The sequence below is a fragment of the Heptranchias perlo genome, chromosome 40 (genome assembly GCF_035084215.1).
Source record: "Heptranchias perlo isolate sHepPer1 chromosome 40, sHepPer1.hap1, whole genome shotgun sequence".
In the NCBI taxonomy this organism is placed as follows: domain Eukaryota; kingdom Metazoa; phylum Chordata; class Chondrichthyes; order Hexanchiformes; family Hexanchidae; genus Heptranchias; species Heptranchias perlo.
The window spans coordinates 72,555-360,912 of NC_090364.1; the positions used below are offsets into that span (position 1 = coordinate 72,555).

The 288,358-nt window shown below is 44.7% G+C and overlaps 4 protein-coding genes and 2 long non-coding RNA genes across 8 annotated transcripts; 2 read left to right on the plus strand and 4 right to left on the minus strand.

The window, feature by feature from the left end:
- Nucleotides 1–15,467: 15,467 nt before the first annotated feature.
- LOC137305306 (uncharacterized) lies at nucleotides 15,468–18,548 on the minus strand. Its single transcript, XR_010958697.1, has 2 exons — nucleotides 17,766–18,548; nucleotides 15,468–16,339 (listed from the first exon to the last, which is right to left on the minus strand). It is a non-coding gene; the product is annotated as an uncharacterized lncRNA (long non-coding RNA).
- A 4,103-nt stretch (nucleotides 18,549–22,651) lies between these two features.
- LOC137305442 (circularly permutated Ras protein 1-like) lies at nucleotides 22,652–137,586 on the minus strand. Of its 2 annotated transcripts, XM_067974262.1 has the most exons (20): nucleotides 137,457–137,584; nucleotides 128,853–129,017; nucleotides 126,265–126,600; nucleotides 124,544–124,714; nucleotides 118,857–118,943; nucleotides 117,212–117,300; nucleotides 107,980–108,159; nucleotides 104,690–104,737; nucleotides 98,109–98,198; nucleotides 86,538–86,689; nucleotides 82,732–82,813; nucleotides 71,924–72,051; nucleotides 71,197–71,281; nucleotides 67,600–67,706; nucleotides 65,951–66,063; nucleotides 52,106–52,217; nucleotides 48,788–48,928; nucleotides 31,353–31,446; nucleotides 28,707–28,775; nucleotides 22,652–22,929 (listed from the first exon to the last, which is right to left on the minus strand). In XM_067974262.1, the coding sequence occupies exons 2-20, from the start codon at nucleotides 128,965–128,967 to the stop codon at nucleotides 22,837–22,839; spliced, it is 2,292 nt and encodes a 763-aa protein (XP_067830363.1). In that variant the 5' UTR covers nucleotides 128,968–129,017; nucleotides 137,457–137,584; the 3' UTR covers nucleotides 22,652–22,836. The 2 variants fall into 2 exon arrangements, with proteins under 2 accessions (XP_067830363.1, XP_067830364.1); XM_067974263.1 differs by lacking the exon at nucleotides 48,788–48,928 and having other exon boundaries at nucleotides 137,457–137,586.
- On the plus strand, nucleotides 126,366–178,468 carry LOC137305443 (uncharacterized). The gene is made up of 4 exons (XR_010958714.1): nucleotides 126,366–126,638; nucleotides 127,528–127,697; nucleotides 166,826–168,922; nucleotides 176,983–178,468. It is a non-coding gene; the product is annotated as an uncharacterized lncRNA (long non-coding RNA).
- Nucleotides 156,345–219,203, minus strand: LOC137305441 (glycogen [starch] synthase, muscle-like). The gene is made up of 20 exons (XM_067974261.1): nucleotides 219,088–219,203; nucleotides 217,632–217,793; nucleotides 216,873–217,041; nucleotides 210,734–210,858; nucleotides 209,213–209,394; nucleotides 207,926–208,132; nucleotides 205,755–205,925; nucleotides 199,366–199,510; nucleotides 198,548–198,665; nucleotides 197,202–197,322; nucleotides 195,785–195,891; nucleotides 188,956–189,015; nucleotides 181,530–181,608; nucleotides 178,305–178,418; nucleotides 176,813–176,939; nucleotides 165,867–165,962; nucleotides 165,313–165,476; nucleotides 162,985–163,065; nucleotides 162,558–162,563; nucleotides 156,345–158,090 (listed from the first exon to the last, which is right to left on the minus strand). Exons 1-20 carry the CDS (start codon nucleotides 219,161–219,163, stop codon nucleotides 157,173–157,175), a joined length of 3,228 nt encoding a protein of 1,075 aa, XP_067830362.1. The 5' UTR covers nucleotides 219,164–219,203; the 3' UTR covers nucleotides 156,345–157,172.
- Nucleotides 219,204–227,881: 8,678 nt separating this feature from the next.
- Nucleotides 227,882–241,011, plus strand: pth2 (parathyroid hormone 2). 2 transcript variants are annotated; one of them, XM_067974151.1, is made up of 4 exons: nucleotides 227,882–228,309; nucleotides 228,432–228,490; nucleotides 235,430–235,542; nucleotides 240,450–241,011. In XM_067974151.1, exons 1-4 carry the CDS (start codon nucleotides 228,246–228,248, stop codon nucleotides 240,910–240,912), a joined length of 699 nt encoding a protein of 232 aa, XP_067830252.1. In that variant the 5' UTR covers nucleotides 227,882–228,245; the 3' UTR covers nucleotides 240,913–241,011. The 2 variants fall into 2 exon arrangements, with proteins under 2 accessions (XP_067830252.1, XP_067830253.1); XM_067974152.1 differs by lacking the exons at nucleotides 227,882–228,309; nucleotides 228,432–228,490 and adding an exon at nucleotides 230,874–230,926.
- A 19,245-nt stretch (nucleotides 241,012–260,256) lies between these two features.
- On the minus strand, nucleotides 260,257–268,253 carry LOC137305440 (galanin peptides-like). The gene is made up of 5 exons (XM_067974260.1): nucleotides 268,179–268,253; nucleotides 266,667–266,721; nucleotides 263,048–263,146; nucleotides 262,382–262,456; nucleotides 260,257–260,318 (listed from the first exon to the last, which is right to left on the minus strand). Exons 1-5 carry the CDS (start codon nucleotides 268,251–268,253, stop codon nucleotides 260,257–260,259), a joined length of 366 nt encoding a protein of 121 aa, XP_067830361.1.
- Between the last annotated feature and the right edge of the window lie 20,105 nt (nucleotides 268,254–288,358).

Sequence of the window (288,358 nt, forward strand, 5' to 3'; positions counted from 1 at the left end):
TGCCCATAATATAATAAACCAGTGGATGAAGTCTTCAAACTAAAGAGGACATTAACCCAAGAAAAGGGGAAACTAAACCTGGGAAAAACTGTTATTAATATTTCCCAACTCTATAACCACACAGAGGTTCAGGAAAGGGTTCTAAACAAGGGCGTTAAATTTGTTCCGACCCCAAAACATTGTAAGGTACAAATTCAGGAAGATCTGAAAAAGTTTTATAGGAAGGTAAAACTGACTGATTACTTTAGCCATTCAGAAACAGACAAACAACCTTTTACACCACCATCAGAATGGACCCCAACCAAACAACAAGATAGAGCCAGAAATCCTAAACTTTATTAAACAAACTCAATCACAAATTGAAAAAAATCCCTAAACAAACAGACAAACAAAACCTCACTGGAAAAGAGAGAAGGGCAATCATAGAACTTAAAAACAATCTCGATATAATCATAAAACCAGCAGATAAGGGCAGTAGTACAGTGATCATGGATAGGCAACAGTACCTATTTGAAGCTCACAGACAACTAAATAATACCAACCATGACACTAAATTAACAAAACCAATATATGAGGAAACACAAAAAGAAATTGGAAACATTTTAACAGGACTAAAGAAATCCAAACACATTGATCAGAAACAAGTGGAATACCGAAGAGGTGAACAACCACAGCCCAGAAAATTCTACATACTACCCAAAATACACAAGCACCCTGACACATGGACAGTACCAGGAGAAATACCACCAGGAAGACCTATTGTGTCAGACTGTGGTAGTGAATCCTGCAGGATAGCAGAATACATTGACTCATTCCTAAACCCCTTATCACAGAAGCACCCTAGCTACATTAAAGACACTTACCACTTTATAGAAATAGTGAACTCACTGACCGTACCCCCAAACGCAATACTCTTTACCATGGACATTGAAAGCCTATACACAAACATAGAAACAGACAGAGGCATACAGGCAGTGGAAAATATCTTTAGAAAGTTCCCCCAACCCCACAGACCAGATGCAGCCATAATCCAGCTATTACACCTAGGACTAACAAAAAATGACTTTGAATTTCAAGAGGAATATTACCTCCAGATTAAGGGCACGGCTATGTGCAAGAAATTTGCCCCAGCCTATGCAAACATATACATGGCAGACTGGGAAAACACGGTCTTTGAAAAGTGTCCCAGGCTCCCGATGTGTTATTACAGATAGCTGGATGACATATGGGGAGTCTGGACTCACACAGAAACAGAATTGGAAGAATTTGTAAATATTCTCAACGATCACCACCAATCTATTAAACGTAAAGTTACAACACATAGAGAAAGTGTGGATTTCCTGGACACCACAGTATTTAAATTAGCACAGGAAAATAACAGCCACAAGTTAGCAAAAAGGTATTCTTTAAAGAAACAGACACAAACACACTCCTGCACATAAACAGCCACCATCCAAAACATACCTTTCGGGGGCTGGTGAAGTCACAACTGACACGTTTTCACCGCATATGCACAAACGGAGAGGACTTTAGGGCAGCCACCACAACCCTATTTACTGCACTGAGACAGAGAAGTTACACAAAAAGGTTCCTCATGCACATTACATCAGATTTCCTGAGGGGACTGAATAGCCCACGGTCAAACAGAGAAGCAGCAAGACTACCACTGATAACAACATACGATACAACGACCAAGCTAATACATGGAGTGATTAAAACCCAATTTGGAAAACTAAAACCAGATGTTGACACACTTACCCAATACAACATAACATCAGCATACAAAAGAACTCAGAACCTTCGAGATATGCTGGTCCGAAGTAGGATAAGAAAACAGACAACCCAGAACTGCACAAACCCAAAATGTGGGACGTGTAAATACCTAATAATCCGCAAAATGATACAAAATAGACACACAGGAAAAGCAACCCTAATAAAACAAAGAATTACATGTGAACAGCACAATGCTGTCCATGCAATTTGATGCAAACAATGCTACATCTTGTATGTAGGAGAAACAGGGAATAGTCTAAGGATGAGGCTCATCGGGCACCTCAGTGCTATTAGAACAAAGGATGTATGCAAACCTATCTCCCGACACTTCATGGAGCATGGTCTTGAATCCCTGGAATTTATGGGGTTGGAGACCAACATGAACTGGACAACCTCACAAAGGAAAAGGAGGGAAAAACACTGGATGACAACACTACAAACTCAGTTACCAAAGGGCTTAAATCAGATCTAAATTAGGGAAAATCCAAAATTAAAACACAAAACTGACCCGACCTTAATTACCACAAATCCCAACTCCATCTTGATAAAGCTCTCAAACCGCAACCACACCCTACCCGAACTGAAATAAACAGACCTAACCCCTACTGTTAAACCTAACCAAAACCACTAAACCCCCACACTGCCCACAACAAACAGCAACCACATCCCACCCAGCCCACGACAAACAGACCCCACCCCACCAGGCCCACAACAAACAGACCTAAACCTAACCCTAATGCCCAACCACATTCCACCCAGCCCAGGACAAACAGACCCCACCCCACTCGGCCCACAACAAACAGACCTAACCCATATCCCAAAACCTAACTCTCACCCCATCAACCCACGACAAACACACCTAACCCCTACCCCTAAAACCTAACGCTAACCTAAAGCAACCCACCCGACCCACAACAAACAGACCTAACCCTATTCCATCCATAGCCCCAAACCACAACCACATCTCACCCTGCACACAACAAACCTAACCCTAATACCCAACCACATCCCACTGGGCCCACAACAAATAGACCTAAACCTAACCCTAATACCCAACCACACCCCACCCGGCCCACAACAAGAAGACTCCACCCCACCCGGCCCACAACAAACAAACATAACCCTAATCCATCCATAACCCCAAACCACAACTACATCCCATCCTGCACACAACAAAACTAACCCTAATACCCAACCACATCCCACCCGGCCCATGACAAACAGACCCCACCCCACCGGGCCCACAACAAACAGACCTAAACCTAACCCTAATATCCAACCACATCCCATCCAGCCCACGACAAACAGACCCCACCCATATCCCGAAACCTAACTCTAATGCACCCCACTCTAACCCTAAAACCTAACCCTAACTCTAATGCAGCAACCCTAATCCTCCACCCTACCCCTAAAACCTAAATCTAACCCTAATGCACCCCAACCTACCCCTAAACCCTGACCACTGACCCTCACTTAACCCTACCCCGAATGCAACCCTAACCCCTAAACCTAACCCAAAGCACCTAGCCCTGAATCTAATCACAACTCTGACCCTGGACCTTAACCCTAATGCACCCCACCCAACCCGTAAAACCTAATCCTAACGCTAATACACCCAACCATACCCCTAAAACCTAACCCTAACCCCACCCCACCCCTAAACACCTAACCCTAACCCTAATGCACCCCACCCTACCCGTAATCCTAACCCTAATGCAGCCATGAACCTAACCGCAACCGTGACCCTCACCTAACCCTAACACTAACCCCAATGCAGCAACCCTAACACTAACTTGAACCCCCCAGCCTCAATACAACATAACCCTAACACTACTTAAACTAAAGGGTAGGATTCCAACACCAATAACAAAATACAAAATATACAAGTAAGCAAATAATAACTAAATACTACATAGAGAACATAAGTTGGCAAAACACAGGAACTGATTATAACCCCAGAGAGGGATCAAAGGATTACTGATCAAGAAACTACTAAGAAGAAGAGATCGGCAAGAAAAATAAGACAGGTGGTAAGGTAAAGCGTGGGCCAACCAAAAGTGGCAGGTACAAGTGACAAGAGTCTCAAGGGCTGAGTGAGAATATGAACACAAGAGGGTGTAACTACCCTCCTGCCCGCACTAAACAACCTAACCCTAACCCTAACCCTAAACCCTGACCCTGTACCCTCACCGAAACCTAACCCTATACCTAATGCAACCCTGACCCCGAACCCTAACCCAAAACCCCAAGCCATGAACCTAATCACAACCCTGACCCTGGACCCTAACCCTAACCCAAATGCACTCCACCCTACCCCTAAAACCTAACCCTAACCCTAATGCAGCCCAAACCCTAAACCCCTAACCCCGAACCTAACCGCAACCCTAACCCCTGACCACCTAACACTAACACTAGGAACATAGGAACATAGGAACAGGAGTAGGCCATTCAGCCCCTCGTGCCTGCTCCGCCATTTGATAAGATCATGGCAGATCTGTCATCTAACTCCATATACCTGCCTTTGGACCAAATCCCTTAATATCTTTGATTGCCAAAAAGCTATCTATCTCACATTAAAATTTAGCAATTGAGCTAGTATCAATTGCCGTTTGCGGAAGAGAGTTTCAAACTTCTACCACCCTTTGTGTGTAGAAATGTTTTCTAATCTCACTCCTGAAAGGTCTGGCTTTAATTTTTAGACTGTGCCCCCGACTCCTAAAATCCCCAACCAGTGGAAATAGTTTCTCTCCATCCACCCTATCTGTTCCCCTTAATATCTTATAAACTTCGATCAGATCACCCCTTAAACTTCGAAACTCCAGAGAATACAACCCCAATTTGTGTAATCTCTCCTCGTAACTTAACCCTTGAAGTCTGGGTATCATTCGAGTAAACCTACGCTGCACTCCCTCCAAGGCCAATATGTCCTTCCGAAGGTGCGGTGCTCAAAACTGCTCACAGTACTCCAGGTGCGGTCTAACCAGGGTTTTGTGCAGCTGCAGCATAACTTCTGCCCCCTTGTACTCTCGTCCTCCAGATATAAAGGCCAGCATTCCATTAGCCTTCTTGATTATTTTCTGCACCTGTTCATGACACTTAATTATCGATGTACCTGAACCACTAAGTCCCTGTGGACATCCACATTTTTTTTAACTTTTTACCATTTAGAAAGTACCCTGTTCTATCCTTTTTTGATCCAAAGTGGATGACCTCACATTTGTCTACATTGAATTCCATTTGCCACAGTTTTGCCCATTCACCTAATCTATCAATATCGCTTTGTAATTTTATGTTTTCATCTACACTGCTTACAATGCTACCAATCTTTGTGTCATCGGCAAACTTAGATATGAGACTTTCTATGCCTTCATCTAAGTCGTTAATAAATATTATGAATAATTGAGGCCCCAAGACAGATCCCTGCGGGACTCCACTGGTCACATCCTGCCAATGTGAGTACCTTCCCATTATCCCTACTCTCTGTCGCCTTTCGCTCAGCCAACTTCCTAACCAAGTCTGTACTTTTCTCTCGATTCCATGGTCTTCGATCTTACCTAACAGTCTCTTATGTGCGACCTTATCAAATGCCTTCTGGAAGTCCATACAAATAACATCCATTGACATTCCCCTGTCCACTACTTTAGTCATGTCTTCAAAAAATTCAATCAGGTTTGTCAGGCACGACCTACCTTACACAAATCCATGCTGGCTCTCTCTGATTAACTGAACATTCTCGAGGTGTTCAGTCACCCTATCCTTAATTATAGACTCCAGCATTTTCCCCACACCAGATGTTAGGCTAACTGGTCTATAATTCCGTGGATTCCCTCTCTCTCCTTTCTCAAAAAGTGGAGTGATATGCACAATTTTCCAATCCAGAGGGACAGTTCCTGAATCTAGAGAACTTTGAAAGATTATAGTTAGGGCATCCGCAATGTGCTCACCTACTTCCTTTAAAACCCTGGGATGGAAACCATCTGATCCTGGGGATTTGTCACTCTTTAGTGCTATTATTTTCTTCATTACTGTTGTTTTACTTATGTTAATTTTATCAAGTCCCTGTCCCCGATTCAATATTAGTTTTCTTGGGATTTCCGGCATGCTATCCTCTTTTTCTACTGTAAATACTGACGCAAAGTAATTGTTCAACATGTCCGCCATTTCCCCATTGTCAATGACAATATCCCCACTTTCAGTTTTTAAGGGGCCAACACTGCTCCTGACCACCCTCTTTTTCCTAATATAACTATAAATGTTCTTCATATTGGTTTTGATATCCCTTGCAAGTTTCTTTTCATACTCTCTTTTTGTAGCCCTTACTATCTATTTTGTGACCATTTGTTGATCTTTGTATCTTTCGCATTCGTCAGGATCTGTGCCATTTTTTGCCTTTTTGTATGCCCTTTCCTTATGTTTTATACTGTCCATTACCCCTTTAGTTGTCCATGGCTGTTTTTTTTTGGCAAGTAGAGTTCTTGCCCCTCAGGGGTATAAACCAGTTCTGTATCACGTTGAATGTTTCTTTAAACATTTCCCACTGATCATCAGTCGTTTTACCCATTAACAGATTTGCCCAGTTTACTGTGGACAGTCTCTGTCTCATCCCATTGAAGTCGGCCTTGCCCAAGTCTAGAATCTTAGCAGCTGATTCACTTTTTCCCCTTTCAAACACCACATTGAACTCGATCATGTTATGATCACTATTGGATAGATGTTCACGCACAGTTAAACCTTTAACTAAATCTGGTTCATTACTCGTTACTAAACCTAGTATGGCTTGCTCCCTTGTTGACTCTAGGACATACTGCTGTAGAAAACTATCCCGGACACACTCAAGAAATTCACTACCTTTCTGACAGTTGCTGGTCTGCTTTTCCCAATCTATGTGAAGGTTAAAGTCCCCCATTAAGACCACTATGCCTTTGTTACACGCTTGTCTAATCTCTGCATTTATACAATCTAGCACTTCAGAGCTGCTGCCAGGGGTCCTATATGCAACTCCCACAATAGTCTTAGATCCTTTCCTATTTCGCAATTCAACCCATAAGGTCTCCGTTGGCTGCTTGCCCCTTGTTATATCTTCCTTTATCATTGAAGTGATTTCATCCCTAATCACTAAGGCAAGTAACATTCGCCAGACAAGTGCCAGGCAATGATCATCTCCAACAAGAGTGAGTCTGACCACCTCCCCTTGACATTCAACGGCATTACCCCACCCCAAGAAAACTAATAGTGAATCGGGGACAGGGACTCGATAAAATTAACATTAGTAAAACAACAGTAATGAAGAAAATAATAGCACTAAAGAGTGACAAATCCCCAGGACCAGATGGTTTCCATCCCAGGGTTTTAAAGGAAGTAGGTGAGCACATTGCAGATGCCCTAACTATAATCTTTCAAAGTTCTCTAGATTCAGGAACTGTACCTCTGGTTTGGAAAATTGCACATCACTCTGCTTTTTAAGAAAGGAGAGAGAGGAAAACCGTGGAATTATAGACCAGTTAGCCTAATATGTGTTGTGGGGAAAATGCTGGAGTCTATAATTAAGGATAGGGTGACTGAACACCTGGAGAATTTTCAGTTAATCAGAGAGAGCCAGCATGGATTTGTGAAAGGTAGGTCGTGCCTGACAAACCTGATTGAATTTTTTGAAGAGGTGATTAAAGTAGTGGAAAGGGGCATGTCAATGGATATTATTTGTATGGACTTCCAGAAGGCATTTGATAAGGTCGCACATAAGAGACTGTTAGCTGAGATAGAAACCCATGGAATCGAAGGGAAAGTACGGACTTGGTGAGGAAGTAGGCTGAGCGAAAGGCGACAGAGAGTAGGGATAATGGGTAGGTACTCACATTGGCAGGATGTGACTAGTGGAGTCCCGCAGGGATCTGTCTTGGGGCTTCAATTATTCACAATATTTATTAACGACTTAGATGAAGGCATATAAAGTCTCATATCTAAGTTTGCCGATGACACAAAGATTGGTGGCATTGTAAGCAGTGTAGATGAAAACATAAAATTACAAATCGATATTGATAGATTAAGGTTAATGGGTAAAACTGTGGTAAATGGAATTCAATGTGGACAAATGTGAGGTCATCCACTTTGGATCAAAAAAGGATAGAACAGGGTACTTTCTAAATGGTAAAAAGTTAAGAACAGTGAATGTCCAAAGGGACTTTGGGGTTCAGGTACATAGATCATTGAAGTGTCATGAACTGGTGCATAAAATAATCAATAAGGCTAATGGAATGCTGGCCTTTATATCTAGAGGACGAGAGTACAAGGGGGCAGAAGTTATGCTGCAGCTATACAAAACCCTGGTTCGACTGCACCTGGAGTACTGTGAGCAGTTCTGGGCACCGCACCTTTGGAAGGACATATTGGCCTTGGAGGGAGTGCAGCGTTGGTTTACTAGAATGATACCCGAACTTCAAGGGTTAAGTTACGAGGAGAGATTACACAAATTGGGGTTGTATTCTCTCGAGTTTAGAAGGTCAAGGGGTGATCTGATTGAAGTTTATAAGATATTAAGGGGAACAGATAGGGTGGATAGAGAGAAACTATTTCCGCTGGTTGGGGATTCTAGGAGTAGGGGGCACAGTCTAAAAATTAAAGCCAGACCTTTCAGGAGTGAGATTAGACAACATTTCTACACACAAAGGGTGGTAGAAGTTTGGAACTCTCTTTCGCAAACGGCAATTGATACTAGCTCAATTGCTAAATTTAAATGTGAGATAGATAGCTTTTTGGCAACCAAAGGTATTAAGGGATATGGGCCAAAGGCAGGTATATGGAGTTAGATCACAGATCAGCCATGATCTTCTCAAATGGCAGAGCAGGCACGAGGGGCTGAATGGCCTACTCCTGTTCCTCCGTTCCTATGTTGATCTGATTTGATTCATTTCATTTGATTTGATTGGATTTCATTGGATTGGACTGGTTTGGATTGGATTGGAATGCATTAGATTGGATTAGATCTGCACTGATGGATTTGATTTCATTTGATTTGCATTAGATTGGATTGTTTTGGTTTGATTTGACATGATTTGATTTCATTTGACTTGATTTGATTTGAAATGAGTTGATGTGGTTCGATTTGACTTGACTGATTTGATTTGACATGGTTTGATTTCATTTGACTTGATTTGAAATGATTTGGTGTGATTCGATTTGACTTGATTTCATTTTGACTTGATTTTGATTTGACTTGATTTCATTGATTTGACTTGACTGATTTGATTTGATTGGACTGCATTGGTTTGGATTGGTTTGATTCAATTTTGATTTGACCTGATTTCATTTTGTTTAATTGATTTGGTTTGACTTTACATGACTTGATTTGACATGTTTTGATTGGACTGCATTGGATTGGTTTGATTGATTTGATCTGATTGATGCGATGGCGAGTATAGAAATAGGAAGATAGAGCAGATGATTGAGTTATTTTAATGGTTTTCCCCTTCTAATTCATAACAAAACCAGCCCATACTACAACAGAAAAAGTGTCATCAAATTTATAAACTCACTGGGTTCGTCATCGTTTTAATGAAGAAATAACAAGACTACATAAACATCATTATCATCCCATCAGATTAATCTGCAACTCCTCTAGGGCTATTGAGAAGTCCCCTGGGCTTTCTCCTGTTTCTAGCCAGAAATCAGGAGGGCAATCAGGAGGGCAAAAAGGGGATATGAGATTGCTTTGGCAGATCAGGCAAAGGTGAATCCAAAGAGCTTCTACAAATACATAAAGGGCAAAAGGGTAACTAGGGAGAGAGTAGGGCCTCTTAAGGATCAACAAGGTCATCTATGTGCGGAACCACAAGAAATGGGTGAGATCCTGAATGAATATTTCACATCGGTATTTACGGTTGAGAAAGGCATGGATGTTAGGGAACTTGGGGAAATAAATACTGATGTCTTGAGGAGTGTACATATTACAGAGAGGGAGGTGCTGGAAGTCTTAACGCGCATCAAGGTAGATAAATCTCCGGGACCTGATGAAATGTATCCCAGGACGTTATGGGAGGTTAGGGAGGAAATTGCGGGTCCCCTAGCAGAGATATTTGAATCATCCACCGCTACAGGTGAGGTGCCTGAAGATTGGAGGGTAGCAAATGTTGTGCCTTTGTTTAAGAAGGGCGGCAGGGAAAAGCCTGGGAACTACAGACCAGTGAGCCTGACATCTGTAGTGGGTAAGTTGTTAGAGGGTATTCTGAGGGACAGGATCTACAGGCATTTGGAGAGGCAGGGACTAATTAGGAACAGTCAGCATGGTTTTGTGAGAGGAAAATCATGTCTCACGAATTTGATTGAGTTTTTTGAAGGGGTAACCAAGAAGATAGATGAGGGCTGTGCAGTAGACGTGGTCTACATGGACTTCAGCAAAGCATTTGACAAGGTACCGCATGGTAGGTTGTTACATAAGGTTAAATCTCACGGGATCCAAGGTGAGGTAGCCAATTGGATACAAAATTGGCTTGACGACAGAAGACAGAGGGTGGTTGTAGAGGGTTGTTTTTCAAACTGGATGCCTGTGTCCAGCAGTGTGCCTCAGGGATCGGTGCTGGGTCCGCTGTTATTTGTTATTTATATTAATGATTTGGATGAGAATTTAGGAGGAATGGTTAGTAAGTTTGCAGATGACACCAAGATTGGTGGCATTGTGGACAGTGAAGAAGGTTATCTAGGATTGCAACGGGATCTTGATCAATTGGGCCAGTGGGCCGATGAATGGCAGATGGAGTTTAATTTAGATAAATGTGAGGTGATGCATTTTGGTAGATCGAATCGGGCCAGGACCTACTCTGTTAATGGTAGGGCGTTGGGGAGAGTTATAGAACAAAGAGATCTGGGAGTACAGATTCATAGCTCCTTGAAAGTGGAGTCACAGGTGGATAGGGTGGTGAAGAAGGCATTCGGCATGCTTGGTTTCATTGGTCAGAACATTGAATGCAGGAGTTGGGATGTCTTGTTGAAGTTGTACAGGGCATTGGTGAGGCCACACTTGGAGTACTGTGTACAGTTCTGGTCACCCTATTATAGAAAGGATATTATTAAACTAGAAAGAGTGCAGAAAAGATTTACTAGGATGCTACACGGGACTTGATGGTTTGACTTACAGGGAGAGGTTAGACAGACTGGGACTTTTTTCCCTGGAGAGTAGGAGGTTAAGGGGTGATCTTATAGAAGTCTATAAAATAATGAGGGGCATAGATAAGGTAGATAGTCAAAATCTTTTCCCAAAGGTAGGGGAGTCTATAACGAGGGGGCATAGATTTAAGGTGAGAGGGGAGAGATACAAAAGGGTCCAGAGGGGCAATTTTTTCACTCAAAGGGTGGTGAGTGTCTGGAACGAGCTGCCAGAGGCAGTAGTAGAGGCGGGTACAATTTTGTCTTTTAAAAAGCATTTGGACAGTTACATGGGTAAGATGGGTATAGAGGGATATGGGCCAAGTGCAGGCAATTGGAACTAGCTTAGTGGTATAAACTGGGCGACATGGACATGTTGGGCCGAAGGGCCTGTTTCCATGTTGTAACTTCTATGATTCTATGATTCTATGACCACACATGAGGCCAGCTCAGTGGTGGAAATCAGGCCATTCTCACCTCACAGAGTGAGGAATAGCAGCCTTCACCCACCCTCAATAGAACAAAGAGTTTGTAATAGAACGTCTCCTTCCTTCCCTCCATCTTAACTGGAAAAGTGGCAGGCCAAGGTAGACATTGTTGAGGTAAGTAAATACAGTTAATGCTTCTAGACGTGGAATGTGCATCCTGTGCCATGTGGGAACTCCAAGACACTTCCCGTGTCCTGGACAACCACAGGTGAAGGAAGTGTTGCCAGCTGGAGGAGCTCGAGCTCCGGGTTTCTGCAGTGCATTCGCGAGGTTGAGAGCTACGTGGATAGTACGTTTCATGAGGTGGTCATCCCACAGCTTAAGAGAGTGCAGGCAGAGAGGGACTGGGTGACCGTCAGACAGACAAGGAGGACCAGACAGGTAGTGCAGGAGTCCCCTGAGGGCATCTCACTCTCTTACCAATATTCAGTTCTGAATAGTGGTGGGGGAGAGGGTTTCTCTGCGAAGAACATTGCACCATGGGTGGCTTAGCTGTACAGGGTGGGGGGGGGAGGAGAAAGTTCAGGAACGCAATAATGATAGGGGATTCCATAGGGTAGCAGACAGGCGCTTCTGCGACCGCAGACGTGATCCCAGGATGGTATGTTGCCTCCCTGGTGCCAGGGTCAAGGATATCACTGAGCAGCTGCAGAACATTCTGGAGGGGGAGGGTGAACAGCCAGAGGTCGTGCTCCATATCAGTACCAACGACAAAGGTAGGAAGAGGGATGAGGTCCTGCAGGCAGAGTTTAAGGTGTTAGGAAAGAGATTAAGAAGCAGGACCTCAAAGTTGGAAATCTCTGGATTACTCCTGGTGCCACGCGATGGCGAATATAGAAATAGGAAGATAGAGTAGATGAATGTGTGGCTGGAGAGATGGTGCAGGAGGGAGGGCTTTAGATTCTTGAGGCATTGGGTCCAGTTCTGGGGGAGGTGGGACCTGTACAGGCCAGATGGGTCGCACCTCAACGGAGCTGGGACCAATGTCCTTACGGGGAGGTTCACTTGTACTGTGTTGGGGGGGGGGGGGGGGGTTAAACTAATTTGGCAGGGGGATGGGCACCAGGATGTAGCATTGGAAAGGGGAAACTAGGGGCACAAAGGATCAGGAGAGAAGGATAGCCCTAGAGTAAGAAATAGTACGGTATTAGGCAGACCAAGAGAGAGTACAAGAAAGTCTAAGATGGTTTTGCGGTGGTAAACAAGGTTGGTGAGCTGCAGGCGCAAATAGCCACATGGGAATAGGACGTCGTGGCGATAACAGAGTCCTGGCTCAAAAAAGGGCAGGATTGGGTACTAAATATTCCTGGATACAAGGTGTTCAGGAAAGATAGGGAAGGAAAGAAAATGGGGGGATGGGGGGTGTGGCAGTATTGATTAAGGAGAATATTGCAGAGCTGGAGAGAGAGGATGTTCTGGAGGGGTCAAGAACAGAATCCATTTGGTTAGAGTTAAGGAACAATAGAGGTGCCATTACACTATTGGGTGCATTCTATAGGCCACCAGCTAGTGGGAAGGATATAGAGGAGCAAATTTGCAGGGAAATTACAGAGAGGTGCAAAAGCCATAGAGTTGTGATAATGTGGGATTTCAACTAGCCTAATATAGACTGGGATAACAATAATATAAGGGGCAAAGAAGGGGAGGAATTTTTGAAATGTGTTCAGGATAACTTTCTCGACCAGTTTCTAGCCCAACAAAGAAGGAGGCATTGCTGGACTTGGTTCCAGGGAATGAGATGGGCCAAGTGGAGCGAGTGTCAGTGGGGGAGCATTTAGGGAGCAGCGATCATAGTATCATAAGGTTTAGAATAGCTATGGAAAAGGACTCTGACCACTCTAAAGTAAAAATACTCAATTGGAGGAGGGCCATTTCAGTGGGATGAGAACAGATCTGGCCCAGGTAAATTGAAATCAAAGATTGGCAGGCAAAACTATAATTGAACAGTGGGCGGCCTTTAAAGAAGCGATGATTCAGGTACAGTCTAGGTACATTCCAATGAGGGAGAAAGGTAGGGCAACTAAAGCCAGAGCTCCCTGGATGACAAAGGAGATAGAGAGTAAGATGAAGCAGAAAAAAGCGGCATATGACAGGTTGATAATAAAAGTGAGAACCAGGAAGAATATAGAAAGTTCAGAGGGGAAGTGAAAAAGGGAATAAGAGGGGCAGAGAAAGAGTATGAGAATAGACTGCCGGCCAACATAAAAGTGAATCCAAAAGTCTTCTACAGAAATGTTAACAGTAAACAGGTAGTAAGAGGAGGGCTGGGGTCATGGAGGCTGTGGGCATGGCTGAGGTACTAAATGAGCACTTTGCATCGGTCTTTACCAAGGAAGAAGGTGCTGCCAGAGTCTTGGTAAAGGAAGATATGGGTAAGATACTGGATGGGCTAAAAATTGAGAAAGAAGAGGTACTAGAAGGCTGGCTGTGCTTAAAATAGATAAGTCACCTTGTCTGGATGGGATGCAACCTAGGATGCTGAGGGAAGTAAGGGTGAAATTGTGGAGGTACTGGCCGTAATCTTCCATTCAGAAGTAGTGCCAGAGGACTGGAGAATTGCAAATGTTATACCCTTGTTCAAAAGATGGTGTAAAGATAAACCCAGCAACTATAGGCCGGTCAGTTTAACCTCGGCGGTGGGGAAACTTTTGGACACGATAATCCAGGACAGAATTAACAGTCACTTGGATGAGCAAGGATTGATTAGGGAAAGCCAGCACAGATTTGTTAAAGGCAAATCATGTTTAACCAACTTGATAGAGTTTTTTAATGAGGTAACAGAGAGGGTAGATGAGGGCAATGCAGTTAACGTGGTGTATATGGATTTTCAAAAAGCGTTTGATAAAGTGCCACATGGAGGCTTGCTATTAAGATTGCGGCCCATGGAATAAAGGGGGAAATAGCAACATGGATATAGAATTGGCTAAATGACAGGAAACAGAGAGTAGTGGTGAACGGTTGTTTTTCGGACTGGAGGGAGGTGTACAGTGGTGTTCCCCAGGGGTCAGTGCTGGGACCACTGCTTTTCTTGATATATATTAATGATTTGGACTTGGTTGTACAGGGCACAATTTTAAAATCTGCAGATGACACAAAACTTGGAAGGGTAGTGAACAGTGAGGAGGATAGTAATAGACTTCAAGAGGATATAGACAGGCTGGTGGCATAGGCGGACACATGGGCAGATGAAGTTCAATGCAGAAAAATGCGAGGTGATGCATTTCGGTAGGAAAAGAGAGGCAATATAAACTAGAGGGCACAATTCTAAAAGGGGTGGAGAAACAGAGGGACCTGGGGGTGTATGTGCACAAATCATTGAAGGTGGCAAGGCAGGTTGAGAAAGGTTAAAAAAAAGCATACGGTGTCCTGGGCTTTATAAATAGAGGCATAGAGTACAAAAGCAAGGAAGTCCTGATGAACCTTTATAAAACACGAGTTCGGCCACAACTGGAGTATTGTGTCCAGTTCTGGGCACTGCACTTTAGGAAGGATGTGAAGGCCTTAGAGAGGGTGCAGAGGAGATTTACTAGAATGGTTCCAGGGATGAGGGACTTAAATTACATGGATAGACTGGAGAAGCTGGGATTGTTCTCCTTGGGATAGAGAAGGTTGAGAGGAGATTTGATAGAGGTATTCAAAATCATGAAGGGTCTAGTAGGAATAGATAGAGAGAAACTGTTCCCATTGGTGGGAGGATCAAGAACCAGAGGGCATAGATTTAAGGTGACATAAGGAAAAACTTTTTTACGCAGCGACTGGTTAGGATCTGGAATGTACTGCCCGCGGGAGTGGTGGAGGCAGGTTTAATCATGCTGGGGGGGGGGGGGGGGGGCAGTGGGACTAGGTGGATTGCTTGTGCGTAGAGCCGGTGCGGACTTGATGGCCGAATGGCCTCCTTCCATGCTGTAACTTTTCCTTGATTCTAGATCAATTTTGAACTGTGGTAGCTTTCAGCCTTAAGTCTAGCAGCAGGCAATTCAAAGCTAGCCTATACTTTACCATAATTTAATTTCTCATCTGTAAAAACAAATGGCACTAGCTCAGTTTTAGAAGAAAAAAGCCTGACCAAAATTCAGATTCCACTTTTATTATCAAGTAAATAGGTAACGACCATGCTTTATTACCAGTCATGTCCTGCATTTTACAACAATGGTCATTGTACGGGACACAAATTTGGTTCACATCAAGTTTGATGCCAGCAAGAACTAGAGTTGCAGTTGCTGGTTAATTGTCTCTACCAATCATCACTTCTGTTACAGTTGCTTTAGGTCAGTATTCCACCAGTTTATACAATGAAAGAACTTTGATGTAAAATATTCGCTTTACCATTAGAAAAACCTCAGTACCACTCATGAAACACTTGACAGACACAGTAAAAGTACACAGTGGTGGAATGCTTGCACTGTAGGCAAAAGCCAGATGTCACATTAGCGGCTCTGCCCTAGAGTGAGTTCATCAAACAAGTATTCAGCCATGCCATTCTGTGGTGATCCCATACGCCTCAGATTTGTGATGAAGTCTCCAAGTTTCTTAATGGCTTCAACTTGTTCATTCAGATAGTGAGTCTCCAGAAAATCACAGAAAAGGCATGCAGTTCAATATTTTAAGCTTGAAATTATAGTCAACAACTTAATGTTTCAGAAATACCAGGTCCAAGAGACACATGCATCACATCCTTAGTGATGCATTTAAGTGGTTATGAGCTACACCAGCATAACACCATTGATTAAAGTTTTAAAAGAGCATACACATACAGTTGTTTTTCACAGCATAGCAAAAATACTCACCATACAAGCACATAAAATGAGAAAAATGCTTACATGAGGGTCATTTGCACAGAGGCAAGTTTGTGCAGTCAGTAGACTCTGGTTCACAGTCTTCTCAAGCTGTAGGGCATATTGCATTGCCTCCAAACCAGAACCCCATTCATCTTGTTCTGGTTTCTGAAAATAACAGGAAACTGATTAATAATGAACAGGTAGTGTGGGGCATGCAATATAGAGTTGTATTTTTAATTGCACATCAAGTATTCTTCATCTTGATGGGCTCCCAAGTTTGCCAGAATTATCACCGAGCCAGCAAGGCGGCCATCAACAGCCAAGTCAGCATGGAGCTCTCTGCTTCCTATGTCTATCTCTCCATGATGTGGAGATGTCGGTGATGGACTGGGGTGGACAAATGTAAGGACGAAGGAGGAAAGCTCCGAAAGCTTGTGATTTCAAATAAAACTGTTGGACTATAACCTGGTGTTGTAACCTGGCGAACTTGGAGAGCGGGGGGGGAGAAAGAGAAAAGAGGGAGATGTAGAGGCAATCAGGCCACTAATGCAGTCCTAGGCAATGACCATCTCCAACAAGTGTCTAACCACCTCCCCTTGATATTCAACAGCATTACCATCGCCGAATTCTCCCACCATCAACATCCTGGGGGGGGGGGGGGGGTCACCATTGACCAGAAACTTAACCGGACCAGCCACATAAATACTGTGGCTACAAGAGCAGGTCAGTGACTCACCTCCTGACTCCCAAAGCCTTTCCACCATCTACATGGCACAAGTCAGGAGTGTGATGGAATACTCTCCACTTGCCTGGATGAGTGAAGCTCCAACAACACTCAAGAGGCTCGACACCATCCAGGACAAAGCAGCCCGCTTGATTAGCACCCCATTCACCACCCTAAATATTCACTCCCTTCACCGCCGGTGCACGGTGGCTGCAGCATGTACCATCTACAGGATGCACTGCAGCAACTCGCCAAGGCTTCTTCGACAGCACTTCCCAAACCCACGTTCCCCTCCAAGTCACACACCATCCCGACTTGGAAATATATCGCTGTTCCTTCATCGTCGCTGGGTCAAAATCCTGGAACTCCCTTCCTAACAGCACTGTGGGAGGACCTTCACCACACGGACTGCAGCAGTTCAAGAAGGCAGCTCACCACCACCTTCTCAAGGGCAATTAGGGATGGGCAATAAATGCTGGCCTTGCCAGCGATGCCCACATCCCATGAACGAATTTTAAAAAACTGCTTGGTCACAGCAGCATTAATGGGGGCCCTGACAAAAACACCTTCCTTGTAATGGGTAACAGTAAAAAGTGATGGAACACATGTGAAAGAATGAGGTACTTTTATAAACGAACAGGGCTGTAATTCCTAGCTATGGGACACTAGAAATTTGACACTTCATACACCAAGAGCAACTAGATTTATACCAGTTACAGTTCCCGAAGGAATAATAGACTCACCTTTAAGGCAAGCACTATTGTAGTATATTTTAGTATTGTTGAGATACAAACAACTTTAACGTTCAAAATCCCCAACAGTATTCCAAGGGAAGCTTTTACAGTTGCAGGCATTAACATCACAAACCTTAACATCCTTCAGGAAGATGCAACCCCCGTGCTCATTCTGGTATTTCAGCAGTTTCTCCGAATGCTCATGTTCCTCACGTAATTGTTCCTGAAAAACTTGGCAAAATTGTGAAGGGCAACGTCATCAAGTAGTAAGACTAAGAAATAAAAGTTTATTAAAGAAGGTACATTTTACCAGGTTCTAATTTTATTAAAGCTTGGCATAAACCAATGCAAAAAGAATATGAAACAAGTAACCAGATACAAGAGGTGAGCAGGTTCAGGAAATATTTACAGTTTTATATACTGGCCATAAACCTCAAACTTTAAATCCTACACAATAATTCTTATTTTAGATTTCGAGATTCATCACGGAGACACTGGTTATTCCAGGCACAGGTTCACCCACCATGGAGAGATAAATGTAAGGAGTCTTACAACACCAGGTTATAGTCCAACAGTTTTATTTGAAATCACAAGCTTTCGGAGCTTTCCTCCTTCGTCCTTACATTTGTCCACCCCAGTCCATCACCGGCATCTCCACATCATGGAGAGATAGACATAGGAAGCAGAGAGCTCCATGCTGACTTGGCTGTTGATGGCCGCCTTGCTGGCTCGGTGATAATTCTGGCGAACTTGGGAGTCCATCTGAAAGGTTTTATTTCAGGGTTTATAGAAATTATTATCTTGAAAGGTTGGGTGGGGAGATTTTAAAAGTTCAGACGGCGTTCCGTTCAAGCGCTGTTGAAGCAAGAACAGGCCAGACTGATTGTAAACAATTTTACAACACCAAGTTATAGTCCAACGATTTTTATTTGAAATCTACAAGCTTTCGGAGGCTTCCTTTACCTGACGAAGGAGGAAGCCTCCGCAAGCTTGTAGATTTCAAATAAAAATCGTTGGACTATAACTTGGTGTTGTAAAATTGTTTACAATCGTCAACCCCAGTCCATCACCGGCATCTCCACATCAAGGCCAGACTGACACAGGGATGACGCTATTTATAGTCCAGGCGCCAACCTGCCGGCCAATATCATGATTGGCTGTTACTCAGGTGCCATTTGATTGGTTGGAGTAACGAAAATCACCAATCAGAACTCGAGAGGATGGGTTAAGTCAGTTGGCCAATCAGTGGTGATTATTGCTCTTCCTTTGTTCCACAGACCTGGACTTTAATTAAAAAGATGCGCAGATTCTTTTAATCTCTTAAATAACCTTTAATAATCTTTAACTAGGAAGGTAGTAACTGGGTGGATAATCTGACAACTTCTCAGTGTAATAGTGCATCAGGATTTATATCCCCATCAATGTTGCGATCTTCTTTTTCTATATCAGCTGGAGGCAAGGATTGAGAATTGTTCCAGATTACCATTGCACCATGCGGTTGTAAACAAACGGCTTTATAAGTGAGCAAGTGACCAGTTTCCAAGCAACACAGTGGCAGAATACAATTGTAATCTTAAAGAAAAAACAGAAAATACTGGAAACAACCAACAAGTCACTCACCAGCTGTGCAAAGAACAAAGTGAAAATTTGGGGAACATCCATTCAGAGTAATAACAACAACCTTGACGTGAGAGAATCGTCTTAACATGAGTACGTTCAAATAACAAACGCTGCAATGGCATGGTCTGGGGATGCAGGAGGCCTGTGCTGCGATCCTCATCAATGCCTTTAATGTTATGGTTGGTGGGTGGCACCCTTGCTGCCCTGGGAATGCAAATACAGTATGCCATTGTCTGTAAAAGCATATGCTAAACCTTTATAAAAACTAGTTAGGCCTCAGCTGGAGTATTGTTCCATTCTGGGCACCACACTTTAGGAAGGATGTCAAGACCTTAGAGAGGGTGCAGAAGAGATTTACTAGAATGGTGCCAGGGATGAGGGACTTCAGTTATGAAGAGAGACTGGAGAAGCTGGGTTTGTTCTCCTTAGGACAAGAAGTTTAAGGGGATAAAAACAGAAAATGCTGGAGAAGCTCAGCAAGTGAGGCAGCATCTGTGGAGAAAGAAACAGAGCTAATCCTAACACTTCCTGAGCTTCTCCAGCATTTTCTGATTTCTAGCAGGTTAAGGGGAGATTTGATAGAGGTGTTCAAAATCATGAACGGTTTTGACAGAGTAAATAAGGAGAAACTGTTTCCAGTGACAGAGAGGTCAGTAACCAGAAGACACACATTTAAGGTGATCGGCAAAAGAGCCAGAAGCGACCATGAGGAAACATTTTTTTTTACGCAGCGAGTTGTAATGGTCTGGAATTCACTGCCTGAAAGGGTGGTGGAAGCAGATTCAATAGTAACTTTTAAAAGGGAATTGGATAAATTCTCGAAGGGAAAAAATTTGCAGGGCTATGGGGAAAGAGCAGAGGAATGGGACTAATTGGAAAGCTCTGTCAAAGAGCCGGCACAGGCATGATGGGTTGAATGGCCTCCTCCTGTGCTGTACTTACTATGATACTCCTGCAGGTGTGCAGAACTGTTAGCAGTTTTCAAACTATACAACCTTTGATGAGATAGCCCTCATTTTTGGACACTTTTGGTTCCTTTGCACTGCAAGTAGATATTTCTTTGTTCCTGTTTTGTTTATTTTCAACTTCACTGCTGCCCCTACCATTTAAGGCACCTTAAATGATGAAATTGGCTGTCCTTCTGCCTCATCTCAGCACTATATACAGCAGAAAAAGCTCAATTTCAAACTTTAGAGCCAATAGGGTCCAGGAATCCAAAATGTCCTGGCACAAATGCGCTTACACCGCCACTGGACTTTTAGCAGAAGTTGAACCCCTAAATGTTTGGAATAATCTGCCAAGCAGGACAATGGAGGCAAGGACTTTAGGATAATTCAAAAATATACTTGGTTGCTACATTAGGAGGAATCAGCTTAATGGGTCAAGTAACCTTTTCTTTTTCTTGACTTTTTTTATGTAAAAATTAAACTGAAGTTACAGTAAAGTTTATTTATTTCTTAAACACCCAGTGCATCGTATTGACCTTTATATTTATTTCAATGCAAAAACAAAGGTTCAGGTTTAAAAAAAATATTTTCCACTGATTTTTTTATGTCACACTTTCCAATCATGGCATAATCATACCTATTTATAATTGGTATTCAGGGGTGCTAGCTGCTAAGTTGAAGGCAGAAATGAATAAGAAGGGACTATTTTTGTGTTTTTTTGTCGTGCCACCTTTACAGAGGGTGGAAAGTGGGAGGACGGCCAGGAGAGCATTAGAATAGTCATCTAGAAGTAACAAAAGCATGGACGAGGGTATTATGGGCTGAAATAGGGGCAGAGACGGGCGAGGGATAAATATTATCCAGGACACCAGGGAGAACTCACCTGCTCTTCTTCGAATAGTGCCATGGAATCTTTTACGTCCAGCTGAGAGGAAAGACGGGGTCTCAGTTTAACGTTTCATCTGAAAGATGGAGCCTTCGTCAGTGCAGCACTCCTTCAGTACTGCACTGGAGTGTCAGCCTGGCTTTTGTGCTCAAGTGTCTGAAGTGGAACTTGAACCCACAACCTTCAGACTCAGAGGGGACAGTACTACCTACTGAGCGATGGCTGAAAGTGAAGCATCCTCAATACCACTGTGAGATGGCAACTTACAACAGTGTCCACCATTAAAGTAACACAGCGACACAGACAGGGAGAAAAGACCCTTTTAGGGGTGCATAATAAACTTGGCATTAATACATTCAGAATAAAAACATTCTAGTGCCCATTGCTTAGGTATAAATATATTTCAGAGGATATAAAGATACTACTTGTATTGCATTAATAACTTTGCAAACACTGCCATCTGATCTCCATGGATAAGAAGTGAGCAAAAAAGGAGAGAAAAAGGGAAAAGGGAGAGATAAAGGGAAGTAGAGTGGATCAGTCATCCTAACATCTGCAGAACTGTACCTGAGGTTATATTCATATCATTGTCTATATAATATGTTGCAACAGATTCCTAACTATATAACTCAAACTAAAATCCCGAAGCACAGAGTAAATATTTAGTGCGGTATCTGTGCTAAGCAGTGTGTAGGTCTGTTATGAAATATTGTTGTTCTCAGTAAGATTTGTTCAATGCAAAAAGGAAGCAGTTTTACTAATTAAAGTTCACTCCAAACTCAGACTTTCCAAAGAGACTTGTTTTGCAGACAAATGCTCGAATGCTCTCTGGGGCAATATTTTACCATTGCACAATTATTCCAAACCAAAAAAGAAAGATTTACATTTAAATAACATTGTATCATCTCTCTCAGAAATGCTCCAGTACAATTAATTACTTTTTAGTACTGTCATTGTTATGTAAACAAATGTATGAGCCATTTTTGCACAGCAAGATCCCACAAACAGCAACGAGATGAATAACCAGTTCATCTGTTTTTGGTGGTGCTAATTGAAAGAATGTTGGTCACGACACCAAGGGAACTCCCTTCTTTTTGAATAGTGCCACCAGATCTTTAACATGCACTTGTATAGGCAGACAGGTCTCATTTAATGTCGCATCAAAAGGATGGCATCTGTTAACGCAGCGCTCCTGCAGTACTGCACTGGATTGTCAGCATACATTGAGCTCAAGTCCTGAGATGGGCCTTGAACCCCTGAACACCAACTGAGCCAAGCAGACTCTTCTGGTTAGAAGTTCCACCTGGGTTCTCCTGGTCTCACCAAAACTTTGATAATCTGCAGAGACCCCAAAGAAATGGCTGAATGGCAGTTTACATCGATTTTCCATAGTTTCCACCAAAGTTATAGTGGGAGATCTGAAGAATCCCTGCAGAAATCCTACTCCTTCATATTTAAATATTTAACATGTCCTATTTGCCAAGAAGAGGAGAAAAATGGAAATATGCTTGAATTTTATGGGATACTGATTCAGCCAATTAGCAGTCACCTCTATAACATCTATAGTGGGTTATACTTTAAGTTTATTTTGGGGATGGGGGCGTCGCTGGCATTTATTGTCCATCCCTAGTTGCCCATGAGAAAGTAGTGGTGGGTTTTCTTGTTGAACCGCTGCAATCCATGTGGTTTGAATGATCCTAGAAAGAGGGTGCCAGTAGTCCAAGAGCATTAAGCTGATTTGCCTGTGACGATCACAGTGCCACCATGAACTTTGGTTTCTTGAACATTTTTTTCTTTGCATTCTTCAGCTGAAAAAACACATTGGCGATGTCATCTGTGAAAGACTGGGGGCATAACATAAAAGGTGCTCAGTATCAGTACAATGCTTGATCATATGGATTACACATTAATGGACCTTGTATAGATAAATTTCATGCCACTTACAGCACACAGGGTGACCTGCACAAAAGCTCAATCCCTGAATAAACACAAGCAGTATCAAGGACAAGAAAAGGCCATCCAGCCCATCAAACCCCAACTCTCCCACTGAAGCTCATCCCTCCAAGTACCCTAACTCTCCATAGCTGACCATTCAATTATATTTTGTACTTCATTATTGTTTTTGTCTTTACTAACATGCCTAGCAGATTATTTCAAATAGAGGTGAGAAGGTCAAGGGGTGATCTGATTAAGAAATTTAAAATAATTAAAAAGGAAATTAACAGTAGATATGGAACTGCCCTTCCCTCTAGTCGGGAAAAGAATTTGAAGCAAGCGGGTCAAAAGAAAATCTAGATGAAAATTCTACACATAAAATGCTGTAAGAATATCAAATGCACTCCCCCAGAAGCCATAGGTGCAAACCACAAGGTGTTTCAAAGGGAGGTAGGTCATTATTTGGGAAGTAAAGGTATAATGGATATGGAGATCAAGCAGAGAATTTAGATTAGAAAGATAGAGCTGTCATAGCTAATGGAAGTGCACAGCAAGCCCTTGCTTTCACCTCCTATTAGTATTTTGAGTAAAGTTCTTCCCAATATTATCTGTTCTAAATATATATTTTTCATTCATTTAAATTTATATCCTCTGCTTTCCTGACTTAGTTTGAAGTAATATTCTAGTTTGAACATATTGACGGCAGTTCATACTTGAGTGATTTTTGCAGCACTTGCTCTCGAGACCTGTACTCCATTGTTCTGGCTGTGTCTCCCAGCACTAGATTCATAGAATTTTACATCAAAGATGGGCCATTTGGTCCATTGCACCTGTGCTATTTCTCCAAAAGAGCTATCAGGGTAGATTTTCCTCTGCCCTGCTCCCAAAGGGCACCTGAAAAATGGATACAATGCAGAGGAAAAATGGACATTAATCATTTTTTCCCCTGTTCTTCCCCTAAATAGCTCGGCTCCCAAATACCCTCCATAGCATTTCTGGTGTCTGCACCTGACCGAGCAGCAATGTGAATATTTGTCAGCTGGCTCTGCATCTGGGTACGGTAGCATAGTGGTTATGTTACTGGACTAGTAATCCAGAGGCCTGGACTAAAATCCGGAGTTATGAGTTCAAAATCCCACCACGGCAGCTGGCGAATTTAAATTCAATTAATTAAATAAAAATCTAGAATTAAAATACTAGTATCAGTAATGGTAGCCATGAAACTACCGGATTGTCGTGAAAACCCATCTGGTTCACTAATGTCCTTTAGGGAACAAAAACCTGCCGTCCTTACCTGGTCTGGCCTATATGAGACTCCAGACCCACAGCAATGTGGTTGATTCTTAATTGCCCTCTGAAATGGCCCAGCAAGCCACTCAGTTGTACAATCTCATTAAAAAAAGTCATAATAAGAATAAAACCGGACGGACCACGAGGCACAGGACACGACAATGGCAAACCAAGCCCTGCAAGGTCCTCCTCACTAACATCTGGGGACTTGTGCCAAAATTGGGAGAGCTGTCCCACAGACTAGTCAAGCAACAGCCTGACATAGCCATACTCACAGAATCATACCTTTCAGCCAACGTCCCAGACTCTTCCATCACCATCCCTGGGTATGTCCTGTCCCACCGGCAGGACAGACCCACCAGAGGTGGCGGTACAGTGATATACAGTCAGGAGGGAGTGGCCCTGGGAGTCCTCAACATTGACTCTGGACCCCATGAAATCTCATGGTATCAGGTCAAACATGGGCAAGGAAACCTCCTGCTGATTACCACCTACTGTCCTCCCTCAGCTGATGAATCAGTCCTCCTCCATGTTGAACACCACTTGGAGGAAGCACTGAGGGTAGCAAGGGCACAAAATGTACTCTGGGTGGGGGACTTCAATGTCCATCACCAAGAGTGGCTCGGTAGCACCACTACTGACCGAGCTGGCCGGGTCCTGAAGGACATAGCTGCCAGACTGGGTCTGCGGCAGGTGGTGAGCGAACCAACACGAGGGAAAAACTTACTCGACCTCGTCCTCACCAATCTACCTGTCGCAAATGCATCTGTCCATGACAGTATTGGTAGGAGTGACCACCGCACAGTCCTTGTGCAGACGAAGTCCCGTCCTCGCACTGAGGACACCATCCAACGTGTTGTGTGGCACTACCATCGTGCTAAATGGGATAGGTTCAGAACAGATCTAGCAGCTCAAAACTGGGCATCCATGAGGCGCTGTGGGCCATCAGCAGCAGAATTGTATTCCAGCACAATCTGTAACCTCATGGCCCGGCATATTCCTCTCTCTACCATTACCTACAAGCCAGGGGATCAACCCTGATTCAATGAGGAGTGTAGAAGAGCATGCTAGGAGCAGCACCTGGCATACCTAAAATGAGGTGCTAACCTCGTGAAGCTACAACTCAGGACTACATGCATGCTAAACAGCGGAAGCAACGTGCTATGGACAGAGCTAAGCAATTCCACAACCAACAGATCAGGTCAAAGCTCTGCAGTCCTGCCACATCCAGTCGTGAATGGTGATGGACAATTAAACAACTAACGGGAGGAGGAGGAGGCTCTGCAAACATCCCCATCCTCAATGATGGTGGGGTCCAGCACGTGAGTGCAAAAGACAAGGCTGAAGAGTTTGCAATCATCTTCACCCAGAAGTGCCGAGTGGATGATCCATCTCGGCCTCCTCCCGATATCCCCACCATCACAGAAGCAAGTCTTCAGCCAATTCGATTCACTCCACGTGCTATCAAGAAATGGCTGAATGCACTGGATACAGCAAAGGCTATGGGCCCGACAACATCCCAGCTGTAGTGCTGAAGACTTGTGCTCCAGAACTAGCTGAGCCTCCAGCCAAGCTGTTCCAATACAGCTACAACACTGGCATCTACCCGACAATGTGGAAAATTGCCCAGGTATGTCCTGTCCACAAAAAGCAGGACAAATCCAATCCGGCCAATTACCGCCCCATCAGTCTACTCTCAATCATCAGCAAAGTGATGGAAGATGTCGTCGACAGTGCTATCAAGCGGCACTTACTCACCAATAACCTGCTCACCGTTGCTCAGTTTGGGTTCCGCCAGGACCACTCGGCTCCAGACCTCATTACAGCCTTGGTCCAAACATGGACAAAAGAGCTGAATTCCAGAGGTGAGGTGAGAGTGACTGCCCTTGACATCAAGGCCACATTTGACCGAGGGTGGCACCAAGGAGCCCTAGTAAAATTGAAGTGAATGGGAATCAGGGGGAAAACTCTCCATTGGATGGAGTCATACCCAGCACAAAGGAAGATGGTAGTGGTTGTTGGAGGCCAATCATCTCAGCCCCAGGGCATTGCTGCAGGAGTTCCTCAGGGCAGTGTCCTGGGCCCAACCATCTTCAGCTGCTTCAATGACCTTCCCTCCATCATAAGGTCAGAAATGGGGATGTTCGCTGATGATTGCACAGTGTTCAGTTCCATTCGCAACCCCTCAAATAATGAAGCAGTCCGAGCCCGCATGCAGCAAGACCTGGACAACATCCAGGCTTGGGCTGATAAATGGCAAGTAACATTCACACCAGATAAGTGCCAGGCAATGACCATCTCCAACAAGAGAGAGTCTAACCACCTCCCCTTGACATTCAACGGCATTACCATCGCCGAATCCCCCACCATCAACATCCTGGGGGTCACCATTGACCAGAAACTTAACTGGACCAGCCATATAAATACTGTGGCTACGAGAGCAGGTCAGAGGCTGGGTATTCTGCGGCGAGTGACTCACCTTCTGACTCCCCAAAGCCTTTCCACCATCTACAAGGCACAAGTCAGGAGTGTGATGGAATACTCTCCACTTGCCTGGATGAGTGCAGCTCCAACAACACTCAAGAAGCTCAACACCATCCAAGATAAAGCAGCCCACTTGATTGGCACCCCATCCACCACCCTAAACATTCACTCCCTTCACCACCGGCGCACAGCGGCTGCAGCGTGTACCATCCACAGGATGCACTGCAGCAACTCGCCAAGGCTTCTTCGACAGCACCTCCCAAACCTGCGACCTCTACCACCTAGAAGGACAAGAGCAGCAGGCACATGGGAACAACACCACCTGCACGTTCCCCTCCAAGTCACACACCATCCCGACTTGGAAATATATCGCCGTTCCTTCATTGTTGCTGGGTCAAAATCCTGGAACTCCCTTCCTAACAGCACTGTGGGAGAACCGTCACCACACGGACTGCAGCGGTTCAAGAAGGCGGCTCACCACCACTTTCTCAAGGGCAATTAAGGATGGGCAATAAATGCCGGCCTTGCTGGAGATGGTCATTGCCTGGCACTTATCTGGCGCGAATGTTACTTGCCACTTATGAGCCCAAGCCTGGATGTTGTCCAGGTCTTGCTGCATGCGGGCTCGGACTGCTTCATTATTTGAGGGGTTGCGAATGGAACTGAACACTGTGCAGTCATCAGCGAACATCCCCATTTCTGACCTTATGATGGAGGGAAGGTCATTGATGAAGCAGCTGAAGATGGTTGGGCCTAGGACACTGCCCTGAGGAACTCCTGCAGCAATGCCCTGGGGCTGAGACAATTGGCCTCCAACAACCACTACCATCTTCCTTTTGTGCTAGGTATGACTCCAGCCACTGGAGAGTTTTCCCCCTGATTCCCATTGACTTCAATTTTACTAGGGCTCCTTGGTGCCACACTCGGTCAAATGCTGCCTTGATGTCAAGGGCAGTCACTCTCACCTCACCTATAAAATAATGAGGGGCATAGATAAGGTAGATAGTCAAAATCTTTTCCCAAAGGTAGGGGAGTCTATAACGAGGGGGCATAGATTTAAGGTGAGAGGGGAGAGATACAAAAAGGGTCCAGAGGGGCAATTTTTTCACTCAAAGGGTGGTGAGTGCCTGGAACGAGCTGCCAGAGGCAGTAGTAGAGGCGGGTACAATTTTGTCTTTTAAAAAGCATTTGGACAGTTACATGGGTAAGATGGGTATGGAGGGATATGGGCCAAGTGCAGGCAACTGGGACTAGCGTAGTGGCATAAACTGGGCGACATGGACATGTTGGGCCGAAGGGCCTGTTTCCATGTTGTAAACTTCTATGATTCTATGATTCTAATCAAAGAAAACAAAGTGGCGGCTGGAGTTGGGAGACACAATTGAGAGGCTCACACCAGAACTGGCAACTGCAACGTGTTGTGCAAGTGTTTACATGCGGGATTCCCATTCTAAAATGTTTAAATGTGTATTTGAATTATAAATGTTTACTAAAGAAGTTGCAATTCTAAAAAAGTATTACAAGAAGTAATGATGTAGACAGGAAGTGCGAGCCAATCACAAGGCTTTTAATATTACGCAGACAGGCACAAAAAAAGGACCTGGGGTCATAAATTAAAATTAGCAAAAAATAAATATAAAACGTTCTTATAATTGAACCATGAAAAGATTGGAATAATCTGCCTTGCAATGCAGTAGAAACAAAAATCATTCGGAACATTTAAAATACTGTTGGATGCTGGAGTGAGAGAGTTGAGCTACGACAGGCCAAATGGCTTTTTCTTGTCCTACACAATTATTAAAAAAAACATTTGCCTCTGGCGTTTAAACATGTAACTGCAGTGAGCAATCTGTAAACGCAGCATTGCATAGACATATCCCTGATGTCAGCACTTCCACTAATTGGCCCTTACCTTAACAACAGAGTCTCTGTCCCTCTTGGTGCCCAGTGCCTCATACACAGGCTGTGCTGTTGCTGCATCCTGAAAGAGAGATCAGGACACTTTTGAAACAAGTTTTGTTTATTGTCTCCATATTCTAATTTATTTCCTACTCTTCTCCTCGGTACTCAACCCACAGGTGAGAAGAACAACAGGCCGCTGCTCCCGCCGGGTGTGCAAGGGCTGCCAGCTGCACCCCCTTGATAAATATTTCTGTCGTCGTGTTCTGAAGATGGTAACTTTTGCTGAGTTATGGCTCACTCTGCAGTACATCATCCAAACAACATATTTCATGTGAGCCTAGACAGTGACTGTTTGCAGGCTATTTGACTATGGAATGCATCACAGCCGAGCTCAATTTTTCCTTCACCCAATATCCACAAACATTGAATCGGCAACAAGAACCTGGCTGATTTTATTCCATGCTAACTAAGTGGTATACTAGCACCATATGGTGCTCATGGCTTAGCACCACACTGGACATCACGTGGACTGGATACAGCAAAGGCTATGGGCCCTGACAACATCATGGCTGCAGTGCTGAAGACTTGTGCTCCAGAACTAGCCGTGCCTCTAGCAAAACTGTTCCAGTACAGCTACAACACTGGCATCTACCCGACAATGTGGAAAATTGCCCAGGTACGTCCTGTCCACAAAAAGCAGGATAAATCCAATCCGGCCAATTACCACCCCATCAGTTTACTCTCGATCATCAGCAAAGTGATGGAAGGTGTCATCGACAGTGCTATCAAGCAGCACTTACTCACCAATAACCTGCTCACCGATGCTCAGTTTGGGTTCTGCCAGGACCACTCGGCTCCAGACCTCATTACAGCCTTGGTCCAAACATGGACAAAAGAGCTGAATTCCTGAGGTGAGGTGAGAGTGACTGCCCTTGACATCAAGGCCACATTTGACCGAGTGTGGCATCAAGGAGCCCTAGTAAAATTGAAGTCAATGGGAATCAGGGGAAAACTCTCCAGGGGCTGGAGTCATACCTAGCACAAAAGGAAGATGGTAGTGGTTGTTGGAGGCCAATCTTCTCAGCCCCAGGACATTGCTGCAGGAATTCCTCAGTGCAGTGTCCTAGCCCAACCATCTTCAGCTGCTTCATCAATGCCCTTCCCTCCATCATAAGGTCAGAAATGGGGATGTTCGCTGATGATTACACAGTGTTCAGTTCCATTCGCAATCCCTCAGATAATGAACAGTCCATGCCCGAATGCAGCAAGACCTGGACAACATCCAGGCTTGGGCTCATAAGTGGCAAGTAACATTCACGCCAGACAACTGCCAGGCAATGACCATCTCCAACAAGAGAGAGTCCAACCACCTCCCCTTGACATTCAACAGCATTACCATCGCCGAATCCCCCACCATCAACTTCCTGGGGGTCACCATCGACCAGAAACGTAACCGGACCAGCCACATAAATACTGTGGCTACAAGAGAAGTTCAGAGGCTGGGTATTCTGTGGCAAGTGACTCACCTCCTGACTCCCCAAAGCCTTTCATCTACAAGGCACAAGTCAGGAGTGTGATGGAATACTCTCCTCTTGCCTGGATGAGTGCAGTTCCAACAACACTCAAGAAGCTCGACACCATCCAGGACAAAGCAGCCAGCTTGATTGGCACCCCATCTACCACACTAAACATTCACTCCCTTCACCACCGGCGCACCGTGGCTGCAGTGTGTACCATCTACAGGATGCACTGCAGCAACTCGCCAAGGCTTCTTCGACAGCACCTCCCAAACCTGCGACCTCTACCACCTAGAAGGACAAGGGCAGCAGGCACATGGGAAAACCACCATCTGCACGTTCCCTTCCCAGTCTCACACCATCCCGACTTGGAAATATATTGCCATCCCTTCATTGCCGCTGGGTCAAAATCCTGGAACTCCCTACCTAACAGCACTGTGGGAGAACCTTCACCAGACGGAATGCAGCAGTTCAAGAAGGTGGCTCTTCACCACCTTCTCAAGGGCAATTAGGGATGGGCAATAAATGCTGGCCTTGCCAGCGATGCCCACATCCCATAAACGAATAAAAAAAAGAGCTGTAGAATATTATTTGTCTCCTTTCATTTGGGATTCAATTCACATCTGATCATTAGTATGGTGGTTGAACAGGTTAGTAATAATATTCAGTTAGCTGTAAATATGCAGAGTGTCTCCGGTGACCTCACCATGAAACATAAACAATAAATCCACATTGAGTTGTCATTGTGCAGAGTCCGGGAAACATGAGTCTGATACTACCTCCTGACTACAACATGATCAAACATCAATCAAACTCCAGTCTCCTCTCTCATTTTAGTTCAAAGCGTGAATGCTGATTACTGGCATGGGGTACAGACACAGTGACAGGAAGCTCTATTTCCAGTCTCCCCAGGTCCTACCTGCCCACAGACATCTCCAAAGAGGCCAGATCAATAAGCTGTGAATCCAATGGTGGCCTGGACTGATGCTGTCCAGACTGATCCAGGATTTGGGGCAGGGGAAAATGACAATTAAACTGACCAAAAGTTAGTGAAGGATGGGGTCATATTCTGAGCTGGTGTGGTCTCACTGGAGGAAGGCTGAGGAAAAGTAAAGAAAGGAATGGTTTGGTTTGGTTACCTGTGTTTTGCTACTGAGGCCCCTATAAATAGGGGACATGGATTGAACCCAGCCTTCGTAAATCGCCTCCTGCTCCACATCTTTCTTTCTGGCTCTGTGGAAAAGAAGAGATGTTTCAATGATTTTTGGACTGAGTTACCTCCTCGTTACTTTCTATCTGTATTTTCCTCCACACCACAACCGCACCTCTCCAAAAGGTTTGCTAAGGATATTCTCCTAACAGTTTCTTTCTTGGGTCAGCAGATATAGCTGAGGAAACTTTAATGGGTCCTCACACCATAGAATCATAGAAAGGTTACAGCATGGAAGGAGGCCATCCGGCCCATCGACTCTCTGCATGAGCAATCCAGCTAGTCCTACTCCGCACCCTATCTCCATAGCCGTGTAATCTTTTTCCCTTCAAATACTTATCCTATTCCCTTTTGAAAGCCACGATTGAATCTGCCTCCACCACCCCCTCGGGCAGTACATTCCACTCGCTGTGTTAAAAAAGTTTTTTCTCATGTCGCCTTTGGTTCTTTTGCCAATCACCTTAAATCTATGTCCTCTGGTTCTTGACCCCTCTGCCAATGGGAACAATTCCTCTCTATCTACCCTGTCCAGATCCTTCATGATTTTGAATACTTCTATCAAACCTCATCTTAGAGCAGAGAAGGTTGAGAAGAGCAACCCCAGCTTCTCCAGTCTATGCATGTAACTGAAGTCCCTCATCCCTGGAATGATTCTAGTAAAGGTGAGTCAGCCACACCTCTTAGATTAAATACTTTAGAACTGACACGTGGTCAAGGACAGGAGGGTGTGACTGCGAGTGAGGCAGGTACGGGGATCCAGGAGGTAGTATTGCAGGAGCCTCAGTCCCTGCACTTGTCCACAGGTTGCAAGAACTTCAAATCTATTGGACAAGTGCGGGGAGGATGAGCAAACTGACCATGGTACAGGAAGCCATTCAAGTGGGGGGAGTAAAAAGGAAGGTGGTTGTAGTAGGCAACAGTATAGTTAGGAGGATAGACACTGTTCTCTGCGGCCAGGAGCATGAGTCCCAAAGGCTATGTTGCCTACCCGGTGCCAGGGTTAAGGACATCTCCTCCGGGCTGGAGAAGAACTTGGAGTGGGAGGGGGAGGATCCAGTTGCCGTGGTCCACCTAGGCACCAACAACACAGGTAGGACTAAGAAAAAGGTTCTGCTGAGAGAGTTTGAGCAGCTAGGGACTAAATTAAAAAGCAGAACCACAAAGGTAATAATGTCTGGATTATTACTTGAGCCACGAGCAAATTGGCATTGGGTAAATAAGATCAGAGATGAATGCGTGGCTCAAAGATTGGTGTGGGAGAAGTGGGTTTCGATTCATGGGGCACTGGCACCAGTACTGGGGAAAGAGAGCTGTTCCGTTGGGACGGACAACACCTGAACCATGCTGGGACCAGAGTTTTTTTTTATTATTCGTTCATGGGATGTGGGCATCACTGGCGAGGCCGGCATTTATTGCCTATGCCTAATTGCCCTTAAGGTGGTGGAGAGCCACCTTCTTGAACCATTGCAGTCAGTGTGGTGAAGGTTCTCCCACAGAGCTGTTAGGAAGGGAGTTCCAGGATTTTGACCGAGCGACGATGAAGGAACGGCGATATATTTCCAAGTCGGGATGGTGTGTGACTTGGAGGGGAACGTGCAGGTGGTGTTGTTCCCATGTACCTACTGCTCTTGTCCTTCTAGATGGTAGAGGTTACGGATTTGGGAGGTGCTGTCGAAGAAGCCTTGGCGAGTTGCTGCAGCGCATCCTGTGGATGGTACACACTGCAGCCACGGTGCGCCGGTGGTGAAGGGAATGAATGTTTAGGGTGGTGGATGGGGTACCAATCAAGCGGGCTGCTTTGTCCTGGATGGTGTCGAGCTTCTTGGCAAGTGAAGAATATTCCATCACACTGCTGACTTGTGCCTTATAGATGGTGGAAAGGTGTTGGGGAGTCAGGAGGTGAGTCACTCGCCACAGAATACCCAGCCTCTGACCTGCTCTTGCAGCCACAGTATTTATTTGGCTGGTCCAGTTAAGTTTCTGTTCACTGGTGACCCCCAGGATGTTGATGGTGGGGGATTCGGTGATGGTAATGCCATTGAATGTCAAGGGGAGGTGGCTAGACTTTCTCTTGTTGGAGATGGTCATTGCCTGGCACTTGTCTGGCGCGAATGTTACTTGCCACTTATCAGTCCAAGCCTGGATGTTGTCCAGGTCTTGCTGCATGCGGGCTCAGACTGCTTCATTATCTGAGGGGTTGCGAATGGAACTGAACACTGTGCAGTCATCAGCGAACATCCCCATTTCTGACCTTATGATGGAGGGAAGGTCATTGATGAAGCAGCTGAAGATGGTTGGGCCTAGGACATTGCCTTGAGGAACTCCTGCAGCAACGTCCTGGGGCTGAGATGATTGGCCTCCAACAACCACTACCATCTTCCTTTGTGCTAGGTATGACTCCAGCCAATGGCGAGATTTCCCTCTGATTCCCATTGATTTCAGTTTTACTAGGGCGCCTTGGTGCTACACTCGGTCAAACGCTGCCTTGATGTAAAGTTCTAGCGAATCGAATAACTAGGGAGGTAAATAGGGCTTTAAACTAAATCGGGGGGGGGGGGGGGTAGGGAAGGGTCCTGGTGGAGAGAAATCTAGAATGCTAAGGAGAAAAGACAAGGAAGCAGTGCAGGAAAGTGATTGGGGTAAGGATAATCAGATAGTGTCAGGAAGGGACAGAGCATACAAACAGAAGAGTCCACTAACAAATAGGGTCCCAGTAAGAAAACATGGTAATAAGACAAATAGGGCCATAGTACAAAAAAATGTTAAGATGTATAAAAATGTTAAAGACAAATCTAAAGGCAATGTATCTGAATGCACAAAGCATTCGTAATAAGGTAGACGAATTAACAGCGCAAATAAATGTAAACGGATATGATATAATTGCAATTACGGAAATATGGCTGCAGGATGACCAAGGCTGGGAGTTGAATATCCAAGGGTATTCGATATTTAGGAAGAACAGGCAAAAAGGAAAAGGAGGTGGGGTGGCGTTGTTAATAAAGGATGAAATCAGAGCAATAGTGAGAAAGGATATTGGCTCAGAAAAATCAAGACGTGGAACCAGTCTAGAGGTAGCCATGGAGTTAAGAAGCACGAAGGGGCAGAAAACACTAGTGGGAGTTTTCTATGGGCCTCCAAGCAGTAGTGGTAATGTAGGGAACAGCATCAAACAGGAAATTAGAGATGCATGTAACAAGGTTACTACTGTAATCATGGGTGACTTTAATCTACATATTGACTAGCCAAACCAAATTAGCAATAATACTGTGGAGGATGAATTCCTGGAGTGTGTACGAGATGTTTTTTTAGACCAGTACATTGAGCAGCCAACTAGGGAACAGGATATCCTAGATTGGGTATTGTGCAATGAGAAGGGGTTAATTAATAATCTTGTTGTGCGGGGTCCTTTAGGGAAGAGTGACCATAACAATCCGAAACTAGGGTCCTAAATCTAAACAAAGGAAACTACGAAGGTATGAGGAGTGAGTTGGCTATGATAGATTGGGAAGTTTCATTAAAAGGCATGATGGTGGATAGCCAATGGCTAACATTTAAGGAACAAATGCATGAATTGCAACAATTATACATTCCTTTTTGGCGCAAAAGGACAAAAGGAAAAGCTGCCCAACCATGGCTAACAAAAGAAATTAAGGATAATATTAGATCCAAAGAGGAGTCATATAAAGTTGCCAGAAAAAGTAACAAGCCTGAGGATTGGGAGCAGTTTAGAATTCAGCAAAAAAGAACCAAGAGGTTGATTAAGAGGGGAAAAATAGAGTATGAGAGTAAACTTACAAGGAACATAAAAGTGGACTGTAAAAGCTTCTACAAGTATGTAAAAAGAAAAAGATTAGTGAAGACAAATGTAGGTCCCTTACAGTCAGAAACAGGAGAATTTATAATGGGGAACAGGGAAATGGCAGAGCAATTAAACAAATACTTTGGTTCTGTCTTCACAGAAGCGGACACAAATTACTTCTCAGAAATGCTAGGGAACCAAGGGACTACTGAGAAGGAGGAATTAAAAGAAATTAGTATTAGTAAAAAAAGTGTTGGAGAAATTAATGGGACTGAAAGCAGATAAATCTCCAGGACCTGATAATCTGCATCCCAGAGTACTAAAAGTGGTAGCCATAGAAATAGTGGATGCATTGGTTGTCACCTTCCAAAATTCTATAGATTACGGAACTGTTCCTGCAAATTGGAGGGTGGCAAATGTAACCCACTATTTAAGAGGAGGGAAGAGAGAAAATGGAACTACAGACTGGTTAGCCTAACATCAATAGTCGGGAAAATGCTAGAGTCTATTATAAAGGATGCGATAACAGGGCACTTCGAAAATATCAACAGGATTAGACAAAGTCAACATGGATTTATGAAAGGGAAATCACGTTTGACAAACCTACTGGAGTTTTTTCGAGGATGCAACTGGTAGAATAGATAAGGGAGAACCAGTGGATGTGGTTTATTTGGATTTTCAGAAGGCCTTTGATAAAGTCCCACATAAGAGGCTAGTGTGCAAAATTAAAGCACATGGGATTGGTGGTAATATACTGGCATGGATTGAAAATTGGTTAATAGAGAGGAAACAGAGAGTAGGAATAAATGGGTCTTTTTCGGGGTGGCAGGCAGTGACTAGTGGGGTACCGCAGAGATCAGTGCTTGGGCCCCAGCTATTCACAGTACATCAATGATTTGGATGAGGGAACCAAATGTAATATTTCCAAGTTTGCTGATGACACAAAACTAGGTGGGATTGTGAGTTGTGAGGAAGATGCAAAGAGGCTTCAAGGCGATTTAGACAAGTTGAGTGAGTGGGCAAATACATGGCAGATGCAGTATAATGTGGATAAATGTGAAGTTATCCATTTCGGAAGGAAAAACAGAAAGGCAGAGTATTATTTAAATGGTGATAGATTGGGAAATGTTGATGTACAAAGGGACCTGGGAGTCCCTGTACACCAGTCACTGAAAGCAAACATGCAGATGCAGCAAGCAGTTAGGAAGGCAAATGGTATGTTGGCCTTCATTGCAAGAGGATTTGAGTACAGGAGCAAGGATGTCTTACTGCAGTTATAGAGGGCCTTGGTAAGACCACACCTGGAGTACTGTGTGCAGTTTTGGTCTCCTTACCCAAGAGGGAGCACAGCGCAGGTTCACCAGACTGATTCCTGGGATGGCAGGACTGTCGTATGAGGAGAGATTGGGTCGACTTGGCCTGTATTCACTAGAGTTTAGAAGAATGAGAGGAGATCTCATTGAAACATATAAAATTCTGACAGGACTAGACAGACTGGATGCAGGGAGGACGTTTCTCCTAGCTGGGGGGGGGGTCCAGAATGAGGGGTCACAGTCTCAGGATACGGGGTAGGACATTTAGGACTGAGATGAGGAGAAATTTCTTCACTCAGAGGGTGGTGAACCTGTGGAATTCTCTACCACAGAAAGCTGTGGAGGCCAAGTCACTGAATATATTTAAGAAGGAGCTAGATAGATTTCTAGACACAAAAGGAATCAAGGGGTATGGGGAGAGAGCGGGAATATGGTATGGAGATAGAGGATCAGTCATGATCATATTGAATGGCAGAGCAGGCTCGAAGGGCTAAATGGCCTACTCCTGCTCCTATTTTCTATGTTTCTAAGTTTCTAAATCTCCTCTGCACCGAGTCACTCAGCAATTCATCTGCAAACTGTCATTTCAGCTCACTCCAGCAAGCTCGAGCGCAGAACCATCTACCTCAGTGATTTCAATAGTGAGATGGAGAACAGCATATTGGGTGATGCACAGATTACAAATCAGCAGCAAATAGGGGTTGATGGTGGAAGAGGAGCATGAAGCATCTTATCAGAAGGCATGTCAGCTTCCACCACAGGGATCCTGATCTCTGCCACCCAGTTTTTAAAATGATGCCTTCTGATCATGAAAGATTGTTGGAATCATTGGAGAATGTGCTTAGCTTCTGACACAAGACGGCTAGTGTGAAGGCATCTATAACCTGCATGTATGGGGCACTCATGGAAGTCATCAAATGCTGGCAGGCAGTCTTAGAATAAGTGGCAGTGATACCAGCCCCTGCACCACTCATGAATGCTCAGATTGCTGCTATACAGGCCTTGGGCTGAAATCTTGGTACAGAAATTCAATCGCGCCGAACAGTTGCACAGGGGTCAATGTGGATGCAGGGCTCTCATTATCATGCGTCATATATGCAGCAGCAGCATTAAGAAGGTTCACTGTACAACCCTGAGCTGGGCCACACCTCCTGCCACTTTCTATGTTCCAGCCCTGAATCTGCTGGACTTGCTCCTCAAATGGGGTCAGTTTCTGGAGCTGCTTATTGGCTGCGTGCCTGTATGGGGGCTCGGGAGATCAGCATCTCTGATACCACTTAAAGGCAGCCTGTACCTTCTTAAGGGAAGGTGCGCTGTGACTGCAGACAAGAGGGATCACTTGTGAACACAGAAATGGCAGCAAGACCTGTAGATCAGGCTCCAGGTTCTCTGATGCTGCTTTGGAGGCCCTGGTCCAGGTGGTGGACAGGAGTAGGGAGAACCTTTTCCCCCCTTGGGGTCGGCAGGCAACATCGTCCCTGCCGATGGGGAGAGGTACAGAGTAGGTCAATGACAGGAGCACAGCTGTCATGACATGGCTGCAATGTCACAAAAAGTTCAATGACCTCGGAGTTGTCAAAGTAAGAATCTTACCTATCACCTCAATTACTCTCCCCTCAGACCTGCACCACCAGCAGCCTCACTACTCAGCCCCTTCCCTTCACTCTCCTACACTCATTGCACCACACTTCACTCCTCCTCCTTCTCTTCTACTCACACCACTATAGAAACCCTCACTTCCCCACAACATACGAACTAGTCGTCCATCACAGGGGCACATTCTAAATACCTCACAAAACTGTCACTAGCACAGTCCCTTCTTTCGTGCAGGAGAAGGTGGCCCACAACACGAGGAAGCGACCGGAGGAGCCTGGGACCGGCCCGCATACAGTCTCCCCTCTTTGGGGGGGTGGGGGGGGGGGTGGGGCCCGGCCCGCACACCCTCTCCCCTCTCAAGGAAGACATGCTGGCGATAACGAGCAGGGGGACAGTCATGACCGTGATAACGCTGGAGGAGACGTCACAGAGTTCCTTCACACCTTATCCTCATTTTCCCTTCTTCTATTTCACTCGACACACACTGCATTAGGGTTAGGGCTCCAGGTCTGCCTTCGCAATAAAAGCTAACGTGTATCCCTCTTTTTCATTTCAGGTGCTGAAGATGTCGAGGCCCCTCTGCCAGCAAGAGGAGGCCAGTTTTCCTAAAGATTCAGCTTTCCTAAAGATTCAGCATCACTCAATCTGACCCTAGCAAGCACCAGCTCAGAGACTGAGACCATGCGTACTTTAGAGGCTAGGCTAGAGGAGGGGGTCTTCACGTGGTGGCTCACCGGGCATAAGTGCACAGGAGCTAGGGCAGGGGCATAGCACAACACAGGTGCCAGCGCTCTGGAGGGCGAGATCACACACTAGCTCTGCTGCAGAGGTCTCACATGCTGATTTCATGGGCTCAGTCTACCGAAAAAGGCTGATTGGCAAAAAACAGAAAATGCTAGATGCTCTGGGCAGTCTGCCAGCGAGCTTGCGTGCAATAGCTCAGAGCATTTTTTTTTATTTTTATTCGTTCACGGGATGTGGGCGTCGCTGGCGAGGCCAGCATTTATTGCCCATCCCTAATTGCCCTCGAGAAGGTGGTGGTGAGCCGCCTTCTTGAACCGCTGCAGTCCGTGTGGTGACGGTTCTCCCACAGTGCTGTTAGGAAGGGAGTTCCAGGATTTTGACCGAGCGACGATAAAGGAACGGCGATATATTTCCAAGTCGGGATGGTGTGTGACTTGGAGGGGAACGTGCAGGTGGTGTTGTTCCCATGTGCCTGCTGCTCTTGTCCTTCTAGGTGGTAGAGGTCGCGGGTTTAGGAGGTGCTGTCGAAGAAGCCTTGGCGAGTTGCTGCAGTGCATCCTGTGGATGGTACACACTGCAGCCACAGTGCGCCGGTGGTGAAGGGAGTGAATGTTTAGGGTGATGGATGGGGTGCCAATCAAGCGGGCTGCTTTATCTTGGATGGTGTCGAGCTTCTTGAGTGTTGTTGGAGCTGCACTCATCCAGGCAAGTGGAGAGTATTCCATCACACTCCTGACTTGTGCCTTGTAGATGGTGGAAAGGCTTTGGGGAGTCAGGAGGTGAGTCACTCGCCGCAGAACACCCAGCCTCTGACCTGCTCTCGTAGCCACAGTATTTATATGGCTGGTCCAGTTCAGTTTCTGGTCAATGGTGACCCCCAGGATGTTGATGGCGGGGGATTCGGCGATGGTAATGCCGTTGAATGTCAAGGGGAGGTGGTTAGACTTTCTCTTGTTGGAGATGGTCATTGCCTGGCACTTATCTGGCGCGAATGTTACTTGCCACTTATGAGCCCAAGCCTGGATGTTGTCCAGGTCTTGCTGCATGCGGGCACAGACTCCTTCATTATTTGAGGGGTTGCGAATGGAACTGAACACTGTGCAGTCATCAGCGAACATCCCCATTTCTGACCTTATGATGGAGGGAAGGTCATTGATGAAGCAGCTGAAGATGGTTGGGCCTAGGACACTGCCCTGAGGAACTCCTGCAGCAATGCCCTGGGGCTGAGATGATTGGCCTCCAACAACCACTACCATCTTCCTTTGTGCTAGGTATGACTCCAGCCACCAGAGAGTTTTCCCCCTGATTCCCATGGACTTCAATTTTACTAGGGCTCCTTGGTGCCACACTCGGTCAAATGCTGCCTTGATGTCAAGGGCAGTCACTCTCACCTCACCTCTGGAATTCAGCTCTTTTGTCCATGTTTTGACCAAGGCTGTAGTGAGGTCTGGAGCAGAGTGGTCCTGGCGGAACCCAAACTGAGCATCGGTGAGCAGGTTATTGGTGAGTAAGTGCCGCTTGATAGCACTGTCGACGACACCTTCCATCACTTTGCTGATGATTGAGAGTAGACTGATGGGGCGGTAATTGGCCGGATTGGATTTGTCCTGCTTTTTGTGGACAGGACATACCTGGGCAATTTTCCACATTGTCGGGTAGATGCCAGTGTTGTAGCTGTACTGGAACAGCTTGGCTAGAGGCGCAGCTAGTTCTGGAGCACAAGTCTTCAGCACTACAGCTGGGATGTTGTCGGGGCCCATAGCCTTTGCTGTATCCAGTGCACTCAGCCGTTTCTTGATATCACGTGGAGTGAATTGAATTGGCCGAAGACTGGCTTCCGTGACGGTGGGGATATCGGGAGGAGGCTGAGATGGATCATCCACTCGGCACTTCTGGCTGAAGATGGTTGCAAACGCTTCAGCCTTGTCTTTTGCACTCACGTGCTGGACTCCGCCATCATTGAGAATGGGGATGTTTGCAGAGCCTCCTCCTCCCGTTAGTTGTTTAATTGTCCACCACCATTCACGACTGGATGTGGCAGGACTGCAGAGCTTTGATCTGATCCGTTGGTTGTGGAATCGCTTAGCTCTGTCTATAGCATGTTGCTTCCGCTGTTTAGCATGCATGTAGTCCTGAGTTGTAGCTTCACCAGGTTGGTACCTCATTTTTAGGTATGCCTGGTGCTGCTCCTGGCATGCTCTTCTACACTCCTCATTGAACCAGGGTTGATCCCCTGGCTTGTTGGTAATGGTAGAGTGAGGAATATGCCGGGCCATGAGGTTACAGATTGTGGTGGAATACAATTCTGCTGCTGCTGATGGCCCACAGCGCCTCATGGATGCCCAATTTTGAGCTGCTAGATCCGTTCTGAATCTATCCCATTTAGCACGGTGGTAGTGCCACACAACACGTTGGATGGTGTCCTCAGTGCGAAGATGGGACTTCATCTCCACGAGGACTGTGCGGTGGTCACTCCTACCAATACTGTCATGGACAGATGCATTTGCGACAGGGAGATTGGTGAGGACAAGGTCAAGTAAGTTTTTCCCTAGTGTTGGTTCGCTCACCACCTGCCGCAGGCCCAGTCTAGCAGCTATGTCCTTCAGGACTAGGCCAGCTCGGTCAGTAGTGGTGCTACCGAGCCACTCTTGGTGATGGACATTGAAGTCCCCCACCCAGAGTACATTTTGTGCCCTTGCTACCCTCAGTGCTTCCTCCAAGTGGTGCTCAACATGGAGGAGGACTGAATCATCAGCTGAGGGAGGACGGTAGGTGGTAATCAGCAGGAGGTTTCCTTGCCCATGTTTGACCTGATGCCATGAGATTTCATGGGGTCCAGAGTCAATGTTGAGGACTCCCAGGGCCACTCCCTCCTGACTGTATATCACTGTACCGCCACCTCTGGTGGGTCTGTCCTGCCGGTGGGACAGGACATACCCAGGGATGGTGATGGAAGAGTCTGGGACGTCCAGCTCCAACTTGTGTCCAGGCTTTGCGCAGAGCATGGAGACCATGCTGTGCAACATGGATCGAACGGTCAGTTCCAAGAGCACAACAGTGGCACCTACCATGACAGCTCACATAGCTGCCACGCAAGCTCAGACGGCTGCCCTCTTGGCTTTGGGGCCAATGTTGACAGGGGTTTCCAGAGCATTACCTCTCCTGCACTCTGTCTTTGCACAGAGCCCTTGGAATGCTGGGGCCCAGTCCCAGGAGAGTGGCCTCGGCTCCATGGGGAGAGAGACACCTGCTTCCCCGCCATCCACTCCACCAGTGCCCAAGTCGGTGCCACACAGTCAGCCAGCCCAGGCCGAGAGGCTGCAGTCTGAGCTGGGCCCTCAAGGCCCAGAGCTGCTCGAGTCAGTTAAATATTATACACATATGGAAAAAAAGAGTTGTTGGAGTAACTATTTTTTCTGGATTTGGTGTTGGTGTTAATATTTGTAGTGTCGTGAGGGCAAGACTCATGAGACTGGAATGAAGGCAGGCAATGGGATGGTGGTAAGGATTGCGGGATTGCTGGTGTATTGGCGATGGGAGGAATGGTTCACTCTTTGATGAGTTCCTCTCCAAGAGCTTTGGCAGCTAGGGGTACTGGTGGTCGATGCTGCTCTCGTTCTTCCTCCTCCTCCACTTGTAAGGGTTGGTCCCTCATGTCGGCAAAGTCAACAAATCTGGAAACACTTTCAAGACTGTACTGCAAAGCTCCTCCCGAACGGTCCAGGCAGAAGAAGCATTACTTGAGCATCTGGTTATGTCTATGCCTGAATTCCTGACAGGAGTCATAAACCACGTCTGTAGTGAATATCCCTTGTCATTCAATAGCCAGCCTGTAACTTGGCAGCCTGGTTGGAATAAAGGCGGCACAGAGGATTGGTGCAGGATGAATGAATCATGACTGTAGCCACAAAACCGGGCACAGACCTGTATGCTGCGCTGCCTGTGGTCACAAACAAGCTGGACAGTGATGGAACGGAAATCCTTTCAATTCAGAAAGATGCCAGGATGGTGATGAGGAGCACGCTAGTCAACGTGGGTACAGTCAGCAGCACCTTGGACACTGGGGAAACCTACAGTGCAAATGAAACCTACTACTCTCTCGTCCTGCTTCGTTCTGTCCATTGGGAAATTGATGTGGGTGTTCCTCCTGGTGTAGAGAGACTCAGTGACATCCAAGGACAGCAAACTTGGAGATGTTGCTAATGTCACCTGCTACAGCCTGGAAAGAGCCAGTTGCGTAAAGGTTAAAGGGTCATGGTGACCTTGACAGTCATAGGCCATGCTGTCCATGCCCTGGTGACAAAGCTGGGTGACCATGCCCTTGGTAAAGCGCAGACACCTCACACATTGCTCCTCAGTGAAGTTAAGGTAGAAGGAGTGCTCCCCGAATACCCGCTGTGGGGATGGCATCTTGCGCAGTGCCCTCCTTCTCTCTTTTCTCCCAGCTGCTCCCCCTCATCCTCCAAATGTCATGATGTGGAGATGCCGGTGATGGACTGGGGTTGACAATTGTAAACAATTTTACAACACCAAGTTATAGTCCAGCAATTTTATTTTAAATTCACAAGCTTTCGGAGGCTTCCTCCTTCGTCAGGTGAACGATGTGAAAATGAAAACCTCGAAATGAAATCGCATTTATAATTCACAGAACAATGCTTGGTGAGTACAGACAGTTTTTTCAACTGCCCGTTGCCAAGGCAATCAGTGTGCAGACAGACAGGTGTTACCTGCCAGGTCTCACAGAATATACAAATCACCAAAAAAAACCAACAAAAAAACCGACAACGACAACGCAAAATCGTCGAGCAGAAATTGATAGCCAAGTTCCGCACCCATGAGGACGGCCTCAACCGGGATCTTGGGTTCATGTCACGCTACACGTTACCCCACCAGCGAACAAATGTTATCTGTTTTTAATATAACGGGTCAGTTGCTGTCTTTTCTATGTTTCTACCTCTCTATCTCTGTTTTTTTTTGTTTGTTGTTTTTTTTTGGTGATTTGTATATTCTGTGAGACCTGGCAGGTAACACCTGTCTGTCTGCACACTGATTGCCTTGGCAACGGGCAGTTGAAAAAACTGTCTGTACTCACCAAGCATTGTTCTGTGAATTATAAATGCGATTTCATTTCGAGGTTTTCATTTTCACATCGTTCACCTGACGAAGGAGGAAGCCTCCGAAAGCTTGTGAATTTAAAATAAAATTGCTGGACTATAACTTGGTGTTGTAAAATTGTTTACAATCATCCTCCAAAGGCAGACCTACCAGACCACCCATGACTGCAATAAAACTATTTTTAAGGCAGACAAAAACAGTCGCTGAATGCAGAAAATAGCCTGAATGAAGAAAGGCCCAGAAGCTAACCAGCAGCCTGAGGTCAAGCCAGCAACTAACTTGTATGGAGGGGATAAGCTCTTTAAATAGCACTGCTGCAGAGCCCTTCCTGCCTGTTAAACTTGCTCAGCAAATCGTGGTATTATCACTTAGCGAGTCAGGTGCTGGGGCAGCCCAATTTCACAAAAGGTCCTACAACAAGCCTCTCCCAGACCCTACCACCTCACATGCTTCAGCCAGAAGGGTTGCCTTGCATTGAAGCACCAGAACAGGTAATTGTGCACAATACTCATCTCATACGAAGGGCAAGTACTGAAGTAACACAATTGATTCAGATATATTTCACATTCTGGGAAAGAAGTGATTTTGTGCGCTGCAGTTGTGGAATGTGGCCAGTCACATCTGAGAGGCTGCTGTGATGCAGGTGCTCCTACCTTTGTTCTTGCTGATACAATCTTTCTTCATCCTTCTCAAAGAGCCCCAATGCTATGCCCATAATACGGGTAAACTTGCCTAGGTCAGGCAAAGTGGCTGCAGGTTTTGGGGTGGAGAAGTAAAGTTTGAAAACAAATACCACCTAATTGATGCTCCACTCCAAATTAAAAAGGAGATAAACTAAATTCAAGGAGATAAACCAAAGTCAAAGTCAAAGATTCACAAAAAGAAAATATGACCAAAACAAAGAATAAGCAAAATAGCAGCAAACTCGGATCTTGGTCAAGGAATAGAGCTTCACCTGCTTCCAGTGGCTGTGCACCTGCAGGTCTGCCCCGTTGCACCAATGGCACAAACCATCCCAATTTCTAAAGCCCACCGGATATGTGCCCAAAACTTGGTATTCCAAGTAAATGAGGCTTGTGCTAAAGAGCAGTGTAAGCCTCTCCTGGCTCTGACAGAGCCTCATCAGTAATCCAGAGCTGCCACAAAAACAGAATTCCCAATTTCAGTCCCCTCTGCACCACTTTCAAGCTCCTAAATTACAAAGTGGTACAAACCGAGAGCCGGTTACTTTAAATCAATGCAGCGGTCAGAATGTAGCATTCTTACTCAGCCCCTGTTTTCAGGGACGGACTGAACCTGACTTTTGACCAGTGGAAAGAGAGAAAAGCTGGTCAAAGCCTGAATGAATCATTTGGCATCATTAAAACAGAATTTAAAAATGAATTCCTCTTTGGAGGTGCAATGAGACACAATCCACTGGAACCCCGGGAGAAAAGCACAATTGGTCTGGAGACTCAGTTTGACAGTTTCTGTCCATTATTTCCCCTATTTTGTGCCGAAAAGCTAAGTACATCAATGTCTGCATTGGTAGGGCTGTTAGTTTGCTAAAGGTTGTTTACTTATGGTACTATGTGGGAGGGGTCTTGAGGACTGTTCCACTCAATGCACAGCAGGCAGATATAAGAAACAAATAAGGAAATAAGGAATAGGAATAGGAACGGAATAGGCCATTCAGCCCCTCGTGCCTGCTCCGCCATTTGATAAAATCATGGCTGATCCGTGATCTAACTCCATATACCTGCCTTTGGCCATATCCCTTAATACGTTTGGTTGCCAAAAAGCTATCTATCTCACATTTAAATTTAGCAATTGAGCTAGCATCAATTGCCGTTTGCGGAAGAGAGTTCCAAACTTCTACCACCCTTTGTGTGTAGAAATGTTTTCTCGCTTCTGAAAGGTCTGGCTTTAATTTTTAGACTGTGCCCCCTACTCCTAAAATCCCCAACCAATGGAAATAGTTTCTCTCTATCCACCCTACCTGTTCCTCTTAATATCTTATAAACTTCGATCGGATCACCCCTTAACCATCGAAACTCCAGAGAATACAACCCCAATTTGTGTAATCTCTCCTCGTAACTTAACCCATGATGTCCAGGTATCATTCTAGTAAACCTACGCTGCACTCCCAAGGCCAATATGTCCTTCCGAAGGTGCGGTGCCCAGAACTGCTCACAGTACTCCAGGTGCGGTCTAACCAGGGTTTTGTATAGCTGCAGCATAACTTCTGCCCCCTTGTATTCCAGTCCTCTCGATATAAAGGCCAGCATTCCATTAGCCTTACTGATTATTTTCTGCACTTGTTCATGACACTTCAATGATCTATTTACCTGAACCCCTAAGTCCCTTTGGACATCCACTGTTTTTAACTTTTTACCATTTAGAAAGTACCCTGTTCTATCCTTTTTTGATCCAAAGTGGATGACCTCACATTTGCCCACAGTGAATTCCATTTGCCACAGTTTTGCTCATTCCCCTAATCTATCAATATCGCTTTGTAATTTTATGTTTTCATCTACACTGCTTACAATGCCACCAATCTTTGTGTCATCGGCAAACTTAGATATGAGACTTTCTATGCCTTCATCTAAGTCGTTAATAAATAGTGAATAATTGAGGCCCCAAGACAGATCCCTGCGGGACTCCACTAGTCACATCCTGCCAATGTGAGTACCTACCCATTATCCCTACTTTGTCGCCTTTCGCTCAGCCATCTTCCTAACCAAGTCCATACTTTTCCCTCGATTCCATGGGTTTCTATCTTAGCTAACAGTTTCTTTTGTGGGACCTTATCACAATGCCTTCTGGAAGTCCATATAAATAACATCCATTGACATTCCCCTGTCCACTACTTTTGTCACCTCTTCAAAAAATTCAATCAGGTTTGTCAGGCACGACCTATCTTTCACAAATCCATGCTGGCTCTCTCTGATTAACTGAAAATTCTCGGTGTTCAGTTATCCTATCCTTAATTATAGACTCCAGCATTTTCCCCACAACAGATGTTAGGCTAACTGGTCTATAATTCCACGGTTTCCCTCTCTCTCCTTTCTTAAAAAGCGGAGTGACATGTGCAATTTTCCAATCCAGAGGGACAGTTCCTGAATCTTGAGAACTTTGAAAGATTATAGTTAGGGCATCTGCAATGTGCTCACCTACTTCCTTTAAAACCCTGGGATGGAAACCATCTGGTCCTGGGGATTTGTCACTCTTTAGTGCTATTATTTTCTTCATTACTGTTTCTTTACTTATGTTAATTTTATCGAGTCCCTGTCCCCGATTCAATATTAGTTTTCTTGGGATTTCCGGCATGCTATCCTCTTTTTCTACTGTAAATACTGACGCAAAGTAATTGTTCAACATGTCCGCCATTTCCCCATTGTCAATGACAATATCCCCACTTTCAGTTTTTAAGGGGCCAACACTGCTCCTGACCACCCTCTTTTTCCTAATATAACTATAAAAGTTCTTTGTATTGGTTTTGATATCCCTTGCGAGTTTCTTTTCATACTCTCTTTTTGTAGCTCTTACTATCTGTTTTGTGACCCTTTGTTGATCTTTGTATCTTTCCCATTCGCCAGGATCTGTGCCATTTTTTGCCTTTTTGTATGCCCTTTCCTTAGGTCTTACACTGTCCCTTACCTCTTTAGTTGTCCATGACTTTTTTTTGGCAAGTAGAGTTCTTGCCCCTCAGGGGTATAAACCGATTCTGTATCATGTTAAAATGTTTCTTTAAACATTTCCCACTGATCATCAGTCGTTTTACCCATGAACAGATTTGCCCAGTTTACTGTGGACAGTCTCGGTCTCATCCCATTCAAGTCGGCCTTGCCCAAGTCTAGAATCTTAGCATCTGATTCACTTTTTTCCCTTTCAAACACTACATTGAACTCGATCATGTTATGATTACTATTGGATAGATGTTCACGAACAGTTAAGCCGTTAACTAAATCTGGTTCATTACTCATTACTAAATCTAGTATGGCTTGCCCCCTTGTTGCCTCTAGGACATACTGCTGTAGAAAACTATCCCGGACACACTCAAGAAATTCACTACCTTTCTGACAGTTGCTAGTCTGCTTTTCCCAATCTATGTGAAGGTTAAAGTCCCCCATTAAGACCACTATGCCTTTCTTACATGCTTGTCTAATCTCTGCATTTATACAATCTAGCACTTCAGAGCTGCTGCCAGGGGTCCTATACACAACTCCCACTATCGTCTTAGATCCTTTCCTATTTCTCAATTCAACCCATAAGGTGTCTGTTGGCTGCTTACCTCTCGTTATATCCTCCTTTATCATTGAAGTGATTTAATCCCTAATCAGCTATCATGTCATACCCTCCAATTTGAATTTGAACCTGTAATTCATTTAATTTATTCCTTATACTCCGTGCATTTGTACATAGAACTCTTAGTTGGGCCACACACCCTAGCCTGACCTTCAGCTTTGATGCTGGGTTAATCGCCTTACGCCTTCTAGTTCTTACTTTATCTGTAGTGCCTAAAGTACACTTTCTTTCTGCTGCTCTACGCTTTTCCCTTTCACTTGTTCTTGAACAACTGTTTGTACTATTTGTATTGTAAATTTCCCCTGGGTCTATTTATATCGGACGTTTCACATCCTCAGGACTCCCAAAACATTTTGCAATGAATTACAAATTATTGTTAAGGGCTGTTTATCTTATCGTACTGCGAGGCGGGTTTACAAAAGCCTTTTCCACTTATAGTACTGCAAGGTGATGTTACCAAGGGCAGTCCTACTCACAGTACAGCAGGAGTATTTCAGTTGTTCTACTTACAGTATTTCTTCTATGAGTTCCTTCTGAGCCAGGGCCTCCTTCTGAGCATCTTGCATCCTCCCCTCCATTGCCAAGCAAGCACTGATCTGTGCAGTGTGAATCTGTAGAACTGTGAGGTTTATATGGTCCCTAACAATAGCACTAGAAATAAAAAGACAAACTCATCACCTCAGTCAGCTTCATCGACAGGACCGTGCCGGTACATCGACAGTGCCCTGGTGCTATTTCAATGTTACATTGTGTGCAGTCAGCTTATCCAATGTCAGTGGGGTATTATGATCCCATTCATGAAGCATTAGGTATCTAGCTAATAGCTACCAGGCAGAAACACACTCAAGTTACAGGTACCAAAGAAAAAGGAGAGCAGCAAGGATGGCACTAGATGAGCAATAACACAAAGACAAAATAAGGAGAGATTAGTAGCACAACAGCAAATTCTGTTTCCAGCAAAGATCAATCTGGTCTAAGAATCCAATTGTGGCAGCAGAAAGCAGAAGCCCATTGTGTATCCACTCTGTCCATATTTTGGTTACCCCTTAAACCATTCGCTTTTCTTGGTAACTACTTCTGCTCCAGCCCCCGTTCTGCATACTTACTCAATCCTGGTCATCAATCACTTCCCATTTCATGCCCTATTGCCTCAACACAGTTGCTGCTGCTCCTGAACTAACCTACTTTTGTGTTGCTGCCCAGGATTGAGTTCCTCCTAGACTTCTCCATTATTTCCTTTTGTCACGCTCTTCACAAAATCCATTTTTGATTCCTCCGTCTTCTCCATCTACCATGCCCCTGCTCATTAAAGTCCTCAAAATATTGTCACCGCATAGCGCCTGGGCCTCCCATTATTCCCTCTTTAGCCTTTGATCCAGTTTCCATCTTGCCCACAGAGCTGACACTGCCCCAGTCAGTCACCAATGACATTCTTTGTGATTGTGATCCCTCCTTGACCTAGAATCATAGAGCGCAGAAGGAAGGCATTTTGCCCATCGAGCCTGTGTCGGCTTTTTCCCCACAGCCCTGCAAGTGAGTTCTTTGCGTGCGAGTCCAAACAATGAGTTTCAACATCTATTCGACCACAAGAGGCAAAACCACCGAAGCAGATCGTGCTCTCAGCCAATGTCCACACATGCGCCCTGTCTAGCTGGGGATCAGGGGTCACTAGATAGCCATCTACAGTGGGATCCCTGTCAGATTATCCCCTCCCTAGCCCAAGAACACTGAAACCAAAATGCAGCGCTCACAGCCGAGATCAGCTCACTGGTAGCAGACTGAGATACATATCTGGGCTCCTCTGTCTGGCTCAGTTTCACACTGGGTGGTATGCTGACCCACCAGCTGTGTCAGTACCTTTTCCTGTTGTATATTACTCTAACTCCTACCAACCAACCAATTGCCAACTAAGAAACCACAACAGTCACAGAATGATACAGCACAGGAGGTCATTCGACCCATCGTGCCTGTGCCAGCTCTTTGAAAGAGCTATCCAATTAGTCCCATTCCCCTGCTCTTTCCCCATACCCCTGCAAATGTTTCCTTTTCAGGTATTTATCCAATTCCCTTTTGAAAGTTACTACTGAATCTGCTTCCACCGCCCTTTCAGGCAGCACATTCCAGATCATAACTCACTGCACAAAAGAAATTCTCCTAATTTCCCCTCTGATTCTTCTAATTTTCTAATTAGCTTAAATATGTGTCCTCTGGTTACCGACATTTCTGCCAGTGTAAATTATTGCCTTTGCCATTAAATTAATCACTTATTACATTTGGCACCTTGGTCTGCGTTATGGTTTAATAGCAGCTTCTAAATTTGTATTGTCATTGATATTGTTGTCTGAATGGTTTGAATGTTCTTTAATGGAGGATGATGAGAATGGGGAAGGATGTAACAAGGACTGTTAAGTTTTGAAGGCAGGGGAATGAGCTAGTTGCCTGAACTGCTGAGCAATTAGCTGCTCCCTCACGTCTCTTGCTGCGAGGTGCTGAAGTAGCCTTCCTTCTGCTGCTTCCACTCCTTCCTCATCTGACGAAGATTGCTGCTGCTGCGCCTCCTCCAATTGCAGGCCTCTCTATACGGTGAGGCTGCACAGCATGCAGCAGACCACTATGATGTGGGAGACTTATTGGAGGGAGCCCCCAGACCTGTCGAAACACCTGACTCTCTGCTTCAGCATCCCTATGATATGCTCAATAATGATCACGGTGGTCAACAACTTGTATTTATATAGTGCTTTTTATGTAGTGAAACGTCCCAAGGTGCTTCACAGGAGCGTTGTCAAACAAAATTTGACACCAAGCCACATAAGGAGATATTAGGACAGGTGACCAAAAGCTTAAGGAGCGTCTTAAAGGAGGAACGAGAGAGCGCGCGCGAGCTTAGGGCCTAGGCAGCTGAAAGCACAGCCGCCAATAATGGAGTGATGAAAATGGGTGATGTGCAAGAGGCAAGAATTGGAGGAGCGCAGAGATCGGAGGGTTGTAGGGCTGGAGCAAGTTACAGAGATAGGGAAGGGCGAGGCCATGGAGGGATTTGAAAACAAAAAGATGAGAATTTTAAAATAGAGACGTTGCCAGACCGGGAGCCAATATAGGTCAGTGAGCACAGGGGTGATGGGTGAACGGGACTTGGTGCGAGTTAGGATATGGGCAGAGTTTTGGATGAGCTCAAGTTTACGGAGGGTGCAAGGTGGGAGGCCATTGGAATAGTTGAGTCTAGAGTTAACAGCGTAGATGAGGGTTTCAGCAGCAGAGAAAGACTTGAAAAATTGTGGCTTTTTTTTTACAACACTGCATATTATGGGGGTTATATGATAGAAGGATGGAACAGGATAGATAGAAGCAGGTTGTTTTCAGTAGTTGAGGGGGTCATAGATACACAATTCAATGTAAGAAATTTAGAACAGAGAGCAAGATAAACTTCTTTACAGAGAGTTGTGAGGCAGTGGAATTCACTTTCTGGATTAGTGGTTGGGGCAGGAACTATGTCAACATTCAAGATAGATTGGATAGAGTGATGAAGGAAAATGGGATAAAAGGATATGGGAATTGGGCAGGCAAATATGATTAGGACTATTTTCTCACATGGAGGATAAAAGCCAACATGGACTAGTTGGGCCAAATGGCCTGTTTGTGTTTTACCTTCTGCATAATTGAATTGAGCTGTGTTACTGTGACAGATAGTGTCACGATACCAATTGCTTGAGCCTATTGTCAATTATCAGCATTATGGCTGTATATTTCTAACCTACAGCCCTTCACAAATAGTGCACTCTGTTTAAGGTGAATTATTGAAGGCCAGTCTCTCCGCTCAGTTCCAGTTACCTGCAGTTGGTTATAGGTTTCTCCTGGGTGATGATTCTATAGGCACATCTACCATCTGGGAGCCTGAAACCAATTTGAAGTTGAAAGGGAAGTGCTGTCTTCTTCTGAATTTCTGGGGAAGAGGAAAGATGAATGAAGCACTGCAAATTATAACGTCATCCTCGCCTGCATTTTTCTGTTTTCATTTCAGTTACAGTTCACGCACTGGCTGCTGGATCCTAGGTCAGATTGGTTTATTGATTCAATTTGCTGAAGACTGCTTCTATGTAAATGACAGGAGTTGCTATTCTGAACAAGCTAAGTGCTTTTACATCATGGATTTCTCAATATACAAGACAAATGGACTTTTAACAAGTAACTTCACATTCAAAAATAGATGCTCCTAAGGGGTTGGTGAGAATCTTATCCAGCTCCCTATTTGTATATGGAATACAGGAACATTCAGCCGAGTGGGCTTGCACCATGTATAGACATAAATGGCAGATTTACCTTTTCATCGCAGTTCAATGCTTTTTCTGCATATCCCTTTATATTCTTAATTCCTAAATATCTATCTATCCTCCTTCAAACACCAGTTCATTTTGTACCTTTGGCTTGAGTGTGTGCTTCAAGTTCTCACAAGCACTTTTCCTGGATTATCTTTAGCTGACTTAACTCAAATTCTAAGATTATAGAATCATAGAAAGTTATGGCCCATCATGTCCATGCCAGCCGAAAAAGAGCCATCCAGCTTAATCCCACTTTCCAGCACTTGGTCCATAGCCCAAGTGCACATGCAAATTTTTTAATGAGTTGAGGATTTCTGTCTCTACCACCCTTTCAGGCAGTGAGTTCCAGACCCCCACAACCCCTGGTGAAAAAAATTCTCCTCAGCTCCCCACTAATCCTTCTACCAATTACTTTAAATCTATGCCCCCTGGTCACTGACCCCTCTGCTAAGGGAAATAGGTCATAAGAACTTAAGAAATAGGAGCAGGAGTAGGCCAATCGGCCCCTCGAGCCTGCTCCGCCATTCAATAAGATCATGGCTGATCTGATCCTAACCTCAAATCTAAATTCATGTCCAATTTCCTGCCTGCTCCCCGTAACCCCTAATTTCCTTTACTTCCAGGAAACTGTCTATTTCTGTTTTAAATTTATTTAATGATGTAGCTTCCACAGCTTCCTGGGGCAGCAAATTCCACAGACCTACTACCCTCTGAGTGAAGAAGTTTCTCCTCATCTCAGTTTTGAAAGAGCAGCCCCTTATTCTAAGATTATGCCCCCTAGTTCTAGTTTCACCCATCCTTGGGAACATCCTTACCGCATCCACCCGATCAAGCCCCTTCACAATCTTATACGTTTCAATAAGATCGCCTCTCATTCTTCTGAACTCCAATGAGTAGAGTCCCAATCTACTCAACCTCTCCTCATATGTCCACCCCTTCATCCCCGGGATTAACCGAGTGAACCTTCTTTGTACTGCCTCGAGAGCAAGTATGTCTTTTCTTAAGTATGGAGACCAAAACTGTATGCAGTATTCCAGGTGCGGTCTCACCAATACCTGATATAACTGCAGCAATACCTCCCTGTTTTTATATTCTATCCCCCTAGCAATAAAAGCCAACATTCCGTTGGCCTTCTTGATCACCTGCTGCACCTGCAAACTAACTTTTTGATTTTCTTGCACTAGGACCCCCAGATCCCTTTGTACTGCAGTACTTTCCAGTTTCTCACCATTAAGATAATAACTTGCTCTCCGATTTTTCCTGCCAAAGTGCATAACCTCACATTTTCCAATATTGTATTGCATCTGCCAAATCTCCGCCCACTCACCCAGCCTGTCTATATCCCCTTGTAGGTTTTTTATGTCCTCCTCACTCTCTACTTTCGCTCCCATCTTTGTATCATCTGCAAACTTTGATATGTTACACTCGGTCCCCTCCTCCAAATCGTTAATATAGATTGTAAAGAGTTGGGGACCCAGCACCGACCCCTGCGGAACACCACTGGCTACAGGTTGCCAGTCCGGGAATGTACCATTTATCCCAACTCTCTGCTTCCTGTTAGATAACCAATCCTCCACCCATGCCAGAATATTACCCCCAATCCAGTGATTCTTTATCTTGAGCAATAATCTTTTATGTGGCACCTTGTCGAATGCCTTCTGGAAGTCCAAATACACTACGTCCACTGGTTCCCCTTTATCCACCCTGTACGTTATATCCTCAAAGAACTCAAGCAAATTTGTCAGACATGACTTCCCCTTTGTAAAGCCATGCTGACTTTGTCCTATTAAATTATGTTTATCCAAATGTTCTGCTACTGTCTCCTTAATAATAGACTCCAAAATTTTACCCACCACAGATGTTAAGCTAACTGGTCTATAATTTCCAGCCTTCTGCCTACTACCCTTTTTAAATATAGGTGTTACATTGGCAGTTTTCCAATCTGCCGGGACCTTTGCCGAGTCCAGAGAATTTTGGAAAATTATTACCAAAGCATCCACAATCCCTAGTGCCACTTCCCTCAAGACCCTAGGATGGAAGCCGTCAGGTCCAGGGGATTTATCCGCCTTGAGTCCCATTAATTTACTGAGTACCAATTCCTTAGTGATTTTAATCGTATTTAGCTCCTCCCCCGCTAGAGCCCCCTGTTTGCCCAGTGTTGGGATATTCTTAGTGTCCTCTACCGTAAAGACTGAAACAAAATATTTGTTCAGCATTTTTGCCATCTCCATGTTTCCCACCATTAACTTCCCGGTCTCATCCTCTAAAGGACCTACGTTTGCCTTAGCCACCCTTTTTCTTTTTATATAACTGTAGAAACTCTTGCTATCTGTTTTTATATTTTTTGCTAATTTATTTTCATAATCTATCTTCCCTTTCTTAATCAATCCTTTCGTTACTTTTTGCTGTCTTTTGAAGACTTCCCAATCTTCTATCCTCCCACTAAGTTTGGCTACCTTATATGTCCTTGTTTTTAGTCAGATACTATCCTTAATTTCATTACTTAGCCACGGATGGCTGTCACTTCTTTTACACCCTTTTTTCCTCAGGGGAATATATATTTTTTGAAAGTTGTAAAATAACTCCTTAAATGAACACTACTGCTCATGTACCGTCTTACCCTTTAATCTATTTTCCCAGTACACTTCAATCAATTCCGCTCTCATACCATCATAGTCCCCTTTATTCAAGCTCAGTACGCTTGTTTGAGAACCAACCTTCTCACCCTCTAATTGGATATGGAATGTAACCATGTTATGGTCACTCATTCCAAGGGGATCCTTAACTAGGACATTAATTAATTAATCCTGGCTCATTACACAGGACCAGGTCCAAGGTTGCTTGCCCCCTTGTAGGTTCAGTTACATACTGCTCAAGAAATCCATCCCTAATACACTCAATAAACTCTTCCTCAAGGCTGCCCTGCCCAATTTGATTTGTCCAGTTAATATGATAGTTAAAATCCCCCATAATTATAACTGTTCCCTTATTACATGCCCCGACTATTTCCTGATTAATACTTCTTCCAGCAGAGTTGCAACTATTAGAAGGCCTATATACTACGCCCACGAGTGTTTTTTGCCCCTTATTATTCCTTATCTCTACCCAAACTGTTTCATTATCCTGATCCTTTGTCCCAATATCATTTCTCTGTATTACAGTGATTCCTTCCCTTATTAACATAGCCACCCCACCTCCCCTTCCTTCCTGCCTGTCCTTCCTGATTGTTAAATACCCTGGCATATTTAATTCCCAGTCATTGTCACCCTGTAGCCATGTTTCTGTAATGGCCACAAGATCATACCCATACGTCGTTATTTGTGCCGTTAACTCGTCCATTTTGTTACGAATGCTAGGTCCTCCCTATTCACTCTATCTAGTCCCCTCATAATTTTATATATCTCAATTAAATCTCCCCTCAGCCTCCTTTGTTCCAAAGAAAACAACCCCAGCCTATTCAATCTTTCCTCATAGCTAAAATTCTCCAGCGCTGGCAACATCCTCGTAAATCTCCTCTGTACCCTCTCTAGTGCAATTACATCTTTCCTGTAATGTGGTGACAAGAACTTTACACAGTACTCAAGCTGTGGCCTAACCAATGTTTTATATAGTTCTAGCATAACCGCCCTGCCCTATTCTATGCCTCAGCTAATAAAGTATCCTGTATGCCTTTTTAACCACCGTATCTACCTGTTCTGATACCTTCAGGGATCTGTGGACATGCACTCCAAGGTGCCTTTGGTCCTCTACACCTCTCAGAATCCTACCATTTATTGTGTACTCCCTTGCCTTGTTTGACCTCCCCAAATGCATTACCTCACACTTCTCCGGATTGAATTCCATTTGCCAATTTTCTGCCCACCTGACCAGTCCATTGATATCTTCCTGCAGTCTACAGCTTTCCTCCTCACTATCAACCACACGGCCAATTTTTGTATCAACTGCAAACTTCTTGATCAAGTCCCCCACATTCAAGTCCAAATTATTAATATACACCACAAAAAGCAAGGGACCTAGTACTGACCTTTGCGGAACTCCACTGGAAACAGTCTTACAGTCGCAAAAACACCCATCAACCATTACCCTTTGCTTCCTGCCACTGAGCCAATTTGGATCCAACTAGCCACTTTCCCTTGGATCCCAAGGGCTTTTACTTTTTTGACCAGTCTGTCATGTGAGACCTGGTCAAAAGCCTGGCTAAAACTCCATGTACACCACATCAAACGTACACAACACTACAACCACCAATTATGGCCGCCAACGTTTGAGGTTGGAAAGGGTGCAAAGCTGTAGCCATCACCTCTTACTCCTCCTCCTCTTATGAGCCACAATCGAGTGCAGCTAAAACAGCTCCGATACTCAGTTGCTTTGACTTTTTTTTAAAAAAAGGATTCTCCAGTGCAAGCAAAACCCAACAGTGATTACAGAATCATAATCCACAATGAAGTGAACCAGCACCTGTGAATACTGCAGCCTTATTGACATTGTGCTGAATGTAAAGGGGTACACTCAGCTGTCCCAGTCCAATCCCAGGTTCCCCAAGCGATGTTGATGACCCACATAAAGCCCATGCAGCAGTAGTTAAAATCACACTGGGGTCCAAATTGCATCACTGCACCCGAATTGCATTTATTCATGAGCCTCCCACCTCTGCAGCGAGACTCGTCGACTACATTACTCACCATTGTTAATATCGCGGCGGCTGAGAACACGACGGGATCGCAATTTTCAAAATCAGGCCACTGGTTAAAAAGGCAGTCAGGTCCCAATACTGTCATCAGAGCCTGATCTGCATATTTAAAGGACGTTTTTGGCATGTGTCCTTTCCACCTGCTCAGAAGAGCAAGTTATAATAGGACAGCAGGAACAGAGTGAAAGGTCAGTGAGTACGTCTCCTAGGCAATTTTAACTGTCCGCCAGCCTGGTTTCTGCTGGGCGGGCAGGGTTAAAATCGCCCCCATAGTCACCCAGGGAAAGCACGGTGTTAGGAAAGAGTAGGTTAGCTTAGAATAAAATAGAATGTGCAATTGATGTTGTGCTGTTTTATTCATGGAGTTTAGAGACATACAGAAATGGTGCATTTATTTGACTCACTCAATCAAATGATGATTACTGGAAGTCGTTTCGGGACAAGGAGGGCTGATACATTGACATGATCTAGGCTGGGTACTGGGTTGAGAGAATGTTCCTTTATTTGAAAGTGGAGGAGAAGGAGGTATGGCCCTGATGTCTTAAGTAGACTGTTGCACAGAAGAGAAAACTTCAGTGATGAGCTGTGCTCTATTGCCCCTTGCAGGAGTGACTGAGGACTCCTCTGAGGGCGGGTCAGTGTGATGTTCTCCTTTATACAGTTCTGCCTCCAACAAAGCTAGGGTCGCCTCCCCGCAATATCAAACCCCGGTCCTAACTGTATGGTGAAATTGTGCGGACTATGTATGACACATGATCTGGAATATACCGCAGCCTCTCCTGATCTGTCCAGGCAGTGAAAGTGTCCCATTAAGACCCCAGCGATTCACTCGATGACCAATCTTGTAGAGCCATGTGCTTTGTTGTAGCACTCCTCTGCTGCTATTCGGGCCACTCTTAGTTGGGTCATTATCCATGGGAGCAGGGGTTTGTCACGCACAAACCATCCGTTGACTTGATTTTCAGGGAGGGTCGAATTTAGGAGGTTGAATGAATCATGACAACTTTCCACATATCTCGCTTTGACGTGTACAACGCTTTGCATTTTGTCACAGTCTGTGTATTCAGATTGGAAAACTGCTAATGTAACACCGTTATTTAAAAAGGGTAGTAGGCAGAAGGCTGGAAATTATAGGCCAGTTAGCTTAACATCTGTGGTGGGTAAAATTTTGGAGTCTATTATTAAGGAGACAGTAACGGAACATTTAGATAAGCATAATTTAATAGGACAAAGTCAGCATGGCTTCATGAAGGGGAAGTCATGTCTGACAAATTTGCTTGAGTTCTTCGAGGATATAACGTATAGGGTGGATAAAGGGGAACCAGTGGACGTAGTGTATTTAGACTTCCAGAAGGCATTCGACAAGGTGCCACATGAAAGATTATTACTTAAGATAAAAAATCACGGGATTGGGGGTAATATTCTGGCATGGGTGGAGGATTGGTTATCAAACAGGAAGCAGAGAGTTGGGATAAATGGTTCATTTTCGGACTGGCAACCAGTAACCAGTGGTGTTCCACAGGGGTCGGTGCTGGGTCCCCAACTCTTTACAATCTATATTAACGATTTGGAGGAGGGGACCGAGTGCAACATATCAAAATTTGCAGATGATACAAAGATGGGAGGGAAAGTAGAGAGTGAGGAGGACATAAAAAACCTGCAAGGGGATATAGACAGGCTGGGTGAGTGGGCGGAGATTTGGCAGATGCAATATAATATTGGAAAATGTGAGGTTATGCACTTTGGCAGGAAAAATCAGAGAGCAAGTTATTTTCTTAATGGCGAGAGACTGGAAAGTACTGCAGTACAAAGGGATCTGGGGGTCCTAGTGCAAGAAAATCAAAAAGTTGGTATGCAGGTGCAGCAGGTGATCAAGAAAGCCAACGGAATGTTGGCTTTTATTGCTAGGGGGATAGAATATAAAAACAAGGAGGTATTGCTGCAGTTATATAAGGTATTGGTGAGACCGCACCTGGAATACTGCATACAGTTTTGGTCTCCATACTTAAGAAAAGACATACTTGCTCTCGAGGCAGTACAAAGAAGGTTCACTCGGTTAATCCCGGGGATGAGGGGGCGCACATATGAGGAGAGGTTGAGTAGATTGGGACTCTACTCATTGGAGTTCAGAAGAATGAGAGGCGATCTTATTGAAACATATAAGATTGTGAAGGGTCTTGATCGGGTGGATGCAGTAAGGATGTTCCCAAAGATGGGTGAAACTAGAACTAGGGGGCATAATCTTAGAATAAGGGGCTGCTCTTTCAAAACTGAGATGAGGAGAAACTTCTTCACTCAGAGGGTGGTCGGTCTGTGGAATATGCTGCCCCAGGAAGCTGTGGAAGCTACATCATTAGATAAATTTAAAACAGAAATAGACAGTTTCCTAGAAGTAAAGGGAATTAGGGGTTATGGGGAGCGGGCAGGAAATTGGACATGAAGCTGAGTTCGGATCGGTCAATGCCCTGTGGGTGGCGGAGAGGGCCCAGGGGCTATGTGGCCGGGTCCTGCTCCGACTTCTTGTGTTCTTTAGATTTGTGGTTGGGATCAGATCAGCCATGATCTTATTGAATGGCGGAGCAGGCTCGAGGGGCCGATTGGCCTACTCCTGCTCCAATTTCTTATGTTCTTATGTTCTCTTATGTAAGTGGAAGCCCTTAAGTAGTTAAGGGCACTTTCTATAGGGGAGCTTGCAAAGCAATTTGGATGCCATTGCTTGCACCCTGGCCTTTGGGAAAGCCAGCAACCCTGTAAAACTGGACAGCCCTATCTAACTGCTGCCTCTGCAGAGATGCTAAAGGTAATTGATTTACCTACTCTTCTGTAAAGTGCATCAGTCGCCTGATGAATGCATTCCTGTACTGCAGTCTGACTGATATTACAGAGGACCCCTTTGGTTGCCTGAAATGAGACTGTGTCCTTAATAGACACAGAGTGAGCAGTGCGAGCAGATGACTGCGGTTGCAGGTCGTCATGCACTAGGTAGCAGGGCTGCCCTGTTACCTCTGTGGTGAAGCGCACTTATTTTATAAATATCTGCTCACAAAATCCTCATATGATCTATATTGCTTGTATAATGTGTGGAAGGGAGTAATATCTGGTGGGGTGCATCCTCCCTCAATGTTGGCAGACTCTCCTTTGCACCATCCTATGGGTTCACGTTGCTGAAAGCCCTGTAAATGTGAGGGCTCAGGGGGGGGGCCCTGAAGTACCAGTTTCAGGCGCTACAGTGAGCGACATTGTTAGACACAAAATGGCTACCTTGACCCTTTCAGCTGCTCTCCCTCAGAGGGTGGGCCGACACAAGGTGTTAACAGTACCAGGAGTCCACCATGAATACATAATGAGGAAAACTGGGCTGGTTTTCGGTGAAGTTACACCGATAGGCAGAAGTGCAGTTTTGCTGCAATTGAAGCAGTATGTCCACCACTGAGGAAACTTAATAGAATCATAGCAGTTTACAACATGGAAACAGGCCCTTCGGCCCAACATGTCCATGTCGCCCAGTTTATACCACTAAGCTAGTCCCAATTGCCTGCACTTGGCCCATATCCCTCTATACCCATCTTACCCATGTAACTGTCCAAATGCTTTTTAAAAGACAAAATTGTACCCGCCTCTACTACTGCCTCTGGCAGCTCGTTCCAGACACTCACCACCCTTTGAGTGAAAAAATTGCCCCTCTGGACCCTTTTGTATCTCTCCCCTCTCACCTTAAATCTATGCCCCCTCGTTATAGACTCCCCTACCTTTGGGAAAAGATTTTGACTATCTACCTTTTCTATGCCCCTCATTATTTTATAGACTTCTATAAGATCATCCCTAAACCTCCTACTCTCCAGGGAAAAAAGTCTCAGTCTATCCAACCTCTCCCTGTAAGTCAAACCATCAAGTCCCGGTAGCATCCTAGTAAATCTTTTCTACACTCTTTCTAGTTTAATAATATCCTTTCTATAATAGGGTGACCAGAACTGTACACAGTATTCCAAGTGTGGCCTTACTAATGTCTTGTACAACTTCAACAAGACATCCCAACTCCTGTAATCAATGTTCTGACCAATGAAACCAAGCATGCCAAATGCTTTCTTCACCACCCTATCCACCTGTGACTCCACTTTCAAGGAGCTATGAACCTGTACTCCTAGATCTCTGTTCTATAACTCTCCCCAACGCCCTACCATTAACGGAGTAGGTCCTGGCCCGATTCGATCTACCAAAATGTATCACCTCACATTTATCTAAATTAAACTCCATCTGCCATTCATCGGCCCACTGGCCCAATTTATCAAGATCCCGTTGCAATCCTAGATAACCTTCTTCACTGTCCACAATGCCACCAATCTTGGTGTCATCTGCAAACTTACTAACCATTCCTCCTAAATTCTCATCCAAATCATGAATATAAATAACAAATAACAGTGGACCCAGCACCGATCCCTGAGGCACACCGCTGGTCACAGGCCTCCAGTTTGAAAAACAACCCTCTGCAACCACCCTCTGTCTTCTGTTGTCAATCCAATTTTGTATCCAATTGGCTACCTCACCTTGGATCCCGTGAGATTTAACCTTATGTAACAACCTACCATGCGGCACCTTGTCAAAGGCTTTGCTAAAGTCCATGTAGACCACGTCTACTGCACAGCCCTCATCTATCTTCTTGGTTACCCCTTCAAAAAACTCAATCAAATTCATGAGACATGATTTTCCACTCACAAAACCATGCTGACTGTTCCTAATCAGTCCCTGCCTCTCCAAATGCCTGTAGATCCTGTCTCTCAGAATACCCTCTAACAACTTACCCACTACAGATGTCAGGTTCACCGGTCTGTAGTTCCCAGGCTTTTCCCTGCCGCCCTTCTTAAACAAAGGCACAACATTTGCTACCCTCCAATCTTCAGGCACCTCACCTGTAGCTGTCGATGATTCAAATATCTCTGCTAGGGTACCTGCAATTTCCTCCCTAACCTCCCATAACGTCCTGGGATACATTTCATCAGGTCCCGGAGATTTATCTACCTTGATGCGCGTTAAGACTTCCAGCACCTCTCTCTGTGTAATATGTACACTCCTCAAGACATCACTATTTATTTCCCCAAGTTCCCCAACATCCATGCCTTTCTCAATCGTAAATACCGATGTCAAATATTCATTTAGGATCTCACCCATCTCTTGTGGTTCCGCACATAGATGACCTTGTTGATCCTTAAGAGGCCCTACTTTCTCCCTAGTTACTCTTTTGCCCTTTATGTATTTGTAGAAGCTCTTTGGATTCTCCTTTGCCTTATCTGCCAAAGCAATCTCATGTCCCCTTTTTGCCCTCCTGATTTCTCTCTCAACTCTACTCCAGCAATCTCTATACTCTTCAAGGGATCCACTTGATCCCAGCTGCCTATGCATGTCATATGCCTCCTTCTTCTTTTTGACTAGGGCCTCAATCTCCCGAGTCATCCAAGGTTCCCTACTTCTACCAGCCTTGCCCTTCACTTTATAAGGAATGTGCCTATAACTTTTACTGTGGTGGAGATAACTGTAACCCTACTGATTGAGATCGATAAGATATTCCTCAAAGAACATTGCAACTCTTGTTGGTAAAGCCCCAAACAATGTTGAGTCCATAATGACTCCGAATATCTGTTTAATAAATTAAGACAAAGCAGGGCACCTCAGTCCCGTGGAATGCACATCCTGTGTCATGTGGGAACTCCAGGATGCTTCCCGAGTACTGGACGGCCACAGGTGCAGGAAATGTCTCTGGGTTTCAGAGCTTGAGCAGCAGCTGGTGTCACTGCAGTACATCCGCGAGACTGAAATCTATGTGGATAGCACATTTCAGAAGTTGGTCACTTTAAGAAAGTGCAGGCAAAGAGGGACTGGGTGACTGCCAGACAGACAAGGACCAAACAGATAGTGCAGGAGTCCCCCAAGGGCATCTCGCTCTCTAACCGGTATTCAGTTCTGAATAGTGGTGGGGGAAGAGGGCTCCCCGGGGGAAGTGCAGCCAGAGCCAAAACCATAGCACCATGGGTGGCTCAGTTGTGCAGGGGAGGAGAAAGGTCAAGAGAGCGATAGTAATAGGGGATTCAATAGTTAGGGGCGCAGACGGGTGTTTCTGCGGCCGCATATGTGATTCCAGGATGGCATGTTGCCTCCCTGGTGCCAGGGTCAAGGATGTCACTGAGCAGCTGCACATCATTCTGGAGGGGGAGGATGAATAGTCAGAGGTCGTGGTCCATATCGGTACCAACGACATAGGTGGGAAGAGGGATGAAGTCCTGCAGGCAGATTTTAAGGAGGTAGGAAAGAGACTAAGAAGCAGGACCTCAAAAGGTAGTAATCTCCAGATTACTCCCGGTGCCCACGCATTAGTGAGCATAGAAATAGGAGATTAGAGCAGATGAATGCGTGGTTGGAGAGATGGTGCAGGAGGGATCATTGGGACCAGTTCTGGGGGAGGTGGGACCTGCACAGGCCAGATGGATTGCACCTCAACAGAGCTGGGACCAATGTTCTCGCAAGGAGGTTGCTAGTGCTGGAGGGGGTTAAACTAATTTGGCAGGGGGATGGGCACCAGAATGTGGCATTGGAAAGGAGAAACAAGGTACACAAAGAATTGGGAGAGAAAGACAGCACTAGAGTAAGAAATAGTATGGTAGTAGATGGGACCAGACTAAAAGAGTGTACAAGAAAATCTAAGATAGGTTTACAGTGCATGTGTGTAAACACACGTAACGTGTTGAACAAATTTGGAGAACTGCATGAGCAATTATCCACATAGAAATATGGTGTTGTGGCATTAACGAAGACCTGGCTCAAAAAGGGCAGGATTGGGTACTAAATATTCCTGGATACAAGGGACTCAATTTTAAAACAGAGCTGGGAAGGGGCGGGGGGGTCAAATTGAGATTGGGAAACCCATTAGTACGGGTTTCCCGGACGTCCTTACGATTTTGACGTCTTTAATTTTTTTTTGTCGGTTTCACGTCCGACTGTCAATCAGGCTAGTCTCAGACGGACGGGAGGCCATCAAGGGAGAGGATGTGTTCAAGTAAGCCTGCAGGGTAAGTCTTTGTTTGTATGGACTGGGGTGGGGGGGGGGAGAAAAAAAATGAAGGATCGGGGGAGAGGAGGTGGGGTGGGGGAAGGAAATCGAAGGATCGAGATGAGGAGGAGGTCGGAGGATCAGGGTCGGGGATCGTTGGGGGGTCGGGGCAGGTAGGCTTGTTGGGCCTGGGGGAAGCACTCCTGTTCTTCCGGGCCCACAAGCTGTGCCTTTCTAGGCACCTACCTGTTAGGTCTCAGGCCTTCTTGCCTCCTTTCACGAGGTGTAAAACAGAAGGCCCAGGAATCCTGGCCCCCCAGCGTTGAAATCAGGGAATCCAGAAAAATGGAGGCTTGAAGCCTCCTTGAAAGGTTTTAAGACCTGACATGCCTCCTGGGAGCGGGATGGTTGTCCGCCCCTCTTCCCGCCCCGGTGAAAACCAGAAATGGGTGGGTTGGAGGTCGGTCTGAAATGGTGGCAATTTTTAAAGCCCACCTGCGCCCAACCTACCCATTTTTCAATGTTAGAATTGAGCCCAAGGTGTTCAAGAAAGATAGGGAAGGCAGTATTAAGGAGAATATTGCAGTGTAAGAGAGAGGATCTCCTGGAGGGGGTCAAGGATAGAATCTATTTGGTTAGCATTAAGAAACAATAGAGGTGCCTACTGGGTGTATTCTATAGGCCACCAACTAGTGGGAAGGAGATCGAGGAGCAAATTTGCAGGGAAATTACAGAGAGGTGCAAAAGTCATAGTGATAACGGGGGACTTCAACTATCCGAATATTGACTGGGATAGTAATAATAAGGGGAAAAGAGGGGGAGGAATTTTTGACATGTGTTCAGGAGAACTTTCTTGACCAGTATGTTTCTGGCCCAACGAGGAAGGAGGCCTTGCTGGATCTGGTTCTGGGGAACAAGGCGGGCCAAGTGGAGCAAGTGTCAGTGGGGGAACATTTAGGGAACAGCAATCATAGCGATCATTTTAGAATAGCTATGGAAAAGGTCATGGATCACTCTAAATGGAATAAGGGGGCAGTAGCAACATGGATAAAGAACTGGCTAAGGGACAGAAAACATGAGCAGTGGTGAATGGTTGTTTTTCAGACTGGTTACTGCACTTTAGGAAAGATGTGAAGGCCTTAGAGAAGATTTACTAGAATGATTCCAGGGATGAGGGACTTTAGTTATGTGGATAGACTGGTGAAGCTGGGGTTGTTCTCCTTGGAACAGAGACAGTTGCGAAGAGATTTGATAGGAGGTATTCAAAATCATGAAGGGTCTAGACAGAGTAGATAGAGAGAAACTGTTCCCATTAGCAGAAGGGTCAAGAACCAGAGGGCATAGATTTAAGGTGATTGGCAAAAGAACCAAAGGTGACACGAGGAAACACTTTTTTACACAGCGAGTGATTAGGATCTGGAGGGCACTGCCCAAGGGGGTGGTGGAGGCAGATTCAATCATGGCCTTCAAAAGGGAACTGGATAAGTACTTGAAAGGAAAAAAAAATTGCAGGGCTGCAGGGATAGGGCGGGTGAGTGGGACTAGCTGGATTGCTCTTGCATAGAGCCAGCATGGATGTGATGGGCTGAATCCTGAAATCTTAATGATTCTATAACATGTGTACTTACTCTCTAGCTTTGATTCCTTTATTCCAAATTCAAAGCTGATCTCCATGTCTTTGGTTATGTTTCCAATGTGTTTCACATACTTGCTGCTGATTTCATCTTCATATTTAAAGTACCTTGAAGGAAAAGAATAGTTAGGGTTAGGATAGGGTCAATTAGAAGTGAAAAAGAAAATCTTGTGCAGAATGAAGGAATGGCGTACATACTATATGAGCAATTAGGTAGGATAACACTATATAATGAAGTAGCACTGAAAAAAAAAATTGATGGAACTCAAAAATGGAAAAGACCCTAATAACTTGGCATCCTCGAATGCTGAGGGCAGTCAGATGGAGAATAGCACAAGATCTTACAAACATACTGGGATATGGAAATTGTGCCAGAGGAGTAGAAGATTATAACATCTCTGTCCAAAAAGGGACAAAAAGGATAAACCAGGTAATTTAGGCCAATCAGCTTAACATAGCTAGTGGATAAGCTTTTAGAGGTCATACAGGATAACATCAATACTTATCTAGAAAGACACAGGTTAAAGACAGCCAGCACAGATTTGTAAAAGGCAAGTCATGTCTGTCAAATTTAATAAAGAACTTTGAGGAAGTATCAGTGTATTGATAAAGGAAATACAGTGGTGTGTACATGGAATTTCAAAAGGCATTTGATAAGGTACCACAATTTGTAAGGCTTGTTGATAAAATTAAAGCACATTGTAATAAATGGATAGGAAGTTGGTTCAAGGACAGAACACAGAGTACATATATATTAGGTCCAAAGTGGATGACCTCACACTTGCCAATATTAAATTCCATCTGCCACAGTTTTACCCATTTGTTTAATTGGTCCATGTCCCTTTCAACTCAAATCAAAAGGCTACCTCCAATTCAGTGCGTTCTCATTTTTGCCAATAATCTTTATCGTGTTACTTTATCGAATGCCTTCTGGAAGTCCATATAGACACTCTCTTATCTGTCTCCTCAAAAAATTCAACTAGATTAGTCAGACATGACTTACCTTTAATAAAGCCAAGCTGGCTCTCTCTGATCAGCTCATATTTGTTCAAGCGCTCAGTCACTATCCTTAACGACAAATTCTAGCAGCTTCCCCACAAATTATATTCTCCTCTTTACTGACCATACCCGCAAGGTGACAGCAGATTGCAATGTTGGGATTTCCACACAAATACTGGGATTTCTACGCTTTCCTGTTCAAGCACCATGTGGGCACCCATTTGGAGCTGTACTAAGAAGTGGGCTTTAGGCCTTGCACCCAGCCTCTCTCAGATCAAAGGAGCTGAGAGGATCAAGCAGCAAGGCCACTACAGACCTGAAAAGCTAAGTGCTCTTTTTCTTCAGGTCCCTGTTTGTATCTTTGGAGCTGGAGGTCTTCAGCCGGTCTCTAAGGCAGGCACCAGCAGTTGGATTTCCACCCCCACACCCAGGCGCATGGCCCTGCCGGAAGGCAGTCCCGAGTACGTTGGATCACATTAATGATTCAAAGTCGCAAATATGGGCTGGCTCTGGTGAGGTGCAGCGCACTTCAAGTATGCTCCATTTGACTTGTGCCAAAACAAGGCCGGGGGCGGGGGGCAGGAGAAGAAATCACCCTATAGATTATTAAAAATGACAAACATTCCATTCATCACTATAACTTACAGGCCATCATCTACAATGAAGGTGGTGGTGACATTTGTAGCAATGATGTCGTCTTCTAAAATTTGCTGAAATTCATTGTACAAACTGGCTGGGTTGGTAATATTCACCTGAAAGTGAGGAAATGGTGAAAAGGGAAACAATTAAACTATGTCTCAATTTTTAGACATCCTTTCTCATTTGATCCTTCGCATTAGAACACCTCAAACATCTCCTTCCTCCAGCACAAGATTGAGGACTAGGGTGACTCTCCCTTGTTTCCCCCCTCTCCTTTGCGAGATCACCTAGAAACTTGGAACTCCTAGTAGTATCATAATAGGATACAGCACAGAAGGAGGCCATTTGGCCCATCGTGCCTGTGTCGGCTCTTTGGTAGTGCTATCCCAATTAGTCCCATTAGGACCATAGGAACAGGAGTAGGCCATTCACCCCCTCGTGCCTGCTCCGCCATTTGATAAGATCACGGCTGATCTGTGATCTAACTCCATATACCTGCCTTTGGCCCATATCCCTTAATACCTTTGGTTGCCAAAAAGCTATCTATCTCACATTCAGCTAGCATCAATTGTCATTTGCGAAAGAGAGTTCCAAACTTCTACCACCCTTTGTGTAGAAATGTTTTCTAATCTCGCTCCTGAAAGGTCTGGCTCTAATTTTTAGACTGTGCCCCCTACTCCTAGAATCCCCAACCAGCGGATATAGTTTCTCTCTATCCACCCTATCTGTTCCCCTTAATATCTTATAAACTTAGATCAGATCACCCCTTAACCTTCTAAACTTGAGAGAATACAACCCCAATTTGTGTAATCTCTCGTCGTAACTTAACCCTTGAAGTCCGGGTATCATTCTAGTAAACCTACGCTGCACTCCCTCCAAGGCCAATATATCCTTCCGAAGGTGCGGTGCCCAGAACTGCTCACAGTACCCCAGGTGTGGTCTAACCAGGGTTTTGTATAGCTGCAGCATAACTTCTGCCCCCTTGTACTCTAGTCCTCTAGATATAAAAGCCAGCATTCCATTAGCCTTCTTGATTATTTTCTGCACCTGTTCATGACACTTCAATGATCTATGTACCTGAACCCCCAAGTCCCTTTGGACATCCACTGTTTTTAAACTCTTTACCATTTAGAAAGTACCCTGTTCTATCCTTTTTTGATGCAAAGTGGATGACCTCACATTTGCCTACATTGAATTCCATTTGCCACAGTTTTGCCCATTCACCCAAGTCATTAATAAATATTATGAATAATTGAAGCCCCAAGAAAGAACCCTGCGGGACTCCACTAGTCATATCCTGCCAATGTGAGTACCTACCCATTATCCCTACTTTGTCGCCTTTCGCTCAGCCAACTTCCTAACCAAGTCCGTACTTTTCCCTCGATTCCATGGGCTTCCATCTTAGCTAACAGTTTCTTTTGTGGGACCTTATCAAATGCTTTCTGGAGTCCATATAAATAACATCCATTGACATTCCCCTGTCCACTACTTTAGTCACCTCTTCAAAAAATTCAATCAGGTTGGTCAGGCACGACCTACCTTTCACAAATCCATGCTGGCTCTCTCTGATTAACTGAAAATTCTCGAGGTGTTCAGTCACCCTATCCTTAATTATAGACTCCAGCATTTTCCCCACAACAGATGTTAGGCTAACTGGTCTATAATTCCCTGGTTTCCCCCTCTCTCCTTTCTTAAAAAGCGGAGTGACATGTGTAATTTTCCAATCTAGAGGGACAGTTCCTGAATCTGGAGAACTTTGAAAGATTATAGTTAGGGCATCTGCAATGTGCTCACCTACTTCCTTTAAAACCCTAGAAAGGAAACCATCTGGTCCTGGGGATTTGTCACTCTTTAGTGCTATTATTTTCTTCATTATTGTTGCTTTCCTTATGTTAATTTTATCGAGTCCCTGTCCCCGATTCAATATTAGTTTTCTTGGGATTTCCAGCATGCTAGCCTCTTTTTCTACTGTAAATACTGACGCAAAGTAATTATTCAACATGTCCGCCATTTCCCCATTGTCAATGACAATATCCCCACTTTCAGTTTTTAAGAGGCCAACACTGTTCCTGTTATTTCCCATTAGCCCTGTAAATTTTTTCCCCTTCGAGTATTTGTCTAATTCCCTTTTGAAAGTTATTATTGAATCTGCTTCCATCACCCTTTCAGACAGTGCATTCCAGATCATTCCAACTAGCTGCATAAAAAAATATATATTTTCTCATGTCGCCTCTGGTTCTTTTGCCGATCACCTTAAATCTGTGTCATGATTTTGATCATCTCTATCAAATCTCCTCTTAACCTTTTCTGTTCTAAGGAGGAGAACGACCCCAGCTTCTCCAGTCTCTCCACATAACTGAAGTCCCTCATCCCTGGTACCATTCTAGTAAATCTCTTCTCCACCCTCTAAGGCCTTGACATCCTTCCTGAAGTGTGGTGCTCAGAATACTCCAGTTGAGGCCTAACCAGTGTTTTGTAAAGGTTTAGCATAACTTCCTTGCTTATGTACTCTATGCCTTTAATGAATAAAGGCCAGGATCCCTTATGCTTTTTTTTTTTTAAAAACAGCCTTCTCAACTTGTCCTGCCACGTTCAAAGATTTGTGTACATACATCCCCAGGTCTCTCTGTTCCTGCACCCCCTTTAAAATTGGACTATTTAGTTTAAATTGCCTCTTCATTTTTCCTACCAAAATATATCACGTCACACTTCCCTGCGTTAAATTTCATCTGCCATGTGTCTGCCCATTTCACCAGTCTGTCTATGTCCTCCTGAAGTCTGTTACTATCTTCCACATTGTTTGCCACATTTCAGAGTGTCATCTGCAAACTTAGAAATTATACCCTGTATACCCAAGTCCAGATCATTAATATATATCAAAGAGCAGTGGTCCTAATACTGGCCCCTGGGGAACACCACTGTATACTTCCCTCCAGTCTGAAAAAACAACGTTCACCACTACTCTCTGCATTCTGTCCCATAGACAATTTTGTATCTGCCCCTTTAATCCAATGGGCATTAATTTTGCTTGCAAGTCTATTATGCAGTCATTTATCAAATGCCTTTTGAAAGTCCATATACACATCAACCGCACGACCAATGTTAGGCTGACTGGCCTGAAATTGTTGGGTTTATCCCTCTCCTTTTTCAACATTTGCAATCCTTCAGTCCTCCAGCACCACCCCCATATCTAAGGAGAATTGCAAGATTGTGGCCAGAACCTCCTCAATTTCTACCCTTACTTCCCTCATTAATCTATGATGCATCCCATCTGGACCGGGTGACTTTCTAACTTTGAGTATTGCCAACTTATTAAATACCTCTTCCTCATCTATTTTTATCCTATCCAAGGTCGCTCCAGGTCCCCCCTGGTCTCCCGTTCTGCTGGTCGCTCTTCATGGGGGTAATCTTAGGCGTAAATCCATCTTCCTCTGTGCACCGCACCTCCCATAGATCATCTCACTGCTCCAAGGTACCTTCAATCCCTATCCTTGATTTCCAGTCCACAGTGCCAATTCCCATCCCCAGACCCCCACCCCAGTGTCCGGTCCTTAGCTTCTAGTTTCAAGCCTTGTCTCGTCTCTAGCCCCCAGTTTTTCTCACCTTGCCTCCAGTTTTATCTGCCAGCTGTCCCAGCTCTGCCAGTCGGCAGTCGGTGCCTTCAATGGTCAGCACGGAGACAATCACCCTACAAAGAAAGATTAAACTGAGTTATTGTTGAAGTCTCCTCAGGATTGAGAGATGGTGCGTATTACATTCCAGGAACAAGCTCACCAGAAACTACCGTAGTTTAGCTGCCCCAGGATTCCATCATGTTTTTACTTTTTGGGAGGTGTGTAGGGTTGGGGGGGGGGGGGGGAAGCTAGCTCATTATTTTTCTACCCTCGGACCACTCCCTGATAGGGAGGGAGCGCAGGTTGAATGCTATTTCAAATCTTGCTGCTAGAAGCTGGACCAGAAACAATTTTGCTTAATGATAGTAGTAGGAACCCTCATTGATTTCTCTAACTCGGACATTATGGTCCACTGTAGCATTCCCCATCATCACCCTGTTTGAGATCAGCTGACTTGGCATGGACAGGGATTAAACTTGGTTTATAGGACTCAGCTACTGACTCGATAAACTTACTGAGGTATCAGACGACCCCATCACCTCCTAACTTTCAACACCCCCATAGGATAGTTCCTCACCATCGTTTAACGACTCCACGACACTGCAGCTGGGATGAGGATTTAATCACATAACAGCGTGAACCTGCAGCCTGTCACGCTATGTGACAAGGGCCATTGCTGCAATATGTTATCGTACCATACTTTGAACCGCACTTACCCCCGCTCCACTGCGTATTCAGCAAGGTGACTGTAGAAAAGCTTCGAGGACTGATAAATCTTATCTTCCTTAATGTCCTCCAGATTTCCCAGAATGGTGTTTGCTCGACCATCCGTACAGATTATAACCTGAAAAATACACAAAAGTAACTTAAATTTGTTGTTGAATTTCTCTGTAAATCACTCTTCAAATAACCTGCTAATACCACATAAACCCACTATCAGGGAAGTTCTATATCACTGCAAAGGTAACAGAAAAAATCTCACATTGACACTGCTATTAATTTCCCCACACAAAAGATACAGATGATATCATTTTAGGCTGCGCTCATACAACTCCTTGTGTTTGGTTACACTGTTGCACTAGTAGAACTCAAAAGGCAGGTCACCTGCCAGATAGTGGGTGGCACCGATAGACACAAAAGGAGGACAAACGAACTCTAGGCTCTTCCATAATTCTGCCCGCAATCATGAGCAATCTTTCCCTTTTTAAAAAAAATTGAGTTCAGGTGAAGGACAAGTTCAGGTTTTAAATACCTGAACATTATGGCCTTGAAGATCCATGGGCCTCGATGCTGATGGTTGCAACGGGATCGTGCCCACCTGTGCCCCCCCAGCGCCCCCCTGTTTTGACCCTGCTGCAATTTCAATGGAAGGGGATGTCATCTGCATGGAGCTGACAGAGACCCACACCACAACCTGTCTGCCACACATAGTTGGAATGTCCGGTAACTATCCACTATTAGGATTAGGGACTAGGCCCCTACTCTGAAACCCCATCCAGCTCTCCCTTGCCCAACCCCCTCCCAAGGGGGTTGATGTAATTTTTTTTTTTTAAATGCCTGGCCTGTTCTTTGGGGGTTCCACCCAGTCTTTTGCTTCAACTCCCACCAGTCAGCAAGGCCAACTGGCAGCAATCTGAAACCAGTGTGCCTCAGCTTCCTTGGCGATCCGGTCTCCAGTAACACGCAAACGTAGTAAGGACTAACTTTGCGTTGAATTCCTGCCCTTGGGTCCGTCCACTTGGAGTTTCCACCCCTTGCAGGGCTGACCAGGAACTCCCAAAGTTAGCAGACGCCACCAAGCACGGTGGTAGTGCCACACTACACAATGGAGGGTATCTTCACTGTGAAGATTAGACTTTGGCCAGGAAATTCCTCAAAGCTGCTCCGCTGGTTTAAGTTTGCTGGAAGTGCGGCGGAAACCCCGTCAACGCTGGTGGAGTGAGAGCATCTCCAAGGAATTTCCTAGCCTTTGTCTTCACAAGAAATGTCCGTTGGTCACTGCTACCAATGCTATTCTGTACAGATGAGTTTGTGACAGGTAGGTTGGTAAGGATGAGGTCATGCAGGTTATTCTCTCATGTTGGTTTCCTCATCACCTGATGCAAAAACTATTTATTTAATATCTCTGCTATACCTTTAGCATCCACCATAGATTTCACTTCATCCTCTATAACTATTCACCTACTTTTTGTATACTTAGGAAAGCCCTCACCATTTCCTTCTATTTTTAGTTGGGGTTGCTATTTCCAATTGTTCTTCTACTCTCACATCAGAAACCTTGGATGCAGTGAGGAATTACTGGCTACTGTCCGGAGCTTTCATCGATTGACCTCAGGAATCCAAGAGGAATTTCCCAAGGGTTTTTCTGCAGGTTTTTTTCCTCTGGTATTTTGCTTTCTTCAGGAGATTTTGTGGTGGGAAAGGGTCAATGGAGTGTTTGATTCCATTCCACTTCTTATCTTTCCTCCTCTATTTTTCTTAAAGCCCACATAAGAGGGTGGGTTTGTTTCTCATTCATCTTCAATCTATTTGTTCCTAATTTATCACTACTTCCAATTCACCTATTTTTTCACTACACTATCCCTTCAATTCTTCTAAAATGTAGACCTGTTAACTTTCCCTATTTTTTTTCCTCCAGACAGTAGTCTGCTCTGTTTTCACCTGCCACCTAAATTATCAATTTAAAGCCTTTCCCACTGCCCTATTTTTTCTAATTGCTGGTGTATAGTGAAAGTCAGCCGTATGTACATCCTTCCCTCCCCATGGAAGTAACCCCAATGCTCCGAGAGAGTGGGAAGAGAGTCCGAGAGATGCTAGATTGTATAAATGCAGAGATTAGACAAGCGTGTAACAAAGGCATAGTGGTCTTAATGGGGGACTTTAACCTTCACATAGATTGGGAAAAGCAGACTAGCAACTGTCAGAAAGGTAGTGAATTTCTTGAGTGTGTCCGGGATAGTTTTCTACAGCAGTATGTCCTAGAGGCAACAAGGGGGCAAGCCATACTAGATTTAGTAATGAGTAATGAACCAGATTTAGTTAACGGCCTAACTGTGCGTGAACATCTATCCAATAGTGATCATAACATGATCGAGTTCAATGTAGTGTTTGAAAGGGAAAAAAGTGAATCAGATGCTAAGATTCTAGACTTGGGTAAGGCAGACTTCAATGGGATGAGACAGAGACTGTCCACAGTAAACTGGGCAAATCTGTTAATGGGTAAAACGACTGATGATCAGTGGGAAATGTTTAAAGAAACATTCAACGTGATACAGAATCGGTTTATACCCCTGAGGGGCAAGAACTCGACTTGCCAAAAAAAAGTCATGGACAACTAAAGAGGTAAGGGACAGTATAAGATATAAGGAAAGGACATACAAAAACGCAAAAAATGGCACAGATCCTGGCGAATGGGAAAGATACAAAGATCAACAAAGGGTCACAAAACAGATAGTAAGGGCTACAAAAAGAGTGTATGAAAAGAAACTCGCAAGGGATATCAAAATCAATACGAAGAACTTTTATAGTTATATTAGGAAAAAGAGGGTGGTCAAGAGCAGTGTTGGCCCTTTAAAAACTGAAAGTAGGGATATTGTCATTGACAATGGGGAAATGGCGGACATGTTGAACAATTACTTTGCGTCAGTATTTACAGTAGAAAAAGAGGATAGCATGCCGGAAATCCCAAGAAAACTAATATTGAATCGGGGACAGGGACACGATAAAATTAACATAAGTAAAGCAACAGTAATGAAGAAAATAATAGCACTAAAGAGTGACAAATCCCCAGGACCAGATGGTTTCCATCCCAGGGTTTTAAAGGAAGTAGGTGAGCACATTGCGGATGCCCTAACTATAATCTTTCAAAGTTCTCGAGATTCAGGAACTGTCCCTCTAGATTGGAAAATTGCACATATCACTCTGCTTTTTAAGAAAGGAGAGAGAGGGAAACCGGGGAATTATAGACCAGTTAGTCTAACATCTGTTGTGGGGAAAATGCTGGAGTCTATAATTAAAGGATAGGGTGACTAACTGAAAATTCTCGGTGTTCAATCAGAGAGAGCCAGCATGGATTTGTGAAAGGTAGGTCGTGCCTGGCAAACCTGATTGAAATTTTTTGAAAAGGTGACTAAAGTAGTGGAAAGGGGAATGTCAATGGATGTTATTTATGTGGACTTCCAGAAGGCATTTGATAAGGTCCCACAAAATAAACTGTTAGCTAAGATAGAAGCCCATGGAATGGAGGGAAAAGTACAGACTTAGTTAGGAAGTTGGCTGAGCGAAAGGCGACAAAGTAGGGATAATGGGTAGGTACTCACATTGGCAGGATGTGACTAGTGGAGTCCCGCAGGGATCTGTCTTGGGGCTTCAATTATTCACAATATTTATTAACGACTTAGATGAAGGCATAGAAAGTCTCATATCTAAGTTTGCCGATGACACAAAGATTGGTGGCATTGTAAGAAGTGTAGATGAAAACATAAAATTACAAAGCGATATTGATGGATTAGGGGAATGAGCAAAACTGTGGCAAATGGAATTCAATGTAGGCAAATGTGAGGTCATCCACCTTGGATCAAAAAAGGATAGAACAGGGTACTTTTTAAATGGTAAAAAGTTAAAAGCAGTGTATGTCCAAAGGGACTTGGGGGTTCAGGTACATAGATCATTGAAGTGTCATGAACACAGTGCAGAAAATAATCAAGAAGGCTAATAGAATGCAGGCTTTTATATCTAGAGGACTGGAGTACAAGGGGGCAGAAGTTATGCTGCAGCTGTACAAAACCCTGGTTAGACCACAGCGGGAGTACTGTGAGCAGTTCTGGGCATTGCACCTTCGGAAGGACATATTGGCCTTGGAGGGAGTGCAGCGTAGGTTTACTAGAATGATACCTGGACTTCAAGGGTTAAGTTACGAGGAGAGATTACACAAATTGGGGTTGTATTCTCTAGAGTTTAGAAGGTTAAGGGGTGATCTGATCAAAGTTTAAGATATTAAGGGGAACAGATAGGGTGGATAGAGAGAAACTATATCCGCTGGTTGGGGATTCTAGGAGTAGGGGACACAGTCTGAAAATTAGAGCCAGACCTTTCAGGAGCGAGATTAGAAAACATTTCTACACACAAAGGGTGGTAGAAGTTTGGAACTCTCTTTCGCAAACGGCAATTGATACTAGCTCAATTGCTAAATTTAAATGTGAGATAGATAGCTTTTTGGCAACCAGAGGTATTAAGGGATATGGGCCAAAGGCAGGTATATGGAGTTAGATCACGGATCAGCCATGATCTTATCAAATGGCGGAGCAGGTACAAGGGGCTGAATGGCCTACTCCTGTTCCTATGATCCGAGGTGAACGCAGTGTAAAAGGAGAGTCAGAGAGGTGAGCGCTGTGTAAAAGGAGAGTCCTGAGAGCGGGAAGAGAGTCGGAGAGGTGAACGCAGCGTACATCTGAGGCAAGTCATGGCAGCAGAGCTTGCACCCGTGATATGCTCCTCCTGCACCATGTGGGAAGTCATGGACACTACAGGTGTCCCTGGCGACCACATGTGCAGGAAGTGTGTCCAGCTGCAGCTACTGACTAACCGCATTTCCGAGCTGGAGCTGCAGGCGGATTCACAATGGAGCATCCGTGCTGCTGAGATTATCGTGGATAACACGTTCAGTGAGATGGTCACACCGCAGGTAAAGATTACGCAGGCAGAAAAGAAATGGGTGACCGCCAGGCAGAGTAAAAGGACTAGGCAGGTAGAGCAGGAATCCACTGGGGCCATCTCTCTCTCAAACAGATATACCGCTTTGGATACTGTTGCGGGAGATGGCTTATCAGGGGAAAGCAGCAAGAGCCAAGTTCATGGCACCACGGGTGGCTCTGCTGCACAGGAGGGGAGGAAGAAGAGTGGCAGGGCTATAGTGATAGGGGATTCAATTGTAAGGGGAACAGATAGGCGTTTCTGCGGCCGCAAACGTGACTCCAGGATGGCATGTTGCCTTCCTGGTGCTAGGGTCAAGGATGTTACGGAGCGGCTGCAGGGCATTCTGGAGGGGGAGGGTGAACAGCCAGTAGTCGTGGTCCATATCGGTACCAACGACATAGGTAAAAAAAAAAAGGGATGAGGTCCTGCAAGGTGAATTTAAGGAGTTAGGTGATAGATTAAAAAGCAGGACCTCAAAGGTAGTAATCTCAGGATTACTAGCAGCGCCATGTGCTAGTGAGAATAGGAACAGGTGAATAGACCAGATGAATGTGTGGCTGCAGGGATGGTGTAGGAGGGAGGGATTTAGATTCCTGGGGAAGATGGGACCTGTACAAGCAGGATGGATTACACCCGAGTAGGACCAGGACCAATGTCCTCACGGGGGTTTTTGCTAGTGCTGTTGGGGAAGGTTTAAACTAGAATGGCAGGGGGATGGGAACCTGAGCAGGGAGACAGAGGAGGGGGAAACAAGGATAGAAACAAAAGACAAAGGGAAGAAGCAATAGTGGAAGGCAGAGAAAACAAGGGTGAAAAACGAATAGGGTCATAGTGCAAAATAAAACTAAGATGACGAGCAATCTTAAAAAGACAAGTCTCAAGGCGTTGTGTCTAAATGCGCGGAGCATTCGCAATAAGGTAGATGAATTAACAGCACAGATAGATATTAACGGTTATGATATAGTTGCGATTATGGAGACATGGCTGCAGGGTGACCAAGGATGGGAACTGAACATCCAGGGGTATTCAATATTTAGGAAGGACAAGTAAAAAGGGAAAGGAGGTGGGGTAGCGTTGTTAGAAAAGGAGGAAATCAATGTAAGTGAGGAAGGATATTGGCTCGGAAAATCACAATATGGAATCTGTATGGGTGGAGCTAAGAAACACCAAGGGGCAGAAAACGTTGGTGGAGTTGTCCATAGGCCCCCAAACAGTAGTGGCAACGTAGGGGAGGGCATTAAACAGGAAATTAGAGACGCATGCAAGAAGGGTACAACTATAATCATGGGTGACTTTAATATACATATAGATTGGTCAAACCAAATTAGCAATAATGCTGTGGGGGAGGAATTCCTGGAGTGTGTACGTGATGGTTTTCTAGACCAATACGTTGAGGAACCAACTAGAGAACAGGCGATCCTAGACTAGGTATTGTGCTATGAGAAAGGATTAATTAACAATCTTGTTGTGCGGGGTCCCTTAGGGCAGAGCGACCATAACATGATAGAATTCCTCATTAAGATGGAGAGTGAAGTAGTTGAATCCGAAACTAGGGTCCTGAATCTAAATAAAGGAAATTATGAAAGTATGAGTTGGCTCGGATAGATTGGGGAACTTTACTAAAAAGGGATGACGGTGGATAGGCAATGGCTAATATTTAAAGAACGTGTGCAGGAATTACAACAATTATTCATTCCTGTCTGGTGCAAAAATAAAACAGGAAAGGTGGCTCAACCGTGGCTTACAAACGAAATTAGGGACAGTATTAGATCCAAAGAGGAGGCATATAAAATTGCCAGAAAAAGCGGCAAGCCTGAGGATTGGGAGCAGTTCAGAATTCAGCAAAGGAGGACAAAGAGATTGATTAAGAGGGGAAAAATAGAGTATGAGAGTAAACTAGCAGGGAACATAAAAACTGACTGTAAAAGCTTCTATAAATATGTCAAGAGAAAAAGATTAGTGAAGACAAATGTAGGTCCCTTACAGTCAGAAATGGGGGAAATTATAATGGGGAACAAAGAAATGGCAGAACAATTAAACACACAAATTCTGTCTTCACAAAGGAGGACACAAATAACCTCCCAGAAATGTTAGGGAACCAAGGGTCTCGTGGGAGGGAGGAATTGAAGGAAACCAATATTAGTAAAAAAAAGTGCTGGGGAAATTAACGGGGCTAAAGGCTGACAAATCCCCAGGGCCTAATAATCTACATCCCAGAGTACTAAAGGAAGTAGCCCTGGAAATAGTGGATGCATTGGTGATCATCTTCCAAAATTCTATAGACTCTGGAACAGTTCCTACAGATTGGAGGGTGGCAAATGTAACCCCACTATTTAAAAAAGGAGGGAGAGAAAAAAACAAACAGGGAATTACAGACCAGTTAGCCTAACATCAGTAATGGGGAAAATACTAGAGTCTATTATAAAAGATGTGATAACAGAACACTTGGAGAGTATTAACGGGATTGGACAAAGTCAGCATGGGTTTATGAAAGGGAAATCATGCTTAACAAATCTACTGGAGTTTTTTTTGAGGATGTAACTAGTAGAATAGATAGGGGAGAACCAGTGGATGTAGTGTATTTGTATTTGCAGAAGGCTTTTGATAAGGTCCCACATAAGAGGTTAGTGTGCAAAATTAAAACACATGGGATTGGGGGGAATATACTGGCATGGATTGAGAATTGGTTGACAGACAGGAAACAGAGAGTAGGAATAAACGGGTCTTTTTCTGGGTGGCAGGCAGTGACTAGTGGGATACCACAGGGATCAGTGCTTGGGCCCCAGCTATTCACAATATATATCAATGATTTGGATGAGGGAACTAAAATGTAACATTTCCAAGTTTGTAGTTGACACAAAGCTGGGGTGGAATGTGAGCTGTGAGGAGGATGCAAAGAGGCTCCAATGTGATTTAGACAAGTTGGGTGAGTGGGCAAGAACATGGCAGATGCAGTATAACGTGGATAAATGTGAGGTTATCGACTTTGGTTGTAAAAACAGAAAGGCAGATTATCATCTGAAATGGTGATAGATTGGGAAAAGGGGAGGTGCAACAAGACCTGGGTGTACACCAGTCTCTGAAAGCGAGCATTCAGGTGCAGCAAGCAGTTAGGAAGGTGAATAGTATGTTGGCCTTCATTGCAAGAGGATTTGAGTACAGAAGCAGGGATGTCTTACTGCAGTTATACAGGGCCTTGGTGAGACCACATCTGGAGTATTGTGTGCAGTTTTGGTCTCCTTATCCGAGGAAGGATAAGAACATAAGAACATAAGAAATTGGAGCAGGAGTAGGCCAATCGGCCCCTCGAGCCTGCTCCGCCATTCAATAAGATCATGGCTGATCTGATCCCAACCACAAATCTAAAGAACACAAGAAGTCGGAGCAGGACCCGGCCACATAGCCCCTGGGCCCTCTCCGCCACCCACAGGGCATTGACCGATCCGAACTCAGCTTCATGTCCAATTTCCTGCCCGCTCCCCATAACCCCTAATTCCCTTTACTTCTGGGAAACTGTCTATTTCTGTTTTAAATTTATCTAATGATGTAGCTTCCACAGCTTCCTGGGGCAGCAAATTCCACAGACCGACCACCCTCTGAGTGAAGAAGTTTCTCCTCATCTCAGTTTTGAAAGAGCAGCCCCTTATTCTAAGATTATGCCCCCTAGTTCTAGTTTCACCCGTCTTTGGGAACATCCTTACCGCATCCACCCGATCAAGACCCTTCACAATCTTATATGTTTCAATAAGATCGCCTCTCATTCTTCTGAACTCCAATGAGTAGAGTCCCAATCTACTCAACCTCTCCTCATATGTCCGCCCCCTCATCCCCGGGATTAACCGAGTGAACCTTCTTTGTACTGCCTCGAGAGCAAGTATGTCTTTTCTTAAGTATGGAGACCAAAACTGTATGCAGTATTCCAGGTGCGGTCTCACCAATACCTGATATAACTGCAGCAATACCTCCTTGTTTTTATATTCTATCCCCCTAGCAATAAAAGCCAACATTCCGTTGGCTTTCTTGATCACCTGCTGCACCTGCATACCAACTTTTTGATTTTCTTGCACTAGGACCCCCAGATCCCTTTGTACTGCAGTACTTTCCAGTCTCTCGCCATTAAGAAAATAACTTGCTCTCTGATTTTTCCTGCCAAAGTGCATAACCTCACATTTTCCAATATTATATTGCATCTGCCAAATCTCCGCCCACTCACCCAGCCTGTCTATATCCCCTTGCAGGTTTTTTATGTCCTCCTCACTCTCTACTTTCCCTCCCATCTTTGTATCATCTGCAAATTTTGATATGTTGCACTCGGTCCCCTCCTCCAAATCGTTAATATAGATTGTAAAGAGTTGGGGACCCAGCACCGACCCCTGTGGAACACCACTGGTTACTGGTTGCCAGTCCGAAAATGAACCATTTATCCCAACTCTCTGCTTCCTGTTCGATAACCAATCCTCCACCCATGCCAGAATATTACCCCCAATCCCGTGATTTTTTATCTTAAGTAATAATCTTTTATGTGGCACCTTGTCGAATGCCTTCTGGAAGTCTAAATACACTATGTCCACTGGTTCCCCTTTATCCACCCTATACGTTATATCCTCGAAGAACTCAAGCAAATTTGTCAGACATGACTTCCCCTTCATAAAGCCATGCTGACTTTGTCCTATTAAATTATGCTTATCTATCTGTCCTTGCCATGGAGGGAGTGCAACCAAGGTTTACCAGACTGATTCCTGGGATGGCAGGACTGATGTATGAGGAGAGATTGGGTCGACTAGGCCTATATTCACTAGAGTTTAGAAGAATGAGAGGTGATCTCATTGAAACATAAAATTCTAACAGGACTAGACAGACTAGATGCAGGGAGGATGTTCCTGATGGCTGGGGAGTCCAGAACCAGGAGTCACAGTCTCAGGATACGGGGTATGCCATTTAGAAAAGAGATGAGGAGACATTTCTTCACTCAGAGGGTGGTGAACCTGTGGAATTCTCTACCACAGAAGGCAGTAGAGGCCAAGTCATTAGATGTATTCAAGAAGGAGATAGATATATTTCTTAATGCTAAAGGGATCAAAGGATATGGGGAAAAAGCGGGAACAGGGTACTGAGTTAGACGATCAGTCATGATCATTTTGAATGGCGGAGCAGGCCCGAAGGGCCAAGTGGCCTACTCTTGCTCCTATTTTCTATGCAAGAGAAATCTCCATCTTACCAATAGTGCAAACAAACCAAATTTGCATGGAGGGGAAAGGTGCACTGGAAGTAGAGAAATTCAAAAGACAGCATCGGACGGGGTAGGTTTGGGGAACAATTTGTCAACAATGAGAGGGATAACATCAGGGCTAGAGGTTTTGGAGTCCAGAGACCAGAAGATCCAATAGAGTTGGTGGTGATAAAATTTGTCGGTAACTGAAGATACTCCAGACTGATTAAGATGCCAGGTATAATGGGCAGATTTATTTTTATAAAATGAGACACAGAATGATGGGTATGACTGAACTAAGATGTGGTACCAGATCTGAGAGGGTGGGAATTGAGGAAGGGAACATCTTGTGCAACAAGAATAAAATCAGTTACTTCCCTGACACAAAGGTTGGACCAGGGAATGGTAACAAACAATTTGCAAAGACTATATCAACTGCCTGGCTTGTAAGAGCTGATAATATGATGGTGAGCACCCAACCCAATGTGCTATGCCGATACAGCATTAAAGTGCCAAATAAGGTAGGACAGATTTACAGAGTGATTTGTTGGAAGATCTGTCTTTGACAGACTACCTAAGACAGTGCACACTCAAAAATTTAATCAACCCATCCCAACTGACCTTGGAGCCTGGCTTCTGGGAGGCCATCGCGATGGATATTAGTGCTGCTGGACCCAATGCTGTAGCACCACACTCTTGCAACCTGCAGATACATGGGAAAGCATGAATAATGACACTCAAGTGGTACTTTAAACATCATTTCCCAATACTACAAAAAAAACATTTTTCTGTTCTCGTTAAAGTAACCATTGTTTGTTTTCTCCAATTCTCCCTTCCTCTCCAGAAGACACTAACTCTGGGGTGCAGTTTCACACGTGCCGACTCTTGCCGGGGTGCAGGTGGAAGATGGAGTGTGTCAAAAGCTACAAAGAGATCGAGGAGGACAAGGAGGGATACTGCACCATGGTCATGGTCGCAGAACATGTCATTTGTAACTGATTAGGGTCGTTTCAGTGATATGGTAAGGGCAGAGGCTCGATTGGAAAGATTCAAACATGGAATCATGGGCATGGATTTAGTTGGGAACAACACTTTCAAGGACTTGAGAGGAAAGAAAGAAAGATTGGAGCTAGGTCAGTAGTTTGCAAGAACAATAGGGTTGAAGGGTATTTTTTTTTTGAGCAGGGGATGATGGCAGTGGTTTTGAAAGAGAGGGGGACAGTACCCGAAGAGGGGGGACACTTTGATTATATCAGCTAGCATGGGGATCAAGAGGGAAGTTGGGTGGTCAGCAGTTTTTTTTTGTTTTTTTTTATTCGTTCACGGGATGTGGGCGTCGCTGGCGAGGCCAGCATTTATTGCCCATCCCTAATTGCCCTCGAGAAGGTGGTGGTGAGCTACCTTCTTGAACCGCTGCAGTCTGTCTGAAGGTTCTCCCACAGTGCTGTTAGGAAGGGAGTTCCAGGATTTTGACCCAGCGACGATGAAAGAATGGCGATATATTTCCAAGTCGGGATGGTGTGTGACTTGGAGGGGAACGTGCAGGTAGTGTTGTTCCCATGTGCCTGCTGCTCTTGTCCTTCTAGGTGGTGGAGGTCTTGGGTTTGGGAGGTGCTGTCGAAGAAGCCTTGGTGAGTTGCTGCAGTGCATCCTGTGGCTGGTACACACTGCAGCCACAGTGCGCTGGTGGTAAAGGGAGTGAATGTTTAGGGTGGTGGATGGGGTGCCAATCAAGTGGGCTGCTTTGTCCTGGATGGTGTCGAGCTTCTTGAGTGTTATTGGAGCTGCACTCATCCAGGCAAGTGGAGAGTATTCCATCACACTCCTGACTTGTGCCTTGTAGATGGTGGAAAGGCTTTGGGGAGTCAGGAGGTCAGTCAGTCACCACAGAATACCCAGCCTCTGACCTGCTCTTGTAGCCACAGTATTTATGTGGCTGGTGCAGTTAAGTTTCTGGTCAATGGTGACCCCCTGATGTTGATGGTGGGGGAATTCGGCGATGGTAATGCCGTTGAATATCAAGGGGAGGTGATTAGATTCTCTCTTGTTGAAGATGGTCATTGCCTGGCACTTGTCTGGCGTGAATGTTACTTGCCACTCATCAGCCCAGGCCTGGATGTTGTCCAGGTCTTGCTGCATGCAGGCACAGACTGATTAATCATCTAAGGGATTGTGAATGGAACTGAACACTGTGCAATCATAAGCGAACATCCCCATTTCTGACCTTATGATGGAGGGAAGGTCAATGATGAAGCAGCTGAAGATGGTTGGGTCTAGGACACTGCCCTGAGGAACTCCTGCACCAATGTCCTGGGGCTAAGATGATTGGCCTCCAACAACCACTACCACCTTCCTTTGTGCTAGGTATGACTCCAGCCACTGGAGAGTTTTCCCCGATTCCCATTCACTTCAATTTTACTAGGGCTCTTGGTGCCACACTCGGTCAAATGCTGCCTTGATGTCAAGGGCAGTCACTCTCACTTCACCTCTGGAAGTCAGCTCTTTTGTCCATATTTGGACCAAGACTGTAATGAGGTCTGGAGCAGAGTGGTCCTGGCAAAACCCAAACTGAGCATTGGTGAGCAGGTTATTGGTGAGTAAGTGCCACTTGATAGCACTGTCGATGACATCTTCCATCACTTTGCTGATGATTGAGTGATGGGGCGGGTAATTGGCCGGATTGGATTTGTCCTGCTTTTTGTGGATAGAACATACCTGGGCAATTTTCCACATTGTCAGGTAGATGCCAGTGTTGTAGCTATACTGGAGCACAAGTCTTCAGCACTACAGGCGGGATGTTGTCAGTGCCCATAGCCTTTGCTGTATCCAGTGCACTCAGCCGTTTCTTGATATCACGTGGAGTGAATCGAATTGGCTGAAGACTGGCTTCTGTGATGGTGGGGATATCGGGAGGAGGCAGAGATGGATCATCCACTCGGCCCTTCTGGCTGAAGATGTTGCAAACTCTTCAGCCTTGTCTTTTGCACTCACCTGCTGGACTCCGCCATCATTGAGGATGGGGATGTTTACAGAGCCTCCTCCTCCCGTTAGTTGTTTAATTGTCCACCACCATTCACGACTGGATGTGGCATGTATGAGGGAGATAGGAAGGAAACTAGAGAAATACATGGATTCAGGTCTAGGACAGAGGGAGCCTGGGAGCAAGAGGGAGCCTTGGGGGTCAGTTCATCTCATTAGATTACTATCTGTGAAACCAATCAAATTTTAAAAATAAACAAATATAAATTTGAGAGAATTCTGATCTAGTTTAACATTGCAATTTTGATGATGATTCCAATTTACATTCATCAATTTCCTTCACATCTTCGTTCTAAGTTTGAGCAGCATAACTTTGTAACTGCCTCCTTGATGATGTGTTGGCAGTGAAGGCAGATTTTCTGCTTATGTCTGTAGACCCAATTCCTGGGGCAAGTGTGGGTAGGGATAGAACATCTCTGGTGTAAACCACACCTGCCTCTCATCCTTCCTTTGATACTCTTTTTCCTCATCCAATACTCCGAATACCAGATGAATACCCAAAGGAAATCCCAATCTCAGGTGGTTGCTGCGAGTAACCAGTAGGCTAGGTAAAGGAGGGTGTCCAAAAAAAAACATGCAGAAAGGGCTCATCAAAACCAAACACGACAATGAAAGTGTAGCAAAACTACTTCAAAAAGTTGTAATAAATTAACTGCTAATGGAATGGTAATAATAGTGCAATGGGGGAAGGGGGGGGGGGGGTGGACAGAATTTCCACAGGGCTCCTCCCAATCCCCTGCCATAAATTTGGTGGAAGATTGGCAGAAACCCCAGAGAAACATCATGACAGTTTCTCTAGGAATTCCACCGATTTTCTGGTGAAGTTATGGCATGAGATCAGGAGAATTCCCATGGAAATTCCAGGCACTCATCTTTAAGAGTTGAACTCTCAAAGACCTGACTGTGGCTCACTCGAGCACCCATTTTATATCAATCGGCAATGCTATCACAGTGCACTCTTGGTGGAAATCTCGAATTCATTCATGACAGCTATCTAAATTAATTGATGAAATTCTCCCTTTTAGTTAGCCTCGCAACATTTAGCAAGATTCAGCCCTAAATCCTACTAATCCAGTTTCCTGTACACTCTGTCTATTGCGCACCTGTACAAAGGGTATTTCCCATTGGAATTTCTGTTCTACAGTCTGCGAAAGAAATAGATGTAGAGGGAGAAAGAAAGAGACAAAGGGAGAGAATGGTTAACATTTTCGTTTTAACCCTTCTTTAGAATTGGGTTCCACCTGAAGCATTAACTTGTCTTTTCCCTTTCAGATGTTCACTGACCTGAAGCGGATTACAGGCATTTTATGTTATTATTTCTAACATTTGTGGTTTTTCTTTTACTTCTACCAGAACACAGAGGTAATCCTTGAGAGAGAGTTACTCACAGGTGTATGTGACGATGCAGCGCATCCCTGCTCTCTAAAATACAATGTGGCAGGGTCTCCTGGAGACCATGTTTCTTCAGGTAATTCTGATCAATTAACTCAAAGTCTTGCAGAGTCCGAGGGGTAGTCAGTCCATCTCCATAGATTGTTACCTGTGGACCCAATCAAATTTTAAAAAAAAATAAAAATCTAGTTGTAATGTAGTTTAACATTGTAATTTTGCTGATGGTTAAATTTAAGTAAGGCATGGTTCAAAGGGATGTGAAACAAACTGACCAGTAAACTGGGCTGCGATGTAAATGTGAAGCTACAAACAGTGGGAAATATTCAAAGAAGTATTTAGTACAATACAAACCAATACCCCAAAAAGGCAATGGCCTAGAAATTTGGTACAGCCCCTGCGCCTGAACGGCGAGGCCCGAGGTGTCTCCGATATTGGGCCTCGGACCTCATTATAAAACGGAGCCAGCGAGGCGCAACAGTGGAGGAGGATCGGGGTCCAGGAATCATGGGAGTTATGGATTGGCAGAGAAGGCCTGGTGTAGGGAGGGGGATCCGGGAGCAGCGGTAAGCTTTCGTTAAATGTGGGGTTGGAAGAAGCATCCCTGCTCCCATGGCATTGGCGCAGGCTGCCTCAGGGCAAACCAGTCTTGCAGAGGGGGCCTCAAACAGGCGTTATGCCCCTTATTTGCATATTGAAAGGGTCGAACGCCTGCTTGAGGCGTGGGTAAAGGACGCCTACTTTTTTTCCTTTCCCAAGATGACAGACGGCACACTTCCGGACGTAGTATCAAGCCAAGAGAAAAGGCTGACATAAATGCAAGGAAAGGTGGAAATCTAACGGACTGCGAGAGCTATAAAAAGCAACAACAGGATACAAAGAAAGTCACAAGAGGTGCAAAAAGGGAATATGAAAATAAAATTTGCAAGGGATATCAAAGCTAACAGTAAGACCGCACTTGGAATACTGTGTACAGTTCTGGTCATATTATAAAAAGGATATAGAGGCACTGGAGAAGGTGAAAAAAGATTTACTAGGATTGGGGGTAATATTCTGGCATGGGTGGAGGATTGGTTATCTAACAGGAAGCAGAGAGTTGGGATAAATGGTACATTCTCAGACTGGCAACCAGTAGCCAGTGGTGTTCCTTAGGGGTCGGTGCTGGGTCCCCAACTCTTTACAATCTATATTAACAATTTGGAGGAGGGGACCGAGTGTAACATATCAAAGTTTGCAGATGATACAAAGATGGGAGCGAAAGTAGAGAGTGAGGAGGACATAAAAAACCTACAAGGGGATATAGACAGGCTGGGTGAGTGGGCGGAGATTTGGCAGATGCAATACAATATTGGAAAATGTGAGGTTATGCACTTTGGCAGGAAAAATCAGAGAACAAGTTATTATCTTAATGGCGAGAAACTGGAAAGTACTGCAGTACAAAGGGATCTGGGGGTCCTAGTGCAAGAAAATCAAAAAGTTAGTTTGCAGGTGCAGCAGGTGATCAAGAAGGCCAACGGAATGTTGGCTTTTATTGCTCGGGGGATAGAATATAAAAACAGGGAGGTATTGCTGTGGGAAGTGTGTCCAGCTGCAGCTATTGTTTGACCGCTTGACGGCTCTGGAGCTGCGGATGGACTCACTTTGGAGCATCCGCGATGCTGAGAAAGTCGTGGATAGCACGTTCAGTGAGTTGGTCACACCGCAGATAAAAATTACTGAGGGAGATAGTGAATGGGTGACCAACAGACAGAGGAAGAGTAGGAAGGCAGTGCAGGGGTCCCCTGCGGTCATCTCCCTCCAAAACAGGTATACCGTTTTGGATACTGTTGGCGGAGATGGCTCACCAGGGGAAGGTGGCAGTGGCCAGGTTCATGGCACCGTGGCTGGCTCTGCTGCACAGGAGGGCAGGAAAAAGAGTGGCAGAGCTATAGTGATAGGGGACTCGATTGTAAGGGGAATAGACAGGCGTTTCTGCGGACGCAACCGAGACTCCAGGATGGTATGTTGCCTCCCTGGTGCAAGGGTCAAGGATGTCTCGGAGCGGCTGCAGGACATTCTGGAGGGGGAGGGTGAACAGCCAGTTGTCGTGGTGCATATAGGCACCAACGATATAGGTAAAAAACAGGATGAGGTCCTACAAGCTGAATTTAGGGAGTTAGGAGTTAAACTAAAGAGTAGGACCTCAAAGGTAGTAATCTCAGGATTGCTACCAGTGCCACGGGCTAGTCAGAGTAGGAATGACAGGATAGCTAAGATGAATACGTGGCTTGAGAGATGGTGCAAGAGGGAGGGATTCAAATTCCTGGGCCATTGGAACCGGTTCTGGGGGAGGTGGGACCAGTACAAATTGGACGGTCTGCATCTGGGCAGGACTGGAACCAATGTCCTAGGGGGAGTGTTTGCTAGTGCTGTTGGGGAGGGTTTAAACTAATGTGGCAGGGGGATGGGAACCGATGCAGGAAGTCAGTGGGAAATAAAGTGGTGACAGAAACAAAAGGCAGTAAGGGAGAGTGTACAGAACATGACCGGACAGATGGTCTGAGAAAGCAGGGCAAAGACCAAGGGAAGACTAGATTAAACTGCATTTATTTCAATGCAAGAAGTCTGATGGGCAAGGCAGATGAACTCAGGGCATGGATGGGTACATGGGACTGGGATGTTATAGCTATTACTGAAACATGGCTAAGGGAGGGGCAGGACTGGCAGCTCAATGTTCCAGGGTACAGATGCTATAGGAAAGATAGAGCAGGAGGTAAGAGAGGAGGGGGAGTTGCGTTCTTGATTAGGGAGAACATCACGGCAGTAGTGAGAGGGGATATATCCGAGGGTTCGCCCACTGAGTCCATATGGGTAGAACTGAAAAATAAGAAGGGAGAGATCACTTTGATAGGATTGTACTACAGACCCCCAAATAGTCAACGGGAAATTGAGGAGCAAATATGTAAGGAGATTACAGACAGCTGCAAGAAAAATAGGGTGGTAATAGTAGGGGACTTTAACTTTCCCAACATTGACTGGGACAGCCATAGCATTAGGGGCTTGGATGGAGAGAAATTTGTTGAGTGTATTCAGGAGGAATTTCTCATTCAGTATGTGGATGGCCCGACTAGAGAGGGGGCAAAACTTGACCTCCTCTTGGGAAATAAGGAAGGGCAGGTGACAGAAGTGTTAGTGAGGGATCACTTTGGGACCAGTGATCATAATTCCATTAGTTTTAAGATAGCTATGGAGAAGGATAGGTCTGGCCCAAAAGTTAAAATTCTAAATTGGGGAAAGGCCAATTTTGATGGTATTAGACAGGAACTTTCAGAAGTTGATTGGGAGAGTCTGTTGGCAGGCAAAGGGACGTCTGGTAAGTGGGAGGCTTTCAAAAGTGTGTTAACCAGGGTTCAGGGTAAGCACATTCCTTATAAAGTGAAGGGCAAGGCTGGTAGAAGTAGGGAACCTTGGATGACTCGGGAGATTGAGGCACTAGTCAAAAATAAGAAGGAGGCATATGACATGCATAGGCAGCTGGGATCAAGTGGATCCCTTGAAGAGTATAGAGATTGCCGGAGTAGAGTTAAGAGAGAAATCAGGAGGGCAAAAAGGGGATATGAGATTGCTTTGGCAGATCAGGCAAAGGTGAATCCAAAGAGCTTCTACAAATACATAAAGGGCAAAAGGGTAACTAGGGAGAGAGTAGGGCCTCTTAAGGATCAACAAGGTCATCTATGTGCGGAACCACAAGAGATGGGTGAGATCCTGAATGAATATTTCACATCGGTATTTACGGTTGAGAAAGGCATGGATGTTAGGGAACTTGGGGAAATAAATAGTGATGTCTTGAGGAGTGTACATATTACAGAGAGGGAGGTGCTGGAAGTCTTAACGCGCATCAAGGTAGATAAATCTCCAGGACCTGATGAAATGTATCCCAGGACGTTATGGGAGGTTAGGGAGGAAATTGCGGGTCCCCTAGCAGAGATATTTGAATCATCCACCGCTACAGGTGAGGTGCCTGAAGATTGGAGGGTAGCAAATGTTGTGCCTTTGTTTAAGAAGGGCGGCAGGGAAAAGCCTGGGAACTACAGACCAGTGAGCCTGACATCTGTAGTGGGTAAGTTGTTAGAGGGTATTCTGAGGGACAGAATCTACAGGCATTTGGAGAGGCAGGGACTAATTAGGAACAGTCAGCATGGTTTTGTGAGAGGAAAATCATGTCTCACGAATTTGATTGAGTTTTTTGAAGGGGTAACCAAGAAGATAGATGAGGGCTGTGCAGTAGACGTGGTCTACATGGACTTCAGCAAAGCATTTGACAAGGTACCGCATGGTAGGTTGTTACATAAGGTTAAATCTCATGGGATCCAAGGTGAGGTAGCCAATTGGATACAAAATTGGCTTGACGACAGAAGACAGAGGGTGGTTGTCGAGGGTTGTTTTTCAAACTGGATGCCTGTGTCCAGCGGTGTGCCTCAGGGATCGGTGCTGGGTCCGCTGTTATTTGTTATTTATATTAATGATTTGGATGAGAATTTAGGAGGCATGGTTAGTAAGTTTGCAGATGACACCAAGATTGGTGGCATTGTGGACAGTGAAGAAGGTTATCTAGGATTGCAACGGGATCTTGATAAATTGGGCCAGTGGGCCGATGAATGGCAGATGGAGTTTAATTTAGATAAATGTGAGGTGATGCATTTTGGTAGATCGAATCGGGCCAGGACCTACTCCGTTAATGGTAGGGCGTTGGGGAGAGTTATAGAACAAAGAGATCTAGGAGTACAGATTCATAGCTCCTTGAAAGTGGAGTCACAGGTGGATAGGGTGGTGAAGAAGGCATTCAGCATGCTTGGTTTCATTGGTCAGAACATTGAATGCAGGAGTTGGGATGTCTTGTTGAAGTTGTACAGGGCATTGGTGAGGCCACACTTGGAGTACTGTGTACAGTTCTGGTCACCCTATTATAGAAAGGATATTATTAAACTAGAAAGAGTGCAGAAAAGATTTACTAGGATGCTACCGGGACTTGATGGTTTGACTTACAGGGAGAGGTTAGACAGACTGGGACTTTATTCCCTGGAGAGTAGGAGGTTAAGGGGTGATCTTATAGAAGTCTATAAAATAATGAGGGGCATAGATAAGGTCGATAGTCAAAATCTTTTCCCAAAGGTAGGGGAGTCTATAACGAGGGGGCACAGATTTAAGGTGAGAGGGGAGAGATACAAAAGGATCCAGAGGGGCAATTTTTTCACTCAAAGGGTGGTGAGTGTCTGGAACGAGCTGCCAGAGGCAGTAGTAGAGGCGGGTACAATTTTGTCTTTTAAAAAGCATTTGGACAGTTACATGGGGAAGATGGGTATCGAGGGATATGGGCCAAGTGCAGGCAATTGGGACTAGCTTAGTGGTATAAACTGGGCGACATGGACATGTTGGGCCGAAGGGCCTGTTTCCATGTTGTAACTTCTATGATTCTATGATTCTATGATTCTATGTATTGGTGAGACCGCACCTGGAATACTGCATACAGTTTTGGTCTCCATACTTAAGAAAAGACATACTTGCTCTCGAGGCAGTACAAAGAAGGTTCACTCGGTTAATCCCGGGGATGAGGGGGTGGACATATGAGGAGAGGTTGAGTAGATTGGGACTCTACTCATTGGAGTTCAGAAGAATGAGAGGCGATCTTATTGAAACATATAAGATTGTGAAGGGGCTTGAGCGGGTGGATGCGGTAAGGATGTTCCCAAGGATGGGTGAAACTAGAACTAGGGGGCATAATCTTAGAATAAGGGGCTGCTCTTTCAAAACTGAGATGAGGAGAAACTTCTTCACTCAGAGGGTAGTAGGTCTGTGGAATTTGCTGCCCCAGGAAGCTGTGGAAGCTACATCATTAAATAAATTTAAAAACAGAAATAGACAGTTTCCTAGAAGTAAAGGGAATTAGGGGTTACGGGGAGCGGGCAGGAAATTGGACATGAATTTAAATTTGAGGTTAGGATCAGATCAGCCATGATCTTATTGAATGGCGGAGCAAGCTCGAGGGGCCGATTGGCCTACTCCTGCTCCTATTTCTTATGTTCTTATAAGTATAACCCCTCAGTTCTGCTATCAGGAAAGACTGAACAGGCTGGGGCTCTTTTCTCATCGGTACTCAATTTGTCAAAGGGGTTCGTGTATAGGAGTTAGGCTCCGAATTTACATATTTTAGGGGGCCAATGTTTGTTTTAGGCATCTGCCATTTGTAATTTGGAGACAGCCCATCCCACTGCTAAATTGGTATGGTTTGTGCTCATTTTTGCCTGAAAAACAGGTGCAATGTGTACTAACTTCTATCCCAGAGTGACTGAGCATTTGAACAAGTATCAGCTGATCAAAGCGAGTCAGCATGGATTTGTGAAGAGCAAGTCATGTCTGACTAATTTAGTTGAATTAATTTTTTTTTGGGGTCACTAGTGTCGTGGATAGGGGAATGTCTATGGATGTTGTCGATATGGACTTCCAGAAGGCATTTGATAAAGTTCAGCACAAGAGGTTATTAGCAAATATGAGTGTGCAAGAAATTGGAGGAAACCTTGTGCCATGGGTCGGTAATTGGTTGGGAGGTAGGAGACGGAGTAGGATTAAATGGAAAGTTCTCTGATTGGCTGGATGGAACAAGTGGTGTTCCCCAGGGATCTGTACTGGAGCCTCAGCTTTTGACCATATATATTAATGACTTGCATGAAGGAAGAGTGTGTTGTATATCTATGTTTGCACATGACACTAATGAGGGAGGCACAGTAAGCTGGGAGCAGGAAGTTATGAAGGCACATAGACAGACTAGGTGAGTGGGCAAAACTGTTGCAGATGGAGTGCAATTGGGGGGTGGGAGAGTGCGAGGTCATCCACTTTGGATCTGAGAAAGACAAAATCGGAACATATTAGAATCATAGAAAGGTCACAGTACAGAAGGCCGCCATTCGGTCCATCGAGTCCGCACCGGCTTCTACGCAACAGCAATCCAGCTAGTCCCACTCACTAGTCCTGCAAATTTTTTCCTTATCCAGTTCCCTTTTGAAGGCCATGATTGAATCTGCCTCAACCACTCCACCTGGCAGTGCATTCCAGATCCTAACCACGCGCTGTGTAAAAGAGTTTTTCCTCATCTCACCTTTGGTTCTTTTGCCAATCACCTTAAATCTATGCCCTCTGGTCCTTGACCCTTCCACCAATGGGAACAGTTTTTCTCTAGCTACTCTATCTAGATCATTCATGATTTTGAATATCTCTATCAAATCTCCTTGCAACATGGCAGAGTCCAGCACATGAGTGCAAAAGACAAGGCCGAAGCGTTTGCAATCATCTTCAGCCAGAAGTGCCGAGTGGATGATCCATCTCGGCCTCCTCCCGATATCCCCACCATCACAGAAGCCAGTCTTCAGCCAATTCGATTCACTCCACGTATGGGTCCCTGACAACATCCCAGCTGTAGTGCTGAAGACTTGTGCTCCAGAACTAGCTGCGCCTCCAGCCAAACTGTTCCAGTACAGCAACAACACTGGCATCTACCCGATAATGTGGACAATTGCCCAGGTATGTCCTGTTCACAAAAAGCAGGACAAATCCAATCCGGCCAATTACCGCCCCATCAGTCTACTCTCGATCATCAGCAAAGTGATGGAAGGTGTCATCGACAGTGCTATCAAGCGGCACTTACTCACCAATAACCTGCTCACCAATGCTCAGTTTATGTTTCGCCAGGAGCACTCGGCTCCAGACCTCATTACAGCCTTGGTCCAAACATGGACAAAAGAGCTGAATTCCAGAGGTGAGGTGAGAGTGACTGCCCTTGACATCAAGGCAGCATTTGACCGAGTGTGGCACCAAGGAGCCCTAGTAAAATTGAAGTCAATGGGAATCAGGGGGAAAACTCTGCAGTGGCTGGAGTCATACCTAGCACAAAGGAAGATGGTAGTGGTTGTTGGTGGCCAATCATCTCAGCCCCAGGGCATTGCTGCAGGAGTTCCTCAGGGCAGTGTCCTAGGACCAACCATCTTCAGCTGCTTCATTAATGACCTTCCCTCCATCATAAGGTCAGAAATGGGGATGTTCGCTGATGATTGCACAGTGTTCAGTTCCATTCGCAACCCCTCAAATAACGAAGCAGTCCGAGCCCGCATGCAGCAAGACCTGGACTGCATCCAGGCTTGGGCTCATAAGTGGCAAGTAACATTCGCGCCAGACAAGGGCCAGGCAATGACCATCTCCAACAAGAGAGAGTCTAACCATCTTCCTTTGACATTCAACGGCATTACCATCACCGAATCCCCCACCATCAACATCCTGGAGGTCACCATTGACCAGAAACTTAACTGGACCAGCCATATAAATACTGTGGCTACAAGAGCAGGTCAGAGGCTGGTATTCTGCGGCAAGTGACTCACCTCCTGACTCCCCAAAGCCTTTCCACCATCTACGAGGCACTAGTCAGGAGTGTGATGGAATACTCTCCACTTGCCTGGATGAGTGCAGCTCCAACACTCAAGAAGCTCAACACCATCCAGGACAAAGCAGCCCGCTTGATTGGCACCCCATCCACCACCCTAAACATTCACTCCCTTCACCTCCAGCGCATTGTGGCTGCAGTGTGTACCATCCACAGGATGCACTGCAGCAACTCGCCAAGGCTTCTTCGACAGCACCTCCCAAACCCGCAACCTCTACCACCTAGAAGGACAAGGGCAACAGGCACATGGAAACAACATCACCTGCATGTTCCCCTCCAAGTCACACACCATCCCGACTTGGAAATATATTGCCGTTCCTTCATAGTCGCTGGGTCAAAATCCTGGAACTCCCTTCCTAACAGCACTGTGGGAGAACCTTCACCACACGGACTGCAGCGGTTCAAGAAGGCGGCTCACCACCACCTTCTCAAGGGCAATTAGGGATGGGCAATAAATGCCGGCCTTGCCAGCGACGCCCACATCCCATGAATGAGTTAAAAAAAAACACGTCTCTGTTCCAAGGAGAACAACTCCAGCTTCTCCAGTCTGTCCACATAACTAAAGTTCCTCATCCCTGGAATCATTCTAGTAAATCTCTTCTGCACCCTCTCTAAGGCCTTCACACCTTTCCTAAAGTGCGTGCCCAGAACTGGACACAATACTCCAGGTTGTGGCCGAACCAGTGTTTTATAAAGGTTCATCATGACTTCCATACTTTTGTACTCTAGGCCTCTATTTATAAAGCCCAGGATCCCATATGCTTTTTTAAAAACTGCTTTCTCAACCTGCCCTGCTATCTTCAACGATTTGTGCACATATACCCCCAGATCTCTGTTCCTGTACCCCTTTTAGAATTGTGCCCTCTAGTTTATATTGCCTCCCCTCGTTCTTCCTACTGAAATGTATCACTTCGCATTTTTCTGCGTTAAATTTCATCTGCCATGTGTCCACCTATTTCCACCAGCCTGTCTATATCCTCTTGAAGTCTATCACTATCCTCCTCACTGTTTACTACCCTTCCAAGTTTTGTGTAATCTGCAAATTTTGAAATTGTGCCCTGTACACCCAAGTCCAAGTCATTAATATATATCAAGAAAAGCAGTGGTCCCAAGACCGACCCCTGGGGAACACCACCGTACACCTCTCTCCAGTCTGAAAAACAACTGTTCACCACTACTCTGTTTCCTGTCGCTTAGCCAGTTCTGTATCCATGTTGCTACTGCCCCCTTTATTCCATGGGCCACAATCTCGATGATAAGCCTACTGTGCAGCACTTTATCAAACGCCTTTTGAAAGTCTATATACACCACATCATCCGCACTGCCCTCATCTACCCTCTCTGTTACCTCATCAAAAAACTATCAGGTTATTTAAACACGATTTGCCTTTAACAAATCTGTGTTGGCTTTCCCTAATCAATCCACACTTATCCAAGTGACTGTTAATTCTGTCCCGGATTATCGTTTCTAAAAGTTTCCCCACCACTGAGGTTAAACTGACTGGCCTGTAGTTGCTGGGTTCATCCTTACACCCTTTTTTGAACAAAGGTGTAACATTTGCAATTCTCCAGTCCTCTGGCACCACCCCCGTATCTAGATGTTTGAAAGATTATGGCCAGTACCTCCACAATTTTCACCCTTACCTCCCTCAGCAACCTAGGATGCATTCCATCCGGACCGGATGACTTATCTACTTTAAGTACAGCTAGCCTTTCTAGTACCTCCTCTTTATCAATTATTAGCTCATCCAGTATCTCAACTATATCTTCCTTTACTGAGACTCTGGCAGCATCTTCTTCCTTGGTAAAGACAGATGCAAAGTACTCATTTAGTACCTCAGCCATGCCCTCTCCCTCTATGAGTAGATCTCCTTTTTGGTCCCATCCCGCCTCTTACTACCCGTTCACATGCCTGTAGAAGACTTTTGGATTCCCTTTTACGATGGCCGCCAGTCTATTCTCATACTCTCTCTCTGCCCCTCTTATTTCCTTTTTCACTTCCCCTCTGGACTTTCTATATTCTGCCTGGTTCTCACTTGTGTTATCAACCTGACATCTGTCATACACCCCTTTTTTCCATTTCATCTTATTCTCTCTCTTTTTTGTCATGTTCTTAATGGTGAGAGACTAGGAACAGTGGAGGAGTAAAGGGAATTAGATGTTCAGGTACAAAAATCATAAAGCTAGTGCACGGGTATAAAAAGTAATCAAAAAGGGTAATGAAATGTTGGTCTTTATCTAAAGGAAGTTGGAATACAAAGGGGAGGAAGAGATGCTTCAGTTGTACAGAGTCTTGGTCAGACCCCATCTGGAGTACTGCGTTCAGTTCTGGGCACTGCACCTCAAGAAGGATATATTGGCCTTGGAAGGGTGCATTGCACAGTCTCCAGAAGTTACCAGAAGATTGAGAGGTGATCTAATCAAGGTGTTTAAAATGATGAAGAGGTTTGATGGAGTAGAAACAGAGGAACTATTTCCTCTGGTGGGGGGATTACAGAACAAAAACAGCATAATCTTAAAATTAGAGCTAGGTGATTTAGGAGTGAAATCAGGAAACACACAAAAGGTATTGGAAATCTGGAACTCTCTCCCCAGAAGGCTGTGGATACTGGGGGTCAATTGAAATTTTCAAGCTAGAGATCGATAGATTATCTGATTAGGGTATCAAGGGATTACGGAACAAAGGTGGGTAAATGGAGTTGAGGTACTGATCAGCCATAATCTAATTGAAAAGTGAAATAGGTTCGACGGGCTGAATGGCAGCTCACCACCACCTTCTCAAGGGCAATTACAGATGGGCAATAAATGTTGGCCTTGCCAGCGAGGCCCACATCCCATGAACGAATAAAAAAAATGGCCTCCTCCAATTCCTATGCTCCTAATTAGTTATTACACAATTGACAAATGCAAGTTTAAGCCTTTGCTAAAGGAACAGCAGGCATCAGAATCGCCTCATGAGTGACATGGTACCCAACATGATTCTTCCTGTCCACGGCATGAATGCACGCCAGAGCATATTAAGTACTTTTCCACCAGATGGAGGAGCCTCTTTGTAACCTCCAGTATCGCTGAAGAGTTTGGTCATTCAGCTTCTCCTCATCTACCTCATTGTTGAAGGTAACTAAGGCGACTCTCATCCCAGGTGATGTTTGAAAAAGATAGTCCAGTGACTGGATCACAGCCTCTTGTACAGCCTGCAACAAAGCAATACAACAGACCAGGTTAGGGGTGAGTGGCTCATTTCATATGTAGCGTGCTCACTGATGGGAAGGTCATCCATTTTTTTTGTTTCAGGTACAGTCAGTTCTGCTATTTATCTATGAAGTTGCCCATATGGTTTGCCCCCGTCCACCTGACCAGGGTCCACCGCCCCCCCACCCCCGTCCACCTGACCAGGGTCCACCGCCCCCCCACCCCCGTCCACCTGACCAGGGTCCACCGCCCCCCCACCCCCGTCCACCTGACCAGGGTCCACCGCCCCCCCACCCCCGTCCACCTGACCAGGGTCCACCGCCCCCCCACCCCCGTCCACCTGACCAGGCAAGAGGTGTAAAATTATTTTTAAATATTTAATTAGATTGAGAGTGTATTTTGGAGGTTTTATGCTAGATATTCTCATTGAGTACAGCATCAAAAAGTGAATCTCCAGTCCCCATTGAACCAGGGTGTGCTTTTATCAGCCTATTATTTTGATAAATAAAGAGACCCAGAGGTCGAACTGGGAACTCTTGATACTGGACTCTTGTTATTGGAATATATTACACGCTCATGCTCGGTACGAGGATTATTATAATTTCTATCAGCCTGTGGCTCAGACTACAACCCAAAACACAAATTTAACATTAAGCAATTAAATGAATCGTACTCAGTACAATCAGTAGGGTAAATTTTGCAAGACCCCATGCTGCCATCAGTACCTTGCACACAGTCAGCACATAGCAGATAACTGGATGTAGCATGCCCGATTATTTGATATTCAATGTATAGGAGGTCCCACAGCAGTACAGGCCTTGCAAAAGTTACCCCAGTATATTTACAGTAATTACAAACTTTACTATTCTCCTCAAAATGTCAAAAAAAGTTTCTACTGTGCAAATTCTCAGCATAAAATTGATCCTTGAAACATGATTGTTACTTTATATTTGGTAAAATGCGACCGTGGAGAGTCAGCCTAGCCCCTAGCTCATCTGGTTTTAGAATGCCCCACCGGTTACTGAGTACAAGCAGCCAAATATAAGACCACAGAGCTGTCTGTCAAAGGATCATAGGCCTTGTGCCTATCACTAACCAAAACCACATCTTCACCCTGGAAACAGCTGTTAAGCAAATCAAAAAACCTCCCAGAATGTTAATGATCTGAGATTGCTGGAAAATAACACTTTCCAAACAGTTAACAAGAACACGACTCAACAGATTAATGCCAGTAACTCTACATTCAATACATATTTGCATATTGAACCCCTTTTGTTTGACAGGCACCAGCTGCATGCACATATTAATGTGTTAGGTATACCAGGCTAAAAAGGTATATTCCTGTAGCTCAAAAACAACTGGTAGTGATCAATTTTAACCCCATATGCTGGGACAAGCCAGAAAGAATCCAATCAATAATCAAAGAAAGCCAAAGTACTTGTTTTGTCCCACAGTTTTGTACTGTTTGCTTTGTGAGCCATTGGGATGGAGCCTGAAGGAAGCGCCAAGTTCCATAGATGTTCTGATGAAAGGTCCTCGACCTGAAACGTTAACTCCGTTTCTTTCTCCACAGATGCTTCCTGACTTGCTGAGCTTTTCCAGCATTTTCTGCTTTTATTCCATGGATGTTCTGAAGCTTTTTATCCATTTTAAAATATATATTTAGTACTGGGTTGTGATATTAACTTTTTGTCCTATTCCCCACATTTTATTTCAAGAAACCAAACATTACAAACAAATAAGATTACAAATTGGAACAGGAAAACTGGTAAACATTTAACAATTAATGGCCCATCTAGAAATACTTAACAGTCCAGATACAAGCCTTTAACAATTAACAGTCCAGCTATAACAACATTTGAGGCTGGAAGTCCAGGAGCTTCCCAACTCCGACAGTTCAGGGTTGAATAGGATACTGAGGTTCCGAATGGTCTGGTTCAGCCTGAGCAAATGGCTGGGAAGGAGATGGAAGAGAGTCAGTGGCAAGGGATTGCAGCTTACAGCAGGGGGTGACGATGATGGCTTCGGTCTTACCAATGTTGAGCTAAAGGTGTAATTCATCCATGAATGGATGTTGGACAAGCATACGGACAGCACAGAAGCAGTGGAAGGGTCAAGAGAAGAGGTAGAGGTCATCAGGATAAATGTGGAAGCTCACCCCATGTCTATAGACGATGTTGCCAAGGAGCAGCATGTAGATAAGAAGCAGCTGAGGGCCAACGTTGGATTCTTGGGAGACTCTATAGGTGATGGGTGGGGGAAGAGAAGCCATTGTTGGAGATATGCTAGCTGTGTTCGGATAGCTTTAAACAGAACCATGCAAGGGCAATCCCACGGAGCTGGGAACAGTGGAGAAGCACTGGAGGAAGATGATGTGGTTTAACGGCATCAAACTCCACATGGGGTCAAGGAGGGACAACTCACCATATTTAGAATCATGACTTTAGCTGGAGCCATTCTAGTGTATTGAGGAGGTCATCCACCCAGCTCCCTTGTACCTAGCTGCAGATTAGGAAATTTCCTGGTATCAGGAGGAAGGTGAAGGTAACTGTATTTCTCCATTTAGTTCAATTTTTTTTAAAAAAACGTGTCCATCAACCATGGCACAAATTTAAGTGGGAACTTCAGCCTCCTCTGTGAGGTGTCAATTCAAACATTGTACAAAAAGGACAAATGTTGTGCTCGATCTCTTTTATTGTGCCCAAACTGCATAACACATTCTTCTTGAAGGTGGTGATGGCAGCTGAGGATCAGCAAACAGATGTTGAGGTGTCTGGGATGAAGCTCCTGTTAGGGGCTTTCTCAGTGTGAAGTACAGTACCATAGTTGGTACAGTGCAGGAGAAGGCCATTTGGCCCACAGTGCCTATGCCGGCTCTTTGAAAGAGCTATCTATTTAGTCTCATTCTGCTGCTCTTTCCCCATAGCCCTGTAAAATTTTTTTCCCTTCAAGTTTTTATCTAATTCCCTTTTGAAAGTTATTATTGAATCTTTCAGTCAGTGCATTCGAGATCATTACAACTCGCTGCATAAAAAAGTGTTTCCTCATGGTTGCTTCTGGCTCTTTTGCCGATCACCTTAAATCTGTGTCCTCTGGTTACCAACCCTTCTGCCACTGGAAACAGTTTCTCCTTATTTACTCTGTCAAAACCATTCATGATGTTGAGCACCTCTATCAAATCTCCCCTTCTCCTTCTCGGGTTCTAAGGAGAACAATCCCAGCTTCTCCACATAACTGAAGTTCCTCATCCCTGCCACCATTCTAGTAAATCTCTTCTGCACCCTCTCTAAGGCCTTGACATTCTTCCTAAAGTGTGGTGCCCAGAATGGAACAATACTCCAGCTGAGGCCTAACTACTGCAATAAATGCTGGTCATGAATGAATAAATAAAAAGGTTTAGCATCACTTCCTTGCTTTTGTACTCAATGCCTCTTAATAAAGCCCAGGATCCCATATGCTTTTTATTTTTAAAAACAGCCCTCAACTTGTCCTGCCACCTTCAAAGATTTGGGTATGTGCACTCCCAGGTCTCTGTTCCTACATCCCCTTTAAAGTTGTATCATTTAGATCACATTGACTCTCTTCATTCTTCCTACCAAAATGTATCACTTCACACTTCTTTGCATTAAATTTCATCTGCCATGTGTCTGCCCATTTCTCCAGTCTGTCTATGTCTTTCTGAAGTCTGTTACTATCCTCCTCATTGTTTATTACATTTCCAAGTTTCGTGTCATCTGCAAACTTTGAAATTATACCCTCTATACCCAAGTCCAGGTCATTAATATATATCAAAAGGAACAGTGGTCCTAACACTGACCCCTGTATACTTCCCTCCAGTCTGAAAAACAACCGTTCACCACTACTGTTTTCTGTCGCTTAGCCTATTTTGTATCCACGTTGCCACTGTCCCTTTAATCCCATGGGCTTTAGTTTTGCTAATAAGTCTATTTATTATGTGGTACTTTATCAAATGCCTTTTGAAAGTCCATATACACATCAACCACACTACCCTCATCAACCCTCTGTTACTTCATCAAAGAACTCAATCAAATTAGGCAAATATGATTTTCATTTAACAAATCTGTGCTGACTCATTTATTAACCCATCCTTTTCCAAGCACCAATTTTGTCCTGGATTATTGTCTCTAAAAGTTTCCCCACTACCAATATTAGGTTGACTGGCCTGTAGTTGCCGGGTTTATCCCTCTCCCCTTTTTTGAACGGAGGTGTAATATTTGCAATCCTCCAGCACCATCCCCATATCTAAGGAGGATTGGAAGATATCCTTGATGTCTGAACAGCCATCCACCAATGTTTTGCACCCTTCAAATAGAGCACAGTTGTAAAATGGAGGCTTCAAGGCTGCTTACTGGATAACAGTCACTGATTAAATGAATGAAAACCCTTTTCTTCCAATAAGGCCAAGAGGGTGACTTGAAGAGCCCTGATGCCCACATGGATACAATGTGTAATTCTTTGCCCTTGAAGGTAACCTGCCATCGGTGATGGCTAGGTGTTGTGTCCAACTGATGATTCCATGCCATAGGAAAAATGAAGATATTGCCCTGTGGAAACATAGTGGTAGTCAGTTCCTTGTCACATGTCTACTCAGATGTCTCCTGGGGTGGCTTGGATGGTTGTGGCAACTTGAAGGCTTCATGTTGTGGTAAACTTCACTTCTACTGGCAGACCTATTTCTGATCCAGATGCTGTCTGTAGATCACTAGGCAGAAAATGGCACAACTCTGGCAATCTGTTGTGAAACAGAGGTGGCAAAGAAAGGATACCTCAGACTTGTACAGGTGAGAGTCCCAGAGTAGTGATAGGTGTGACTTATACAGGTGCAAGTCGCGGAATAGTGACAAGTCTGCTTTCTCCAGATGTAGGTCCCAGAAGAATGATACGTTTGACTTGTCTTGGTGCAGACACCAGGGTTATAATACGTCTGGTCAGAATGCCTTAAGGGCTGTTTCTCTGAACTTGCTGACCTTTTACCAATTCCTCTTCCTTATTTCAATTATACTGTGCTGCTGGGGCACTCGCTATGGGGAGGGTGGGGGGGCAGAGAAGTGTTATTGCAGTACCTTGACACTGCAGATCAGTGTTGGCCAAGCCAGATACAGTTCAAGCAAGAGGGCTGAATGGCCCGGAGTTTAAATTTTCCTGTTTTAAAAAAATGTGATCAATTGTTACAGGGAAACCAACATTAAAAAGTACTGCTGGACCATACTTCCACCAGGATTTAGTTTTGGCACGCACTATATAGCAGCCTCATGCATGAGAGAAAGCATGCCTAGTAATCAGCAGCCAGTGTACCATAATTGGCTGCACCTACCACATCTCCAGGTCCTGATACACCTACCTGGCAATAATCACAGGGAACAGACACGGCTCGGGATTCCGTAGCCATTTTTTTCCCCTAAAATAGGGCCCAGATTTGAGCCATCTTAAAACGCGTTTTGAGCAAAAGCTTGTCTAAAAGTGGTCACCTGCTCCAGATAGGCCCATGGCTGAGTAGTCAATCCAGTGACCGTTGACAGGTGTTTTAAATGCAGATGGGTCATAGTTTCAAAGAATTCCCAAACAATGGCCCATTCGTTAGCAATCTGATAATTTTCTGGTCATTTTTTGATCCCTGCTGGTCTTTGAAGGGAGGCTTTTTAAAAATCAGCAGATATGGGGCAGTGCAAGTCACCTGCCATTAAAAACAAAGCCAGAAACCAGACCACTTGAGGCAGCAAATAACATCACGGAGCCTGCGGAAGACCCAAATTCGTAACATTGGCAGAAAGACGGACACAGAGCTATGTCACCTGCTAGAAAAACCACTGCATTTACCATGCAATATTGGGCTGGCATAGTCAGAGAATTAATTAAGCTATCTGCCTACACATTGTAGGCATGTTGCAACCCTAACCTATCAGGACAGCACCATCAAGTGGCAAAGAAGCCACACTCAGCATAACCACCTCAGGCAGCATTGCCTCCACTTTAGCAGCCATCAGACAGGGGGTTGGGGGCTGGGTTGCTGCCTACCTGCACCTTGGGTTTCCTTTCATTTCATGTTTCTATAACTTCTCTCTACTCTCCCCCCTTCAGCCTTGGCAAAGCCTGCCAGTTGGTTAAAATGCCGTCTAAGCTTTTTCTATGGTTGTGATAATTTTGGCTGTCTATTTTGACACTTCCTTTTATTGTCTGCATTCCTTTAAATTTCACCTACACAAAATTTTTACTCCCCCCCACCAGTGTGCTGTGCGCCAAATCTACACCAGGATTTACGCATAATTGTTATAATGTGCTGACCATGGAGAATTGGAAGCAAACAGCAAATTTCATTTCGGGTAACAACCATCTCAAACCATTTGGGTGTAGACAGCAGAATATCTATGTTCGAGTCTCTGCAGACAAAGTGAGCACTTCGATGACAATGGACAGCAACATGTGTTATATTCTACATTCTTTTCTAGTTTAAAAGTATTTGAATGTTTCGTACCTGTAAGCGGGACATGTAGAGCATTTTCCTGTTGCTGCTTGTGTTCACCTGCAACCAAACAGGTACCAGTAGTTAAAAACACATTTCTGGAAAGAATTAACTCACCTGCCAAAAAACAAAATTAAAACAAAGAAACAAGAACCAGCATTTATATAGTGCCTTTCACAACCTCAGTACATTGGCTGTGAAGCACTTTGCAATGAAATACTTTTCAAGTGTAATTATACTAACCTGGGACAGAAAGATTTTGAGCTGGGTTAGAGGGGATACAAAGTTGAAGAGGGGATATTAACTTAGGTCAGGGGGGCCATACAAATTTACAGCATAGAAGAGGGCCATTTGGTCCATTGTGCATGTGCCATTATCCACTTAGTGACACTCCCCCACCCCTTCCCCGAATCCTTTTAAATTTTGCTTTTTTGAATATTTATCCACTTGGCTTTCAAAAGAATTTGGAAACTGCTCCTGCCACTGTTTGTGGTAGGGCAGGCCATGTCCTAACAACCCTCCGCATAAAATAAAAAGTCCTAATGTCTCCCTCCTACTAACCTCTCCCTTCTTTCGGTAATGATCTTAAATTTATGCCCTTCAACTTACGGATTAGTGGAATAATTTCTCCCTATTTATCTTTTCAAAACCTTTCATAGTTTTGAGCTTAAGGAGAGACAGGACTGCTCTCCTGATTAAGAGGGGTTACCAACCCGAGTCAGAGAGATAATAACCTGCAGCAGAGGGGTTACTAACCTGAATAAGGATACCGAAACACAGATTTTTACCTATTTGATATGGAAGGAATTTTTGATTTAATTTATATTGTGTTATTGATATAAAGTCAGGTTTAGGTTACAAAGTTATCTTCTAGAGACACACAAGTTATCTAGGAATGATTAGAACAGTTAGTTGGAATAGCAGACAAATCAGCTGTCAAAGATGTGTACTCTTGTTTACCACATCAGTTTTGAGACAATGCAAAATGAACCAGAACATTCAGGAGTTATTAGCAACTTTTATGCTAGAATGGTTACCTTCAATATGCCCAATGGGTGCAGCTTAGATAAACAGACACACAGTTGACATAGCTCCCACACCAAAGAGGTTTCTCATTTAAGGTGATCAATTTTGATTGGCAACCATGTTTCCATGCTTTCCAAATCTTGTGCCGAAGTAATGGCGACCTATTAGGAGACATCCCAAGAAAATTCCCGGTCCTTGGCTCCAAAAATCTGCAACGGTGCATCCTGGGGCAAGTGCCAGAATGTGCCAAACAGAATCACTGCCACTGATACTTTCTGGGGTCAGCGGATGGTTCCCATATCACCCTACCAATGGTGGGCACTCCCACCAGTAATATGTCTGAGGTGCCTGCCTGCCTCCCTAAGGAGGCCTCAAACGGCAATGTTGTTTGCCAGTTTGGGGGGTGTTGTGTTCCAATAACAACTTGCATTTATATAGCGTCTAACGTAGTAAAGTTTAGCAAAGCACTTCACAGAAGCATTATCAGACAAAATATGACACCGAGCCACATAAGGAGATATTAGGGAATGTTAAACAAAACCTCGGTCAAAGAGGTAGGTTTTATGGAGCATCTTAAAAGAGGGAGTAAAGAGGCAGAGAGGTTTAAGGAGGGAATTCCAGAGCTTAGGGCCCAGGCAGCTGAAGGCACAGCCGTCAATGGTGGTGGGGAAGGAAATTGGGGCTGCATGAGACACCAGAATTAGGAGACCGCAGAGATCTTGGGGGTTGTAGGAGGTTAGAGATAGGGAGGGGCGAGGCCATGGAGGTATTTGAATACAAGAATGAGAATTTTAAATTTGAGGCGTTGCCGGACCAGGAGCCAACGTAGGTCAGCAAGCACAGGGGTGAGAGGAGAACTGGACTTGGTGCGAGTTAGGAGACGGGAAGCAGAGTTTTGAATGAGCTCAAGTTTACAGAGGTTGGAAGATGGAAGGCTGGCCAGGAGAGCATTGGAATAGTCGAGTCTGGAGGAAACAAAAGCATGGAAAAGGGTTTCAATAGCAGTTGAACTGAGGCAGGGGCACAGACGGGTGATATTGTAGGCGATGGAGAGGATATGGGGTTGGAAACTCAGCTCAGGATGTAATAGGATGCCGAGGTTGCGAACAGTCTGGTTCAGCCTCAGGTGGTGGACAGGAAGAGGAATGGAGTCGGTGGCTAGGGAACTAAATTTGGGGCGGGGGCCGAATGGCTTTGCTCTCCCAATGTTTAATTGGAGGAAATTTCTGCTCACCCAATACTGGATGTCAGACAAGCAGTGTGACAAATCAGAGAAAGTGGAGGGGTCAAGAGAGGAAGTGGTGGCGAGGTAGAGCTGGTGTCGTCAGTGTACATGTGGAATCTTACATTGTGTTTTCGGATGATGTCGACGAGGGGCAGCATGTAGATGAGAAATAGGAGGGGGACTCCAGAGGTAACTGTGTGGGAGTGGGAAGAGAAGCCATTGCCGGAGATTCTCTGGCAGCGACTGTATAGATAAGAATGGAACCAGGTGAGGGTAGTCCCACTCAGCTGGACAACAGAGGAGAGGTATTGGAGGAGGATGTTGTAGTCAAAGACCCAGAAAGATAAGATGAACCTTGGCTCCCTTTTCAAGAGAGCTGACAATATATTAGAATTTTTTTGTTTTCAATCTTTGTGGGTCTAGGACATAACCCAAACCTGGACCCCCGCTGGGTGGGGCCCACATCTGCCGTTCAAAGTTCCGCCCAGCTAGAGAGGCCAGGGATATAGGAACTCCCCACACAACAGGTCCTGGCTTAATTTACAGACCTTCTGGAGCACTCTTCTGCTATAACAGGAGCGTGCAGAAGGGCCATAGATTTCCAAACAAGGGTGTCAGCTTTGGTTCAGTGGTAGCACTTTTTCCTCAAAGTCAGAAGGTTGTAGATTCAAGCCCTAATCCAGAGACTCGAGCAATAAACATGCAGCAGAGGCGTAGAAGAAGGTTTACAGCCGCCAGTATCATACGCCATTTCTATGTAAATCAGGCTTGTTAAGACATGAGCCTTGAATTCTCTCATGGCTCTTTGGGTTACACTGTATTGTCCAGCATCCCTAACATTGGAAGCTGTGCTAGAATGGAAAGGAAGAATAATATTGCCAATGGAAGGAAATATAACAATTTTGAGAAGAAAATTGGCCTTTAAGCTCACTTTGCACCTGCACCAGTGTAGAGTACCAACCGTGCAAATATACTGCATCATCCACAGTATTACCAGAATAAAGGTTACAGCTGTCCTCTCACTGCACAGTCAGGCTCTCAGTCTAATTACCTCGAATGTCACACTCATACTGCCGGAGATATCAACACAGAACACAACCAGTGAATCGTCGATATGTACAGAGGTCATGGGGTTAGGAACCTGGATGTAAGTCTGATCATCTCCAAGACCGGTGTTACTGGATCGATAATCCAGAGCATTGTTTTGGCTGCAGAATTCACATGTCCACATCTGAGGGTAAACAGAATCTTCTAGTCAGCAGATACTGAGGAAGTTAAGATACATGGCTTATATATATATATATATATAAAAAAAATCAGTGTTTGGATAAATGAGGTGAGATTAATCATTAAAACCATGCAAGTTTATAGCAAAGAAAGAGGCCACTTGTCCCATCAGGTCTGTGCCAGCTCTTTACTAGAGCGATCCATAACTAATCCCACTGCCCCACGCTCTTCCAATAGCCTTGTATCTTTCTCGGCATCAAATATTTATTTAATATTTCCTTAAAAGATGAAATGACCTCTGCCTCAACTACTCCCCATGGCAAAGCATTCCATACTCCAACAACCCTCTTCGGAAAGAAATTACTCCGAACCCTTCTCCATACTCTTGAGTATAGGAAATTGAAGGGTGATCTTATAGGAGGTGTTTAAAATGCTAAAAGGATTCAATAGGGTAAATACACAGAAACTATTTCCTCTGGTGGGGGAAATCATGAACAAGGGGACATAATATTCAAATTAGAGCTAGGCCACTCAGGAGCGAAAACAGGAAGCACTTTTTCACAAAGGGTAGAGGAAATGTGGAAATCTCTCCCCCAAATGGCTGTGGATGCTGGGGGACAATTGGAGCTTTCAAGACTGAGATAGATAGATTTTTGTTAGGAAAGGGCATCAAGGGATATGGAGCAAAGACGGGAAAATGGAGGTCAGGTGCAGATCAGCCATGATCTAATTGAATGGCGGAGCAGGCCCGAGGGGCTGAACTTTCAAATAGATTGGGATAAGCAGGCGAGTTTATGTCAGAAAGGTAGTGAATTTCTTGAGTGTGTTCAGGATTGTTTTCTGCAACAATATGTCCTAGAACTAACAAGGGGGCAGGCCATATTAGATTTAATAATGAGTAATGAGCCAGATTTAGTTAACAGCCTAATGGTGTGTGAACATTTATCTAATACTGATCATAACATGACCGAGTTCAACATTGTGTTTGAAAGGGAGAAACTTGTAACAGCTATTAAGATTCTAAATTTAGGTAAGACCAACTTCAATGGGATGAGACAGAGACTGTCCACAGTAAACTGGGCAAATCTGTTAATGGGTAAAATGACAGAAGATCAGTGGGAAGTGTTCAAAAAAGAATTTAACGTGATACAGAACCAGTTTATACCCAAGGGGCAAGAGCTCGACTTGCCAAAAAAAAGCCAGAGACGACAAAAGAGATAAGGGACAACATAATACTCAAAGCAGCAGCATACAAAAATGCAAAAAATAGTACAGATCCAAGCGACTGGGAGAGATATAAAGAACATCAAAGGGTAACAAAACAGATAGTAAGAGCTACAAAAGGGGAGTATGAAAAGAAACTTGCAAGGGATATAAAAATCAACAAAAAAAAATTTACAATTATATTAGGAAAAAGAGGGTGGTCAGGAGCAATGTGGGCCTCTTAAAAACAGATAATGGCGATACTGTAAATGAAAATAAGGAAATGTTGGTCATGTTAGATAATTACTTGTTGGTATTTATAGTAGATGAAGAGGATAGCATGCTGGACACCCCGAGGAAACTAATTTTCAATCAGGGATGGGGACTCACCATAATTAACACAAGCAAATTAACAGTAATGAAGAAAATAATAGCACTAAAGAGTGACAAATCCCCAGGACCAGAAGGTTTCCATCCCAGGGTTTTAAAGGAAGTAGGTGAGCACATTGCAGATGCCCTAACTATAATTTTCCAAAGTTCTCTCAATTCAGGATCCGTTCCTTTAGATTGTAAAATTGCATGTCACTCCGCTATTTAAGAAAGGTGAGAGGGAATCCAGGAAATTATAGACCAGTTTGCCTAATGTCTGTTGAAACTACTAGAGTCAATAATTAAGGATAGAGTAACTGAATACCTTGAAAATTTTCAGCTGATCAGAAAGAGCCAGGATGTAAAGGATACGTCATGCCTGACGAACCTGATTGAATTTTTTGAAGAGGTGACAAAAGTAGTGGACGGGGGAAATGTATATGGATGTTGTTTATATGGACTTCCAGAAGGCATTCGATAAGATCCCTCATAAGAGACTATTAGTTAAGTTGAAGCTCATAGAATTGAGGGCAAATTATTGACCTGGTTAGGAAATTGGCTGAGCGGCAGGAGACAGAGTAGGTATAATAGGCAGGTACTCAAAATGGCAGGATGTGACTAGTGGTGTTCCACAGGAATCCATGTTGGGGGCCTCAGCTAGTCACTGCATTTACTAACGACTTAGATGATGGGATAGAGAGCCACCTATCCAAGTTTGCCGATGACACAAAGATAGGCAGTATTGTAAATGGAAGCATAAAATTACAGAGATATTAATAGATTAAGTGAATGGGCAAAACTGTGGCAAATGGATTTCAATGTAGGCAAGTGTGAGGACATCCACTTTGGACCTAAAAAGGATAGATCAGAGTACTTTCTAAATGGTGAAAAGCTTGAAACAGTGGAGGTCCAAAGAGACCTTAGGGGTCCATCTACATGTCATGGAAAGTACAGAAAATAATCAAAACAGGTAATGGAATGCTGGCCTTTATATCTAGAGGACTAGAATCAAGAGGGTAGAAGTTATGCTGCGGCTATAAAAAGCCCTGGTTAGACCACACCTGGAGTACTGTGTTCAGGTTTGGTCACCGGACCTTAGGAAGGATATATTGGCATTGGAGGGAGTGCAGTGTAGATTTACTAAAATGATACCTGGCCTCCAAGGGTTAAATCATGAGGCGAGATTACACAAACTAGGGTTGTATTCCCTGGAATTTAGAAGATTAAGGGGTGATTTGATCGAAGTTCAAGATATTAAGGGGAATTGATAAGGTAGATAGAAAGAAACTATTTCCACTGGTTGGGGAGTCTCGGGTTAAGGGACAAAGACAAAAATTGCTGCTAATAAATACTCAATAAGTCAGGCAGCATCTGTGGAGAAAGAAACAGAGTTGACGTTTCAGGTCCATAACCTTTTGTCAGAACTGGAAGAAGCTGAAGATTAAACAGTCTTTAAGCAAGTACAGGGCCAGGCAAAGAGGTGGGGGGAGGGGAGGGAAGGAAAGAACAAAAGGGAATGTCTCTGATAGGGTGGAGGGCAGGAGTGATTAAATGACACAGGTCCAACCCTCACATGGTCATTAAACCTGCTGACAAGGGCAGCACTGTTGTTGTTTGGCGAACAGACCTCTACCTTGCGGAGGCTGAACGCCAACTCTCCGACACCTCATCCTACCTTCCCCTGGACCATGACCCCACCGCCGAACATAAAGGCTCCTCTCCTCTCCTCTCCTCTCCTCTCCTCTCCTCTCCTCTCCTCTCCTCTCCTCTCCTCTCCTCTCCTCTCCTCCAACCCCACACAGGCCTCTTCTACCTCCTTCCCAAGATCCACAAACAGGACAGCCCTGGTAGACCCATCGTTTCAGCCTGCACTTGCCCAATGGAACTTATTCCTATCCCTATTCTTTTTTTATCCCCCTTTGTCCCGTCTCTTCCGACCTACATCCGCGACTCTTCTGACGCCCTCCACCACTTCAACAGTTTTCAGTTCCCTGGCCCTAACAGTCTCCTTTTCACCATGGACGTCCGGTTCCTCTACACCTCCATCCCCCACCGAGGGGGGGAGGAGTCGTCATCCTCGTCCTCCTCGAGGCGGAGCTTGTTCTTATGTTGACTCCACGCACTTCCTCCAAATAAATGGTGTCGCTATGGGAACCTGTATGGGTCCTAGCTATGCCTGCTGCTTTGTGGAATACCTGGAACATTCTTTGTTCCAGTCCTACTCAGGTCCCCTACCTCACCTCTTTTTCCGGTACATTGATGACTGTCTCTGTGCATTTCCTGCTCTCGCCCTGAATTGGAAAATTTCATCAACTTTGCTTCCAATTTCCACCCTTCCCTCACCTTCACATGGTCCATCTCCGACTCTTCTCTTCCCTGACTTCTCTATCTCCATTTCCAAGGATATGTTGTCAACCAATATCTACTATAAGCTCACCGACTCCCAGTTACCTTGATTACACTTCTTCCCACCCCGCTTCCTGTAAAGACTATATTCCCTTCTCCCAGTTTCTCCGCATCTGTTCTGACGATGCCACCTTCCACACCAGTGTTTCAGATATGTCTTCCTTTTTCCCTTAATCAAGGATTCCCCTCCACTGTAGTTGACAGGGCCCTCGACCATGTCCATCTCATGCAAGTGCAGGAGATGAAACACCTGCCCTTTCAACTCCTTTCCCACCGTCCAGGGCCCCAAACAATCCTTCCAGATGAAACAGCGATTTACTTGTACTTCTTTCAATTTAGTATATTGTATTCGCTGCTCACAATGCGGTCTCCTCTACATTGGGGAGACTAAAATGCAGATTGGGTAATTGCATTGCTGAACACCTCCACTCAGTCCGCAAGCGTGACCCTGACCTTCCGGTCGCTTGCCATTTTAATTCACCATCTCACTCCGACCTCTCTGTCCTTGGACCAGCACCTCATCTTTTGATTAGGCACTTTACAACCTTCTGGACTTGTTGATTTCAATAACTTCAGATTATAACCACTGCTCCCATTTTTTCAGACAGCAAGTGCTGGTAATAGTTCTGCTGTCGCCATTTACAGCTCCTCTAGACCCATCTTTTGTGTCTTTACTTGTCCCATTACCACCCTCCTTGCCTTGCACCATCATCCCTATAGTCATTTAATGATTCCTGCCCTCCACCCTATCAGAAACCTTCACTTTTGTTCTTTCCTCCAACACCTCTGCCTGGCTCTGTACTTGCGTAAAAACTTAAATCTTTAACTTCTTCCAGTTCGGACGAAAGGTCATTGACCCGAAATGATAACTCTGTTTCTTTCTCCACAGATGCTGCCTGACTTGCTGAGTATTTCCAGCATTTTGTTTCTTTTTCAGATGTCCAGCATAGAATCATAGAAAGGTTACAGCATGGAAGGAGGCCATTCGGCCCATCGAGTCTGAGCCGGCTCTAAGCAAGAGCAATCCAGATATTCCCAATTCCCCACCCTGTAGCCCTGCAAATTTTTTCCATTCAAGTACTTATCCACTTCCCTTTTGAAGGCCATGATTGAATCTGCCTCCACCACCCCCTCGGGCAGTGCATTCCAGATCCTAACCACACACTGCATAAAAAAAGTTTCTCCTCAAGTCACCTTTGGCAAAAGAACCAATCACCTTAAATCGATGTCTTCTGGTTCTTGACCCTTCTGCCAATGTGAACAGTTTCTCTCTATCTACTCTGTCTAGACCCTTCATGATTTTGAATACCTCTATCAAATCTCTCGCAACCGTCTCTGTTCCAAGGAGAACAACCCCAGCTTCTCCAGTCTATCCACATAACTGAAGTCCCTCATCCCTGGAATCATTCTAGTAAATCTTTGCTGCACCCTCTCTAAGGCCTTCACATCTTTCCTAAAGTGAGGTGCCCAGAACTGGACACAATACTCCAGTTGTTTTATAAAGGTGCATCATGACTTCCATACTTTTGTACTATTTCCACTGTTTATAAAGCACAGGATCCCATATGCTTTTTTTAAAAAAAAAACTGCTTTCTCAACCTGCCCTGCCACCTTCAACGATTTGTGCACATATACCCCCAGATCTCTGTTCCTTTACCTCTTTTAGAGTTGTGCCCTCTAGTTTATATTGCCTCTCCTCATTCTTCCTACCGAAATGTATCACTTCGCATTTTTCTGCGTTAAATTTAATCTGCCACGTGTCCGCCCATGCCATCACCTTGTCTATATCCTCTTGAAGTCTATCGCTATCCTCCTCACTGTTTACAACCCTTCCAAGTTTTGTGTCATCTGCAAATTTTGAAATTGTGCCCTGTACACCCAAGCCCAAGTCATTAATATATATCAAGAAAAACAGTGGTCCCAGCACCAAATGCTGGGGAACACCACTGTACATTTCCCTCCAGTCCAAAAATCAACCCTTCACCACCACCACTCTGTTTCTTGTCCCTTAGCCAATTCTGTATCCATGTTGCTACTGTCCCCTTTCTTCCATGGGCCACAATCTTAACGATAAGCCTACCGAGTAGCACTTTATCAGACGCCTTTTGAAAGTCCATATACACCACATCAACTGCATTGCTCTTGTCTACCCTCTCTGTTACCTCATCAAAAAATTCTATCAGGTTAATTAAACACGATTTGCCTTTAACAAATCCGTGCTGGCTTTCCCTAATCAATCCACACTTGTCCAAGTTACTGTTAATGCTGTCCCAGATTATCATTTCTAAAAGTTTCCCCACCACTGAGGTTAAACTGACTGGCCTATAGTTGCTGGGTTGATCCTTACACCCTTTTTTGAACAAGGATGTAATGTTTGCAATTCTCCAGTCCTCTGGCACCACCTCGGTATCTATGGATGTTGTTCCTACATATCTCTCAAACTCTCTCTCCGCTATCTCATCTTCACTCTTTGGTGGCCTATAATGCACACCAAGAACTGAACCATTCCTCTTCCAATTAGTTAACTCTATCTAGATGGATTCTGTCTTAATGCGACCCCCAGGATATCCTCACATTCTAGCACTGACAGAATCCTCCACTAACCCTGCTACCCACTCCCTTTTCTCCCACCTTCCTTTCTCTCCTGAATATGTTCTAACCAGGAGTAATGGGGGAATAATTGGATTGCAGTAGCCTGTCGGTCGGTGCCAACTGAGTACAGGGAACAATCCCTGCACCGGAACCGGTAGGAACAAGGCCCGATCTAAACTGGACCTCGGGTCTCATTTTAATGAGACTGGTGACCTGTGGATGTCCGCTGTGTGTCCCCAGGCAGCTCACCGGTGAAGCAGACATCAGTTTAAGGCTGCTGCGGCGCTGGCAGTGGCCTTCAGGTAGATCATAGAATCATAGAAGTTTACAATATGGAAACAGGCCCTTCGGCCCAACATGTCCATGTCGCCCAGTTTATACCACTAAGCTAGTCCCAATTGCCTGCACTTGGCCCATATCCCTCTATACCCATCTTACCCATGTAACTGTCCAAATGCTTTTTAAAAGACAAAATTGTACCAGCCTCTACTACTGCCTCTGGCAGCTCGTTCCAGACACTCACCACCCTTTGAGTGAAAAAATTGCCCCTCTGGACCCTTTTGTATCTCTCCCCTCTCACCTTAAATTTATGCCCCCTCGTTATAGACTCCCCTACCTTTGGGAAAAGATTTTGACTATCTACCTTATCTATGCCCCTCATTATTTTATAGACTTCTATAAGATCACCCCTAAACCTCCTACTCTCCAGGGAAAAAAGTCTCAGTCTATCCAACCTCTCCCTATAAGTCAAACCATCAAGTCCCGGTAGCATCCTAGTAAATCTTTTCTGCACTCTTTCTCGTTTAATAATATCCTTTCTATAATAGGGTGACCAGAACTGTACACAGTATTCCAAGTGTGGCCTTACTAATGTCTTGTACAACTTCAACAAGACATCCCAACTCCTGTATTCAATGTTCTGACCAATGAAACCAAGCATGCCGAATGCCTTCTTCACCACCCTATCCACCTGTGACTCCACTTTCAAGGAGCTATGAACCTGTACTCCTAGATCTCTTTGTTCTATAACTCTCCCCAACGCCCTACCATTAACAGAGTAGGTCCTGGCCCGATTCGATCTACCAAAATGCATCACCTCACATTTATCTAAATTAAACTCCATCTGCCATTCATCGGCCCACTGGCCCAATTTATCAAGATCCCGTTGCAATCCTAGATAACCTTCTTCACTGTCCACAATGCCACCAATCTTGGTGTCATCTGCAAACTTACTAACCATGCCTCCTAAATTCTCATCCAAATCATTAATATAAATAACAGCGGACCCAGCACCGATCCCTGAGGCACACCGCTGGTCACAGGCCTCCAGTTTGAAAAACAACCCTCTACAACCACCCTCTTCTTCTGTCGTCAATCCAATTTTGTATCCAATTGGCTACCTCACCTTGGATCCCGCGAGATTTAACCTTATGTAACAACCTACCATGCGGTACCTTGTCAAAGGCTTTGCTAAAGTCCATGTAGACCACGTCTACTGCACAGCCCTCATCTATCTTCTTGGTTACCCCTTCAAAAAACTCAATCAAATTCGTGAGACATGATTTTCCACTCACAAAACCATGGTAGATCCTGGGAAGAGGGGAAGCGATCAGGAGGGGGGCCAACCAGGGTATATCAATGATCTTCAACACTACAGTGGAGCCAGAAAGAGCAGGAGCTCCTGATCACTATCCAGCGAGTCCTGCTGGAAAGTGTGTGTGGTCATTGGATGAGGATAGGGTCAGGTTTGGCAGTAATCCCCCTCATGCCAAAACTCATCGTCCCAGCTCACAGATGAAGAGTGGCTACTTGGATGAGGTATTAGAGAGTGGCATGTTCATGTGGAATCTATACCCCAACAAGAATCAATCCTTGGGGAGACGGGGAAGAAAACTGGACGAAAAGTTAGGAATAGAGTTACCTGTATGAGTTCTGGTGGTGTGCTACGCTGATGTCAGCACACACCGCAGTAGGACATAGATGTGTCTGTGCCCATTCACCCACACAAGTGACTTTCCAGCCTGGGATGTGCTGTCAGGAGGGGGCTGAGTGTACATGAGCTGGGACCTTTCCATGTGACCTGCGACCTCTCAGCCAGTGTCAATGTTGTGTGGAAAAGACATACAATGAGGAGCAATTCCACACTAAATATATTGCATGATTTAGTAACGCGTGAGTTACCAAGCTCTCCTCACTGTATAAAAGCCACTTGCTCTCAGGTCTATACCAGATGGTCACTTGTACTAACTACAGACCCGAACATTACAAATTTAGTTGCTTTTTCCCCACTGGCCTTACACTGGCCAGAGATCAGGAATTTTATATTCCCCTTACTATGAACTATGAAGTTGTGTTTACACAATAGTTCGAAGGGAATCTCCAAGCTCAGATTCTGGATGGTGCGCCTGGTGAAGGGAAGCAGCACATTCCTTCTCTTACTCAATGTACTACATTCAATCAGCCCCTGGAGGGTGGCTCCTACTCACCGCGGCATGTGTGTCCTGTACCTTGCTGAAAGCAGACATGCCAGCCGAGCAATTCTGGCAGTACACTGGAGTCCCAGTCTGTGGCTTCACTGAAAATCAAAAAGTTAAATGCTAGGACATTACAGAGAACAAGGAACGAGGCCTGAGTGTGTTTCACACCAGCATTAGACTGCAAATACACACATATTTCATGCACCATTTCCTTTACAGCTCAAAGGTTAACAAGAGAACTATACTCTGCATCAGCTTAACCTAACAGTGGAGAACTTCAAATATCTAATCAGGTAGCTGGATAGTTGGTTCTTCAATATGCAATTTGAATTTTTACATGGTTAAGATAAAAAATGAGGTAGATTTTCCTCTTTGTTGGTCCTAATGAAGGTTCAGTTCCCAGGTGTAGTGAAGAGGCCCTGCTGCGATAGGTGTTCACCCCCACAATGTGCCCTGGAGTTTCCGAAATGGGTGGCACTGGACCTGGGCCTGCAGGAGGCGGAGGCCCAGTGTTAGCTACTGAGGTGAGAGGGGGCCAGTCATCCCACCTCGTTTTCCTCTCAATGCATCTATAGGGTACCCAGACCAAAGGTGACCCCAAAAAACTGGTAGTGGAGCTCTGACCAAGATGTTTCAGAGCAGGGCGACTGTGGGACACTACAATGGGACATGGAGGATTACTCTCCCCAATGATCTTCAGGCCTCAGCACCTTCTTGCTGCAGCTTTCCAGTGTGAACTATGCTTCTTTTTCCACCACCTAATCCAAGTACAGACTTCTGCCAAAGGCAGGCTTGAGCTGGCCACATGCCTGGGAGGCTCCAGGTGGAAAATCCACCCCCATTGGCTTAAACCGTGACCTGAAATTTAATACATCTTAAGAGTTAGAACATTCTAGAAGATGTTTCCATCATGACATAAAAACACACAAAACCAAACAAAACTAAAGTAAAATTTAATATTGTAATAAGCAGCGTGGGTTCAGCTTTTGGGACACATGAGGCAATAAGGCCTGCATGGGAGGCCTAAAGAAACAGCCACTCCTGACAGCTCAGCCTCAGACTTTCAACAGCCTCCCTTCCCTACAACTCTGCATACCGTCTGGACCGACCGGGTGGCTAGAGTTACACCGTCTGGACCGACCGGGTGGCTAGAGTTACACCGTCTGGACCGACCGGGTGGCTAGAGTTACACCGTCTGGACCGACCGGGTGGCTAGAGTTACACCGTCTGGACCGACCGGGTGGCAGCAAATACGCTGTTTCCATGGGTGAGCTGAGCTGCTAAGATTAGTAAAAGGGAAGGGGGCTCCCCCAGCAATGGGCAGAAGTACCTTTGTTGGGACAGGAGGAAGAGTGGAGGTAGTTTGGCTGCTCATTGCCCATGCAAATTGCAAATGGGGCCCTACAACCAGTGTAGGACCGTGATTTGCATATGGAAACAGCCTTCTGCCTGTGTCAGCTGCTCGTTTTCCAGGCAAGACATGGACAGGGGTCTGTTGGAGGAGGAGGTCCTCGTCCTCGTCCTCCATCAGTGCCATCAGGACAGGAGAATATTAACACTATCACGTGACTTGTACTGTAGGGATATTACATGCGCAATGCTTAATAAATTAGGTGGTACCATGTCTATAGGATCAATGAATTTTCATCTTTACCATTCTTGATGTCGACCAGCTTCCCCAAGTTCACCAACACTACATTGACATTCCCTTTTAGCTCTTCCTTTTTGTGTTTCAGAAATACTGGGAAAAAAGGAAACAAAGATTTTGATGGTGGTACCTGAGCTGTCAGGCCCAGGCCCAGTAAACATACTGCAGTGCGTAAGGAACGGTCAATACAGAGCCTGGAACCATTAAACACACACATTTTCAGAAGAAGCAGGTACAGTGGTGTACTGGCAATGGTCCTGGACCAGCAGCCCACAGGTGGTGAGTTCAAATCTCTATGGTAACTTGTAAAAGGGAATGCAATTCAACATGCCAGATTGTCGTACAAACATAATTAGTTCACTAATGTCCTTTAGGGAAGGGAGCGTGTCACTCTACTGGGTCTGGTCTCTGAAGTGGCCTAGCAAGGAACCCAGTTGGAAACAATCATTAAGGTGAAAAAAATCAGCAACTCAGGCATATCAAGAAAGGAGTTAGGCATTTTCACACATTGACAGGACAGACCCACCAGGTGGGGGCATGGTAGTATACAGTCGGGTGGGAGGGGCTTGGAAGCCCTCACCAGTGAAATCCAACAAAGTCAGGGAAACCTCTTGCCACTCACCACTCCGTCCCCTGTGATGAATCAGTAAGAAGGGTAAGAGATAAACTAGGAAATTATAGGCTTATTAGTCTAACATCAGTTGTAGGGATGTTACTAGAATCTTTTATTAGGGACAGAGTGACTGAGCATTTAGACAAATATGAACTGAAGAGAGAGAGCCTGCATGGATTTGTAAAGGGTAAGTTATGTCTAACGAATCTAGTTGAATTTTTGAGGATGTAACTAACATTGTGGATAAGGGAATGTCTATGGATGTTATTTATTTGGACTTCCAGAAGGCATTCGACAAGGTTCCACATAAGAGACTGAACAAAAATGAGCGCGCATGAAATTGGAGGCAACCTATTGGCCTGGATAGGGAATTGGTTAGGAGGTAGGAGACAGAAAGTAGGGATAATGGGTATGTGCTCAAATTTGGCAGGATGTGACTAGTCCCCCTAGGGATCTGTACTGGGGCCACAGCTTTTCACTGTATTTATAAATGACTTGGTTGAAGAAGCCGTATATCTAAGTTTGCTGATGACACTAAGTTAGGTGGCACAGTAAATAGTGTAGATGGGAGTAGAAAGTTTTAAAGGAACATTGATAGAGTATGTGATTGGGCAAAACTGTGGCAGATGGAGCTCAATGTGGGAAAAGTGTGAGGTTATCGACTTTGGGCCTAAGAAAGAGATCAGAGTATTTTCTAAATGGCGAGAAGCTAGGAACTGTGCATGAGCAGAGAGATTTAGGGGTCCAAGTACAGAAATCACTAAAAGCTAGTGGACAGGTACAAAAAACAATAAGAGACTAATGGAATGTTGGCCTTTATCTCAAGACGGCTGGAATACAAAGAGGTGAAAGTTAACCTGCACCTATACAGAGCTCTGGTTAAACCCCATCTGGAGTACTGCACCTCAGGAAGGATATATTGGCCTTGGAGTGGGTGCAGCACAGATTCACCAGAACGATACCGGGGCTAAAAGGGTTTAGTTATGAGGACAGGTGACATAAACTAGTCTTGTATCCCCCTGAATATAGAAGATTAAGGGGTGATCTAATTGAAATGTTTAAGATAATTAAAGGCTTTAATAGAAACTATTTCCTCTGGTGGGAGAGCCTTCAAATTAGAGCTTGGCAGTTCAGGGGTGATGCCAGAAAGCACTTCTTCACAAAGGGTAGTGGAAATCTGGAACTCTCTTCCCCCAAAAAGCTGTTTAGGTTGGGGGGTCAACTGGAGCTTTCAAGATTACTGCAGCATCAAGATGCCCAAAAGAGCTTTGAAGGACTTTGGTGGCTTCTGGAGTGGCAGCTAATAGTGCTGCCATAGATGCTTTGAACTGGACACTTCACAAGGCTTCAAAAAAGGACATAATTGGGACTAATTGGTCTGTGATGACACTGACCAGTAGCACCACAGAAACTGTGCGCAGCAACCAGTGAGCGCCGATGTCACTGCCTCTCTGGAGAGTAGCAACGAACCCACTTTCATAATGCCGCCCCCCCCCCCCCCAAAACAATATCTTCACACGAAGCAACTTCAGACGTGGGTCTGGCTCCACCTTGCTCCAATATCTGGGCCAGCAGCTACCCTCAGACTAGAATCACCTCAGGTTCCTACAACTCACGGGGAACTTTCCTGGCCTCCAACCGCATCTCTTGTAGACCTCCTCATAGGACTAGGAGATTAGGAACTCAAGGAAGTAAGTTAACTGGGACAAAGGATAGACACGGTTGAAAATTAATTGAATAAAGGGAGAATATAGTTGTTGGCATAGGAACATAGGAACAGGAGTAGGCCATTCAGCCCCTCGTACCTGCTCCGCCATTTGATAAGATCATGGCTGATCTGTGATCTAGCTCCTTATACCTGCCTTTGGCCCATATCCCTTAATATTTTTGGTTGCCAAAAAGCTATCTATTTCACATTTAAATTTAGCAATTGAGCTAGTATCAATTACCGTTTGCGGAAGAGAGTTCCAAACTTCTACCACCCTTTGTGTGTAGAAATGTTTTCTAATCTCGCTCCTGAAAGGTCTGGCTCTAATTTTTAGACTGTGCCCCCTACTCCTAGAATCCCCAACCAGCGGAAATAATTTCTCTCTATCCACCCTATCTGTTCCCCTTAATATCTTATAAGCTCCGATCAGATCACCCCTTAACCTTCTAAACTCTAGAGAATACAACCCCAATTTATGTAATCTCTCCTCGTAACTTAACCCTTGAAGTTCGGGTAGCATTCTAGTAAACCTACGCTGCACTCCCTCCAAGGCCAATATGTCCTTCCGAAGGTGCGGTGCCCAGACCTGCTCACAGTACTCCAGGTGCGGTCTAACCAGGGTTTTGTATAGTTGCAGCATAACTTCTGCCCCCTTGTACTCCAGTCCTCTAGATATAAAAGGCCAGCATTCCATTAGCCTTCTTGATTATTTTCTGCACCTGTTCATGACACTTCAATGATCTATGTACCTGAACCCCTAAGTCCCTTTGGACATCCACAGTTTTTAACTTTTTACCATTTAGAAAGTACCCTGTTCTATCCTTTTTTGATCCAAAGTGGATGACCTCACATTTGTCTACATTGAATTCCATTTGCCACAATTTTGCCCATTCACCTAATCTATCAATATCACAATTGGCACTACTTGTTTAAACTATAGACAGCTTGATCACATGGAGTTGAGTTCATTTGTTTATACTTTCAACTTTTGGGAATTGGATGGTGATGGGAAATGTAGACTTTTATCTTTTGAAGGATCTTGGTAAAAGTTTTGAAAAGTGAGGGACTTCATGAGGGTGTGGGGGAGAACAGGCAGGTGTGAATTTACTATATTTGGGTGAGTCAACCTTTATTTAATGTAAGATCTGAGCTCTCAGTTGTGCTCCCCATTGCTCTGGCTTCTGGATCTCCTGTTCCACTTCCTCTCCTTGTGCACCCTCCTCGTGCTGTGGGGGTGCCTCAGTAGGACCTACCTAGTCTGTAGACCCTGATGAGTGAGTGTTTATATGTAGGGAAGAGATACCTTCAGTTAAGCCTCTTCAATGCTACACCCCTATTCAAAAAAGGGGACGGGATAAACACAATAACTACAGGCCAGTCAGTTTAACGTCAGTGGTGGGGAAACTTTGAGACGATAATCCAGGACAAAATTAATTGGCACTTGGAAAAGTATTGGTTAATAAATGAAAGCCAGCACAGATTTGTTAAAGGCAAATGGTGTTTGACTAACTTGATTGAGTTGAAGTAACAAAGGGTGAGGAAGGTAGTCCTGCTGATGTTGTATGTATGGACTATCAAAAGGAGTTTGTTAACGTACCACATAATAAACTTGTTAGCAAAATTGAAACCCATGGGATTAAAGAGGCAGTGGAAGCATGGATACAAAATTGGCTAAGGGACAGAAGGCAGAGAGTAGTGATGAATGGTTATTTTTCCGGCTGGAGGGAAGTATACAGTGGTGCTCCCCAGGGGTCAGTATTAGGACCGCTGCTCTTATTGATATTTATTAGTGACCTGGACTGGAGTACATAATTTCAAAGTTTGCGGAGGACATGAAACTCAAATGTAGTAAACAGTAAGGAGGATAGTAACAGGCTTCAGGACATAAACAGGATGGTGAAATGGGCAGACACATGGCCGATGAAATTTTACACAGAGAAGCGTGAAGTGATCATTTTGGTAGGAAGAATGGAGAGGCAATATAAACTAAATGGTACAATTTTAAAAGGAGGTGCAGGAACAGAGAGACCTGGGGGTGTATATACACAAATCTTTGAGGTGGCAGGACAAGTTGAGAAGGCTGTTAAAAACACATATGGGATCCTTGGCTTTATAAATAGAGGTGCAGAGTACAAAAGCAAGGAAGTTATGCTAAATCTTTATAAATCACTGGTTAGGCCCCAGCTGGAGTTTGTGGTCAATTCTGCACACCAGACTTTTGGAAGGATGTCAAGGCCTTAGAGAGGGTGCAGGGGAGATTTACTGGAATGGTACCAGGGATGAGGGACTTCAGTTATGTGGAGAAACTAGGGTTGTTCTCCTTAGAGCAGAGAAGGTTAAGGGGAGTTTGATGGGTATTCAAAGTCACTTAGGGTTTTGATTGTTTCTCCTTACTTACTCGGTTTCCACTGACAGAAGAGTTGGTAACCAGAGGAGACAAATTTAAGGCAATTGTCAAAAGAACCAGAGGCTACATGAGGAAAAAAAAATGCACTGCCTAAAAGGGTGGTGGAATCAGATTCAATTATAAGTTTCAAAAGGGAATTGGATAAATACTTGCAGGGGAAAAAATTGCAGGGTTACGAGGAAAGGACAGGGAAGTGGGACTAATTGAATAGCTCTTTCAAAGAGCCAGCATAGGGAATTAGGGGTTACGGGGAGCAGGCAGGAAATTGGACATGAATTTAGATTTGAGGTTAGGATCAGATCAGCCATGATCTAATTGAATGGCGGAGCAGGCTCGAGGGGCAGATTGGCCTACTCCTGCTCCTATTTCTTATGTTCCTATGTTCTTATGATGGGCCAAATGGCCTCCTTCTGTGCTGTCATTCTATGATTCTACATCTTCATAACATCAAAACAAAAGGATTGCCATTGATAAATCCACATTGAGTGCAAAGTAGTACTTTTATCCCTACCCTTTACTTCCTGCCCTTCAACTGTCTCAGTATCCATGATTTCACATTCCCCTTAATTCTACTCTTGCCGCAAGTCTTTTATGTGTACATTATCAAATGCTTTTTGAAAATCCATATGAGGCACATTCACTGCATTTCATCAAAAGAATTCTTAAGGCTAGTCGGGCATGGCCTGCATTTTTGAATTCTGCGATGACTGACCCCAATTAATTCATATTTCTCCAAATGCTTTGACAAGGAGGCAAATTGGTCCGTCATGCCCGATTTCTGGGGGAAATAGGAGTTGGGGGACCAATTTCCAGACACAATGCAGTGCTGGTACATTTACTCACTTGATTGAGTTTCATGTCTTTCCAGTTCTTAAAAAACTTTGCTGCATTACAACTCTCAGCCACCTATTCTCTAATTTCCATGATTTCCCAAATTGAGTGCCTCAGTCATTACATTCACTTACTTCCATCAGACATGAGAGGGGACTGTGAGTCTGGAGTGGCCTGGGCCTCAGTGTGGACAGCTGGGGGTGACTGATGTCCAGGCCCTTTAGTGGGGGTTGAATCGATCAGTTCCACATAATCAGGCACTTGGTTCAAGTTCCTCGGTCTGGGCGGAAGTGGAGGAGGTTGGCCTGCAACAGATCAATAACGTAATAAAGATAAATATCGGTGAGTGAGGCCATTTAGCCCACCTAGCTCATCCTTCCATAGAAACCTATAATCCCCCATCACAGCATCTTAACTGCCTCTTGAACAATTCCAGCCTTTGTGCTTCCACTACCTGACCCAGAGGCCATTCTAGTTATTAATCACACTTCAGTCAAAGAAGTAATGCCTGCTGCAGTCCTGAGCTTGCCTTTTACTAATTTATATTTTTGCCCTACAGTCATGGTCTACTTGAAAACGTGCTTCACATTAATCTTCTCCATTCCACTTAGAATCCGAATACCGCTACAAGATCCTTTCTCATTTGCCTCTGTTAAAGGCTAAAGGGGGAAATTTTAACCTACCCTGCACAGTAGGAAGGGGCAACAGTGCAGTTAAAATCATCTCTGAAAAATTACTGGCCCATTCCTGCTCAATTCCCACTCGCCACCACTTTAACTAGGTCCTTTCTTTAGGCGGCCAAGGCCTCCACTTGATTCAGGCAGGAGCCTCATTAATACATGAAAATCTGGGTCCTACGATGTCATTGGGACTCCGATGCCATTTTAACCTCCGACTGAGCAGGCCAGTGCTCCGTGAAACATATTCGGGAATAAGCCTTAATAGGTAAATTTTAAACTTATCTTGGTGGGCCAGGAGGGGAAGGAGTGCTCCTCTGAACCTCTACTGTCCCCCTTCTCCCAGAAGATCCTGGTGAAACCCCTGCAACTTACTCAAGTGCCAGCCTCTGAGCCTCCCAATCTTCACCAACCAACAGCCAGACAGCTGCCTCTTTCCCCCATTTCAGGCAGCTGACCAGTGGGATATAAATGAGGCCCAGGAATTAACTTGCACCTCCAAAACCTGCTCCCAGCTAAAATCCCATCCCAAAGAGTCTGAGCTTTACTCAGCTGTTCTCAGAGCTCAGCCTCTAACACCAGGAATTAGTCTTGTGGCCTCTCTCCAGAGTTCCAATTGTTTCCCTTCAGCCTGTTGAGAAGGTTCCAGGATGGCTCCACTGACCATACTTCTGAAAAGACAGTTGAGACTAAATAATCAACTTCACTGATATGTTCTTAAACAAGGAGCAGGATATGAGCCACTCTAGAATATCAGGAGTCAAGGCTGAAAGTCATATCTTGCACAGAAACATAGATAAACAGCCAGACACGAACAGAGACACACACACACATAGCCAGACATACATACGTACATAGAGACACATACACACACAAAAACAGCCAGACAGACACAGACACAAACACATGTTGGCACACACACAAACACAGTGCCATCGGATAGAGCCAGGACATTGTGAGCACAGTCAGCAGATGATCTGAGCTGGATGCCCACAGGCGCAAGGAAACAATGAGAACGGGGAAAATTGTTAAATGTAAACAACTGATCTTAAAAACCGCTGGGCACTAAATGGAGCAAGGTGTGGACAGGAGGAGTGCTCTCCCTACTAGAGGGAAATCTCCTTTCCAGTGCAAGCACCAGAGAGCGCCCAGAGCGGGGTGTGTGCGGGGGGCCTTACCATGGCGCTGCCGCGGGGGTGGCAGAGGAGGCGGGTACGCCGGCTTCGGCCCTGTCCTGGAGGCTGACGCCCTCCTGTTGTCATAGTAACTGCCGGAACCTTCTGGCACATCGTAGAGCGGCTGCGCAGCGGCTCTGCTGCCGGGGGTCGGTAAGCTGGTGTCCGGGCCACAGCCTGACCTGTTATCGTAGACAGGGGCGGGTTTCTGAGCAAGATTAGCGGTTGCTGAGCACAAGATATTGAGGCTCCAATGGCCGGCCTTCGGGTCTCCGCCTTCTGCCGTGTCGTAGAGAGGGACGTTGGCGGGATTCCACTCTTCAGGCGCCGGACTTTCACCTATCGATACAGGAAAAAAAGCGCTGGTTGTAGTTACGGTAAGTTCGGCAATTAAGCGGCTGCGATTCAAGGCCGCAATAATATAAACCCTAGAGATTCATTTAATTACCGTCATTGGGCGGGGTGAAAATAGCACGGGAAAGGCAACAGCAGCCAGCCCAATATGGGCGGGGCGGGGCCGGGCCGGGCCAGGCGGGCTGTCACTGGCCCATCCATCACCTGTGGGTTTACCACTTCCTCCATTGGACAGGTGCTTGTTAGCAGCCCAGAAGCAGTCGAATAGATAAAGGCCTCCCTTAGAGTGGACTTTGCTGTAGAAAACGGCTTTATTTTATTTTTTTAATGTTTCTATCGGCTGTTTGCTGAGAACATTGTTTGGAGGATATTGCTGACTTGTGTATTTTAGTAATCAATGGGGCTTCCCTTGGGTCTCCCTCTGTCAGGAGGAGGAGGAGGGGGGACCGCAGGATGGATGGAAGGAGTAATTACCACTACATAAAGCAGGTAACAGAAGCATTGGGCCGATTTCAACTCCGAGGCGGAATTGTATGGCCGTTGGGGAGGGGTAACAAGGAATCGCCCATTAACATGTCGCTTGGGGACTTCCCAACCAAAACAGCTGGGAAGTCAGTCGGAAGCAGCTGCCCGCCCAGCAGGAGGCCCGGGGATGCAGGGAAACAGTCCCTGACACAAAGTAAGTGCCTTGCTGGGCCTTTTCTGGCCCTCCCATGCAGCTCCCGGGAGGTTTGGCCTGGTGGGGAAAGCCATCACTGCTCCCCCGCTCAGGCCTCAGGTGGATCCTGCCAGCTTGGGGCGGGTGTGCTTGCTGCCTACAATTTAAATTTCCAGTCAGCCAGTAAGTGCCCTGCTGCCTGGTCTTAATGTGAGTGGGCTGTCAGTTGTAACAGAGTGTCTGGATTTCCTCAGTTTCAAGATGCCATTGACTGAACTCGTGACACCCATACTGAAAATACAAGGTGACCAAGGCCAGCAGGCCAGACGGCTGCCATGGTAATGACTGAGGAAGAACATGTACAGGAAAATGCGTTATCAGCTGCTTTTCAGCTGTAGGCAGAGCTCATAATGGACACCTTCGGGTAAGTAAGATGCAAAATTTCTGCAAGATCAGTCCTGCCAACACGGATTCCCTTTGGCAACTACGTGAGCTCAGTCTCTCGCTGACTAGCTCTCCTCCACAACTAGCAAGGCTGCCATTGGAAAGCATTCTGTTACACTTTCTCATGGGCATTTCCCCAACTTGCCTCAAATCATTTTGTACATATCACATCAATGATAAAGGGGGTGAATTTCCTCGAGGCTTCCCCTCATGTATAAATGGGGTTTCCCCTGGAATTCTGGCAATGGGGTGGAAACTATCCTGAAGAAATTCACCCTCAAAAACATTTCAATGAAAGCAAATCCGTGTGCCAGCCCGCTGCTTCTGCCCACAGGATCATGCCATCCATGGACCATCTTCCCTTGGGGCCAAAAGGATGCATCCTCCTTTGCCAGATTTTAGTCAACAAATCCTCGACTAAATAGTCTGAGTAAATTTGGGGCCTCAATGCCCACCCTGAGACGCTGCAGTAATGGAAACTGCTGCTGGTCTGCTCCATTCCACTACTGCAACCAATGGAGAGTAAAATCAGGTGGGGGGGGGGATAAAACGGGTGGCCGACCCAATCCTGTCCGTTTCCTGCCAGTCTAGTTAGGTTAAATTACCCACTTGACTCATTGTGCTGGCTCCTACTCAAACTGATTCTTTCCCAGGACCTTCACTCGGTCTGTCTTCACTCAGTCTATCTTCCTTCTACAATCTACAAGCTTGTAAATTCCAAGCTTGGCGACACCAAATCACTGCTTTCCGATTTATCTCGTCACATTTACTCTTTTCAATCTTCCTAATATTCTATACCATGGGCTTTGACCTTTTAACCTGAGTTTCTTGATTAATAAAACCCAGACAACAGTGAGCTTGTTATTTGGCAGGTAATATTTCTGACCAGAAGTCACACTTTGGGATTTGCGCTTTATTTATATTGTTGGAAAAGATCTGCATCAAAAATTCCCTTATTCACAATGACTTTGAGTCAATGACTATACAACTTTCTGCAATCGGATGCAGTTTATACAAAGAACCTTTTATCCAATGCAACAGTGCAATTCTGAAAACAACTTGTCGAAATTTCACAGAAATTACACCACTGTCATGTGATATATCTGAAAAATAATCATTATTTACAGGAACTTACCAATAGTGAAATTCCTCATAGTCCCTGTTATATGGTTTCTGTAGAAATCTGGTTGCTCTGTCTGGTTTTTGTTGGCTGGGCAACTGATGTAAATATGACTACTGGCAAACTCCATCTCGTTGATCCTGCCAATCTCACAACAGCTGGTGCGATTGAATCTGTAAACTTAAATAACGATTTAGAAACAATGACCATTTGATATCTGCATCCACTGTTCTCATTCCTGTTAAATCTGCTCTTCACAGCCTGATGGTGCCAACCCTATGACTTAAATCTTCTTCAGGGAGGCTTTGGACATTCCACAAAACAGTGGCGCCTTCTTCTGCAGGCATTTACCACCATGCACACAACACGAGCAATCAACTTCTTCATTGAAAGAAAGAATACACATGCTGTGGCTCAGTGGTTTAAAACACTGCCACTGGAATGTAGGGACAGAAGTAAGCCTCTGGTGAGGGAATCCAGAACAAGGGGACATCATCTTAAAATTAGAGATAGGCCATTCAGGAGTGAAATCAGGAAGCACATTTTAATCAGGAAAATGGAAATCTGGAACTCTTTCCCCCAAAAAGCTGTGGATGCTGGGGGTCAATTCAAATTTTCAAGACTGAGATCGATAAAGTTTTGTGGGTAAGGGTATCAAGGGATATGGAGAAAAGGTGGATAAATGGAGTTGAGGTACAGATGAGCCATGATCTAATTGAATGGCAAATAGCTAGAGGTGCTGATTGGCCTACTCCTGTTCCTATTTAACACCTCAATGAGATCACCCCTCAACCTTCTAAACTCAAGGGAATACAAGCCAGATTTATGCAATCTGTCCTCATAATTGAACCCTTTTAGCCCCAGTATCATCCTGGTGAATCTGCACTGTACCCCCTCCAAGGTTCTTTCTGAGGTTCGGTACCCAAAGCTGAACCCAGTCTCCAGATGAGATCTGTCCGTGGCTCTATACAACTGAAGCATCACTTCCTCCCCTTTGTATTTCAGCCCCCTTGAGATAAAGCCCAACATTCTATTAACCTTTTTGATTATTTTTTCTACATGTGCACTAGCTTTTAGTGATTTGTGTACGTAGACACTCAAATCCCTTTGCTCCTCCACAGTTCCTAGTCTCTCAGCATAAAGAAACTATTCCGATTTGTTATTTCTTGGATCCAAAGTGGATGACCTCACACTTGCTGCCATTCAGTTTGGGCAAGGGTAGGGGTGCAGCCATTAGCCTCTGTGCTCCTGTTAAGGAGGGGAAAATTAGCAAGTCTCCTACTCATAACCATTCAGTGACTTCTGCTGCATATCAGTCGACATCTGGCATAGACAGGATCAGTAAGGAAATAGACAAATGGCAAGTAAATGGAGTTCAGGTACGGATCAGCCATGCTCTAATTGAATGGCAGAACAGGCTAGAGGGGCTGAATAGTCTACTTCTGTTCCTATGTGAGGCTTTGATGCCCCTTTGTTGATTAGCCCGTGAGTACTCACTGTCTTGACTCACCTGTGAAGAATGAAAGCCAGAGGGCAGTGAGCACCGGTGGAATCGTACCCAGCAAAAATCAGAAATCAGAAGCAAGGGAAAAAAATTGAGTAAAACTTTTGAACTAAATTTAAACATGCAATTATAGAAATTGAGACTATATGCAAGAAAAAGAATTTGCCGCAGTGGATAGGTCGATTCCTGCAGATCCACTACCACAGGCCTATTCTGCAGGCCTATTGCAGTAGACTGAGGAACACTTCCTGCGACAGCCATGTGGACCTCTGCCTCGGTTTCCCTGCACCCTAATTGTGTTGAAATTACAATCCATTGCATTACGCTGCCTATTTCTTTTTTATTCTCCAAGAAATGAGTCAATTGGATAAAATAATTATGTGGCAGATGAAATGTAACGCAGACAAGGTATGGGCACATAGGAAGGAAAGTAAACAACAAGCATACTTCACAAATGGTGTTGAAATAACTAAAGATGAAGCTGAAAGAGACCAAAGAGTCTTAGCAGCCTTGAAGCTAAACATATCCAAGCAATGCTGAGCATCAGTGAATAAAGCCAATAGAATACTGAACTACATTGGCAATCAGTCAGAGGAGGTTGTGCTCAAACTGTTCAGAGCTCTGGTGAATCTGCACCTTGAGTACTGTGTTCAGCTGTGGTCTACCAAGGCACAAGGGAGATATCTGAGCGCTGGAGGCAGTGGAGAGAGGAGCCCCGAGGCTGATCCCCAGTATCAGGCGTCAGAGTTACGGGGAATGACTGGGGGACTTGGGCTCTTCAGCCTGGAAAAGGGGCATCTGAGAGGTGATCTTACAGACATAAATAAGGTAGTTAAGGGAATAGAAAGGCTAATTATAGAATATTATTACTGAGAGAGTAGAGGAAGGGAACATAGGTTGAAACTAATGAAAGGCAAATTTAGGACTAATATGAGGGAATTCTTTACACTAAGAGTGACCAAGATATGGAATGGTCACCCAGATGGAGAACTGGAAGCAGATGCTCTAATGGGAGGACTACAAGGTACTTCTGGGTGCGTGAACTAAGATGGGCTGAACGGCCTTCCTCATCCATAATTATCTTGTGATTCCCTACTTGCCTGAAGAGGCACCCTCTTGTTAGGATACTGTGTCTCTGGAGGGGTGGGGTTGGGGTTGGGGTGGGGGGGGTGGGTGGGGGGGGGGTGGGGGTGGGGGTGGGGGGGGGGTGGGGGTGGGGGTGGGGGGGGGGTGGGGGTGGGGGTGGGGGTGGGGGGGGGGTGGGGGTGGGGGTGGGTGGGGGGTGGGTGGGTAGCCCTGATGATAAAGGATGAGATAAAGACAGTAGTGAGAAACGATCTTAGCTCAGAAAATCAGGATGTAGAATCAGTCTGGGTGGAACTAAGAGATAACAAGGGGCAGAAAACACTTGATGGGAGTAGTTTATAGGCCCCCTAAAAGTAGTTGTCGTGTTGGATAGAGTATAAATCAGGAAATTAGAGGAGCATGTAACAAGGGTAATGCAATAATCGTGGGGGTCTTTAAACTTCATATTGACTGGGCAAACCAAATTGGCAAAAGTTGTTGGAGGACGAGTTCATGGAATGCGTCCAAGACAGTTTTCTAGAACAATATGTCAAGGAACCAACCAGGGAACAGGCTATTTTAGATCTAATATTGTGCAATGAGACAGGGTTAATTAGTAATCTTATAGTAAAGGATCTTCTGGGGAAGAGTGAACATAATGTGATAGAATTTCATATTGAGTTTGAGAGTGATATAATTAAGTCCGAAACTAGGGTCTTAAATTTAAACAAAACCAATTATGTAGGTATGTGTAAGGTAGATTGGGAAATTAGATTAAATGATATGATGGTAGATAGGCAATGGCAAACATTTAAAGAAATAATTCATAATTCTCAACAAATATAGATTCCCTTCACAAATAAAAACTCCAAGGGAAAAGTGATCCAATCGCGGCGAACTAGAGAAGTTAAAGATAGTATTGGATTAAAAGAAGAGGCTCATAATGTTGCCAAAAAAAGTAGTAAGCCTGAGGATTGGGAGTGTTTTAGAAATCAGCAAAGGATGACTAAGAAATTGGTAAAGAGGGAAAAAACAGAATATCAGCGTAAACTAGCAAGAAATATAAAAACAGATTGTAAGAGCTTCTACAATAAAGTAAAAAGGAAGAGATTAGCGAAAGTGTAAATGGATCCCTTAGAAGCAGAGACAGGAGAAATTATAATGGGGAATAAGGAAATGGCAGAGAAGTTAAACAAATATTTTGTATCTGTCTTCACAGTAAAAGACATAAAAAAACAAACTGGAAATAGTGGGGAATCAAGGGTCTAATGAGAGTGAGGAACTTAAAGTAATTAATATTAGTAAAGAAAAAGTACTGGTGAAATTAATGGGATTAAAAGCCGACAAATCTCCTGGACCTGATGGCCTACATCGTAAGATTTTTAAAGAGGTGTCTGCAGAGATAGTGGATGCATTGATTGTGATTTTCTAGAATTCCCTAGATTCTAGAATGGTCCCCGTGGATTGGAAGGTAGCAAATGTAACCCTGCTATTCAAGAAAGGAGGGAAAGAGAAAACAGGGAACTATAGGTCAGTTAGCCTGTAGGGAAATGCTAGAATCTATTATTATGGATGTGGTAACAGGACACTTAGAAGATCATAATATGGTTGGGCAGAGTTGACACAGTTTTATGAAAGGGAAATCATATTTGACAAATCTATTAGAGTTTTTTGAGGGTGTAACTAGCAGGGTAGATAAGGGGAAACCAGTAGATGTAGTATATTTGGATTTTCAAACAGCATTTGATAAGGTGCCACACAAGGCGATATTACACAAAATTAGAACTCATGGGATTGGGGGTAATATATTAACATGGATTGAGGATTGGTTAACGTACAGAAAAGAGTAGGAATAAATGGGTCATTCTCAGGTTGGCAGGCTGTAACTAGTGGGGTGCCGCAAGGATCAGTGCTTGGGCCTCAGCTATTTACAATCTATATCAATGACTTAGATGAGGGCACCGAGTGTAATGTATTCAAGTTTGCTGACAATACACAGCTAGGTGGGAAAGTAAGTTGTGAGGAGGACACAAAGAGTCTGCAAAGGGATATAGACAGGTTAAGTGAGTGGGCAAGAAGGTGACAGATGGGGTATAATGTGGGGAAATGTGAAATTATTCACTTCGGTAGAAAGAATAGAAAAGCAGAATATTTTTTAAAAGGTATGAGACTAGTAAATGTTGGTATTCAGAGGGATTTGGGTGTCCTTGTGTACGAATCACAGAAAGTTAACATGCAGAATAAGCAAGCAATTAGGAAAACATGATATGTTAGCCTTTATTGCAAGGGGGTTGGAGTACAAGAGTGAGTAAGTCTTGCTACAAATGTACAGGGCTTTGGTGAGACCACACCTAGAGTACTGTGCACAGTTTTGGTCTCCTTACCTAAGGAAGGATATACATGCCGTGGAGGCGGTGCAACAAAGGTTCACTAGATTCATTCCTGGGATGGGAGGGTTGTCCTATAAAGAGAGATTGAGTAGAATGTGCCCATATTCTCTGGAGTTTAGAAGAATGAGAGGTGATCTCATTGAAATATATAAAATTCTTCGAGGGTGTGACAGGGGAAATGCTGACAGGCTGTTTCCCCTGGCTGGAGAGCCTAGTACTAGGGGTCATAGTCTCAGGATAAGGGGTTGGCCATTTAGAACTGAGATGAGGAAAAAATTCTTCACTCAGAGGTTTGTGAATCTTTGGAATTCTCTACCCCAGAGGGCTGTGGATGCTCAGTCACTGAGTATATTCAAGACTGAGATTGATGGATTTTTGGACACTAAGGGAATCAAGGGATATGGAGATCGGGCGGGAAGGTGGAGTCGAGGTAGAAAATTAGCCATGATCTTATTGAATGATGGAGCAGCCTCGAGGGGCCGAATGGCCTACTCCTGCTCCTATGTTCTTATGTTCCTCACCTTAGTGGCCATTCTTCACATGCAAGCTATTGAACTATGAGTAGCATCACAATTGAACTGGCTGACGTCAGCTAACTCAGCACCGGTGAAGGATAGAACCTGGCACTTTCCTGTTATAATTCAGTTCTGAACTAACTGAGTCATCGGGGGAGGTACCTTCACTTCATTCTGTCTCAGTACCTCAAAACAGTTGAACTCCTCAACTCCCCTGGCCAGCCCTTCTATAATCTAATGGCTTCTGAAATCCTGATTTACCTTGTCTTCACTATTACCCTTTCCAGCCTTACTAGTATCCGGCACTATGGGCCTTAGCCCCTCACCTGGGTTTCTGATTTTTAAAAAACCCTTCTGGTGGAACAAGTGACATAGAGTAGGATTATCCAAAACATGCCAGCCTGTAGACTAGGAGTGAGGTGTAACATGGTGCGGGTAGTGGAGGGTGGAGCGCAAGACAATAATCTAAACAATAAATAGATCTGAGTTACAAACAAACCTGTAACATAACCATTTCAACAATGAACACTTTGTTATCCGGTGCACTAAATATTAATGGGGCAGCAACTTTAACGGAAAATGCTTTGCAATCCTAAACCTTTATTTGGGAAAGGGAGAGCCAGTGAGCTACATATTGTTCTGTGTATAATTGTGTCTCGCACAAGTGCTGGAATTGTGAGTTTAAATGCTGAAATGCACTGTGTATAAATACATTAAAAGATTTACCATATTATTTTTCCTGAAGACACTGCACCTTTTAAGTGGTTAGTTGGATTCCTTCAAAGTTGGACTTTAGGATGTGTGCCTTGCTGAACCTGTTATACATGTCAGTTGCAACCATGACAACCAAGTTTCTAAGCAATTAGCAAACCAAAGGTAATCACCCAGGGTGCTGGAATCTGAAAGAAATCTATTTAATGATACGGTTTCAGATGGTTACTCTGTGATTATTTCTGGAACAAAGTACTGGAGGACCAATATTACAGATTTTTACAATAATTTCACAGCATCTGCCAGTCCATTCAGTATAAACAGAATCACAATCATTCATCAAGTCTGAAAAGCAAGCATGGTGTCGGAGGGAGTAGAATGCCTTGTTCTGGTGTTGCCTCCACATCAGAAGACAACAAAATAAATGGAACAAACATGTTTTCTTTTACAATGAAGACAATCGGTGGTGTCTAGTTCACATTTTTGAAATTATCAGAGCCAACTTAAAAATCAGACACTCTGAAAGTGGATGGGTGAAGGAAAGAAAATACCTTTTAAAAACAGAGCCTTAATCCCACAAAGCAAACTAATAAAATGATTGGAAGAGGCAGAAATGTTGTTCTATTTTCAGTCATTTTGCCAGAGTTTTTATGTTTGCCTTCACATCCAATCCTGATTCTGTCCTCACGCAATGTCCACCACACTCATGTACTTACCAACAGAGGTCACTGGATAGAGATCAGGAGCAGTGACCCTGACTCCAGGTACTGATTGTAGCATCAGCCAACTCAGCACAGACCATGGATGGAAATGGGACCCTTCTCTTTGTCACCCAGCTGAATTAATTACAACTTCTGCCAGTTTCATATCCATTACAAAGGTGCAGGTGAAAGATTCGGATCTTCCAGTTTACAGCATGAGTCTGTTACTGGGAGTCAGACATTTCTCCTATTAAATGGGAGCTATTGTTTATGGGTGATGTGATAGCTCTGTTCTTTAAACAGTCACCAGTGACCTTTCTCAACCAATAACAACGTGAATTTATATAATGTCTTTAATGTAGATAATGTCTTTAACATAGAATAATGTCCCAAGGTGTTTCACAGGAGGGTAAACAGACAAAAATGGACACACGGCCAAAGTGGGAGATTTTAGGAGGAGTGACAAAAGCTTAAGTCAAAGAGGTGGGTTTTAAGGAGGGTCTTGAAGGTGGAGAAGTTTAGGGAGGGAATTCCAGAGTGAGCGACCTAGAGGACCGAAGGCATGACTGCCAATGGTGGGGTAAAGTGAGGACAGGTACACAAAAGGCCAGAGTCAGAGGAACTAGAGTTGTGTGGGTTGTAGGGCTGGAGGAAGTTACAGAAATAGGGAGGGGTGAGGCCATGAAGTGATTTAAACACAAGATTGAGAAATTTAAATTAGATTAATTGGGGGATCAGGAGTCAATGTAGGTCATCAAGGACATGGGGTGATAGGTGAGTGGGACCTGGTGCCGTGCTGTGCTGCGTTATGCCATGCACTACTGTGCCATACTGTGTGTGCCGTACAATGTCTTTCCGTATAATGCTGTGCTGTACAGTGTGTACGGTATTGTATGCCATGCTGTAGTGTGTGCGCCGTACAATGCGTGCCTACTATGTGTGCTGTACTGTGCCTAGTCATACTGTGCCGTGCCGTACAGTGTGTCGTGCTGTGCCGTATTGTATGTGCCGAACTGTGTGCGCCGTACTGGGCTGTAATGTATGCCGTACGGTGCTGTGTCATGCTATGGGTGCCCTACTTTTTGTGCTGTACTGTCCCGTGCCGTACTGTGCTGTGCTATACTGTCAAAAGCAAAATACTGCCGATGCTGGAAATCTGAAACAAAAACAGAAAATGCTGGACATACTCAGCAAGTCAGGCAGCATCTGTAGAGAAAAAAACAGTTAACATTTCAGGTCCGTGACCTTTCATCAGAATTCAGGGTCCTCGACCTGAAACGTTAACTCTGTTACTTTCTCCACAGATGCTTAATATTTCCAGCATTTTCTGTTTTTATTCCGTGCCGTACTGTGCCGAGCCATACTGTGCGCGCCGTACTCTGCAGCCGGGCCTCAGCACCTTCCGAGCGGAAGCTGGTAATCAGGGTCGGCACTGGAGAGATTCAAGTGACCCTAAGAACCTTCACAACGAATGAATTAATACAACCGCGGTTATTAATCCTTTACATTATAACATTAACCTGCTCTAGATTACAGCCCATTAGATAAATGTAATTAGAAGGGTGATCCTCAAACACGTAATATTAAAAATGTTACAGTCAGACTGGTTAGAAATTCGAGCACATCTTTATTCCACTTCCTGCCAAATAATCATCAGAGTTGAACTCCACACGGCCTGTAACCCGGAGAGTTTGGGATGCAGTTTGCTGGGAGTGAGATCAGTTTGTACTTACTGTTTGCGATGTAGTTAAAATCGAGACTGAAAGAATTCGGGTGAGTTTCGAGAGAATTTCTCACTCAGGAACCCACAGCCGTATCGCACCAGCAGTCGCTCCGGCTCTTTTTCGAGTTTCGTTTTCCTGGTTTGTTGGGAGGATCTGAAACCTGGCACTTGTCCAGGTGAGAAGCACCTGGTGCCCAGGTAGAATCTGTGAAGGTCTTGCCTCCTGCCCAGCACACGCAGTACTGCAACAGCGCACATTATTACACGGCTTTGAACACTATAAACACACAGGTTTTGTTGTTATTGTACACTTTTATTGCTTGGTGTTTGAGGCAGAAAACCTTGGTGTGTTGGGTTTGCTGCCATGACGATTGCTAGTTTGGGACTTCAAGGCAATTTGTTCATGGCTGTTGAAATTCAGCCAGGCTGATAAATACAGGAATTCTGCCTACATCGGCACATGGGGAGGTTGCCAGGTTTCACGCGTGACACCAGTGTCAGAATCTTTCCCTTAAAGAAAAATAAAACACCGCTGGCGCACACACAGATTAACCTTTTGTGTCTTAAATATCATTACAGTGCACAGTATTAATATGTCAATCTTTTTTATATTTCAAAATATACTTTATTTCATAAAATTTGAGGATACCACAATTCCAAGGCGATACAATTCAAAACAATACAACAGGGATGGTGCACAATAGGATTTCAATATTACAATTTATACACAGTACATATCTTATAATGCATGCTGTACAATACAAGGTGGGATGGCCTTTGTGTAGGCCGCACCTTACTTCAGTGCATCCCGCAGTACGTACTCCTGGACCTTGGAATGTGCCAGTCGGCAACACTTGGTCGTGGACAGCTCCTTCAGCTGGAAGACCAGCAGGTTTCGGACCAAAGGGCCTCCTTCACCGAGTTGATGGTCTTCCGGCTGCAGTTGATATCTGTCTCGGTGTGCGTCCCGGGGAACAGCCTGTAGAGTGCAGGGTCCTGTGTTACCGAACTGTTGGGGATGAACCGGAACAGATACGAATGCATCTCTCTCCACACCCTCTGCACGAATGGGCAGTCCATCAGGAGGTGGACGATGGTCTCCGCCCCGCCACAGCCTCGAGGGCAGTGCTGAGATTCCGTGCGTGTTGGAAGGACCGCATTGGGAAGGCCCTTCTCACCATCATCCAGGCTACATCCCGGTGCCTGTTGGTCAGTTCTGGCGACAAGACATTCTGCCAAATGGCATCGACCATCTGGTCGGAGAAAAGCGCGATCTGATCCACCCTCTCCTTTCCTTGCAGGACACTCAGAACGTTCCATGTCAACCACTGTCTGACGGCCTTGTGATCGAAGGGGTTCCTCCTCGGGAACTTCACCTGGGACAGGTTAGGGGGGATGGTCCAGCTGTTGATGGTGGAGGGGAAAGGGTAACTGAGCCTTTAGGAACATTGGAATGCACAGGACGAGAAAGGGCATCTCAGTCCATCTGGCCATCTCAGATTTTAAAAACAGAATTCACAGTCCAGTACTTATAACCCTCAATTAATTTTCTCACCAAATGTCTGTTCAGCTTCCTAAAATTACTAACAGAATCAGCCTCCATCACCTCCCTAGACATTCATCCAGAATATTCACCAATCTATGTGTGAAAGTTATATCTGATCTGTCCATTTACCCTCCCTCTTATGAAAATATTTTCCTTATTTATTGCTTGTACACACTGGACAGTTTCAGTGCCTGTTTACCAATAACCCCAAATCCTTTTCTTGTGCTGTATCCCATAGATGACACTATTAGTTATGTAGTGCATTCTCATCAATGTTTTGTTGATACTAACTTTAATTTGCCATTTCTCAGCCCAACTTCCCAACCTATTTAGATCCTCTGTACCTGATCATCTTGCTGTTCATCATTTGCAACCCTCCCCACCTTGGTTCCAACAGCAAATTCTGACAGTTTTGTTGCTATTCCTACTTCCAGATCACTGATTAGCAAAGGTCGGAGCACTGATTCTCAGGGCACTACACTAGTCACTTCCTGCCACTGTGACCCAGCTCCTTTAATGCAACTAGTTGCCATTCTACTTCAATACTTGCTGACCTATTCTCTATTCTGTGCTTTTTTAGTTTATGGACTAATCTCCTAGACAAAACTATCAAAAGTCTTGCTGAAGTCTAGATGAACAATAGCTAGAGTTCTCTTTACTCACAGCTTTGACATCTCCTCAATGAATTTTAAGATTTCAGATTGATCTTTCTCCCCACAAAGCATTACTGACTCGCCCTCTCTAAGTGTTTCCTGATACCCTTCTTCAGGATAGTCTCTAATATTTTATCCACAACAGATATCAGCTTGCCAGCTATAATTTCCAGGCATTTTCCCCTTATAGGTGTTATGTTTCCTTTTCTCCAATCCTTTGGTATAATTCCCCATTCTAATGATTCTCTGAAGGTCTCTGCCAGAACATAACCAACTTTGTTAGCCACTTCCTTAAGTACCCTTGTGTACAGGCCATCTGGCCCAAAGTTTTATCCTCTTTCAGTACCTTCACTGTTTTAGTGACTTTGTGTCACAGTAATTACTGTCGTCCTTAAAATGTCCTCATTTCCTAAAAAAAAATCAACCCTTATTCCTTGGTGACAGTTAGTAGCTTCGTCCATGAAAAGTGATATAAAGAAATTGTTCATGGTATCTGATATTTCTCGGTTGCCCAATACCATATCCCCATCAGTGGCTTTCAAAAGCCTTTCTATTTCCTGGACTCTTTGTTTACTCCACATATATGTATTGTCAATGGGGATCAGGGAAAACTCTCCAGTGACTGGAGTCATATCTAGTACAAAGGAAGATGGTTGTGGTTTTTGGAGACCAATCTCAGCCCCAGGACATCACTGGAGGAGTTCCTCAGAGGCAGCGTCCTCTATCCTAAGCTGCTTCGTTAATGACCTTCCCTCCATCATAAGGTCAGAAGTGGAGCTGTTCATTGATTGCATTGTTCAACTCCATTCACAATTCCTCAGATACTGGAACAGTCCATGCATGCAGCAAGACCTGGACAACGTCCAGGCTTGGGCTGATAAGTGGTAAGTAACATTCGTGCCACACAATCGCCAGGCAATGACCATCTCCAACAAGAATCTAACCACCTCCTCATGACATTCAAAGATATTACCATCACCAAATCCCTCACCATGTCAATGACTAGAAAATCAACTGGACCAGCCACATAAGTACCGTGGCTACTACAGCAGGTTAGAGACTGGGTATTCTGTGGCGAGTGACTCACCACCTGATTCCCCAAAGCCTCTCCACCACCTAAAAGGCACAAATCAGGAGTATGATGGAATACTTTCCACTTGTCTGGATGGGTGCAGCTGCAACAACACTCAAAGTTCAATACCATCTATGAAAAAGCAGTTTGCTTGATTGGCAGCCCATCCACTACCTTAAACATCCACACCCTCTTTCATTGACACACTGTGTCTGCAGTGTGTACTATCCACAGGGTGCACTGCAGCAACTCGCCAAGGCTTCTTCAACAGCATCTCCCAAACCCGCAACCTCCACCACCTAGAAGGACAAGGGCAGCAGGTGCTTGGGAACCCCATATCCTCCAAGTTCACATCCAAATCACATACCATCCTGACTTGGACATGTATTGGCCGTTCCTTCATCATCACTGGGTTAAAATACTGGAACTCCCTGTTATGGGAGCACCTTCATCACACGGACTACAGCGGTTCAAAAATAAGGCCCTGCACCACCACCTTAAGGGCAACTAGGGATGGACAGTAAATACTGGCCTTGCTAATGATGCCCATAGCCTGAGAATGAATTATAAAAAATACAAGCCTTTTATATTGTTTTTTTTGTTCCCTGCATTTCTAATCTCATTGTCTATTTTTGCCTATCTAACCAGTTTTTACACACTCTTAACTCTACTCTTTACTCTGTCCACCACTGAATCTGAACATCTGTATTTGAGGAATGCCCCCTTTTTTGGCTCTTACTAATTGTGTTACCTCCCTTGTTGGCTTCGTAGGTTTCCCTTTATTCCTATTGTGCTTCTTACCCAGTGGTATAAATTGACTTGGTAATCTGTCATTGTGCATTTATAAGTATCACTTCTCCTCCAAACTTTGTCCCTTTAATGACCTGTTCCAGCCCAGATCTGTTAGCTGCTTCTTAATTCCCCAAAGTTCACCTTTCCAAAACGGAACCTCCATTGTACTCTTCTGATCCATGGTCAGTCTGACACCAAACTTAGTATTGTTATGGTTAGCGTTTCCAAGATGTTCCCTAACCTTAATTGTCCAATCATCTTTGGTTTATTACACAAAACCAGATCCAGATAATCATCTGGGTCAAGAAGCAGTCCATGACAATGTCCAGGCTGAATATATAAAGTTCAGAGGGGAAGTGAAAAAGGAAATAAGAAGGGCAAAGAGAGGTTATGAGAATAGACTGGCCGCAAATATAAAAGGGAATCCAAAAGTCTTCTATAGGCATGTAAACAGTAATTGGGTAGTAAAAGGAGGGGTGGGACCGATGAGGGACCAAAAAGGAGATCTTCTTATGGAGGCAGAGGGCATAGCCGAGGTACTAAATGAGTACTTTGCATGTCTTTACCAAGGAAGAAGATGGTGCCAGAGTCTCGTAAAGGAAGATGTAGTTGAGATACTGGATGAGCTAATAATTGATAAACAGGAGGTACTAGAAAGGCTAGCTGTACTTAAAGTAGAAAAGTCACCCAGTCCAGATGGGATGCATCCTGGGTTGCTGAGGGAAGTAAGGGTGGAAATTGCGAAGGTACTGGCCATAATCTTCCAAACATCCTTAGATATGGGGATGGTGCCAGAGGACTGGAAAATTGCAAATGGTACACCCTTGTTCAAAAAAGGGTGTAAGGATAAAGCAACTACAGACCAGTCAGTTTAACTCAGTGGTGAGGAAACGTTCAGAAACGATAATCCGGGACAGAATTAGCAGTCACTTGGACAAGTGTGGGTTGATTAGGGAAAGCCAACATGGATTAGTTAAAGGCAAATCGCGTTTAACTAATTTGATAGAGATTTTTTGAAGAGGTAACAGAGAGAGTCAATGACGGCAATGCGGCTGATGTGGTGCACATGGACTTTCAAAAGGCGTTTGATAAAGTGCCGCCTAATAGGCTTGCCATCAAGATTGAAGCCCATGGAATAAAGGGGGCAGTAGCAGCAAGGATACAAAATTAGCTAAGTAACAGGCAGCAGAAAGTAGTGGTGAATGGTTGTTTTTCGGATTGGAGGGAGCTGTACAGTGGTGTGCCCCAGGGGTCGGTACTAGGACCACTGCTTTTCTTTGTATGTATTAATGACTTGGACTTGGATGTACAGGGCACAATTTCCAAATTTGCAGATGACACAAAACTAGGAAGTGTAGTGAACAGTCTGGAGGATAGTGATAGACTTCAAGAGGATATAGACAGGCTGGTGGAACGGGCGGACACATGGCAGATGAAATTTATCACAGAAAAATTTGAAGTGATACATTTCAATAGGAAGAGTGAGGAAAGGCAATATAATCTAGAGGGCACAATTCTAAAAGGGGTACAGGAACAAAGCGATCTGGAGGTATATGTGCACAAATCGTTGAAAGTGGCAGGGCAGGTTGAGAAAGCGGTTTTAAAAAAAAAGCATATGGGATCCTGGGCTTTATAAATAGAGACATAGGGCCCGATGTTAGCAGGCCTGCGGGTTCCCAGCGGGGGGGCTATCGGGCGCGTGGGTAACGCGCCCGGTGAAATGAGTGTGTCCTCCACGCGATCACAGGATAATTGAAGTCATTTACCTGTGGTTACGGGTTTTCCGCTGCTCAGCTGCGCGCCGGCGGCCTGCGCATGCGCAGTGACGTCTGAGTGATGGTGGAGCTCTATTTAAAGGGGCAGTCCACCAATGCTCCTCCTGCTGCAAACAAGTAGCAGCACACCATGGAGCACCCCAGGGGTAAGGCTGCCCCACGATTTTCTGACGAGTCACTCCAGCTGCTGCTGGACGGGGTAAGGAGGAGGAGGGAGACGTTGTTCCCCAGCGATGGAAGGAAGTGCCCTGCCTCCGCCACCAGGAAGGCATGGGCGGAGGTGGCCGCGGAGGTTAGCAGCAGGGGCAATACCACAAGAACATGGATCCAGTGTCGCAAGAGATTCAATGATCTCACTAGGTCCGGCAAAGTGAGTACACTAACGCATTCTCCCACACTCCGTCTTCCACATCACCTCAAACACCTCACAACCCCTTCTGCACTGCCACCACAGCGCTCCCGCATCAATCCTCACCGTGCCTGCACGTACCCACCGTCCCTGTCCCCATTCGAACACTACCACACACCCCAATCCCCATACAATGGGATGGGCATGTGGCACACACATCCTCCCATCTATCTCCCACACGCTCAACCCACCCACACCAATGCTTGAAGCGTCTAACAATGCAATCATCACTCAATCACGCATCTGTGTTTTGCCTTGATAGGAGAAGAGATGCAAGAACGCCCGGGAAAGGGCACGCACCGGAGGGGGCCCGCCACACGAGGTAGTTCTAACGCTGGACGCCTTGGAGATCAGCCACACGCTGCATTGCCTGTCCGTGGCGGATGGCGAGGCTGGAGCTACAGAAACGTCCGGTAACGGAAAGCTGACACTCAGCACTCATGATCGCGAATGATCTTAGCATCACTTGGCATCTGCTGCACCTCAACATTTGTCCACATGCCTGATATTGCCCTTTGTTCTCTTGCAGGGCCGTCTGCGAGCGCCGTGTCTGTGGAGGGCGATTCCTCAGAGGACATGCCGGTCTCTGAGGGTCCATCGTCACATATGAGCCAAGCATCCACTAGCGCAGATACACACACCTCGGTGGGTCTCCCTCCTCAATTAGTTGGGATTGCACATGGTGAGTCACCACGCACATGTGAGCATGAGCAGACCCTGGTGGCAGGGGCAGCCGCGGAGGGTCCGCGTCGGTGGGAGCACTCTTCTCCAGGCTCTGCTCAGCCGGACCCAGATGCCGAACCCAGGGGACCACCAGTGAAAAGGAGAGTCGTCGAGGGGCACCAGCACATTGCCGAGGTACTGGAAGAGGTGCCACATGCACTCTCCACAATCGCGCAGGTGATGGAGGAGTCCAACTCCTGCATGAGGGCAATGGTGGCACAAGTACAGGACGGTATCCGCGAGATAGTGTCGTGGGTAGGTGCGGGAACGTCTGCGGTGGAGGAAAGACTAGCCTCCCTCGAGCGTCACGCACAGCTCAACATTGAGTCCATCCAGGCCCTGACAACGGCTGTTCGGATTCAGGGTGAGCAACATTCTGCCGCCATAAACAGGCTGACAGATACATTAGAGGTGGCCTTGCAAGGTCTCACACAGGTCATCCAAACTGCCGTCCAGCAGGGTGGAAGGAGTGATGTGGGCCTAGGCCATGAGAGGGAAGAGGGTGAACGGGGACATGGAAGTGGGGACGCTACTCAAAGTGCCCCCACGTCTCACCCGTTGCCCCCCTCTCAACCAGTACCCGCAATGGTGCCTCCTCTCCAGGTGGCCGAGTCTGCCCCTGCACAGGTGCAGGAGGAGCAGTCTGTGGAGGTGCCCTCACGGGCACCGAAACCCAGGGGGCGTCGGCCCAAAGCATCTACCCGGTCAGGGCACGAACAAGAGCAACCTGCCACTACCTCTGCTGGAGCCACAGGGGTAGCACCACGTAGGGGTTCCCGCAAACGTAAGGCTAGGGTGTTATGAACACAAAGGGAATGCACCAGGGTGTATGACCATTTGTTATGTTTTTATTTATAGTCGTTTACTGCACATACACAATAAACACAATTGTTCTCACCATTACTGCCACCTCTTGTCCATTCTTGAGCGGCTTGTGCAATAGGTCCCTTTCCTGGGGCTCATCATGACGACGAACACCTGGTAGGGGAAGTGAGGGACCTTGGAGTGTTTGTCCACAGATCCTTGAAGGTAGCAGAACAGGTAGATAAAGTGGTTAAGAAAGGGTATGGAATGCTTTCCTTTATTAGCTGAGGCTTGGAATATAAAAGCAGGGATGTTATGCTGGAACTGTATAAAATAATAGTTAGGCCACAGCTTGAGTACTGCACACAGTTCTGGTCACCATATTACAGGAAGGATGTAATTGCACTAGAGAGGGTGCAGAGGAGATTTACGAGGATGTTGCGAGGACTAGAGAATTTTAGCTATGATGACAGATTGGCTAGGCTGGAGTTGTTTTCCTGGAACAGAGGAGGCTGAGGGATGATTTGATTGAGGTGTACAAAATTATGTGGGGCCTAGATAGAGTGGATAGGAAGGACCTATTTCCCTTGGCGGAGGGGTCAATAACCAGGGGGCATAGATTTAAAGTAATTGGTAGAAGGATTAGAGTGGAAATTAGGAAAATCTTTTTCACCCAGAGGGTGGTGGGGGTCTGGAACTCACTGCCTGAGAGGGTGGTAGAGGCAGAAACTCTCAACTCACTTAAAAAATACCTGGATGTGCACATGAAGAGCCGTGACCTGCAGGGTTACAGACCAAATGCATGAAAGTGGAATTAAGCTGGGTGGCTTGTTTCTCAGCCAGCACAGACATGATGGACCGAATGGCCTCTTTCTGTGCCGTAAATTTTCTATGATTCTGTGGATTTGAGTGTCCTTGTCCACGAAACACAGAAAGTTAACATGCAGGTACAGCAAGCAGTTAGGAAGGCAATTGGTATGTTGGCCTTTATTGAAAGGGTTGGAGTAGAAGGGTAAGGAACTTGCTACAATTGTACAGGTTTCGGTGAGGCCTCACCTGGAGTACTGAGTACAGTTTTGGTCTCCTTATCTAAGGAAGGATATACTTACCTTAGAGGTGGTGCAACAAAGGTTCACTAGATTGATTCCTGGGATGAGAGGGTTGTCCTATGAGGAGAGATTGAGAAGAATGGGCCTATATTCTCTGGAGTTTAGAAGAATGAGGGGTGATCTCATTGAAACGTATAAAATTCTTAGAGGGCTTGACAGGGTAGATGCGGAGAGGCTGTTTCCCCTGGCAGGAGAGTTTAGAACTAGGAAGCATAGTCTCAGGATAAGGGGTGGGCGATTTAGGACTGAGATGAGGAGGAATTTCTTCACTCAGAGGGTGATGAATCTTTGGAACTCCCGACCTAACAGCACTGTGAGAGTATCTTCACCACACGGACTGCAGCGGTTCAAGAAGGTGGCTCACCACCACCTTCTCAAGGGCAATTAGGGATGGGCAATAAATGCTGGCCTTACCAGGAAGCCCACATCCCATGAATGAATTTTAAAAAATTCTCTACCCTAGAGGGCCGTGGATGCTGAGTTGTTGAGTATATTCAAGACTGAAATCAATAGATTTTTGGACTCTAAGGGAATCAAGGAATATGGGGATCGGGCGGGAAATTGGAGTTGTGTTCGAAGAACAGCCATGATCTTATTAAATGGGGGAGCAGGCTCGAGGGGCCGTATGGCTTACTCCTGCTCCTATTTCTTATGTTTTTATGTTCTCCTAACAAAAATCTATCAATGAAGCAGTGGCTGCTAGAATGAGCTGGAAGTTGCTGGAGATTGACTGAATGACGTTGTTTTACAAATTAATAAATTGAGCTGTTTTCCTTTATTATTTGATGCTGGATTATTAGGAACCTTAACAACATAGCATAAGAACAACACCCTATCAGGAGTGGAGTTGGCTTTAAAAGGGCCTCAAAGATTCCTAAGGTGCTAATTTAAAAGGTTTCTTAAAATTAGTCTAGTAGAAGTTGTCCTCAAACAATTTTCATTATCCTCTATAGCAAGTCAAACTTTTTGATCCATAATAAATCTCTTTTCACTTTACAGTTGAAAACAGGAACATCCAAAGTCAGTTATAATAATTCACAGCTCAGATTTAATTTGGGGAGGGGGAATCTTTAATACCCTTTGGGCTAATAATCTAGTATCAGAATTAACATAACACCCTTTATAATAAAGAAAAAAAAACTTGCTGCATACAGCGCCTTTCACGACTTCAGGACGTCACAAAGCGCTTTACAGCCAATGAAATACCTTTTGAAGTGTGATTACTGTTGTAATGTAAGAAACTCGGCAGCCAATTTGCACACAAGAAGATCCCACAAACAGCAATGAGGTAATGAACAGATAAATCTTTTTTAGTGATGTTGGTTGAGGGATAAATATTGGCCAGGATACTGGGGAGAACTTTCCTGCTCTTCTTTGAAATAGTGCCATGGGATCTTTTATGTCCACCTGAGAGGGTAGACGGGGCCTCGGTTTAATGTTTCATCTGAAAGATGGCACCTCCGACAGTGCAGCATTCCCTCAGTACTGCACCAAAGTGTCAGCCTGGATTATGTGATCAGGGCTCTGGAATGGGACCTGAATCCACAACCTTCTGACTCAGAGGTGAGAGTGCTACCCACTGAGCCAAGACCTAAAATGAAATTCCTTTTATAATGAAATGCCATTGTGAAACTTGAAATGCTGACAGGGACAGTAATTTTTAGTTTTAAAAAGGGTTCCATCCCAGCCAGAAGAAACTTTAACTCCTTGTTCTCCCAAATGACAAGTGGTGTTCCCCAGGGATCTGTACTGGGGCCTCAGCTTTTGACCGTATATATCAATGATTTGGATGAAGGAATAGAAAGTTGTATATCCAAGTTTGCAGATGATGCTAAATTAGGAGGGACAGTAAATTGTGTAGATGGGAGCAGAAAGTTACAAAGCGCCACAGACAGATTAAGTGAGCGGGCAAAACTATGGCAGATGGAATACAATGTGGAGAAGTGTAAGGTCATCTACTTTGGATCCAGGAAAGACAAATCGGAGTATTTTGGCGAGAGGCTAGGAACTGTGCAGGAGCATTGGGATTTGGGAGTCCTGGTACACACATCACTAAAAGCTAGTGGACAGGTACAAAAAATAATCAAAAAGGCTAATGGAATGTTAGCCTTTATCTCAAGGGGGTTGGACTACAAAGGGGAGGAAGTGATGCTTCAGTTGTACAGAGCTTTGGTCAAACCATATCTGGAGCACTGGGTTCAGTTCTGGGCACCGCACCTCAGGAAGGATTTACCGGCCTTGGAGGGGTACAGTGCAGATTCACCAGAAAGATACCAAGGCGTAAAGGGTTAAATTATGAGGCCAGGATGCATAAACTTGGGTTGTATTCCCTTAAGTTTAGATGGTCAAGGGTGATCTAATTGAGATGTTTAAAATGATAAAAGGATTCCATAGAATAGATACAGAGAAGCTATTTCCTCTGGTTGGGTGGGGGGTGGGGGGGAGGCCAGAACAAGGGGGCACAATCTTAAAATTAGAGTTTGTCTGTTCGGGGATGAGATCGGGAAGTACTTCATACAAAGGGTAGTAGAAATGTGGAATTCTCACCCCAAAATGCTGCAGATTCTGGGATCAATTGAAATTTTCAACACTGTGGTCGATAGAGTTTTGTTGGGTAAGGGTATCAAGGGATATGGAGCAAAGATGAGTAAATGGAGTTGAGGTACAGATCAGCCATCATCTAACTGAATGGTGGAACAGACCCGAGGGGGCCGAATGGCCTACTCATGTTCCTATCTTCCCAATCTGACTTCGCCCCAGTAGCAATTTGTTTCTTCACTATTGGCATGTGGAAACTGAATCTTACAGTAATCACTTTTGAGTTAAGAGTTTCTAATTTTTCAATCAGTACGAGAGTTTATGCCACAAACCAGGAGTTAACAGTTTGAGTCCTGAACTTAACCCCCAATCCTGAGTTAGGATAGATTCCATGCCCCCTGGATCATGCTACTCCGTAGTGCCCCAAATTGTAACCAACCTGTACCCACCAGAAAGGGGAAATGAGGGGGGAAAAATGAAAAAATGCCTGGCAGATCTCATATATACACTGCTCCATAAAATAGTATTAACATTGTTGGGAATGGCATGCCCTCCAGAAATGAAGAAAATGAGTGTTAGGGATGTCATGGCGGTGAATTTTCACTTTTACTGCCAAGTGGAAAATGGGCAGTAGCGGATCAGGGGCCCGTTTCACACGGCGCCCGAGGATCAGGGGCCCGTTTCACACGGCGCCCGTTTCACACGGCGCCCGAGGATCAGGGGCCCGTTTCACACGGCGCCCGAGGATCAGGGGCCCGTTTCACACGGCGCCCGAGGATCAGGGGCCCGTTTCACACGGCGCCCGAGGATCAGGGGCCCGTTTCACACGGCGCCCGAGGATCAGGGGCCCGTTTCACACGGCGCCCGAGGATCAGGGGCCCGTTTCACACGGCGCCCGAGGATCAGGGGCCCGTTTCACACGGCGCCCGAGGATCAGGGGCCCGTTTCACACGGCGCCCGAGCCCACTCCCACAATGGCCTGTATGTAACACAGGCGGTCGATCCGATAAAATTGAAAATTCGCCCCCATGGTGATCAACTATCATGATTCACCAGATTAACTATTTTGAATCTGCACAATTACCTGTCTGTGTCCACGTAAAAGGTTTCAGTGTAGTTTTAAAATGGTTTTCTGCTAAATTATCATGCTTTAAAATTCCTGTATAATGTGGATTACCTATAGTGTTGTTGCATCAGACACTCTCCTGCAGTAGAGGTAATGCTGTTAATACACTGGATTTTAATAGAGTGTGTGATAACCAGCAGGTTTAGAAATTATCACATACTGTATTGTGACATCCTACCAGCCACTTTTTGTTGAGGTGAGGGGTGTGGGGAAAATGGGAACAGTGAAAGGAATAAATGGGAAGTCATTCTAAATCTAATTTATGAATTTCATTAATTGGGCATAAATGCCACATCGGGCTCATTGTGCAAGTCAGAACCTTCCATCGTGCTTTGGTATGAAAGAAAACATTCTCCTTCCACGGCAATAAAGCCAGAAGCACTCGTGCCACACAAGTTCCCATAAGCATTCAAAACAGCTAATGGAATTTATATACTACCTTTAACGTAGAAAAATGTGTTAAGATGCTTTACAGAACTGTAATCGGACAAAAATGGATGCTGAGCCAAAGAAAAAGGGGTGACCAAAAGCTTGGTCAAAGAGATGGATTTTAAGAAGGATGGGAGGCAGCAAGTAGAGCATTGGAATAGTCAAATCTGGAGGTGACAAGGGTTTCAGCAGCAGATGGGCAGAGGCACGTGATGTTACGGAGGTGCAATAGGCGGTCTTTGTAATGGAGAAAATATGGTGTCGGAAGCTCAGCTCAAGGTCAAACAGGATGACAAGATTGAAAACAGTTTGGTTCAACCTGAGATAGTGGCTGAGCTGGTGGGGTGGGGGGGCATGAAATCGGTGGCAAGGTTAGGGAGTTTGTGGCAGAGGCTGAAGAAATTGGTTTTGGTCTTCCCAATATTTATCTGGAGGAAAATGCAGCTTATCCAAGTCTGGACATCCAACATGCAGTAAGACAACACAGAGGCAGTGGAGGGGACAAGACAAGTGGTGGAGAGGATGAGTTGGGTATCGTCAGCTTACATGTGGCAGCTCAACCCATGTCTTCAGATATTGTAGCCATGGGGCAGCATGTAGATGAGGAAGAGGAGATGGCCAAGGATAGATCCTTGGGAGATTCCAGAGGTAATAGTGCAGGTATGGGAAACCATTGCTGGATAAGCTCCGGCTGCAGTTGGATAGGTAAGATAGATAAGGCCATCAGCTCATCCATACAGAAAAACCCCAGCACAGCATCTAACTGGTTCTTAAATGACTCCTGGGGTTATGCCTCCACTAACTTCCCTGGAAGTCCATTTCATGTGTTGGTCACTCTTTGTGTAAAGAAAAACTTCCTGACATCTATCCTGAATTTGCATGTCCCAAATTTGAACCCGTGTCCCCTTATTCTATTGTTGTAGTTTTGTTTGAAATAGTATTCCAAATTTACCTTTTCTATATAGCTCTATAGTTATAGTTTTGTGTCCCTTGTACCCGAAGATTACCAACAATGAAGGGAGCATAAGTTCACAGTAGATGGATGCGTGACAGACATCTGGTCTACCACGATCCTAATATAACCACGTTCCTGATGGGTTCTCCTGTTGATCCCTCTGACATTGCAGATCCTCCCGTTTCTCATGTCGTGCTTCCATACTAGCACGGCATTGTAGCTCAAAGCCCTTCACTCCTTCTCTCACTTCAACATGCCATTTCTGTTTGTCAGTGGCCAGAATGTCCCAAGAGTTAAAGACCATGTTCCACTGATTCAAGTGTGTCCTTATAGTCCGCCCTGCTTTCTTCTGTCATCCACCAGTTCTCTATAAAGTACCTGCTTTGGTAACTTTGTCATCCACCCTAACATATCCAGCCAATGGAGATGAGCATTGCTGATCACAGCCTCTATTATGCTGGCACCTATTTTAGATATTTTCACATCATACATGGAGTATTTTCCTCTTCCTTTGTGCTTGTCCATCGTCCATCTGCCACTGCTTTGTCCACTTACATAGTGTAGTTCCTGAGATGCCTCCCGCCTGAGTTGCCAACCCTCCAGGATATGAAAATGGTTAAGAGACAGAAAGCAGAGAGTAGTGGTGAATGGTTGTTTTTCAGACTGGAGGGAAGTATACAGTGGTGAGCCCTAGGGGTCAGTATTAGGACCATTGCTCTTTTTGATATATATTAATGATCTGGACTTGGGTATAGAGGGCATAATTTCAAAGTTTGCAGATGACACAAAACTTGGAAATGTAGTAAACAATGAGGAGGATAGTAATAGACTTCAGGAGGACATAGACAGACTGGTGAAATGGGCAGACACATGGCAGATGTAATTTAACATGGAGAAGAGTGAAGTGATGCATTTTGGTAGGAAGAATGAGGAGAGGTAATATAAACTAAATGGTACAATTTTAAAGGGGTGCAGGAACAGAGAGACCTGGGGGTGTATGTACACAAATCTTTGAAGGTGGCAGGACAAGTTGAGCAGGCTGTTAAAAAAGCATAAGGTATCCATGGCTTTATAAACAGATGTAAGGAATCTTACAACACCAGGTTATAGTCCAACAGTTTTATTTGAAAATCACATGCTTTCGGAGATTATCTCCTTCGTCAGGTGAGTGAGTAAAGGAGAGGTTCTCAAATCGCATATCTTATATTAGGCTGGGAATCAAAGGTGTCGTTGGTGTTCAGACAGGTTAGCCACGGAAAACAGTATGTCCCAGTATACTGAATACACAAGGGTCAAATTACACAGACAAGGAGAGAAAGAGACCCGAAAGGCAGAGAGAGAGAGAGAGAGAATGTCCCGTTGTATTAAAAACAGATAACTTTTTTTTCCCCGCTGGTGGGGTTACGTGTAGCGTGACATGAACCCAAGATCCCGGTTGAGGCCGTCCTCATGGGTGCGAAACTTGGCTATCAATTTCTGCTAGACGATTTTGCGTTGTCGTGTGTCTCGAAGGCCGCCTTGGAGAATGCTGACCCGAGGATCGGTGGCTGAATGTCCTTGACTGCTGAATGTTCCCCGACTGGGAGGGAAGCCCACGGACAACCACACGATGCTCCACTTTTCCAGCTTCCACCCTAACCATGTCAAAGAGGCCATCCCCTATGGACAGGCCCTGCGAATACACAGGATCTGCTCAGATGAGGAGGAACGCGATGGACACCTACAGGCGCTGAAAGACGCCCTCGTAAGAACGGGATATGACGCTCGACTTGTCGATCGACAGTTCCGACGGGCCACAGCGAAGAATCGCATAGACCTCCTCAGAAGACAAACACGGGACGCAACCAACAGAGTACCCTTCGTCGTCCAGTACTTCCCCGGAGCGGAGAAACTATGCCATGTTCTCCGCAGCCTTCAACATGTCATCGATGATGACGAACACCTCACTAAGGCCATCCCCAAGCCTCCACTACTCGCCTTCAAACAGCCACCCAACCTCAAACAGACCATCGTTCGCAGCAAATTACCCAGCTTTCAGGGGAACAGCGTCCACGACACCACACAACCCTGCCACAGCAACCTCTGCAAGACATGCCAGATCATCGACACAGATACCACCATCACACGAGAGGACACCACCCACCAGGTACATGGTTCATACTCCTGAGACTCGGCCAACGTTGTCTACCTCATACGTTGCAGGAAAGGATGCCCCGGAGCACGGTACATTGGCGAGACCATGCAGACACTGCAACAACGGATGAACGGACACCGCGCAACAATTGCCAAACAGGAGGGTTCCCTCCCAGTCGGGGAACACTTTAGCCTTAGATTTGTGCACCCCAGTCCATCACCGGCATCTCCACATCATTTATAAACAGAGACAGAGTACAAAAGCAAAGAAGTTATACCAAATCTTTATAAATCACTGGTAAGGCCACACCTGGAGTATTGTCTCCAATTCTGGGCACCAGACTTTAGGAAGGATGTCAAGGCCTTAGAATGGGTGTAGAGGAGATTTACTAGAATGGTACCAAGGATTTGGGATTTCAGTTACATGGAAAGACTGGAGAAGCTGGGGTTGTTCTCCTTAGAGCAGAGAAGGTTAAGGGGAGATTTAATAGCGATGTTCAAAATAATGAAGGGTTTTGATAGTTTTTCCTTATTTACTCTGTTTCCACTGGCAGAAGGGTCAGTAACCAGAGGACACAGATTTCAGGTAATTGACAAAAGAACCAGAGGCAACATAAGGAAACATTTTTTTACGTAGTGAGTTGTTATGATCTGGAATGTACTGCCTAAAAGGGTGGTGGAAGCAGATTCAATAATAACTTTCAAAAGGGAATTGGATAAATACTTGAAGGGGAAAAATTTGCAGTGCTATGGGGAAAGAGCAGCAGAATGGAACTAATTGAATAGCTCTTTCAAAGAACCAGCACAGGTTTCTTTGAACACTTTTGTTTATTAGTTATAAAAATATGGGAGTTGGGAAAAAAGACTGTTTCACTGACGGTCAAGAATCATCCAGTTGGATAATGAAAAGCGTCTTCGCTTTCCAATTAGCTTGCGAAAGTGGGGCACCATGGGTATGGATATGTTGGGCAACCAATGGCAGGAGTGTGAGGGCGGGGCGGTTGGAGGCAGGAGGTCATGAGATGACACCTCCAGGAATATGTCCAACCAGAGTTGACAACCATAGTCCACAGATTGAAACCCCCTCCTAGTTTGATGTTTGCTAATGGATACATGGGCTTCTACTGATGCAAATTCAAAACAACAAGTGTCCCAATAATGATCCTTGGAGCATGCAGCACTGCCACCACCTCATCACTCCCCTAACAAATAACTACCGCTTCCTATTGGTGAGACCGCACCTGGAATACTGCATACAGTTTTGGTCTCCATACTTAAGAAAAGACATACTTGCTCTCGAGGCAGTACAAAGAAGGTTCACTCGGTTAATCCCGGGGATGAGGGGGCGGACATATGAGGAGAGGTTGAGTAGATTGGGACTCTACTCATTGGAGTTCAGAAGAATGAGAGGCGATCTTATTGAAACATATAAGATTGTGAAGGGTCTTGATCGGGTGGATGCAGTAAGGATGTTCCCAAAGATGGGTGAAACTAGAACTAGGGGGCATAATCTTAGAATAAGGGGCTGCTCTTTCAAAACTGAGATGAGGAGAAACTTCTTCACTCAGAGGGTGGTAGGTCTGTGGAATTTGCTGCCCCAGGAAGCTGTGGAAGCTACATCATTAGATAAATTTAAAACAGAAATAGACAGTTTCCTAGAAGTAAAGGGAATTAGGGGTTATGGGGAGCGGGCAGGAAATTGGACATGAAGCTGAGTTCGGATCGGTCAATGCCCTGTGGGTGGCGGAGAGGGCCCAGGGGCTATGTGGCCGGGTCCTGCTCCGACTTCTTGTGTTCTTTAGATTTGTGGTTGGGATCAGATCAGCCATGATCTTATTGAATGGCGGAGCAGGCTCGAGGGGCCGATTGGCCTACTCCTGCTCCTATTTCTTATGTTCTTATGTTCCTACTCCAACCAATTTCTTATCCATTCCCAGGTTTTACCTTGAACCCGCACCACTTCAAACTTAAGTATCAGCCATTAATTCAGAACTTTGTAAGGTTTAGGAAGTCTAGGTAGCCACAATCTAAGACATTCCCTCTGCTGGGATCAGGATTGGACTAGTAGGATTTTCCCCTCACTCACAAAGCATGAATGTTTGAAAAGGCTCAAGTGCATTTTTGGATTCAACACTGTTTAACCCTTTGGTTGCTGCTATGCAGCCAGAATCACTCTGCTGATACATGGCTGTGGTGTAATTCAGCATGGATAGGCTCCATTGTTCAGACTCAAGACGCAAAAATCGTTCAAAACTAACAAAACACAAAAAAAATCAGGCCTATCTTTTTTCCAATTTAAGAAATCAAAAGACAAGGGCAGAAATAAGAAAAACTGTGTTTGGAGACAGTTGCTCAGAAACACTGACCAAGCTCTGTGAGCTAATTCTGCAATGATCAAAGTACAATCACAAAGAATCTGATCCCAAGATTTCCATAAATGATTGTTAATTTTTGTTAATTGATTTTTTTTGTTTTCTGTATATTGTTAGTCAGTGTAGCTTCCCTCTTGTATTTTACTCTCATTAAAAACACAGCAGCAGGGAACAGGGTTGTATGGACTCATCAAGGCAAAGGATAACTGTGCTGCAAAACTGAAACATTTTTGAGATCATGCTCATTTAAAGCCTCATAGGCTCTCACGTTGGATCTGCCACATTTGGGCCAATGTACATTTAACCCTGCATCAACAGGGCCAATGTAGAGCTCCCTCCACACCAACAGGCCCAAGGAGAACCAACTACAACAACAACTTGCATTTATATAGCGCCTCTAATGTAGTAAAATGCCCCAAGGTGCTTTACATGAGTGTTATCAAACAAAATTTGACACTGAACCACATAAGGAGATATTAGGACAGGTGACCAAAAGCTTGGTGAAAGAGGCAGGTTTTAAGGAGTTCCTTAAAGGAGAGAAAGGTAGAGAGGCAGAAAGGTTTAAGGAGGGAATGCCACAGCTTAGGGCCTAGGCAGCTGAAGGCACGGTCACCAATGGTGGAGCGATTAAAACCCCTCTCCTCCTACATTAGCAGGACCAACTTAGAGTTCTCCTACATAAAGGGGTCAACATAGAGCACCCTTAACATCAACAGACCAATGTAGAGCTTCCCCTACATGATGAGGCCAATGTAGAGCTCCCCCTATACTAACAGTACCAAATAGAGCTCCCCTACATCAGTGGGACAATATAGAACTCCCCCAACACCATCATGGTTAAGATTTAGCTGCGAACAATATAGATTTCGACATACATCAATTGAGCCAATATAATGTTTCTCTTTACATCAGCAGGGTCAATGTGCATCAACTGTCAAACACTTATTCTTGCACCAGTGAACACAGTTGTTTATTGAAAATTTCTATCCCTTCACTTGATCCCTGTTTGGGCAGAATTTGAATTATGTTCTGATAGGTGAAAGGTTAAAGGAATTGAGCCCACTGCACTATCCTGTTCCCCCAACAGGAGATCTTTAGCATCTCAGCTGGAACTGCATTGGCAGGCATTTTGGAGTGAAATAGCAAAGTTCAAACACTGTTATTCACTTTCCTTCTTCCTCCTCACTTTTCCAACATTAAATAATCCGACCCATTTGGAAACGAATAGCTTTTGAAAACACTGCACAAGTGTTTTGTTGGACTTTTAAAAAAATTAGAATTTTACAAGACCTAGGGATCATTCAGACTGTTATGTTGGCTAGATTGCCTAGCATCAGTGGAATTGCTAGGCGTACTATTATCACTGGGATTGCTAGGCTTGCTGGGACCTTTAGATATGTTGGCATTGCTGGGATTGGTAGGCTTGCTGGCACTGCTGGCACTGGTAGGCTTGCTGGCACTGCTGGCACTGGTAGGCTTGCTGGCACTGCTGGCACTGGTAGGCTTGCTGGCACTGCTGGCACTGGTAGGCTTGCTGGCACCGGTAGGCTTGCTGGCACCGCTGGCACCGGTCGGCTCGCTGGCACCGGTCGGCTTGCTGGCATCGCTGGCACCGGTCGGCTTGCTGGCATCGCTGGCACCGGTCGGCTTGCTGGCATCGCTGGCACCGGTCGGCTTGCTGGCATCGCTGGCACCGGTCGGCTTGCTGGCATCGCTGGCACCGGTCGGCTTGCTGGCATCGCTGGCACCGGTCGGCTTGCTGGCATCGCTGGCACCGGTCGGCTTGCTGGCATCGCTGGCACCGGTCGGCTTGCTGGCATCGCTGGCACCGGTCGGCTTGCTGGCATCGCTGGCACCGGTCGGCTTGCTGGCATCGCTGGCACCGGTCGGCTTGCTGGCATCGCTGGCACCGGTCGGCTTGCTGGCATCGCTGGCACCGGTCGGCTTGCTGGGATTGGTCGGCTTGCTGGGACTAGTAAAGCTGCTGAAATTACTAAAGTTGCTGGGTCCTGAAAAGAAGTCTTTTATGGTTTTCTTCTGTTTGGGGTCTGGACCGATCACGGTGCCCAGCTTGATATTCTGACGATCTTTCTCAGCCTCCTCTTCCTCATTGTAACGTTCCTCGTCGCTATCGCTGTGACGAGGGCTGGAATGGTAGGAGAGGGATGGAGAAGGTGGGAATGAAGCAGGTCGTGGATAGTGGAAATGCTGAAACAATGAAGAACAAAAATTATTGAGCACACATTCCAGCTTCTGTTCCAAAGAAATAAACAGGATCAATTTTAAAGAAGTCTCAACATCAGGATCCCTTTTTAAAGCTCAAAGAAAAATTATTTTAATGTTTTTTTCACATTGAAAATTAACTGAGGATCCTTTTAATATTCTGGGCATTTCAATTATGTGTTAATTCAGCTCCAATTTTCAGTCACTTCTTCAAATTAATTCACTTAATGAGGTCATCAACACTCATTGTTAAAGAGAGTTAAAAAATCAAACTGAACCTGCTCTGATTGCTTCCTAGGTGCTGAGCTAAAGATGTCAGGTTTGGTCCTTGTGCTGATCTCAGCCAGGACAAAAATAGGCAACAATTGGCCTCACCACCCCAGGGTTAGAAAGTGGGGAAAAAAGGCCAAAGTTCCTGTTCGTAATCACTATCCATTGACCCCTGCTGAAAAATGCATGGGTTCATGTCACGCTACATGTAACCCCACCAGCGAAAAAATGTTATCTGTTTTTAATATAACGGGTCAATTGCTGTCTTTTCCTTCCAGATGTTTCTATGTTTCTGCCTCTCTCTCTCTCTTTTTTTTTGTTCTGGCCGTTTGTATATTCGGTGGCCCTGTAGGTAACACCTATCTGTCTGAACACTTTGGCTGCCTTGGCAACGGGCAGTTGAAAAGACTATCTGTAATCACCAGGTATTGTTCTGTGATTTATAAATGCGAGAGGTTCGAGGATTTCTTGACATTCACCTGAGGAAGGAGGAAGCCTCCGAAAGCTTGTGAATTTTAAAATAAAATTGTTGGACTATAACTTGGTGTTGTAAAATTGTTTACAATTGAAAAATGCCTGTGCCTGGACAGGATGGGACTTGGCAGTGATGTCCTCAGGATTAAATAGTTTGCTGACACTCACTGTTCACACTCACATGTGAAGAATGAACCCTTGGGTGAAATAAAGGAGGGCAGCTACTGTCCACAGAACTGTATCTTCAAGAAAGGAAGGAGAGAAAAGAGAAGAAAGTAGTGAGGAGAAAAATGAGGGGTACAATAACAGCAATGTTCAAGGAAATGCTGAAGGATAGAGAGGTTGATAATATTGGTGAGCAGGGAGCGGAGGAGAAATTGTGTGGCTGGAACTAGCATGGGAGGAATTCAGGAAGCAAGTGGTGGAACATCATGGACAAATTAGTCTTAACAAGGGCTGATGAAGGGGAGAAGTTGAGCAAGATCCTAAGGAGTATTGGGGTTGGTGCATGGTTGGGGGAGGTTATGCGCTAAGAGTCAAAGGGAGAGGCCGAGGCAATTAAGTGAAACCCACCATCACTTCAGTCCAATTTTATTTACAAACCTTGATAACTTTATAAATACAGTGACAGAAATTGTCAAATAAAGTCATCTGATGCATTCACACCAGGGAACACCCTCCCATGTATCAAGCAAGTAGCTACAACCATCATTGAAAATAAAGCTTCACGTGAGACAACAGTGGGGATGCACCAAAAAGTTCTTTTGAGGAAAGTTGCGGAGTGTGGGATCAGTGATAAAAGGTGTGAGAGAGGAGAGAGAGAGCAAAGCGCCAGGGAGAGAGGTGAAAAAATACTAAAATGACGTCAGCACAAGGGAAGGAGCTGATTGGTGAGTTTTTTTTTCTGGTGAGTGTTTTTTTTAAAAAAGTCTTTAAGTTTAGTTAATAATATAATAAATCAAGGCATGGCAGGGCACCTCAGTCCTGTCGAATGCACTTCTTGTTCCATGTGGGAACTCCAGGACGCTTCCGGATTTTAGAGCTCAAGCAGCAGCTGGCATCACTGCAATGCGAGGCTGAGAGCTACGTGGATAGCACATTTCAGGAGGTGGTTACCCCACAGCTTAAGAGGGTGCAGGCAGAGAGGGACTGGTTGACTGCCAGACAGACAAGGAGGACCAGGCAGGTAGTGCAGGAGTCCCTTGAGGGCATCTCACTCTCTAACCAGTATTCAGTTATGACATCTGGTAGGGGAAGAGGGTTCCTCTGGGGAGTGCAGCCACAGCAAGTGGCTGCAGAACATTCTGGAGGGGGAGGGTGAACAGCCAGAGGTCGTGGTCCATATCGGTACCAACAACATAGGTAGAAAGAGGGATGAGGTTCTGCAGGCAGATTTCAAGGAGTTAGGAAAGAGGTTAATAAGCAGGACCTCAAAGGTAGTAATCTCCGGATTACTCCCGGTGCCATGCGCTAGTGAGTATAGAAATAGGAGGATAGAGAAGATGAATGCGTGGCTGGAGAGATGGTGCAGGAGGGAGGGCTTTAGATTTTGCAACTGGAAGGCTGCTTCCAGTGGGGCCCCGCAAAGCTCAGTACTAGGTCCCTTACTTTTTGTGGTATGTATTAATGATTTCGATTTGAATGTAATGATACAAAAATTGGCCGTATGGTTGATAGTGAGGAGGAAAGCTGTAGACTGCAGGAAGATATCAATGGACTTCTCATCAGCTCCCATCTAATCCTTCTAACAATTACTTTAAATCTATGCCCCCTGTCACTGACCCTTCTGCTAAGGTAAACAATTTTACAACACCAAGTTATAGTCCAGCAATTTTATTTTAAATTCACAAGCTTTCGGAGATTTTCTCCTTCCTCAGGCAAATGTTGGAAACATTTGCCTGAGGAAGGAGAAAATATCCGAAAGCTTGTGAATTTAAAATAAAATTGCTGGACTATAACTTGGTGTTGTAAAATTGTTTACAATTGTCAACCCCAGTCCATCACCGGCATCTCCACTTCTGCTAAGGGAAATAGGTCCTCCCTATCCACTCTATCTAGTCCAGTCATCATTTTATATACCCTCAGCCTCCTTTGTTCCAAAGAAAACAACCTCACCTTATCCAATCTTTTCTTATAGCTAAAATTCTCCAGCCCTGGCAACATCCTTGTAAATTTCCTCTGTACCCTCTCTAATGCAATCACATCTTTCCTGTTTCATGGTGACCAGAACTGTACGCAGTACTCAAGCTGCGGCCTAACCAATGTTTTATACGGTTTTAGCATAACCTCCCTGCTCTTATATTCTATACCTCAGCTAATAAAGGAAAGCATCCAGTTAGCCTTTTTAACTACCTTATCTACCTGTCCTGCTACCTTCAGGGATCTGTGGACATGCACTCCAAGGTCCCTTTGTTCCTCTACACCTCTCAGTATCCTCCCATTTATTGTGTACTCCCTTGCCTTGTTTGCCCTCCCCAAATACATTACCTCACACTTCTCTGGATTGAATTCCATTTGCCACTTTTCTGCCCACCTGACCAGGCCATTGATATCTTCCCGCAGTCTATAGCTTTCCTCTTCACTATCAACCACACGGTCAATTTTTGTATCATCTGCAAACTTCATGATCAAGCCCCCCCAAATTCAATTCCAAATTATTATTTATGTGCTTATAAAAGGCTCTTAGGTTCCCTTTTATGTTATCCATTAATCTATTTTCATCCACTCTTTTTGCCCCTCTTATTTCCTTTTTCAGTTCTCCTCTGTACTTTCTATATTCAGCTTGGCTCTGCTATATTATGAGCCTAACATTCATCATAAGCCTCCTTTTTCTGTTTCATTTTAATCTCTATATCTTTAGTCATCCAGGGAGTTCTAGCTTTCCCTCATGGGAATGTATCTAGTCTGTACCCAAACTATCTCCTCTTTGAAGGCCCTCCATTGCTCATTTACTGTTTTACCTGCCAATCTTTGATTCCAATCCACCTGGGTCAGGTCCCCTTTCAACTCACTAAAATTAGACCTCCTCCAGTTGAGTATTTTTGGGTTTGATTTTTCCTTGTCCTTTTCCATAACTACTCCAAACCTAATGATATTGTGATCACTGTTTCCCAAATGCTCTCCCATGGAAACATACCCCACTTTATTCCCCAGAACCAGATCCAGCACTGCTTCCTTCCTCGTTGGGCTGGAAACATACTGATCAAGAAAGTTCTCTTGTACACATTTTAGGAATTCCTCCCCATCGTTGCCCATTATTTCCCAGTCTGTGTTAGGATAATTGAAGTCCCCTATTATCACTACTCTATAGTTCTTGCATATTTCTGTAATTTGCCTGCAAATTTGCTCCTCTATCTCCTTCTCACTATTTGGTGGCTTATAATATACACCCAGTAGCGTAATAGCTCCTCTATTGTTCCCTAATTCTAACCAAATAGATTCTGTCTTTGAACCCTCAAGTATGTCATCTCTTTCTGGTGCTGTAACAGTATCTTTGATGAATACTGCCACCTCCCCTCCATTTATCCCTTCCCTATCTTTCCTGAATACTTTGTAGCCAGGAATATTAAGTTCCCAATCCTCTCCTTGTTTGAGCTAGGTCTCCGTTATTGCCACTACACCATAATCCCATGTGGCAATTTGTGCCTCCAGCTCACCAACCTTATTTCCTATGCACCGTGCATTTATGCACATGCACTCCAAACCCACCTTAGTCTGCTTCACATTTCCCCTGTCTGATCTCTCCTATTTCTGAATTACTCTTTATTCTAACGCTGTTTGTCTCTCTCTGTGCACCTTGCTTCTCCTCTCTAATGCTTCATCCTGGTGCTCTTCCCCCTGCCAATTTAGTTTAAACCCTCCCCCACACCACTAGTTAGACTCCCTGCTAGAACATTGGCCCCAGCCTTGTTGAGGTGCAACCCGTCCATCTTATACAGGTCCCTTCTGCCCCAGAACTGGTCCCAATAAAATAAATAAACACAAATAAACACTAAATAAATGAGTTTGGGAATCAGCATCTGTCACTACGGATATTGGCTACATTCCGTACGGGTGCTGTCTGCCAGTGAGGTGCAGCCATTTCCTGGGAAATACCCTTCCATTCTTTGCGCATTTTTATTCTATAAATACTTACGGTGGAAATTCCAGTTATGTCATGGGTGAAGTCACTAGGAAAAGCTTTGGCAAGGGCCAAAAGTCTGGCATGGGTGTAATACTGAAAGAGAGAAAGGCGACACACTTAATCAACAATACAACCTGTAGAGTAAGACAGGGAGACAGGAGTTAGTACAACCACCAATAGTGCCAAATAATGTCCCCAGAACACAACTAGATACACCCCTTCGATTTGGCCGACATAACTACACACAGAAGGTAGATGGGTATTGGAAGACGTGTCTTCAATAGTAACCTTCAAAAAGGAATTAGATATATACTTAAAAAGGAAAAATTTGCAGGGCTCTGGGGAAAGAGGGGGAGTGGGATTAATTGGATACCTCTTTCAAAGAGCCGGTGCGATGGGCCGAATGGCCTTCTGTGTTGTATGATTCTAAGACCATGGTGACTGGGACACACATCTTCCAATACCCATCTACCTTCTGTATGTAGTTATGTCGGCCAAATGTTTACAGCAGATCTCCACTCACTGTACGAGCCGGAAACTAGTTCCGTAGGTCGCGACCCTCTATGAAAAGAAGTACCTTCTGACATCTATCCTAGTTCCGTGCTCATGTAACTTATACCCATGACCCTGGTCTCCCCTAACCTACCAATCTCAAATAGCCTGTCCACATGGTCCAAACCTAATCCTTTCATTATTTTAAAGACCTCAATCAAATCTCCTGGAAATCTACTCTTTTCTAGAGTAAAAGGCCCCAGCTCTCTAAGTCTATTGAGGTAACTAAGGGCCATTAAACAACAACTTGCATTTATATAGCACCTTTAATGAAGGCGCTTCACAGGAGTGTTATCAAACAAAAAACTAGGTATTGATCCAGTGGCCATCCTTTGAACCTTTATCAGGGCTTCTATATCCCCAACCATGTGAGGTGACAAAGCATTTGAAATGAGGCTTCCTTATACAACTACAATATAGTATTTTTTGTTTTGTGGAAAGAAGGAAAGGGAAGGAAGGATCGAAAAGGAAGGAAAGAAAGACTTACCTGCATTTACAGAGTGCCTTTCACGACCTCAGGACATCCCAAAGTGCATCAAAGGCAATTAAAGACTTTTGAAGTGTGGTCACTGTTTTAATGTTGGAAACGCGACAGCCAATTTGTGCACAGCAAGGTCCCACAAACAACAATGAGATAATGACCAGATAATCTGTTTTAGTGGTGTTGCTGGAGGGATAATATCTCCGTATGTGGATCAGTGTCAAATTTTGTTTAGTAACATTTCTGTGAGGCGCCTTAGGACGTTTTACCATGTTAAAGGCGCTATATAAATGCAAGTAGTTGTTGTTGATGAATGTTGGTCAGGACACCAAGAGAACTCCCTTGTTCTTCTTTGAATAGTGTCATGGGATCTTTTCTTTCCACCTGAGCGCCAAGACGGGGCTTCGGTTTAACATCTCATCAGAAAGACAGCACCTCCGACAACGTAGCCTCCCTCAGTGTCAGCTTAGATTATTATGCTTAAATCTCTGCAGTGCGGCTTGACCCCACGACCTTTTGATTCAGAGGACAAAATACTACCACTGAGCTAAGGCTAACATCAATACCTCCCAACGCTCTATTCGCGTTTGTAATAGCCTTTGGCACTAAACATAGACCTTCAGAGATTCATGCACTATAACACCGTGGTCCTTCTCCCACTCAACAACCTTGTACACGTGACCCTACATGTTGTACACAAGGTGTCCCTGCCCCTAACTACATTTTTTTTTATTCGTTCACGGGATGTGGGCATCGCTGGCGAGGCCAGCATTTATTGCCCATCCCTAATATGCGTAACACTATATATTGAATGACATCTGCCAAATAAGGGCCCATTCCCCCAATGAATCTAGACCTACATGTAATCTATTTTGCTCATCTTGGGTCCTAACACCCACACAAATCATCCTATTATCCGTCAACTTGCAGAAAGTTCTCCCAATGCCTTCATCCAGATCATTAATAAAGATGGTGAAGAGCAATGGATATAACACTGATCCCTGTGGGACTCCACTGGTGACTGGCTCCAATGCAGAACCTCTACATTAATAATAACCTTCTGTCAATGAGAATGCAACCAATTCCTTATCCAGCCCAAGATCTGCCCACTAATCCCACAGGGTTAAGTAACCAACTGTGTGGCATCTTGTCAAAGGCATGAAGAATGGCCACTTGGGTGAGATACCATAGGGCCCCTAGCACCTATGAAACTGAAACTCAGCGAGATTCAGCACCAAAGGGGAAGAGGGGAGAAAATTTTAAAAACACTATAATCTTGTATGGTTCCCTTCCAAATATGGGCTTACCCTGCCAAGGTAGCGCCAGTCCAGCAGGTCAGAGAGACGTTCCGTGCGATTTCTCTGAATTATCCGTTGCCGTCGCGACTGTTGACAAAAGCTGTAGAGGAACGAGGTTAACTGATTGCAGCATTCATCCAGGCTCTTAAAGCGACGGTCCAGAATATAGATCCCTGTTAGAAAAGTATTGGTATTTTTAGGTTCATATGTTTCCCCTCAAAGGCGAGTGTGTTTTTCAGGCTGGTTCTGGGTATCAGGTGAGCAGGATTCTACTGACGACATCACTGAACTAGTGCCTTATCCATCCAATAAGATGGTATTTTTCTCTCCCTGTTGCTCCAGTTAGATTAGTTTGGTTGGACTTACTGTCCAGACAGCAAGAATCTAATTCTGACAATCTAATTCAGAGGGGTAATGTGGAGAGAGGGCAAAAGAAATGGAAACATCACATTTGAGGAGTGCAGGGTGAGGCTGAAGCCCAGTCATGAGGCAGTGCAGGGAGAGCTAAATACTGACAGGTACTCACACAGCTAAGGATATCAAAGCATTGATTATAGTCTCACCATAGGCAGATGGGTCCGTGATGTGTTGCTCCATAAAGCAGCCAAAGCCGGAGAGATTGGTGGAAACGCTGGGGATTCCCATTACCGTGCATTCCGCTAGGAGAGAAAGGATTAGTCAGAAACAGAAATAAAACTATATAAACATCAAAAAGCTCCAAAAATAAACACGACAACCAGTGATTCTTAGACTAAAAATGGAGCATCACCAACTCACAGACCCTCTGCATCCAGGGTTCCTGTTTACTGGGGCGCAGAAATGGCAGAAATACACTGCAACATTGAGTGGCTGTATGCACGTCCACGCTTGCGACTGCCACAAGCTGCATTCATACAACTGGCAGCAGCTGGGCCCTGATTGGCGTTGGTGAAGAACTAATAGAAAAACTCAATGGCTCTCTCAACCACTGATTCAACTCCTGGTCTGTACTGATCTCAACCTGGCAACGTTAGGAGCTGTAGAATTGGCCTCAATGTCCATGGTCATCAGGTGAGCAGGATTCTACTGACGACATCACTGAACTTATGCCTTATCCATCCAATAAGATGGCATTCTTCTCTCCCTTTTGCTCCCAGTTAGATTAGTTTGGTTGGATTTACTGTCCAGACAGCAAGAATCAACACAAACGTGACAATCTAATTCAAAGGGGTAATTTGGAGAGAGGGTTCCAACTCCTGGGGGGTAATTTTAACCCCCAAGAATGGGTGGGCTGGGGGCAGAAGGGCAGTAAAAATTGTTCACTTCTTCAGCGGGACCGCAACCCAGCTCCAACGTGCCAACTTCCGGGTGTAACTCAGTCACATTTGGATGCACGCGCATCAGAAATCTGGAAGTCGCGTCCCCTATTAATGCCGGCAGGCGGGCGGAGTGTTAAAGGGGCAATTTACCTACTTCAAATACTTAAGGCAGGTAATTTTTTGTGGATTCTGAACTTGAAACAAATTTAACTTTACCTGAACAGGTGTTGCATGGCTTCAAAAACTCGCCAGTGAAACGGAGGCAGATTCATGCAGAAATTGATTGGCCCTTTAAACCTGTGATTGACACATCACAGCAAAAGCCCAAGGATTGCAGCTGATCTCTTTGTTCTCTCAGGCAAACCTTTGGCTAAGAATTCTTGTGTTGAGACTGAGAGTTGTTTGTTGAGACAGCTTTAGGAAGACTTTGCAGACTCTCAAACTGACAAGATGAAGATGGGGGTGCAATGGATGTATTCCACAGGACATCTGAGGAGGAGGAAAATGATCATCCGCGGCCACCACCTGGTGTTGTGGTGGGATCTGCTGGTATTCAAGACAGAGGTGTGCAACAAGGACCTGGAGAACAGCAGAGAGGGGACCAAGAGATGGGCCAAGGTCGCAGGAGGCACTACCCACTGAGAGGGTCTACAGACAGAGGCTAAGCTTCTTGGACCTCTTTGAAGAGCAATGCCTACACAGGCTCAGATTGAGTGCCAGGTGATCACAGACATCTGCAGCCTCCTTCAGGAACAGCTGCTCCCTGCTGGACCTGGTGGTCACCCATTCTCGTCACAGTTAAAGTCACCACTGTCCTCAATTTCTTTGCCTCTGGCTCCTACCAGTGTGCCACCAGAGACATTTCCAGGATGTGGCAGTCGTCTGCACATAAATGTATAAGGCAGGTGATGGATGGCTTGTTTTCGAGGATGTCCGACTACGTAAACTTCCCCCGTGATGACATCAGACAGAATGAGCGGGCAGTGGGTTTCCACTCTCTGGCTGGCTTCCCACGGGTGCAGGGTGCAATCGATTGCACACACATAGCGATCCGAGGACCACCACATAAGCCAGGGGTCTTCATAAACTGAAAGGACTATCACTCCATCAATGCACAGCTGGTGTGCAACCACCAGAAGAGATTTCTACAGGTGTGCGCCAGATTCCCTAGCAACTGTCATGATTCCTTCACCTTGTTCCAGTCCAACATTCCAGACTTCCTCCAGACAGGAGACAGACTTAAGTGCTGGCTCATTGGAGACAAGAGATACCTACAAACGTGGCTCATGACACCTGTGAGGAACCCCACCAATGAGGCACAAGAGCGCTACAGCCAGAGCCATCGGGTGTGTCATCGAGCAAGCCATCGACATGTTGAAGATGCACTTCAGCTGCCTAGATAGGGCTAGAGGCGCCCTTCAATACTTGACAGCGAGGGTGTCGAGAATCATAGTGGTCTGCTGCATACTGCACAACATTGCGCAGCAGAGAGGATTAGAGGTGGAGGACGACAAAGGTGCTCGTCAATCATCTTCTGATGACGAGAACATTGAAGAGGAAGAGGAGAAGGATGAGGAGGATGAACAACAATATGAAGATGGGGCACCCATCGCCAGACCAGCCGCGTACACTGCTGCCAGGGATGCCCTCATATCTCAAAGGTTCACTTAGAGTGGGAAAAAGAAACATTGAAATACTCTGGCCTGCTCCCACCACTACCACCAACCCACCCCCTGCCCCCCTTTGCACAAAACAGTCCTTCATCCACGCATACACCCATTGCATATCCGCCCAATGGGTCCATCATCTATTGACATTCGCTGAAGCAAACGAAAAGGAGAGTTGGCACTCAGGACGTAATAATGGGCAAGACATGGAAGTGGTGCAAATCATTAAATTTTATGTGCCGATATAAAGAAAGAAAACTTCACACCATAACATTTCTTCAAACATCCATCTGCAAACCCTTGGTGAATTGCAATTGCTTTCACTTATGCTTCCTACTGCTTCTACGTAATGCATCCCCTGTGGCTTCAGCAGAGGTAGCGGCAGGCTGCTCAGATTCCTGCCCTGACTGCTGAGATGTTTTTGGCCGATGACCTCTGGGTTTTGGAGCCCATGAGCACAACACAGGATGTGGATGAAACATCAAATGCACTCGAAGCGGAGCTACAGGTGGGAGCGGACCTGGGAGAGAGCGCAGGACTCGGAGACTACTAAAGGCCCAGGCTCTGGGCCTACCCGCGCTCGGAGCGGCAGAGAGGGCAATCGGTGAAAAAACAAGGAGTGACGTCAAAGGACAGCAGGTCGGTGATTGGCTGGTGAGTATTAGTTTTTTTCTCTGAGTTAGGGAATTGGGTAAAATTGAATTAAAAGCTAGAAGCGTAAAACTACTGGTAGCTCATTAATATAAAAGCTTAAACTACTTAACCAGAGTAATATAACCAAAAATAACCGTATTTGAGGCTTAATTTGTTTTTTGCTTGGTTTAAATTAATCTAATAAATTAAGGCATGGCAGGGCAGCTCAGGCCCATGGAATGCATGACCTGTGCCATGTGGGAACATAAGAACATAAGAAATAGGAGCAGGAGTAGGCCAATCGACCCCTCGAGCCTGCTCCGCCATTCAATAAGATCATGGCTGATCTGATCCTAACCTCAAATCTAAAGAACACAAGAAGTAGGAACAGGACCCGGCCACTCAGCCCCTGGGCCCTCTCCGCCACCCACAGGGCCTTGATCAATCCGAACTCAGCATCATGTCCAATTTCCTGCCGGCTCCCCGTAACCCCTAATTCCCTTTACTTCTAGAAAACTGTCTATTTCTGTTTTAAATTTATTTAATGATGTAGCTTCCACAGCTTCCTGGGGCAGCAAATTCCACAGACCTACCACCCTCTGAGTGAAGAAGTTTCTCCTCATCTCAGTTTTGAAAGAGCAGCCCCTTATTCTAAGATTATGCCCCCTAGTTCTAGTTTCACCCATCCTTGGGAACATGCTCACCGCATCCACCCGCTCAAGCCCCTTCACAATCTTATATGTTTCAATAAGATCGCCTCTCATTCTTCTGAACTCCAATGAGTAGAGTCCCAATCTACTCAACCTCTCCTCATATGTCCACCCCCTCATCCCCGGGATTAACCGAGTGAACCTTCTTTGTACTGCCTCGAGAGCAAGTATGTCTTTTCTTAAGTATGGACACCAAAATTGTATGCAGTATTCCAGGTGCGGTCTCACCAATACCTTATATAACTGCAGCAATACCTCCCTGTTTTTATATTCTATCCCCCTAGCAATAAAAGCCAACATTCCGTTGGCCTTCTTGATCACCTGCTGCACTTGCATACTAACATTTTGATTTTCTTGCACTAGGACCCCCAGATCCCTTTGTACTGCAGTACTTTCCAGTTTCTCGCCATTAAGATAATAACTTGCTCTCTGATTTTTCCTGCCAAAGTGCATCACCTCACATTTTCCAATATTGTATTGCATCTGCCAAATCTCCGCCCACTCACCCAGCCTGTCTATATCCCCTTGTAGGTTTTTTATGTCCTCCTCACTCTCTACTTTCGCTCCCATCTTTGTATCATCTGCAAACTTTGATATGTTACACTCGGTCCCCTCCTCCAAATCGTTAATATAAATTGTAAAGAGTTGGGGACCCAGCACCGACCCCTGCGGAACACCACTGGCTACAGGTTGCCAGTCTGAGAATGTACCATTTATCCCAACTCTCTGCTTCCTGTCAGATAACCAATCCTCCACCCAGGATTCCCGTGTCCTGGACAACTACGTGCAGGAAGTGTCGTCAGCTGGTGGAGCTGGGCAAATCTGTTAATGGGTAAAACGACTGATGATCAGTGGGAAATGTTTAGAAACATTTAACGTGATACAGAACCAGTTTATACCCCTGAGGGGCAAGAACTCTACTTGCCAAAAAAAAAACAAACAGTCATGGACAACTAAAGAGGTAAGGGACAGTATAAGACATAAGGGAAGGGCATACAAAAAGGCAAAAAATGGCACAGATCTTGGCGAATGAGAACGATACAAAGATCAACAAAGGGTCACAAAAAACCTATTAAGAGAGTATGAAAAGAAACTTGCAAGGGATATCAAAACCAATACGAAGAATTTTTATAGTTATATTAGGAAAAAGAGGGTGGTCAGGAGCAGTGTTGGCCCCTTAAAAACTGAAAGTGGGGATATTGTCATTGACAATGGGGAAATGGCAGACATGTTGAACGATTACTTTGCGTCAGTATTTACAGTAGAAAAAGAGGATAGCATGCCGGAAATCCCAAGAAAACTAATACTGAATCGGGGACAGGGACTCAATAAAATTAACATAAGTATAACAACAGTAATGAAGAAAATAATAGCACTAAAGAGTGACAAATCCCCAGGACCAGATGGTTTCCATCCCAGGGTTTTAAAGGAAGTAGGTGAACACATTGCAGATGCCCTAACTATAATCTTTCAAAGTTCTCTAGATTCAGGAACTGTCCCTCTGGATTGGAAAATTGCATGTCACTCCACTTTTTAAGAAAGGAGAGAGGGAAACCAGGGAATTATAGACCAGTTAGCCTAACATCTGTTGTGGGGAACATGCTGGAGTCTATAATTAAGGATAGGGTGACTGAACACTGAAAATTTTCAGTCAATCAAAGAGAGCCAGCATGGATTTGTGAAAGGTAGGTCATGCCTGACAAACCTGATTGAATTTTTTGAAGAGGTGACTAAAGTTGTGGACAGGGGAATGTCAATGGATGTTATTTGTATGGACTTCCAGAAGGCATTTGATAAAGTCCCACATAAGAGACCGTTAGCTAAGATAGAAGCCCATGGAATCGAGGGAAAAGTACGGACTTGGTTATGAAGTAGGCTGAGCGAAAGGCGACAGATAGTAGGGATAATGGGTAGGTACTCACATTGGCAGGATGTGACTAGTGGAGTCCCGCAGGGATGTGTCTTGGGGCCTCAATTATTCACAATATTTATTAACGACTTAGATGAAGGCATAGAAAGTCTCATATCTAAGTTTGCCAATGACACAAAGATTGGTGGCATTGTAAGCAGTGTAGATGAAAACATAAAATTACAAAGGGATATTGATAGGTGAATGGGCAAAACTGTGGCAAATGGAATTCAATGTAGGCAAATGTGAGGTCATCTACTTTGGATCAAATAAAGATAGAACAGGGTACTTTCTAAATAGTAAAAAGTTCAAAACAGTGGATGTCCAAAGGGACTTGGGGGTTCAGGTACATAGATCATTGAAGTATCATGAACAGGTGCAGAAAATAATCAATAAGGCTAATAGAATGCTGGCCTTTATATCTAGAGGACTAGAGTACAAGGGGGCAGAAGTTGTGCTGCAGATATACAAAACCCTGGTTGGACTGCACCTGGAGTACTGTGAGCAGTTCTGGGCACCGCACCTTCGGAAGGACATATTGGCCTTGGAGGGGGTGCAGCGTAGGTTTACTAGAATGATACCCGAACTTCAAGGGTTAAGTTACGAGGAGAGATTACACAAATTGGGGTTGTATTCTCTGGAGTTTAGAAGGTTAAGGGGTGATCTGATTGAAGTTTATAAGATATTAAGGGGAACAGATAGGGTGGATAGAGAGAAACTATTTCCGCTGGTTGGGGATTCTAGGAGTAGGAGGCACAGTCTAAAAATTAGAGCCAGACCTTTCAGGAGTGAGATTGGAAAACATTTCTACACACAAAGGGTGGTAGAAGTTTGGAAAACTCTTCCGCAAATGGCAATTGATGCTAGCTGAATTGCTAAATTTAAATGTGAGATTGATAGCTTTTTGGCAACCAAAGGTATTAAGGGATATGGGCCAAAGGCAGGTATATGGAGTTAGATCACAGATCAGCCATGATCTTATCAAATGGCGGAGCAGGCTTGAGGGGCTGAATGGCCTACTGCTGATCCTATATTCCTATGTACTCACTTTCCCTGACCCGGTCAGGTCATCAAAACGCTTCCTCTGCACTGTAGCCAGGACCTGGGCACCATGCTCCTGCTGCTGACCCCTTCTGCCACCTCCAGCCATGCCTTCTTGGTGGCAGAACCAGGTTTCTTCCTCCGATCAGTTGGTAGAATACCTCCCTCCTGCTTCTCACAGCACCCGGCAGTACTTCAAGGGATGCATCCCAGAACTTGGGTGCTGCCTTTCCTCTATGTGCTTCCATAATGTTATTTCCTTCCTTGCTCCTCCAAAATCCATTTTTGTACTGGCCCTTTAAATAGTGGAGTTCAAATAGTGTCATGCAGATACACAGTCTGCCCGCTGTGCAGCTTGGACCCACAAAACTTTCGTTAACCAAAGGTATTAAGGGATATGGGGCTAAGGCAGGTATATGGAGTTAAGTCACAAATCAGTCATGATCTCATTGAACAGCAGAACAGGTTCGAGGGGCTAAATGGCCTACTCCTGTTCATATATTCCTATGAAACCCGGAAGTAAAATTAAGTGCCTTCAATTTAGTTGCGACCACAGATTTCGACCCACTCAGATGACTTCCAAGTTTCTCATGCAATTATCTACCCACCTGTTGAGTTCCCGCCTCCACGTAAAAATTATGCCCCTGATCCCTGTCCAGGGACTATCTGCTGGAAAATGCACTTGTGGACAACGGATAAGGATAGGATAAGAATCGGCTGTTCTCTTCCATGATCACAGTGCCTACTAATACACAAACCTGGATTTTCTGATCAGGCACAAGCTGGATGAACATGTGGTGGAGCACGATTCATGCCCACTTGAAATCATGACTGTTGAACCATTGTAATTTCTGGGGTCAGCCTCATTAACATGTTGTGTGCAAGCTCTGGGGATTAGAAACACCTCTGATTGGGAAATTGCACGCTGTTGTGGCATTTAAAGGCCTGCAGCAGGGCCAGGCATCACCAGATTTATTTTATGCTGCAACCAAACAAATTATTTAGCAAAATGTCTGTGAGGTCAACTACAGCTCTGAAAGCCCCACTGCTTCCTGAATTCAGCTGTGGAAGTTCTAGTGCAGGAGGCCAGGTAGGGCAGGGGGTCAGTTTGGATCAGTGCGATACAGACCTCCAAGGAGAGCTGCTCAGCAACAGTGAAAGGAGGTATCCTTGGCCATTGAGTTGTGAGATAAGTTTAATAACCTTACTAGGTCAAGCAAGATAAGAGGAGTCTGTCATACCTTGCACTGTACTTACAACAGCTTCCCAACTCACACGCTTTAAAAGTACTTGATTTGCTTGCCATCAATACCCATAAGGTAGCACAGTGCCCTTTACACCCCAGCCTTCACTCACAGCCTTACATACTTTCACCCAAGAGAAGCCTCACATACAATGTAACTACCTGTTGCCATCATGGGCTGCATGCTGAGAACTGCATATTGCCCAATGTTATGGTAACAAAGGGTAATTTGGTCCTTTTTGATGGGAGAGGTCTGCATCAGGGTGGCCCCTTAAATCTCCAACCTCCCAATCTTTATAAAATGGGACTCCACATCCTGGGGTGGGAGGCCACAGAGCGTGTCAGAGGCGCGGAAGACTGAGGAAATGCATCAGCTGTGGGCTTGTGATGACAGGCTACTTCTCTTCCTATTGTATGGTGAACCCTATCATTGAACCTTATTACAAAACCCTCATGTCATTCCTACTCAAAGTGGTATGTGAGCTCGGCTCTTCGAGGATAAGAGCCTAGATTTTCTGCCTTCAGTACATGGATTTAGTGGCATAACTGGGACAGCTGGGGGCAGGAAATGAACAAGGGACCGTTCTGACTGGACTTTCTCTTCCCCCCCCCCCCCCAATTTTTGTGGCCATTTAATTTTCTGCAGGCAATGCCAAACCACTTCTACGCTTAAAAATATAAATTAAGGCATAATGACATGACATCATTTATCAGATTTTCTGTGATTACGCCTTCATTTGGGCCTGACATAAGGCATGTCCATATAAAACACAGGCTTTCCGTTCCTGTGGTGTAATAGTTAACAAAGAAGTGCCATCAAATTATCACAGTATAATTTATCACTATAATATCACAGTACAGTATTTAGCTGTTACCAACTCTCACATTTTGGGATTTTGGACTTTTTTGTTCACAGAAACAACTTTGGGAATGAGTTATATATAAATGTCGTTTTTCAAACTGAAATTAATTCACACAGGTTTAAAAAAGCTACTAGAATCATAAAATGATACAGCACAGAAAGAGATCCTTCAGCCCATCATGCCTATACCGACTCTTTAAAAGAGCTATCCAATTAATTCCATTCCCCTGCTGTTTCCCCATAGCCCTGCAAATCTTTCCCTTTCAAGTATTTATCTAATTCCCTTTTGATAGTTACTATTGAATCTGCTTCCACTGCCCTTTCAGGCAGTGCATTCCAGATCATAACAACTGACTGTGTAAAAAAAATTCTCCTCATCTCCCCTCTGGCTCTTTTGCCAATTACCTTAAATCTGTGTTCTCTGGTTACCAACCCTTCTGCCAGTGGAAACAGTTTGTCCTTATTTACTCTATCAAAACCCTTCATGATTTTGAACACATCTATCAAATCGCCCCTTAACCTTCTCTGCTCGAAGGAGAACAAGCTCAGCTTCTCCAGTCTCTCCACGTAACTGAACTGGCTGCAGGAAGATGTCAGACACCCCAATTTGTGAAATGTCACAGCTGACACAATACACTGAGGGTCTATTGTTTCAACCCAGGTCCATTAGCCAGATTCCCCCAAATAATTTGGAGAGCAGCAGATGTTTTGCTTAAATCTACACCACAAGGGGGGAAGGAAAGGAACCAGTTATATTGATAGGCCTACTGGTAAATCATTACCAGGGAGGAGGTCAGTGTCACAGCCTCCCCCTGCTGGTTTTCGCCGTTACAAATTTTCTAGAAAGAAAAGCGTGCCAAAAACGAGTCAGCTCGCTAGTTCACCAAAGGGACCGGGCATGTGGTTTACTTTTTTTTCAAGGAGGGAAATGAGATCGAGTTAAGTAAATGGAATTTGCTTTGACTGTTACTCGTGATCAATTGCTGTCTGTGAAATAAATCAACTTAACAATTCTTATGTGGCCTCATCCCAAGTTTCCAGGCCGCCTTTGAAAAGATTGGAAAAGTGAGGCAAGGGCACATGTGAAAGACAATATCCATTTTAGATCCCAATGAGGACCTATTGTTACATCTCTGGGTTATGCTATCAGATAATTCGATATTGGGCAGATTGGACATGTTCTCCAACCCAAGATCCTCAGACCAATTATGGGAGTGACCAAAACCAGCTCACCTTAGAGAATATATAAGACAAACCAAAAACTGGCAAAAGCTGATTTTTTCAGCCGTATGACTTTTAAAAAAAATATTTTGCCACATTGTTCCTCTTCAACTGCTCCTGCTGCCTGGCTCACCACTTTTTCAAACCTTTATTATTCCACCCTTAGCTTAAGGCATTCCCTTCAATGTGTAGCTGGTCTGTGACCACCAACATGTCATCATGCTACTTTCCTGGGAGCTGCCATAACTTTTTTATATTAAGGCAGTCCAGGGTGTCACCAGTGCTGCATAATGACAATCAAGTGTCCAGCTAGATCATGGACATAAAGGCTACCCTCTGCAGCCTTGGCTGATGACACCTGTGCAGTTCCCTAAAATATAAGTCTCGGCCTCATCTGGTTGAGGAAGACTTCCAGCTCATTGTCCGTAAAATTAACTGTCCGCTGTCCCGAAGATGTCCTACCTGCAATTCTGCCTTTTTCTTCTTTCCTTGTGCTGCCTGGGCCTTTAAGCAGTTGTACCCTTTCAAATCCTGCACAGCTCAAGGTTTCCCACCAATAAATGCCAGCCTCGCCAGTGACGCCCACATCCCATGAATGAATTAAAAAAAACCCTGTGCAAATTGCTAATCGCTGGCACTGTTCCCATTGGAGCCCTGCCAGCAAGATCGGCCAGGGTCTGCAGTGCCCATATGGGCCAGGGTGAAATTCTGCCCTACTGCACTTCCATTACAGCTGAGTGGTCAACCCGGCCAGGATTCCTTCAAATGGGTGAAGTTATTATTTCCGTAAACGTGTTGGCTCCTGCAGTTGTAGCAGAGAGCAGCTCCCTCATCAAGGGTCTTGCCACACAGCAGTTCCTCAGCATCAGTCTCCTCTGCCCAATAACAAGTCCAGTTAAAGTGTTGAGTGTGTATGAGAACTCACCTGGTGTGTAACCCCATGGCTCATAATACGAAGGAAACACACCCAAGTGACAGCCTCGTACAAACTCCTCGTAGTCGAGTGGAAGCAGTGGGCTGGTGGAAGACAGGAATTCTGGATGGAAGATCACCTGAACAGTGAGAAAAATGGTTAAAGTTTTTTGCTTCTTCCAGACTCAAAAAAAGCATCTGTGCACATGTCTAAAATGGGGAGGAAATGGCTGATACTGAAGGGCCAGACCACAACTGCAGAATAACACACAACACATCTCAATGACTCATTCAGACAGGTTCAGTGAAACCACAATCTAAAGATACACTGGGATACTCTGCAATGCAACAATGCCAGAAGCAAAGCGACAACTTAACAGAATGACTGGGATACATGAAACACACTGAACAGAATTCAGCTGGAATCTCAGATGAAGGCATTAAAGGGTTGGACAGACATTAATGGTGTCTCACTGTCTGCTATGCAGCCTAACATCCCACACAAATTCTATATTTGTAAAATATATTGGAAAATGTTTGAGTTGATGTTGAGCCCAGGCCAAGGGCTGACTCTGAGCCTTCTCCACTTTCAAGGCAAATATTGAGTTGTTGCTTGTCCTGGTCAGTAGGGAGTAAAAGGATATGTTGCCTATATCTTGCTGCCTGGAAGCAAGAGCCCTGGAAAGGAATGTGCTAAGCTTCAAGTTTGGTGGAAAAGGGATATACATGTCTTTTCACTGTACATTTTTAAACATGTATGTACACCAGAAATGACCAACATACAGAAAGGGTCTAGGGGTGAAGGACTCTGGGGAGGTAAGGTGATGGGTGTGATTGGCAAGATGAGGAACTGTATGGGGTATGGGGACTGGCAGCTTCTCCAGCTTATATAAATATCACACCAATCACAATATTTTGCCAGAACATAATTAAAACTAAAAACCTCCCAAAGGATGTTGCAAGAAATGTGTTTGCAGCTTGAACCCTATTTCTAGAAAGTCCACAGAAAACAAACTCTCATTCAGCGAGGTCAGTCGAGTACAAGTGGAAAAATTCACAGTGGTGCAATGGGGGTGCTCTTCTGGAACTGAGGCTCAGGTGCAAAGCAGAATGAACCCTACATGATACTTAACCTGAAAGCTTGCTGCATCTGACCTGGGATACTTAATAAAGAATTTGCATTTATAGAACGTCTTTCACGACCTCAGGACGTCCCAAAGCGCTTCACAGCCAATCAAGTTCTTTTGAAGTATAATCACTGTTGTAATGTAGGAACAATTTAGAGAGTGTTTTACTCTTCTAACCCCATGAGGACTTGATACTGTCACTGGTATTCCAGAATGGAAATGGTTCTGTTCTCCAGCGTAAGCATCCCTTACGTTGGTAAGAACAAAATTCACTCAAACATTTTGGACTGGATTGATCTTGAGGAATGAGCTGAGAAGACAGGGTTCAAGTGTACAATACTGCTGCACACAGCTCCTCCACCCACTCCAGGTCCTCACCTTCACTCGGTCATTGGGATGGTTGAACAAGCCCATGCGTCGGATAGTGTTCAGAATCGGATCTGTGGAGTCATCTAGCATGTTATGCGTGCAGACTGGGGGCAATGAGTGACGCTGAAAAACAGAAAGAAGAAAATATAAAAATAAAGAACCATTGAATTTTACTCCGGAGATTTGTACATTTTCATCCTCGTCCAATCTGCCAAACATAAAATACAAGACAGAAACCTGACTGGAACAGGAGGCCATTCTGCCCCTCGAGCCTGTTCCACCATTTAATTAGACTGTGGCTGATCTGTACCTCAACTCCATTTACCTGCCTTTGATCCATATCCTAGAATCTGTTATTAGGGAAATATGAACTGATCAGAGAGAGCGGGCATCGATTTGTAAAGGGCAAATCATGTCTAATGAACCTAGTTGAATTTTTTGAGGAAGTAACTAACATGGTGGATAAGGGAATGTCTATGGATGTTATTTATATGGACTTCCAGAAGGCATTCGATAAGGTTCCACATGAGACTGTTAACAAAAATGAAAGCATATTGTAATTGGAGGCAACCTATTGACATGGGTAGGGAATTGGTTACGAGTTAGGAGACAGAGAGTAGGGTTAATGGGTATGTACTCAAATTGGCAGAATGACCCCCAAGGACCTGTACTGGGGCCTCAGCTTTTCACTATATTTATCAATGACTTAGTATAGAGAGCCATAGATCCAAGTTTGCTGACAACACTGAGTTAGGTTGCAGAGTAAGTAATGTAGATGAGAGCAGAAATTTTTAAAGGAACATTGATAAATTAAGTGGGAAAAACTATGGCAGATGGTTTTCAATGTGGAAAAGTGTGAGGTTATCCACTTTGGACCTAAGAAAGAGATCAGAGTATTTTCTAAATGGTGAGAAGCTAGGAACTGTGAAGGAGCAGAGAGATTTCGGAGTCCATGTACAGAAATCAAAAAATAAATAAAAAAGCTATTGAAATATTAGCCTTTATCTCAAGTGGGCTGGAATACAAAGGAGTGGAAGCTATGCTAAAATTGTGTAAGGCACTGATTAGACCCTATGTGGAGTACTGCATTCAGTTCTGGGCACGACACCTTAGGAAGGATATATTGGCCTTGGAGAAGGTGCAGTGTAGATTCACCAAAAGATACCAAGGCTAAAAGGGTTAAATTATGAGGACAAATTACATAGACTAGACTGTATTCCCTGCAGTATAGAAGATTAAGGGGTGATTTCATTGAGATGTTTAAGATGATTAAAGGATTTGATAGTGTATTTGGAGAGATGTTGTTTCCCCTGATGAGGGAATCCAAAACAAGGAGGCATAACCTTAAAATTAGAGCCAAGCCATTCAAGGCTGATGTCAGGAAGCATTTCGTCACAAAGGGTAGTGGAAACCCTAAAGGGCACCGCACTTTAGGAAAGATGCGAAGGCCTTAGAGAGGGTGCAGAAGAGATTTGGTAGAATGATTCCAGGGATGAGGGGCTTTAGTTACATGGATAGATTGGAGAAGCTGGGGTTGTTCTCCTTGCAACAGAGATGGTTGCAAGGAGATTTGATAGAGGAATTCAAAGTCATGAAGGGTCTAGACAGAGTAGATAGAGAGAAACTACTGCCATTGGTGGAAGGGTCAAGAACCAGAGGACATAGATTTAAGGCGATTGGCAAAAGAACCAAAGGTGACATGAGGAAAAATCTTTTTACACTGCGAGTGGGGTTAGGATATGGAATGCACTGCCCGAGGGGGCGGTGGAGGCAGATTCAATCATGGCCTTCAAAAGGGAACTGGATAAGTACTTGAAAGGAAAAAATTTGCAGGGCTACGGGGAATAGGGCAAGGGAGTGGGACTAGCTGGATTACTCTTGCATAGAGCCGGCGCAGACTTTATGGGCCGAATGGCCTCCTTCCGTGCTGTAACCTTTCTATGATTCTATGAAATCGTAAATAGGGAATTCCCCCCTGTGCATTGACATAAAAGGATTATTTAAAAGATCACGACAACAGGAAGTTACGTTTTTGGGGCAGGATGTGCATACACACGCACGATTATTATACATATATATTGGGCTCAATTTTCAAAGTAAAAAACGGGTGGGTTGGGGGCAGGGGGGCAATGAAAATTGACTATTTTAGACCCACCCATTTCTGGTTTTCACCAGGGCGGGCAACTAACCTGCTCCCAGCAGGCGGGTCGGTCCTTAAAACTTTTCAAGGAGGCTTCAGGCCTCCATTTTTCTCAAATTCCTGATTTCAACCCTGGGGGGGGCCAGGATTCCTGGGCCTTCTGTTTTATGGAGGCGAGAAAGCCCGAGATTAACAGGTAGGTACCTAGAAAGGCACAGCTTGTGGGCCTGGAGGAGCAGGAGTGCTTCCCCTAGGCCCAACAAGCTTACCTACCCCGACCCCCCAACGATTGTGGACACCCCCCCCATTGCGGATCCCTGACCCCCGATCGTGGACCCCCCCCGTCCCCGGCCCCGATCCTCCCCCCCGATCCCCCGACCCTGCCCCCCATTCCAATCCTCCCTCCCCCGATCCTCACCCCCCACTCCGATCCTCCAACCCCCACCCTCCCCCCCTTAACGATCGCGGACCCCTGCGATGACCCCCGATACCGACACCCCTCCCCAATCCCATTCCCTATGACTCATGACCCCCGTGCCAACCTATGCCCTCCCGTGCCCCCCCCCTCCATCCATACAAACAAAGACTTACCTGAAGACATCCTCTCCCTGGTTGGTCTCCCGTCTGTCTGAGACCAGACTGTCAATCAGACCGGTCAGTCGGACAGGAAACCAACAAAAAAAAAGAGCCATCTTTACGTCAAAATCGTAAGGACGTCCAGGAAACCCGCACTAATGGGTTTCCTGACCTCAATTTGACCCCTCCTCCCCCTTCCCGGCTCCATTTTAAAATTGAGCCCATTATGTACAATAAAGGTAAAAGATATAGATAATAGGTAGATACACTTTTAAGCTTCTGATTTAAACAGATTAGTTCACACACTGTGAGAGAGAATTAAACAGACATTTATGGCATACAGAGTGAAGTGGATGTATCACATGGGTCTTGAGGTGCATACCATTAGCCTGGTTGTTTTGCAAAGCAAGTTTCATCTAATTGTTTAAGCTCCCCCACTGTGTCAGTGACAGGATAGGCATTGCTTTCTGTCCTAAGCTTTGTACAGATCCACGTCTTCTCTTTACAGTCTAGCTCACCTGAGTAGCAAACAGGGCGCGCTTCATCATGGTGAAATCCTCCCGGTCAATCATTTTGTTCACATCTGGTAACTCCCCACTGTACTCAAATAAAAACATAAAGAAGCATGAAATGAGAAGGCCATTCGGCCCATCAAGCCTGCTCTTTTCATACACCATGTGCAATCCACCTTACCCTACCTTAAGAGAATATATATAGCTGATCTATATGTTGTTGTCTTAACAAATCAACTCCCTGATTCATCAAATGTAATCAAGCAAAATTCAGGACTAATTGTCCAGCCTGACATTCCACAGTTCAACCCTGCCCTGCTACTCTCTGCAGGTTCCTACAACCCTCAGCAGAGGATTGAGCATCTTCTGTGCAGCGTAGATTATCTCTGTTCATACATATCCCGACCATTTCAAATCTTGTTCCCAACCAGATACTTATGCAGCTCATTTTTGAGTTTTTTCTAAAGTCTCAATTTATTTCTACATTTGTATTATATAAGTGAACATGAGGAGATAACAAGACACCATAGTGAGTAAGAACAACAACAACAACTTGCATTTATATAGTGCCTTTAATGTAGAAAAACCCCAAGGCATTTCAGACAAAAATTGACACCAGGCCAAAGAAGGAGATATTAGGAGCAATGATCAAAAGTTTGGTCCAAGAGGTGGGTTTTAAGGAGGGTCTTAAAGGAGGAGAGAGAGGTATTGAGTCGAAGGTGTTTAAGGAATGGATTCCAGAGCTTAGGGCCTAGACGGCTTAAGGTGGGGAAAGGGTGGAGGGATACATGAGGCTAGGATCGGAGGGATGCAAACTTCTGCGGCAGTCGACAGGCTGGAGGAGGTTACTGAGATAGGGAGGGGCGAGGCTCTGAAGGGATTTAAACACAAGGATGAGAATTTTAAAATGGGAGGTATTGGGGTACAAGGAGCCAATGTAGGTCAGCGAGCACAGGGGTGATGGGTGAGCGAGACTTGGTACAGGATTGGATATGGGCAGCAGAATTTTGGATGAACCAAAGTTTTGGGTGGGTGGTCAGCCACTGGCTTTAAACCTCTAAGAACCATGTTTGAACTCGGGCTCAAAGTGAGACTCTGTTACAGAACACATGTTAAGGAGGGGAGGGGGAGATTGAGAGGGAGAGACAGAGAGAGACAGAAAAAGAAAGAAAAATAAATAAATAGAGTGAAAGAGAGACAGAGATAGACAGAGGGTAGGAAAATAGGAACAGGAGTAGGCCATTCAACCCTTCAAGCCTGTCCCACCATTCTATTAGATCATGGCTGATCTGTACCTCAACACCTTAGATCCATATCCCTTGATAGCCGTCCCTAACAAAAATCTATCAATCTCAGTCTTGAAAATTTCAATTGACCCGAGCAATCTCTGAGGGAGCGAGTTCCAGGTTTCTACCACCCTTTGTGTATTGCCTTCTGATTTCAGTCCTAAATGGCCTAGCTCTAATTTTAAGTTTATGCCCTTGTTCTAGATTTCCCCCCCCACCCCAGAGGACATAGTTTCTCTGTATCTACCCTATCGAATCCCTTCATAATTTTAAAAAGGTAGAGAGAAGACAGAGAGAGAGAGACAAAAAGAAATATGCAAGAGAGACAGACAGGAGTCATAGAGTATAGGCCTACCTGATTCCTGCAAATGTCCAGCACTGTCCCAGCCTTGCTCTGCCTCTGCTCTCCAACCCCCAGACCCCAAAAATATTTCAACAATTGAATTTAATTATTTGTTTTGTTTACATATTTCTTGAAGTTGTCTGTGCCTTACATATCTACCACTGAAAATCTCACACTTATCCTTCCATCTTCTGAACAGTTTCAAAAATTCCAAATCCTCAGATCTGCAAATAGCACAAGTAAAGTGACCTGCTGAACCTTTGAGGATTACAGCATGATTTCAGCATATGTGTATGGTTAAGAATTCCTCTGGTCAGTAAAACTTGGAAGTTACTGTCAATCTTTTATCACAAAAAAGCTTAACGTGCTTGCATTAAATTTCTCTTGATACTACTTCAACAAGGGGTTAACCAGTTTATTTTAAATGGATTAATGCCTCTGTTAAAAGAATTTCCAGGCTTATGTATAGTGACAATGTACTTGTGTTCATGAAGGGTTCCTCTGTTCAGAATTTCTTAAACATGTTCTTTTAAAACATATTTATAATTTTGCTTAAAGCACCAAACAGAGGAGGTCTTCACAAATGTACATACAGTGCAGCAATCAGAGGAAATCTCATCCTTTAACTGTGGACCTTGTTCAGAGAAAGCGGAGATGTTGGCTTAAACAGCAATGTTAGAGTTGGACAGGGTTCACAGGAATTGGTGAAAGCTGCTGCATTGTCATAAAAACCCAATTGGTTCACTAATGTCCTGCGGGGAGGGGAATCTGCCACGCCTGCCCTGTCAGGCCTACATATGACTCCAGTCCCAAGTGATTGACTCTTTATGTCCTTGGGGCTCCTAGGGATGGCCAATAAATACTGCCAGTGTCACCCACAACCCAAGAACACGTAATAAAAATGATCCCTGAAATCACATGATCACTAATGCTTTAAGTCAGGTGGTAACCAAAAACAAATGAAATGTCTGGAAATGGACATACATGGAGACGCTCAACAATCTAGATCTTCCGCTGTCACCTGCATATTTTAACAATGTAAGTCAGGTAGGACTTCAATCTCTGTGCAGTTTTTATGAGGTGGGTATCAGCGACATAGAAAGCACTCACTTCAAACAAGCAAGGATCTTCTATGCCATTTTCCAATGGGCATGAGCATATGGGATTTCAGATGTAAATCATGCCCATCCATGGTTGCTAGGCAGCAGTAAGTATATGGAAGATCGTGGAAAGAACATACAAATGTTAAAGAAAGTGTATTTCAACTATTTCTTAACTATTTTTTGTTTTTTTTTCCTAACGCTGTTACGTTCTCAAAAGACTGTGTGCTAATTGTTATATATAAAATAAAATTGCCCCAGTACCATTACTGCTTCAGTGGAACTTTCCTATCAAAAGTGTTCACAGTACTATGAGGACTGTATGCCAGTCAGGTCAAACTGCAACAGGTGTTCTGTGCCCACTTACTAGCACCTACACACCCGTACCTGCAGACAGGGGTGAACGTCCTTCCCTTTAGCAAGTAATTCATGTAGCTGGAGACTCCTATTCCCAAAGGATGATGAAGATGGGGAGGAGAAAACAACTGTAAATGAGTAAAAAATATCGAATAATAATCATGGGAGGTTTCAACTACCCCCAAATAAACTGGCAAAAAGAGGCAAGGAAAGTGGGAAAGGGAATGGAGTTATTACAGTATGTACAGGACTCCTTTCTTACCCAGTATGTTAAAAGCCCAACAAGAGAGGAATCACTGCTGGATCTAGTAATGGGAAATGAACCAGAGCAGATAAGAGAAGTAAGCATGGGGGAACATCTAGGCAATAGTGATCATAACATAATAAGGTTTAAAATAATGATTGAGAAAGACATAATTAGGACAAAGACTAAAGTAATAGATTGGAAAAAAGATAATTTCGAGGAGATGAGAATGGAACTAGGGAAGGTAAACTAGAAAAGAAAATTGACAAAGAGATAGAACAGCCGTGGGAAATATTTATAAAACGGTGATCAAGAGAGTTCGGGAGAAATATATTCCTCTAAAAAAGACAAGAACAAACTAGCCAATAATGAAACACCTTAGATGAATAAAGCGGTAAGGGTAAAATTGAAACTAAAGAAAAAGGCATACTCTAAGTACATAGACAATAAAGGAGAGGATGACAGAAGGGAGTGTGAAGAGGTTAGGAAAGAAGTAAAAAAAACAATTAGGAAGGCAAAGAGGAACTATGAAATTAAATTTTCAAGGAATATAAAAAGAAATGGTAAAGTATTCTACAAACACATAAATAACAAAAGAAAAATCAGGATAGGGATAGGGCCACATATCCCATAAGGGATACACATGATAAACTCACGGTTGTGACAGCGAAATGGCAGAAATATTAAATAATTACTTTGCCTCGTATTTACCAGGGAGACTAACATGGTGGGCATGATATTAGAAGAAGAGATCAAAAACAATATGAAGACATTTAGGATAGAAAGGGGGGAGATAATTAATAAACTAATCAAACTTAGAGAGGATAAGACTGCTGGTCCGATGGATTGCATCCGGCATATCAAAAGAAGTTAGGGAAGAGACAGCAGAGGCACTATTACATATATATAAAAATTCATTAGAAAAAGGAATAGTGCCAGAGGACTGGTAAACAGCTAATGTGATTCCTATATTTAAAAAAGGGAGACAGAACAATTAGCTTAATGTCAGTGGTAGGAAACATAATGAAATCCTTACTCAAAGATGTAATAGAAAAACATCTAGAAAACAAAAATGTAATAAAGAATAGTCGGCACGGATTTCAGAACTGAGAGGATATACTTATCAGGATAGGCTCAACAGGCTGGGGCTCTTTTCTCTAGAAAAGAGAAGGCTGAGGGGTGACCTGATAGAGGTCTTTAAGATAATGAAAGGGTTTGAAAGGGTAGACTTAGAGAAAATGTTTCCACTTGTGGGGGAGTCCAAAACTAGAGGTTGTAAATATAAGATAGTCACTAATAAATCCAATAAGGAATTCAGGAGAAACTTCTTTACCCAAAGAGTGGTGAGAATGTGGAATGCGCTACCACAAGGAGTAATTGAGGCAAATAGCATGGATGCATTTAAGGGGAAGCTAGATAAGCATGTGAGGGAGAAAGGAATAGAAGGGTATCCTGATAGGGTTAGATGAAGAGGGGTGGGAGGAGGCTCATGTGCAGCATAAACGTTGGCATAGACCAGTAGGGTCGAATGTGCTGTTTCTGTGCTGCAGACTTGATGTAACTTATATAGCACCTTTACTATAGAAAAATGTCCCAAGGCACTTCACAGATGCATGAGGAAAGAAAAGGATACTGAGCCAAGGAAGGAGCTATTTGGAGGGGTGATCAAAAGCTTGGTCAAAGAGGTGGATTTTAAAAAGGGTCTTCAAGGATGAAAGTGGGGTGAAAGGAAGAGGGGTTTAGAGAGGGAATTCCAGGACCTGGGGCCCAGGCGACTGAAGGTATGGCCGTCAATGGTGGGGTGAAATGGGGAGGGGAATGCACAAGAAGCTAAAGTCAGAGGAGCAGAGAGATTGGGCTGGAGTTGTAAGGCTGGAGAAGGTTACAGAGATAGAGAGGCCGAGGCCATGGAGAGATTTAAACACAAGGATGAGAAATTTTAATTTGAGGTGTTGGAGGACTGGGAACCATTGTAGCTCAGTAACAATGGGGTGATGGGCAAGCGAGATTTAGTGCAAGATGGGTTATAGGTAGAGTTTTGGATAAACTGAAATTTACAGAGGGTGGAGGATGGGATGCCGGTCAGGAGAGCATTGGAATGATCAAATCTGGAGGTGACAAGGCCATGGATCAGGGTTTCAGCAGCAGATGGACTGAAGTAAATGATATTACAGTGGTGGAAGTAGGTGCTTTGTGATGGAGAGGAAATGGAGTCGGGAACTCAGCTCAGTGTTGAATAGGATGTTGAGGTTGCGAACAGTCTGGTTCAGCCTGAGACAATTGTCAGGGAAGGGGAATTGAGTAGGCGAGGGCATGCAATTTGTGCCTGGGGTTGAAGATAATGGTTTCAGTCTTTGCAATGTTTAACTGAAGGAAATTGTAGCTAATCCAAAACTGGATATCGGACAAGCAGTCTGACAGGACAGAGGCAGCGGAGGGGTCAAGAGAGGTGTTGGGGAGGTAGAGCTGCGTGTCATCAGTGTGCATGTGGAAGTTGACCCCATGTCTGCGGATAATGTCACCAAGGGGCAGCATGTAGATGAAGAAGAGGAGGAGGCCAAGGATAGATCCTTGAGGGATTCCCGAAGGTAACAGTGTGGGGGTGGGAAAAAAAAGCCATTGGTAGAGATGCTCTGGATCAGCAAGGATAGACAACTGGATAGGCAGGAGTGAAACCAGGCGAGGGCAGTCCCGCCGGGCTTGACAATGGAAGAGAGGCATTGGAGAAAACTTGTATAGTTGACTGCGTCAAAGATCGCAGAGAGGACAAGGAAGGATATCTAGGTGACGAAGAAATCCATGAGCTCCTGTCACTTATTGTTAGAGGATGAGTGTGGAGGGGGCAGGGCAGAGAGATTTAAGATGATAATTCATAGTGGAGAAAAGCCAGAGATTAACTTTGCTCTCCAGGATGACCCTGGAGTAGTGGGCAGTTTTGGCAGATGAGAGTGAGCCCTGGTGGAGTTTGATGTAGTCCAGCCAGATCTGGTGATGGGTGGCTAAGCCAGTTGTACATTTGATATGCCCCTTGATTTGAGTCCGTAACAGAGAAAACATCAGGATGGAAGACAGTGAAGGTTTTGCTGGGAACCAAGGCATCAAAGTTGAGGTTGAACAGATCAACAATTGCAGAAATATCATGGCAATTAGAGGACCAAAGGCTAGCCAGTTGGGAAGCTGGAACAGCAGGCCTGATGGCACCATTAAGCTATGTGAACACTTGACTAACTGTTATGTTGCATTCTTTCTCAGAAGACCCCCAATCACAGTGTGCTTTCAGTGGCACTGTATAAAGAAAGACATGCCAGGGTGATCAGTCAGCACATCCTGATTGGCCACACTTGCCAAGATGCCACCAATCATGTCTACAGGTCCTAGCACATGTACCTGGCAATGATACTGGAGATCTGTTCACTGGCTCCAAGCCCTCAGAGAAGCCAGGTGCAGAGCTTTGCCATCTGCTACATGCAGGATAGGGCTGGCACATCCACTGCCTAACAGGCTGTGGCCTAAAGCTTGGCTCCACCTCCTTGTAGGCATATGAAATGCTGACCTCTGGCGATGGCGCTGTGAAGTGTCACAGGTCTACTCTTTTCAATCATCGCATGCAGCATCATTTCCATTTCAACAGCCATTAAATGGTGAGAGGTGTGGGCTACTCCATCATTTACTGAAAGACTTCCTTAATGTTGACCTGTCACTTCTTAGTCCCCTCATCCTTCAGCCTTGGTAAAGGTGGCTAATGGATTGAGATGCTTTCTGAGCTTTTCCAAAAATGTTTAGAATTTTCATGCCCCTATTCTGACAGTCCCCATTAATTGTCCACTACCCTTCAAATTTCATTTATGTGCTATATGGCATGCTCAGTGGAACCATCCAAATCCGTACCTGCAGCAAATGAGCTGAACTTAGAAAATTGGGTGCAAAGAGTACACTTCCATTTGAGTCAGTGTAAAACCTGGATAGGTCTACACCTCGCCCATAGCGAAAATCTGTGCTAAGTCTTTCTTACATTAGAGATGTTTTACTTTATCTTAATTCACCTCTAGCAGTCCCATCTAACATCATCCTCCTTTCATCAGTCGTGCACCACAGTACTTACACCAGCAAGGATTCATACATCTTCTTCCCAAACTTCTCCTTCACTGTGTTTGCTGTATCCCTGGAGGTAAAGAAAAAAGCTGAAAGAGATTGTTATCCAAACACACCAAAGCCTTTCAGGCAACACAGAATGTATGTTGGGCATTGTAGAGCATAAAGTACGTTGTGCAATAACGAGCATGTAGAATGTGTGTTGTGCAATGTACAGCATGTGGCCATCAAGGCTCCTCATATCAAACTCATGTCATACATAAACAGATAGAACTTCCATTCGGTTAATGTTTAGGTGGTGTCTGACAGCAGAAAAATCACAATGCAAGTAAATGCCTGTTATCCAAGAAATATCAATGACTACCCAAAGATATGTGACAATCTATGGTGCCCCAGATTATTTGAAGGCTCAAACAGACTGAGCAGATGCCAGGTGAGCAGGACTATCCTCTACAGCTATGATTGATGGCCTCAGTAGGAAATCCTCAAACAGCTGAGGAATGTAAGTATACTGAAGCACATGCCTCAATCAGAATTACTGCAGAGCACACCACTGGGATGCTAAAGCAAAGATTCCACTGTTTGGAGCACTCAGGCAGGTGTTCTTCTAAGCCCAGCAATGGTGTCCAAAATAATCATGGTCTGCCAAGCACCTTTGCAATACAAAGAGAAGTAAACATTCAGCAGGAGGAAGAAGAAATGGAGGAAGCAGAGGTGCAGCTAGGAAGATTGGTGCACAGTCATTCACTGATCATCAATTCCATAATTCCCAGATGCAGTCCCAGAACAAGTACTGCAGATGATCGAAAAACCACATTGAGTATCCAGAAACAATATGCTAAACATTTCCACTAATATACCTTAGTGTGGCCCTTCCCAACAGAAACTGTCCACAGTAAGGAGAAATAAAGTATTCAAAAATATATTATACTTACAAATGGAGGTCCTTTCCCTTGGTGACAATGTGCGCTTCTCCAATCTCCTAACCCAGTGCAATGTTTAAGTGCTTCAAGAGTGGCAGGAGCAAGTGTAGTGGCACGCTATTTTTGGTTGGTACAGGCCTCAAGGGTTGGAAGTGCTACTGCAGCTACAGGTGGAGTCATATCTTAGGTCACTGTAGCTGCCACCACTTGTCTGCTAATCCGGATTTCTTCAATCCTTTGAGGATCTGAGTTGGATTCACGTGTAGTGACCCTGAGAGGAAGCTGGCCTTATTTGTCCCTTTTCCTGCCATGCCCAGGTACTGGGTACCTCTATAAGACAAGTAGAGAGCTGTGTCAAAATAGACAATTGGACATCGCTGAACAGTATGAAGACTGCCATCAGGGCTCTGTCACGTGATTCCCCCAGCCTGTCAAACCAAGGAGCTACAGACTGCTGCAAATCAGAGTCCAAAAAATTCTTCATGCATCACTGCCATGGGGTCAAAGGCCAACTGCTGCAAAATCTTTGACATCCCTTATAGGGTGATCAACTCAATCTCGAGATTATATCCTTACTGAAGGGAAGCCCAGTAATTATGAATCCTTTGTCCATGCAGCAGAGGGTCACCTGCGCCCCTGGACAGCATCCTGCTGTTCCTCTGCTATCATCTCCACTTGCTGCTTGTCACTTGTGATGGGGCTTCACCCTCCTCAAATTCGCTATCTAAATGCTCTGAGGTGCTGACACCACCTGCTGTGGTGCACAGTTTCTCACTGCCGCCGTCTCTTCTTAATAAGGCCCATGGAAGGGAAATGGGAGAGTTGCAACAGTTCCAGCATGGAACGTCTTCTATTGTGTACCAGGCTAATGTCATGCAATGTATGCCTTTGTGTAACTGACTGAGTGAAAGTAACAAGGAGACAAAAAAGGATACTTGTAGGGCAGTGGCACCAACTGCCCCATCCCAACCCCTTCCACAGGCTTCAGGCCGAAAATGCCTGAAGACATTCCCTCAAAGGAGGGCAGCTATCTGAAATAAAAACAGAAAATGTTGGCAACACTCAGCAGAACAGGCAGCATCTATAAAGAGAGAAACAGAGTTAACGTTTCAGGTGAATGACAGCTGTCTGACATTGGCAGAGCCATGGCAGTTTAGGTCTGCTCAATGTTGTGAGCTACCTTCATACATTAGAAACTAGCTAGCACTCAGACAGTAAACCCTGTGGCATCATCTGTCCTCCTGTGAGTCCTTCCAATGCAGCATTTTGGTTCTGGGAGCAGTGCTGGTTTGTAGCAGAACTTTTGACTTTTATATTTCATGGTGAAAGCCACTTGTGGGGCCCACAAAAAGTGCGCTACAACTTCTCCGAAATTAAAGAGCAGCTTTGCAAGCTACATCCTTCAGGGTGCTGCAGCTCATAGATTTCATTTGGCTGATACAAATTATATCCTAATAGTAGAATGTCGCCAAAGGTGCTACACACACTGTTTCCAATACCAGTAAACTTCTTCATTTGCTCTGAGGTCCCATGAGCCTTGGAAATGCCGATCACTCCCTCAGCTATCTCCTTCCAAGCACCTTTGGCAGGTGGATGGTTTCCTACTCCAAAGACAGGCACTATCCTTTGCTGCACCAGGATCTCCAAGTCTTCCTCATTAAAAGGGGAAGGGGTTCCCCAAGTTTCCAAATAGACATTTTTAGATGCACCTGTGCCTACATTTCCTGTAGCTGGTCACAGTTCCTCTCCAGCAAGCAGAACATTTGCCACAACAAAAACTTCTCTCCTCTCTAATGATAAACTGATTTCAGCCAATCACATTGCTGGCCAGGTTCTTTGAATTTTTTTTTAAATGGGCACATTCATGGAATGTGGGCATCGCTGGCAAGGCCAGCATTTATTGCCCATCCCTAATTGCCCTTGAGAAGATGGTGGTGAGCCGCCTTCTTGAACCACTGCAGTCCGTGTGGTGAAGGTTCTCCCACAGTGCTGTTAGGTAGGTACATCATTTCTTATGTGCAGGAAGCCTATGGAAATGAGAAGAGCAGGCTACCCTCTCGAAATTCAGCAATGCAAATCCTTCTCACTACTGGCACAGGCTCAGCTATGACATGGCAGGTATAGCCTCAATTTTGCTCAAAATCAGGGCTAGAACAAATGGTAGCAATTTAGAGCATAGACTAGCAACATAACATGTACAAATGGCAACACAGAGCATCAGCAACGGTCAACATCACACCCAAGAGAGAGAGAGAGAGAGAGAGAGTGTACATCACACCACCAGAGATACACCACGCCGCCAGAGCGAGAGATACACCACGCCGCCAGAGCGAGAGATACACCACGCCGCCAGAGCGAGAGATACACCACGCCGCCAGAGAGAGTGTGTACATCATAACAGACTAGGAAAAAGAAAATGTGGGAATAAGACTGGGGTTTATGCAACAGGTATTTGACTTTGGATTGTGTTGCCCCCTAGCTATTTTATTTTAGGCATCATAGTATCTTGCCTTCACGTCACCTCCTTCAGCTCAAAGTCCCCTGATGTCACCAACACTGTCAATGTCACTGCAATAGTAAATGACGCTCACGGATCAGCCACAGGAGACCTGAGTGAAACAGTCATCCCTCATGCCTCCTCCCCAACGGGCGAGCAGTGGCTCCTACCTCACATGGCTGCAGCTGTCCGTTTATATGCTGTATCTAGATTCTACTCTAGCTCTTAGAAGATAAGAAATAGGAGGAATAGGCCATATGGCCCCTCGAGCCTGCTCCGCCATTCAGATCATGGCTGATCTTCGACCTCAACTCCACTTTCCCGCCCGATCCCCATATCCCTTGGTTCCCTAGAGTCCAAAAATCTAACAATCTCAGTTTTGAATATATTCAATCACTCAGCATCCAAAGCCTTCTGAGGTAGAGAATTCCAAAGATTCACAACCCTCTGCATGAAGAAATTCCTTCTCATCTCAGTCTTGAATGGCCAACCCCCTATCCTGCGGCTATGTCCCCTAGTTCTAGACTCTCTAGCCAGGGAAAACAATCTCTCAGCATCTACCCTGTCAAGCCCCCTCAGAATCTGATATGTTTCAATGAGATCACCTCTCATTCTTCTAAACTCCAGAGAGTATAGGCCCATTCTACTCAACCTCCCTTCATAGGACAATCCTCTCATCCCAGGAATTAATCTAGTGAACTTTCTTTGCACCGCCTCCAAGGCAAATATATCCTTCCTTAGATAAGGAGACTAAAACTGTATGCAGTACTCCAGGTGAGGTCTCACTGAAGCCCTGTACAACTGTAGTAAGACTTCCTTACTCTTGTACTCCAACTCCATTGCAATAAAGGCCAACATGCCATTTGCTTTCCTAATTGCCTGCTGTACCTGCATGCTAACCTTTTGTGTTTCTTGTACAAAGACACCCAAGTCTCTCTGAACACCAACATTTAATAGTTTCTCACCATTTAAAAAATATTCTGTTTTTCTATTCTTCCTACCAAGGTGAATAACCTCACATTTCCTACATCATACTCCATCTACCACCTTCTTGCTCGCTCACTTAATCTGTCTATATCCCTTTGCAGACTCTTTATGTCCTCCTCACAGCTTACTTTCCCACCTAGCTTTGTAGCGTCAGAAAACTTGGATATATTACACACAGTCCCTTCATCTAAGTCATTAATATAGATTGTAAATAGCTGAGGCCCAAGCATCGATCCTTGCAGCACCCCACTAGTTATAGCCTGCCAACCTGAGAATGACCCATTTATCCCTACTCTCTGTTTTCTGTCCTTTAACCAATCCTCTATTCATGCTAATATATTAGCCCCAACCCCATGAGCCCTTATCTTGCATAACAACCTTTTATGTGGCACCTTATCAAATGCCTTTTGAAATCCAAATATACTACATCCACTGGTTCCCCTTTATCTACCCTGCTAGTTACATCCTCAAAAAACTCTAATAAATTTGTCAAACACAATTTCCCTTTCATAAAACCATGTTGACTCTGCCTAATAATATTATGATTTTCTAAGTGCCCTGTTACCACTTCCTTAACAATGGATTCCAGCATTTTCCCGATGACCGATATCAGGCTAACTGGCCTATAGTTCCCTGTTTTCTCTCTCCCTCCCTTCTTGAATTGCGGGGTAACATTTGCTACCTTCCAATTCACTGGGACCATTCCAAAATTCTCTAGATTCTGGAAAATCATAACCAATGCATCCACTATCTCTGCAGCCACCTCTTTTAGAACCCTAGGATGTAGGCCATCAGGTCCAGGGGATTTGTCGGCTTTTAGTCCCATTAGTTTGTCCAGTACTTTCTCTCTAGTGATATTAATTGTTTTAAGTTCCTCACTCTCATTTACCCCTTGGTTCCCCATTATTTTTGGTTTGCTTTTTGTGTTTTCTATTGTGAAGACAGATACAAAATATTTGTTTAACGCATCTGCCATTTCCTGATTCCCCATTATAATTTCTCCTGTCTCAGCCTCTAAGGAACCAACTTTTACTTTTGCTACTCTCTTCCTTTTTACATACTTGTCGAAGCTCTTACAATCCATTTTTATATTTCTTGTTAATTTACTTTCATATTCTATTTTCTCCCCTTTTAATCAATTTTTTAGTCGTCCTTTGTTGGTTTCTAAAACTCTCCCAATCCCCAGGCTTATTACTCTTCTTGGCAACATTATAGGTCTCTTTCAATCTAATACTCTCCTTAACTTCTTTCCCGTGGAGTTTTTATTTCTCAATGGAATGTATACTTGTTGAGAATATTGAAATATTCCTTTAAATGTTTGCCATTGCTTTTGAACTGTCAAACCCTTCAATTTAATTTCCCAATCTACCTTTGACAACTCGCCCCTCATACCTATGAAATTAGCTTTATTTAAGTTTGACTCTGACTTAAGTACATTACTTTCAAACTCAATACAAAATTCTATCATATTATGATCACTCTTCCCCAGAGGTTCTTTTACGACGAGATTACTAATTAACCCTATCTCATTACATAATACAAGATCTAAAATAGCCTGTTCCCTGGTTGGTTCCATGATGCATTGCTCTAGGAAACCATCTCATCTTCCAAACTACCTTTGCCAATTTGATTTGCCCAGTCTATATGCAGATTAAAGTCCCCCATGATGACTGCATTTCCTTTGTTACAAGTTCCCATTATTTCAATACTCTGTCCAACAGTATTGTTACTATTAGGGGGCCTATAAACTACTCCCACCAGTTTTTTCTGCCCCTTGTTATTTCTAATTTCTACCCACATTGATTCTACTTCCTGATCACCCGAGCCAAGATCCTTTCTCACCATTGTCCTTATGTCATCCTTTATTATCAGGGCTACACCCTTTCCTTTTCCATTTTGTCTGTCTTTTTGAAACATAAAGTACCCTGGAATATTTAGTTCCCAACCTTGGTCACCTTGCAACCATGTCTCTGTAATGGCTATTAGGTCAAACCCATTTATCACTATTTGTGCAATTAATTCATCTATTTTGTTACGAATGCTCTGTGCATTCAGATAAAGAGCCTTTAGTTTTGACTTTTTACATTTTTTCCTGCTTTGACCTTACTTGTTGTTGCACTATTATTGGTAAGCTCTCTGTCACTTCCTGCCACACTCTGCTTATCTTTACCCAAGCAACAACACTGTTCTATTATCTTAACTTTTCTCATTAGATTTCTAAATTTCCCCTCACCTGACCCCTCCACCCCACTTTTTAGTTTAAAGCCATATCTACAGCCCTAATTATTTGATTCGCCAGGATACTGGACCCAGCTCAGTTTAAGTGGAGCCCATCATGTCGGAACAGCTCACTCTTTCCCCAGTACTGGTGCCAGTGCCCATGAATCAAAACCCTTTCCTCCCGCACCACTCTTACTGATGCAGCCACTCACCACAGCTGTTTACGAACTGCTTGTCCTTTCAATGTTTCCACATTGAAGTTGTTGGTCCGTGCAGGCATGATGAAGAAGGCAATAACCGTTACTTGACTTTGGTTCACCTGCAACAAAAGAAGATTTTTTAAATGATTCATTCTTCATAAACAAAACAAGAAAGTAAGAGGCAGCATCATTGGCAGTTAGAATAGATCTCGAGTACAAATCAACAACCTCACACTCTTTGGCATAACACCTACATCTGTAACAAAATAATAAATGATAATAAAAGTTAGCAGCAAGAATGGAACTGGGGCTCTCCATTAACCGGAACAGTTAGCAGAAGAATGGAATTGGGGCTCTCCATTAACCGGAAGTTAGCAGCAAGAATGGAACTGGAGCTCTCCATTAACCAGAAGTTAGCCGCAAGAATGGAACTGGGGCTCTCCATTAACCGGTACAGTTAGCAGCAGGAATGGAACTGGGGCTCTCCATTAACCAGAACAGTTAGCAGAGATGACCACTGTTTTTCTTCTCCTTCCTGCAGTGATGAGGCTCGCTGGGGATCATCGCACTGGCACCTCACCGAGTAATCATTCTTTGTATGTCAGTGTGCGAAGAGCATCAAAGCCAAATGTGATACTGTCCTCACTGTACCAATACTGAGCACAGACTGAAGATCCATCTTTAGACTTTCAGCATCTCACTTAATAATTTCACTGAGCTATCAGGACAGCTTCTGTTGCCTTTGAGTCATAGCCTTTCCCTGGGTCACCCTTTCTGTAACTGGTAAATTGTCTTTAAGAACAAAACTTCCTAAAATCACACAATTAATTACACGAGGAAATGAACCACTGACAAGATCTGCTGGAGTTACTCCCCCAGTCACCTGGTGACAGATCCTCGCTCCCCCCCAATCACCCGGGTGACAGATCCTCGCTCCCCCCCCCCCAAATCACCTGGTGACAAATCCTCGCTCCCCCCCAATCACCAGGTAATAGATCCTCGCTCCCCCCCCCAATCACCCGGGTGACAGATCCTCGCTCCCCCCCAATCACCCGGTGACAGATCCTCGCTCCCCCCCAATCACCCGGTGACAGATCCTCACTCCCCCCCCAATCACCCGGTGACAGATCCTCGCTCCCCCCCCCAATCACCCGGTGACAGATCCTCACTCCCCCCCCCAATCACCCGGTGACAGATCCTCACTCCCGCCAAATCACCAGGTGACAGAGCTGCTGTCCTCCAATCACCTGATGACAGATCCACGCGCTCCTCCAATCATCTGGTGACAGAGCCTCTGGAGCGACGTCAGCTACTAACAGAGGCTCCTTGAAGCACAGTTTCCTGCTGATGTAACACCACTGCCACCTGCAGGAAAAATAATACATTCAGAATCTAAGTTTAAAATACGGAAACAGAAAGATTGTTTTACCCGGAGGAGATAGTTGAGACGAGCCAATGCCTCCAGGAATACATCAGCTCCTTTGTTGGTGAACTCGTAGCGTCCAGCAATGAAGAAGTACACGGTCTTATCCAGGTCAAAATCCAAATGACTAGAAAGAAACGAGGTGTAAACTTTAAAAAATTTAATACCCAATCATTTTAGGATTGATTTTATTAGCACCTAATCCAAACCAGGAAACAATATCCTCTTCATTCTTTTGAGTTCCTCCATTGTCCCCTTCAGTGGTGGGCTCCCAACTCCCTTTGTTGTGGGCAGCCTGCACAATGTGGTTGAATCCATTCACCATCTCCTCCTAGTTACAGTTAGTCAGTGTGTTCCAAATACAGATTAGGTAATCCTAAAATGTACAAATCTAGGGCGGGGAGACTACTGGGGAGGAGCCATAGCTCCTATTAAAAATCTGAAACAAAAACAATCAATGCTTGAAATACAAAGATCAGTCCGCATCTGTGAGGAAAACAGGTGGACATCCCTTCATTAGAAATGAGAAAATGAAAAATGAACAAGCATTTTAATAGAATCAGAAAAAAGGGAGAGAAAAAAAAAGGGAGTCCTGGTGGGAATGACCTGTGACCCAAGACTGATAGATGATGAGATTATTTTCACATTGGACATTAAAAACAAAGAGGCAAACCCAAGGAAGAGATGAAAAGATGGATTGGAAGTCTAGATCATGGAGGCCCAGCATGAGGGCTGCACTTTTGGGGCTCCCCTGCTTTAATTCTCTTTTCTGGGCCAGTGTCTCTATCCTATTTTTCCAGCTACTCCTGTTTTAATTTCAGGTTTTCAAATCCATCTTCCGTATAATTTTGGCCAACCCACTGCAGAGAACATATTGGAGCCATGAGAAAGGTGCAAGGTAGATTCACTGGGATGTTAGCAGGGATGAGAGGGTGCAGTTATGAAGAATTAGGGCTGTATACACTGCCGCAGAGAAGGGAAGGAGGATGTAATTGAAGTTTTCAAAATTATGAAAGCGTTTGAGAGGGTAAATAGTGAAAGATTATTTCCCTTGGTAACAAGGGGCATAAACCTAGATCAGTACTCAGAATATAGTGGGAGGTTAGAATTTTTCACACAGTATTAGAATATGGAATACATTACCACAATGGCAATTTCAGAGAGAATGAAATAAATACATGGAGAGAAAAGTATTAAAAGATATGGGGAAAGAGCAGGAAATGGCTGCCATGTAGAGTTAGCACGACCACTAACAAGTGAATGGTCACTTTGTCTCTAGGACTCTACACATATATTATATGTCAGTGATATTATGATATCAGTCTGACTAAAGATCCAGCTCCTGGTCTTACCCATAGAAATGGCCTCTGATAAACTCCTGAATCCGCATTTTGCTCTTGGAGTGTAAGTTCTGGAACTCATGCATTGCTGAGAATTTCTTCAAATTCAGTCCATTTGGAGTCACTACATCTGTGGAAAAAAAATAGAACTAAATACGGAGAGAAGGGGAACTCGGAGGAATAATTAACTGTGAGAGTAATTGTTACCTTAGCAATCCCGCGATGGACCTTCACAATTCAAGGTCACAGATTCTGTGCATGCATTTACAGCTTTGACTCCACAGCTTATTGCTTTCACCCAGCGCACCTGGACCAACCTGTGCTCTGGGATCAACCTGCAATGGGGCTCTTACATACCACACAGATGCGATCGATTAACACAATCTCCAGGCTCATTACCTGTTCATTCTCATGAGGAAGAGCAGGGAGTCATGGATGGATCTTTGGGGGACTCCAAATATGATAGTGGGAGGAAAAGCCAATGCTAGAGATGCTCTGGCTACAATTGGATAGGTAAGAGTAGAACCAAGTGAAGACAGTCGAATGGAGCTGGAGAATGAAGGAAAGGCGTTGGAGGAGGATGATGTGGTCAACTGTGTCAAAGCCTACAGATAGGTGGAGGAAGACGAGGGAGGATAATGCACCACAGTCACAGAGAATATTGTTTGTGGCTTTGGTTAGGGCTGTCTTGATGCTATAGGACAGGGATTCACACAGGATGATAACAGGGCCCTTGTATTATATGGCAGTAACACAGCCTGTAATTGAGATAATTTAAAGATATGTCAGACGTTCCCCTAATCAATTAGAGGTAACTCAGTTTGACTCACCGGGTTTGCATTTGAGTAGATGTTCTGCCTCCACCGCTGTGATTTGTGACACTGTAGTAAAGATGTGAGTACAGTGAACAGCAGCACGCTCCATGCAGTATCGATGGTAGATCTGCCTCTCTCCTGCCTCACGGTCTACATCAAACTGAAACAGAGACCATCAGTATCACCTTCACATGGGTCCCAGCAGTCTCCAAACGCCTGATAACTGAGAGCCAGCGGGTTCCTTAAAGTGGAGACATGGCTTCCATGGCCCTGAATTTCCTCAAGGGTTCTAATGGACTCCTGCTGCAACTCCAGTGGGAGTCCAGAGTTGTTTGCTTCAGTATTTACAGGAAAGTGTGAAGGAAATCTTCCCACGTTTGTGAACGAGAAAGTAGAAAGGCAACCAACAGATGCATCAAGGATTCTGATCCTATGGGGCTGAGAGTCCTAAAAATTGATAAAGCTCCAAAACCGTATGACGTGCACTCCTGATCACCGAATGAGGTGATGGAAGTAGTAGAAGGAGTAACCATTTTTAGAAATTTACTAGAGTCAAAAGGGAGGCAAATGTTACACATCTGTTCAAAAAGGGGAAATGGATAAACTGGGCAATTACTGACAGGTTATTAATATGAAAATTACTCAACTGTAATTAGAGATAAGATAAAAGAATACCTACATGGGCATGGATTGATCTGATATAACTGGCATGGATTTGTGAAGGATAAGTCATGTATGACTAATATGATAGAATATTTAGAGAGAATAACAATGTATAGACAAGGAGATGCAGTAGAAGTGGTTTAGATGAATTTCCAGAAGACATTTGATAAAGTTTTGCATTAGAAATTGGTTGAGAAGATGAGAGTTCATGGCATAAAAGGGACTGTGGTGGAAGAGATAGAGAGATGGCTGAAAGGAGACAGCAAAAGGCTAGGATTAATGGACGCTTCTTAGACTGGCAGCTGACAGCTAGGAGAATGCTCCAAGGATTGGTGTATGAAACACTTTTGTTTTTTAATCTATAAATAAAATTCTGGATTTAGAGATAAAGGCTGGATATAAAAGCTTGATAATGCAGATACATAAATCTTTAAAAGTGGGTCCACTGGTTAAATAAAAAGCCACTAAGAAGGCAAATGAGATTTTATGATTCATATTGAGAGCAAGCGAATAAAAAAGCAAAGTCATAATGACTCTATACAAACAAAGCAGATGTAGACTCCTTACTTTTGAAGGAATGTAATAGTTGGAGAAAGTGCAACATAGGAAGACTTCGACACACAAAGGGTTGTAGAAGTTTGGAACTCTCTTCCACAAATGGCAATTGATACTAGCTCAATTGCTAAATTTAAATCTGAGATAGATAGCTTTTTGGCAACCAAAGGTATTAAGGGATATGGGCCAAAGGCGGGTATATGGAGTTAGATCACTGATCAGCCATGATCTTATCAAATGGCGGAGCAGGCATGAGGGGCTGAATGGCCTACTCCTGATCCTATGTTCCTAGATTTACCAGGATTATAGAGATAAGTGCCTGAGTTACAATGATAGGCGAGAATGTTATATTCTCAAATGAGTAGATTGATGGGGCTTTGGTGGAAGTATTTGAACAGATACACATAATTAGATTATTTCTATTGGTAGGGAACTCAAAGGCTGATTGCAATAGAAACACGAGGGCCCTGAATTTCCACGAGCATATCCCGATCTCTTGTCATAACTTCGGCAGGAGATCGTGGAACCCCCAAAACAACAGTGTAAATGCTGTTTATGGCCTGTCTCCCAGCGATTCACTGGGGAGAACTCCTGAGAAATCCCAGGTGCAGATATAAAGAAGGGGAGTAGGAGAAACTTCACAACCACCTCTCTCGACCCCTCCACTATCTCTCATTTGTTACACTGCTTGTCCGACATCCAGTACTGGATGAGCAAAAACTTCCTCCAACTAAATATTGGGAAGATCGAAGCCATTGTCTTTGGTCCCCGCCGCAAACTCTGTTCCCCAGCTACCGACTCCATCCCTCTCACTGGCCATTGTCTGAGGCTGATCCAGATTGTTCGCAACCTTGGCATCCTATTTGACTCTGAGATGAGCGTCCAACCCCATATCCTCTCCATCACCGAGACCGCCTACTTCCATCTCCGTAACACCGCCCATCTCCGCTCCTGCCTCAGCTTATAGGTAAAAAAAGGGATGAGGTCCTGCAAGGTGAATTTAAGGAGTTAGGAGATAAATTAAAAAGCAGGACTTCAAAGGTAGTGATCTCAGGACTACTACCAGTGCCACGTGCTAGTGAGTATAGGAACAGGAGAATAGATCAGATGAATGCGTGGCTGCAGGGATGGTGTAGGAGGGAGGGATTTAGATTCCTGGGACATTGGGACCGGTTCTGGGGAAGGTGGGACCTGTACAAGCGGGACGGGTTACACCCGAGCAGGACCGGGACAAATGTCCTCGCGGGGATGTTTGCTAGTGCTGTTGGGGAAGGTTTAAACTAGAGTGGCAGGGGGATGGGAACCTTAGCGGGGAGTCAGAAGGGAGTAAAGTTGAGAGCAGCAAGAGAGGGGAAGACCCAGAGGACATTTACAATACAAATAGTACAAACAGTTGTTCAAGAACAAGTGAAAGGGAAAAGCGCAGAGCAGCAGAAAGAAAGTGTACTTTAGACACTACAGATAAAGTGAAAACTAGAAGGCGTAAGGCGATTAACCCAGCAACAAAGTGAAGGTCAGGCTAGGGTGTGTGGCCCAACTAAGAGTTCTATGTACAAATGCACAGAATAAGGAATAAATTAAATGAACTACAGGTTCAAATTCAAATAGGAGAGTATGACATGATAGCTATTACTGAGACATGGCTGCAGGATGGTCAGCATTGGGAACTAAATATACCGGGATATAAGGTCCACAGGAGAGATAGGGAAAATGGAAGAGGGAGAGGAGTAGCCTTAATGATTAGAGATGAAATCACTTCAATGATAAAGGAGGATATAACGAGAGGTAAGCAGCCAACAGAGATCTTATGAGTTGAATTGAGAAATAGGAAAGGATCTAAGACTATAGTAAGAGTTGTATATAGGAGCCCTGGCAGCAGCTCTGAAGTGCTAGATTGTATAAATGCAGAGATTAGACAAGCGTGTAACAAAGGCATAGTGGTCTTAATGGGGGACTTTAACCTTCACATAGATTGGGGAAAGCAGACTAGCAACTGTCAGAAAGGTAGTGAATTTCTTGAGTGCATCCGGGATAGTTTTCTACAGCAGTATGTCCTAGAGGCAACAAGGGGGCAAGCCATACTAGATTTAGTAATGAACCAGATTTAATTAACGGCTTAACTGTGCGTGAACATCTATCCAATAGCGATCATAACATGATCGAGTTCAATGTAGTGTTTGAAAGGGAAAAAAGTGAATCAGATGCTAAGATTCTAGATTTGGGTAAGACCGACTTGAATGGGATGAGACAGAGACTGTCCACAGTAAACTGGGCAAATCTGTTAATGGGTAAAACGACTGATGATCAGTGGGAAATGTTTAAAGAAACATTTAACGTGATACAGAATCGGTTTATACCAGAGGGGCAAGAACTCTACTTGCCAAAAAAAAACAGCCATGGTCAACTAAAGAGGTAAGGGACATTATAAGACATAAGGAAAGGGCATACAAAAAGGCAAAAAATGGCACAGATCCTGGCAAATGGGAAAGATACAAAGATCAACAAAGGGTCACAAAACAGATAGTAAGAGCTACAAAAAGAGAGTATGAAAAGAAACTTGCAAGGGATATCAAAACCAGTACAAAGAACTTTTATAGTTATATTAGGAAAAAGAGGGTGGTCAGGAGCAGTGTTGGCCTCTTAAAAACTGAAAGTGGGGATATTGTCATTGACAATGGGGAAATGGCGGACATGTTGAACAATTACTTTGCGTCAGTATTTACAGTTGAAAAAGAGGATAGCATGCCGGAAATCCCAAGAAAACTAATATTGAATCGGGGACAGGGACTCAATAAAATTAATATAAGTAAAGAAACAGTAATGAAGAAAATAATAGCACTAAAGAGTGACAAATCCCCAGGACCAGATGGTTTCCATCCCAGGGTTTTAAGGGAAGTAGGTGAGCACATTGCAGAGGCCCTAACTATAATCTTTCAAAGTTCTCTAGATTCAGGAACTGTCCCTCTGGATTGGAAAATTGCACATGTCACTCCGCTTTTTAAGAAAGGAGAGAGAGGGAAACCAGGGAATTATAGACCAGTTAGCCTAACATCTATTGCGGGGAAAATGCTGGAGTCTACAATTAAGGATAGGGTGACTAAACATCTTGAGAATTTTCAGTTAATCAGAGAGAGCCAGCATGGATTTGTGAAAGGTAGGTCGTACCTGACAAACCTGATTGAATTTTTTGAAGAGGTGACTGAAGTAGTGGACAGGGGAATGTCAATGGATGTTATTTATATGGACTTCCAGAAGGCATTTGATAAGGTCCCACATAAGAGATAGAAACCCATGGAATCGAGGGAAAAGTACAGACTTGGTTATGAAGTAGGCTGAGCGAAAGGCGACAGAGAGTAGGGATAACGGGTAGGTACTCACATTGGCAGGATGTGACCAGTGGAGTCCCGCAGGGATCTGTCTTGGAGCCTCAATTATTCACAATATTTATTAACGACTTAGATGAAGGCATAGAAAGTCTCTTATCTAAGTTTGCCGATGACACAAAGATTGGTGGCATTGTAAGCAGTGTAGATGGAAACATAAATTTACAAAGCGATATTGATCGATTAGATGAATGGGCAAAACTGTGGCAAATGGAATTCAATGTAGACATGTGAGGTCATCCACTTTGGATCAAAAAAGGATAGAACAGGGTACTTTCTAAATGGTAAAAAGTTAAAAACTGTGGATGTCCAAAGGGACCTGGGGGTTCAGGTACATAGATCATTGAAATTTCATGAACAGGTGCAGAAAATAATCAATAAGGCTAATGAAATGCTGGCCTTTATATCTGGAGGACTAGAGTACAAGGGGGCAGAAGTTATGCTGCAGCTATACAAAACCCTGGTTAGACCGCACCTGGAGTACTGTGAGCAGTTCTGGGCACCGCACCTTCGGAAGGACATACTGGCCTTGGAGGGAGTGCAGCATAGGTTTACTAGAATGATACCCGGACTTCAAGGGTTAAGTTACGAGGAGAGATTACACAAATTGGGGTTGTATTCTCTAGAGTTTAGAAGGTTAAGGGGTGATCTGATCGAAGTTTATAAGGTATTAAGGGGAACAGATAGGGTGGATAGAGAGAAACTATTTCCGCTGGTTGGGGATTCTCGGAGTAGGGGGCACAGTCTAAAAATTAGAGCCAGACCTTTCAGGAGCGAAATCAGAAAACATTTCTACACACAAAGGGTGGTAGAAGTTTGGAACTCTCTTCCGCAAGCGGCAATTGATACTAGCTCAATTGCTAAATTTAAATCTGAGATAGATAGCTTTTTGGCAACCAAAAGGTACTAAGGGATATGGGTCAAAGGCAGGTATATGGAGTTAGATCACAGATCAGCCATGATCTTATCAAATGGCGGAGCAGGCACAAGGGGCTGAATGGCCTACTCCTGTTCCTATCTGCTGCTGAAACCCTCATCCATGCCTTTGATGCCTCTAGACTGGACTATTCCAATGTTCTCTTGGCTGGCCTTCCATCTTTCACCCTCCATTAACTTGAGCTGTTCCAAAACTCTGCTGTCCGTATCCTAACTCGCACTAAGTCTCATTCGCCCATCATCCCTGTGCTCTCTGGCCTACATTGGCTTCCGGTCAGGGAATGCCTCGATTTTAAAATTCTCATCCTTGTTTTCAAATCATTCCATGGCCTCGCCCCTCCCTATCTCTGTTACCTTCTCCAGCCCGACAACCCTCCGAGATCTCTGCACTCCTCCAATTCTTGCCTCTTGCGCATCCCCGATTTTAATTGCCCCTCCATTGATGGCCGTGCCTTCAGCTGCCTGGGCCCTAAGCTCTGGAATGCCCTCCCTAAATCTCTCTGCCTCTCTCTCTTCCTTTAAGATGCTCCTTAAAACCTACCTCTTTCACCAAGCTTTTGGTCACCTGTACTAATACCTCCTTATGTGGCTCGGTGTCAAATTTTGTTTGATAATGCTCCTGTGAAACACCTTGGGGCTTTTTACTATGTTAAAGGTGCTATATAAATGCAAGTTGTTGTTGTAAAATCAGCCCTTGAGAGGAGGCTAAATTCAGTGCAGGCAACAGAATGGCCTCATCCTGTGCTAGAACTTCTATCTTTCTACATTTAAAACCACTTAAACCAAAGAGGCATTTTGTGCTTAAGGATATTTGGAAAACTTTACAGCTGACCCTAACTAAATAAACTGAGAAGGATATATACGCACATGTGCAAGATTGTTGTAGAAGTCGACGTTTCCAGCACAGAGGTAGCGTCCTAATAAGGTGGCATGTGTGGTAAAGATTGTGGCTACAGGAAGCTTGCGGTTTCTGCACATAATCAGACCGATACCAGACAGCCATTCATGGAAGTGGGTGACGATAAATGGGCAGTTCCCCTCACATTGAGCAACAAACTAAACAGGAAAAAAAACCTGATTAGACAGGCAGAGAATGTAGCTTTCTAAATATTCAATCTCATCAAGTTCTATATATATCATGTGTACGTCTCAGTGTTAGCACCCAGCAGATAAATGGGAATAATTCACTCCTGTCAGGTATTATATGGCTCATGCCATATAATACCTGACTAGGTTGATTCCGGGTATGGAAGGGTTGTCTTATGAGGAAAGATTGAACAGGTTGGGTCTATACTCATTGGAGTTTAGAAGAATGAGAGGAGATCTTATTGAAACATACAAGATTCTGAGGGGACTCATTAGGGTAGATGCTGAGAGGATGTTACCCCTCATGGGGGAATCATCTCAGAATAAGGGGTCACCCGTTTAAGATGGAAATGAGGAGAAATTTCTTCTCCCAGAGGGTTGTGAATCTTTGGAATTCTTTACCCCAAAATGTTGTGGAGGCTGAGTCATTGAATACATTCAAGGCTGAGTTAGACAAATTTTTGATCAGCAAGGGAGTCAAAGGATATGGGGAAAGGGCGGGAAAGTGGAGTTGAGGTAAAAATTAGATTAGCCATGATCTCATTTAATGGCGGAGCAGGCTCGAGGGGCTGAATGGCCTACTCCTGCTCTTATCTCTTATGGTCTTATATGCATGTCTCAATCATTTCCAGCACATGCAGGGTGCAGATTGGGTAAATAGAGTCAAAGATATGTAAGCACAGGAGTCTATTTCAGCAAACCGAGCTCACAGCGAGCTCTAAACCCAAGCTATCAACTCAAGGACCATTTTCCTGCTCTTTTTCTATGCCCTTTAGTATTTTTCTGCAACTGCTCATATCCTCAGAAATATGGTGATTGAATCAGCTCTGCAATAGCCACTGTAGTCATTTATCCATATTCTAATAGCTTATTATATAAACATTTCTTCTAACCTCCCTGTTGTTTATGAGTTTTATGCAAGATATTCTACGTGGGTTCAGCATCACCAGGAGCTCCCGTAAGCAGATCTTGTGGCCCCTATTTACCTGTCCAATATCCAGGTGAACAATAGCAAGAAACCTTGCCAATGTTCACCAGCTCAGTGGAATGTACCATAGGAAAAATAGAAGGCCATTCAGTCGCTCGAGCCTGTTCCACCATTTAATTGGATCATGGCTGATCTGTATCTTAACTCAATTTACACGCCTTGGTTCCATAACCCTTAATACCACATGCACCTCATGTTGTCTGAACAGTCTATCAGACCAAGACTCAGGATACAAACCAACAAATTTATTTAAGGTAAATAGTCAGTACTCAGTGCAAAGCAGGGTATTTACAATAATGTACAACACTGCTTATCCATCATAATACATCAAATCAAGAAACATCTCTGAGCTATTTTTCAACGTAACTAGATCCCTGAAAATGTTTGCTCGCTTTTTACATGGTGAAATACAACCACAGATTGAAACTAACCCAGATCTCCAGCTGCCAGCAAACTCTACATTGATTGGTTTGGCTTTAGCAACTGTAAATAAACCCACAATCAGAGGCTTCTGGCCACACAGCTGTCAATCAAAGGACTACAGCCAATCATTGACCCTGTTCCTTCTCAGAGATCTGACATTCAGCTGTCAATCAAAATCACCACCCCAGACAGGCTTGGTACTTTGATTAGTGTCATATCACTTTGAAGATGTTATGTAGATTAGAAACAGTAGGGGCACTAGCACCAAACCCTGGGCAGTCTACCCAGCACGCCTCCCCAGCCCTGGGCAGTCTACCCAGCACGCCTCCCCAGCCCAACTTCATTCCCCTAACTGGTATCCACAGCCTCTTTTTCACCATTTCCTTATTTACCTCCAACTTTTACCTGGGAGACTCACTGGCTTGACCTTGTGTATCAGCCTTTCATATGGAATTTTATCATAGGTCTTTTGGAAGTTCAGGTACATTACACCTACTTTACAAAAGATGGTGCGAAAGACCAAAACCATGAGCGATCCCACATGACATTCACCTACCTCTCCTAGGAACCAGGTGATGAGAAAACCAAACAAAACAGCATCATTTGCCTCTCGGTCATACCAGGGGATCCCGATAGAGCAACACTCCCACAATTCCGCTTTCCAACGGTCCAAGCTCCAGGCTGCAGCTCCAACATCGAACAGGATAACACAAGGATTTCCCTCAATCAACCACCGCCCAAAGTACACCTGCAGACAAATATTTTAAAACATATTTGATTATTTTGGTGCAGCGTGAAGATTCAGTACATCTCTGTCCAAGTTGATCTTATATCCTCTAGGGAAATAAGTTTCAGCTTGGCTCAATGCTGGCACTGGCCTCTGAGTCAGAAGATTGAGAGTTCAAACCCCGGTCCAGGAATTAAACACATAATCCAGGCTGATACTTTAGGGCAGTACTGAGGGAGTGCTGCACTGTCAGAGGTGCCATCTTTTGGATGAGACGTTAAACCGAGGCTCCTTCTGCCCTTGGGATCCCACGGGACTTTTTCAAAGAGCAAGGAGTTATCCTGGTGAACTAGCCAACACTTATCCCTCAGCCAAAACCACCAAAACAGATTACCTGGTCATTTATCTCATTGCTGTTTGTCAGACCTTGTGGTGTGCAAATTGGAAGTTATTTTTGTCTAGATAACAACAGCGACTGCACTTCAAAAATAATTTATTGGCTGCGAAGTGCTTTGGGACATTCTAAAGATGTGAAGTGATACTTGTCTGGCGTTAAGTCGTAGATGAACAGATCTTTCTCCAACTTAAAATTGATTCAAAACTGGTATCTTTACCCCTGATTGATCCCCTCCCTGGCCACTCACAAGCGTGGAACCTTGGTTTACTATCCGACCCTGTACTAAGTTTCGACCCATATCCTATCCATCACCAACCTCCACCACAAATCTTTAAAAGTGAAATTGATAAAGCTGTAAAAAAAAATCCATATGGGATCCTGGGTTTTCCAAATAGGGGAATAGAGCACAAAAGCAAATCATTAGTCGAGTTGCAGTTAGAATACTGGGTCCTATTTTGGACGCCTTTAGCAAGGATGTCAAGGCCACAGAGGGTAGAAGAGATTCATCAAGGTGATAACAAGGATGAGAGGCTTTAGTTATGGGGAACTAGAGAAACTGGTGTTATTTATAATAAATTACAATTTCTATTGATTTTTTTGCTGTTAGTATTGAATGGAGATGTGAATGGAAGTTCTAAATCTCATTGTCTAATTTGATTAAACCCATTGTGAGTTATAGTTTCACACCTCTCCCAGTGTGATACCTTACTGCCTTTGGAGTTCATCGAGTCGATGGTTCGCTTGATAGCAGGGTTCTGCGGTTCCACCAGCTCCACCTGTGTCCTGACATTGTGCTCAAAGTACGGACCCATCATCATATAGTTCTCGCCCCATTCATCAGTTGTGATCTTCGCCTTGGTTTGAATCACAGTGTAGATGCCTCCAACTAAAACGAGATAGACCTGGGAACAGTTAGACTATCTCTGAGTGTTGCCCCGGGCGAGCGGGCGAGCGTTGCCCCGGGCGAGCGGGCGAGCGTTGCCCCGGGCGAGCGGGCGAGCGTTGCCCCGGGCGAGCGGGCGAGCGTATCCCCGGGCGAGCGGGCGGGCGAGCTTGGCCCCAGGCGAGCGTAATCGTAGACTCTTACAGCACAGGAGCCCATTCGGCCCGTCGTGTCTGTGCCAGCTCTTTGAAGGAGCTATCCAATTTAGTCCCACACCCCAGCTTTTTCCCTATAACTGTGCAAATTAGTCCACTTCAATGTTCAATATCTAATGGCCTTTTAAAAGTTCCTATGGAATTTGTTTCCACCACTCTTTCAGGTAATGTGTTCCAGATCTTAACATCTCTCTGTGTGACATTTCTCCTCATTTCCCCTCTAGTTCTTTTGCCAATTATTTTAAATCTGTGTCCTCTGGTTACGGACCCTCTTGCCAGATGAAACAGTTTCTCCCTATTTGCTCTATTAAAACCCCTCATAATTTTGAGCACCTCTATCAAATCTTCCCTTAGCTTTCTCTGCTCTGAGAACAATCACAGCTGCTCCAATCTCTCCACATAGCTGAAGTCCCTCATCCCTGGTACCATTTTAGTAAATCTCCTCTGCACCCTCTCTAAGGCCTTGACATCCTTCCTAAAATGTGGTGCCCAGAATTGAACATAATATTCCAGTTGTGGCCTAAAGAAGTGATTTGTAAAGCTTTAGCATGACTTCATTGTTTTTGTATTCAGTGCCCCTATTTACAAAACCAAGTATCCCATATGCTTTCTTAACCACCTTATCACCTTCCCTGCCAACTTCAAAGATTTGTGAATATGTGCCACAGGTCCCTCTGCTCTTGCACCCTCTCAAAATGGTACCATTTAGATTATACTGCCTCTCCATGTTGTTCCTCCCAAAGTGCATCACTTCACACTTATCCATATTAAATTGCATCTGCCATGTGTGTCTGCCCATTTCACCAGTCTGTCTATTACTATCCTCCACATTATTTACTACATTGCCAAGTTTTGTAATTGTACTCCCTATACCCAAGTCTAGGTCATTTATATGTAACACGGGTGAGTATTGACCTGGGTGAGTATTGATTACCCAGGGTGAGTATTACTCCGGGTGAGTATTGATTACCCAGGGTGAGTATTGACCTGGGTGAGTATTGATTACCCAGGGTGAGTATTACTCCGGGTGAGTATTGATTACCCAGGGTGAGTATTACTCTGGGTGAGTATTGATTACCCAGGGTGAGTATTACTCCGGGTGAGTATTACTCCGGATGGCTCCTTACCTTTGTTCGCGACTTCCCAGGCCACCTCGACCAGGATCACATTGTCATGGGGCAGCGTCTCCAAGTCCTCCAGCTGACTGAGTGAGGTGACGGACAGATTGCCGGACACGGACATCTTACAGTCCCTGGGAACAGTAATCAAAATGCATCAGAACAACAATGGGAAAGAAATGGAAGCGGCGCTAAACAGAAGCCCTGGAGCTTGGGGTTGGGGTAGGAGTACAACTCAGGGCTGGCCTCGCACAGTGCGATCCCAAGTCCTGGTCAATGTTGCACTGCAGCCCGGGTGGGTCCTGGTCAATGTTGCACTGCAGCCCGGGTGGGTCCTGGTCAATGTTGCACTGCAGCCCGGGTGGGTCCTGGTCAATGTTGCACTGCAGCCCGGGTGGGTCCTGGTCAATGTTGCACTGCAGCCCGGGTGGGTCCTGGTCAATGTTGCACTGCAGCCCGGGTGGGTCCTGGTCAATGTTGCACTGCAGCCCGGGTGGGTCCTGGTCAATGTTGCACTGCAGCCCGGGTGGGTCCTGGTCAATGTTGCACTGCAGCCCGGGTGGGTCCTGGTCAATGTTGCACTGCAGCCCGGGTGGGTCCTGGTCAATGTTGCACTGCAGCCCGGGTGGGTCCTGGTCAATGTTGCACTGTAGCCCGGGTGGGTCCTGGTCAATGTTGCACTGTAGCCCGGGTGGGTCCTGGTCAATGTTGCACTGTAGCCCGGGTGGGTCCTGGTCAATGTTGCACTGTAGCCCGGGTGGGTCCTGGTCAATGTTGCACTGTAGCCCGGGTGGGTCCTGGACAGCAGGGACTGGGCGACACTGTTACTGACAATCAGGAGCAACTCATCATTATGACTGACAGAGCCCGCGACCAATCACTGGCCCGAGTGCACCACCAGCATGCAAATAGCTAACCAATCAGCTTCAAGCGAGGGGCGGCATTTGCTTCACAGGCTCTGCCCCAGGGCGGGCCGGTTGTTTTCTGCCAATGTGATTGGCTGATAGTCACGTCAATCAGATGTCCTCATTAAAACCCAGTCTACGGCGCTCATTTTCAATTGTGGAGTGAGATTTCTGGAGGATTTCGCAATAATTCTGATCGATTTTTGATCGAGTTGCTACTGGAATAATAGTTACAGGAATGGAACCGAGGGGTAGGTGGGTATAATTTGTTTTAGCAACGTGACGGCCACAAATTAACCATTAAAAAACTGAAATTCTTCCGGTCTTGTTGCCAGAAAAAAAGAAACGGTCGGGTTTCAATCTAACTTTAATGATTAAAGGAACATAGCCAATTGGACACTTCCCTTAATTACCTTCCTCCAATAATTTTTTTTAAGGTATTTGAAACCCAAGTTTGGCCTCACATAGGAACAGGAGTAGGTCATTCAGACCCACAAGCCTGTTCTGCCATTCAATGAGATCATAGCTGATCTGTGACCTAACTCCATACACCCACTGTAGCGCCATATCCCTTAATACTTTTGGTTAACAAAAATCTATTCTCAGATTTAAAATTAACAATTGAGCTAGCATCAACTACCGTTTACGGACGAGAGTTCCAAACTTCTACCACCCTTTGTGTGTAGAAGTGTTTCCTAACTTCACTCCTGGCCCTAATTTTTAGGCTATGTCCCCTAGTCCTAGACTCCCCAACCAGCGGAAATAGTTTCTCTTTATCTATGCTATCATTTTCCCTTAATATCTTAAACTTCAATCAAATCACCCCTTAATCTTCTAAATTCTAGGGACTACAACCCTAGTTTGTGTAATTGTTCCTTGTAATTTAACCCTTGGAGTCTAAGTATCATTCTAGTAAACCTACAAGGCCATTATTTCCTTCCTAAGGTGCGGTGCGCAGAACAGAACATAGTACTCCAGGTGTTATCTAACCAGGGCTTTGTATAGCTGTAGCATAACTTCTTACCCCCTTGTATTCTAGTCCTCAACATTTTAAACAATGGTACAAAGGGAGAACAGATAGACTGAGTACTTACTGGCCAGTCAGCCTAACCTTGGTGGTGAGCAAATTACTAGAAAAAAATTGAGGGACAGTATTAATTGTCATTTAGAAAGGCACTGATTAATCAAAGACAGTCAGCATGGATTTGTTAAGGGAAAGTAGTGTCTGACTAACTTGATTAAATTTTTTGAAGAGGTAACAAGGAGGGTCGATAAGGGTAGCACATTTGATGTACCCTACATGGATTTTAGCAAGGCTTTTGACAAGGTCCCACATGGTAGATTGGTCAGAAAAGTAAAAGTCCATGGGATCCAAGGGAAAGTGGCAAGTTAGATCCAAAGGGTAATGGTGGACAGGTGTTTTTGTGACTGGAAGACGGTTTCCTTTGGGGTTCTGCAGGGCTCAGTACTAGGTCCCTTGCATTTTGTGGTATTTATAATCAATGATTTGGACTTAAATGTAGGGGGCAGGATTAAAAAGTTTGCAGATGATACAAATTGGCCACGTGGTTGATAGCTTCCTGCAGTCTACAGCTTTCCTTCTCACTATCACTGGACTAGTCAGGTGGGCAGAAAAGTGGCAAATAGAATTCAATCCAGAGAAGTATGAGGTAATGCATTTGGGGAGATCAAAGAAGGCAAGGGAGTACACAATAAATGGGAGGATAATGAGGTGTAGAGGAACAAAGGGACCTCAGAGTGCATGTCCACAGATCCTTGAAGCTAGCAGGACAGGTAGATAAGGTGGCATATGGGATACTTTCCTTTAGCCAAGGCATAGAATATAAGAGCATGGAGGTTATGTTAGAACTCTATAAAACACTAGTTGTTAGGTCAGAGCTGGAGTACTGCTTACAGTTCTGGTCACTGCATTACAGGAAGGATGCGATTGCACTAGAGAGGGTGCAGAGGAGATTTACTAGAATGTTGCCAGGACTGGAGAATTTTAGCTATAAAAGGAAAGATTGGATAGGCTGAGGTGTAAAATTATGAAGGACTAGATAAAAAGGACCCATTTCCCTTAGAGGTCAATAACCAGAGGGCATAGATTTAAAGTAATTAGTAGAAAGATTAGAGGGGAGCAGAGGAGAATTTTTTTCACCCAGATGGTGGTGGGGGTCTGGAACTCTGCTTGAAAGGGTGGTAGAAACCCTCAACTCATCCAAAAGGTACTTGGATGGGTACTTGAAGTGCTGTAACCTACAAGGCTACAGACCAATAGCTGTAAAGTGGGATTGGGCTGGATAGCTCTTCAGGTGGCACAGACAAATGGCCTCTTTCTGCACTAAGTTTTTATGATTCTAGATATAAAGGCCAGTATTCTTAGAATTTGATTATTTTCTGTACCTGTCCATGACATTTTAATGATCTATGTACACCTAAGTCCTCCACTGTTTCTAAATGGTGTAAAGCTTGAAAGTACTCTGATCTATCCTTTTGAGGTCCAAACTAGATGACCTCACTTGCCTACATTGATATCCATTTGCTACAGTTTTACCCATTCATTTAATCTATTCCTACCCCTAACAAGAACATAAATAGGAGGAGCAAGAACATAAGGAATAGGAGGAAGCCATCCAGCCCCTTGAGCCTGCTCTGCCATTCAACAAGATCATGGTTGATTTTCTACCTCAACACCATTTTCCTGTGCTATCCCCATATCCCTCTAATATCTATTGATCTCTTTTGAATGTACTCAATTTTATGCTTCACTTTGGGTAGTTGATATGGTCTCAGAATTTAGGGTTGGTAATTCCAAGACATGCAACAATATTTCTAGAGGTCTCTGGGAGTGTCAGTATGTCCATATAAAAAAGTTTGAAAATCTGGATGAATCCAATTATTGTGGTAGTGTACAGGGAAGATTACCCTGACTCTAATCCATGCTAGGAACTTGACATTGTCTATTCTGACATGACTATCCTCCACTTGATTAACTTAAAATTCAATTCTTAAAAAAAAAGCAGCATTTCACTAGTGAGAAAAATCCACCTCCAAACAGCCTAGAGGATGCTGAACACTGGATTCATTTCAATCAAGCCTTTGCCACAATAAATCTCAATTCTATTCAGAAGACCTATATTTAGATAATACTGCTCCATATAAAGCCTGTTAGCACCTGGAACAATATTTACTATAATGCTAGTCTTAAAACAGCAGCTCCATAAGTCAGCAGGTCCTTCTCCCTACTCCCATGACAGGTTATAGAACTACTAGTTTTAAACATCCAAGAGTATAAGGTAGAGGCAGCTCACTGATTCCAGTCAATAGCAGCTTCACTATTGCCCTGCCCCCAGCACCAGGTAGTTGGTGAACCCCTGGTACCACCCACTCATGGAATCATATCTTTTGCCAATAGGACTGAAAATGGTGACAACTTTCAATAGCTGTACGTTGAAACCCCACTTTGTAGTGGTGAATAGTGTACTCTTAATACAGTCATAGGAACAATGATGATTCAAAGGACAATGATGGATTGGGTTCAGATCACATCATACTGATGGCATTAGTAGAGAGCAGAAGTGTATTTTCTGCATCCAATTAGCTATCAGAACAAAGGGAGGGTCATAATAGAAGTGGCAACAGAGATTGGCGGTTTATGATAAATGGTGGAGGAAAAAACCTCCAGTACAGCCATTTGTTACAATCCAACAGGTTTTATTTTAGAAGAAAGCTTGAATCAAAATCAGATTAATATCACAATATATTTGAATCTCATGAGCAAATAGATTCTACAGCAAAAGTTGCAGAGATTGAACTGGCTGAAAAGGAATCAAATCCTGAAACATGGGATTAATTGTTTTCAGTATCACTACTAATCTCGTCCATTAAAAATCAGTTTATTTCCAGCTGACTAACAGTAGCAGAAAGTCCAGCAAGCAAGATTAAAAGTGCCACCATCAGAAGAACTGTGATCACAACCATAGCCCCAGATCGCATCCCAGCACTCCAAACATTGATAGAACGATAGTTTGGAGGGTCACCTAGAGAAAGCAAATAAAGGTTAAGCAAGTGCTCCAGTTTCATGAGTTGGGGGGTGGATAGGGAGGCAGAGGGCTTCACACCAGATCTGGGCAAGACTTTCCTTCTGCCTGTGTTTTTGGAACCCAAATAATTTCAGATTTTGCAGTTTTAGGTTTAACAATTAAAGGCAAAATTTTAACTTGGAGCTGGGAACCCAGCCTGTCCCTGGATATTCGCTTGGGGAACCTGGACACCAAAACAGCCTGTCAAAGAAAAAAAGCACCGAGGGAAAAGGGGCAGGGCAGCCGCAGGGTCATGTCGCACCAGGTGAGCTTGTTGAATGAAATCCTGCTCCTCCAGGCCCACAAGCAGTGCGATAAAGGCACTCACCTCATGGATCTGACTCTTCCTGCCTGCTTTCACCGGACATGAATCTGAAGTCATGGGAAACCCAAACAAGGTTAAATTCATTTAACTTTTGCAATACACAAAGAATTAAAATACCTCAACTATTTCAATGAGGTACATTGCCCTTTTAAGTAATGGCCCACCTGCTTCAAGCTAGGGGTGGGACTTCATGGTGTTGGTTGTGCACACATCCAAACATGCCTGGGAGCCAGGATGTGGTCCCTCTCCAAAAAGCAGTTATTTTAGCCTCCCACCTGTTTGGTGTTAAAATTACCCACTAAGTGTCCCTTTAATATCACCCAACTTATTGACTATCTAAAACTGAAGAAACCAGCCCCAAGGAATATTCAGTCACTTCTATTCAAAATGCATTACAAAAAGTAGATCCACCAATTGTCAAACTCACCTCTAGTTGTGATGGAGTCTGACCATGTGGTCATCACTAGGGATTTGGCAGATGAGTCAGAAAGGATGTAACGAACCCTGCAAAGACACTGGAGGTGACTAAAGACCCACTTTATTGGCAAGACCTAGATTTCACTGCCCTCCAGATTATATTTCTGCTAATTGTCCATTACTAAAATCAACCTAGGAATAACTAATTAACAAAGAATAACCAGGCTTCATAAAATTAAAGTTGGTCAAGAAAACAGATCAATTCTCCACTATGGAGACAGGAAGCCAAAATGCTTGCAACAGAAGTGGATCACTCTTCAACATTGCCTTCACTCAACAGGAGAATTTGCATCTGTCTTTTGACTAAGTAGAGTTTGCACAATGTGACTTTGTTCCTCAGCTGGAGTCATACCCACCTGAAGCTCTGCCCTGGCAATACATTTTCAATACAGCTGCCATTCTTGCAAGCAATGCTGGGTCCCATTTGATAGCCAAGTTCTGCTGGGTTGCTGCCTGGTTCAGGAGAGAAGTAGTTGCAGGGGGGTACAGTGTACTTCCGGGTCAAAACAAAAGTGCTATTATCTGCTAAAGAAAGTTGAATCAGTTAGTCAAAGCTGGGATTTTTATAACTGTGCTGGCATGTTAATTATTGGGCATTTAAAGGTAAGCCATCTTCACTAATCACAATCTTGGAGGGAAGACTGAATCATAGGCCAGTAAAATGTCAAAGAGCAAGTTAGAGTTAACTCAGCTATACAAGGGTCCAAGCACCACATTTATAGGGCAAAATTTCAAGCCTTAGGCTCATCCCAATATGAAAAAAATAACTCTGGACCCTTGCTCCATTGATGCTAATCTGTTTCATCTCCTTTTGTACACAGGCTTCCCAATCCATCGAATGGTGAATTATAGGCATGCACCGGGAATACATTCTGCACAGAATTCAGTTCATTAAACAAACTTCACCATTTCTATTTCTGAAGTAGAAATAATAAAAAGTACTTGTTCCAAACTGGAAAATTAAACAAAAAAGGTCATTGGGGCCAAAGACCATAGGAAGAGAAACAAAGGCACATTCAGCAATGTATAGCATAATGAAGGTGATCAAGTTTGTCGTTACCAATAGCGTGCAGGTTTAGAAAAAGAAATGCTTCAGGAGCTTAGAGCAATCGCACCTTCTCGCAAAATCTCAACAATAATGGCTGTTGAAGATCGGTCAGTGGTGGCCTGGCCAGCGCTCTGTGCAGCCCACATCTCAAAGAGACAATGGGCAGGACGCAGCCACACCAGTGTAGCAAGCCTCGACAAATCACCATTGTAGGGCACAATATCGTAATCTGAAAAAAAGTACATGAGTTTAAATCAAAGCAGAGATACCATTGAGCAACAGTGCTAGTACTGCCCCTGCCAAGACAGGAGCTGTACAACAAACCATCCCACTTTAGCCACAGAGCAGAGCCACTACCAAACAAGTACCTGGATTGTGATAGGTGAGAAGCACATTAAGTGTACACGGTGGAGAGGCAGCCACAGCCAAGTGGCTAAAAACTACTAGAAATACACAGCAACTCCATCAGTGAAAGAAAGAGGTTAAAAAAGACAAACTTGTATTTATATAGCACTTCTTACAACCTCAGAACATCCCAAAACACTTGAACGTTTGACATTGTGTAGTCACTTATGATGTAGGGAAATACAGCCACCATAAACAGAGCTAAGTGACAATATAATCCATTTTGATGTTTGTGGAAGGGTAACTATTAGCCAGGACACCAGGAAAACACCCCTGCTCTTCAAATAGTGCCAAAGAATCTTTTACATCCACCAGAGGGGGCAGGCAGAGCCTCAGTTACCATCTCATCCAAATGAGAGCATCTGACAATGCAGTACTGAGAAGTCAGCCTAGAGTTTGTGCTCAAGACTCCAGAGTGGAACTTGAACCCAGAACCTTCTGACCAGAGGAAAGAGTGCAAGCCACTGAGCCAAAACCAAAAGGTAGGAAGGATTCTCAGGCAGAGCCTCTCCCTACACCTCGTATTTCAGGTCTGGTCTTTTTCCACCAGAAGTTCTATTTAGGTCAGGTGACATCACCATTTTTCCACACAGGTTATATGCCTTTTCCTACAGGGGAAGAAGCCTCCAAACTAAAGAGAAACATCCAGCTAGCTCCAAGCAGTAGCAGACAGGTAGGAAGTTATTGTTAAGCAGTTTTAAGAATGTACGAAGGATATTGTTTCAAGGCAGGTGGGGATTTAATAGATGATCATATGCCTAGTGTACATTGGAGTACTTACTATACTGCAGGTCAACACACCAGCAGGCAGAATCATGATTAAGGAACCAGTAAAACAATCAATTTAAATGTTCCATTAATCACTTGTAAACAGATTCAAACCACAACTCAGTTTCCATGACCGGTGGGCACTGCAGGGGCTGGAGCGCATCCTGGACCAGAATAACAAAATCTTAATTTGACACTGGTATTGGTTTGCTTTGGTTGTTTCTGTACATAAACAGACCTTAAACCCCACCTTATAAACAGGTGGGGGGGGGGGGCCTAAAAACAAAAAAATAAAGAAAAAACCACAACTCAGTTCAGGTTCTTCAACCACAGTATTGATTGGCTCTTACCTACAACAGGCTGAGAATTACAGCAACAGAAAATCAGCATTAACCCAGCCAATCTCCTTATGGATCCCATCATCATTACTACTAACAGTAAGTTTAAAAAAAAAGCACAGGACTTGGCTTAGAGCCTCCTCAATTTATTCAGATCCAGCCTGAGATTAACTAGCCTCACCTGTCAAAACAGCAAAAGGTGAACGAGAAGCAAACAGCACATGGGGTTTAATCAGGACTATTTCAGATTGACCAATGGTGTAACGAGATAAACAAATAGCCCAATTGTGTAACACTGGGCAACCCAATGCCACCAAACTAAAGCACACTATGTTCCCTTGATAAGAGGAGGGCACTGCTCATACAAGTAGTCCATCCAAAATAAAATTGTGTGTGAGTTAAATAGAAATGTTCACGGTTGATAATACAACCAATATCCTGCAGTGCCCACCAGGCAAGTGCACCAGTGAACACCACGTGATCTCTTTCCAAGGTTGCCTCAGAAGAGCGGCAAACAGTCAGAACAACCTTCCTGCATCCTGGACCAGTGGATAGAGGTTTTAGCCAGGCGCACCAGAGGGTCCTCCCATTTACTGCACTTCTATGGGACAGATAACCAAAGATGAAGAATGTGGGGCTGAAATGCAGCAAACAATTGGGGATCGGTGATCCCGTCCACTGCTGGTACGCCACTCGTACGCTGTCAGTACACTGCCTGTACATGCCCGTCCACTGCTGGTACGCCACTCGTACACTCACATTGCAGCACTGCAGGCCTGGGGCACCGGATTGGAGAAAGTTGTCTTTTCTGGTCTCGAATAGTTGCAACCATCTCTTAGAACTTCACTGATCTGTTTGGTACCATTCAGTCTGCTTTCCTGTTGATCACTGGTCATGCAGCATGAGCATCCAATAATGATGATATGGCAGGAAGGGGTGTACATGATGCTGCTGTCACTCACGATAGCCCCCTTCAGGTATCTGCACATGTGGCAGAGAGAAGGCAGGGCACGCTGGAAGTTGTCCATCTCTAGCCGCTGCAGCTGTTGAGGCCAGGGTCAGAGATTCCTATTGAAATGCATCAGCCAGCCTCTGATCACTCAGGAAGCACCTAAAAGGGGCAGTAGATTAAGCTTGAGTTCCAAGGTTGCATACTGGTACCAAGGACAGAATAGTAGTAAGAATCATTAAGCTCACACACATGTTCCATTGCAATGCAACGCCTCGATTTTAAGATTCTCATCCTTGTGTTCAAATCCCTACATAGCCCTCCCTATCAAGGGTCTTAAACTTAAACAAAGCCATGATGTGGAGATGCCGGTGATGGACTGGGGTTGACAATTGTAAACAATTTTACAACACCAAGTTATAGTCCAGCAATTTTATTTTAAATTCACAAGCTTTCGGAGGCTTCCCCCTTCGTCAGGCTTCCCCCTTTCGGAGGCTTCCCCCTTTTCACATCGTTCACCTGACGAAGGGGGAAGCCTCCGAAAGCTTGTGAATTTAAAATAAAATTGCTGGACTATAACTTGGTGTTGTAAAATTGTTTACAATTAAACAAAGCCAATTATGTAGGTATGAGGGGTGAGTTGGCTACAGTAGATTAGGAAATTAGATTAAAAGATATGATGGTAGATAAACAATGGTGAATATTTAAAGAAATAATTCATAATTCTCAACGAATATACATTCCCTTGAGGAATAAAAACTCCATGGAAAAGTGATCCACCCGTGGCTAACGAGAGAAGTTAAGGATAGTAATAGATTAAAAGAAGAGGCTTTTGGCAGCACAATGCACAAGAAATTGATAAAGAGGGAGAAAATTGAATATGAGAGTAAACTAGCAAGAAATATAAAAACAGATTGTAAGAGCTTCTACAAGTATGTAAAAATGAATAGATTAGCGAAAATAAATGTGGGTCCTTTAGAGGCAGAGACAGGAGAAATTATAATGGGAATAAGAAAATGGCAGAGACGTTAAACAATTATTTTGTACCTGTCTTCACAGTAGAAGACAAAAAAAAATACCGGAAATAGTGGGGAACCAAGGGTCTAATGAGAATGAGGAACTTAAAGTCATTAATATTAGTGAAGAAAACGTTCTGGAGAAATTAATGGGATTAAAAGCCGACAAATTCCCTGGACTTGATGGATTACAGATGTGTCCGCAGAGATAGTGGATGCATTGGTTTTGATCTTCCAGAATTCCCTAGATTCTAGAACAGTCCCCGTGGATTGGAAGGTGGCAAATGTAACCCCGCTATTCAAGAAAGGAGGGAGAGAGAAAACGGGGAACTATAGGTCAGTTAGCCTGACATCAGTAGTAGGAAATGCTAGAATCTATTATTAAGGATGTAGTCACAGGGCACTTAGATAATCATAATATGATTAGGCAGAGTCAACACGGTTTTATGAAAGGGAAATTGTGTTTGACAAATCTATTAGTTTTTTGAGGGTGTAACTAGCAGGGTAGATAGAGGGGAACCAGTGGATGTAGTATATTTGGATTTTCAAAAGGCATTCGATAAGGTGCCACACAAATGTTGTTACAGAAGATAAGGGCTCATGGGATTGGGGGTAATATATTAGCGTGGATTGAGGATTGGTTAACAGACAGAAAACAGAGTAGGGATAAACGGGTCATTTTCGGGTCGGCAGGCTGTAACTAGTGGGGTGCCACAAGGATCAGTGCTTGGGCCTCAGCTGTTTACAATCTATATCAATGACTTAGATGAGGGGACTGAATGTAATGTATCCAAGTTTGCTGACAATGCAAAGCTAGGTGGGAAAGTAAGCTGTGAGGAGGACGCAAAGAGTCTGCAAAGGGATATAGACAGGTTAAGTGAGTGGGCGAGAAGTTGGCAGATGGAGTATAATGTGGAGAAATGTGAAATTATCCACTTTGGTAAGAAGAATAGAAAAGCAGAATATTTTTTAAAAGATGAGAGACTAAGAAATGTTGGTAGTCAGAGGGATTTGGGTGTCCTTGTACACAAATCACACAAAATTAACATGCAGGTACAGCAAGCAATTCGGAAGGCCAATAGTATGTTAGCCTTTATTGCAAAGGGGTTGGAGTATAAGAGTAAGGAGGTCTTGCTGCAATTATATAGGGCTCTGGTGAGACCACACCTAAGGTACCATGTGCAATTTTGGTTTCCTTACCTAAGGAAGGATATACTTGCCTTAGAGGCGGTGCAACAAAGGTTCACTAGATTGATTCCTGGGATGAGAGGGTTGTTCTATGAGGAGAGATTGAGTAGAATGGGCCTATACTCTCTGGAGTTTAGAAGAATGAGAGGTGATCTCATTGAAACATCTAAAATTCTTAAAGGGCTTGACAGGATAGTTGCTGAGAGGCTGTTTCTCCTGGCTGGAGTGTCTAGAATTATGGGTCATAGTCTCAGGATATGGGGTCAGCCATTTAGGACCAAGATGAGGAAAAATTTCTTCATTCAGAGGTTTGTGAATCTTTGGAATTCTCTATATTCTGGAGTGGTGGAACCTCCTGTGGTGTCTGGCCAGCTTCGCCTTCCTCCAAAAAGCCCAGATAGGGAGATGTTGCCAATGGAAATTTTGTAATGGTCTCTCGAGTGGGTGAGGGGACAGCAATGGAAGCCACCATATTGCGGAGGAAACAGATGTTGAGGCCATAGTTAATAGTGAAGACAATTGTAAAACTGGTGTTAAATAAGGATTTCACATGACTTTCAAAATGATCTCTGGGGCCCTTTCAGTTGACTCCATGTTACCGAACTCCATCAGTGCAGCTGCCTCTTTATATGAATATTAGTTATGTCCAGTCAAATGAGGCAGTAACGATGGTAAACCATTATCACCTCTTCGGGCGGGACCAATATCATCTACCACATGTAGAGCTGGGCTGCTGCCATTGAGGGAACTATAGGTTCAGTTGAGGACAGGATTATGCTGAGCTGTGACCTTTGGAACAGTTGAATACTCTGCTGCACTACAGTTACCTGATTTATCTGTCTTTCCCTTCTCGAACAGGGTGTTACATCAGCTACTCTCCAGTCCCAATACACAATAGCTAAGGAAGATTGACATATTGCGGCCGTAGCCCCTGCTATCTCCTCTCAGATAGCCTGCGTGCTGCCCTCAGGGCCCAGTGACTGATCCATCTCGAGTTCTGCTATTTTATCAGAACCATTTCCTTTTCTCCAGTTTTCTCCAACAGTTGTTCCATATTCTCCTCTAGAACACCTACATTTTCACTTTCACCATCATTTAGAATCATAGAATCATACAACTCAGAAGGAGGCCATTCGGCCCATAATGCCTGTGCTGGCCCTTTGAAAGAGCTATTCCCCTGCTCTTTCCCCATAGCTCTGGAATTTTTTTTCCCTTCAAGTATTTATCCAATTCCCTTTTTGAAAGTTATTATTGAATCTGCTTCCACCGCCCTTTCAGGCAGCGCATTCCAGATCAGAACAACTTGCTTGATTAAAAAGAAATGTTTCCTCATGTCAGCTCTGGTTCTTTTGCCAATCACCTTAAATTTGTGTCCTCTGGTTACCGACCCTTCTGCCACTGGAAAGTTTCTCCTTATTTACTTTATGAAAACCCTTTAAAAATTTGAACACCTCTATCAAATCTCCCCTTAACCTTCCCTGCTTCAAGGAGAACAATCCCAGTTTCTCCAGTCTATCCACATAATTGAAGTCTTTTATCCCTGGTACCATTCTAGTAAATCTCTTCTGCACCCTCTCTAGGGCCTTGACATCCTTCCTAAAGTGTGGTGCCTAGAAATGGCCACAATACTGAGGCCTAACCAGTGTTTTATAAAGGTTTAGCATAACTTCCTTGCTTTTGTACCCTATGCCTCTGATAATAAAGCCTAGGATCCCAGATGCTTTTTTAACAGCCTTCTCAACTTGTCCTGCCACCTTCAAAGGTTTGCGTACAAACACCCCCAGGTCTCTCTGTTCCTGCACCCCCTTTAAATTGTACCATTTAGTTTATATTGCCTCTCCTCTTACAGCTTGATTCTCTACTGAATTATGAACCTGACATTTACCATAAGCCTCCTTTATCTGTTTCATTTTAATCTCTATATTTTTAGTCATCCAGGGAGCTCTAGCTTTGGATGCTCTTCTTTTCCCCATTTGTAAAAACTGATGAAAAATATTTATTTAATATCTTCCCCAGACCGTCATCCTCTACAACTAGACCCCTCCTTCCTCTGAGTGGTTCTATCCTCTCTTTAACTAATCTTTTACTTTTTATACACTTATAAAAGCCCATATTGGAAAAAATTGGGGAGAAAGAAATGTTATTTTTTAAATATCCTCTGCAGAATATGCCCTCATTATCAAAAGTAAAATGAAAAACGAAACCCTAAAGACGGGAGTGGATCTGTGCTCAGTGTAAGTTCACCGTGTGATGTAACGCAGCAGCACCCTGTTATCAAGCTTTCAAGACTCCCTCACTAAATAGAGAAATTCTTCAGCACCCCCCCCTCCCTTATAATCTGTTTTTTGAACAATTCCCAGACACGGTTCTACAGGTGGTGAGGGTGGGTCTGTATTAGAATTCAGTCTGAGCGTGGTGACAGGAGGATTAATGGAACAGTCAGCTCAGCCCCACCTGACATCTAACCCGTGAGACAGAGAGAGAATCACACATCACCTCACTCCTTCGATCACCAATCAAACTTCAGCCACTTTAGGATCTAACTCTCACCGTCATTCGGCTCCCTTCACTCCAACAATCGCACCTTCTCTTCCCCATTTTGGCATCGTTTGGAGAAGAAGTTGAGCTGAAGAGGAAGACCGAATATTCTGCTCCATCCACCAGGAGAATTGCGTAAGGTCTAAACTCTCTTGTGTTTTTATTTTTTTAGAAAATAAATGTATTTGTATTGTGGGATTTGTTGTTGCAATCCCTGCCAACGGGCAGTTAAACAGCGGGTCAGGACTCCGCTGTTGTGATGCAGGATCCCAGTTGGTCACAGCATTGCCAAGAAACACTGCTCCAGTCCTGCAGTGTAGTTGTGGAGTTCAGCTCACACCTTGACTGCTCCACAAGATTGCAGACTTTGTTTCTATATACAAGCTTACAGCAAGCAACAAATAATGTGCAGGACTATTGTCTCAAGCACTTGTTTCAGGATTGAATTCAGTGAGAGTTTGTGCTCATACTTTTTCAAACTTGTAAATAATGAATTAAAAGGATTTAAATTGTGGAGGCAATCAGACATGGTCATTGAAAGAAGGGTAACAGACACCATATCTATGGCTACCATAATGTATCCCAGGTACAGTCACAGTGCTGTCAGTGACCGTCACGGTGTGTGAAACCCGGGTACAGTCACAGTGTGTAATCGGGCACAGTCGCAGTGCGTAACCCCCCGGGCACAATCGCAGTGCGTAAACCCCCGGGCACAGTCGCAGTGCGTAACCCCCCGGGCACGGTCGCAGTGCGTAACCCCCCGGGCACGGTCGCAGTGCGTAACCCCCCGGGCACGGTCGCAGTGCGTAACCCCCCGGGCACGGTCGCAGTGCGTAACCCCCCGGGCACGGTCGCAGTGCGTAACCCCCCGGGCACGGTCGCAGTGCGTAACCCCCCGGGCACGGTCGCAGTGCGTAACCCCCCGGGCACGGTCGCAGTGCGTAACCCCCCGGGCACGGTCGCAGTGCGTAACCCCCCGGGCACGGTCGCAGTGCGTAACCCCCCGGGCACAGTCGCAGTGCGTAACCCCCCGGGCACAGTCGCAGTGCGTAACCCCCCGGGCACAGTCGCAGTGCGTAACTCCCCGGGTACAGTCACACTGCTGTCAGTGATGTCACAGTGTGTAACCCCCAGGTACAGTCGCACTGCTGCCAGTGACTGTCACAATGTGTAACCCCCGGGTACAGTCACAGTGTGTAACCCCCGGGTACAGTCACTGTGGGTAACCCCTGGGTACAATCACAGTCTATAACCCCTGAGTACAATCGCACTGCTATCAGTGACTGTCAGTGTGTAACCCCCAGCTACAGTTACAGTCCTGTCAGTGGTTGTCACAGTGTGTAACCACCCAGGTATAGTCGCACTGCTGTCAGTGACTGTCATAGTGTGTAACCCTCAGGTACGGTCACAGTGTGTAACCCCCGGGTACAGTCAAAGTGCTGTCAGTGATTGTCACAGTGTGTAACCTTCAGGTACAGTCGCACTTCTGTCAGTATCAGTCGCAGTGTGTAATCCCCGGGTGCAGTCTCAGTGTGTAACCCCCGGGTGCAGTCTCAGTGTGTAACCCCAGGGTGCAGTCGCAGTGTGTAGCCCCCGGGTGCAGTCGCAATGTGTACCCCCCGGGTGCAGTCGCAATGTGTAGCCCCCGGGTGCAGTCGCAATGTGTAGCCCCCGGGTGCAGTCGCAATGTGTAGCCCCCGGGTGCAGTCGCAATGTGTAGCCCCCGGGTGCAGTCGCAATGTGTAGCCCCCGGGTGCAGTCGCAATGTGTAGCCCCCGGGTGCAGTCGCAATGTGTAGCCCCCGGGTGCAGTCGCAGTGTGTAGCCCCCGGGTGCAGTCGCAATGTGTAGCCCCCGGGTGCAGTCGCAATGTGTAGCCCCCGGGTGCAGTCGCAGTGTGTAGCCCCCGGGTGCAGTTGCAATGTGTAACCCACAGGTACAGTCACATTGCTGTCAGTGACTGACACAGTGTACAACCCCATTTTTATTAGAATCCATTTTTCGTGGTGTAGGTTGAAGGATGAATGTTATGGCTGTTCGGTGAGGACCAGAAATGGTTCTTTGGGCCCTGCCCCGGGCTTCTCCCCCCAACCACAACCTCGAGGCCTCTCCAAACTCCCTCCCAACCACTTTCCCATGTATGGGTACATGATGGTGATCCTCCGCCCCCTGTCCTCCTGCTTGCATGGGCCATGTTCGGGCTTGAGACTGACGGGGTCTTTCCAGGTGAGTTAAAATCTCCTGGGCCTCACTCTCCAGATGGTTTGCCCACACTCTGGACCCGGTCGCATGATTCCAACCCCCAGCTAAAATCGGGGCTTTTGTGCGTAAACGCAGACAATGACCATTAACTTTGGGGCATCACATCAAAGCCTGATACCCGACATCCACTCACAGGCATTTCCAACAGCAGTTGATCAGGAGAGCTAACCCTGCCAGAGAATTGTCCTCGATAACCAAGCGGCACTGAGCCCCAACAATTGGTCCTGGTGACTCTGCACCAATAGCCTTGTTCTGATGGTCTCAGCCACTCACTTAACTCAAACTTAGCATCAAATCCACCACTCAGCACAATAACAATTCTGAATAAAATATTATTCCATTCAAAACTTAACTTCAAACCATCTGCTCCCAAAGACCAACAATGTAGACTTTCCGCAGGAAATGTGTTGAACTGGTCGTCACTTCATTATAAACCGAATATCATTGTGAAGAAATGTGAAATAATGAACAGAGTAAATGAAAGGACGTCATTAACCGTGACTTACTCCAGACTCTGGTTAATGACAGTGACTCATGTCTTGCCCTCATGTAACTGTGGCTCTAATTTAAAGACAGCTTTCAATTCTGACAAAATACATATATACAAAACCATTTTTAATCAGATTTAATAAGATCTTTCACATTGACTGAGTCCAAGACTTGGGACAGCCTCCATTTTACAAGAAAGATTTAAATAAAATTATTTCCGCATCTGCTTCAAGCAGCAGTTAGGATCAGAAATACTGTGGTCTCATTAAAATAATGGTCACTGTAAGTGGCCCCAAGATTAGGGGAAGTTTACAATAAATCGCCTGACTCCCTCCTCCCACAGGAAGTCCCACAGCCCCCTTATCATCTCTTGTTATTGCTTAGTTGCCTTTTGAAATCTGTTTCCTTAAACTTTAAAGCATGTCCTTGTCAGTAGTTCATTTCTCTTATGAGGACATCGATGTCATTATCCTGGAGTCTTATATAAACCGAACAGTACAGTGAATGCCAGTGCTGAGCTCCAACCAGCAACGAACAACAACAAAGTCCAACAACAATATAAACCGAGCAGTACAGTGAATGTCAGTGCTGAGCTCCAACCAGCAACGAACAACAACAAAGTCCAACAACAATATAAACCGAGCAGTACAGTGAATGTCACTGCTGAGCTCCAACCAGCAACGAACAACAACAAAGTCCAACAACAATATAAACCGAGCAGTACAGTGAATGTCAGTGCTGAGCTCCAACCAGCAACGAACAACAACAAAGTCCAACAACAACGTCCAACCAACATCCAACAACAAACAACTAAAACGACCAACAACAACACCCAGCCAGCATCCAACAACAACAAACGACCAACAACAACACCCAGCCATCATCCAACAACAACCGACCAACAACAACAACGTCCAACCAACAACATTACTTGTCCTGAATCCAGAAGCAAAACTATTCTTCTGGATTCTGTGGTGAGTGAAATTGGTTTCTTTGCTCACCTTAAACAATGAGGACAGGAGTGACAGCCGGAAAGAGAGAGTGGAACAGATACATCGCAGCGACCAATAGAGCGGCTCGAATGAAACCATCAATCATAAGATGGAACCTTCAGCCATCTGTGTTCGCTGCCCAACTCTCCCCAGCCCAAACTCACCGAGTGGTAATGTTATGAAATTATCTCACTATATCAGTCTCTGCCAAGAGTGGGACTGAGTCATAGTAACATTCTATCCCTCGTCTGTGCTGAGTTTGATGTTCTCACCTGGGGTAGTGTTACCGAGATCTGTAGTTGCATTAGTTTCACTGGGTTGGGGGGAGAGGGAAAATTAGGCAGGGTTTTTGCTCCTGATCACAATCAGTGACTCCCGTTGGAAAGTGTTAGTGGAAATCAAGGGAAGACAAGATCAGGCTTGTGATGTCCACCATAGTTGAATAGCCAGCTGACTGTCGGTGTCTGTGCAATCATCCTGAAATCCCCACTGTGAATCTGTTGTGTTGGGCTCTGACAGCAGCCGCAGAACATGCAGCTTTCAAGGCTGTTTTCATATTTCAGCAAAACTCAGCTAAATTACTAATTTGCGATGTCAGACAACAAGGGGCAATTTTAAGGATGAGCAGATAGGAGTGTCCAGGGAGGCAAAGCTGAAGGGAATGTTCCGGATTGATCATAATCATGAGGTGTATGAGCTTAGTGTCGAGGTGTCAGAGTTTTGTGTCACGGCTTATGAGCTTTGTGTCCTGGTGAATGAGCTTTGTGTCCTGGTGAACGAGCTTTGTGACTTGGTGAACGAGCTTTGTGACTTGAACGAGCTTTGTGTCCTGGTGAAGGAGCTTTGTGTCCTGGTGAACGAGCTTTGTGTCCTGGTGAAGGAGCTCTGTGACTTGGTAAAGGAACTTTGTGACTTGGTGAAGGAGCTTTGTGACTTGGTGAACGAGCTTTGTGTCCTGGTGAACGAGCTTTGTGACTTGGTGAAGGAGCTTTGTCACCTGGTGAACGAGCTTTGTGTCCTGGTGAATGAGCTTTGTGTCCTGGTGAATGAGCTTTGTGTCCTGGTGAACGAGCTTTGTGACCTGGTGAAGGAGCTTTGTGACCTGGTGAAGGAGCTTTGTGACCTGGTGAATGAGCTTTGTGTCCTGGTGAAGGAGCTTTGTGTCCTGGTGAAGGAGCTTTGTGACCTGGTGAACGAGCTTTGTGACCTGGTGAAGGAGCTTTGCGACTTGGTTAACGAGCTTTGTGTCCTCGTGAATGAGCTTTGTGTCCTCGTGAATGAGCTTTGTGACCTGGTGAAGGAGCTTTGTGACCTGGTGAAGGAGCTTTGTGTCCTGGTGAAGGAGCTTTGTGTCCTGGTGAAGGAGCTTTGTGACTTGGTGAACGAGCTTTGTGTCCTGGTGAAGGAGCTTTGTGACCTGGTGAAGGAGCTTTGTGTCCTGGTGAAGGAGCTTTGTGTCCTGGTGAATGAGCTTTGTGTCCTGGTGAAGGAGCTTTGTGACCTGGTGAAGGAGCTTTGTGTCCTGGTGAAGGAGCTTTGTGACCTGGTGAAGGAGCTTTGTGTCCTGGTGAAGGAGCTTTGTGACCTGGTGAAGGAGCTTTGTGGCCTGGTGAACGAGCTTTGTGACCTGGTGAAGGAGCTTTGTGTCCTGGTGAACGAGCTTTGTGGCCTGGTGAAGGAGCTTTGTGTCCTGGTGAAGGAGCTTTGTGTCCTGGTGAAGGAGCTTTGTGTCCTGGTGAACGAGCTTTGTGGCCTGGTGAATGAGCTTTGTGACCTGGTGAAGAAGCTTTGTGTCCTGGTGAAGGAGCTTTGTGTCCTGGTGAACGAGCTTTGTGTCCTGGTGAACGAGCTTTGTGTCCTGGTGAACGAGCTTTGTGTCCTGGTGAAGGAGCTTTGTGTCCTGGTGAACGAGCTTTGTGTCCTGGTGAAGGAGCTTTGTGTCCTGGTGAAGGAGCTTTGTGTCCTGGTGAAGGAGCTTTGTGTCCTGGTGAAGGAGCTTTGTGTCCTGGTGAACGAGCTTTGTGACCTGGTGAAGGAGCTTTGTGTCCTGGTGAAGGAGCTTTGTGTCCTGGTGAACGAGCTTTGTGTCCTGGTGAAGGAGCTTTGTGACCTGGTGAAGGAGCTTTGTGTCCTGGTGAACGAGCTTTGTGTCCTGGTGAAGGAGCTTTGTGTTGTGGAGCATGATTTTAACCTGGAAAAATGTGCAGGTTGGGGGTGGGGATGGCAGTAAGAATTCCAAAAATCTAAAACCCATTTCCTGTTTTCACAGGACCCACCCTCAGGAGGCGGGCGGGCATTAAAAGCTTTTAAGGAGGCTGCGGGCCTCCATTTTCAAAGCTTTTTTGCTTTTAGCCCCTGGGGGCCAGGATTCCTGGGCCTTCTACTTCTTGCCTCCTCTCATGTGGCCCGAAACTGCAGGTAAGACCCTTTATAGTACAGCTTGTGGGCCAGGAGGAGCAGGAGTGCTTCCCCAGGCCCAACAAGCCTACCTGCAGCAACCCCTGCCCCCTCATGATCTCAGACCTCCCCATGATCGCCAAACCCCCCCACTACAATCTCCAACCCCCCCCCCCCCCCCACGATCTCCAACCCATCCACAATCTCCGACTCTGATCCCCCCCAATACTGTCTCCCCGATGACTCCGACCCCCCAATGACTGATCCCCGATGATCCCTGACCCACCCCTGGTGGCCCCTGACTCCCCTGGTGACACCTGACCCACCCCCCACGATGACCCTCTTTCCCCCCTCCCATCTAACATTTACCTGACCACGTCCTCTTCCTTTTTTCCTGTCCGACTGAGAGCCAGCCTGTCAATCAGGTCGGCCTGTCAGTTGGGAAAACGGCAAAGAGAAAATGACATCCTTATGTCAAAATCTTGTCCCTGGTGAGCTTTGTGTCGAGGTGTATGAACATAAGAACATAAGAAATAGGAGCAGGAGTAGGCCATATTGTCCCTCGAGCCTGCTCCGCCATTCAATCAGATCATGGCTGATCTTCAACCTCAACTCCACCTTCCCGCCTGATCCCCATATCTCTTGATTCCCTTAGTGTCCAAAAATCTATCAATCTCAGCCTTGAATATACTCAACAACTCAGTAACCACAGCCCTCCAAGGTAGAGAATTCCAAAGATTCACAACTCTCTGTGTGAAGAAATTCCTCCTCATCTCAGTCTTAAATGGCCGACCCCTTATCCTGCGACTATGCCCCCTAGTTCTAGACTCTCCAGCCAAGGGAAACAATCTCTCAGTATCCACCCTGTCAAGCCCCCTCAGAATCTTCTATGTTTCAATGAGATCACCTCTCATTCTTCTAAACTCCAGAGAGTATAGGCCCATTCTACTCAATCTCTCCTTATAGGATAACCCTCTCATCCCAGGAATCAATCTAGTGAACCTTTGTTGCACCGCCTCCAAGGCAAGTATATCCTTCCTTAGATAAGGAGACCAAAACTGTACACAGTACTCCAGGTGTGGTCTCACCAAAGCCCTATACAATTGTAGCAAGACTTCCTTACTCTTGTACTCCAAACCCCTTGCAGTAAAGGCCAACATACCATTTGTCTTCCTAATTGCCTGCTGTACCTGCATACAAACTTTCTGTGTTTCTTGTACAAAGACACCCAAGTCTCTCTTAACACCAACATTTAATAATTTCTCACCATTTAAAAAATATTCTGTTTTTCTATTCTTCCTACTAAAGTGAATAACCTCACATTTCCCCACATTATACCCCATCTGCCACCTTCTTGCCAACTCACTCAACTTGTCTATATCCCTTTGCCGATTCTGTGTCCTCCTCACAGCTTACTTTCCCACCTAGTTTTGTATCATCAGCAAACTTGGATACATTACACTCGGTCCCTTCATCCAAGTCATTAATATAGATTGTAAATAGCTGAGGCCCAAGCACTGACCCTTGCGGCACCCCACTAGTTATAGCTTGACAAACTGAAAATGACTTGTTTATTCCTACTGTCTGTTTTTTGTCCGTTAACCAATCCTCTATCCGTGTTAATATATTACCCCCAACCCCATGAGCCCTTACCTTGTGTAACAATCTTTTGTGTGGCACTTTATCGAATGCCTTATTGAAAATCCAAATATCCTACATCCACTGGTTCCCCTTTATCCACCCTACTAGTTACATCCTCAAAAAACTCTAATAAATTTGTCAAACATGATTTCCCTTTCATAAAACCATGTTGACTCTGCCTAATCGTATGATGATTTTCAAAGTGCCCTGTTACCACTTCCTTAATAATGGATTCCAGCAATTTCCCTACTACTGATGTCAGGCTAACTAGCCTGTCGTTCCCTGTTTACTCTCTCCCTCCTTTCGTGAAAAGCGTGTTACATTTGCTACCTTCCAATCCTCTGGGACCGTTTTAGAATCTAGGGAATTTTGGAAGATCAAAACCAATGCATCCACCATCTCTGCAGCCACCTCTTTTAGAACCCTAGGATGTAGGCCATCAGGTCCAGGGGAATTGTTGGCTTTTAGTCCCATTAGTTTCTCTAGTACTTTTTCTGTACTGATATTAATTACTTTAAGTCTCTCACTCTCATTAGCCCCTTGGTTCCCCATTATTTCTGGTATGCTTTTTGTGTCTCCTCCTGTGAAGACAGATACAAAATATTTGTTTAACGTCTCTGCCATTTCCTTATTTCTCATTATAATTTCTCCTGTCTCAACTTCTAAGGAACCAGCGTTTACTTTTGCTAATCTCTTCCTTTTTACATAATTGTAGAAGCTCTTACAATTTGTTTTTATATTTCTTGCTAGTTTACTTTCATATTCTATTTTCTCCTTTTTATCAATTTTTTGGTCATTCTTTGCTGGTTTCTAAAACTCTTCCAATCCTCAGGCTTACTACTCTTCTTTGCAACATTATAGGCCTCTTCTTTTAATCTAATACTATCCTTAACTTCTTTAGTTAGCCACGGATGGACCACTTTTCCCGTGGAGTTTTTATTTCTCAATGGAATATATATTGTTGAGAATATTGAAATATTCCTTTAAATGTTTGCCATTGCTTTTCAACTGTCAAACCCTTTAATTTATTTCCCAATCTACCTTTGACAACTCGCCCCTCATACCTATGTAATTGGCTTTATTTAAGTTTAAGTCTCTAGTTTCAGACTTATGTATGTCACTCTCAAACTCAATGTGAAATTCTATCATATTATGATCATTGTTCCCCAGGGAATCCTTTCCTGTAAGATCACAAATTAACCCTGTCTCATTACACAACAAGATCTAAAATAACCTGTTCCCTGGTTGGTTCCATGATGTTTTGTTCTAGGAAACTGTCTCGAATGCATTCCATGAACTTGTCCTCCAGACTACCTTTTGATTTGTCCAGTGTATATGAAGATTAAAGTGCCCCACGATTATTGCATTACCTTTGTCACAAGCTCCTATTATTTCTTGATTAATATTCTGTCCAGCAATATAGCTACTGTTAGGGGGCTTATAATTTACTCCCGCCATTGTTTTCTGCCCCTCATTATTTCTTATCTTCACCCAGACTGATTCTACCTCCTGATCTTCTGAGCCAAGATCCTTTTCTCACTATTGTCCTTATGTCATCCTTTATTATCAGGGCTCCCCCCACCCTTTTCCATTCTGCCTGTCTTTTCGAAACATCAAGGGTGATCTTATAGAAGTCTACAAAATAATGAGGGGCATAGATAAGGTCGATAGTCAAAATCTTTTCCCAAAGGTAGGGGAGTCTATAACGAGGGGGCATAGATTTAAGGTGAGAGGGGAGAGATACAAAAGGGTCCAGAGGGGCAATTTTTTCACTCAAAGGGTGGTGAGTGGAACGAGCTGCCAGAGGCAGTAGTAGAGGCGGGTACAATTTTGTCTTTTAAAAAGCATTTGGACAGTTACATGGGTAAGATGGGTATAGAGGGATATGGGCCAAGTGCAGGCAATTGGGACTAGCTTAGTGGTATAAACTGGGCGACATGGACATGTTGGGCCGAAGGGCCTGTTCCCATGTTGTAACTTCTATGATTCTATGATTCTATACCCTGGAATATTTAGTTCCCAAACTTGGTCACCATGCAACGATGCTTTGTGTCGAGGTGTATGAGCTTTTTGTCCTGGCGTATGAGCTTTGTGTCCTGGTGAGCGAGCTTTGTGTTCTGGTGAGCGAGCTTTGTGTCCTGGTGAGCGAGCTTTGTGTCCTGGTGAGCGAGCTTTGTGTCCTGGTGAGCGAGCTTTGTGTCGAGGTGAATGAGCTTTGTGTCCTGGTGAGCGAGCTTTGTGTCGAGGTGAATGAGCTTTGTGTCCTGGTGAGCGAGCTTTGTGTCCTGGTGAGCGAGCTTTGTGTCCTGGTGAGCGAGCTTTGTGTCGAGGTGAATGAGCTTTGTGTCCTGGTGAGCGAGCTTTGTGTACTGGTGAGCGAGCTTTGTGTCGAGGTGAATGAGCTTTGTGTCCTGGTGAGCGAGCTTTGTGTACTGGTGAGCGAGCTTTGTGTCGAGGTGAATGAGCTTTGTGTCCTGGTGAGCGAGCTTTGTGTACTGGTGAGCGAGCTTTGTGTCAAGGTGAATGAGCTTTGTGTCGAGGTGAATGAGCTTTGTGTCGAGGTGAATGAGCTTTGTGTCAAGGTTGCTGTCCAGTGCCTCCTGCGGGAGATTGCATGTTTGTGAACTTTTAGGACAGGTTTGGTTTTTTTGTGATGGTTTCCGTGGTTGAATGGCCGGTCACCAATCATCAATAAAGATTTTCAGCTGTCCGTTGCAGCGTAAACCTGGCCTTGAGGATCATCTCCCATTACTGAAACCTTCTGATTTTCATCTCCATTGATTTCATATAATGGGCTGCCTTTATATATTGACACATGTTTTACCTACAGAGTGGGAAGTAAATGATGTTAGGATTTTTTTATTTTCTGAGTTTTCTCCTCAGGATATGGAGCTCGTGCCCACTGGTCGAGTCCTGCTGTTCACACTGGTGTTACTGAGCTGTGCCACTGCTCCGTGTTCTGGAACCCTGCGCCCTTTGCTGAGACACGTGGAAAGGTAAAGCCCAGAGAATTTATTCTTTGCTGTTGTTGAATTTTCTCAATTTCCATTCAATATAAATGTTATGCTTTGTGTTACTATATTTGGTGAGGTTTCAGTTTTATTTGCTTCGAAACTTTCCCAAATTTGAGGATAAGTGAAGGGAGAAATTGGTCTTTGGCAAGTAGTGAATCTGTTATTGACCAGTGTAGGCTGGGCTGCCCATTTGCTACCCACTGTAGATCAGTTTAACCCCCAAGTGTGTTCCAGTCTCCGATACCCTTTACACTGTCAATATGTAGAATGAATTTGGGGGATTTGGATGGCTTATACATAGAATGGATACCCAGAAATGAATTACAGGCTGGAATCTTAATCAGGGAGTTTGGATGATTGATATGCAATATAACATATACCCAGAAGTGAATTAGAGGCTGGAATCTAATAGAGGGGTTCAGATGGTTTGCATGTTTTGTTAGTGGTGCCCTAGTAAATATTTTCAGTACTTTACTGAGAATGGGGGAACTGTTGGGTGTTTGCAGGAAACCACATGAGGTGCCCGAATTTAAAAAGGGTTAAAGTCACAAGCTTGTATCTACAGAGCAGTAAGTTTATCCTCAGTGTTGGGAAAGCTTCATTAGGGAGGCTATTAGTCATCACCTAGAAGACCCAAAATTGGCAGGTTAACTCAATACAGCTTCAGAAAACAGAGACCATACTTGACAGATCAGATCCAGTTTGTGAAGGAGTCTCTGGGTAGATCGGGGAGATCCAATAGATCTCATCTACTTGGATTTCCAAAAGTTTTCTATAAAATGCCACAAGGTAGATTCTGCTAAAATGAAATCCAGTGGTGTCAAGGGACATATTGTGAGATGGATCGCAAATTGGCTAAACGGACCTGAGATAAAAGATGGGGCTTCTTCCCAATGGGGTCCAGTCACTAGTGAGGTGCCCTAGGGATTTGATGCTGGATCCTTTCTTATTTATTGCTGACTTGAGCAGGGTATAGACAGTGGTTATTAAATTTGCAGATGATACTAAATAGTGCAGTCAGGTCAGGACCTTAAAAAAGGAAATATATTCCAACTGGATTTAGACACACTGGGAAAGTGGGCCTACAACTGGGAAAAATCCTTCACTGTGAGGTAAATGTGCAATTACTGTAGGCAGAATCATTTCCAGAGGTTGGATTTAGAGTGTAACATGAATGGGGGGAGGTTAAAGGGAGAGAGACATGGGAGTGATGAATGATTGTTCCCTAAAGGTTCAAGGACTACAGCCAAAGGGAGCAGGATCCTGGACACTGTTCATTGTAAAACTAGAACCACAATTAGAGGTTTATGTAAAGTTTTGGTGAGACCTGATCTGGAGTATTTAGTTTCGTACCTAAAGAAGGACAAGAGAGCAGCCATGAGGAAGATCCCAGGCCTAAACACATTTAACTATGGATAAAGACTTTGTGACATGGGTTTGGATTCACTGGAGAGGCATCAATTTAGAGGAGTTCTGATTCAGGTCTTTAAAATTAGTAAGATACAAGTAGATAGACTGTTTGAGGTGTTGGGCCAAGCGGAACTGTTTGAGATGATGGGCAGGGTGGAAATGTTTGAGATGATGGGCTGGGTGGAACTGTTTGAGGTGATGGGCAGGGTGGAACTGTTTTAGGTGATGGGCTGGGTGGAACTGTTTGAGGTGATGGGCCAAGCGGAACTGTTTGAGATGATGGGCAGGGTGGAACTGTTTTAGGTGATGGGCTGGGTGGAACTGTTTTAGGTGATGGGCTGGGTGGAACTGTTTTAGGTGATGGGCTGGGTGGATCTGTTTGAGGTGATGGGCTGGGTGGTACTGTTTTAGGTGATGGGCTGGGTGGAACTGTTTGAGGTGATGGGCAGGGTGGAAATGTTTGAGATGATGGGCTGGGTGGAACTGTTTTAGGTGATGGGCTGGGTGGAACTGTTTTAGGTGATGGGCTGGGTGGAACTGTTTTAGGTGATGGGCTGGGTGGATCTGTTTGAGGTGATGGGCTGGGTGGAACTGTTTTAGGTGATGGGCTGGGTGGAACTGTTTTAGGTGATGGGCTGGGTGGTACTGTTTTAGGTGATGGGCTGGGTGGTACTGTTTTAGGTGATGGGCTGGGTGGTACTGTTTTAGGTGATGGGCTGGGTGGAACTGTTTTAGGTGATGGGCAGGGTGGAACTGTTTGAGGTGATGGGCAGGGTGGAACTGTTTGAGGTGATGGGCTGGGTGGTACTGTTTTAGGTGATGGGCTGGGTGGTACTGTTTTAGGTGATGGGCTGGGTGGAACTGTTTTAGGTGATGGGCTGCGTGGAACTGTTTGAGGTGATGGGCTGGGTGGAACTGTTTTAGGTGATGGGCAGGGTGGAACTGTTTTAGGTGATGGGCAGGGTGGAAATGTTTGAGATGATGGGCTGGGTGGAACTGTTTTAGGTGATGGGCTGGGTGGAACTGTTTTAGGTGATGGGCTGGGTGGAACTGTTTGAGGTGATGGGCTGGGTGGAACTGTTTTAGGTGATGGGCAGGGTGGAACTGTTTGAGGTGATGGGCAGGGTGGAAATGTTTGAGATGATGGGCTGGGTGGAACTGTTTTAGGTGATGGGCTGGGTGGTACTGTTTTAGGTGATGGGCTGGGTGGAACTGTTTGAGGTGATGGGCTGGGTGGAACTGTTTTAGGTGATGGGCAGGGTGGAACTGTTTGAGGTGATGGGCTGGGTGGAACTGTTTTAGGTGATGGGCTGGGTGGTACTGTTTTAGGTGATGGGCTGGGTGGAACTGTTTGAGGTGATGGGCTGGGTGGAACTGTTTTAGGTGATGGGCAGGGTGGAACTGTTTGAGGTGATGGGCAGGGTGGAAATGTTTGAGATGATGGGCTGGGTGGAACTGTTTTAGGTGATGGGATGGGTGGAACTGTTTGAGGTGATGGGCTGGGTGGAACTGTTTTAGGTGATGGGCTGGGTGGAACTGTTTTAGGTGATGGGCTGGGTGGAACTGTTTTAGGTGATGGGCTGGGTGGTACTGTTTTAGGTGATGGGCTGGGTGGAACTGTTTTAGGTGATGGGCTGGGTGGAACTGTTTGAGGTGATGGGCTGGGTGGAACTGTTTGAGGTGATGGGCAGGTTGGAACTGTTTTAGGTGATGGGCAGGGTGGAAATGTTTGAGATGATGGGCTGGGTGGAACTGTTTTAGGTGATGGGCTGGGTGGAACTGTTTTAGGTGATGGGCTGGGTGGAACTGTTTGAGGTGATGGGCTGGGTGGAACTGTTTTAGGTGATGGGCAGGGTGGAACTGTTTGAGGTGATGGGCAGGGTGGAAATGTTTGAGGTGATGGGCTGGGTGGAACTGTTTTAGGTGATGGGCTGGGTGGAACTGTTTTAGGTGATGGGCTGGGTGGAACTGTTTGAGGTGATGGGCTGGGTGGAACTGTTTTAGGTGATGGGCAGGGTGGAACTGTTTGAGGTGATGGGCAGGGTGGAAATGTTTGAGATGATGGGCTGGGTGGAACTGTTTTAGGTGATGGGCTGGGTGGAACTGTTTTAGGTGATGGGCTGGGTGGAACTGTTTGAGGTGATGGGCTGGGTGGAACTGTTTTAGGTGATGGGCAGGGTGGAACTGTTTGAGGTGATGGGCAGGGTGGAAATGTTTGAGATGATGGGCTGGGTGGAACTGTTTTAGGTGATGAGCTGGGTGGTACTGTTTTAGGTGATGGGCTGGGTGGAACTGTTTGAGGTGATGGGCTGGGTGGAACTGTTTTAGGTGATGGGCAGGGTGGAACTGTTTGAGGTGATGGGCAGGGTGGAAATGTTTGAGATGATGGGCTGGGTGGAACTGTTTTAGGTGATGGGCTGGGTGGAACTGTTTTAGTTGATGGGCTGGGTGGAACTGTTTGAGGTGATGGGCTGGGTGGAACTGTTTTAGGTGATGGGCAGGGTGGAACTGTTTGAGGTGATGGGCAGGGTGGAAATGTTTGAGATGATGGGCTGGGTGGAACTGTTTTAGGTGATGGGCTGGGTGGAACTGTTTTAGGTGATGGGCTGGGTGGAACTGTTTTAGGTGATGGGCTGGGTGGAACTGTTTTAGGTGATGGGCTGGGTGGAACTGTTTTAGGTGATGGGCAGGGTGGAACTGTTTGAGGTGATGGGCAGGGTGGAACTGTTTTAGGTGATGGGCTGGGTGGAACTGTTTTAGGTGATGGGCAGGGTGGAACTGTTTGAGGTGATGGGCAGGGTGGAACTGTTTTAGGTGATGGGCTGGGTGGAACTGTTTTAGGTGATGGGCTGGGTGGAACTGTTTTAGGTGATGGGCAGGGTGGAACTGTTTGAGGTGATGGGCAGGGTGGAAATGTTTGAGGTGATGGGCTGGGTGGAACTGTTTTAGGTGATGGGCTGGGTGGAACTGTTTGAGGTGATGGGCTGGGTGGAACTGTTTTAGGTGATGGGCTGGGTGGAACGAGGGGTCAGCAGGTGAGGTTGGCTGTTTCAAAGTTTCACTTTTCTCAGACCAGTGGAAGAAGATTAATTTCAGGCCTTCAAAAAAGTGCTCGACGCATTTTTGGACAAATACAAGGAAGTTAAGATTTTGGGTATAACCAATGTTAGGACCTCCAGGAGCTTGCCTGTCACCTCTGAAGAGCCGGAGAGGAATTTTTGTCAGACGTTTCCTGAATTGGCCACAGGTCTGTGCATTTTTTTGCCTCTCCCAGGAGGCAAGAGTAGGGGGACAAAGGGTGGGGACAGGGGGATGAGTCTAATAAGAAGAGAGCATGAGACTGGTAGACTCTTCTTGTCCTGATTACTTAATATAACATTTAGAATAATGATACCTGGGAGTGAGTTGGAGCCTGGAATCTAATTGAGAGTTTGGATATATTGACATTAAATTGTTGACAATGTTAATTTTTATTGTAGTTCCCCACCTAGATCCTGGAAAATTGAAAACTCATTGGGACTGAAAGGATCCAAACAGTTGGAGAATATTTTGCAGGTTGTCCCAGGCTGGGATCTAGCTGCCTTGTTGCGTGATTGGAGCACTGAGATGATGCCATTATTCCCTGTGCTGAAAGGACTCCCAGCAAAAGACTCGCGGTTTCCATCTTTAGGAAGGCGGGCCTGGGTTGGGAAATTCCCAGTGCAGGCCAGGAATCGCGGCAGTCGGATTCACAGAATCCTTGGGGATTATGCAGATCTGACCAGGGTTACCCTGGGCAAAAGCTGGTCATCTGATTGGCTGGAGCCAACCACCAATGAAGAAGTGAAGAGAAGCATTGTGGTGGCTGATGATGTGGCTTTTCGAGAAAAGAGCAAGTTTCTCACAGCGTTGGAGCGGCAGAAATGGCTGAACTCTGTGTTGAGAAAACTTGTGACTAATTAAAAAGTAGATGTAGCACAATTTATGGATCAGTGTTTGTGTGTTTTTCCAAATGGAGAAATATGAATTGCTGTTTAACTGCAATAAACTGCTCTAAAAAGATGCCTTAAACTTTCAAGTTTCTTCATCATCATCTCATGAAATAAACACAATTTTAGACAATGACAGTGAAATAGCCACTTCTTGAAACCAAGGGCTCGATTTTAACTGGGCCTGTCCGGTGGGGGGGCTGGGGATTGGGGCATCAGGGGGCAGGGACTCGGGGGGCTGGGATCAGGGTGCCTGTCCGGGGCCGGGGGTGATGACAGGGAGGCTCAGCCAATACCAACAGCCAGGACTCATTAACATGTTGCTTGTTGACTTCCTGACCAAATAGGTCAGAATGTCGTCAGGAAGCAGCCGGAGAAGACGGCCAGGGACCCAAGAGAAGAGTTCCCGGCACAAGGTAAGTGGATCAGAGGGGCTCGGCAGGGCAATCGTGATGGAGGGGGAGGCCTAAGGTTTCCTTGTGGGGCCTGGAGGGGCACTCCAACCCAGGCTCACCCCGACAGCCCAGGCTCACCCCGACAGCCCAGGCTCACCCCGACAACCCAACTAACCCGAACTCAGGGTAACCCAAGCTTAGTGAATCTGTTTAGACTGACCCGATGAACACAATACACAAATCAGTCCTGGCTGGCCTGATTAGCCCAATTTGTGACAATTGATTCATTTTAGTAGAAAGAATGAAAATAGACTAAATGGTACAATTTTAAAGGGGGTGCAGGAACAGAGAGACCTGGGGGTGTATGTACACTAGTCTTTGAATGTGCAGGACAAGTTGAGAAGGCTGTTAAAAAAGTATATGGGATCCTGGGCTTTATTAATAGAGGCACAGAGTACAAAAGCAAGGAAGTTATGCTAAACCCTTTATAAATCACTGGTTAGGCCTCAGCTGGAGTATTGTGTCCAATTCTGGGCACCGCACTTTAGGAAGGATGTCAAGGCCTTCGAGAGGGTGCACAAGAGATTTACTAGAATGTTCCAGGGGTGAGAGACTTCAGTTATTTGGAGAGACTGGAGAAGCTGGGGTTGTTCTTCTTAGAACAGAGAAGGTTGAGGGGAGATTTAACAGAAGTGTTAAGTTATGAAAGGCTTTGATTGAGTAAATAGGGAGAAACTGTTTCCAGTGGCAGGAGGGTCAGTAACCAGAGGACACAGATGTAAGGTAATTGGCAAAAGATCCGGGGGGGGGAGATTAGGAATTTTTTTTTTAATGCAGTGAGTTGTTATGATCTGGAATGTGCTGCCTGAAAAGGAGGTGGAAGCAGATTCAATAGTAACTTTCAAAAGGGAATTTAATAAAAATTTGAAAAGGAGCAATTTGTAAGGCTATGGGAAAGAGCAGGTGACTGGGAATAATTGGATAGCTCTTTCAAAGAGCCAGCACAGGCACAATGGGTTGAATGGCCTGCTTCTGTGCTATATGATTCTATAATTCTATGATCCAGGCTAATAATAGATGACCCATCAATGCATGCTAATCTGACCAACCCAGGCTAATGCCAACCAACTCAGGTGATACAACCAACCCAGGCTAACCCAATGAACCCAGGCTAACCCAATGAACCCTGGCTAACCCAATGAACCCTGGCTGACCTGAACAATACAAGCTGATCCAATTAACCCAGGGTTGGCCCCATTACACAAGCTAACCCAACCAGCCCAAACTAACTCATCCAGCTCAAGCTAACCCAATCACAACCCAGATTTACCTGGCCAACACATGCTAACCTGACAAATCCAAGATAACCCAATTAACCCAGGCTAACCCAACCAACATAAGATAACCTGAATAAACCAAGCTATTCCAATCAACCCATGCTAAACTGAATAGCCCAGGCTAACCAAGCCAGCCCTAGCTAAACAATTTTAACCTAGCCAACCCACACTGACTCATTCAGTCTAGGATAACCTGACCAATCCAAGCTAATCCAACCAACCCAGGTTAATCTAATCAAGCTAACCTGACAAACCCATGCTATTCCGATCAATCCATGTTAACCCAACTAACCCAGGAAAACCTAAGCTAACCTGATCAGCTTTGTCCAAGCTGGTCCATCCTACGAGGCTAACCTGACACATTAACACGCAGGCAGATGTGTCTAGTCCGAACCTTGAGGACACAACTCGCACTGTAGGAACATCGGAATTGCTAGACGGAAAAATACCAAGTTGATCTAATTCTCCTTCTCCCATCCTGGTGGTCACATGATAATGGATTGTTGACCAATCACAGCAATCAATCTCTAACAATCAGTTCACAACAGACCCAGATATTAAGCGAGGAAACCCCCAGTGGTGGAGAGCTTTAGGAAGCAGAGGTTTAAAGTCACCTGCTCCTCCCAAGCCTGTTACACTCACCACCCATCAGGTCTCAAATTACTCATACACGGGATTTTTTTTATTCGTTCATGGGATGTGGGCGTCGCTGGTGAGGCCGGCATTTATTGCCCATCCCTAATTGCCCTTGAGAAGGTGGTGGTGAGCCGCCTTCTTGAACCGCTGCAGTCCATGTGGTGAAGGTTCTCCCACAGTGCTGTTAGGAAGGGAGTTCCAGGAATTTGACCCAGTGATGATAAAGGAACGGCGATATATTTCCAAGTCGGGATGGTGTGTGACTTGGAGGGGAACGTGCAGGTGGTGTTGTTCCCATGTGCCTGCTGCTCTTGTCCTTCTAGGTGGTAGAGGTTGCGGGTTTGGGAGGTGCAGTCGAAGAAGCCTTGGCGAGTTGCTGCAGTGCATCCTGTGGATGGTACACACTGCAGCCACAGTGCACCGATGGTGAAGGGAGTGAATGTTTAGGGTGGTGGATGGGGTGCCAATCAAGCGGGCTGCTTTGTCCGTGATGGTGTCGAGCTTCTTGAGTGTTGTTGGAGCTGCACTCATCCAGGCAAATGGAGAGTATTCCATCAAACTCCTGACTTGGCCTTGTAGATGGTGGAAAGGCTTTGGGGAGTCAGGAGGTGAGTCACTCGCTGCAGAATACCCAGCCTCTGACCTGCTCTCGTAGCCACAGTATTTATATGGCTAGTCCAGTTAACTTTCTGATCAATGGTGACCCCAGGATGTTGATGGTGGGGGATTCGGTGATGGTAATGCCGTTGAATGTCAAGGGGAGGTGGTTAGACTCTCTCTTGTTGGAGATGGTCATTGCCTGGCACTTGTCTGGCGCGAATGTTACTTGCCACTTATGAGCCCAAGCCTGGATGTTGTCCAGGTCTTGCTGCATGCGGGCACAGACTCCTTCATTATTTGAGGGGTTGTGAATGGAACTGAGCACTGTGCAATCATCAGCGAACATCCCCATTTCTGACCTTATGATGGAGGGAAGGTCATTGATGAAGCAGCTGAAGATGGTTGGGCCTAGGACACTGTCCTGAGGAACTCCTGCAGCAATGTCCTGGGGCTGAGATGATTGGCCTCCAACAACCACTACCATCTTCCTTTGTGCTAGGTATGACTCCAGCCACTGGAGAGTTTTCCCCCTGATTCCCATTGACTTCAATTTTACTAGAGCTCCTTGGTGCCACAATCGGTCAAATGCTGCTTTGATGTCAAGGGCAGTCACTCTCACCTCACCCCTGGAATTCAGCTCTTTTGTCCATGTTTGGACCAAGGCTGTAATGAGGTCTGGAGCCGAGTGGTCCTGGCGGAACCCAAACTGAGCATTGGTGAGCAGGTAATTGGTGAGTAAGTGCCGCTTGATAGCACTGTCGACGACATCTTCCATCACTTTGCTGATGATCGAGAGTAGACTGATGGGGCGGGTAATTGGCCGGATTGGATTTGTCCTGCTTTTTGTGTACAGGACATACCTGGGCAATTTTCCACATTGTCGGGTAGATGCCAGTGTTGTAGCTGTACTGGAACAGTTTGGCTGGAGGCGCAGCTAATTCTGGACCACAAGTCTTCAGCACTACACCTGGGATGTTGTCAGGGCCCATAGCCTTTGCTGTATCCAGTGCACTCAGCCGTTTCTTTATCACGTGGAGTGAATTGAATTGGCTAAAGACTGGCTTCTGTGATGGTGGGGATATCTGGAGGAGGCCGAGATGGATCATCCACTCGGCACTTCTGGCTGAAGATAGTTGCAAACGCTTCAGCCTTGTCTTTTGCACTCACATGCTGGACTCTGCCATCATTGAGGATGGGGATGTTTACAGAGCCTCCTCCTCCCATTAGTTGTTTAATTGTCCACCACCATTCATGACTGGATGTGACAGGACTGCAGAGCTTTGATCTGATCTGTTGGTTGTGGAATCGCTTAGCTCTGTCTATAGCATGTTGCTTCCACTGTTTAGCATGCATGTAGTCCTGAGTTGTAGCTTCACCAGGTTGGCACCTTATTTTTAGGTACGCCTGGTGCTGCTCCTGGCATGCTCTTCTACACTCCTCATTGAACCAGGGTTGATCCCCTGGCTTGTTGGTAATGGTAGAGTGAGGAATATGCCGGGCCATGAGGTTACAGATTGTGCTGGAATACAATTCTGCTGCTGCTGATGGCCCACAGCGCCTCATGGATGCCCAGTTTTGAGCTGCTAGATCTGTTCTCAATCTGTCCCATTTAGCACAGTGATAGTGCCACACAACACGTTGGATGGCGTCCTCAGTGCGAAGACGGGACTTCGTCTCCATGAGGACTGTGCAGTGGTCACTCCTACCAATACTGTCATGGACAGATGCATTTGCGACAGGTAGATTGGTGAGGACGAGGTCAAGTAAGTTTTTCCCTCGTGTTGGTTTGCTCACCACCTGCCGCAGGCCCAGTCTGGCAGCTATGTCCTTCAGGACTCAGCCAGCTCGGTCAGTAGTAGTGCTACCGAGCCACTCTTGGTGATGGACATTGAAGTCCCCCACCCAGAGTACATTCTGTGCCCTTGCTAACCTCAGTGCTTCCTCCAAGTGGTGCTCAACATGGAGGAGGACTGATTCATCAGCTGAGGGAGGACGGTAGGTGGTAATCAGCAGGAGGTTTCCTTGCCCATGTTTGACCTGATGCCATGAGATTTCATGGGGTCCAGAGTCAATGTTGAGGACTCCCAGGGCCACTCCTCCTGACTGTATATCACTGTACCGCCACCTCTGGTGGGTCTGTCCTGCCGGTGGGACAGGACATACCCAGGGATGGTGATGGAAGAGTCTGGGACGTTGGCTGAAAGGTATGATTCTGTGAGTATGGCTATGTCAGGCTGTTGCTTGACTAGTCTGTGGAACAGCTCTCCCAATTTTGGCACAAGTCCCCAGATGTTCGTGAGGAGGACTTTGCAGGGTCGACTGGGCTTGGTTTGCCTTTGTCGTGTCCGGTGCCTAGTGGTCCGTCCGGTTTTATTCTTATTACGACTTTTTTTAATGAGATTGTACAACTGAGTGGCTTGCTAGGCCATTTCAGAGGGCAATTAAGAATCAACCACATTGCTGTGGGTCTGGAGTCACATGTAGGCCAGACCGGGTAAGGACGGCAGGTTTCCTTCCCTAAAGGACATTAGTGAACCAGATGGGTTTACGACAATCCGGTAGTTTCATGGCTACCATTACTGATGGGTGGTCAGGAGCAGTGTTGGCCCCTTAAAAACTGAAAGTGGGGATATTGTCATTGACAATGGGGAAATGGCGGACATGTTGAATAATTACTTTGCGTCAGTATTTACAGTGGAAAAAGAGGATAGCATGCCGGAAATCCCAAGAAAACTAATAGTGAATCAGGGACAGGGACTCAATAAAATTAACATAAGTAAAACAACAGTAATGAAGAAAATAATAGCACTAAAGAGTGACAAATCCCCAGGACCAGATGGTTTCCATCCCAGGGTTTTAAAGGAAGTAGGTGAGCACATTGCAGATGCCCTAACTATAATCTTTCAAAGTTCTCTAGATTCAGGAACTGTCCCTCTAGATTGGAAAATTGCACATGTCACTCCACTTTTTAAGAAAGGAGAGAGAGGGAAACCAGGGAATTATAGACCAGTTAGCCTAACATCTGTTGTGGGGAAAATGCTGGAGTCTATAATTAAGGATAGGGTGACTGAACACCTCGAGAATGTTCAGTTAATCAGAGAGCCAGCATGGATTTGTGAAAGGTAGGTCGTGCCTGACAAACCTGATTGAATTTTTTGAAGAGGTGACTGAAGTAGTGGACAGGGGAATGTCAATGGATGTTATTTATATGGACTTCCAGAAGGCATTTGATAAGGTCCCACATAAGAGATTGTTAGCTAAGATAGAAGCCCATGGAATCGAGGGAAAAGTACGGACTTGGTTAGGAAGTTGGCTGAGCGAAAGGCGACAGAGAGTAGGGATAATGGGTAGGTACTCACATTGGCAGGATGTGACTAGTGGAGTCCCGCAGGGATCTGTCTTGGGGCCTCAATTATTCACAATATTTATTAATGACTTAGATGAAGGCATAGAAAGTCTCATATCTAAGTTTGCCGATGACACAAAGATTGGTGGCATTGTGAGCAGTGTAGATGGAAACATAAAATTACAAAGCGATATTGATAGATTAGATGAATGGGCAAAACTGTGGCAAATGGAATTCAATGTAGACAAATGTGAGGTCATCCACTTTGGATCAAAAAAGGATAGAACAGGGTACTTTCTAAATGGTAAAATGTTAAAAACAGTGGATGTCCAAAGGGACTTGGGGGTTCAGGTACATAGATCATTGAAGTGTCATGAACAGGTGCAGAAAATAATCAAGAAGGCAAATGGAATGTTGGCCTTTATATCTGGAGGACTGGAGTACAAGGGGGCAGAAGTTATGCTGCAGCTCTACAAAACCCTGGTTAGACCGCACCTGGAGTACTGTGAGCAGTTCTGGGCACCGCACCTTCGGAAGGACATATTGGCCTTGGAGGGAGTGCAGCGTAGGTTTACTAGAATGATACCCGGACTTCAAGGGTTAAGTTACGAGGAGAGATTACACAAATTGGGGTTGTATTCTCTGGAGTTTAGAAGGTTAAGGGGTGATCTGATCGAAGTTTATAAGATATTAAGGGGAACAGATAGGGTGGATAGAGAGAAACTATTTCCGCTGGTTGGGGATTCTAGGAGTAGGGGGCACAGTCTAAAAATTAGAGCCAGATTAGGAGCGAGATTAGAAAACATTTCTACACTCAAAGGGTTGTAGAAGTTTGGAACTCTCTTCCGCAAACGGAAATTGATACTAGCTCAATTGCTAAATTTAAATGTGAGATGGATAGCTTTTTGGCAACCAAAAATATTAAGGGATATGGGCCAAAGGCAGGTATATGGAGTTAGATCACAGATCAGCCATGATCTTATCAAATGGCGGAACAGGCACAAGGGGGTGAATGGCCTACTCCTGTTCCTATGTTCCTAGTTCCAGATTTTATTTTTTAATTAATTGAATTTAATTGAATTTAAATTCCCCAGCTGCCGTGGCGGAATTTGAACTCATGAATCCGGATTATTAGTCCAGGCCTCTGGATTATTAGTCCAGTATCATAACCACTATGGTACCGTACGCAAAATATTATTTTCAGAAAGAAATCTATTTAACTTGCATTGGAATGAATCAATACTAACTGCTTCCACTGCCTCCCTGGGAAGACCCGAGGAGCAGAATCAGCCTTGTTATTAATGAATATTGAAGGACAGGATTTGTTTTATTATTAAATGATGAGCAGGCTGTGGGTGGGGTTGGGTTGGTGGTGGTGTCGGGGTAGGTCGACAGTGGGTTCTGCTCGTCTGCATCTTGAGTTCAAATGCTAATGCAAAAGGTCACGGTCAGGATCTGCTCTGGGCTGTATGGGTCCTATGTGAAACAGACCTGGTCATTTTCACCCTGTTCCTAGTGGGCACTGGCGCACTGCACAAAGCTGCTTGATTTGTATAAATGAGCGCTAAATTGGCGATCTCGCAGAGATGGATAGGCGGACGGGGCTTCTCTGAGATTGAGGAGGGGGGTGAGGGGAAGAGTTATTCCAATTACTGTGTCCACCGGTGTAGTGGGAATGTGTTGAAAAGGAATCCTCTGGATTTCATGTAACACAGGTTTTGTGAAGAGCAAGTCATCAGATTCCACTTTATTTTGGGCCTTAAGAGGTCCGTTAAATCATTCACATTAGCTCAATTTAAACAGACAAAAGCAAAACCTTAAAACATGTATTTAACACAAAATTAGTCACAGTTGATGACCGCATTTACTGTGCTTAGTATTTTTTTAAATAGAAAGTAGGCAGACATTTTCTGTTGGGAGCAGAAATTCTGTACAGTGGAAGTGAATGGGATGTGGTGCATTCTGGAATTCTGTACTCCAATGGGAATAACACTATGGATGAGGAAAAAGATTTGTTGGGATGAAATACAGTATTTTTGTCACAAATTATTGTTGTTTAGCTGGTTATTCATCAGCAAAAATTGTAATAAAAGTTTCTCGCTAAATGAAACTGTTCTATTATATCACATTGTCTCAAACATTGCCCTTTACAACGACAGGAGGCAAGTACCATCAAACACTCAGAGACAAATGGACTTTGAAATTGCACGGGGAGGGAAGATGTTGATGTTAAGTATCTGCCCTTTAGAAAGGTCCAAGGCTGCTTCTGGGAACTATATGTTTTCAACTGACTGCAGCCTCAGTGTGAGACAGGAAATCGCTCCCCTCATCAGTGCCCGTTTCATAAAATCTTTATTTTCATTCCTCTATTCTTGGAGTTTGCTCCCGACTGGCGCTAAATGTAAGTAAAACAAGAAAACAAAAGTTTGCTGATTGTATTATCAGATGTAAAAGAAGTGAAGCATAGAAAGGGAAAAGGGAAAGCAGATAACAGATGTTCTGTTAAATTATTAAAAAGAAATAATGACAGAAATAAAAATCTTGGTGGCTCTCAGGAAATGACAGAACAAAAGAAGCTTTAGTTAACAATTAAAAACAAATTAAGAATTAAACATTAATAAAGAAAATACAAAATATAGACAGCAAAAATACAAAGAGAGTCTGAGAAACAAAAACAAAAACAGAAGAGATTGGAGCAGGTGCTCAGATAGTGGGATTTCATTTTGTTTCTTACATGGAGACTTTCGTTTGATTTCCCCTTGTGTCCTCCCTGGTTGAATATTTGTGTGTAGATGACAATAATATCGTCACTCAGATGTGTCGCTAATTATTCCTGGTTTGTCAAACTTTAACTAGTTTTGTGTAATTGTAGACGTTCAGTTGTAAGAATTCTGGGTTCTGAAGATTTCTCCAGGAATGTCCCCTGGGACAATATACACACAGACTGGGACAGAGTATACAATGACTGGGACAATATACACACAGACTGGGACAGAGTATACAATGACTGGGACAGAGTATACAATAGAATCATAGAATCATAGAAGTTTACAACATGGAAACAGGCCCTTCGGCCCAACATGTCCATGTCGCCCAGTTTATACCACTAAGCTAGTCCCAATTGCCTGCACTTGGCCCATATCCCTCTATACCCATCTTACCCATGTAACTGTCCAAATGCATTTTAAAAGACAAAATTGTACCCGCCTCTACTACTGCCTCTGGCAGCTCGTTCCAGACACTCACCACCCTTTGAGTGAAAAAATTGCCCCTCTGGACCCTTTTGTATCTCTCCCCTCTCACCTTAAATCTATGTCCCCTCGTTATAGACTCCCCTACCTTTGGGAAAAGATTTTGACTATCGACCTTATCTATGCCCCTCATTATTTTATAGACTTGTATAAGATCACCCCTCAACCTCCTACTCTCCAGGGAAAAAAGTCCCAGTCTATCCAACCTCTCCCTATAAGTCAAACCATCAAGTCCCGGTAGAATCCTAGTAAATCTTTTCTGCACTCTTTCTAGTTTAATAATATCCTTTCTATAGTAGGGTGACCAGAACTGTACACAGTATTCCAAGTGTGGCCTTACTAATGTCTTGTACAACTTCAACAAGACATCCCAACTCCTGTAATCAATGTTCTGACCAATGAAACCAAGCATGCTGAATGCTTTCTTCACCACCCTATCCACCTGTGACTCCACTTTCAAGGAGCTATGAATCTGTACTCCTAGATCTCTTTGTTCTATAACTCTCCCCAACGCCCTACCATTAACGGAGTAGGTCCTGGCCCGATTCGATCTCCCAAAATGCATCACCTCACATTTATCTAAATTAAACTCCATCTGCCATTCATCGGCCCACTGACCCAATTTATCAAGATCCCGATGCAATCCGAGATAACCTTCTTCACTGTCCACAATGCCACCAATCTTGGTGTCATCTGCAAACTTACTAACCATTCCTCCTAAATTCTCATCCAAATCATTAATATAAATAACAAATAACAGCGGACCCAGCACCGATCCCTGAGGCACACCGCTGGTCACAGGCCTCCAATTTGAAAAACAACCCTCTACACCCACCCTCTGTCTTCTGTCATCAAGCCAATGTTGTATCCAATTGGCTACCTCACCTTGGATCCCGTGAGATTTAACCTTATGTAACAACCTACCATGCGGTACCTTGTCAAAGGCTTTGCTGAAGTCCATGTAGACCACGTCTACTGCACAGCCCTCATCTATCTTCTTGGTTACCCCTTCAAAAAACTCAATCAAATTCGTGAGACATGATTTTCCTCTCACAAAACCATGCTGACTGTTCCTAATCAGTCCCTGCCTCTCCAAATGCCTGTAGATCCTGTCTCTCAGAATACCCTCTAACAACTTACCCACTACAGATGTCAGGCTCACTGGTCTGTAGTTCCCAGGCTTTTCCCTGCCGCCCTTCTTAAACAAAGGCACAACATTTGCTACCCTCCAATCTTCAGGCACCTCACCTGTAGCGGTGGATGATTCAAATATCTCTGCTAGGGGACCCGCAATTTCCTCCCTAAAATGACTGGGACAATATACACACAGACTGGGACAGAGTATACAATGACTGGGACAATATACACACAGACTGGGACAGAGTATACAATGACTGGGACGGTATACACACAGACTGGGACAGAGTATACAATGACTGGGACGGTATACACACAGACTGGGACAGTATACACACAGACTGGGACAGAGTATACAATGACCGGGACAGTATACACACAGACTGGGACAGTGTGCACACAGACTGGGACAGTATACACACAGACTGGGACAGTATACACACAGACTGGGATCAGATCAACAGGGACAGTGCAAACACAGAATGGGACAGAGTATACACTGACTGAGACAGTATACTGGGACAGGGTACACACATACTGGGACCAGACCACCAGAGATAGCGTAAGCACAGACTGGGACAAAGAACACACAGGCTGGGACTGTGTACACACAGACAGAGACAATGTGCAGACAGACTGGGACCAGAACAGGTACAGTGTTCATACCAGACCAACAGCGACAGTGCACACACAGACTGTGCCAGTGTACACACAGTCAGAGACAATGTGCAGACAGGGTACGGTAGCATAGTGGTTGTGTTACTGGGCTAGTAATCCAGAGGCCTGGACTAAAATCCAGAGTCATGAGTTCAAATCCTGCCACGGCAGCTGGCGAATTAAAATTCAATTAATTAAAATAAAAAATCTGGAATTAAAATACTAGTATCAGTAATGATGGCCATGAAACTACCGGATTAGTGAACCCATCTGGTTCACTAATGTCCTTTAGGGAAGGAAGCCTGCTGCCCTTACCCGGTCTGGCCGATGTGGTTGATTCTTAATTGCCCTCTGAAATGGCCTAGCAAGCCACTCAGTTGTAAAATCTCGCTACGAAAAGTCATAATAAGAATAAAACCGGACGGACCACCCGGCATCGGACCACGAGGCACCGGACACGACAACGGCAAAAAAACACCAAGCCCAGTCGACCCTGCAAGGTCCTCCTTACATCTGGGGACTTGTGCCAAAATTGGGAGAGCTGTCCCACAGACTAGTCAAGCAACAGCCTGACATAGCCATACTCACAGAATCATACCTTTCAGCCAACGTCCCAGACTCTTCCATCACCATCCCTGGGTATGTCCTGTCCCACCGGCAGGACAGACCCACCAGAGGTGGCGGTACAGTGATATACAGTTAGGAGGGAGTGGCCCTGGGAGTCCTCAACATTGACTCTGGACCCCATGAAATCTCATGGCATCAGGTCAAACAGGAGTGCCGAGTGGATAATCCATTTCAGCCTCCTCCCGATATCCCCACCATCACGGAAGCCAGTCTTCGGCCAATTCGATTCACTCCACGTGATATCAAGAAACGGCTGAGTGCACTGGATACAGCAAAGGCTATGGGCCCCGACAACATCCCAGCTGTAGTGCTGAAGACTTGTGCTCCAGAACTAGCTGCGCCTCGAGCCAAGCTGTTCCAGTACAGCTACAACACTGGCATCCACCCGACAATGTGGAAAATTGCCCAGGTATGTCCTGTCCACAAAAAGCAGGACAAATCCAATCCGGCCAATTACCGCCCCATCAGTCTACTCTCAATCATCAGCAAAGTGATGGAAGGTTTCGTCGACAGTGCTATCAAGCGGCACTTACTCACCAATAACCTGCTCACCGATGCTCAGTTTGGGTTCCGCCAGGACCACTCGGCTCCAGACCTCATTACAGCCTTGGTCCAAACATGGACAAAAGAGCTGAATTCCAGAGGTGAGGTGAGAGTGACTGCCCTTGATATCAAGGCAGCATTTGACCGAGTGTGGCACCAAGGAGCCCTAGTAAAATTGAAGTCAATGGGAATCAGGGGGAAAACTCTCCAGTGGCTGGTGTCATACCTAGCACAAAGGAAGATGGTAGTGGTTGTTGGAGGCCAATCATCTCAGCCCCAGGGCATTGCTGCAGGAGTTCCTCAGGGCAGTGTCCTCAGCCCAACCATCTTCAGCTGCTTCATCAATGACCTTCCCTCCATCATAAGGTCAGAAATGGGGATGTTCGCTGATGATTACACAGTGTTCAGTTCCATTCGCAACCCCTCAGATAATGAAGCAGTCCGAGCCTGCATGCAGCAAGACCTGGACAACATCCAGGCTGGGGCTCATAAGTGGCAAGTAACATTCGCGCCAGATAAGTGCCAGGCAATGACCATCTCCAACAAGAGAGAGTCTAACCATCTCCCCTTGACATTCAACGGCATTACCATCGCCGAATCCCCCACCATCAACATCCTGGGGGTCACCATTGACCAGAAACTTAACTGGACCAGCCATATAAATACTGTGGCTACGAGAGCAGGTCAGAGGCTGGGTATTCTGCGGCGAGTGACTCACCTCCTGACTCCCCAAAGCCTTCCCACCATCTACAAGACACAAGTCAGGAGTGTGATGGAATACTCTCCACTTGCCTGGATGAGTGCAGCTCCAACAACACTCAAGAAGCTCGACACCATCCAAGATAAAGCAGCCCGCTTGATTGGCACCCCATCCACCACCCTAAACATTCACTCCCTTCACCACCGGCGCACTGTGGCTGCAGTGTGCACCATCCACAGGATGCACTGCAGCAACTCGCCAAGGCGTCTTCGACAGCACCTCCCAAACCCGCGACCTCTACCACCTAGAAGGACAAGGGCAGCAGGCGCATGGGAACAACACCACCTGCACGTTCCCCTCCAAGTCACACACCATCCCGACTTGGAAATATATCGCCGTTCCTTCATCGTCACTGGGTCAAAATCCTGGAACTCCCTTCCTAACAGCACTGTGGGAGAACCTTCACCAGACGGACTGCAGCGGTTCAAGAAGGCGGCTCACCACCACTTTCTCAAGGGCAATTAGGGATGGGCAATAAATGCCGGCCTCGCCAGCGATGCCCACATCCCGTGAACGAAAAAAAAAAGACTGGGACCAAAATATGAAGTCATCCACTTTGAGAGGAAAAATAAAAAAGCAAAATATTATTTGAATGGAGAAATACTACAAAATGCTGTGGTACAGAGGGATCTGGGTGTCCTCGTACATGAAACACAAAAAGTCAACATACAGGTGCAGCAGGTAATCCAGAAGGCAAACGGAATATTGGCCTTTATTTCTAGGGGGATGGAGTATAAGCAGGGAAGTCATGCTACAATTGTACAGGGTGCTGGTGAGACCACACCTGGAGTACTGTGTACAGTTCTGGTGCCCTTATTTAAGGAAGGACATACTTGCATTGGTGGCAGTTCAGAGAAGGTTCACTAGGTTGATTCCGGGTATGGAAGGGTTGTCTTATGAGGAAAGATTGAACAGGTTGGGTCTATACTCATTGGAGTTTAGAAGAATGAGAGGAGATCTTATTGAAACATACAAGATTCTGAGGGGACTCGATAGGGTAGAGGCTGAGAGGATGTTACCCCTCATGGGGGAATCTAAAACTAGGGGGCATAGTCTCAGAATAAGGGGTCACCCATTTAAGACAGAAATGAGGAGGAATTTCTTCTCCCAGAGGGTCGTGAATCTTTGGAATTCTTTACCCCAAAAAGCTGTGGAGGCTGAGTCATTGAATACATTCAAGGCTGAGTTAGACAAATTTTTGATCAGCAAGGGAGTCAAAGGATATGGGGAAAGGGCAGGAAAGTGGAGTTGAGGTAAAAATCAGATCAGCCATGATCTCATTAAATGGTGGAGCAGGCTCGAGGGGCCGAATGGCCTACTCCTGCTCCTATCTCTTATGATCTTATGGTTATGGTCTTATGGACCAGAACAGGTACAGTGTTCACACAGCCTGGGACCAGACCAACAGCGACAGTGCACACACAGACAGGGGCAGTGCACATACAGACTGGGACCATGTACATGCGGACTGGGACCATGTACACACAGACTGGGACAGTGTACACACAGATTGGGATTGTGTACACATAAACTGTGACTGTGGACACACAGACTGGGACTCTGTACACACAGACTGTGACCATGGACAAACAGACTGGGACTGCGTACACACAGACTGGGACAGTGCACGCACAGACTGGGACAGAGTACACACAGACAGGGACAGTGTGCACACAGACTGGGACCAGAAAAGGGACAGTATACACAGACTGGGATTGTATATACACAGACTGGGACAGTGTGCACACAGACAGAGACAGTATACACACAGACTAGGACTGTGTACGCACGGACAGAGACAGTAAACACACAGACTGGGACAGTGTGCACACAGACTGGGACCAGAAAAGGGACAGTATACACAGACTGGGATTGTATATACACAGACTGGGACAGTGTGCACACAGACAGAGACAGTATACACACAGACTAGGACTGTGTATGCACGGACAGAGACAGTAAACACACAGACTGGGACAGTGTGCACACAGACTGAACCAGACCAACAGGGACATTGTACACACAGACTCGGACAGAGTACACACTGACTGGGACAGTGTACACACAGATGGGGACAGTATACACACTGACTGGGACAGAGTACACACAGACTGGGACTGTATACACACAGACTGGAACAGTGTGCACACAGGCAGGGACAGTATACACACAGACTGGGACAGTGTGCACATGGACAGGGACAGTATGCACACAGACTGGAACAGTGTGCACACAGGCAGGGACAGTATACACACAGACTGGAACAGTGTGCACACAGACAGGGACAGTATACACACAGACTGGAACAGTGTGCACACAGACAGGGACAGTGTACACACAGACTGGAACAGTGTGCACACAGGCAGGGACAGTATACACACAGACTGGGGCAGTATGCACACAGACTGGGACCAGAACAGGGACAGTGTACACACAGACTGGGACAGTGTGCACACAGACTGGGACAGTGTGCACACAGACAGGGACAGTGTACACACAAACTGGGACAGCAGACACACAAACTGGGACAAGGTGCACACAGACTGGGACAGTATACGCACAGACAGGGACATTATACACACAGACTGGGTAAGTGTGCACACAGACTGGGAATGTGTACACACAGACAGGAACAGTATACACACAGGCTGGGACAGAGTACACACAGATTGGGACAGTATACACACAGACTGGACAGTGTTTACACAGACAGAGACAGTATACACACAGGCTGGGACAGTATACACACAGATAGGGACAGTGTGCACACAGACTGGGACAGTGTGCACACAGACTGGGACAGTGTACACACAGACTGGGACAGTGTGCACACAGACAGGGACAGTGTACACACAGACTGGAACAGTGTGCACACAGGCAGGGACAGTATACACACAGACTCAGACAGTATGCACACAGACTGGGACCAGAACAGGGACAGTGTACACACAGACTGGGACAGTGTGCACACAGACAGGGACGGTATACACACAGGCTGAGACAGTATACACACAGATAGGGACAGTGTGCACACAGACAGGGACAATGTGCACACAGACTGGGAGAGCGTGCACACAGACTGGGACAGTGTACACACAGACTGGGACAGTGTGCACACAGACAGGGACAGTGTACACACAGACTGGAACAGTGTGCACACAGGCAGGGACAGTATACACACAGACTCAGACAGTATGCACACAGACTGGGACCAGAACAGGGACAGTGTACACACAGACTGGGACAGTGTGCACACAGACAGGGACATTGTGCACATGGACAGGGACAGTGTGCACACAGACACGGACAGTATACACATAGACTGGGACAGTGTGCACACAGACTGGGACCAGAACAGGGACAGTGTACACAGACTGGGACTGCGTACACACAGACAGGGACATTGTGCACACAGACAGGGACAGTGTACACACAGACAGGGGCAGTGTACACACAGACTGGGACAGAGTGCACACAGACTGGGACTGTGTACACACAGACAGGGACATTGTGCACACAGACAGGGACAGTGTACACACAGACAGGGGCAGTGTACACACAGACTGGGACAGAGTGCACACAGACTGGGACTGTGTACACACAGACAGGGACATTGTGCACACAGACTGGGACAGTGTACACACAGACAGGGGCAGTGTACACACAGACTGGGACAGAGTGCACACAGACTGGGACTGTGTACACACAGACAGGGACATTGTGCACACAGACAGGGACAGTGTACACACAGACAGGGGCAGTGTACACACAGACTGGGACAGTGTACACACAGACTGGGACAGTGTACACACAGACAGGGGCAGTGTACACACAGACAGGGGCAGTGTACACACAGACTGGGACAGTGTACACACAGACAGGGACAGTGTACACACAGACTGGGACAGTGTACACACAGACAGGGGCAGTGTACACACAGACTGGGACAGTGTACACACAGACTGGGACAGTGTACACACAGACAGGGGCAGTGTACACACAGACTGGGACAGTGTACACACAGACTGGGACAGTGTACACACAGACTGGGACAGTGTACACACAGACAGGGGCAGTGTACACACAGACTGGGACAGTGTACACACAGACTGGGACAGTGTACACACAGACAGGGGCAGTGTACACACAGACAGGGGCAGTGTACACACAGACTGGGACAGTGTACACACAGACAGGGGCAGTGTACACACAGACTGGGACAGTGTACACACAGACTGGGACAGTGTACACACAGACAGGGGCAGTGTACACACAGACAGGGGCAGTGTACACACAGACTGGGACAGTGTACACACAGACAGGGGCAGTGTACACACAGACTGGGACCAGCCACCAATGATCGGCAAAGAGTGGGCAGAATGCTTAGCAATATTTGTTTGGATACAGGTTATTTCAGGTGCTATGACTGCATGGGACACAATGCTGCAGGGTCTGAAGGAATGTTCTGTGGAAGGCGATAGATCAGGTTTGAAGTGTGAGGATGAATGAATATTGTGGATTTTTTGCTCCCTGCTTTTGAGGAGAATTTATGCAGAATTTTCTCTGAGCATCTTAAATGGTTGAGGGAGAAACCAACTATTCTGGTTCAGACAGTTTCCATGAGCTGAATGATTCCCCTGTGAACCAAAACCAGCCTCTTTGCGCATATCGTGAGTGGGGTAGTGCCCAGTGAGATTAACATTGCTCCTTAACTACACTGCATTACTGATCGAACTCTTCTGTCCACTTTGAAAAGCAGCAGATATCACACAGTGAGACTTATTACCAGATTTATTTAAAGATAGTACACAGAAACAGAAAGACAAATGCTGAGAGACCAGATGCAGAGTGAAGATCCCTTGCATTATTCCATCAAGCTCTTGCAGGTCAGTCACAGTGTAGGTCAGATGCTGAGTAAAGTGCTGTCTATCATGTCCTTCCAACCACTCCCAGATGAGATCCAGCACAGATGCAGGGTTTAGCTCCCTGCTCACCACCCTAACACTGCATCATTTCCAATGAGAAAAACACCCTTTCTGCACCTGTATGACATTTCCCACTCCCTGCAGCCAACCTCCTTGAGATTCCAAGTTTAGTCCTGAATTAAGGGGCCGTTTTCTGCTGTGGCCCCAATGCTCACGCGAAACTGGAATAAAACTGTCCAAATTCATTTCATGTAGGACCCTTACACCCAGCAGACAGAGAAGACTTTAATTCCATCAATCCAGATTGGATCTGATCCAGATGCTAGAAATGAAAGGCTAGTGTCTAAGCAGCATCACTCTGCCTCTCAACAGGATTCAAATCCTCCCTGTGACTCTCATCAGGGGATATTCACCTTGAGCACTGGGTCCAGTTCTGGTCACCAAGACACAAGGGAAACATTCAAGTACTGGAGCCTGTGTAGAGAGGAGTCACGAGGCTGATTCCGAGTTGTCAAAGGCTGGAGGTAGAAGAAAGATTGGAGAAACTTGGCCTTTTCAACCTTGAAATGAGGCACATTAGCGGTAATTTTGCAGAGGTATATATAATAGTTGATGTTGCGGAAAAGAAAATTCAGGGAAATTACTTTAAACTAAATTGTGAGAGCAAGACAAGGGGACGCAGGTTCAAAGTAGTAAAAGGTAAATTTAGGACTGATATCTGTAAATTCTTGTTTACACAAAGAGTGATCACTACGTGGAATTGACTCCTGGATACAGTAGTAGACCTGGATTCATTTAAGAACCAATTAGACACTGCAAGAGGATCATCAGGGATTTTCGGAATGGATGAACTAAGATGGGTCAAATGGGCTTTGGTTCTAGAGTTAAAGGTGTTAACATTGAGTTTTAGTAAAATACTTAGACACAAACGCATAAAGAGAAAGACTGAAGAAAAGTTCAGCTTCTTTGCTTCACTTTATTGATCGGGACATTTACACCAGCAAAATTCAATCCTTTAATTCGCCAATAATAACAAGGGCAAGTTTCTCTTTTATACAAGGACATTTGAGGCTTTTACATGCAAGGACTCGAAGTGTCGAAGGCCTACGCTTGTTGCATCTGCTCTAATGAGAATGCCACCGCCGAGTTATCCAACACACCAAGTTCTGAAAACAGTGACAAAGGATTACAAATTTTAAACTGTCCATGAAATCAATTTATCAAAGAATTAAACGGTTTTCCTATTAGCAACCCTCCCTCCGACAATCTACAGGCTCTTCAAATCCAAGATTGGCTTGCTAACCAATGTTTCCTGATTTACCTCATCTTCTTTTATACTCATTTAACAATAGCATTGCCCCTCACTATAACCATTGCCCCTCACTATAACCATTGCCCCTCACTATAACCATTGCCCCTCACTATAACCATTGCCCCCTCACTATAACCATTGCCCCTCACTATAACCATTGCCCCTCACTATAACCATTGCCCCTCACTATAACCATTGCCCCCTCACTATAACCATTGCCCCTCACTATAACCATTGCCCCTCACTAATACCATTTGCCCCTCACTATAACCATTTGCCCCTCACTATAAACATAGCCCCCTCACTATAACCATTGCCCCTCACTATAACCATTGCCCCTCACTATAACCATTGCCCCTCACTATAACCATTGCCCCTCACTATAACCATTGCCCCTCACTATAACCATTGCCCCCTCACTATAACCATTGCCCCTCACTATAACCATTGCCCCTCACTATAACCATTGCCCCTCACTATAACCATTGCCCCCTCACTATAACCATTGCCCCTCACTATAACCATTGCCCCTCACTAATACCATTTGCCCCTCACTATAACCATTTGCCCCTCACTATAAACATAGCCCCCTCACTATAACCATTGCCCCTCACTATAACCATTGCCCCTCACTATAACCATTGCCCCTCACTATAACCATTGCCCCCTCACTATAACCATTGCCCCTCACTATAACCATTGCCCCCTCACTATAACCATTTGCCCCTCACTATAAACATAGCCCCCTCACTATAACCATTGCCCCTCACTATAACCATCGCCCCTCACTATAACCATTGCCCCTCACTATAACCATTGCCCCTCACTATAACCATTGCCCCCTCACTATAACCATTGCCCCCTCACTATAACCATTGCCCCTCACTATAACCATTGCCCCTCACTATAACCATTGCCCCCTCACTATAACCATTTGCCCCTCACTATAACCATTTGCCCCTCACTATAACCATTTGCCCCTCACTATAAACATAGCCCCCTCACTATAACCATTGCCCCTCACTATAACCATAGCCCCTCACTATAACCATTGCCCCTCACTAATACCATTTGCCCCTCACTATAACCATTTGCCCCTCACTATAACCATTGCCCCTCACTATAAACATAGCCCCCTCACTATAACCATAGCCCCCTCACTATAACCATTGCCCCTCACTATAACCATTGCCCCCTCACTATAACCATAGCCCCCTCACTATAACCATTGCCCCTCACTATAAACATAGCCCCCTCACTATAACCATTGCCCCTCACTATAACCATTGCCCCTCACTAATACCATTTGCCCCTCACTATAACCATTTGCCCCTCACTATAACCATTGCCCCTCACTAATACCATTTGCCCCTCACTATAAACATTGCCCCTCACTATAACCATTTGCCCCTCACTATAACCATTGCCCCTCACTATAACCATTGTCCCTCACTATAACCATTTGCCCCTCACTATAACCATTGCCCCTCACTATAACCACTTGCCCCTCACTATAACCATTTGCCCCTCACTATAACCATTTGCCCCTCACTATAACCATTTGCCCCTCACTATAACCATTTGCTCCTCACTATCACACGCGTGTATTTTCCTGCAGTCACTGCATAGCAATCATGAGTGGGAACCCTGGCTGACATCCGCTGCCTAATTCACGAGCACTGAGGCAAATTAAAGCATCTCTCCTGCTACTCTGGCTGAAATCAGCTGCGGTAGCACAGATGGAACCCAGGACTCTCCTGGTCTGAATGGCTCTGTACTACACTGGGAGATGCATTTACCCTCTGATCTGTCTTAACTTTGATGCTAAAGCACAACTGAATCCCCAATGGACTAACCCTCTCATCTGTGGCTCCCTCTCCTCAGGTTTGTTTGTTTTTGGAATCCTTTTGAACCCACCTCTCAGACGTAAGTAGGCCAGGAATTCTATCAGCGTCTGAAGGGCATTATCGTCAAGTGAATTCAGTGGATTACCTTAAAACAAAAGAAAATATTGTCAGGCATTGAAACACTACAAGACCCTCACTCATTCTGTTGTCCTTGGTCAACAGTGTAGCTCACAAAACACCGATCTCAGGGCTGATCAGTGGTCATGTATCTGAAGCTCTTCAGATATCAGCGTACCCACTGACACCTTAAACCCTGGGCCTCTAAGTAGCTTCAAGTCAGAATCTCAAAATGTAATTTAATTAATAAAGGACTAGACTCCCTTTCTTCACAGTTTATTTTGTGTTTTAAAAGTTTTAACAGTTTATCAAAGTAATTTTAATGTTTCCAAGTTTTTAAAGCATTTTTAAAGTAACTGAAAATGTTTTAAGTTTTTGCAGTTTTTAAGTTTAATGTTACAGATTGGAGCTCGACAGTCTGGTCTCCCTCAGGCCTTCCGTTCCTCCACTCTGAGCAGAACCACTGCAGAAATGCCAGGAAAGCAGGCAGCGTCGGCCCTACCTGGCAGGTCCCACACTGGTGTGGTGGGGGGTGGGTGTTAGTCACAGTAGATGTGATGATTCACTAGCATGTATTACACAGAAATACACAGTGACAATATGATCAAAGGATTCTCACTCAAACTTTCTCCAACTGATTTGTAATTGTCATCGAAGGTGTCTCTTTTCCCAGCGAGTCCTCCCTTGTCATTCAGAGTCCTGGGGCCATTTGCAGCATCTGAAAAGAAAAGAGAATAAAGGCAGCTTACATCACCCATCTAACACAGAAAAGCAATCTCTCCTCACTCACCGTCACTCACTTAATGGACCGAAAATACAATCAATTCACCTCGGGTCTACGTTCATATTGTTAACCTGTCTTTTCTCTTTTAGTTGCTGAAGGTTCTGAGCTGTTTTTGCAGAAATTTGTGTTTTTATTTCAATTTTCCAGCATTTGCCATTTTTTCTTTTTATTCCCAGAAGATGTCTTCCCCCTTCCCAGCAGACAGACCACCCTATCCAACAGATGGTCGACCCTTCCCGACACAGACTGTCCGCCATTCCCAACAGATAGTCCACCTTGCCCAGCACAGTCCACCCTTCCCCCTTCCCAGCAGACAGACCACCCTTCCCAACACAGGCAGCTCATAGGAACAGGAGGAGGCCATTCAGCCCCTTGAGCCTGTTCCGCCATTCAATGAGATCATGGCTGATCTGTGACATAACTCCATATACCCGCTGTAGCGCCATATCCCTTAATACCTTTGGTTAACAAAAATCTATTCTCAGATTTAAAATTAACAATTGAGCTAGCATCAATTGCCGTTTGCGGAACATAAGAACATAAGAAATTGGAGCAGGAGTAGGCCAATCGGCCCCTCGAGCCTGCTCCGCCATTCAATAAGATCATGGCTGATCTGATCCCAACCACAAATCTAAAGAACACAAGAAGTAGGAGCAGGACCCGGCCACACAGCCCCTGGGCCCTCTCCGCCACCCACAGGGCATTGACCGATCCGAACTCAGCTTCATGTCCAATTTCCTGCCCGCTCCCCATAACCCCTAATTCCCTTTACTTTGAGAAAACTGTCTATTTCTGTTTTAAATTTATCTAATGATGTAGCTTCCACAGCTTCCTGGGGCAGCAAATTCCACAGACCTACCACCCTCTGAGTGAAGAAGTTTCTCCTCATCTCAGTTTTGAAAGAGCAGCCCCTTATTCTAAGATTATGCCCCCTAGTTCTAGTTTCACCCATCTTTGGGAACATCCTTACTGCATCCACCCGATCAAGCCCCTTCACAATCTTATATGTTTCAATAAGATCGCCTCTCATTCTTCTGAACTCCAATGAGTAGAGTCCCAATCTACTCAACCTCTCCTCATATGTCCGCCCCCTCATCCCCGGGATTAACCGAGTGAACCTTCTTTGTACTGCCTCGAGAGCAAGTATGTCTTTTCTTAAGTATGGAGACCAAAACTGTATGCAGTATTCCAGGTGCGGTCTCACCAATACCTTATATAACTGCAGCAATACCTCCCTGTTTTTATATTCTATCCCCCTAGCAATAAAAGCCAACATTCCATTGGCTTTCTTGATCACCTGCTGCACCTGCATACCAACTTTTTGATTTTCTTGCACTCGGACCCCCAGATCCCTTTCTACTGCAGTACTTTCCAGTCTCTCGCCATTAAGAAAATAACTTGCTCTCTGATTTTTCCTGCCAAAGTGCATAACCTCACATTTTCCAATATTGTATTGCATCTGCCAAATCTCTGCCCACTCACCCAGCCTGTCTATATCCCCTTGCAGGTTTTTTATGTCCTCCTCACTCTCTACTTTCCCTCCCATCTTTGTATCATCTGCAAATTTTGATATGTTGCACTCGGTCCCCTCCTCCAAATCGTTAATATAGATTGTAAAGAGTTGGGGACCCAGCACCGAATTCCAAACTTCTACCACCCTTTGTGTGTAGAAGCGTTTCCTCACTTCACTCCTGAAAGTCCTGGCTCTTATTTTTAGGCTATGTCCCCTAGTCCTAGACTCCCCAACCAGCGGAAATAGCTCCACCCCATCCCAACACAGTCAGCTCCCCTCTCCCCTGGGACAGACCAATCCCAGCAATGCTCCAAATTTCAGGCCTCAGGAGCCCAATTTGCATATTTAAAGAGGACCCCGCCCACCTCTCCCCCCACTCCCCGGCTCGGGACAGGCCTCCCTGATGCCTGTGATTTAAAGCTGCAGTTGTTTAGATCAGGGGGTGGGGGGATGGTGGTTGCGGGGAGCAGGGGAGGGAGGAGTGGGAGGGAAGATTGGAGGCGAGGAATGGGGGGGGAATAGGGAGGAGAAATGGGGGGAGTGTATGGAAGAGTGGGGGCAGTGGGGGGGAGTGCAGGAGGGAGTGGAGGGAGTGCGGGAGGGAATGGGGGGAGTGCACGAGCGGGAGAGTGTGGGGAGAGTGTGGGAGAATGGAGGGGAGTGCAGGAGGGAGTGGGGGAAGTGGGGGGGAGTGCGGGGGGAGGGGAGACTGGGGGGAGTGTGGAAGGAGGAGTGGGGAACTCCCCAGCTCCATTTTAACTGCCCCGGGGGTCCTGATTCCGTCAGACGGGGGAATTAAAATCGGGGCCATTATATTTTAGGAACGATTAATGCAAAGTTTTATTCCTTTCTAATCCTGTGGCAAATGGAAGATCTTTTAGGAATTGTTTTCAGTAATTGCAGTTGGTTTCATCAGGTGCCGATCTGTGAATGATGAGAGCCTGTGAGAATATGTGAAGTGTACATGGGGAAAATGACAAAATAGAGGTTCAGGGTGAACCTTCTTATGTTGTGTTCATTTTCTTTTCTACTTTGGACAGAAGACATGAGGAATCTTACTGTGTTTTCTGCCCCAGACCAACCTTACTCCTGTCTGCAACACCTAAAAGGGACAGGACAAAATCTGTCTCAAATCAAAAGGGGGATATTCCAAACTCATCTTAAAACTTTCAAATCAAGGAAAGTAAAATCAAAATAAAATAAAATCAAAAGCAAACACCTCAAACCAGACACACTCACCATTAGACTCATACAGAGCAATATCCAACCACACTACACATTCAAACATACAATGCCAGGATCTTGGGGTCATCGAACTGAAATGTTAACCCTGTTTCTCTCTTCACAGATGCTGTCTGGCCTGCTGAGTATTTCCAACATTTTCTGTTTTTATTTCAGATTTCCAGCACCTGCAGTATTTTGCGTTTTGCATTCGTGTTAATGTGGTTCTGTGGTTGCATCACAAGGTACTATGTCCAGGGCACACTTCAGGACTTGAGCACATAAGCTAGGCTGGCACTTCGCTACAGCGCTAAGAGGCTGTTGCACTGTTGGAGGAGCTGTTTTCAAATGAAGTGTTAATCTAAGACCCTCTCTGCATAGCACTATTTAAAGAAAATTCTCCTGGTGTCCTAGCCAACTTCCAGAAAAGCATAACCAATAACAACAGTTTAACTGGACACTCACCTCCCTTGCTCCTTGTGGGAGTCTATATTTGCCTACCTGACAATACTTCAACATTAAGTCATTGATTGTGAGGCGCTTTGACATGTTCTGAGGACACAATGAGGTGCTTTATAAATACAAGTTTTCTCTTTTTCTCTTTCTTTTATTATAAGGAAGCACATTCTCCAGCCGCAGATCGTGCTGTTCCCTGTAGCAGCCATGCAATGTTTAAGGATGATTCAGACACGGGTCCAAGGCAGTGGCAGTGTTACTCACGTGGGCCTAGCAGGTACCCGGCACTGTTTAATGTCCACCCTCTCTTGTCTTTAGGCTGAAAAATAAATATATAGGTTAACTTTTCCTAAACCACAACATTTTCTTATTTTTTTCCACCATTAATTCACTGAATCTTTTCAGCTGCACCAACACAGTGAAAACCCCACATGAGAACAGGGCTATCATAAAAAGGACTTCCATCCTCTAGAGAGAGTCCAAGCAGACAGGAGCGCCATTCTACAGAGAGACCCCTTAACACCTTTACAGAAAGATAAACTCTACATTGAAGAGCAAAACCAGAGATCACTTCTTCAAAGTCCAAATCCAGAGAGAGATCAAATCTAGAGTCCAAATCCAGAGAGAGATCAGATCTAGAGTCCAACTCCAGAGAGAGATCAGATTTAGAGCCCAAATCCAGAGAGAGATCAGACCTAGAGTCCAAATCCAGAGAGAGATCAGATCTAGAGTCCAAATCTAGAAAGAGATCAGATCTAGAGTCCAAATCTAGAAAGAGATCAGATCTAGAGTCCAAATCCAGAGAGAGATCAGACCTAGAGTCCAAATCTAGAAAGAGATCAGATCTAGAGTCCAAATCCAGAGAGAGATCAGCTCTACGCTGAAGAGAACCTCCACTGAGAGCCCATCTCTACAGAGCCCATGTGTACAAGGAGACCATCTCCATTCAGTGCCTCTCCTCACAGAGAGCCCATCTCTACAGCAGCCTATCCCCAAAGAGAGACCACCTCTATAAAGAGACCCTCTTCACAGAGCACCCATGAGCATAGAGAGATCAGTTCTGAAGAATACCACCACAAAGCGCCCATCTCTATAGTAGCCTATCCCCACAGAGGTAGCATCTCCACAAGGAGATGAAAATGATCACTTATTCTAGAAAGAGACCTCCAGATAGAGATCTCCTCTACAGAGACCAAATCACAGGGACCAAATCTCCACAATAAGGACCACCTCCAAACAGAGGGAACACAGGGAACATAACACATCAGGTTTTGCCATGAGTGAGTGAGTGCAGATCTTTACTCCAACAATGAGAATCCCAAATGATAAATTATAACTAGCCAAGTGGCCTGCTGTAGCTGGCAATGGTGAATTTCTAGCTATGCTCTAACGATAGAGGCCCCGATATTTACAGGGAGGCGGGGAGGGTATGGGTGATCGTGGGAGGGGGTGCGGGGAGGGTACGGGTGATCGTGGGAGGGGAGGCGGGGATGGAGGTTTAATATCAAGGCCAGAGTATCCCACTGGTACAATGAGGAAGGGAAGGGCCTGACCTGGCACCACTTCATGATGTCACTGAGGGCAAAGTGAGAAAACATTCCCATTTTATAACACACTCATCCAATGCCTTTCAGCTGTCTTGTTTTAATTGCAACATTGTAGAGGAGCATAACTCCCGAGCTGATCTGCTGGTTGTACAGAAAGTCACGATCCCACCCCAAGCACTGACTCAAATTCAGTCCCATCAATACACCATAGAAAATTAAATATAATTACCATGGCAACTAATCCAAAACATTCTAAGCCACAGAGGATCAAAGACATACAGATCAGAGTCCTGCCTTTATGCATCTAGAGAGAAAAAAAGAATATTAAACTGTATGTCTAAATTAAAGTGAGTGAATCGTCAATACCTGAGCTTTGTGCCAGGGCTGTGTCAGACTTTGAAGTGCATTTGGACACAGGAGGAGTGTGAGCTAAGCTCTCACAGATTCACCCATTACCCCTTCCTGGGTCACGGATTCTGTCTCAAAGGTCAGAGTTTCTTTTTCTTTTGCTGAAGTTATCACCAAATTGTATCAGTTTCATTTACGAGTGTTGCTAACCAAAGAAAAACATAAGTTAAAGCAATTTTACCATCAGCACTTCAATTTCTAACTTCAATCAGTTTAGTGGTTTTGTTTTGAAGTTTCTAACAGTAGATCAGCACGACCATTCAATGAGGGCCAGACACACCATACAGTGAGGACCAGACATACCGTACATAGGATTGTAGGAACAGGGATAGGCTATTCAGCCCCTTGAGCCTGTTCCGCCATTCAATGAGATCATGGCTGATCTGTGACCTAACTCCATATACCCGCCTTAGCCCCATATCCCTCAATACTTTTGGTTAACAAAAATCTATCAGATTTAAAATTAACAATTGAGCTAGCATTAACTGCCGATTGTGGAAGAGAATTCCAAACTTCTACCACCCTTTGTGTGTAGAAGTATTTCCTAACTTCACTCCTGAAAGTCCTGGCTCTAATCTTTAGGCTGTGTCATCTAGTCCTAGACTCCCCAACCAGCGGAAATAGTTTATCTCTATCTACCCTATCAGTTCCCCTTAGTATCTTGAAAACTTCAATCAAATCACCCATTAATCTTCTAAACTCCAGGAAATACAAGCCTAGTTTGTGTAATTTCTCCTCATAATTTAATCCTTGGAGTCCAGGTATCATTTTCATAAATCTACGCTGCACTCCCTCCAAGGTCACTATATCCTTCCTAAGGTGCGGTGCCCAGAACTGAACAAGTATTCCAGGCGTGGTCTAACCAGGGCTTTGTATAGCTGCAGCATAACTTCTACCCCCTTGTATTCTAGGCCTCTAAATATAAAGGCCAGCATTCCACTAGCCTTTTTGATTATTTTCTGTACCTGTCCATGACATTTTAATGATCTACGTACATGGACCCCTAAATCTCTTTGGACCTCCACTGTTTCGAGCTTGTCACCATTTAGAAAGTACTCTGATCTGTTCTTTTTAGGTCCAAAGTGGATGTCCTCACACTTGCCTACATTGAAATCCATTTGCCACAGTTTTACCCATTCACTTAATCTATTAATATCTCTCTAATTTTATGCTTCCATCCTTACAATGCTGCCTATCTTTGTGTCATCAGCAAACTTGGATATGTGGTTCTCTATCCCGTCATCTAAGTCGTTAATAAATACAGTGAATAGTTGAGGCCCCAACACAGATCCCTGTGGGAAACCATTAGTCACATCTGCCAATTTGAGTACCTGCTATTATCCCTACTCTCGGCCTCCTGCCGCTCAGCCAATTTCCTAACCAGGTCAATAACTTGCCCTCAATTCCAAGAGCTTCAACTTTAGCTAACAGTCTCTTATGTGGGACTTTATCGAATGCCTTCTGTAAGTCCACATAAACAACATCCATAGACATTCCCCCGTTCACTACTTTAGTAATTTCTTCAAAAAATTCAATCAGGTTTGTCAGGCATTAGGGTTAGGGTTAGGGTTACCCTTTACAAATTCATGCTGGCTCTCTGATCAGCTGAAAATTTTCAAGATGTTCAGTCACTCTATCCTTAATTATAGACTCTAGTAATTTCCTGACAACAGATGTTAGGCAAACTGGTCTGTAATTCCCTGATTTCCCACTCTCACCTTTCTTAAATAGCGGAGTGACATGAGCAATTTTCCAATCTAAAGGAATGGGCCAGTGAGGGCCAGACACCGTACAGTGAGCACCGGACACCGTACAGTGAGGGCCAGACACCGTACGGTGAGCACCGGACACCGTACAGTGAGGGCCAGACACCGTACAGTGAGCACCGGACACCGTACAGTGAGGGCCAGACACCGTACGGTGAGCACCGGACACCGTACAGTGAGGGCCAGACACCGTACGGTGAGCACCGGACACCGTACAGTGAGGGCCAGACACCGTACAGTGAGGGCCAGACACCGTACAGTGAGCACCGGACACCATACAGTGAGGGCCAGACACCGTACGGTGAGCACCGGACACCGTACAGTGAGGGCCAGACACCGTACAGTGAGGGCCAGACACCGTACAGTGAGCACCGGACACCATACAGTGAGGGCCAGACACCGTACAGTGAGCACCGGACACCATACAGTGAGGGCCAGACACCGTACGGTGAGCACCGGACACCATACAGTGAGGGCCAGACACCGTACGGTGAGCACCGGACACCATACAGTGAGGGCCAGACACCATACAGTGAGCACCGGACACCGTACAGTGAGGGCCAGACACCGTACAGTGAGGGCCAGACACCGTACAGTGAGGGCCAGACACCGTACAGTGAGGGCCAGACACCGTACAGTGAGGGCCAGACACCGTATGGTGAGCACCGGACACCGTACAGTGAGGGCCAGACACCGTACGGTGAGCACCGGACACCATACAGTGAGGGCCAGACACCGTAAGTGAGGGCCAGACACCGTAAGTGAGGGCCAGACACCGTAAGTGAGGGCCAGACACCGTAAGTGAGGGCCAAATGCCGTACAGTGAGGGCGAGCTCACCTCCAGCAGTTTTCTCACAGTTGCTCCTGATCAGTGTAGGACAGGCAGCGGAAACGGCATTTCCTCACAGTTAGGGTGCAATGAGAGGGAGGAAATTGCGGCCACATGTTGACTTTTATTATTGCTTTGGGCAGCTGTTGTTGATCAGACCTGGACCTGACTTGGTGATACTGGGTGTGATGGCCAGAGTCTACAGCTCAGGGCCGCTGTCTCTGGCAAATCTTTCAACTGTCCAAATATTAGACAGAGCGACTAAGAATAGCAACTTACAACACCAGGTTATAGTCCAACAGTTTTATTTGAAAATCACAAGCTTTCGGAGCTTTCCTCCTTCGTCAGGTGAGTGAGTGAAGAGTGAGTGAACCCTTCACTCACTCACCTGACGAAGGAGGTAAGCTCCGAAAGCTTGTGATTTTCAAATAAAACTGTTGGACTATAACCTGGTGTTGTAAGATTCCTTACATTTGTCCACCCCAGTCCATCACCGGCATCTCCACATCAAGAATAGCAACAGCAGCTCCCAAGTCAATGAAATCAGCTGATTTTCCAATTCTTCAGGTAAACAGCACTGCTTCCCCAGGCACCGTATGCACACTTCGAGCACACTGCTCACTACTTACACACAGCCTGTCACTAGGAATCTCCTGTTGCCAGGATATATACAATACCTGCAGTGATGTTCGCCTGGTGCCAATAATAACAATTAGTAATTTCTCACATAAATACTCAGAAATATATAAAATTGTTTTACCTTGATCTAGACGAGGAAAAAACTTGAAGTTTCTTTTCCGAAGTTTAAAAGAATTACACAAACAATGGGGGGTGTTTTAAACAATTCAAAAAGCAGAGTCTAGCGTGGAGCTCAGGACTAAGCACAGCCAAGTCCCCTGTGCTAATGTGTGAATGTTTGAGGAGTGGGGAGAGAAGCCCTATTTATTTGTAGAAAATAATTAATGTCCGCATTATTTTTTTTCTCTTTACGTAAATGCATCCAGATTTTGAGAAGCATAAAAGGCTTTTCATTAAAGCATGTGCTACTTTTCAGCTATAATTTCTGTCAGGAAAATGGAGGTAATTATTGATAATTGACTCATCTTCATGCAGGAGGTTAGCAGGAGAGTGCCTTTTTTAAAGATTTTTTTCAGTAAACTGGAGGAGGACAGGGATTGGACGTCAAAACATCCACAAAGAACCTGAATGGCAAAGTAGAGTTAGACAGAAAGTGGAAGTCTGAGAGTTTAGTTAAAACATGAAAGTAAAATGGGGAGAGATGAAGAGTAATAGTGAAAAAGGAGGCATGGAGCATGCAAGCAGCAAAAGTACGCAGAGAAAACGGAGGCAGAGAAAACAAAAACATAAGTGGTAATAGAAAATTAAAATCCCAGAGAAAAGAAAGATAAAACAGTGAAGAATGAGAAAAAAAATCTATAAAATCGAAAGGTTAAACAGAGAGGAAGAAGCAGAAAGAGAGATAAAGAAAAATACAGAAAAAAGACAGATAGATGGAGAAGGAGAATGTGAAAAAGAAAAACAGAGAAAAGAGCCTTCATATTTTAGAAAGTAATAAAAAAAAGGATTAATTCCAGCCAACTGTGCAGATAGGAAGTTGGATTATAGGAGAGAGCCAATTACCAGGATTGGATACCCACCATCGTTAACCCACAATAAAAACACAGAAAATGGATTAATGGTAAAAGGAAGAATCTTAAAATATCAGTGAAATCATAACGTAAACAATGAGAAAAAGAGAGTTATCGCCTGTACTACAGAACACCACATCCCAGACACTCCTGTGCACTTACTCCACATGGTAGGGAATAGTAGGTGTGAATTAGAAACATAGGAAATAGGAGCAGGAGTAGGCCATTCGGCCCTTCGAGCCTGCTCCGCCATGCAATATGATCATGGCTGATCCTCTATCTCAATACCATATTCCCGCTCTCTCCCCATACCCCTTGATGCCTTTTGTGTCTAGAAATCTATCTAGCCCCTTCTTAAATATATTCAGTGACTTGGCCTCCACAGCCTTCTGTGGTAGAGAATTCCACAGGTTCACCACCCTCTGAGTGAAGAAATTTCTCCTCATCTCAGTCCTAAATGTCCTACCCCGTATCCTGAGACTGTGACCCCTCGTTCTGGACCCCCCAGCCAGGGGAAACATCCTCCCTACATCCAGTCTGTGTAGCCCTGTCAGAATGTTATATGTTTCAATGAGATCCCCTCTCATTCTTCTAAACTCGAGTGAATACAGGCCGAGTCGACCCAGTCCTGCCATCCCAGGAATCAGTCTGGTGAACCTTCGCTGCACTCCCTCTATGGCAAGTATATCCTTTCTTAGGTAAGGAGACCAAAACTGCACACAATACTCCAGGTGTGGTCTCACTAAGGCCCTGTATAACTGCAGTAAGACATCCTTGCTCCGGTACTCAAATCCTCTTGCAATGAAGGCCAACATACTATTTGCCTTCCTAATTGCTTGCTGCACCGGCAGGTTTGCTTTATCAGGAGGTGGATACAGTGAGAGTTGGGACAGGGTAGGGAGATAGGTGTTATTCTGCTTGTGCCATTTGGAGGAAGAGGAAGAGGAAGAGGTCAGTTGTGGACTTGCTACTTTCCTACAACGTATGAGAGAAACACGGAAGGCAGTGAACTTACAGGATGGTTTCATGCACTCAAGAGCAGTGTTAGCAGAAATCTAGGCAAGGCTTGGTATCTATAAACAAAATCAGACTGAGATCATCTCAGGTATATGAACAGGAACAGGAAGAGCCCAGCAGGCACTTTTCAGAGATAAACTAACTTACCCACCTTCTCACCAATCCTTCAATCCTTTCTCACTCCACAAATATCCAAATGTCTCTTGAACCCAGTACCTAACAGTGTGATACAAACATCATACTTCATTGCCAATGGGAGGAGAAATTGTGGTACATTATGTTCTGTGGACACAAATGGACAACACCACAAAGGCAAGATATTGGAGCCCATTACTTACAAAGAATTACATAGAATGCAGAAACAGACCACTCAGCCCAACAGGTCTGTGCTGGTGTTTATGCTGCACACGAACCTTGTCCCAGCCCTCTTTCATCTCACCCTATCAGCATAATAACTTGTCGTTGTTCATGGAGAAATCAGAGGCGAGAATCATGGCTTTATTCAGAAAAGGTTGTTAGAAGAAACTTCAGGCTTTTTCTTCTTCTACATCGGGGTTTTTATGTCAGTGTTTATCTGTGCAGCCCCAGAACCAGAGGACTCACAGCACCTGCAGCAGTCTGTTCGCTGTGATATGAATGGATCCAGAGCTTTAAACCACATGCCCCACCTCCATTCCTGAATAGGCTCGGCTTCCTATGGCCTGACCCACAAACACCCCATCACACAGTCATTTTAGTGATACGATAAAGCTGTCCCAGTGGGACTGCTTTTTTCAGGTACTGAACATAAGAACAGAACAAAAGAAATAGAAGTAGGAGTAGGCCATTCGGCCCCTCGAGCCTGCTCCTCCATTCAATCACATCATGTCGATTTTCTACTTCAACTCTACTTTCCCGCCCGATCTCCATATCCCTTGATTCCCTCAGTGTCCAAATATCCATCGATCTCAATCTTGAATATACTCAACGACTGAGCATCCACAGCCCTCTGGGGTAGAGAATTCCAACGATTTACAAATTTTTCCTCATCTCAATCCTAAATGACCGACCCCTTATGTTGAGTTCTAGACTCTCCAGCCAAAGGAAACAACCTCTCAACATCTGTCAAGCCCTCTAAGAATGTTAATCGTTTCAATGAGATCACCTCTCATTCTTCTAAACTCCAGAGAATATAGGCCCATTCTACTCAATCTCTCCTCATAGGTCAACCCTCTCATCCCAGGAATCAATCTAGTGAACATTCATTGCACCCCCTCTAAGGCAAGTATATCCTTCCTTAGGTGAGGAGACCAAAACTGTACACAGTACTCCAGGTGTGGTCTCACCAGAACCCTATATAATTGCAGCAAGTCCTCCTTACTTTATACTCCAAACCCCTTGCAATAAAGGCCAATGTACCATTTGCCTTCCTAATTGCTTGCTGTACCTGCATGTTAACTTTCTGTGATTTGTGTACAAGGACACCCAAATCCCTCTGAATACCAACATTTACTAGTCTCTCACCTTTTAAAAAATATTCTGCTTTTCCATTCTTCCTACCAAAGTGGATAATTTCACATTAGTGCCTGAGAGGGCAATGAGGTGAACTCTCGCTATATGTGAAGTCAGCTCATCAACAAGAACAGCAAAAACTTGCACTTATATGGTGCCTTTAATGTAGAAAACGTCTGAAGGTGCTTCACAGGGTGGTGGGGAAATGGACACTTAGCCAAGGAAGATTAGCAGGAGCATCGAAAAACATGGACAAAGAGGTGTGTTTTAAGGAGGTTCTTGAAGGAAGAGAGAGAGAGATAAAGAGGCAGAAGGATGTAGGAAGGGAATTACAGATAATGAGCCTGGTCAAAAGTGGTACTAGCATTGGCCCGGGAGCCTCCTGCCTACCCTGCTCTGGACAGCAGAGGTGTGAGCTCTGAGATTGGGGGGGGGGGAATGAAGGTACCAGGTTGGAGGATACTCACACTTCAATAAGAATGATAAATTTGTAGCTTCAGACAAGATGGCTGATGCGATTGTACAGCTGTCCATAGCCCAGTAATGTCACACGGCAAGTGCCGCTGACTGTGCAGGGAACTTTATTCAAACATAAATTTTATTGTAATGTTCTGCACTTACAAATGACAGAAACCTCTTCACCTTCTCTGTTCTATTCATTAGTTTGTGTGGTTCCTCTCTGAAGTGACATCTCCTGCTAAATGAATCATTTCAGTTCTTTACAACGTGAAGAATTTCTTCCGCTCTGGCTTCCAAATGTGCTTCTGCCTGCTCATGTTGTGTTGGTAATTGTTCCATTTTCGGGGTTACAAACAGCATTGACGATGACAGCACTGAGTGCACTGCAATGGTGCCTCTCTCAGATGGTACATTTCTTTCTCTCGGTAATATTTTTGCAGTAATAACTGCAATTAATTGAGAGCAATCAAAGTGACCTCACAAACACCGGATGATAATTTGACAGTGCGAACTAGCGATTGAGGGCAGAGCTCAGGATGATAACTAAGTGGCCTTGCACTGAAATGTTTGACCTAAGAGGGTGAATAAAAGCAGGGTCTTTGCTGAGGTAAGTTACCTTGATTATTATTATTTTTAAAATGTTCCTTTAATCTAATGATATTAACTTGTTGAATGCCAGTCTCACAGGAAATTGTGTGACTTTTGCTGAGATTGTCAGGCCCATTATATAAATGGAGAACTATTTTTAAATGTAAATTATTTGTATCACGTTTTGGTTTTTCGATATTTCCTCCACCTTTAAATTCAACCATGCCATGCAATATCGATTGAGTGTGAGGGCAGGTGAATGATACATGCACCAGCTCCACTCAACCAACCACTAGATTCCCTGAATCAATGGTTCCATGAATCAGTCAGCGTGGATTTGTTAAGGGAAAGTCGTGACTGACTAACTTGATTGAATTTTTTGAGGAGGTAACAAGGAGGGTCGATGAGGGTAGTGCATTTGATGTAGTCTACCTGGATTTTGGCAAGGCTTTCAACAAGGTCCCACATGGCACACTGGTCAAACTTGCCACTCTCCCATGGGATCCAAGGGAGAGTGGCAAGTTGGATCCAAAATTGGCTCAGGAGCAGGGTAACAGTCGACGGGTGTTTTGCGACTGGAAGGTTGTTTCCAGTGGGGTCCCACGAGGCTCAGTACTAGGTCATTTGCTTTTTGTGATGCATATTAATGATTTGGACTTAAACATAGGGGGCATGATTAAAAAGTTTACAGATGATACAAAAATTGGCCGTGTGGTTGACAATGAGGAGGAAAGCTGTAGACTGCAGGAAGATATCAATGGACTGGTCAGGTGGGCAGAAAAGTGGCAAATGGAATTCAATCCAGACAAGTGTGAGGTAATGCATTTGGGGAGGGCAAAGAAGGCAAGGGAATACACAATAAATGGGAGGATAGTGAGAGGTGTAGAGGAAGTGAGGGACCTTGGAGTGCATGTCCACAGATCCCTGAAGGTAGCAGGAGAGGTAGATACGGTGGTTAAGAAGGCATATGGAATACTTTCCTTTATTAGCCGAGACATAGAATTTAAGAGCAGGGAAGTTATGCTGGAACAGTATAAAACACTGGTGAGGCCACAACTTGAGTACTGTGTACAGCCCCACAGGAAAAGTATCTGCAACTCAGCAAGGCTTCTTCGATAGCACTTCCCAAACCCGCGACCTCTACCACCTAGATGGGCAGGTTACAATTACCCTGGATAGGTTACAGTTACCCTGGATAGGTTACAATTACACTGGATGGGTTACAATTACACTGGATGGGTTACAACCATCTTCAGCCAGAAGTGCCGAGTGGATGTTCCATCTCGGCCTCCTCCCGATATCCCCACCATCACAGAAGCCAGTCTTCAGCCAATTCGATTCACTTCACGTGATATCAAGAAACGGCTGACTGCACTGGATACAGCAAAGGCTATGGGCCCCAACAACATCCCAGCTGTAGTGCTGAAGACTTGTGCTCCAGAACTAGCTGCCCCTCTAGCCTAGCTGTTCCAGTACAGCTACAACACTGGCATCTACCCGACAATGTGGAAAATTGCCCAGGTATGTCCTGTCCACAATGGGCAGGACAAATCCAATCCGGCTAATTACCGCCCTATCAGTCTACTCTCAATCATCAGCAAAGTGATGGAAGGTGTCGTCAACAGTGCTATCAAGTGGCACTTACTCACCAATAACCTGCTCACCGATGCTCAGTTTGGGTTCCGCCAGGACCACTCGGCTCCAGACCTCATTACAGCCTTGGTCCAAACATGGACAAAAGAGCTGAATTCCAGAGGTGAGGTGAGAGTGACTGCCCTTGACATCGAGGCAGCATTTGACCGAGTGTGGCACCAAGGAGCCCGAGTAAAATTGAAGTCAATGGGAATCAGGGGGAAAACTCTCCAGTGGCTGGAGTCATACCTAGCACAAAGGAAGATGGTAATGGTTGTTGGAGGCCAATCATCTCAGCCCCTGGGCCTTGTTGCAGGAGTTCCTCAGGGCAGTGTCCTAGGATCAACCATCTTCAGCTGCTTCATCAATGACCTTCCCTCCATCATAAGGTCAGAAATGGGGATGTCTGCGGATGATTGCACAGTGTTCAGTTCCATTCGCAACCCCTCAAATAATGAAGCAGTCCGAGCCCACATGCAGCAAGATCTGGACAACATCCAGGCTTGGGCTCATAAGTGGCAAGTAACATTCGCGCCAGATAAGTGCCAGGCAATGATCATCAAGAGAGAGTCTAACCACCTCCCCTTGACATTCAACGGCATTACCATCGCCGAATCCCCCACCATCAACATCCTGGGGGTCACCATTGACCAGAAACTTAACTGGACCAGCCATATAAATACTGTGGCTACGAGAGCAGGTCAGAGGCTGGGTATTCTGTGACGAGTGACTCACCTCCTGACTCCCGAAAGACTTTCCACCATCTACAAGGCACAAGTCAGGAGTGTGATGGAATACTCTCCACTTGCCTGGATGAGTGCAGCTCCAACAACACTCAAGAAGCTCGACACCATCCAAGATAAAGCATCCCGCTTGATTGGCACCCCATCCACCACCCTAAACATTCACTCCATTCACCACCAACGTACAGTGGCTGCAGTGTGTACCATCCACAGGATGCACTGCAGCAACTCACCAAGGCTTCTTCGACAGCACCTCCCAAACCCGCGACCTCTACCACCTAGAAGGACAAGAGCAGCAGGCGCATGGGAACAACACCACCTGCATGTTCCCCTCCAAGTCACACACCATCCCGACTTGGAAATATATCGCCGTTCCTTCATCGTCGCTGGGTCAAAGTCCTAGAACTCCCTTCCTAACAGCACTGTGGGAGAACCTTCACCACACGGACTGCAGAGGTTCAAGAAGGCGGCTCACCACCACCTTCTCAAGGGCAATTAGGGATGGGCAATAAATGCCGGCCTCGCCAGCGACGCCCACATCCCATGAACGAATTTTTAAAAATTACACTGAATAGCTTACAATTACCCTGGATAGGTTACAATTACACTGGATGGGTTACAATTACCCTGGATAGGTTACAATTACACTGGATAGGTTAAAATTACCCTGGATGGGCTACAATTACACTGAATGGGTTAAAATTAACCTGGATGGCTTACAATTACACTGGATAGGTTAAAATTACACTGGATGGGTTACAGTTACCCCGAATAGGTGACAGTTACCCTGGATAGATTACAATTACCCTGGATGGGTTACAATTACACTGGATGGGTTACAATTACACTGGATAGATTACAATTACCCTGGATAGGGTACAATTACCCTGGATGGGTTACAATTACACTGGATAGGTTACAGTTACTCTGGATAGGTCACAATTACCCTGGATAGGTCACAATTACCCTGGATAGGGTACAATTACCCTGGATGGATTACAATTACCCTGGATGAGTTACAATTACCCTGGATAGGTTACAATTACCCTGGATTGATTATAATTACACTGGATAGGTTATAGTTATCCTGGATAGGTTACAATTACCCTGGATAGGCTACAATTACCCTGGATAGATTATAATTACACTGGATAGATTACAATTACCCTGGATAGGGTACAATTACCCTGGATAGGTTACAATTACACTGGATGCGTTACAATTACATTGGATAGGGTACAGTTACTCTGGATAGGTCACAATTACCCTGGATAGGTCACAATTACCCTGGATAGGGTACAATTACCCTGGATGGATTACAATTACCCTGGATGAGTTACAATTACCCTGGATAGGTTACAATTACCCTGGATTGATTATAATTACACTGGATAGGTTATAGTTATCCTGGATAGGTTACAATTACCCTGGATAGGTTACAATTACCCTGGATAGATTATAATTACACTGGATAGGTTACAATTACCCTGGATAGGTTACAGTTATACTGGATGAGTTACAATTACCCTGGATGGTTACAATTACCCTGGATAGGTTACAATTACCCTGGATAGGTTACAATTTCCCTGGATAGGTTACAGTTATCCTGCAGAGGTTACAATTACCCTGGATAGGTTACAGTTATCCTGGATGGATTACAATTACCCTGGATAAGTTACAATTACCCTGGATAGGTTACAATTTCCCTGGATAGGTTACAGTTATCCTGGATGGATTACAATTACCCTGGATAGGTTACAATTACCCTGGATAGGTTACAATTTCCCTGGATAGGTTACAATTACCCTGGATAGGTTACAGTTATCCTGGATAGGTTACAATTACCCTGGATAGGTTACAGTTATCCTGGATGGATTACAATTACCCTGGGTAGGTTACAATTACCCTGGATAGGTTACAGTTATCCCGGATAGGTTACAATTACCCTGGATAGGTTACAGTTATCCTGGATGGATTACAATTACCCTGGATAGGTTACAATTACCCTGGATAGGTTACAATTACACTGGATAGGTTAAAATTACCCTGGATGGGCTACAATTACACTGAATGGGTTAAAATTACCCTGGATGGGCTACAATTACACTGAATGGGTTAAAATTACCCTGGATGGCTTACAATTACACTGGATAGGTTAAAATTACACTGGATGGGTTACAGTTACCCCGAATAGGTGACAGTTATCCTGGATGGATTACAATTACCCTGGATAGGTTACAGTTATCCTGGATGGATTACAATTACACTGGATAGGTTACAATTACCCTGGATAGATTACAATTATCTGGATAGGTTACAATTTCCCTGGATGGATTACAATTACCATGGATAGGTTACAGTTATCCTGGATGGATTACAATTACCCTGGATAGGTTACAGTTATCCTGGATGGATTACAATTACATGGATAGGTTACAGTTATCCTGGATGGATTACAATTACCCTGGATAGGTTACAATTACCCTGGATAGGTTACAGTTATCCTGGATGGATTACAATTACCTGGATAGGTTACAGTTATCCTGGATGGATTACAATTACCCTGGATAGGTTACAATTACCCTGGATAGGTTACAGTTATCCTGGATGGATTACAATTACCCTGGATAGGTTTAAGTTATCCTGGATAGGTTACAGTTATCCTGGATGGATTACAATTACCCTGGATAGGTTACAGTTATCCTGGATGGATTACAATTGCCCTGGATAGGTTACAGTTATCCTGGATAGGTTACAGTTATCCTGGATGGATTACAATTACCCTGGATAGGTTACAATTACCCTGGATAGGTTACAGTTATCCTGGATGGATTACAATTACCCTGGATAGGTTACAGTTATCCTGGATGGATTACAATTACCTGGATAGGTTACAGTTATCCTGGATGGATTACAATTACCCTGGATAGGTTAAAGTTATCCTGGATGGATTACAATTACCCTGGATAGGTTACAGTTACCCTGGATGGATTACAATTACTCTGGATAGGTTACAGTTACCTGGATGGATTACAATTACCTGGATAGGTTACAGTTATCCTGGATAGGTTACAGTTATCCTGGATAGGTTACAATTACCCTGGATAGGTTACAGTTACCCTGGATGGATTACAATTACCCTGGATAGGTTACAATTACCCTGGATAGGTTACAATTACACTGGATAGGTTACAATTACCCTGGATAGATTACAATTACCTGGATAGGTTACAATTATCCTGGATAGGTTACAATTACCCTGGATAGATTACAATTAACCTGGATAGATTACAATTACCCTGGATATGTTACAATTACACTGGATGGGTTACAATTACCCTGTATATGTTACAATTACCCTGAATAGGTTACAATTACACTGGATAGGTGACAATTACCCTGGATAGGTTACAATTACCCTGGATGAGTTACAATTACCCTGGATGAGTTGCAATTACCCTGGATAGGTTACAGTTATTCTGGATAGGTTACAATTTCGCTGGATAGGTTACAGTTATCCTGGATCGGTTACAATTACCCTGGATAGGTTACAATTACCCTGGATAGGTTACAGTTATTCTGGATGGATTACAATTACCCTGGGTAGGTTACAATTATCCTGGATAGGTTACAATTTCGCTGGATAGGTTACAGTTATCCTGGATAGGTTACAATTACCCTGGATAGGTTACAATTACCCTGGATAGGTTACAGTTATCCTGGATGGATTACAATTACCCTGGGTAGGTTACAATGACCCTGGATAGGTTACAGTTATCCCGGATAGGTTACAATTACCCTGGATAGGTTACAGTTATCCTGGATGGATTACAATTACCCTGGATAGGTTACAATTACCCTGGAAATGTCACAGTTACCCTGGATGGATTACAATTACCCTGGATAGGTTACAATTACCCTGGATAGATTACAATTAACCTGGATAGATTACAATTACCCTGGATATGTTACAATTACACTGGATGGGTTACAATTACACTGGATGGGTTACAATTACGCTGGATGTGTTACAATTACCCTGGATAGGTTACAATTACACTGGATAGGTTAAAATTACCCTGGATGGGTTACAATTACACTGGATGGGTTATAATTACCCTGGATGGGTTACAATTACACTGGAAGGGTTACAATTACACTGGATAGGTTACAGTTACTCTGGATAGGTGACAATTACCCTGGATAGGTTACAATTACCCTGGATGGATTACAATTACCCTGGATGAGTTACAATTACCCTGGATGAGTTGCAATTACCCTGAATAGGTTACAATTATCCTGGATAGGTTACAATTACACTGGATAGGTTACAGTTATCCTGGATAGGTTAGAATTATCCTGGATAGGTTACAATTACCCTGGATAGGTTACAATTACCCTGGATAGGTTACAGTTATCCTGGATGGATTACAATTACCCTGGATAGGTTACAGTTATCCTGGATGGATTACAATTACCCTGGATAGGTTACAGTTATCCTGGATGGATTACAATTACCCTGGAGTGGTTACAATTACCCTGGATAGATTGCAATTATGCTGGATAGGTTACAATTACCCTGGATAGGTTAAAGTTATCCTGGATGGATTACAATTACCCTGGATAGGTTACAATTACTCTGGATAGGTTACAATTACCCTGGATAGGTTACAATTACTCTGGATAGGTTACAATTACACTGGATAGGTTAAAATTACCCTGGATGGGTTACAATTACACTGGATAGGTTAAAATTACCCTGGATGGGTTACAATTACACTGGAAGGGTTACAATTACACTGGATAGGTTACAGTTACTCTGGATAGGTGACAATTACCCTGGATAGGTTACAATTACCCTGGATGGATTACAATTACCCTGGATGAGTTACAATTACCCTGGATGAGTTGCAATTACCCTGGATAGGTTACAGTTATCCTGGATAGGTTACAATTATCCTGGATAGGTTACAATTACCCTGGATAGGTTACAATTACCCTGGATAGGTTACAGTTATCCTGGATGGATTACAATTACCCTGGATAGGTTACAGTTATCCTGGATGGATTACAATTACCCTGGATAGGTTACAATTACACTGGATGGGTTACAATTACCCTGGATAGGTTACAATTACACTGGATAGGTTAAAATTACCCTGGACGGGCTACAATTACACTGAATGGGTTAAAATTACCCTGGATGGGTTACAATTACACTGGATAGCTTAAAATTACACTGGATGGGTTACAGTTACCCCAAATAGGTGACAGTTACCCTGGATAGATTTCAATTACCCTGGATGGGTTACAATTACACTGGATGGGTTACAATTACACTGGATAGATTACAATTACCCTGGATAGGGTACAATTACCCTGGATAGGTTACAATTACACTGGATGGGTTACAATTACACTGGATAGGTTACAGTTACTCTGGATAGGTCACAATTACCCTGGATAGGTTACGATTACCCAGGATAGGTTACAATTACCCTGGATGGATTACAATTACCCTGGATGAGTTACAATTACTCCGGATAGGTTACAATTACCCTGGATTGATTATAATTACACTGGATAGGTTACAGTTATCCTGGATAGGTTACAATTACCCTGGATGGATTACAATTAACCTGGATAGATTATAATTACACTGGATAGGTTACAATTACCCTGGATAGGTTACAATTTCCCTGGATAGGTTACAGTTATCCTGGATAGGTTACAATTACCCTGGATAGGTTACAATTACCCTGGATGGATTACAATTAAACTAGATAGATTATAATTACACTGGAGAGGTTACAATTACCCTGGATAGATTACAATTACCCTGGATAGGTTACAATTACCCTGGATAGGTTACAATTACCCTGGATGGATTACAATTAACCTAGATAGATTATAATTACACTGGAGAGGTTACAATTACCCTGGATAGATTACAATTACCCTGGATAGGTTACAATTACCCTGGATAGGTTACAGTTAGCCTGGATGGATTACAATTACCCTGGATAGGTTACAATTTCCCTGGATAGGTTACAGTTATCCTGGATAGGTTACACTTTCCCTGGATAGGTTACAATTACCCTGGATAGGTTACAGTTATCCTGGATAGGTTACAATTTCCCTGGATAGGTTACAGTTATCCTGGATATGTTACAGTTAGCCTGGATGGATTACAATTACCCTGGATAGGTTACAGTTATCCCGAATAGGTTACAGTTATCCTGGATAGGTTACAATTTCCCTGGATAGGTTACAGTTATCCCGAATAGGTTACAATTACCCTGGATAGGTTAAAATTACCCTGGATAGGTTACAATTACCCTGGATAGGTTACAGTTATCCTGGATGGATTACAATTACCCTGGATAGGTTACAATTACCCTGTTTAGGTTACAGTTATCCTGGATAGGTTACAATTACCCTGGATAGGTTACAGTTATCCTGGATGGATTACAATTACCCTGGATAGGTTACAATTACCCTGGATAGGTTACAGTTATCCTGGATAGGTTACAATTACCCTGGATAGGTTACAATTACCCTGGATAGGTTACAGTTAGCCTGGATGGATTACAATTACCCTGGATAGGTTACAATTACCCTCGATGGATTACAATTTCCCTGGATAGGTTACAATTACCCTGGATAGGTTACAGTTATCCTGGATAGGTTACAATTACCCTCGATAGGTTACAATTACCCTGGATAGGTTACCGTTATCCCGAATAGGTTACAATTACCCTGGATAGGTTACAATTACCCTGGATAGGTTACAGTTATCCTGGATGGATTACAATTACCCTGGATAGGTTACAATTACCCTGGATAGGTTACAATTACCCTGGATAGCTTACAGTTATCCTGGATGGATTACAATTACCCTGGATAGGTTACAATTACCCTGGATAGGTTACAATTACCCTGGATAGGTTACAATTACCCTGGATAGGTTACAGTTATCCTGGATGGATTACAATTACCCTGGATAGGTTACAATTACCCTGGATAGGTTACAGTTACCCTGGATGGATTACAATTACGCTGGATAGGTTACAGTTATCCCGGATAGGTTACAATTACCCTGGATAGGTTACAGTTATCCTGGATGGATTATAATTACCCTGGATGGATTACAATTACCCTGGATGAGTTACAATTACCCTGGTTGAGTTGCAATTACCCTGGATAGGTTACAATTATCCTGGATAGGTTACAATTTCCCTGGATATGTTACAGTTATCCTGGATAGGTTACAATTACCCTGGATAGGTTACAATTACCCTGGATAGGTTACAGTTATCCTGGAAGGGTTACAGTTACCCTGGATAGGTTACAGTTATCCTGGATGGATTACAATTACCTGGATACGTTACAGTTATCCTGGATGGATTACAATTACCTGGATAGGTTACAGTTATCCTGGATAGGTTACAGTTATCCTGGATGGATTACAATTACCCTGGATAGGTTACAGTTATCCTGGATGGATTACAATTACCCTGGATAGGTTACAATTACCCTGGATGGATTACAATTACCCTGGATAGGTTACAATTACCCTGGATAGGTTACAGTTATCCTGGATGGATTACAATTACCCTGGATAGGTTACAGTTATCCTGGATGGATTACAATTACCCTGGATAGGTTACAATTACCCTGGATGGATTACAATTACCCTGGTTAGGTTACAGTTATCCTGGATGGATTACAATTACCCTGGATAGGTTACAATTACCCTGGATAGGTTACAGTTATCCTGGATAGGTTACAATTACCCTGGATAGGTTACAGTTACCCTGGATGGATTACAATTACACTGGATAGGTTACAATTACCCTGGATAGATTACAATTATCTGGATAGGTTACAATTACCCTGGATGGATTACAATTACCATGGATAGGTTACAGTTATCCTGGATGGATTACAATTACCCTGGATAGGTTACAGTTATCCTGTATGGATTACAATTACATGGATAGGTTACAGTTTTCCTGGATGGATTACAATTACCCTGGATAGGTTACAATTACCCTGGATAGGTTACAGTTATCCTGGATGGATTACAATTACCTGGATAGGTTACAGTTATCCTGGATAGGTTACAGTTATCCTGGATGGATTACAATTACCCTGGATAGGTTACAATTACCCTGGATAGGTTACAGTTATCCTGGATGGATTACAATTACCCTGGATAGGTTTCAGTTATCCTGGATAGGTTACAGTTATCCTGGATGGATTACAATTACCCTGGATAGGTTACAGTTATCCTGGATGGATTACAATTGCCCTGGATAGGTTACAGTTATCCTGGATAGGTTACAGTTATCCTGGATGGATTACAATTACCCTGGATAGGTTACAATTACCCTGGATAGGTTACAGTTATCCTGGATGGATTACAATTACCCTGGATAGGTTACAGTTATCCTGGATGGATTACAATTACCTGGATAGGTTACAGTTATCCCTAATGGATTACAATTACCCTGGATAGGTTACAGTTATCCTGGATGGATTACAATTACCCTGGATAGGTTACAGTTACCCTGGATGGATTACAATTACCCTGGATAGGTTACAGTTATCCTGGATGGATTACAATTACCTGGATAGGTTACAGTTATCCTGGATAGGTTACAGTTATCCTGGATAGGTTACAATTACCCTGGATAGGTTACAGTTACCCTGGATGGATTACAATTACCCTGGATAGGTTACAATTACCCTGGATAGGTTACAATTACACTGGATAAGTTACAATTACCCTGGATAGATTACAATTACCTGGATAGGTTACAATTATCCTGGATAGGTTACAATTACCCTGGATAGATTACAATTAACCTGGATAGATTACAATTACCCTGGATATGTTACAATTACACTGGATGGGTTACAATTACCCTGGATAGATTACAATTAACCTGGATAGATTACAATTACCCTGGATATGTTACAATTACCCTGTATGTGTTACAATTACCCTGAATAGGTTACAATTACACTGGATAGGTTAAAATTACCCTGGATGGGTTACAATTACACTGGATGGGTTAAAATTACCCTGGATGGGTGACAATTACACTGGAAGGGTTACAATTACACTGGATAGGTTACAGTTACTCTGGATAGGTGACAATTACCCTGGATAGGTTACAATTACCCTGGATGGATTACAATTACCCTGGATGAGTTACAATTACCCTGGTTGAGTTGCAATTACCCTGGATAGGTTACAATTATCCTGGATAGGTTACAATTTCCCTGGATATGTTACAGTTATCCTGGATAGGTTACAATTACCCTGGATAGGTTACAATTACCCTGGATAGGTTACAGTTATTCTGGATAGGTTACAATTACCCTGGATAGGTTACAGTTATCCTGGATGGATTACAATTACCCTGGATAGGTTACAATTACCCTGGATTGATTATAATTACACTGGATAGGTTACAGTTATCCTGGATAGGTTACAATTACCCTGGATGGATTACAATTAACCTGGATAGATTATAATTACACTGGATAGGTTACAATTACCCTGGATAGGTTACAATTTCCCTGGATAGGTTACAGTTATCCTGGATAGGTTACAATTACCCTGGATAGGTTACAATTACCCTGGATGGATTACAATTAACCTAGATAGATTATAATTACACTGGAGAGGTTACAATTACCCTGGATAGATTACAATTACCCTGGATAGGTTACAATTACCCTGGATGGATTACAATTAACCTAGATAGATTATAATTACACTGGAGAGGTTACAATTACCCTGGATAGATTACAAT

Bases quoted from the DNA above. Each gene is read 5' to 3' on its own strand.
- LOC137305442 (XM_067974262.1), bottom strand. From the start codon at position 128,967: ATGGAGTTTGCCAGTAGTCATATTTACATCAGTTGCCCAGCCAACAAA. The intron at 28,776-31,352 runs GTAACCAAACCA...TCTCTCTTTCAG, and splicing joins GCCTCAGTAGCAAAACACAG to GATGCAGCAACAGCACAGCC. The intron at 22,930-28,706 runs GTAAGGGCCAAT...TTATGCCCCCAG, and splicing joins ACAGAGACTCTGTTGTTAAG to TCTTTCACAGATGACATCGC.
- LOC137305441 (XM_067974261.1), bottom strand. From the start codon at position 219,163: ATGATGATGGGATCCATAAGGAGATTGGCTGGGTTAATGCTGATTTTC. The intron at 210,859-216,872 runs GTGGGTATGACT...TACTGTTCCCAG, and splicing joins TTGCCAGGGCAGAGCTTCAG to GGACTGTAAGATGTCCGTGT. The intron at 163,066-165,312 runs GTAAGCCCATAT...TCTCTCTTTCAG, and splicing joins ACTGGCGCTACCTTGGCAGG to TATTACACCCATGCCAGACT.
- LOC137305440 (XM_067974260.1), bottom strand. From the start codon at position 268,253: ATGCATAAAGGCAGGACTCTGATCTGTATGTCTTTGATCCTCTGTGGC. The intron at 266,722-268,178 runs GTAATTATATTT...TTTATTTTTCAG, and splicing joins GTTTTGGATTAGTTGCCATG to CCTAAAGACAAGAGAGGGTG. The intron at 263,147-266,666 runs GTGAGTAACACT...TTTTCTTTTCAG, and splicing joins CGGGTACCTGCTAGGCCCAC to ATGCTGCAAATGGCCCCAGG.
- pth2 (XM_067974151.1), top strand. From the start codon at position 228,246: ATGTCAGTGCTGAGCTCCAACCAGCAACGAACAACAACAAAGTCCAAC. The intron at 228,310-228,431 runs CATCCAACAACA...AACAACAACGTC, and splicing joins CAACAACAACGTCCAACCAA to CAACCAACAACATTACTTGT. The intron at 228,491-235,429 runs GTGAGTGAAATT...TTTTCTCCTCAG, and splicing joins CTATTCTTCTGGATTCTGTG to GATATGGAGCTCGTGCCCAC.